This window comes from Rousettus aegyptiacus, unplaced genomic scaffold (genome assembly GCF_014176215.1).
Source record: "Rousettus aegyptiacus isolate mRouAeg1 unplaced genomic scaffold, mRouAeg1.p scaffold_m13_p_5, whole genome shotgun sequence".
NCBI lineage: Eukaryota > Metazoa > Chordata > Mammalia > Chiroptera > Pteropodidae > Rousettus > Rousettus aegyptiacus.
The window spans coordinates 20,235,616-20,468,857 of NW_023416308.1; the positions used below are offsets into that span (position 1 = coordinate 20,235,616).

Here is a 233,242-nt window from a genome sequence, read left to right on the forward strand (position 1 = left end):
GATAGACTCCACGTCTCATTAGGAAGAGCAACAAAACATTCACAAAGGCGTGCGGAGCCCGAGTGCAGGGAAAACGTTATTATATCGGTCTGCCCCAAGGAGTTCACACAACGCGATGCGTAGAGCTCGTGCTTTTCGCCTCCCCCCTCCAGTTCTTGTCCCAGCCCCATGCAACTTTTATTTCGACAGTGCTTTCATAGGAACACATTTGGCGGCAACAGGGAAGTCAGTGGGAATTGAATCTCAGCAGGACGTAGCTGCAACGACAGAGCTCATGAGCAAAGAGAACTGCCCTCCCTGGCTTGGCTCAGGGCCTGGAGCTCGGAGGAAAGGTCGCAGCTCCTGCTGGCAGGAGGTCTGAGTCAAATAGCTGTTAAACCAAACAAACACCCACCGCTGCCGCCACCACCGCCCACACAGCTGTGACCCATTCTTTCCTTGAGAGAGAAAAGACTTTTCTTTGTTCTTTGATATTCTGACCTCTGAAGCATGGAAACTAAAAATAACATCCATGGAGGTGGGGTGCCATATGCGTATCCTATTGTTCTTACCACGCCTAGCAGCCTGTGCCATGGACACTGAGACGAGAGAGAGAACTGGGGACATGAGCAGAAGGACCGTAGGTCTTCAGAAACCAAGGCTTACATTCCCTCTATGAAGCTATCCTTCTGTACCATCCCACCCACCCACCCATCCAGCCATCCACCCTTCCATTCACCCATTCCTCCATCTATTTATCTACCCATCCATTCAGTCAATATTTATCGAGTGCCTTCTATGTGCCTGGCATCATGCCAAGAATTCACTGGTGTATTAGACCTATTAAGAATCTGCCCTCACGAAGCTCACAGTCCAGAGGGAGATTCAGACAATAATGAAGTAAACAAAACAATATTAGAATTGCTTTTGGATAAGCGTATTAAGCCACTGCCCAGGGGATACAATTTGAGCGCCTTTTCTGGGTCAGGCACTGGTATAAGCACATTATTTTCTAATTTAATTCTCATTACTACTTCGTGAGGTTGTTACTATTAATGTTCCTGTTTCACAGAATGGAAAGAGGAGACTGAGTGGGGAGGTGACTTGCCCAGGGTCACAGCTGGCAAGTGACGGAGCTCAGAATTGGAACCCAGGGTGTCCACTGGTCATGGCAGAGCATCAGAAGAAGAAATCACTCCATCCAGGGCCTTCTGCCTCTATCCGTTCTGGGCCTTATAGCCATATCAGGGCAAGGCACAAGGGTTTCCCGTACAGCCACCCTCCTTGTACCTGCTCTTGGTCTGATGACTCAGGTCTCTGGGAATGAGATAAACATTAACCCAGCTTGTCTCTGCCAGCCCCTGGGACAGCCAGGTCTCCTGCTGGGCTCATATCCTGCCTCCAGGGAGTTACTACCAGCCATCAGCTTGGGCCCTCCAGGGCCATCAGTGCATGACTAACAGCCACAGAGTCTCTTAAAAGGTCTTTGAGGATGTAAACATAGATGTCATTAGCAGACAAAGGGAGGAGTGGCCACCCCAAGAGCATCCGACAGCACCTCTGCTTCAATTGTCCATAGCATCTCCGGCTTGCTGTGTGACCCTGAGCAAGCTCTGCCTCTCTCTGGACCTTTTTTCTCCACTGCTGATGGGGTCAATGCCTGTTGAATTCATTCATCCAAATGTCGTTGAGAACCTACCATGTATCAGGCTTCATGACAGGCCCTAGAGAGTGACTGGGCATGGAGTTATAGTTATAAGAGAAAAAGCACAAGGTGCCATGGGAACATAAAACGGGTCAGCTTGACCTAGATTAAAGGCCACAGAGGATTCCCTGGGGAAGTGACATTTCAGCCAAGACTTAAAGGATGAAGAGAAGATATCCAGGTAAAGAAACAGAACAGGGAATTCCAGGCAGAGGAACCAATATCTGCAAAGTTCCAATGTGAGAAAAAGTCACGGACCTGGGAAGCCACCAGAAGGGCTGGATCCTAAGGGGAGGGGAGCACAGTGCAGGAAATCACAGAGATGTCGGGGGGCCTGATCGTTCAGAGCCTTGGTGACAACACTGGGATTGGGGACCTTGAGCACAGATGGAGATAGATGACTGTTGAGTTCTGGGGTGAGGGCCACATAGTCATGAAACGGGCTATGTAGACCCACAAATGGAGCTTAGGTGGAACATTGGGGCTTCAGAAACAATCTTGGCCTACTTCACAACGTTGCCAGGAGTGGATTCTGTAAGACAGCCTGGGTTAGTAGATAGGAAGACAGGGACTAATAGCTTTAACGGGAGCCTGGAAAGTCTTACTATGCGAGGGCAGGGCTCAAGACTCATATAAGCAACTACGTAATTCATTTACCCCTTTACCATTGGTTTGAGCATCCTCTTGGCCCTGGGATCTAATCTGCAGTTAGAGCTGTCAATTGCAGGTAGCAGAGAACCTGACTTGAGAAAAGGGAATCAATTAGCTTCTGTGTTTGAACAGCCCAGGGGCGGGCCTTCAGGTATGGCTTGATCTGGGGGCTCAAATGATGTCAGCAGGATCCAGTTTCATCTCTCTACTTCTCAGCGCTCCTTCCTTGGGGTTAGGTCCATGTGTAGATCCTTCACCAAAGATGGAGTTGGTAGCCCTGCACTTCCTTTTTCATCCCTCCAAGGGCATCAGAAAAGAGGCCCCAGGCTCTTCTCGGGACCTTAAGCCATGCAATGAATTCTGATTGGGCTCATACCTAGACCTATCAGTAGCCATAAAGACAAGATGTGCTAACTGGCTTAGTTTAGGTTGTATGTTCCACCTCAGCATCCAGGGGGTGGAGTCAGATTCCTTGAAAGCCCAGAGAATGAGACTTGGGGGTGGAGGGGGGGACACACCCTAGCAAAACTGGGGCATGTGTAGTAAACGGGATGAGAACCACCACATCCACCCAGGGTGAGATCTTCCTGGGGTCTTCCTGGGGAGTAGGAAAAAGGTTGCTAAGATTTGAGATAAGGGGTGATATTATTGCAAAAAGTCAAGGCTAGGAGTCCGTCGGGAAAATAAGGGAAAGAGTCAGGGAGAGGCTCAGTCACCAGAAAGGGAAGAGATGGAGGAAGCAGGGTCGCTCTGGCATGTATTGTGTTCTGAGCACACAGATATGATCTTTCCAATCTGGGCACCTGCTTTCCTCATCCTCTTTCTTAGGGTGACCACAGGTCCTGGCTTGCCTGCACATCTTGGTATTGTTTGTGGTTCCTGTAATTATTCATGGTGCCCCTTTCTTTCCCAAAGTGCCCTGTTTTGGATGAGAAATTAAGGTCACTGTACATAGTCCTCCAATCTCAAATCCCTGCCCACTTTCTTTCTCACAATAGTCCTGATGGTCCTGAGAACTATTAAAATCTGAATCCAAACTATTAGCAGCTAAAAATTTATTCCTTCCTCACAAGTCTTCATTTTCAACAACTATAACCCCCATACCTTCCCAGGTTTGTTTCTATCCAGGCTTGGGAAGGGGTCTTTCCTGCAAAGACATGTGGAATGATTCCTTTTAAAGAGAGACTCCACATCAAAAAGATTCCAGTCCCAAGGGTTTTCCTGTCTCCGCCCCCTTCACATTCCTGTCCCCATTTGTTCCCACAATAAACCCCCTGTTTTAAGGTAACTTGCGTGGGTCTCTTTTTCCTGCAACAAAAAGAGGTGTACCTAAAATAGGCCGAGGCCTGGGCTGGTGGCCAAATTTGGATGAGAAACTGGGTCAGGCAGGGGAGGGAGCAGCAGGCTGGGATCCTTGAGGACTGGGGCTGCGCAGCGTGCCTGCTAAAGGGGCATTTGTTTATGCCAGGCCCAGCGCTGCTCACTCGACAGCCGTGATCTTATTTAATCTTCTTCTTGACCAAGGAGGTAGGTACTATTATCTACAGTTCACAGAAGAGGAAACTGAGGCTCAGAGGATCAGGATTTGGGGTTCGCATCCCAGCTTTCTGACTCCAAATTCTGTATTTTGGGGCAGAAAGCAAGTTTGGGCATATGACGACAGGCCAAGTAGGCACTGCTATTATGCCCATGTTACAGATGAAGGAGCTGGCTCAGAGTGTAGACATGACTAGCCACTTACAAGCCTCAGAGCTAGAAGGTATCATTGCCAGGATTCAAACCCAGGTCTGTCCCTGGGCTCTTAACCACTAGTCCATGTTTCCTCTCACTCATTAGTCCTCATAAAGTCAAAGTCTCCCAATGCTCCAACCCTTGGTCCTCATGGGCAGGGTTTTAAGTACCCACCTGGTACCTGGCTTGCAGCAGAGGTACGGTAAGTGTAAATACCTCCCTTGCCACTGGATGAAGCCCTCGGTGCCTTGCTATAGGCAGCCCTTTTAGTCTACCCCATCAGACCTTAGTTCAGATTCTTCTCCCCACCTCAGTTACAAGGAGGGACCTGAATGACGAGCTGAGTTGGCCAAAGGGGTTGGCATCAGTCTTCACACAGTCACCCTCATTCTCTGATGCATTTTAATTCCCTTTGAGAAGTACCCAATTTGGGCAGCTCAAGAAAAGACATTTCTTAACAACCACAGTTTATCATGAGTATTTAGGGGCCCCCAGTCTTGGTAAATTGTTGGGGCTTTGTTGGTTCTCTGGAGAGTAGGCAAAACATTTTCCATCCAAATCTTGGAAATGGCAGCTGTAGGTTGGTATATTGATTAGGCATTAGATAGCTATCACTGCATATCAAATTGTCCCAGAACTTGGTAGCTTAAAACAAGAAACATATTGTCTCACAGTTCCTGTGGGGTCAGGATTTCAGGAGTATCTTAGCTGGATGGTTCTAACTCAGGGTCTTGCATGAAGTTGCCCTCAGGATGTCAGCAGACTACAGTCATCCGAAGGCTTGACCGAGGCTGGAGCGCCTGCTCCCAAGAGGGATCCTTCAACGCGGCAGCTGGCTGGCATCCCCCAGGCCCTCGCCACGTGGGTCTCTCCATAAGGCTGCTGAGTGTCCTGACAATATGGCAGCTCCCTTCCCCAGACTGGTGATTTCAGGAAAGCAGGAAGGAGGCAGTCCCAGTGTCCATGCTGTGGAAGTTACACATTGCCGCTTCCATCTTGTTCTGTTTATTAGAAGAAAGTCAAGAAGCCCAGCCCACACTCAAGGGCTCTGCCCTTTGCAAGGAGTATCAAAGAGTGGGTGGGCATATTTTTTACCAGCATAGGCACTATTGTGGAGCGCAACATCAGCCCCGATTCTTTCCTCATCCCTGGATTCCCACTCTCACCCAGTGACCTTGCAGTTCCTCCTGTTAAAGAGATGAATACTGCTTCCCGCCTTTCGATGTTGGGCTTGGATCTGTGACTTGCCTGGGTCAACAGAATGAGGTAGGAGAGACTACATACTGGACCTGAACGTATGCCTCAAGAAGCTTTGCGTGTTTCTGCTTGCCTTCTTGCACTCCCGCCATCTCTGAGGAAGGACCATGTCCAAGGCAGCCCACTGACCCCAGAGAGGATGTTAGACACATGAAGCAGAACAGAGCTGCCCAGCCGAGCCCCACCTGGCTCAGCCAACACGCATTAGACATGTGCGCTAGATAAACGCTAATTCTATGGCACTGAGATTTTTATGGTTGTTTGTTAAACAGCATTACAGCAGTGATATCTTACTGATACAGGTACATGGGCTTGGGAATCAGCCAGTCCTAGGTCCCAATGTCGGTTCTACCACTTCCCAGGCGCAGGCCCTGGGCAAATCACTTCACTTCTCTGAGCCTCGGTGACCTCATCTGTAAAATGGCATGATAGTATCATCTTTCTCCTAGAGTTTTTATGATGATTAAGATCATGTCGGTAAAGTGCTTAGAGCGATGCCTGGCACTCATGATTATTATTAACAGAATACTCTGGACCTGTTGTCCCAACACTATAGTCAGTCGAGGATAAGATATGACTCTCCTGCTCAAGTATCTGCTGTAGCTCCCTAGTTCCAAGTTCCCCCGTGTGATTTCAAGGCTTCTTTCCTCTTCCTTCCCTATTCACTGGCCACTCACCCTCAGTCTCTTATCAAGCAGGCAGGAGGGTGCACGTCTTGGACCCAGAACTTCAGCCCTGTGCATCCTGTGAATTTCCCTCCCACCAGGCCACCTCTCTGTGCTGGCTCAGCTCCTGTATGGCCTTGAGACAGTCTTCAAACTCCCTGGGTCACATTGTGGTTAATGGTACAGGCACTAGAATCAACCATATTGGGCTCTTAATTCTGGTTTCATCACTTACCAGCCGGGTGACTTTGGGAAATGACTATACCTCTCTGTGCTTCTGTTTGCTCATTTGCAAAGTGGGGATCATTATAACACCTTATGGGGTAGTTTAGGCGATTTGATCTTATCAGACGTGTAAAGTCCTATCCCTACAACTGGCATGTTTAAAGTATAAATAATAGTAGTTAGCTAACATTACTACTCATAATAACAGTTTCTTCATCTGTAAATCAGGGGACTGGATTTGTCCTGTAGTCCCTTATGGCAGTGGTCCCCAACTTTGTTGGCACCAGGGACAAGTGCTCCTAGGAAAATCTAATGCCTGATGATCTGAGGTGGAGCTGAGGCGGTGATGCTAGTGCTGAGGAAGCTTTTGGCTCGCTGACCCACCACTTACCTCCTGCTTTGTGGTCCAGTTCCTAAAAGGCCATGGACTGGTACCGTGGGGATCCCTACCTCAGGGCACCAACAGCAGAAAAGGGCTCCTATGGGTGGGCAATAACATGGAGAACCCCCACCACAGGATTTCCACCCCTTCTTCCACTCCAACAGTCTCTTATCTGCTTTGCATTTCGGGGTTCTTTAGGCCAGATTATACAGAGAAGAATTTCATTGCCTAAAAAAAAAAAAAAGGAGACCCCTGGATCAGGAACTTCCGGGGACTTCCTGGCTTTATGTTTTGGGATTTCATTGCAAGGAGCTGACTAATGGCTGAGCAGCAGGCACAGGGGAACACGGTGCTTCGTTCAGAACCCCTGTGACTTCAAGGGCCATGAAGAAGCCGCTCCCCAGCTCCACACACGGCACAATGCCGGCTCCACTCTGCTGCCCCCAGAACACCCACCCCGTAATAGTCTTCTCCTCCAGACCTCACCATGCTCTGTTTCCTTCTGTATATTTTAAACGTGCTCTTGGCTTCCAGCCGCACTCTGCTAGAGGAAAACAACTTGGGGAAAGAAAATTTTTTTTAATGTGAATATACAATGCCAACCAAATCAGCTCCACAAACGGAAAGCTCAAGAGCAGGAATCATCAGAGGGGAGGCTGGTTTGGGGGGCGGGTTCTTTCTTCCTTGTCCTTTTTGATCTTTTATTAAGAGCTTGTTTTGATTCTGCGGTTGCCACGATACGGGTACATTGGGTGGCTGTTTCTGAGAGGCACGTGGATGACTGTTTGTATCAGTTCCACCTCGAACTGTGGCAAGAACTCAGCGGGGTGGCTGAGCTTTGGTTCTAGGCCAGGGGGGTGTCTGCAGGAGGGAGTGGGCTGGCCCTGGAGACCTGCAACAGTGGCCGCAAGGACCTGACCCAGGGACATTGCTTGAAAAAAGTCCATTCACCTCAACATGCTGTATGAGCTGCAGAAAGTTTCTCTGCCTCTCTGAGCCACAGTCTCCTTACCTGTCCTAGAGGATAATAGTTGCCCAAACAACCTCACAAGGGTGAGGAAACGGATGTGAGACAAAAAAAAAAAAAAAAAAAATGCGCCTTGCTGAGTGTTTACTAAATGACGCCCATCAACTCCTGTACCCTTTGCAATGTCCCATTTTACAGATGAGGAAGGCGAGACCCAGAAAATTGCAGTAACTTGTCCAAAGTCATAGCCTGGGAGAGGAGGCTGTTACATAACTCCATTTATACCTTCTCCTTTGCTCAATCTATATGATCATTATGCTTATTTCTAACTCTTGTATTGCATGACTCTATTCTAAGTGCTTCACCCACATTTACATATGAATCCTCACAAATGACCCCATTAAGTAGGTACCACTGTTATCCCTATTTTAATAAATGAGAAAACCTAGTGTTCCTTAGGTAACTTGCTCCGTTTCCCAGTCCACAAGTGATAGAGTGAGACTTGAATCCAGTCAGCCCAGATACAGAGTTCTTGCCGTCAGTACTCAAGGAGAGGTTAGAGAAAGTACAAGACAAACGTGTGGGGTGTCCATTGTAGCACGATTCATAGCAACGCACAATTAGAAGCAACATAAATGCCCATCGATACCAGCCTGGCTTACTAACTTGCATTATGTCTAAACAATGAACCACTCTACACCAATTAAGATGAATGATCTAAATCCACTACATGTTACGACATGAATAATTCTTGGAAACATAACATTGAAAGAAAAGAGCTAGTTACTAAATGAAATGTGGAGTACCGTGTTCAGTCTAGAAACAACACTACATATTATTTATGGACAGTCACCAATATAGTAAAAGTAAAAATAAAGATACAAGTGGTACTTTAAGTCAAGGGAAAGGAAAGGAATGGTTGGGTATGGGGGAGTACACAGTACTTTTTCTGTAACATTTTATTTCTAAACATTTTGTTTCTAAAGCAAGAGATAAACTGTTAAAGGGAAAACCACAGGCCCAAAATGGCGTCACTCATGCTAAAATCTCATGATACCAGACCTAGATTTAATACCTGATCTAATTGCAGTTTCAACCTCTCCCAGAAACATAATCTTAAGCAACCAGTCTGGAATTTTCTAGTCAAACCCAATGCGGTAATCTGTTACGGGTGCCTTCTCCATCCCCACTCTTACCCTAGAAAAAAGAGGCCATCTATATGATAAAAACCCTTCCCCTGAAGGATGTCCGAGCCCCCAAATAATCTTTTCTTTTGTTAATAGCTCCCTTACCCCATCCCTCTTCCTATAAAAAAACTTCCATTTTGAGCCACTCCTCAGAGTGCCCTTCTACTTGCTAAATACAATGTTTCCCGATACATGAATCGTTTAATAGATCTAATAAGAGCTACGAATTTACCTAGTTTAATTTTTTTTTAACAGAATAAATGCTCTTTGAAATGTGAATGAAAAAAGAGCTATGTAATAAACCTGATAAGCTCTGGGGGGTCACATGGCAGTCCTGACAAGCTCGGTAACCAAAAGTAACCACATAGGATGGTCTGATCACAAACTCCTCACTGAGCAGGTAGTCACGTCCCAGGCCTATACTTTCTTAGCAAAGGTCAATCTTTACCTTAAGTGAGCTCTATCCATTGTTCTCACACATCTAGGGTAACATACCTTTGAAATGCCAGAGCAATGTTCTTTTCCTACCCCTCGAAGTCACAAACGTAGGCACCAGAGCACGAGACTACAGCTCCTCTCATTGTTACCTTGTTCCCTGCATACGAACTCTATGTGCTGTAAAGGTTAATTATTAACTACCCTGTACCCACTAACATGCAAGAAGTATGTGTTTCTCCTTTTTGATTTTTATCCAATCCTAGAGATGTCCCCACTTTGCTTTCTCCTGTCTCCTTAACTGACCACCAATGACTAGTATGTACCTTCCTTAAGTTTTTCTCCTTCTATTCTAAATGCATAAAAGGAACTGTAAAACTGCCCTTCTTCGGAGCATTTACGAGCTTACTCCCCAGCATATGTCATCACTGTGGCTCAAATAAACTCATCAAATTCTTTACAGGTTTGGACAGTTTTTATGTCGACAAAAATTACAAGCGACTAGACTACACTGAGCACTGTAAGTGGACACGAGGCTCCCGAGTGCCTCTTACAAGGAGTGGGTGTACTGGAGAAGTCCCACCTCATCCCTTAGTATAACCCCACTCCAGTAGTTAAGCTGCCGGCTTCTGTCACTCAAAGAAAACAGCTTCCATCCTCTTCTCCCTTTCTCCAGTCCCACACAGTAGCCAGACAGTGTTTTCCAGTGCCCATCTGACAAGACTGTGTCGCTCCTTTGCTCAGAACGCTCCCACGCCTTCCCAGTGCTCCCAGAATCAAGTCCCAGCTCCTTTCTGTGGTCAATATTTACCTTCACACCCTGGGCCCTGCTACCTGGCCAGCTTCACCTCCCGCCATTCTACTGCCTCCACGCTGAAGAAGCCACGGTTCACACCTGCAGAGCTACCTACCTTTCCCCTCACCTGATTTGGTTTTTCTCACTTTGCTAATTTCGCACACATGACAACCTTGTTCTGGAAAGCCTTGTCCCCAGCCTTGTCCCTTCCGATGCCAGAAGCCAAACCCCTCATCGCAGTGCTCAAAGCCTTCTGGGAGGAGTCTGAAGGGCCAGCTTGCTTTGCCAACAGGTTGGAGGTGGGCGATTTCCCACTTCCTTTTCATGATTTCCTGCAGTCATTATCGTGTGTTTGCTTGTTAACAACTTACATTTAAAATCCAGGGTATAATTCAGTGCTTTTTATTCAACACCCAATTAATACCACCAAAACAATTAATAAAAACAAAAGACAAAATGACACTTTTCTCTCACTTAGCCCACAGGTGTCCCTCTGGTTAAGCAAAGGGATACCTGTTCCATCTGCACTTCTGGCCCTACCCGGCCCCCCCCCATTCTTCTCCTCCCACTAAGGCTTCAAGACCAAAAGACTGCAGGCAGCAAACGTGCCCAAATTCCTTCCACTTACTCTTCCCAGAACGAAGAAAAGGAGGAGAGAAAGAACTTTGGGCTTCGTGTGTGCGTGTGATGGGTGCACAGAGAAAAAAATCTAAAATCCCTTTCCTACTTAGGACTCTATATCCATTTTTAATAGAATTGTTACATATGTCAAATATATATATCTAATATATATGTTCTAATTATATATATGTGTGTGTGTGTGTGTGTGTGTGTGTATATAGTGTGTGGTGTGTGTGTTTTAGGCACCCAAGTCTCACTGCTTGCCTCCAGACCTCAGTTTCCCCATCTGTGAGATGAGAGACTTGGTTCCGCTCCAGCCCTGACAGTTTATCTAAGTCTGCACCATGAAGGGGGGAGAGGCCAACACTCACCTTGTACAATTTGTTCTAATTCTTCCGCTCCCCATCTGCAACCCTGCCTGAAGTCCCATTATTCGTGACCCCATCCCCTACCCTCTTTAAAAATATGCTTACCCCTAGTATGTGTATCCCGAATGCCCTAGAGCAGCGGTTCTCATCCTGGGGTGATTTCCCACCCGGGAGATACTGCGCTGTGTTTGGAGATGTGGTTGCTTCTTACAACTTGGGGGTACTACTGACACCTAGTGGACAGACGCCAGAGATGCTGCTCAGCAATCTCGCCGTGGACAGGAGACCTCCCCCAGGACACAGCAAGAGAGATGAGAGTAAGGAGCCCTGCCCTAGAGTAAGGGTGTTTAATAGATTTTTTTTTTTTTTTACATAATCTAGACTGAAATGGCTGGAACGTCCTGGTGGCGCCAAAATAGGAGGGAGCACCGAACGTTGAAGAGAAAAGTTACGTTTGTCACACAGCAGCCAGGGGCCTGGCTCTGCACCCATCGCTTTGCAGGCCTGTCTCCTGCTGAATAAGCCTCATGTGCCCTGTCTTCAGACAACACTGAGGCTCGGCTGGTTAAGGCACACTTAAAGCTATGACGAGTCAGGATTTACATCTCATGAAGTTTACAAGTTCAGTTGAGAAGGAGGGCCAAACGAATTGTGCGTCATTACAATGCCATCTGCAAAGAAGGGAAGGGGTTCATGGGAGGGTCTGATGAGGGGACATGCTATATGAAGATGGAGTGAGTCGAGGTGATAATGACGACTATAAAGTGTCCACTCAGTGTCTGAAAGAAAAGGAGGATTCAGATCAATATTTAGACCAATATTTTGGGCAGTGGCTGCTACCTTGGAAACTGGCAGTGTGAGCCACTTGGCTGGTCTTTCCTCATTTCTAGATTAATATAGAGAGGAGATTTATACCCAATCCAAAGTTTTTGTCTTTTTTAATGGAAAAAGGATAACAGCTTCATGCAATAAAGCATTAATCATACACTGGTCCCTGAGAATAAACATCATCTGCCTATTTTAAAAAGAAAGAGGCAGGAAGGCAAATTACCTGAAGAAATACAAAAACTTAAAGCAGTGTTTCTCAAATCTAGGCTTGCATTGGTTCAACGCAGATCACTGACTGCCCCCCTCCCAGGGGGAAGATTCTGACTCAGTAGATCCACAGTGGGTCCTGAGAATGCACATTTGCAGCAAGTTCCCAGGTGATGCTGCTGCTGCTGGCCAAGAACCACTATCCCGGGGCCAGCAGACAAATCTTGGGGATTTATAACACGAAGGACTACTCAAACTGAAAGAGGAGCTACATTTATTTATTGAGCATAATGTCTTCCAAGTTTATCCATGGTGTAGCAAAAGGTAGGATTTCCTTCTCAAGGCCGAGGAATATGTCATTGTATGGATACACAACATTTTCTTTATCCATTCATCTGTCAATGAGCATTCAGGCTATTTGTATGTCTTTCCTATATTGTAAATAATGCCGCAGTGAACGGGGGAGTGGAGGCGGTGGTCTGGACACCTCCACGAGCCCACCTGTTCCAGCTGTGCTTCCTCTCCCCCCACCAGGCTGCAGGGAGTGGGCCTGGGGTGGGTGGGGCTGTCGGCTGGCTGAGTTGTTTCATCTGGGCTTGAACCCTCCCCCTCCACCCCGCTCCCCCGCCCCCGCCCCCGCCCCAGGGACAGGACAGTGAGGAGAGGGAGAGGAAGGAAAGAAGGAAGAGCAAGGGGAGAATGTTTGGGGCGAAGAAGAACACATGGAGCAGGGAAGTCAGAGCACTAAGGAAGCGGAGAGGCAGGGAGAGGAAAGAGGAAGAGAAAGGCGCAGGGGAAGGAGAACAGGGAGGCGGGAGGAAGACGATGGGAGTGAATGGGCAAATCAGCGACTGAATGTGTAGAAAGCGCTTCTGTCCTTGTGTACCCGGCAAACTCTTACACCTCCTGCAAAACCCCACTTTAAAGCCCCAGGAGCCTTCTCTGACTCCACCCCACAAATCTCACAGCCTCCCCTTATCCCTTGTCATATTGCGTTGGTTTATTGGGTCCCCCCACTGTGCGTCTGGCACTGCCTTACAGATTTCACACACTCTGCAACCCTACGAAGAGGCAGGCACTAGGGTTTCCCCCAGGGGAAACTGAGGCACGAAGAGGCTGCTCTGTGATAACGGTGAGTGGGAGCACGAGGCTTTGCTAGTTGCTTCAGTGACAGTGGGTGACAAAGTGATTTCCTCCTGCAAAGAATCGTTTCTGGGTTGGTTGGTTGTTTCCCCTCCCAGCACGCCTCTCCCTGCACTGTCAATAGTTCACTGACCCCGGCGTCTGGACCCAGCTGGTTCTCTAAGCCTCCTCTAACTGGCTGTGAGGTCCGTAGGTGCCCTCCCACCCGGGCCGGAAGCCCTGAGGATGACGCTCTGCTGACACCTGGTGGCTGGAGGTGGGAGTGGCTCCTGGAGGGCGGGAAAGAGGGGCAGGGCATGTCCTGAGGAGATCTGAGAGAAAGGGAAACTGTCCACGCTGAGGGGGAGTGAGCAGAGGTGGGGGGACCCACTGTTTCAGGACCTTGTGCTTAGCCAACTCTCTGAGGTTTCTGTGCCCTAAAGTTCCCACCGTACTTGGAACATAGCATGCTCTTTCTTCGCTGATTTTGCACACTGTTCCGTTTGCCAATATGTTTCACCCCAAGATTCACCTGGAAAATGCCAACTCTTCCTTCAACATCCCCATGTCTTTAGGAAGTCTACTAATATCCCAGGCAGTAACCTCTGCCTTCTCTTGGTGACCCTAACCCCTTCCTCTTACCATCACCCTATTAGTATCCTAGGGCTGACCTTACAAAGTGCCCCGGAGTGGCATAAATAACAGAAATTTATTCTCCTACAGTTCTGTACGCTAGCAGTTCAAGGTCAAGGTGTCCGCAGGGTTGGCTCCTTCTGGGGGCACATGAGGGAGGATGTGTTTCAAGATCCTAGCTTCTGATGGTGTCCTGGCAATCTTTGATGTGTCTTGGCTTATGCCGCATTGCCCCAATCTCTGACTGCATCTTCACATGACATTCTTTCTGTGAGCATGTCTGTCTCCAAATTTCTCCTTTCCATAAGGACACCAGTCATTGAATTATGGGGCCATCCTGCTCCAGTATGACCTGAACTAATCACATCAACAAAGACCCTGTTCCTAAATAAGATTTCATTGTGAGGAACTCGAGGTTAGGACTGCAACATATGAATTTGGAGGAGAGGACACAATTTGACTCATAATAATCACTGTGATTCTATTCTCAAGCTATTACAATCTTCTCAGAGCAGGAGCTCCCTGGGGGTGGGGTTACTTCATATCCCCTACTCTGCCCAGTTCTAAGAACCAAATAGGCACTCAGTTAAGTGTTTGCTGAAGAATAGAAGATTTATTAAGCGATAATTAGTTCCCACCTCCATGGTAATTATTTTAACCATTTGAGCTCATTCAACAGTTTTTCATTTTCCCAAACCTGAGAGGATGATTTTACATGGTAGTATACTGGGGTAAGGATACCTACAATATTTCTGAAGAAGCATAATTTAGAACACTTTGCAATTTATTATAAAGCAGTGATTATTAACCCAATGCAGTAAGAGTACAGAAACACACAAATAGACTAAAGGAACAGAAAAAAAAGAGCTCATAAATAGACCCCAGGCATATGTGTCAACCTAATAAGTGACAGAGGTCACATTGTACCACAGTTGGGAAGACGAACTTCTCAATAAATTATTCGTGGTCCAAAGTGGAAAAAAAGAAATCAGAAAAGAAATTAGATCCCTGCCACATGGTTGTACACAAAAATCAATTCCAGAAGGACCGAGAATGTAAATATGAAAAGCGAAACTTTAAAGCTTTTAGGAAAAAAATATTGGAGACTACATTTGTGACCTGGGGTGAGGAAGAATTTCTTAAAGAAGACACAGAAGGTATAAACCATAAGGAACAGATTGGCATTAGACCACAACAAAATTTCAAACTAGTACATCAAAAGAAACCAAAAACAAAATGAAAAGAAGCCACACACTGGAGTGGATATTTACACTACGGATAACCATCTAACGACTAACATTTGCATAGAGAATGCCTGGGTATTTCGTTTCATCGTCACTGTCCCCTGTTAGGGAGGCATTATTTTTCCCCCTCTTTTTCTAAGTGGAAACGTGAAGGCTCTGAGAAGTCAAGGCCCCATCACTGGTCAAGGTTCCAGAACAGCCATTTGAATCCAGGCCTGATGGACTTGGGACCTGTCTCTGGGGTGGGGTGGAGATGGCAGTTATTGGCTCCTCTGGCAGATCCAAGGAAACTCCCAGGTTCAAGGTGATGAATCAATCATGAGGGAATGGCAGGCAGTGTGTATGTATATTTTATGAGGGCTGGGGCAACTGTCACATACCCCTGAGAGCAATCAGGCTCAGCAGCCACATAAGAGGGAGCCCAGGAGGTCAGCCAAGCAGGCTACTCAGGCAGCATAGGAGTTGTTGAGTCGGGTGAAGAAACAGAGGCTCAGAGAGGACAACATGCCCAAGGCCACACAGCTAAGTAGCTGCAGAGCCGTAAGACTCAGTGAGGACCCGTCTGTCCTACCCCTCGCCCAGACACCACTTTCTAGTTCTCTCTTTATCTCTCTCTCTCTCTTTATCTTTCTCTCTGTCTGTTTCTCTTTCACACACACACACACACACAACACACATACATGCACACACGCATGCACGCACACATGCCCGCACGCATGCAGCACCTCTGCTCCCACTGGCAATAAAAGACACTGCAGCAGACCAATTGCAATTCACACTTTATTCACTCGCCAAGAGGTCTGGGGGACCCTGGGCAGTGGACCAGGTCCCTGGGAAGGAGGAGATGGGGAGGGCACTAGTTAGAGGGGTGGAAGGCACCCCGTTGGTGCCACTGCATGTCACGGATGCGACGCACGGACTGCACCTGGGGATGAGGGGCCCCAAAGTCACTGCTGTCCTTGTAATCTCCCTTCTCCAGCAGGTACTGCAGCCCACGGTAGCCAGGGTACTGGTAGCCAACCCACCTGCAGCGCCAGAGGTGAGAAGAGGGGACATGGGGAAGAGAGAAGGAGAAACAGATAAAAAGAGGAGAGAGAGAGAGAGAGAGAGAGAGAGAGAGAGAGAGAGAGAGAGAGAGAATTCTTCAGCCATTAGGAAAGGTGGAACCTCCCAATCATTTCACAATTCCTGAGCGTTAATCAGGAACAACGCAACCCATCTAGGATCAAGCCTCTCCTTTATTCCTTCTCTTGATGGGGAACTTACTACTTTATGAAACAACTTTTAACTGAAGGCCTGATACTGAATGCAGAGGTAGGGGTGATCTTCAGCTCACTTAAGCTTAGAATAAGACAGGCTTCTTATCCCAGCCCTAAGCCCGGCTGCAAGGCTGAAGGAAAGTGGGCAAGGTCCCAGGAGCATTCTGTATTCCCTTCAGTATCTGAAGTCATCAGCATTTTAAGGGTCACTCACTCTTTTGAGTATCTGAGGAAAGTCACAGTCTCCTCCAGAAGATAGTACACAGCCCCAGCCCACAGAGACCTGCCAGCCAGCCCCTGTGGACACCACAGCTCTGCTTGTTGGTCGCAGGCCCCCACATCCTGGCCCTCTCTGGCTCTGTCAGCCTCTGCAGAGTCCCTGACTCTTACCGGGCTCTTCTCCCTCGGGGATGCCCTTCATTCCCCAGCTGTCCCCTGCAATCCCTACTCTTTCTTGAGATCTCAGGTCAAGAGTACCTTCCTCAGGGAAGGAGTCTAGATTTGTGTAGATTGTTAAATTATTAACAGTTGCCCCCAACTAGACTTTAGTTACACGAGGCGGAAGCCAGGTCTCTTTAATCTATCTTGACATACTGAACACCTAGCATAGTGCCTGGCACGTGGTGGCACTCGACATATTGGATCCATGAATGAAGGAATAAGTGAGGGGACTATGAACCACAGAACTTTTGCACACTATTTTAGGAATCCGACAACCCCCAGAAAGCCAGTTTGTTTTGTCAAACCAGCTCCTTGGGGGAACAGAGTCTTTATTTGCAGCATTTTCCAATCTCTACGGTGTCAATACCCCCATGATGGCTGATTTCAAGCTACCAATAATTCCACCACCAGCTCACAAAAATTCTGAAAATTTAGGTGCCAGCTCTTGCGAGCTGGCGCAAGCCGGCTCCGGCACGCCACTGCCCAAAGCCCATCTGCAGACTCCTATGAAATTCAAATTTTTGATGGTGAGAAATTCCCCAACGCTGATGACCAAGGTTTATGTGCCCAAGAAGTTTAATTTGGTGGGAAATGAAGTCTCTTTTTTCCAGACTCAGGAACTTATGCAGTGAAAGGCCAGTGTGGGCTGGACTTCCCGCCTCTCACAGCTCTGTTAAGAACACTCAACTCATTCCCATGCTTCTGCGACCCTCATCTCTGCCTCGCCGTACACTCTTCACCCACATTTCCTATCCTGCTCTTTGGGGTGGAAGTTATGGCCAAAGTTTCTCTCCTCCAAATATAAAGTATTGCCCAAAAGGCAGGTCTTGATGGAACCTCAGGGGTTGAAAGCCACCACATGTGGGTTCACGATTTCCATGCCCACTTTCTACTGAGAAGACTGAGGTCAGGAGTGTATAGGATCACCAGAGTCGAGGGCAGCACAGGACTTAGAACCCCGAGGGCTGGGCTCCTGGGGCAGGACAAGGCAGGGCGGGGTCTCACTCACGTGCCACTCTGCACACGCACGGATGACACCTTCTCCTGGTAGCCATGGGCGTGGAAGCTGGGCACGTCGTCATCTATGATTTCCATCTTCTTCCCCGTGAAGTTGGGGTTCTCATAGAGGATGATCTTGTGCTCTTGGCTGTCCTGTTGACAGGGAGTGGAGGAAAGTGAGCGTAGGAGAAGGGGCCCAGGGTGAGCCTTTCCACCCATCCTCATGCCCTGGACTTGGGATCGGCAGCTCCACCTACAGTCCTCTGGCCAATACCCCCACCGCATGAGTGCCTGTGACAACTGCCATCGAACAGCAACCATTTGGTGAGATCCTATTGCACTATTTTTATGTAAGGACACTTCAGATTCTAGAATATTTGATTATGAAATGTCATTTTCCCTCCTACAGTCTCAGCTTCCTTTTAAAAATAAATAGTAGCAATGATCTACACACACGCACATGCATGCATGCACACACACACACACACACACACACACGCATGGATGGGTGGGGGCTTACGGTGCCTCCAGTAGACATTTGAGATATTTTGGCTTTCTTTCATCTCCATGTCTCTTCCCATCTTCCTATTCCTGCTACATTTTTCTTAGTTAACTCCTTTAGTTCTTTAAACTATTCATCCTATTTAGAAACTGAGGCTCGGAGAGGTAAAGGGACTTGCCCAAGGTCACACAGCTGGGAGTGCCAGAGTCAATGTAGGAACCCAGGACTGTGGAAAGCTAAGTCTAATGTTCTCTAATCTTCTGCCAAGCTCTGGGAAGAACTAGACTAGGCTGAGAAGGTTCAGGGGTGTGACCGAGTGTTGCTGGGCTCTATGACCGCCCCAAGAATTCACATGCCGATGAGAATCAGGATCAGAGAAGGACCGAAAGGTCACATTGACTTGAATTAGAAACAACAGCTAAACTGCCTTCTCCTGTATACCCAGTCCCATGCACTAAGGCAATGGTAGGCTGGAATTAACAACCAGCTCTCAAAAACAAAAACAAAACTGTCCCAGAATTTCTTTTAATGTTTATGATGGCTATCACTTACTGAGCAATTACTCTGTGGCAGCAGTTACGCAACCATCCACATAGAATAAATCGTGAACAGTATCCCCTGGAGTCTTGTGGATGGAGCCCCCTGGGATTATGCAAGGTGGCAGCTCTCAGGCTAAGCGTGATGGAATCTCAGGATAGTAGATGTGCATATCCCCATTTTACAGAGGAGAAAACTGAGGCTCAGGGAGATGAAGCGACTTTCACAAGGTCACACAGACAGGAAGTCCCCTGCCAATCAGAAGGGGAGCACTACCACAGGTAAAGGTTTCTTCCTGATCCCTAGATTCTTAGCTTCAAGGTGGCAAAGAGAGGAAGAAGAGCAAAGGGCAGGAGGCTCACCACTTTGATGGGCCTCAGGGAGCTGAGGGAGTCTGTCCTCCGACTGCTGGTCCATGAGTCCCAGCGGGGGTACTCACCCTTCTCAAACACAAACTGCTCACCCTTGCAGTTGGCTTGTTCATAGCCCACCCAGCTGCAGTGGAGACAGAGAGAGACAGAGAAAGAGAGAGAGGCTCGTACTCGCCCAGCTCATCAAGTGGTAACAACCCCACCTATATCCCAGCACGGCAAATCCAAGAGCGGGGTCTCCTCAGTTATCCAGAACCCAGTGCTATGCTGACTTCAACCATCTGGAACACAATCAGGAAATAAGAAGGAAATGCAAAAGATGGCCTGGCAATACACACAGATATATAGAGCCCGTGTGCTAAGGCAGTGGTATGCTGGAATTAACAACCAGCTCTCAAAAACAAAAACAAAACTCTGATTGCAGCATTTGCCAGTTTCCATTGTATAAATGCTCCCACCATGGCTGACTTCAAGATATCAGAGTGACATCGCTAAACATGGAGTTGGGAAGGGATGTGTCCAATCAGCCTTCGCCCCTGGAAGAACTGGCTCCAGAACACCTCTGCCTCTAAAGGATCATGTACCTTATTCATACCAACCCTTCTCTTTAGATCTACTTCCTCTTTTGTTCTTGATGGCCGTCTCTTGACTCGTATACTACAAAAACATATTCTAACAGTCTCTTAGACGCACAGAAGAGAAATAGTACCTTAAAGGGAAGAATGGCCTTTCTGGGTGGGCGTGGCTAATAGAGGAAAGGGGAAAATAGGAAAAAAAGAAAGCACAGATTTCAAAATGCTTAGCATTTGGGGTGTCATCCATTGCCAGGGTGAACATTGCAGCCTGGTGCCATCATGGCTGTTCGGAACAGTAATCTAAGTCGTTAGTGTTCCTTGCTGCTTTTAGAAGAGGACGTGCTCTTGATCCGGCAATTCTGCTTGAGACTATGTGTCCTTAAAAAACAGTTGTCAAGAGCTCACTGGTATGCGATTAAGGATGTTCATCATGGTGTTGTTTAAAATGCCAAATAATTGAAACGACTTCAAAATCTAACGGTCAGGGCCCATTTAAGTAAATCACGGCACATCCCATGATGGAATGTTCCAAGGCCACGACAAATAATGAGTAGGACGTGGGTTCTCAAACTCGGCAAAATATCACTAGGTGAGTTTTTGAAATGCAGATTTCTGGGCTCCAGAACCAAGAGTTTGATTTAATGGGACTGGGAAGGGCTCCAAGAATCTGCCTTCTGTGATTCTGATGCAGATTTACCTAAAAACAACGACAGCAACAAAAAACAAACAAACAAAACAAAACAAAAAAACCTGTCCAAGAAACACTGACCCAAAATATTACTTAATGACATGCAGAGAATTTGGGAAATCTTGTAGAATTTTCAGAATGAATTACAAAACAATATGTATAGCATGATCTGATCTTGATTAAATATGTATTAACTATGTTTAATCGAAATCAGATCATTTTATATAAATATACAAAGAAAAATCTAGATTTCTATCAAAATCTTAACAATGGTTACTTCTGAGTTGTAAGTCATGATTTTCTTCCCTAAACCATTGCTTCTTCATTTTAAATAATAAACAATAATAGATTTTTAAAAATCAAAAGTTATATTTTTGAAAAGAAAGCAGAGGAGTGTAAAATCCATTTGAAAAATTCTCCCATCCAAAGACTAAATAAAAAGACAACTGGAAATCAGATGCAGCACTTAAATGACCGCACGGCAGTTGCCCTGGAAGGTGCACCCCAGGCCCAGCAGATGCCCCGAGCTTGTCACAGGAGCACCTTGGCAGGGCCATCCCTCCACTGTGCTCTCCTCACAGCAGACTTGGATTCGAGTAGGGTCACTGAATGCTGCAAAATTCCATGAGAACCTTGAGATGTGATGCAGGTTGCCCAGGACCCCCAGCCGCACCAGACTCACTGACTTATTGGATGGGGGTGACCGGTAGCCACCCCTGATTTCTGAGTCTCTTCTGGAGAAAGAGTGGTCAGGGAACAGCAGAGAGAAGCCTCCACTGGCTGTACTCAGCTACGTGACAGGAGCAATGCAGAGTCACACCCTCCCCATCACCACCCCTTTTCTCTTGGGTCAGGGGCCCCAGATGCATAGATGACTCTGCTAAGACCGAGTATAGTCAGGATTTGGGGAGGAAGGGGTGGATGCAAAGTTGGGACACCTAGTTTTAAACTTCCCAGGAGAGAGGACACTCCTAGAGCCAGAGATGGGCAGCTCTGAAAAGGCCCATGAGAGTCACTATAACCACCTTCCTGCCTCAAGGAAGTGGCTGACCTCAGCGTCATGCTTTTCATATGAACTCTGTCCCTTTACCCTGTCTCCTACAGAGGAGGAAACTGAGGTTCAGAGAGGAAAGGTACACAGTCCAGCAGTGGAGGAGCTGGGATTCGAACCCAGCTCTATCTGACTCTAAGGCACATAGTCTCTTGATAGGCTGCCAGGCCCTAAATCCTGCCCTCCCCCCACCTCTGCTCCAGCAGCACAGTGTAGGAGCACAGTGAGGGCAGATCTTTCCAGTTCCACAGCCCAGGTGCCTCACCCTGGAAGCCCCTGAGCAGGTGAGGGTGCCCCGGTACATACGGTCCAGCTTGCACCAGGACGGAGCCTGCCTTCTCCACACCCGTCTCCTTCAGGTTGGGGCAGGGCCCGTTCAGCTCATGTGAGTGGCCTTGGAAGTTCTCCTGCTCAAAGATGATGATCTGTAACAGGAGGAGAGAGTCAGACCCTGTCACGGTGGGGAGGAAGGAGAGCAGGGCAGTGAGGGATGGGGAGGGCACCCGGGGAGCCTGGATGCATGTGGAAGGATTCTGCCCTGGGGAGTCGCAAACTAAACATACAGTCAGACAGTCCTGGCTCTGCTGGCCACCAGCTGCGAGATGCTCAGCCAGTATTTCACCTCTCTGAGCCTCAGTTTCCCCACCCGTAAAATGGGAAATAAAGACAGAATCTACCTCATGGGGTTGTTGGAAGGATTCGGAGAAGCACAATGTTAGCACACAGTTTTGGCTTTGTGTGAGAGGCATAACGACATTAATTAAGGTCCCCCAGTAGGTAAGTAGCTGAGCTGAAACTGGAGCCCAAGTTCGTTTGACACTGAATCCATAAAAGCAGCACTTTGAAAACTCTAACATGCACAAGAAGCACCTGGGATCTTGGTTAAATGCAGTTTCCAAGCCAGCAGGTCTGGGATGCCGCCCCAGATTCCGCATTTCCAACGAGCTCGCAGGTGAGGCTGGTACCACTGGTCTGTGGACCACAGTACGAGTAGCAAGATGCCAGACCACGTTGCTTGAGCTTCTCCCGCTGGCATTAGAGCTGGCCCGGTACCTCATCTGTACTTCTCACCCCCTCATTTCACCTGCCCCCTTTCCTTAAGCCCCTATAGGCTCTGCAGGTCTCCCTCAGACCTTCCCCCAGGATACTTCTTAAAGGGAGTTCACTCCCCTTGCCTCACCTGGTCCTCTCATCATCCCAGAGAAGGGGGCCGGCACGATCCCCATCAGAAAAACAGAAGTGAAGAGGCCGCTCAAGGCCTCATAGCCAAGTGCTAACTTGGAGACCAGCTGCCACCTTTCACGATTCCAGGAAGCTTTGGGGGCAGAGGGATTTCAGCCATACTTCCCCAGGAGCTGCCTCTGGATGAAGAGGGGGTTCGGGGCAGCAGGCCCCCAGGAGGAACAGCTGTGCAATCCGCATGGTCAGCACTGGCTGCGTAAACATGTCCCTCTCTCCCAGGCCGGGGATTAGCCACATAAAGGCAGGGAAGGGAGGCCCGCCAGGGCTCAGAGACAAATTCCACAGACTCAATTCAGCCCTTATGGTCACTGACTCGACAACAGATGGTCAGGAGACACGGACGCTGATGTCGCCTCTGCTGCATCCAGCTGTGCAGCCCTGGGAAGCACCTTGACTGCTCTGAGCCTCTGCTCTCCCATCTGTAAAATGGGGAATCACACCTGTTTTGCAGAGTTACTAGGAAAAATCAAGAATACAGAAGTTAGGGTCCAGTTCATTACTACCCTGGCCTGGGAGACAACAGCTTGCAAGGGCGAGGAAGGCGAGGAAGATCAGCCACTCCATGCATTTGAAAGGCCTCAGAGAGACCGGGAGCTCAATATTATAATTCTTCTTCTTGTTGTTTATCAACAAATGGATACTAAAATTTTACATGTTATCTAATCCTTTAAACTGCCCAGTCCGATACAGCAGCCGTTAGCTACATAAGTTTATTGAACAGGTGCAATTGGTCCAAATTAAGATGTGCTTCTAAGTATAAAATACACATCAGATTTTAAAGATTTAGTATGAAAAAAAGAGTTTAAAATAGCCCCCTAATAATTTTTTTTTATTGATTATACCTTAGGCTATGTTGGGGTTAATAAAATAGGATATGAAAATTAATCTCATTTGTTTCTTTCCAGTTTTGGAACGTGGCTGCTAGGAAATGTTCAGTTACATGTGTGGCCCCCATTTAATGCCTGTTTGGCTGCTCTAAGCCACATTACACTGACCTTCTTTCTGTCTCTCAGGCTCACCCGGCTCGTTTCGACCCCTGGGCCTTTGCACTTGCTGTGCCCTCTGCCTAGAATGCGCTCCCCTGCCCCTGCTCCAAGATTTTCACATGGCTGCTCCATGACTTGACCCGGGCCTTCGCTCCAATGCCACCTCCTCGGAGAGGTCCTCCCTGATCACCTTAGCTAAAACCACCCTGACTTCCAGGAACCACTCGCTCGCTGTACTGTATATTTCTTCACAACACTTCTCACGCCTTGAAGTCATATATTTCTTGGTTTGTTTCTTATCTGTCTTTCCTCTAAAAAGTACATCCCTCAAGGGACAGAATGGGGTGGGTGGCTGAGGGGCTGCATGAATGAGCTCAGGCTTTTCTGGCTGGGGAGGCCCCAGGGCAGACAAAGGACAGTTCTAGGATGGACTCCCCGTCCTGGGTCCCAGATACAGAAGGAAACAGGAAGGCAAGCTGGTGGACGGTTGGTGGTAGAAGTTTCGGCAGAATAGGTGTGACAAACTTCCAACAATGGAGTAAGGACCCACTGCCCTTAGGAGGGCAGGAAGGTGAGAGAGCAAAGAAGGGTTAGGGTTAGGGTTAGGGTTAGGGTTAGGGTTAGGGTCAGGGTCAGGGTCAGGGTCAGGGTTAGGGTTAGGGTCAGGATTAGGGTTAGGGTTAGGGTTAGGGTTAGGGTTAGGGTCAGGGTTAGGGTTAGGGTTAGAGTTAGGGTCAGGGTCATGGTTAGGGTTAGGGTTAGGGTCAGAGTCAGGGTTAAGGTTAGGGTTAGGGTCAGGGTCATGGTTAGGGTTAGGGTTAGGTTTGGGGTTGGCGTTAGGGCTAGGGTTAGGGTTAGGGTTAGGGCTAGCTGGCATTAGGTGGGCACACCAGAGGCCGGGCTTCTTCGCGACTACCCTGTACTATGAATTCAGTGCTCTTCACTTTGTGAACGAGGGAATTGAGGCTCAGAGAGGCCACGTGGCTGTCCGGGTCACACAGCAGTCATGGAGTCAGGACTCACATCCCATCTCTCATTCACTAACCCCCTTTTAGATGGCACTGAAGGTCTGCCATTGGGGGGCCCCTATGGGCCATAGGGTGTAGGGTGGTGGGTAAGGCAAAGAAACTTAAGTCTCCAAAGTGGGAAGCTTGAACTGGGATCTCTGGCATGCCAGTTGTGAGCTGGGGAGGGACCGTCAGAATCAGCCCCCAGCATGCAAATGGGGGAGAGTGAGGCCCAGAGAGGAGCAGGGGTAGAGTGGGGAAGGCCTAGGAAGGCAAATGCCATCCCCACTTTACAGAAGAGAAACTGAGTCTGAGGGATGAGCTTTGCTTGCTCCTCACAACCTCCCCCCATAGTACCCACCTTGGGGTTGAGGGGCTGTGGCTTGCCCGCTTGGGTCTGGTGGTCTGAGGCCATGGTGGGCTGTCCCGTGCAGGAATGACCTGGAAGACATGGGAAGCAGCGTTGAGCCTCTCTCTGGGCCTCAGCTTTCTCAAGTGGGGGCCATGCCCCTGAAGCCCCAACCCCTGTCTTTTGTCTCGCTGGTTTCAGGTGGTCCTAAGGCTGTGGGGTCAGCAAGCAGCTGGCCACGTATCCATCCTTAGCTTCACTTTTTTGTGTCCAGACCAGCTCCAGAGAGAAAAATGAGGTCTACCAAAAAATAAAATAAATTAGAGCTTAAGTGGGGTCTCAGATGGGTCTCCGTCGTTCAGGTCCTACACAGAATGGATAGAGCAGTATGGGGCAAATAAAACCCATGCACTGACCGTGCTTGGCTGTGCTGTGGCCCAGTCTGCAATCTCATAAAGTCCCCTGTATGTCCTGTCCCTCACCTCCAACTTCCTCCTTGACCACTCCCCACCGGTACCCAGAATGCTCCTCTCTGCCATTGGTCTTCTTCGCCCCCCCCGCCCCAGAAGCCATCTATTATGGAGCTCATGCTAAAGAAAGCAAAGACATGAGTGTGATGGTGGAAGTTCAGGCACTATGACAGGCAGCAGCAGGAATTTCTTAGCTGGTGAGAACATTAGAAGAGTCTGGAAAACTGTCAATCTCTTCTCCCTTCCCGTGGGAAGAACAGGGAACCCAGCCTGTGTTTTCTCAGTGAAGAGGGGAAACCTGACCTGCTTCTCCAGAGATTATGTTCAGGTCCCAGAAGCCCCTTCCACACTGGAGGCCAGGCCAAGATGTCCCCAGGAAACAGGAAATTCAAATAAGCAGCCTAGGAGCTAAAACTGCTCTTCTCTCTTAAGAAACCAGCCCTTTGAGTCCATCATAGTATCAGAGGTCCTGCCAGTACAGTCCCTCCCTGGTCATCTGCATTCTCAGACCAAAGATTAAACGCAATCGATCCAACCCAGGTGCTGGCTCTGCTGCTTACCAGCATTGAGGGTGTCCTCTCCGTGCCTCAATTACTTGTTCTGGAAGATGGGGACAGTAACGGCATCTATCCGTTAATGAGCTATGATGATTCAATCATATAATTCAGAAAACTCTAGCACTTGGCAGAGGTCCCGGAAGACACTCAGTGCTTAGTACAGGGCAGCAATGATGCTTGATTAGGGTCATTTCCACCAAGTGCTCGTGGCTTTGAAACTACCCGTTGCTAGGAGCTCCCAGAGAAGCATGACTGCTTCCTCGTCCCTAGCGCTCCCCAAGACAGGACATATAGTGTGTGCCGGAGTGTTTGTGGATATGGAGAGAGCTGACTCACCGCCCTAGAACCGATGCTGAATTTCCACTGGTTTGATTTCTTCTTCTTGAAAACCCTTTTTCCCAGTCGCTGGCAAAACAAGGATGCTGATGGACTGTTTAATATTAACAAAGACTATTTGCCCACGTACCAACTCCATGCCAAGGACTGTGCTGGACCATTTGCCTATGTTGTGCCCAGGCACCACAACAAAGGAGGTTTTAAGACCCCTCTCCCCATTTAACAGAAAAGAAAACAGAGGCTTGGAGAAATGAAGTCTTTGCCCAAGGTCACCTTGTCAGAAAGTGGTGGCATCTGGATTCGAATCCAGGTCTCCCACACTTTCCATCAGGGACGGGGATGAGAGAAAGGCAAGGCAAGCAAGAGAGGCATTCTTACCAGTGACACCGGCCCCCGGAGTGCCCATGAAGCCAGGTTGCTGGGAGGTGGCATTTATACCTTCCCCAGGAGTGCCGGTGCCAAGATGGGTGACTGCCGCGTCCCCGCGGACAGCGGGACGAGAATGCTGGATTAAGCCCGCACCAAAGCCCGGGTCAGCAAATGCCCACAGACATTGTGTCTCCACACAATAATGTCATTAGCTTTCAGATTCGGCCGCGCCAGGATGGTCAGGCGGCTGGGCAAGGAGATGCCCGCTTTGCATGCATCAGCCATCCGGCTGCCAGGAACGGGGGCAGGCTGGGTTCACTGGTGTGGTCAGTCAAGCCCTGGGGGAAGGCAGACAGGCAAAACTCAGTGGCTCTGGAAAAAAGAATCAAGTAAAGGAGAGTGGTTTTGCAGGGTCCGGCATTCACCTTCTACCCACCCACCCATCCACCCACCCACCCACCCATCCATCCATCCATCCGACAAATGTTTATCAGATATCTACTTGGGGGCCAAGCCCTGTTCTAGTAGGTGCAATCAGGTAAGGGACCTACCCCAGCCTGCATCATCCAGAACAGCTCCCAGGAAGAGATGGAATCCTTGGGGATGGGAAATTAGCCTGGGAAACCAGTTTGGGAAGACAGTTCCAAGCAAAGAAAGGGCCTGGGCTAGGTGGCCAAGGTGGGCAGGGACCTGATGGTACAGGGTAAGGAAAATGAACTTCATCTTGAAGGCCTCTGGGCTATCCTAGCACCCATTGTTATTAAGTGGGATGCTCTCAGGATTCCAGGCCCTCAAAGTCAGGAGAAACCTCTCAGATCCATACTGCTGACCCATGGGCGCTTGGCCTTTACTTGTGTTCTTCTGGAGTGCATAGCTTCCTTGTAGCCAGTGTCTTGACCAAATCCAAGATCAGGCAGGAGAGAGGGGACAGTTCTGGGGCTTGGAAGCCCAGTTCGAGAGAGGAGACTGACTCTTCCCTACCTTCCTTGCCCCCAACACACACATGTGAACACACGCACACACGCGCACACACACACACACACACACACACACGCGCGCGCGCGCACACACACACATGCACATATGCCCCAGCCCCCTGGCCAAGCTGCTTCTCTCTGTAGCACTTCTCACCACCTGACATTATGTTACTTTTTAATTTGTCTTTCCAATTAGAAGATGAGCATCATGAGGGAAGAGCCCTTTCCGCCTGATTTACCACTGTATGTATCTCCAGGGCCCAGTGCCTGTAGGTGCTTTTATTAGTTTCCCAGGGCTGCTGTCACAGAGGACCAAGATTGAGTGGCTAAAGCAGCAGAAATTTGGAATGTAAAATGGTGCAGCCTGTATGGAAAACAGTATAGTGGATCCTCAAAAAAACTAAGCATAGAATTACCACGTGACCCAGCAATTCCACTTCTGGGTGTACAGCAGAAAGAATTAAAGCAGCAGATACTTATACACCCATGTTCATAGCCACACTATTCACAATAGCCAAAGGGCGGAAGCCCCCAAGTGTCCATCAATGGATGAATGAATAAATAAAATGTATATGTCCACACAATGGAATATTATTCAGCCCTAAAAAGGAAGAAAGTTCTGACACATGCTACAACATGGATGAAGCTTGACTATATTATGCTAAGTGTAATAAGTCATATACAAAAGGAAAAACACCATATAATTTCACTTATATGAGACTCCTGGAGTAGTTCATTTTATAGAGACAGAAAGTAGCATAGTGGGTACTAGGGGCTGGAAGGAAGAAGGAACGGGGAGCTACTAGTTCATGGGTGCAGAGGTCCAGTTTTGCAAGATGAAATCTGGAGACGGGTGGTAGTGATGGTTGCAAAACAATGCGAATGTTCTTAATGCCGCTCGACTAGACACGTAAATGGTTAGAGTGGTAAATTTTGTAATGAATATTTTACCACGATAAAAATAACATCAACGTCCTCTTGGAATGTACTGCCTCACAGTTCTAGAGGCTAAAATCCGAAATCATGCTGTCAGCAGAGCCATCCTTTCTCCCTGATAGCTAGGGGAGGAGTTTGCCCACAATCGTTGGCTCGTAGAAACATTGGTTGTCACGTGGCTGTCTCCTCTCTGTGTGCCTTCACATCGTCTTCGCTCTGCATGCACCCATATCACCCCCTTTCATAAAGACGCCCACCTTATTGGATTCAGGTCCACCCAAACGCCCTCATTTTAACTTGATTGCCTCTGTAAAGACCTTATTTCCAAATAAGATCACATTCTGAGGTCCTGGGGGTTGGGATTTCAACATATCTTTTTGAGACAAAATTCAACCCATAACAGGCATCAACTAATATTTTCAGAACATATGAATGGATTCAAGACCTGACTGTGTCTCAATAAATAAAAAAATTGCTAACATTTAGATAGTATGAGATCTCATCATAAGTCAGTCACTGTCCATACTTTTCTCTTTTGATCCTCTCAAGAAACCCAAGAGGTAAATGTTGCATTTATTAATCATTCCATTTTATAGAAGAGGAAGTCGAGGATCAGGCACATTAACAGCTGGTTCAAGGTTGCACAGTCAGAGAGTAGTAGAGCTGGGCTTTGTGAATTGAGCTCCTACTAAGATCACTGGAGGACCCTCTAGCTGCTGTCTCATTAAATTCAATGCTCACAACCATCTTTGAAATAGATATTATTAGTTTCTCCTGTTATAGATAAGGAAGCTGAGGCTTAAAGGGGTCAAATAACTTGTCCGAGGTCACAGAGTCAGGAAGTGGTGGTGACAGGATTTGAACTCGGGGTTCACGAGAGTGCAAAGCTTTCACCTATGCTATTTCCTTCCTCTTACCTCAGTTTTCTCACTTGCAAATTGAAGTTTCCTTCTCCTTCATACTTGGAAGGATTTAAATATCGTAGCATGCATAATTATACCCTTCATAAAACGAGCCAATCATGAGACGTCCTCAGTAGATTTCCCAACCCACAGAAAGTATTCAGTAACTGTACCTCTTCCATTATTTATTATTATTGCATTTGTGTGAACTGCAATATTTTCAAAGCCTTTAATGTTTTTTTTTTCATCCTTTCTCAAAGGTGTGAGGCCAGAGATTATTAGTAACCTGGGTGTTTCTCTATATTCATTCATTCATTCATTCATTCATTCACTTCCCTATCTTGCTCATGTACCACATGTCAGCAGTGAACTCAGTGGGGAGTGATACAGACAAGGTCCTTGTCCTGGTTGGGCTTACAGCTGACAGGTTCTTAAGCTCTCAAAGTGCTTTGCTTGTGGTGTGTCCTGGGCCATTTGCTTGTCTAAACAATGAGATCTCTGAAAGCTGGGCCAAGGTTCAGTCATGTTTGTATCCTCAGTGCCTGCCTAGGGTACAGCACATAGTAGGCGCTAAGAAAAGATTTGTTGACTGTCTGGATTAATGAATGGATAACAGATGAAGAGATGAGTGAAGGTGTCTTAGTTCGGGCTTTACCAGAAGCAGACTCTAAGGTACGCATTCAAGTGCAGGTGGTTTATTTGGGAAGTGATCCCAGGAAGTATTAGTAGGGAGGAGGACAGGGAGAGAAGGCAACCAAAACATGGCGTATCAGTGAGCAAGTTACACACCGTCTTGGGTCTTCTTGATATTAAGTAGGGTCATGTCATTACTTCCAGCCAGTGATTTCTGAACAGATGTGACAGGTATAATTTCCAGGTCAAATAATTTTATTGCAGGTGCTGGACTTCCCAGTGCTTTCTTTTCCATTGCCTTGAGATGGTGCATTGCAAGGTGGCAGAGCCTTTCTCCACCAGCTTGGGTCCATGAGTGACTGTGTGGAGCAGAGTCCCCTTCTGACCAGCATTAGATATGTGGCATGAGTGAGAAATAAGCCTTCATGTTCATAAAGCACCAAGACTCGGAGAGGGGGGAAGGATGTTTATTATCCAGCATAGCCTGACTGATACACACACACACACACACACACATACCGAGAGAGAGTGAGCGAGCGCGGGAGCGAGCCTGGACCCTTCTTTTTGCCTTACCTTCTCTTCTCACTGCTATGAAGAAGATAGGCCTGGGTGTCCCCAAACACAGTTTGATCCTCACATACAAAGGAGCCAGAGCTAGAAGGAGCCTCAGAGATCAAATTGAGAAATTCTCAACTCTTTCAGCCCCAGCACTCCCATTTCATAACAATTATCTTCTGACAGACCCTTTACTTTCCTGAAATAAAATTGATACTCTAACCACCTACATACATGCTTTCCAAATACATTAATATAGAAATGTCCTAATTATAATATCGAAGAATAAAATGTGTATAATTACATGTCTTTCAGTATAAAAAGGTTTGGACACAGGTCTACTAGATGATGTGAAAGACAAGTTAGGTAGCGGTGCTACTTACAATGGACAGGTTTGAGTAGGAAGTTAACAATGAACAGAATGTGCGTTTGACATTTTCACACACCTATGAAGAACCGTCTTGAACATGACACAGCCACACGTGCAGATGGGCCCAGAGGTGATTTGTGGGTGCTGCAAGCACCACAGGTGACATTGCCATGGGTGCCGTGATTTTCAAAATGGGGAGGAAGGCTTGGTAAAGTCCCAGCCTAAGGGGAGCGGGGCTGGGGCACTTATACTGGGATTCCTGAGTCATTGGATGGCAGCTACTCCTAGTAGGTGTTAACTCTCCGGAATACCAACCGTCCCCAGGCACGCGGGCATGCAAATGCTGGCAGCTGGAAGCGGCCGTCACACACCAACATTGCAAGTTCTGAGGGAAATAGGGAAGCACAGATAGCAGTCTACAGCCATCCAGGGGCAGATGAAAAACAGGGTAAGGTTGGGGAGAGGAGGCAGCCAGCAGCAGGCAGTGACGAGAGGCCCCCGAGAGACCCAGGAGTGGGAGATGCACTCACTGACGTTCACCAGCGGTGGACCCCTAGGAGAATGCCCATAAGCCCGCCACCCAGCCCCCAAGAGTCCTCGGGCCCCAGTCCTGTCTCCGTGAGCCCTGCTCACACCCTGGGATCTGCTCTCCCCATGAAGGCTGGTCACAGCTTGGATTCTCCACACTGGGCCACGGAGCCTAGTTTCCCTGTTTCCACTGGTGTCCCCCACTGTTGAGTAACTGGGAAGTCTCTCTGCTCCATACAGATGGGGAGCTCATCCCCAGGGCCATCACTTTTGAAAATGAGGAACAGAAAGATGAAGTCTTAGATAGCACACACTTTATTTAGCCATTGTTCTCAACCCTTTCTGCGAATCTGACTCATGTTAATACAGCAACCAATGGGATAGAGAGTGTTATTATCTCTATGTTACTGATGAGAAAACTGAGGCGCAGAGAGGTAAATCGACTTGCCCAAAGGCATACAGTAAGCGGCAAAGACTGGAAAGGAGCCCAGGTGGTGTGGATCAAGGCTCCCACGCAGGCTGCCTCTGATCCCTTGGCCATACTGTTTTTTTAAACATTGGGCAGGTGAAGTGAGTTTCTGGCCCCGAACCTCACCCTGGTGTCATTGAAGGATACGCTGCTTCACTGTCCCTCTCAGATTCTGCCCCTGCATTAGACAGAATTTAAGCCTTGGCTGGAGCTAAGAACAGCCTTTGGGCGTTAGACAGGCCTGGGATCTAACCCCAGCTCTGCTGCTTCCTGGCTGTGTGGCCTCAGTAGTTGGCTTCTCATCTCTGAGCTTCTGAGGCTGTTAGGAGGATTAAATGGGGTAATGCGTGGGAGCACCCACACAGAGTAAACACTCCCTGACACAGACGGTTATTACGGGTTTGGGGCTTTGGATATCAGTGACCTCCTGGGTCTGCCCTGGACCTGGGGGTCTGGCTGAGCTGCTCCAGACCCTGGGACTGAGCCTTGCCTGAGGGAGTGAGGGGGCACACTGACCCACAACTGAGTTGGCCTTTTTACAAGCCTTCCCCTGACCCCTTACCTGGGAACCAGTCCTGGGCCTTGTTGGTGTCAACAGAGACCAGGCACGGGCAGCTCCCAGCCCAAAGCCTAGAACACAGTAAGTGCTCAATAAACAGTAGCCACGCCCACAGCCAGCAGCAGCAAAGCAGGCTTCCATCTAGCCAAACATAGCAGCAATAGCCGATGGGTGGGGAGAAATGAGCTTTGGAGACAGACATGAATTGGAGTTCTGGTCCCATCATTTAAAATCTGTGGCCCTTGGGGCAATTGCCAGGCATGCCTCAGAGATATTGTGGATTCAGTTCTAGATCAGTACGATGAGCAAGTATAGCAATGAAGCAAGTCCCAATCTTTTTGCTTGTGGAGAGTTGTGCCTTCAATTCGTAAAAAACGCAACATCTGTGAAGCGCAGTGAAGAGAAGCACACTAAAACGAGGTCTGCCCGTACTTCGGTACCCTGGGCCTCAGTTTCCCTCTGCAAATGAGGATCATTATCACCTATCCATAGACTAGAGATGATGCCCCTAATGAATGCATCAGAGTGTGTGGGGCTCAGGAGCAGATGTTCTAGAGCAGGAGTCCCCAGCCCTCAGGCCACGGACCGGTATCAGTCTGTGGCCTGTTAGGAACCAGGCCGCACAGCAGGAGGTGAGCGGCAGGTGAGCAAGCAAATCTTCATGTGTATTTGCAGCTGCTCCCCAGAGCTAGCATCACCGCCTCAGCTCCACCTCAGATCTTTAGGCATTAGATTCTCATAGGAGCACCGGTCCCTGGTGCCAAAAAGGTTGGGGACCTCTGTTCTATCATAAACACACAGGATTCAAACCTAAGCTCTACTGCTTTCTATCTGTAAAAGCCTGCAAATGAGATACTGCCTCTCTGAGCCTCAGTTTCCTCATCTGTTAAATAGGATAAGTAACCATATATTTCTTTCAAGGTCATTCTCAGGATTCAACAAGATGATGTATGAAAAGCCCCAGCACTGGGTCTGGCCTTCAGGAAGCACTAATTTATAAAGCATGGCAAGGCCTCTCTCTGTGAGAGAGAAGAGGGGCCGGGTCCTGATGGGAGGAAGCGGTGAGGGACAGGGGGTTGCATGCGTGGGAGGTCAACCCCTGCCTTTCATCTACCCTATTGCTGGGTGCCCCTTACCCCAACCTCCCCTCCTCCCCAAGCTTGAAGCCTCACTCCGGTTCTCTCATACACACCAAAGCAAAGATAATTCAAGGTGTTTTCTTGACTATGCATATATTTTTTTAAATATGCAGGCTGAAGGAAGCGAAAATTGCTATATTCTTTTCCATGGCTTCCTTAGGCCCCCACTGGCCTCCCACACACCCACTGCTTACGTGTGGGGAGGCTTCAAGGGCTGGGACAGACACTGGGCTGGGCACGACAGGGGAGCAAAGTCAGGGAAAGGAGGCAGGTTTGGCTCGTGGAGGTGGGAGGGGTGGCGCTGGTTCCACTAGGGCCAGAGAAGACTCACATTTAAGCCTGGCATTGGCATGGCATCCCCCTTTGGGCTGGATGAAGCCACTGAGGATCAGAGTTTTGACAGCAGTGGACGGTGTGATGGGGCTCAGTCCCCCGGTCAAGGCTGCAGAGGCCTCAGGGCAGGGCGACGGAGTTACCGATGCATAGAAGAGATGGGGTCGGGGAACGACACCCTCATGGCTCACCCACGTCTCTGCAGTAGCTTCCCAACTGGTCTCCCTGCACCCCCGGGGTCCCCCGTCTGTCTGCTGTGCCACAGCCAGAGCCACCCTATTAAACCCCAAGGCAGAGCATGTCTCACCCCCCTCAAACTCTCCATGGCTCCCACCTCCCTCACAGAAGTCAGAGTTTCCCAGAGTCTGCGGACCTCTAAATGCCTTAACCCCACGGCCTCTCGGACCCCCTCCCCACTCTGGCACTTAATCCTTTCCAGGCCTAACAGCCCCCTTGCTGTGTCTCCACCACCCAGTCACACTCCTGCCTAAAACCTTTGCACCTGTCATTCCTCTGCCTGGAACATTCTCATGGTTCATTCAGATATCAGCTCAAATGTCACCTCCTCAGATCACCATTCTCCGACTACACCTCCGCATCATCTTCCAGCCTCATACCCTGCTTTCTTGTCCTTTGTACCTACCACCTCCCAACATTATGTTCAAAATATACTTGCTTATTTATTTTGTCTCCCCCATAGAAGGTGAGCTTCATGAGGGTAAGACTTTGTTTTGTACACTGCTCTGTTTTCAGGCCTTGAACAGGGCTTGGCATTTGCTGAATAAATTAATAAAAACAGACTGACAGAGAGATGGAAGGGGAAATAAATGGATGGGAGAAAGGATAGATAGATGAATGGATGGATGGATGGATAGATGGATGGATGGATGTGAATGGAATGAAGAATGGATGGATGGAAGGGAAGAAGGATAGATGGGTGATGGACCGAAGGCCAGATGAAGACACAGACAAGCAGACAGACACAAAGCGTGGGCAGAATGCACATGTGGTTCTGCCGGGAAAAACTGAAGCTCACACGCCTTTCCCTTCAGGGTCCCAGAACCCTCAAGCCCCACAGCCGCCTTCAGCCCGCTCCTCCCACAGGCTCCACCCCCCGGCCTGGTCCACTCAGGAAGTGACTGCGGAGGAACATGGCAGGTGGGGGACCGGCCCCAGGCTTTATTGAGCAGATTCCGGGGAAGGGTGGACAGGCAGGGCCTCGCCCAAGCCCTGGAGCCTCTTCTTCTTGCCCTCGCTGCCCCCCAGGGCAGGCCCGGGCCCCTGGGGCTCGGGTACCCTTCAGCTGCTAAGGAAGCAGCCCCGCTTATGCCACTTCTGGTCGCGGATGCGGCGCACCGACTGCAGCTGCGGCTGGTTGGCGTCCCACTCGTTCCAGTGGCGGTACTCGCCTCGCTCGAACACGTACTGGCGTCCGCGGTAGCCAGGAAACTCATAGCCAACCCACCTGCCGGGATACCAAGGCTGGGGTGAGGAAGGTCTGCCTCCAGTCTCCTGCCTCCGGCCAGAAGGATGCTTTTAAAACCAGCATCTGACCGTGCTTAGATGCACCCTCGACTGAGATGCAGTCACTGACAAAGGGAAGATGATCCTGAGACTGCATTAATAGAGATGTTAAGCCTGGAAGGAGCGAGGTGATAAACTCCCTCTCCCATGTACTGTTCAGGCCACACCTAGAGAACCACATACATCCTGGGCCCCCTGGTAAGGACAAGGATGGTGAAAAGGAAAAAAAAAATAATCAGAAAATCAGTTCAAGGGCCTGGGGATGTTCAAAAAAGGAACGAAGACTTCCATGGGAACGGCTGGGAGGAACAGATTTCACTTGATTAAAATATAACTAATTAAAACTTTCTATAAGTCATGGCTAGCAATTGGACATTCGACTCGTGGGGACTCAAACCCGACTCTGGGCCAGGACGGAGCATGAGCAGCCGACTGGAATGAAGGGTCTCCAGACAGCGGGAGCAAGAACCACCAGCTATCCGGGAAACAGTGGACAGATTCTGTCTGGAGCCAGAAGAGTGACTGACCAGAGGACGCGCCAGGGGTGAGAGTGGGGATTGAGTCCCTTACGTCCCATTGACGGCCCGGATGCTCGCCACACGGTCCTGGAAGCCGTGAGCCCAGAGGCTGGGCACGTCGTCGTCCACTATCTCCATCTTGCGGCCGCCGAAAGCCGGGCTCTCAAACAGGTGCAGCTTGTGATCCGGACCGTCCTGGGGGCGAGGTCGCGGCGTGAGCCAGCCACTCCCATGCCCAGAATCGGGTCAGGCAGGCTCCGGGTGGAGAAAGTATCAAGACCCAGCAAGATAACACCCCCCCCCCCAAGCCCCTGCCTGAGGGAGGGGATTTGCGAAGGTGCCCCGCCCCCTAACTGGCTACAGGAGGCCTGGGGCCTTGGGGGATTCCGCAGGAGCTGGCCTCCTTAGGGACCTTAGAGCCAGAGAACCATGAAACCAAGAGGAGGCCTTTCCCGTCTCATTCAACCCCATCAGTTAGCAGATAGGGGAACTGAGGCATGGAGAGGGTGGAAGATCAAAATTATTCATGTAGGAGCATTCCCTCGTTACTAACCCAGGCTGATTTGGTCTTCCCAGCTTTCCCCCTCCCACTGCCCTTGAAGGGGCATCAGTGTTGTGACCAGAAGGGGCTGGAGCAGCCACTGAGTGGGAGCGAAGTGGGTGGGAGAGAAGAGGGACATTTTAATGTGTCATGTGGACCCAGTCCCTTTCAGGTGTTTTAAAAATGCAGGGAAAGGACCTGAGCTGCTTTACAGTTATTTTCTGAAGCTGTTTTCCAGATTGTGTTTCTCTGACTACAGTACTCATCTGAGAAGGGACCATATGGCTCGGAATTTTAATAGGATTACCGAGGGAAATGTCAGTGACATGCTGGCTAATTCAACATGTGAATCCTGAAGTCCCGATCCCCAGCCCAGTGACCATTTCATGACCAAGTTTTTCTGGTCCCAGGCCAGGACCACACTGCCCAAGACCTCAGCCGAGCTTGTAAACTGAGCTGGCCTGACCAGCTCCCAGCATGTCCTGCTTCTAGAAGTTCCCTGAAGCAGGCGGGAGCTGCACTTACGATGTGCAGAGGCCGGAGGGACAGGAGGCTGTCACTGTGGTGGCTGTTGGACCAGGCGTCCCAGCGAGGGTAATCCCCCTTCTCCAGGACGAACTGCTCCCCACGGAAGGCTCTGCGCTCAAATGCCAACCACCTGTATGAGGGAAGAGGCTTGGCTCACCTCTGCTGCAGGTGAGGGAGGACCCAAGTCTAGCGAGGGGAAGGCCTATAACTACTGACCTTTGACCATGTACCCTCCTGCCAAACCTACTACTGATTTCGGGTCCTGTTATTGAAGGAGCTACTGGGATATACTGGGAGCTGAGATTCTGAACCAGACAACCATGCTGGGAAATGGTACTGAGAATCTATTTCACATGCAGCTTCTGTGTACGGAGCTTGGAAAAATCCTTTGCACACAGTAAGAATTCCATAAATGACTTATTATTATTATTTGTTATACTGTTATTATTTATGTGCATCTTTCCATTCATTTTGCAAAAACTCCCTCTGAAGTATGTCCCATTGTTATCCCCACTTGACAGATGAGGAAACAGAGTCCCAGAGAGTGAGCACCTTGCCCGGGATCACCCATGTTAGTGCCAGAGCCTGGACGTTCCATCCCAAGGCGAGAATTCAGAGCTCAGCTGGAACCTGCTTGCTTGTGGGCATGGACTGGACACTTAACCACTTTGGCCTCAGTTTCCTTATCTGTCAAATGGGGATAAGAATGGGCTCTCCTAGGGCAGTTGTGAGAATTCAGTAATAATAGTGCAAGTTAAATTTAAGATGTTAAAATTATTATTGAAATTATAATGATTAAATCCCACTTGTCAGGCTCTGAGCTAAGTGCTAGGCTGTCTTCCTCTGTTCTATTTTCACTGCACTCTGCTGTTTACCAGAGATCGAGAGTTATAAGGTTTCTAAGACAAACACAGGTCAATTCCCTCGCTTTACAGATGGGAAAACTGAAGCCAGAGAGTGGAAGGGAATTGCCTGAAACCCCACAGCAGATCCAGAGCTCGAACCTAGACTTCCCAACTCCCAGAAAATTCAGGCGTGTGAGGAGGGGCTCGGGGTCCAGGTACTCACGGCCCCGACTCCACTTGGATGGAGCCCACCTTCTCCAGCAGGCTGTCTGTCAGGTTGGGACACTCGGCCGAGAGCTCGCACCGCTTGCCCTGGAAGTTCTCCATTTCGTACACGATCACCTGGAAGGGCAGTGTCCTGAGCGTCCCCCAGGGGGGGCTTCCAGCCCCAGCCCCTGTGGTGCGGTCCTCGTTGGGGCAACGAAGGGAGGTACGGTCCATCCACTTCAGCCCCGAGCCAGCACCGCTGCGTGCTTGCACTGCCCCCTGGTGGCCATGGAGGAGAACGCCTCCAAGAACCTCAATTAAATCAGGGGTTACCGCTCTGCTAACCTGGCAAGAGCCAGGCTGGAGCCTAATAGAATGATGACCCGAGAAAGGACTGTGGGGGAATACAGTTGCTTATGGCCAGGAGGGAATGAGGGATCCACTCTAAACTTTTCAGTCGAGGCCAGAAATCTATATTTCCCTTAATATTAAATATCCTCATTTAAAAAAGCCTGCGTAGGACAGACAAAACGCCAGTTTGCAACCTCTGGATTGAACTTCACCTACCTAGGCCCCGAGAGAAAGGGGCTGCAAAGGCAAAGGAAGGTGAGGCCTATCTCACCTGCCTAGAAGCACAAACCGTCTTTGTAGATCTCTGGGGAACATCTGCTCTGGTTATTTTATAGAAGGTTCAGAAAGGGTAAGTCACTTGTCCTTGGCTGCACAGAGATTCAGTGGAGGCACTGGGATTTCTTAAGTCAGCCAGCCCTTTCCTCTCCAAAACAGTGGCTTAGACAGGGCAAGGCCCACAGGTGTCAAAAGGAGGCAGGAAAGCCCAGCAGTGGCCCACTTCCCAGGTAGGCAGCTGCCTCTGGAGACTTGCCAATGGCCCTAGAGGTCACTAGACAATGCTGCGTGCTCCCTAGGAGGATGCATGGCAAGGCTGGCCTGACGTCACCATGGATCAGGCCCAGAGGCAGGCAGGTATCTGCTGTTCATCCCTTCCCTGTCTCTGTCACTCTGTTTAAAGCCACCAGCACATCCTCAGAAATGCCCCTGCCCCTATTTATTGCCTTAGTCACCCCACCCTTGGGCAGTATGGAATTAAAGCCCCCAGGGATAGCTTAGAGAGGGCAGAGCAACAAACTCCAACTCCCTGTTAGCTGGCCATGGCAATGGCACCTGCATTTAGTTCTCATACCAGCTCTGGGAGCTAAAGAGTATAGGCATCATTCCCATTTCAAAGATGGGGCTTTTGAGGCCCAGAGAGGGCTGAGAACTGGACTGAGAACAGCAGGAAAGCCTTGGGCCTCCATGCCCTGTTGAGATGAGCAGTGTGTGTGTGACCAGTTCCATCTTGCAGACAAGGACACAGGAGAGGGAGGATGCAGCAAAGTCATGAAGTGAGTTTATGGCAGGGGGTAAGGTGTCCTCCTGACCACGATTGGCTCCTTTCTGGAGAGAAGCTGACCCTGAAGCCCAAGAGCAGCCCTGGGCCCAGAGCCCCCAGGCCCCCTCCTGGCCCAGTACCTTGTAGTTGCCCCCAAGGCCTCCATGGCTCTTGCCAGCTGCAGCCTGCTCCAGCGCTCCGTGCTGCTCGGCCATCTCCCCAGGAACACCTCTGGCTTCAACCAAAGAAAAGACGGATCACCAGGTCCATTTGAGGATGAGCTACAGAACCTTGCTGCCTATGAACATGGTCATTACTCATGGCCTGCATCATCTTTCAGTCATTCAACAAACATCCACTGAACACCTACTGTGGGCCACAGGGGGACTGGGAGAGTCAGTAAAATCAGACTCCCCATTTTGCAGAGGGGAACCCAGAGGCCTAGCAAAGTGAGGCCACTTCCTTGAGGCCTGGATTGAGCCTGGCTCCAAAGCCCTTGCCCTCCCCCCACACTCAACTGCTCCCCCAAAACAGGGTTCTCGGAGCTCAGTGCAGATACCACCTCCTGAAACTGGTCAGTGGGCAGGCTGGGGTGGGAGATCCTCTACAGGGATCTCTCCCATCTCACACCCCAGGCTGCAGTCTGTTGTTCACTCATTACTCTGTTCACCAAATGGTCCATGAGCATCTATTTGGTGCCTGGCCCTGTGCTAGGTTACCAGAATGAACAGGAGACCACAGACTGGTGGGAGATGGACAGACAGATAAACATCTAGAGAAAGCATGATGCCGACCAGGTCCTGGGACACATGCTTCAGCCCAGTTTCCATATATCATTTGGTGATTCATTCCATATGCAATTATGGAGCGCTTACTGTATACCAGCTACTTAAAGAGATGCAGACACAGACAGCTCCCCTTCATCTGTACGGGACCATGACACACAACACAGGCCTTGCAGCAGTCACGTGGAAGGGTTCTCCTGATTGTCACACACACATAGACATAGGACCGTTCTCCAATTTACCAGCACAAACACGTGCACATACACACAAACTCACAAAAGCTCCCATGGTCAATGTACACAGCCGCATCCCATCCGCTGCCCAAAGACAGCCTTCTCTCTGTCTCTGTCTCTGTCTCTGTCTCTGTCTCTCTCTCTCTCGCTCTCTCTCTGTCTATCTGTCTCTCTCTCTCTCTCTCTCTCTCTCTCTCACACACACACACACACATACACACATGCACAGCCATCTCAGACTTCCATAGTGGTCATAAGGCACCCATGTCTACACCCTGCACCTGGCTGCACGCACCCACAGCTTCTGCATGCCCACTCCTGGCACATACAGCTGCATGACTCACATACTCAGGACACAGGCCCAGCGATGCATAGCCTGCTGGCTGTTCGTCCTGCCTGTGCCCAGCCTCAGGAGGAACTCGGGCCTGGTCTGGCCCAGGAAAGACTCTCGAGAGACTTGGAAGACCCCAAATGTACCCACCCCCCTTCCTCAACTGTGCTGTCTTTGCAGACTCCCTGCCTGAAGCACATGCCCAGGGGCTCGACCTTGGTCTCACTACCCTCTGACACCAGCTGGGTTTGGTGGCTATCTGGGTCCTCCCTCTCAGCTCCAACCCTCAGCTCATGCAGGGCCAGCTGCGTACACCCCCACGAAGACCACTGAAGGTCTGGGCCTGCTAGGGCATCTCTCACCTCCCTGCCCTGCTTATCCCCAAATGAACCTGTTGCTGTCACCTTGTGAAGAACGGAGGGCCCAGCACCGTCTGCAGACAGTCTGCCTTTGCAAGGAGCATCGTATTTATGGCTGCTTTCTGACAGCCCAGCACATCCCGGCCTGCTGAGGCAGCGGCCTGTCCACCCGATTCTGTTCGAATCATTTCACTCCAATAGCGGGCCCAGGGAGGCCCCAGTGCCTCTGTGTCCTCAGCCATGGCCTCTGATGACTTCCTGGGGGCAGGCAGACCTCATCAGCTTTGTGGGGCATGGGGGTGTAAAGTTCTCCAGTGACCTTCCCCATTCCTTTTCTTTGGCTTCTTGGTGTCACTGTCTTCCTATTGGGATGCGTGACATCCTCGGAAAGGCTCCAGTTCTTAAGTGAGGAATCCCAGAATCCCTCGATTTTTCTGTGTGCTGCGTGGCCTAAATTTCAAGTCAGATCACCTTACACGTACCATCCAAATTGGATGTAAATCCAACCATTTCCGTGGGATGCTGTGACAGACCCACTAAAGATTAATTTTCTTCATGGAAAAGGCATATACAAATAACAGCTGTCATTTATTGAAGACCTACTGTATGCCAGCTTCCTGAGCACTATGTTTACTCCACTTTAGGGGAGGCATTATGATCCCTATTTTATAGCTGGTTTGGAAACTGAGTTCAGAGAGGTGAAGTCACTTATCCAGGTCACATAGCAAAGGAAAAGGAAGGGTCGGCTTGCTCCAGGACCCAGCTCTTAGCCTCAATAGCAATAAAGGCAATCATGACAAAAAAAAAGATCCACGTATTTTTTAAGTGTCTAACAAAGTATAACTTTGCCCATGGTGGGTATTTAATGATTTTTGAATGAATAAAATGAGGGACAAAGAAGTGAATTGTTAAGCAACAGGGTTTCTTTTGTTGTTTATTTTTGGTGAAAATCCTCAAGTCAGCATATAACCAACCCTGTTACTTCGCATCCCTGAGATGCTGGTAGGACCCTATGGGTGAAAGCTGGACTTAGGAAATAGGTGGCCCCCTGTGACCTTGGGTGACTTACTGAAGGTCTCAGAGCCACAGCCTCCTCATCTGTAAATGGAGATCCTTTTCTCTACTCAGGCTATTGAGAGATCATGAAAGCAAAGCACTCAGCACAGTCTTAACTTTCTTACTGGTATTCACCAAAGGTCCTGCCTTCTGTGGATAGTTCAAATCAAGGGGTGACTTCCTGGGGGTGATCATGGAAAGCAGAGTCGGTTTTGACTGCCTAACTTGGAAATGCAGTCACCACCTGCTCTGGGTATAAGGCAGAAGACAGAGGTGGAGACAGCCTACAGGCATGACACCTTCCCATCAGAAGCTTTAGGATCCCAAGGACCTACTATGTGCCCAGTACCTTCATGTGCCACATTTCCTTAACCCGGTCCTCAGCCTCAGCACTACCACTGTGTGGGGTCAGATCATTCTGTGGTGGGGACTGTCCTGTGCTCTGTAGGATGCTGAGCAGCATCCGTGGCCTCTGCTCACTAGATGCCAGCAGCAACTCCTTCCCCTCCTTGTAATAACCAAAAATGCCTCCCACCATTGCCAGATGTCATCTGGGGAGCACAGTTCACCTATACAAGAACTATTGCCCTACACTCTTGCCCACTCATGTCACTATCAGAGATATCCCACAGCCAGGAGGTGGCAGAATGAGGATTCAACCCCACGCTGCATGGCATTCCTGCTTCGCATCCATGGGCCCCCCTCTCCCAGGACCCCAACCACCCCCTCCTGCTGCCGAGCCCCCAGCTCAGCACAGACAACAGACCGACTCAGCTAGTGACGGGCATGCATGCATGGGAGAGTCCATTCATTCACACTGACACACCAACTTCTCCAATGCAACTTGCATCAAAGCTTTATTTGCTATTTTCATAGTCTGAATGCAACATCTCTGTACATGCAAAGGTCATCTTGATTTTTGGCAGTTGACTAGATTCCCAACTGCTCTTGATGTGCGTATGAAACCTCTTTACAGTTACAAAATATAAAAGCACTTGTCAACATCCAATACTCTGTGAGGTCCGGGGAACCTCATTATTTTAACATTAAAAATATAGGTTTTTCTAGATGAAGTCTCAGTCACACGATTAGAGGTTCTTTCTGGGATTGGATAAAGTGCCTCTCGTCCGCCTTCTGTTCGGAACTTCTACGGCTTGTGAATTCATAAGGCAATTGCAAGAACGCCAGCAGGCAGGAGGCTTAATTTTCTCCTACGCACAGGACTCAAGTTCCTTCTCTGTCATGACTCAACTATCTGATGAAGGGACACAGAAGAAAGGTTAGGAAAATATATAGTATATTGATATATATATATATATTTCCACTCCTCCATTTTACAAAGCATTTTGAGGATCAAAGCCATCTGGGAAGTACAGGACTTCTAGGATATCGGTTTGATTTAGGAAACGACACAGTACAAAATACCTTCCATTGAACACAATATATTACTTTCGTAAGCCCCCCTATTTACAGGATCTATAAGGCTATGTGGGATGAGATCATTAAAAAGCTCAAATTCTTCTTTAGACAATGGCATAATATTTTGAGCAGGTGTAATGTCACCGGAGATTGTCAGAAAAGCCAGTCCAGTTAGTGGAAGATGTTACGGCACCACATACAAAGGTAACTGAGGAGATTCTGGGAGGGCAAGGGGGGAGAGGCTGAGAAGTTAACCTGCCGGAAACTCCAGGTTGACTTTCCAGAGCCTGGCTCTCTATCCTGCTCCCTGGGTAGGGACCGACCCAGACTAAAGAAAGAAATATCTAGAAGGGTACTGGGGGCAAAAGGATGTACAGACTGGCTTAGACTGAGCATACTCATTCCAGACTACATTTCCAGAACCTGGGCTTGCAGAATTCCAACAGAGAGGCTCCTAGCAGCCTCTGGGCACAGAGCTCGGATGCCCCACTCCCTAAGGGCATGGAACCCGAAGCAGATCGCTGTCCAGATTCCTGGGGGGTCCTGCATGCTTCAAGGGGCTCCCTCCACCTCAGTACTGCTCCTCCGACCCCATGGCGTCGCGATGCCCTGGGACTTTTGCTTTTCCATTTTAACACATGATGGAGAAGGAAAGGCACAACCAGAAGCTACGAAAAGTTTCTCTATTACTGAAGTAGGGCGGTATTTCTCACTGGAGAAAGCTTTTCTCTGGCCAATCCCTCTCCCCTCAGGCTCACCCTGAAATGCTAGTTTACAGGAAAGCAAATCCTCTTGCTTCCTGTACTAAGGGACAGGGCTGTGTGGGAGGGGCCCAGGGGGCTGAGGAGAAGCAGGACTGGTGAGGGAGACACGGGCTTGAGAGCCCTCTCCTTGGGTGGAAGCCATCTTCCATGCAGGCCCGAGTCACACATTTGTGGATTTTTAGCTTTGCAATTATGCCTAGCTCTAGGGGCCATCTAGAGCATGGTGATGGGAAATGTAAAAATATCAATGGACAGGGCAGCTGTCAGCACCAGGGGGGAGCGGCTGATGTCTCCCTTAGGCACTCACATCGAGGGCGGTTCTAAGTTCCTTGCACAGCCTCTAAGGTTTCAGACTCCAGGCTTATGCCTATTTCTAGTCTCCTTAGCAAACCTAGCTGGCCTCACTTCCCGGGAGGCACAGAAAGAAAACACGTTTGTCCAAAAACATATGACTTGTCTTGTCCCTCTGGAAGGCATCCCCATCTGACTGTCTTTTCCCCAAATCCTAGGACAACCTGAGACTGTCAGGTCAGCCTCACTCAAAACCCAACACCCCCCACATCCCAAACACCATGAGGTTTCTCTTGCACCAGAGTTTCTCTGGTGGCGCTTAGTAATTCTCCGCAACACTGATTTTTGAGGCCTCGCCATGGAATTTCTCAGGTCAAAGGCCTGTTTCCTTAGGCAAGAGACCATGAAGAAGGGGATCTACTGGAGGGGAAAAAGATACAGACTTATCAAAAGACCATCTGTCAAAATGCTGATATGCAAAGGGTGTGTGTGTGTGTGGGAAAAGTGTGTGAGAGAGAGAGATGATAGATTAGATAGATGATAGATTATAGATAAAAGATGATAGAGAGAGAGAGAGAGAGAGAGAGAGAGAGAGAGAGAGAGAGAGAAAGAGAGAGATAGATAGATAGATAGATATGGGGGGGTGGGAGATTGTATATCCGTAGGAGTTTGCTTTGTATGCAAGACTGTCACTTGAGAGCCGAAGGCCCAGAGGAGGAAGGTTAGAGGAGGGCAGGTGACTTGACTGCATACAGATGATTAAGGCATATTTAGTTAGTTTAAAAGGAGATAGATTTCCAAAGATGACTCCAGGCTAACTCAAGCAACCAGCATACAACCCCTTGCTTAGCCCCAAAGGGCTCGCCCAGTTTAGAAAGAGGAGAAGTGATGCGCTGGCCTAGCTACCTGCAAAGGCTCTGAGCATCGGCCACTTCTAACCTCGCTGCACTGATCTCAGCGGAATCGAGGTCCCAGGGAGTCGGCACTAACAGGGTGGCCCTGACCCACAGTGACTGTCTGCTCTGCAGTGGCGAGATGAGGCTGCAAAAATAAAAGGAACTGGGGAGATCTGGGGCTTGCTCTAGTCAGCTGAAGGGGGTGGACTCTGTCACCAAGGGGTTAACTGGATTTTTATTTCCATCAAGGTGTGGGGGTTAGACAAAAGATCTCCGGGTCGGTCTCATTTCCTAGCGTTGCTCTTTCCTGTCGGGTATACTTGGGCGAAAACGTGACAAATTCAGAATTGAGAATCGTGCATGGTGAACAGATCAGGTCACTTCCTACTGCCTAAGATGGTGTCAACGGGCCCTTCCCAGAAAGACAAAGAAAGCAGCAGCCAAGAAAGGAAATCAGGGTCAGAACACACTGGGGGTTGTCACTAAATGGGTCCTATTGACTGAAAAGCCACGACGTCGCATTGTTATAAAACATGAGCTGGGCTTTTAAAAAAGAAAAATCAACTAGAGTAGTTCCTGGAGGGATTAAATCCCCAAATGGCCACAGAGAACTGATCGACCACTTACTCAGGGAATGAAGAGAATACAAATTATGATCAAGCAAGGCCAAACCTCTAGACACAGATGCACAAGGTTGGGCGGTTGACAGGGTCCAATGACTACCCCTCAGTCAACAAAGCTCGGCCAGTAGGACCCAGGGATGGATGGGGATGGGATCCTCCTATTCTTGTCCATGGTGCTGACCCAGAATCACGCTCGAGGGTACAGCCCTTTGTCTTAACCTGGAGATACAGGATTGCTCTCCACCCCCCACCCCCAGGAGAGGGAAGAGATGGCAAAGGGAGATAAGAGAGGAAGAACGATAGGGAGTCAAATATAGAGACTCTTGGAGAAGTGGCCCAGGAGGAGAGAGGCATGCTTTGACACCATTTGCAAATAATAGATTTATCAAGGAAGGTTTTCACCTCTTTCGGGGTGGAGTCGGGGGAGAGGGCATGCACGTGCCCACCACTTCCATATCTATCCAGCGCTGTGCGCGGACCCATTAGGACACTCAGCCTCGGCCATCACGGGCCGCTATATAAACCGCCTGAGCATCTTTCTCGCCGATGGGCATCTCCCAGGGAAGGTTGGCAGACATTTTTTGGCAACTGCACTTCTAGGCTGTTTGCTGGGGCCTTGGCCTTCACAGGTAGAGGCAGCTGGCGTTGAGGACGTCCAAAGAGAAGGACCGAGTGAAGAGTGTGTTGGAGATTTCTGGGAATGGACTTAGAGCTAGCGAGAAAGAAAGAGGCCAGGAGAATACTGCTTCGTCAGCTAGCATCCAGCACTTCTGTCCAGGATCCCTGGCCCGGGGGCCTCCCCTCCAGAAAAGGGCTTTTGGCAAGACCCTCCCTTCCTGCATTTGGACCGAAAAAGAGCACTTGGTCAGATGGAATTCAGGGGGAGAGTTGGTAGAACAAAGAGGTGAGAAGAAACAAGAGAACCCCTTATTCATGCATTTGTTCTGAGGCCAATGAGGAAGGGCTTTTCCATGCCAGCAGCTCAGGTGGTGTTCAAAAAGGACTCTGGAGAAAAAGAGTCTCAGGGTGGGTCTGATGTTTGAGTGGGAAAGGCACTGCCATTTCGGCTGCAGTCCATGAACCCTTGAGGCCAAGGGCAAAAGTCGATCCACAGAAATCAGAGCTCAGATGAAAAGGAACCAGGAAACTATACACAAGGGTGACATTAGATTTTTTTTTTTTAAAAAAGCTTGGATAGGGATAAGATAACCTGAGATGATCAGATACTTCAAGCCAAGTAGTCACACCTCTTTCCTCCTGTTCTTTAACATAAAAACATATATACATATCAAATGTCAAGGAAAATTGGCTGAATTATTGCTTTATCACCTTCTAAAGCAAACGAAAATGACACACAATAAGAGAGGCCGACTATACACACAGCCCCACTGGAAGGACCAATACACTTGAAAGAACGAGGGTGGGTATGCTTAAAAATCAGAACTGCTGATCCTTTGAGAGGGAGCTGGAACTCGCCAGAAAAACAATCAAAACCCCCAGCCCAGTGGCACTGCCCTGGACCACAGCTATAGCAGGAAATGAGTGGTTTCTTCTTCCTTGGAAATGTCCTTTTGAAAAAGACCTGCCCTGGGGTAGAGGGAAGAGGCGCTTTCACAGTTTTGATTTCCAGGATTGAGGGAGGCGGTCCGGCCTCACATCCGTGTTCCTGGGGCTGCTGCAGGCGTCTACAGTCGACAGAAACGCATGTTTTTACATAAAAAATAAACCCATCAGCATGGACATTTCTGGGCAGCCTGGCTTCTTCCCCAGCCGGAAGTGCTGTCTGGGGTGATGTGCAAATGCTTGAAGAGGGTGAGCCTTTCTGCCCGATCTGGGGAGAGCCTGCAGAGGTGGGGGCGGGGGCTGGACAGCGTTCTCCACGTGAGCGGAAGGGCCCGAGCAGGTAACCACTGTGCAGGAAGGAATGGCAGCAGCGTGGCCTTGTCTTGGGGTTCTGACAGTTAAGGCTTCTGTTCATGAGACGTGGCAGTGTTCCCTGTGTGGAGAGGAGGGGACAGTGCTGGTGTCAGTAGGGGCAGCAAGTGGCCCAATTTCTCTCTATCATCAAGGCTTAAAACCTTTTCTGGTTTTCCCCAGGACGGCCGCCACCATAAGCCACACCAGGAAAGACGATGTGGGTTTTTGTTTGTTTGTTTGTTTGTTTGTTTTGAGGGGTAGGATGAGAAAGGGGGTGGGAAGCTGGATATAGTGGAATGAACATGAAATTTAGAGTTAGGTCAGGTTCCAACCTCAGTGTCCCGAAATGGACAGTGCCGAACACAAAACAAACAAAATCTATGCCAAAAAATGAGCATAGATTTTAGAATTTAGATTCTTTTTTGGAGTTTTTTTATATACAACTATTTACACATATATATGCATACATACAAATATCTATAAATATGCAACATACATTTTATATGTATATAGTATGCAACACTCCCATAATCAAGCATATAAAATGCCTGCAGTGTAACATATAGATAGTCATATAAAGTGGGGAAAATAGACTTTAAATAGCATTAATCACATCCGAGCAGGTCAGGTTTTGTCACTGAGTGATGAAAACACTTTGTTGTCAGAGCATTCTGGATTTCAGGCTTGTAGACGAGGGGTGGTGGGTCCCTGTGCTACTCACATCTGAGCTGACTTTTACGGAGTGTGTTCTGCCTGCTCCCATCCCTAGGACTTGCAGGAAGCACTTGAGATGTATTCTCAGTGAGCCTGGGCAACTCAGCGACATGTGCTCTGTCACCCCATTTTACAGATGGGGAAACTGAAGTCTAAGATATTAAGTCGTTAGAGACTTACACCAGGGAATATCTAATCACTTGATTTTTTAAATCTTTTTTTTTCCCAATTAATGTTTAATTATACAGGTTGTATATGAATGTAGAGATTAAGAACCTTTCAGATTCAGCTGATCTTTGATGTCCCGCCCTCTCGTTTTATAAAAGGGGACTGAGATGCAGTGAGGGCAGCTGAGAACTCTACTTCTGACTCTGCCCATGACCTTCTCTCCCACTCCGGGTGGCCCAGCTGTATTTTTCTCCTTAAGAGGGAACAGATCATTGCTACCCTCTTTACAGGAACCCAGAACAAACCTGTACCCACATTTTCCCTTCTCACTTAGGATATGACACCCCAAATCGCTAAAACTTTGCCTCCTTGCCCAAGTTCCTGACTCCCCAGATTGTAGGCTCCATCCAGGTCTCCCCACCAGAAACTGTCATACCTGGTCAAGCTTGATTCTCATACAGGCTTTGCCTCTTCTTGGATTTCAGGTCCTTTAGCCATTGGGGTGAAGGCTCTTCTGATCTGAAACCACAAAGCCAGTGAGAGTCAAGTGTAAGCCAGACCAAGGGGTCCTTGCAGGCAGGGCTGTGAGCTACCCAACTTCTCGTCCACTGTGCCAAGGTGGATGCTGAACCAGCACTTGCAGATGGCAAAGATGCCCACACTAAAATGATTGACAAGCCAGAACCAGAAATTAACCAAAGCACCCGGTGATAAGAAGCTAAATAAATCACGGCACATCCATTCTATGAAATAATCCGCAGCTATACAGCGCATGTGAAATTATTTCCATCCATCTGCCCCTTTGCACCCCAATATCCATCTATTCTTCTATCTCTCTACCCATGTGAATGCCTGTGATGGTTAATTTTATGTGTCAAGTTGGCTAGGCTGCGGTACTCAGAAACATGGTCAAACATTATTCCAGATGTTTCTACGAAGGTATTTTTTAAAGATGAGATTAATGTATAAATCGGTAGACTTTGAATCAAGCACACTACCCTCCATATTATACTGGCCTTTATCCAATCATTTGAAGACCTCAATAGAATAAAAACAACAACAATAACAACAACAAAAAAACGACCTCTCTCTCAAAGAGTTAATTCTGCCAACAGACTGCCTTTGGGACTCAACTGAACTCTACAGATTTTTAGACTTGCCAGACTTCACAGTCTTGTGAGTCAATTCCTTAACAGAAAAAAACCCTCCTCTCTCCCTCTCTCTCTCTGTGTACACACACACACGCGCGCGCGCGCGCGCGCGCGCACACACACACACACACACACACATATCCTATTGATTCTATTTCTTTGGAGAACCCTGACTAGTATAGTGCCCATAAGACATAAAAAGATGTCTAACATTTACTGAATAATAACAATGACTGTCTGGGGGAGGTAAGATTTATTTTACTTTTTTTAAAACTGAAGACCACACATATAGAAAAGCACTCAAACTACCTATGCAACAGCTCAACGAATTTTCTCAACATGAGTACATTTGAGTAACTGCCATCCTAACGGGAACATTTTTACATGTTTTACTCTTTTATTCTTTACTTCTTTGTGTACTTTTGTGTTCTCAGAATTGCTTGTAATGAGAACACACCATTTTAACAAAAACAATAAAGCCATCATTCTTTGAACCTTTTTCAAGAAAAAAATTATGCTGATGAAGATTGTTTAATGACCATGGGAAAATGGTCACATGAAACATGTAGTTGGAAAAGAAGCTACATGCAAGTTATAATCTCCCTTATTCTCCTGAGACAAAGGCACTTTCCCAGAGGGTAAATGCCTTAGCTTCCTCATCAGTCTGGAAAGGGCTGGACGAGATCAGAAGTTTTCCAACAACGAAGCCCTGGACATGTAAGATGTGAAGGAAAGAGGGAAGGGAGGCTGGCTGCCTGATTCCTGGCCCTCCTCCCTACCTCTGCGTTTTTAGATCTCAGAGGGATCAGAGTTCTTGTGAACAAAGTTCTATTGCTAGAGAAAAAAGAAATAGTTGACATTCTCCGTGCCTTCAGCTCTGAAACCTAGGCAAGCACCTCCCCAGAAGTGCATCCCAAGTCTGAGAGGGGCCCTCATCCCCAAGACCCCTCACCTCTCTTCCTTCTCCATGCTGGAGGGCAGCACGCGACTGCCCAGCTGGAAAGGGGACTTGGGGGTCTTGGGTTGGGGAGTCCAGCTGGGGGTCTCACTGGGACTGTCTGCCTCTGGCCTCTTGTGCAGCTGAGCCTGGGGAGAGAAGAAAGGTGAGTCTGTAACTGCCTGTGGTCTAAAGAATGGTCCCATTCAACGGCACTGTCATTGCATGGTGACGATGGGGCCTCTGCAGGAGGCAAACACAGGGGCAGGGGGAGATGCTGTCCGACTTTGTAGGCTTATTAACATCAGAGGTCAGGCTTATTTGTCCAGGTAACCAGGCTTGACCACTGGGGTCAACGGACCACCACCAAAAATCCACACAAATTATCTTTGGCTGAAAAGCCTCCATTTGTAATGTGCTCAGCACAGGACATTCCTTTAACTTCCTGAAAACCCTGGGATGGAGATAATAGCCCGGCCTGCAGGGGAGGCTCAGCTCTATTTAGCTCCTTGCTCCTGTACACATTTGAATAAAGTGAAGTTCTTGACTATCAGATTCCCACGGGAAAAGGCAGGGTGGATTGTCACCCATTTTTGGAGGGCATGTTGGGAATGGAATGACCTAGAATGATGTGCACAGAATCCCCTTGCGAGACCAGGTGTATGTGGTGGTGGCAGGTGGCCTCTGTCTCCAACGCAGTGCTGGGACAGCCCCCGGCAATGGTGGTGATCACCATGGTCCTCCCGACAGCTCTATGCACTGAGCAGCCAGCCTTCGGACTCTGCCAGGCATAACTGACAAGTCACGGGTGGCTGAGATAGAGACTGGCTTTCTCGTTGCACAAGGGAGGAGACTGAAGGTCAAAGGTTGAGCAGTTTGCCCCACGTCACACACCGTTTTGAAGAATTGGGGGCCACAGACCGTTTTGAAGAATTGGGATTCCCCCAGGTCTGCCCGACTCCCACTATAGGATTCTTTCCAGAAAGAGCCTGGCAGCCTCTTCCGATTGTTAACAAATTCTGAGTGTTGCCTGCGGCCAAGAGCGACCAGAGCAGATGTGGCTCGAGGGGCCTGCATTAACACTAATGGCTGGGGCCTCACCCTCACAGAGGGCGGTGGGTCCAAGCTGTGTTCAAGGGCTCGAGGGTTTGCCTCTGGAGTTATTCGGGGTGTCCCCATGGGAGCCCCTTCCTGTAAGCAGTTCCTTTCACTGCCTCCAGTGTTAGGCTGCCTTATCACTTGTTCTGAGGCTTAAAAAAAATATTAAGCCAGAAAAACCTCTGGCCTGCTACAGTGGCTGCAAGACGTTCACATTTTGAAAACCTGTAAAATCACTTAGAGGAACAAACATGCACATCTGCTATGTACTGACTTTCTGTTCTTGCAAGAAATGACTTGAAAAGCAAAACTGCCGTCCACTAACACAGTGGCAAACTAAAAGGCCCTGCCGTAGGAGGCTTCACGGCTGCATGCAGGATCGAGCTGAGAAATTCCATAAAAAAACCAGCCTTCCTCAATAAAATGGGGGCAAAGAGCAACCTATTGTAGTGTTGCTTGGGGCACAAAGTGAGTTTGCAAAGGCACAGTGCCTGGCCCAGAACAGAAGGGGAAAGAGAGTCTCCTCCTTCACCTGAATTAAGTACCACTGCTTCTAGGACTGTGAGAGATGCCTGTGTGGCTGGGGAGCGGAGGAAGGAGGCAGCCCAGTTCCGTCCTGGGGATTCCACAATCCAGTAGAGATTGTGACATCATTCAAGAGGGCATTATGCGGTTCCAGTGCTGGCTTCCCATGTCCTTTGGTATTGACATGACCATTTCATGTGCCTACTATCCGTAGCAGACCAGATTTCTCAAGGACAGCAGGCTGGTTGTGTTCACTCCTGTCTCTCTGACATTCAGCACTGGGCCTTGATGCCTAAGGTGGACTATTAGCCCACCTTCCAGATGAGGACACTGAGGCTTAGCTATGAGACCAAACTGAACAACATGTCTGGGAAATGAAGAAACACAGGGTCACTGGTGAAATCCACATACGTCAGCAGTATTGCTCATAGCACTGCGCCAAGGCCAATGTCCGTGTTTTAATAACACACTATGGTCATGCGAGGGATTACCATTGGAGGAAGTTGGGTGAGGGGTACACGGGAACAATCTCTACTATTTTAACAACTTCTTGTGGGTCTTAAACTATTTCAAAAATGAGAAACTAGGATGGGAGTGAGGGAAGGAAGGCGGGACAGAGGGAAGCAAAAAAAAAGGATGCAGGAAGGGAAGGATAGAAGGAGAGTAAGAAACATGGAGCCTGTTCTTTTTGCCGCTGTGGCCGAGAGCAGCTCTGGGCACGAAGTGTGGTACCTTTAGCACCGCTGGGTCCACGCCTGGAAACACAGGCATCCTCTGGGGATGGCTGACAGGTGTCCTCTCAGTCCTGGATGGCTTCTCCTCCTCATCTGACTCTTCCCTCCTGGGGGATTTCTCTTCTGTGGCAAAGAAAAAGGCACTGACATCATTAGAAGCCACCACGGGTTGAGGGCTATGGGCCAGGTCCTTCACATACAGTCCCTCAGGCAGGCCTCACAGTGACCCTGTACAGAAGGGATTACTGGCCAATTTTACAGAGGAGGACAAGCTCGGGGCCTTGCTTTCCTGAGCTCTCTTCTTCACAACTTTGCTTCTTGCCGAGAGATGCTGACAATAAGGCAGGATGGGTTTTCTCCCAAGACTAGGCACACACAGACTCACTTCCTGGGCTCCTTGCTAATTCTAAGTTGGGAAAATAAAATTTCTTCTTCTTTTTTTTTTTTTTTTTTTTTTTGGCAGAGACAGGGAAGGAGAAAGGAGTACTTTCAGCCAGCAATGCACTGGGTCATGCTCTTGAAAGGAAGTGGGGAGGGCTTCCTGTGTCTTGTGGAAGGACTGCCCAGAGTTGGACCAGGAAGCCACCTTCCTTCACCCAAGACCTTCTTTCTGGGACTTAACCCTAGCATCGTGCTCCAGCCTCATAGGTGACACTTCTGGATGATGGACTGCCTGTCCCCACTTTTCCAGGAGTAAAGTGAGGAGCTTCAACCTCCTGGAGACTTGGACACAGACTTGGGCACAGGGAGGAGAGGTGGACGGGGACAGGGATGTCTGAAGCAAAGCCTAACCCTCTGGGGCCCCAGGCCACACACCAGACTGGGGCATGTTCAAAAAGCGTACCCCCAGGCCTTCCCCAGTCCCTGGCCGGCTCCTCAAAGTCGCTGCCAGGTTCCGGCTGGGGGATATTTGTGTGACTTTGTCCCCACTTTGGTCTTTACTTGCTCCAGGCAGCTCTGCGGAATTTGGCTCAGAAAACCAAGAGAATACAGAGAGACGACTTACTCAAGGCATTTAAATATCTCCTCTAATAACAGGCACGAGGTGGGAGAGAAAGAGATAACCCTCCAAGCATTTGTGTAAGGTATCTGGTCAGAAGCTACGCCCATCCCCAAGTTCCAAGCCTGGTCTGACATCTTACTGTTTGCCATAAGCAAATCCCAACTGAACAAAAGCCCCTGTAGTAGCTTTGGGGAACTAAAGATTGCATATGTGTACAGTGGGGAGGTCCTCTGCTTTGGTTTCCATTTCAAGAAAAGAATTTGCTTCTTACGACTCTTCTGTGGCTCTTTATCTACAGATGGAGACTAACTCCTTAGTAAGGAAGCATCACTTTCCGTGAGCTGGCCCCTGCCTACTTTTCCAGCATGGTCCCTGCTGTTTCCGGCCTATGTAACACTGAACCACCTAGAGAGGCCTCCGTCACACATCTCTGTTCCTTTGATCCTGTTGATATTCTGTCTGGAATACCCTTCATTGGCTCATTCCTATTTGCTCTTTAAGACTAAGCTCGGGTTTTGATATGAAATGCAGCCAAAGAAGTGATCAGAGGAAAATGCGTAGCCTTAAATAATTCACTAGACACCAAACAAGATTGGTAATAAATAAACTGATCTTTCAACTTGACAATCTAGAAAAAGACCAACAAACACACCTAAAGAGATACAGTGTGAATTTCAGAAGGACAAAAGCAGAAATAGTGAAACTCTATCAAGTAGGGGCTCTGTTCCATGCAACCTGTGAAGCCCCAATTAATATATCATCCCTCAGGGGGAAAAAAAATCATTTCTAATAGGCTGTGTAGAATGAGAAATCACAGTTTCCTATATAACTGTGTTCTGTTATCCTACAGCTTTAAAGTCAAAAAGTTCTTGCCAGCGTTTAACCTCAACCCTTGCTGATGTTCAGCGTGGTGTCTACGAAGGAGAGGGCTGTACCTGTCGAGTCTTTGAACATCCACGTGCTGTCGGCCTCTTCCTCTAGGGGAGATCTGCTCTCCGACTCGCTGACGCGGCTGCGCCGGAGGGTGTGGGAGATGGGAGCCCGGCGGCGGCTTCTCTTGCTGAGCTGCACCCGGGTCTTGAGGGCACTTGAGTCAAGGACTGAGGTTTGCTTTGGGAGCAGCAGCGGGGGAGAGGCAAAAAAGCAAAGGAACCATTAATGGAAGGCTCCACCCAAGAGGGGTGTGCGCAGCTTCACTGATACACGAGATGCTATTTAGGTGGTACGTGGGCCAGTGTTTCTACATTTTAATAGTAACTTAATACCTGAAGCCTGAATTTCTCCATGAAACATATCACGTAGACTGACTACAAGAAGCAAATGAAGACTGAGTGCCCTCGCGCTGTGCCTGGCACACAGTGGGCATGCAGTGGACATGCCTTCCCCCTCCTGGTGACACTATACAAACATGTAAGCTAGAGCAGTGCTCAGTCCACAGCAGGACCTCAGTAAATGTTTGCTGAATGAATAACTGAATACATCACCTAACTAAATCCTTACAATCCACACCATGTCCATGTTTACACAGCGGGCTGCCCCAGTGGAGACTGAACTTGTGTCCAGAGGTGCCAAATAGATACTCTGACTGTACTTAAGAATGGGAATCCCCTTTGAGGCCCTAGATGAAGGCCCCCTCCCAGTGCAATGCTATTCTTTCTCTGCGGGGAATCTGGGCGGCCATCCCTAAGACTGTGAGTATGAGGCTTTACTGCCAGGAGAGTGGGTCCCTTTAGATTTTGCATCATTTAGATGTTGCATCTTCAGAAGGGCAGGAAGGCAGCCCTATTGTCAGAGAAGGAGAATGATGAGACCTCTGTGTCTCAGGGATTGAGAAGGGAAATCTGCCTGACCCCTGCAGGTGGGGCTCATGGGGCTTGTGGGGCAGGGGAGGAAGAGGACGGGTGCTGGTCTGGAAGGAGCTAGAGCAGGAAGCAGCAGGATCTGGGCTGCTGGCATCTCGGAGGGTGCCTTTGTGTGGGACCAGGAAGAGCTGAGTTCTAAGGGCTGCCCCTGGGGACCCACGGGAGGGCTGCCAATGCCTGAAGGGTCTCCTCTTCCTAGAACCACTACTGGCCATTTATAGAGAGACCTGGATCCCCTGACAACAGGGACATATCCCAGTAGGCAAGACCTTGGTGAGAATGCCTAGCAGAATCTATCTGAGCAAACTCTGCTCTGAACACCTGGAACTGCAAACCTCTGGCAGAAACCCCAGAGGCGAGGTCAGACTTCTTGTTCACCTAACAGGCTCAGATCAGTTTTAATTTGAACACATGTGATTTTAGTTGAGACTGTGGAGCCCTCCGTGCTGGTCACCAGTGGAAAAGGAAGCCAAGGCTCAGAGAAATGAAGACATTTGCCCCAAGACACGTAGCTAATGTCTGGCAGGTCTAAGCCACATGCAGACATCCGTGTCATCTCAGACTGTACTCTCTGCACCCACCACAAGGGTACCTGGCTCACGGATTCTACCCCTGAAGGACACAATTCACCGGGAGATGGTATAGTGTCCCTTTAAGAAGTGGCTGATGCCGACACACGCTCCCTGTTACTGACTTACATCCATGAAGGAGAAGTCATCCCCTCTCTTCGGAGAGCAGGTGTCCAGCCCTTCCGTGCCGTCGTTGGATCCCAGGTCGGTGCTGGAGCGGTCCACGCTCGTACTCCGCTGGTCTCTGGAGCAGTCATGCTGGTCCCCAGCTGAGGTGGCCTCCGTCTGGGAGGACAGCGAGGACAAGCGGCTGCTGGAGGCTTGTTTCCGAGCCGATGTGGCACTGCTGTCTGGGGACGGGGACTCAGGGGGCAGGCTGCAAAGAGGAAGGAGGGAAGACACAGTGATACACGTCGTTTCGGAGAACTGAGTATCGAGTAAAGGGGGAGGGGCAGGAAGCAGGGTGCGGGGGAATGCTCTCTATGCCAGGACACAAGAGACAGAACATCCCGGTAGCAGACCCATTTGGGGCACAGCCAGGTGCTATTCACGGTGCCTCTGGGACACCTGGACAGGGCAGAAGAATGGGAGGGGTCGTTCTTGTGTGCCTCGTTCAAGACTCTCTAACTCCGTGCTCTGCAAGACGGGAGCTGCAGGTCACATTCGGCTATTGGGCCCTAGGAAGGTGGTGAGGGAGAGCTGAGATGTTCCGTGAGTTCCAAAGTGCACACCGGATTGCCAACACTTTGAGTAAAAAAAAAAAAAAAAAAAAGAATGTAAAATGTCTTGTTAATAACTTTTAATTTTGATTACATGTTAAAGTGATAGTATTTTGGATCTACTGGGTTCAATAAAATATACCGTTAAAATTAATTGTGTCTGGGTTTTTTTTCTCTTGACGTGGCTACTAGAATATTAAAATTACATATATGTCTTGCATTTGCAGCTTGGATTGTATTTCTGCTGGACAGCACTAATATAGATCAAATGATTGGCAGCGGCAGGTGGCTGTGGGAGAGCAGCGGGTGGGGGAATCTTGTGCATTATTTCATTCATGCATTCATTCATCCATTCGCTCATCTCATGAAGATTTATTGAGCACTTACTATGTGCCAGGCACTGTGCTAAAAGCTGTCATTTAATCCTCTCCACAATCCTATGAGGATTATCCCATAATCCTATAATCTCCACAACTCTACAAGGTAGGATTAACCTCCTGAAATTAAATGTTAACCTCGCTAAAGACGAGGAAACTGAGGTACAGAGTTGCTAAGCAGCTTGCCGGAAGGGGGAGAACTGACTCCAGATTCCAGGTCCTCGACCCTCTCCTACATCCTCCTACTTCCGGAATTTCTTCTCACGATAATGTATTCAAGAACCTCTTAAATAATGGGAACCGCATTAAGTAGAATATTTGCAAATAAATCGAGTCGTTAAATTAAAAAGGCTCTCCCTGCTGGTAAAAAAGACACCAAAGTCAAGAGCACGGGGGAAGCCTAACCCTGAGAAAGGGTGGGTAGGCACACCAGACACCACCTCCCCATAGGAGTCTCTATCCTGAAAGACCCCTAAGCTATCTGCTTGAGCAAAACTTTCAACTTAGGTGTACTGATGTTTTACTTTGGAAGCACAGCCATGCTTTTTGTCAGCTCCGGGATGATTTTATTACTTGAAATAAGCAGAACTTTTAGGTGTGTTTGTAGGATCAAGCCAAATCCACAAAAAATGTGAGAGAGATACCACGGAGCAGGCAGCAGATGGCAGCACTGCCCAGGGCTAGGAATCACAGCGGCCCCTGGGACAGTCCGGGAGAAGACGCTGCAGTGCCTCTGGGAGACAGGAGGGGGCGCCCACCCACCGGGGAGATCCCGGGTCCCTGTGAAAGCTGGGAGATTGGAGGCTCAGAGAAAGGACGGCCACCCAGGGTCCCACAGCCAGCTAGGGTGAAGCTAGGGTTAAGACCTGCCTGCCTCCTGAATCCAGGCTACACTCGATAACTTTCAGGCTTCTGCCACAGTCATAATATTCCCTCCTGGCCAGAATGACATCTCAGGGTCCCAGAAGCCATTAACAGTGGTGATAGTAAATACAGACATAGCTTATAAAGCAATATGCATATTCCAATGTTTATCAACACTCACACAGATAGATATGTTGAAAAAAGTCTAGAAAGACAAAAAAAATTATTAGTGAAGGTTTATCTGTGTTGAGATTACAATTGATTTTCATTTTCTTTGAATTTTTTTTTTATTGTGGTAAAATACACATAAGATTTATCATTAGTGACACACAGTGTTGTGCAACCATCACCACTACGTGGTTCTTGAACATCTTCATCACCCTAAAAGGAAACTCGATACCTGTTAAGCAGTCACTTCCCAATCCACACCTCCCCCGCTCCACTCCACAACCACTGATCTGCTATTTCTGTGGATTTGCCTATTCTGGATATTTCATATATTATTTTTAAACTTTTTTTGTACTTCCTAAATTTCCTTTTTATAACATGAATTGTTTACTCTTGTAATTACAAAACAGGTTCTAGTAACAGAAATCAGGAGGCTGGTGGACCACATTGACCCTGCCCATCAGATGCCCGGCTCTGTGGCCAGGAGCCCCACATCCCCCACCTACCTCTCCCCACTCTGGCGCTGGTCCGTCCACGTCCCATACTGGCTGTCGGCTTCCTGCACAAGGGTGTCGGTGTCCTTGGCCTCGGGGGGCCGCCTGGAGAAACATTGTTTCAGCTGGTCCTACGAGGACAAGCCAGAAAAGAAGTTACTATCAGGGAAAAATGCTCAGAACCTAGTTGCAGCTGATACAGGTCATATCACATCACCCCCAGCTCCCTACTGCTCTCAGAGGTGGGTCCAAGTGTCTTGGCTGGACATGAATGTGACCAGCCATCTGAGTCTGTCTAAGACAGCACAGGATGTAGGACTGTCAGTGCCAAAGTCGGGCAAACTGGGATGAAGAGGCCACTCTTCCCAGCACACAGGGCCCTGCAGCCAGGCTGAACTGCCCCCTCCCCACCCACACACACACACACCTTCAATGCTCCCAGGACTTATCGGTCTGGCTGAGGCACGCCCTCATGTGCACCCCACCCCGAGGTCCCACTGCTGCCACGCTTCCCCGCATCAGCATCACCCAGCACAGCATCTGCGGAGCATTTAACTTGTGCTGGCACCCACCACGCTGTTTACATGTCACCTCGCTGAAATGCAGTCCCCGAGCAAGACTTTGAGGTGGGATTTGTTATACTCCTCATTTTACAGATGAGAACACTGAGGCTCAGAGAGGTAAAGGGACATGTCCCAAATCAAACAGCCAGTAATCAGTGAAATGGAACTCAAACCCGGGCAGGGGCCTTGGATCCCAAGTCTTAACGAGTAACCCCTGTGCTCCATGCGGCCTGGAGCCCTTAGTTCTGTCACTCCCTGCTCAGAGAGCAGTCTCTGCCCTTGGCCTGGGTGAGGAACCAGGTTCTGACAGGACTGGCCACAGGGAGAGCCCAGTGCCTGGCTGACAGTGGGGAGCCCACGGATTTGCACTGAATGAATGAACTGCTGGCTTCTCAACTGGTTCATCTGGGAGAAGACGGAGCACTCAAGTGAAACCAAACTCCAACCCCTCGGGCAACCGACCAGTGGCATGGTAACCATTCAAATGGCCTTGGCTTCTGAGCTTCGAAGGATGTTTCCAGACACCATCTTCTGCTAACTTGGGGCCAGTGCATGAGGGGTATGAAAGGGGATGGAGGCAAGTGGCTGAGAGCAACCTTGCTCTCTACTCCAGAAACACCAACAGGGAGTATCTCCCTCCTTCTGCTCCGTTTGTGGTCAGGAGGCACACTCCGCTGGAATGGCTCCGGGGTGTCCATCCACTGCTCAGAAACCTCCCAAGGCTCCCGACTGGCCTCCTTCTGAAATCCATCGCCCCTCACTGAGTCCCGAATTTCCCGTCCATCCTCGTCTCCCAGCCCTGCACCAAACGAGGCCTGCATCCCAGTCTCCCTGCCCTGCCCACCGCATCCCACTCAAGCCGCACACACCCTGAGCCTCTGGCATCGCTGTTCCCTCATCCTATCCATCCTTCCCGCCCAGAGTCATTACCACCCGCGGTTATCCCTCTTCCTCCCGAACTCTTCCTGTCTACTCTAGACTCGTTTTTGTGCCAGGAAAAGTTTGATATGTAAGTTACTGACACAATACATATTTCCTGAGCACCTACTATGTGCCAGGCACTGGGGAACAGAGGCGGGGTCACAACGCAGACACAGTCTCCGAGATTCTGTAACCCAGCTGATGCACTCGTCAAGGTCAGGACGCTCCGCCATCTCTGTTCCCCACATGGTGACTGCCTGGCACCCAGTAGGCGCTTAGTGGAGGTGGGCTGACCATCCCTCAGCAGTTTATATTCTTTCCAGGCATGGGGAGCACGCCTCTCCACAGTTTCTGTGAAATCATCCTTAGCAGAGCAAACTTATTTGGTCCAGCAAGAATGAGCAAGTGTGTGGGCAAAGCTTTGCTGTGTGACCCCAGAGCCCTCGCCTCCCTCTCTGGGGCACAGAGAAGTTGTCAGGAATTGGTGAGGAAATGGTGGTCACCCTAAGGGCATGGATGCTAATGAGAGAACCTGTCTGACAGCTCCCAGCACAGGGCCTTGCCTGATAAATGCCCACCTCCTTCCTTCTCTCTTTCTGTCACTTTCTGGGGAGACTAATTAATGCACCCGTGATGTTCAAGGGGATGCTGTGGAGGAGTTGTATGCAAGAACAGGAATTCAGAATAAACGCCTTAGTCACGTCTGGTAAACAGCCACACTCATAGACCCTAATGACAGCCATTGTCCAAACGCCCCTAATTTACTGCCTGTAGAAACCTTTTCTTAGTTCTAGTTACCAAAATAATACGTGTTCATCGCAAAACACTGAGAAACTATAAAAAAGCACAGGAATAACATTATAAAATAACCCATCACCCAGTGACAATAGTCAAGCATAGTCCTCCCCAGAATTTTCTCTGGGTCAGTTGATCTAGGTCATCACTTTAAATGGCTGAAGACTATTCCAGCCCCAGTCAGCTCCAGCATCTCCCTGCCTTCCTCGATTCTGGCCCCGTCCCAAATATTTTCATCCTATTGCACTTTCCAAAACTGGAATCTGAGCCTGCTGGGTCCCTCAGGGCAAAGCCGTAGGGGTGGCTTGTGGGACCTTCATCGTCCCCTCCCCCACCCCATCCCTAGGCCCTCCCACCAGCTGCTCCAGCCTTTGTCCCCCTCATTCCTGATCCCACCCTCCCTTACCCCAGACCTGCCGAGCGGCCCCACCGCCGGCTGTGGTGCAGATTTCAACTTGAATGGATTTTTTTTTTTAACTTTTTATAAGTTTATTTAGACTGAAACTTATTTTAGTTTTAGTTGCAGGGAAGCAAGATCTCCAATGCTCCTCAACTTTGATGGCTCTTCCTCTAGGAAGCCTTCCCGGAATTCTCTCCCAACCAAGGCTGGCTCAGGACACTGCCCCTGCCCTACCCGCACCCCGACTGTCCCCTAGCCCTTAAGTCTCTCTGTCTGTGCTGTCCAATATGGCAGCCACTAGCCACACATGGCTATTTAGATTTAATTCAAATTGATTAAAACTCAAAAACACTAAGAATTCAGTTCCTCAGTGGCACTAGCTACCTTCCAAGGCTTCCTCAGCCACACGTGGCTACCATGTTGAACAGCACAGACACAGAACATGTCCATGGTTGCATAAAGTTCTAGTGGACAGCTCTGCTGTGGAACTCCCCATGACATAACAATTATAACTGACCTGTTTCTTTTTCAGTACCCCCTTTTTCTGGAACCATGACGCCTGCATTTGAACTCGGGCCCTGTGACACAGTAGCATGTGACCCTGGGTAAGTTATTTCACTTCTCTGTGACTCATTGTCCAGAGAAAGCAGATATTAAATATTTGGTTGAATGTCATTTCAGTCACTACTCGTTCCCACGGACCCCCAAATTTGGAGTAATTCAGGGATTGCGGTTATCGAAGAGAATCCGTCTTATAAATGAGGCTTGAGAAAGCAAGCAGTTGTTCAGCACTTTCTCCAGTTAGTATCCTGGTAACCTTGTGTGGACTGCAAACTATTCATGTGTCATCACTCTAGCAGATCCTGGCAGCGCTTCGAGTCAGCAAGGCTTGAGGTTGGCTCCCAGGGCTACGAGGCCTTGAGATCAACCATGGGAAAAAAAAAAAAAGGCGGGGTGGGGGTGGAGGGGATTATAAACAACCTAAAAGTCAGAATTTTTATTAGCCTTAAGGTAGGATGTGTTTCCAATTCACTTCTGCCTTATGGGCTGCTATAAAAACCCTCACTGTCTGCAGGCAAGTAGGTATCTACAAGGTAGTCTGAAAACACGAGGAGCTAAAGAGCTGTTGGGGGAATGCACGTGTCCAAATTAGCCCCCCGCTGGCGTCATGCACTGGCCTCTTCTGACATGCAGCTCTGATGGAAGTCAACCATCCCCAGTCCCCACAGTTCAGCTGTCACTTGTTCAAAGAGGATCATCCAGTCTTATCATTTAGATCTACAAGGACCCTGGAGTCCTTGCTTTGCAGATGAGAAAGTGAGGTACAGAGACAGGAATTGCCGTATGGCTCTTAGTTCCCACAGTGAGTGACAGGTAGTGCTGGGGGGACTGGGACTCAGGTTTCTGGGCTCTTGTCCCAGCACTGCTTCCTGCCTCCCAGCATCCACCTGCCCCCACCTTTCTCAGAAAGCTTCGAGAGGCTCTGATGAGGAAATGCACATTAAAATGCTCTAAAATGCCTCAAGAACTTGGCAGGCTTAAAAACCACTTGCTTGAACTAGCTCATCAAGCCCCACGTTACTGGTGGGGGAAAACTTTGGATCCTTACAGGCAAACATGGACTGCCTCGACTCGGGACCTGTGATGGACAGCCCTGTAACACCCAGGTTGGGAGGCCAGGATAACAGACGCCTTTAAGGGCTGAGTTTCAACAAGTCATAACATGTCCCGACATTTAAAACGTGCAAAACCTCGACTCGGCAATTTTAGTTCCAGAAATTTATCTCAAGAAAATCATTAGCCACGCTTGCCAAGATCTATGAATATGGACACTCCCTGCAGGATTGGTTATCATTGCAAAATACTGGAAATGACCTAACTGTCCAGTAAGGTGGGAACTGGTGAGATACGGTATAGTCTATCCACGCAATGGAATCAACACAGCCCAGGGAAATGATGACCGGAAAGAACACTTACTGTCACAGAAAGACGTCTGCCTTGTACTAGCGAACATTAGAAACAAAAATGGATACAAAATGGTACGTGTGTCGAGATGCCAGTTGTGTAAACACAAACATGTCAATGTGAGTAAAAGCAAATGAAAACTTCTGGACGGTTCCACGGCAAACTGTTACCAGTGCACTGTCTGTGCTAAGATAACAGGCTGTCTTTTGATTATTGATGATGATTTTATTTACTATCCGCACTTATAACTTTATATCTCAATATAATCAGATGATAAAATTAAATAAAATTAATTCAATCATACCTCTGATGCTATCGTATTATTTGCATCGTGCATTAAGAACAAATCAGAAAGGGGTTCTTTATTGGCTAATCTATATCAGAGTCCAGGAAACATTTTCTAAAAAGGGCCAGAGAGTAAATATTTTGGGCTTTGTGGGCAATACGGTCTCTGTCCAACTAACTACTCCCCCCTGCCACTGTTACTAGGAAAGCAGCACAAATGATATGTGAGTGGACGTGACTATGTTCCAATAAAACTTTATTTATAAACAGGTGGCTGGCTGGATTTGGCCAACAGGCAGTCTGCTGACTCCTGATGTATACAGCCTTTAGACTGTTGGCTGTTTCATCCACTGCTGCACCCCAGCACTTAAAACAATGCCTGGCCTATTGTAGTTGTTGAATAAATATTTGTTGGAGGAATATGTTTCTGAGAATAACTTTTTTTGCAGTGAGTAGGTGAGAACTTCTTAACCAGAAAAGAGAATGAGGCTAGCGAGGGGGCAGGGAAAAGGGTAAATATGACACCTGCATATATTTTGGGGTGTCTGACACATCCACCTAAGAACGAACCCTGAGTCAGGACAGTGCTTGGTGGCCCACAGCTGACAGAGCAATTCCTAGCAATTCCAGAGCTGAGTCCCAGCGCCCTTCTGCAACTCTACACCCCCAGCTGCGCAGGGAGCTCTACGGTCACCCTGCCCAGGCTGGTGCGGGTGACACTTGCTTTGTTTCAGTGCCCCAGAGGGCCTGCTGCACCTTCTCGCCCTGTGTCCAGGTCAGACCCGCACAGCGACTGAGCGATAATCAGCAGCAATGGTATCGAAGACCGACACTGAGGGCTGACGATGTGCCAGCCACTCTGTGGTTTAGTGTTCCCGACGATTCTGTGCGGCAGGAACCATCACAGACCGGACTTACAGGGGAGGAGACTGAGGCCCTGAGACATGCCAAGGTCACAGTTAGTGGTGGAACTGGGGTTTGAGTCTGATCTCGCCTGTTGTCCAGGTCTGAGCTCCCCAAAGCCACTGCGTTCTTCTGCCTCCGGCTTGACACCAGAGAGCTTTGTCGTATTCTCAGTGGCCATTTCAGGGATGGCAAAACCAAGGGGCAGGGAGAGGGAGGGATGCCCAGTCAGGCCTAGAATTCAGGTGCCCAGCCACCCTGGCCTGTGCCTGGTCACCGTGCATACCTGGGCACATTCCTTGATGGGGTCTCAGGCCTAGGAAGGGGAGAAGGGAAGGAGGGCGGGCCAAGGATAGGTGAGTGCCCCAGCTTATCTTGCATCCACCCTGCACCCCACCACCCAGCCTCTAATCTGAAAAGCACTATGTGTCCTGTCATTGCCTGCAGGGTTCTGTGGTCCACGCCCCAGTCTCCTCACTGCTGCATCTTATCTGCTCGCTCTGCCTAGGATGCCCCCTGCACCTGCTCAGTGCTGCATCCTTCAGAGCCCATGGCGAGCATCGCCCTCTGCTCCGAGTCCAGGCCGGAGTCCTCTCCCTCAGAGCTCTGACCTTACGTGGTGGTTTTAAATCATTTGTATGATTCATTGGGCGCCTGTCCCTCCTAGTATAAATCACCTCCGAAAGGGGAGAGCTGCGTTCTACCACCACTGGATTCTCGGTGCTTCATTACAGTACCTGGCACTTAGTAAGCGCTCGGTAAATAAGAAGGAAGGGAGGAGGGAGGGAGAAAGGGAATGAAGGAGAGAAGAGGAGATGGGGAGGGGAGGCAGTCAGGCCAGTGGGACATGAACATGGGCAGGGAACGGGGCTGGGCAGAGAGCCCTCAGAACTGTCTCCCAAAGCTTCCAGCAAAAACTCACATAGTGTCCCTTGCCTGTGGACTTGGGTTGCAGCTAGTAGGGGTCAGAGCAGTTGACAGACTTCTGGGCAGCCCTCAGTGCCAGCTCAGGCTATAATACAAGCCAGGCCTTGTCCCTGTCATAGCTCAGTGGTGGAGGTGGGGGGTACTTCCTAGAGAAAGTTGGTAGGACACCAGTCGCTGGCCTCTCTCAAAGGGATCTAAGAACAACAGGACAGGTATGGCCCGGTGTGGTCAGGCATAACCAGGTTTTGGCTGTGTGTGGTAGTTTGGATGGGGTATAGCTCAGGGTCTAGGCTGGTCATCTGGCTAGAGCAGTCACCCATGGGCTCAGGAAGATGGAGCAGGATGGTCTTGAGGTCATCTTGAGGTTGGGGGCAAGCTTGGGGTAGAGAAGGGAGGGTAGAGAGGCCAAAGGAGAGACAGAGAGATAGACAGGCAAATGGAAGCATAGTGAAGAAGCAAGAACAAAGACGGAGCAATTCAGAAACCAAGAGAACATGACCATTAGTGAGAAACACAGAGATAGGCACAGAGAGAGAGAATGCAGGGGTGAGTGTGATGGAGAGGTGGAGCAGGATGTGTACCTGGGCCTCCAAATGAGGGTGCCGTGGCTCTGCCCGCAGGAACACACCTGTTCCTGGGCTCCATCCCCTGACCCACAGCTCGGCCTTTTGCTAACTGTGCCCGGCCCTCACTAAACATTAATGTTCCCATTGGTAAAACAGGGGTGAGGAGGATGCGTGGGGGAGGCGAGAGCTGCACATGTCCAGCATGTGGTAAGTGTCCAATGGATGCCAGGTGCCCTGATGATGAGGAGGAGGATGATGACGAAGATGAGGATGTTTACTGCTGAGCTCTCAAGACACATCATTTTAACAAACACTCTAACAATGTGCTAACAGGCCCGAATGAGACCTCAAAGCCACACCATTCAGCTGAGAACAAAAAGGCTGCCTAACCAGATCTGCAAGTGTCTCCCTCAACCTGGACATTAGTCAGCGGCTCCCCTCCAAAGGGCACCTAGGGCAAGGTCACATCACAAAATGAACTGGACCCCAGCTCTGCCAGGCAGACTGGTCTCCCTCCAGGTCTGAGCCCTTCTGGCGGCTCTGGCAGAGACATGCTGTCTCTATGGGACAAATGCGTCAACCAAAGTGACAGGGACACACGTTTGCAGCTGGTCCTCAGGAGTCGTGTTCGGTTTCGGCTGGGAGTGTCCGACAAGCGGGAGTGTCCGAAAAGGCTCTGGAGAAAGGGTTTGCTCGCTCTCTCAAAGGCCTCAGAGGCTATAAATGGAAGTGACAGCTGGGTTGAGGCCCAGGCTCCCATCAGCCTCAGAGGCAGGGTCCCCTGGAATCCAGTAGTCCAGAGGACATTCTGGGGCCTGTCCTCTGGATGTCAGAGGTGAGTGAGGAGGCAATAAGAATAGTAATAACCATGAACACTTACGGAGCACTGACCGTGTGCATGGCGCCACGTCAACTTCCTTATGTGGACCATCTAGTTTAATTCCCATAGCAGATACTATTAATACCCCGTTTTCATAGATGAGGGAGCTGAGGTTCTGAGAAGTTAAAGAGCAACGATAACAACAGACTTATGTGCCACTTATTGTGCGCCAAGTTGCCACACTTAGTCCTCCCAACAACACTGAGTAGCACCTGTTATCCCATTTTCTAGATGAGAAGACTGAGGCACAGAGAGTTGAACAGACTTGCAAAGGAGTGAAAGAGGCTAATTCAAACCCCGGAGGTTGGGCTCCAAGTCTGTGGACTGTCGCCCACCCGCTCCCACTCTGCCAACTCCTGTTAGCAGTTTCATCCAAGAAATGCTCCTCTGAGAGACTTCGGGGTACAGTCTGTCAGCCACTGGCTAATGCTGGCACCAGGTCTCGTTGGGAGGTGTCTTTAAAACACAGCTCAGGCATCAACTCCTCCAGGAAGGCTCCCCTGACTGCCTCTAGCCACAGGTGGGTTAGGTCTCTCTTTGGGACCGCGCAGACCCTGTGCTCAGCCCATCACAGAATGTATTGTGCTGGACTAGGCTTACTGCTTGTCTGATTGTCTGCTCCAAACTGTGAGCTCCCTGGGTGCAGGCACTGGGGTCTGTTCACCCTCAAACCCCAAGGCCAAGAGATAGCTACCATGGTTAGGAAGTAACTAATAATGGATGGATAGATGAATGAATGAGTGAATGAATGAATGAACAAACCCATTATGATCCCCCTCTCTAATGTCTGAATTATTCTATTTACTCAAATTCTCTTGATCTATCATAGGACCATCTGTTTTGCTACATGCCCTTAAATTTTAATTTTTGTTACTGTTAAAACAATCCCTTTTTCTAAAATACCACTTCAGCATGCTGACAATGAAAGTGGACTGGCCGGCTACTGTGATTATTTTTTAAGGTACAAAATAGGAGAAATTGATCCAGGGAAGGAGGATTATCCCCAAAATAATCAGGAATCTTCATATGCAGAGAGAGGAGGGACATAGAACATTCTAGAAGTACTGAGATATCCTTGTGTGAAAACAGACAAATTTTTAAATCTAAAATCCTATTACTAAAAGGTCGACAGTTCTAAGGTTAAGATGAGCCAAAGGAAAAGAGAATTCGGGGTTTTTAAAAAAATGTATTTAACCTAAATGATAGAACAACCATAGAGTGGAATAGGGTTTGACTGTTAAAAAGAATTGTTAAAGGGAATGAGGCAGATGTGTACGTACTGATGTGGAACGGCCTCCAAGACACACTGTCAAGTGAATACAGCAAGGCAAGAAGCAACAGGTGGCGTGTGTTGAGGCAACGATACATACGCAAATATTTGACAATGCACAAACTATCAGAGAAGGACACAGGAAAACTGTGACCACGCTCGTCTCTGGGAGGGGAACTGAGAGGCTGGGGGAGAAGGGGAGAGGGGCAGACATGTTTTTATTCTACCTCTTTTTGCATTTTGTAACATTTGCGGTAATTTTTCTTTTAAAAAATGTTTAAAACGTACAATTCTATCTTAATATGTAGTCCTTGTATGTTTCCCAGCGTCTCCTCCTCATGGAATCACTCCCACCGCGCCTGACTTGGCTTCTCTCGGAGCGATTCTTAAAACAGTCTAAGCCAAATTTGGCTTCTTTTTTTTTTTGAAACATCACACGTCAAAACATCGCTTATGTTTATTTCGGGCAAGGGCTCAACTTGTCAGGAGACAGAACTGCAGCCTTGACACGTAAGTGTGAAGCTGGGCGTGTCTTTTCCACTGCCTTAGGACCCCGGATCCTCCACTGCCTCCCCCTGGAGGACGCAGCCACCACCTCCGCCGCGCTCTGCGGCCCCGAGCACACTCTGGTGCCACAGCATTGCTCCGTCACCCTCGCTTCTGGGAATTCATCCCGCAGACACACATACACGAGCACAGATGCAGAATGCAAACACGCACACGTGTAAATATGTACACAGATTACATATGCACACAAAACGCAAACACATGCACATACAAATAAACACACACGTCAATACATACACAAAATCTGCAAACATAGGCAAATACATATATACACAAAATGCTTACACGCAATACAAATATACACAGATACGTATATACACAGATACCTTTACACAAAAAATACATTTACAAACACACATACACAAATTTATACACACAAATACATATATAAAACACAGAATACACATAAATGCAAATACCCAAAACACATACACATAATACACACAAATATACACATATACACAAACATAAAAATACCTATAAACAAAAAACACATATACACACATATATATACATATATACATATATATAAAACACATACCCATAAACACAAATAGACAAAACACATATTCACAGTACACACATACGTACATACACAAATACACACACACACAAATACTCATACACACAAAACACATTGAGATGATACACAAAAAGCACATATAGCTACACACACACACACACAATACCTGCACACACAAACTCGCACACCCAAAGATGTTCACACAGCATTGTTTCTGATGACAGTAAACACACCGTTGCCTTTCCGAAGGGCACCTGATGTGTAAACCCTGGTTTATACCTGCAAGGGACTATGGCGCTGCCATTAAGAATGATGAAGGAGAATTTTAAGTGTTGATGTGGAAAGATGTCAAAGCCATTACAAAAGTTCACAAAAAGTAAGGGGCGGAAAACTGCTTTAAACCATCCCCTTGGTCATACCGGGCCTGCTGATTAACAGGGAGCCAATCCCAGGTGCCCAGGGCATTTCTGGGCCTAAGACGGGGAGGGGCGGGTGACGAAGGGCTTCGTGGAGGGCATGTGACACGGCCTGGGCCTTGAAAAGTGGATCAGATTGGGACAGGTCGGGGAGAAAGGAGAAGGCAGTACAGGTGAGGGGACAGCCTGGGAAAAGGTGAGGTGGGGGAAAGTGGAGGACTACCTTTATTGAGACTGCTGCGTTGTGGGCTGGACAGCCCCTGTCCCATCCCCCCCACCCCCCCCATGGAGCAGCCCTACAGGGGCAGGAGAGGAGAGCTCAGAGCACCAAGTGTGAATGGGCCACCTCTCCCTTTGGAGTGGGGGCCCAACAAGGGTAGAGGCTCAGCCTGGAAGCTCACTACCCTCAAGGGACATGGCGGCTCCCTTGTTGAGGAGGAGAAAAACCAGTCGGGCTGACATTCCATCACCTGGGACAGAGCCAAGGGCTCCGTTTCCTTCTGGTGCTCAGCCCAGCCTCTGGCTTTGTTCAAAGGTCCTACCCAGGGCCCAGGGTGCCGCCTGTTCTAACTCACGACCAAGCCTTTGGTAAGCTAGAGGCTCTGGAAAACGCCCACGTGGATGGTATCTTTTTGGCTAGCTCTTCACAGCGCCCAGATCGGGGCAGAACTGCCTTCTGTGGTGTCTCCGCCTGTTCACCACATGGCTCAGTGGGTCACAAATTGGTGAGAGCATTCTTGAAGCCTCAGTCGTGGGCTCCGGGACACAGGGGCCAGGCCCCAATACAAGTTGAAGCCAGCTTATCATCTGGCTATTAATGACCTGTGCATGGGCAGAGCCCAGAGATCTGTTCAGGCAGACACCACACCTCAGTCAAGCCCACAAACAAAACAGTGGACCCATTTGGAAAGAGCTGAGGCCCATGCAGATTTTCGAGAAGCCTTGGGCATCCTTGGGGCCAGAAACTCACTTGGGAGGACTTGAAAGTCAGACTCAGAGATTGTGAAAGACTCTCAAGGGCCACTGAAATGTGCAGCAGGGTGTCCAGCTGCCGAGGGACCCTTTTCTAATGCGGGGGCAACATCTAGGTGGTGGGGCTCCAGGCACTGGGGACTCGAGGCACCTGGCACTCAGGCATTTTGGTTCATCTTGGGAGTGTGCAGGCATGGCCAAGTACCTAGCGATGCAAAAGTCCTCCCACCAATCTGTAAAGTGGGTTCTAGCGCCGCAGTACCACCAGCTCCAGTCCCAAACCCAGGAGCCAGGTGTGTTTCAAGTTCGAAACTTTTCAGATTTTAGAAAGGCAACAGGGGGCATATGCATATTGAAAGACATCCCCAGGGGGTCCGGAGCAGGGTTTCCCAACCCCAGAATGATGGCAGGTGGTGGGGGCTGTCCTGTGCACTGTAGGATGCTTAGCAGCTTTCCTAGTCCATACCCACCAATGCCAGTAGCAACACCCTCCCCACAGTCATGCCAATCGAAATGTCTCTAGATATTGCCAAGTGTGCCATGACAAACAAAGTCACCCTTGGTTGAGAACTACTGGTCTAGGTCCTGCATTCTCCACAAGAGTGGTTCTGTCCCTAAGGGAGTGAGAACTGGTTCTTCTGGGGAGGGAGGGAAAAAATATCTTATTTTTTAATGTATAAAGCACAGATATGCATACAGTGCATATACAGATACACAATATAGCCATGATATTAAAAGTTCATGGAAAGGCACTGAAGAAAAAAAAGTTTAAGAAGGCACTTTAGGGGACAATAATGAAAGAAAAAAAACCCCAAAAAGTGAAAAAACACTGATGTAGGGCAACGCCCCATAGGCAAATGTGTTAATATTCCTGCAGCAACATGTATGAATAGTCACACCATCTGGGCTAAATAAATGCTATTAATAACCTCACATCAGCACATTGGTACAGGGCAGTTTTTGCTTCAAGCTTTGTGGATTTCAGAATGGTGGATAATGGGCTGCAAACCTGGTGTTCAATTTTATACAGAAGGAAGCGGAGGGTCAGAATAATCATACAATTTGCCTATGGGTGTGCATGTGCACGTGTGTGTGTGTGTATGTATGTGTGTGTGTACTCGCACTGTGGTCTAGCTGACACCAGAGGGATTTAATACCTGCACACATAGCTTCCAAGGCAATGTAAATAAGTCCAATGATAGACTTGAATTTGCTTAGCAATAAGCACCATGGCCTTAAAATTGCACAGGCTCTTTGCCTCTCTGGCCCAGTTACCCTATTTCTAAAAGTTATTCCAACCATGCAGGTGTGTGAAGATGAATGTCCAATGATCTTTACTGCCACATTACTTTTAAGGCACAGAGACTAGAAACAAACTAAGTGTCCAAAATCAGTTGGGGCCTGACTATATAAAGTGGGCATAAGCTGAAAAATGGAATATGATGTAGCCATTGAAAATAAGGCTGCAGGACTATTTTGCTGACATGAAAAGCTAGTCATTATAGAGAAAATGAAAGAAAACTAGGTACAACAGTTCAAGTAGTACAATTCTATTTTACTGATCTATCTACTTGTACATATGCAAAAATATTTATATATTGCATATATATTTTGCATGTATAGAGCATTATATTGTGTGTAATATATATAGCATTTATATGCAAAAATATGCATGTATTTATATATGTGTATAATTATCATATAGTCACATGTATATATAATTATTATATATTCATGTGTGTTAACAGATATTTTGCATATATATGCAAAAAATCTTAAAAGGATACAGACATGTTAAAAGATCTATTTCTAGGGGTGGGACATTGAGTAATTTTTTTCTTTTCTCCCTTCTCATCTATGATCTTTTATTTCTCTATGGTGGGCACGTTTCGTGTAGTTCTTTTAAAAGAAGAAGATCCAGAACCCACCCGGGCAGGCAAGCACTGTAGCTGTCTGGCCCAGGGTGGGGGAGCAGAATGTTGTTCAGCCCCGTTTCGTGTTCTCCCTGCCACAGTGAGAGCAGGTGCTGAGCCTCTCACAGGCGCAGACTGGCTCCCATCTGGGTGTTCAGCTGCCTTAGAGCTATGTTCTATTTCCCAGGCTTTGGTGTTCTATGACACAAAGAGGCTAGGAGGCTGACATCCGGGTGAGGAGCAGGCAGATGAGGCCTCGGAGCAGGGGGCAGGGGGATCAGCCCAGCATAGAGTAGGCAGTGTCTCCCTAAGAATGTCTACCTTCAGTCCTGCTGGGCCTACCCTGGACCCCTGCCCACCTCCTCGGCTCAGCACTGAGAAGGGCTCAGGGCTTAGTCAGCCTTCAGGTCCCTGGCCATGCCTCTTACAAGCTTCGTGACTCAGGTGAGTCACTTCCTCGATTTCCCCCTCTATAAAACGGGGTCATCGCTGGGGCTGTCACACTGAGTCAGGAAATTGTCCGGGGCTTCTGGTGACAGGCAGAGAGCAGCCAGCTTCTTGGACCAACTAGTATTAGTCCCTGTAGGGTCCCCTCTTCTACAAGGCTGATGGATCACAGAGGTATAACCCAGGGCACAGCAAAGGGATAAAGAAGCAGATGCACAGACAGAAAATGTAAGAAGCTATAACTGGCAGTGTGAAGGAGGCAGTCATGATGAGCCCCAACTTCCAGTTTCGGCAACAGGGAGAAAGCTGTCACCACCAACTTGGCTGGAGAACTTGGGAAGGGTCCCCAGGGTCTGATCTTGGGGAGGGTGAGGATGAAGGGTGTTGGGGAGGAGCCAGGGACAGGGCAGGAAAGGGAGTTCTATGTCGGGGGAGAGGCGACAGGGTTCAAGGTAGCAATGGTGACCAGCACTCCCAGGAAATCGACGTGTACCTTGTCTCCTCCCTATGCCTCTCTGCACCTCTAGAGAAGTCCTAGAGGAGTGAGGAAGTGGAGGGTTGGAGCCTCACCTCCAGGGGCTGGTATGTTAGTTGCAGACCACGTGGGTCACAGGGATTCAAGAAGAGAGATGCTAGGTTGGTAGGCACCTGGGGGCCAGATAGACCCAGGTTCCAATCCTGGCTCCCTGAAACTTAGACGCTATGTGGCCTTGGGTAAGTCACTCTACCTTTCTGAGCTTCAGTGATAGCAGAGAACCACTCCAACGTCCAGCCCTGATGCCATCATTGCATGAGCTAATTATTTACGTAAAGTGCTGAGTGCTATGCTGGCATATGGTAGGCACTTGGGGGAATGACTGAGATCATTACAATGTTTGGAAGTCAGAATCAGCTCTCTGTGGCTCTGAACCCAGCCGGAGACACACAGCCAAAGAGGCAGCATGATACAAGAAGCTTTTAGAAATTAGATGTTTTCCAAATTCTTGTTATAGATTACTGCAGCGCCACCACCCTCGTCAACGCTCCCTTATAGGAACTGGCAGCATTTATAGGAATAGTAAGAATTCTTGCAGCCATGACTACCCTTGGTTTCCACAAAATAAGACCTTAGCTATAAACACTGTTCTCTGGAGGGTAAACCAGAGCAATTATGGCAGCGAGATACCACCAAGAAACAGGACAGGACGGAGAATCCTGGGTGGGGCAGAAACCTCAGCTGAGCCCACCCACCACTGCAACACTCTGTAAGGCTCCAAGGGGCAAGAACCCTACGCAAACTGGGAGGTCCTGGGCTGAGGTCTCTCCTGGGGTCTGTGCCAGCTGGAGAAAGTCCGAGCTGCTTGGCTGTGCACTTGCAGCCCCCAGGATACCTTTCGGCTGGCGAAACCTCCTGCACATACCCTGCTTCAGTGAGAACGCACTGCGTGTGGTTCTGAGACACGCATCGCCGTTGCCCGCTGCTGTGACCTCCTTCTCCCTGGAATGCCAGCCCTGCGCCTCCTGCTGGGGAACTCCTATCCTACCTCCAACACCCAGCTCTCCAGAGCATGGGGGAGCAGTTCTTATAGCTCCTCTAGAGTTCTAACTATCCCCAGGCTAAGACTGAGTGCCTCTGAGGGCTGGGACCATATTAAGTTCACTTCCCTCTCGCCAGGGCCAAACCGGGGCCCAGAACAATGTAGGTGTCCAGTGAATGTTTCAGGAAGGAGGAAGGAAAGAAAGGGTAAAGGGAGGGGTACAAGGGAAAGAAGAGAGAAAGAAAGGGAAGGAGGAAGAAAAGAAGAGAGAAGGACGGAGGGAAGACCAGGTTGTGGATAACATAAAGAAGGTCCCCAGGTACTGAATCACTTAGGTACCAAGTTCCAGTGTTCTCATCCATAGAAACGGGGACAAGAGAACCTACCTCTCCAGGTGGTTACAGATTGATTACACACGGTAAGTGCAAACGTCCTAGCACGAAGGAAGCCCTCCCTCCCTTTATTCATTCATTTGAGCACCTACTATGTGCAGACACTGTGAACCAGGCAGGTAGGTCCTTGCCCTGTAACTGCTGATGTTCTAGTGGGGAAACAGGCAAAACACAGAGCGGAGTCGATTACAAACTGTCTGCAAGGTGATCTGTGCCATGGAGAAAAATAAGGCAAAGCAGGGGCTGAGAAGTGGGGGGTGGAGGGGGGGCGCTGCAATTTTAAGCAGGGTCAGCGTCAGAGTCAGCCTCAGCATCAGGGTCAGGGGAAGTGTTTCTTTTCTGATACTTGCACAAAGATCTGAAGGAGGTCAGGGTGATTGATAGTCAAGCAGCTATCCCGGGGGAGGGTGTCCCAGAAGGAGGAACAGGCCAGAGGACTGGAGGCAAGCTGTTGCTATGCGTGCCACCATTACCACAGACAGCATTTTTGGCTTTTGGAGTGCTTGCTGGTTTAGGAATCCAGGCTGAATCAAACCCCACCCTCTCCTCTCATTTTCCCAAATCACATTCTAAGTCTAGCATTCCCTCTGCTCACTTTTAAACCTCAAGCTTCCCAAATAAAAACACAAATTAAGCACGCAAAGTGTCGGATGCTTACTTTATCCCTGCAGACACCTAGACCGGCTCCAGGTGACAGGTATGGGATGGGAGGCCAGGGCTGAAGTCGGCCAGGCTCCTCCAGCCAGTTCCTCGATTCCCAAATGGTCCCAAGTGCACTTTGCTCTCTTTTATTTTATTTTTAAACACTGATTGGGCACCGACTGCCTACACACAGGCCCTTTGCTGCGTGCATTCAGAAACCTCATCTCTAAGCGTAAAAACCAAATTTGGGGGCTTCTAACAGTCTGCTCCCATTGGGGGAGGGAACACATTAGCCATGGTCAAAATCCCACTATCCAGGTGGAGAAACAGATTCAAAGGGAAGTGACTTGCTCAGGGGACAGACATATACCCATGTAGCCCAGACTCAACTCTGCTTCCTAAGTTACCTTCTGAGCCTCCATTTACACTAAAAAGCGCTTGTTCAAAGATCGTAAGGTTGGTCCTGAGAACTCCTATGGTCCCTAGATTTTCATTAGAAATAAGATTTCAGTGATCTGTTGGTAAGGCCTGGGGGCACAGCTGGGAAAGATACAGTGGTTCCTAAGTGTGGGCAAGGGCTTTTCTTGAGCAGCACATCTTGAAAAGGCTCCATGATGCAGCAGTCCAGTCCCCTGGAGGATCTGAGGCTGGACAGATCTGGGTTTGAGCCCTGGCTCTGCCTCGCACCAGCTGTGCAACCTTGGGTAGCTTGCTTTACCTCTCTGAGCCCATGCCTGGCTGTGGCGACTAGAGCTTTTCTTATTATTTTTTATACTATTATTAGATTCTACCAAACACTGTTGAGAAGGTCCTACCGGCACAGGACCTTCCGGCCAGTGAGAAGTGGACTTTCAGCAGAGGTCCCCTTCTGAGCATCACCGGGTTTTTAACACACAATTTGTAAAGAGAATGGTACGTGCACACACACTATGCTTGTAAAAGACAGCTCCACTCTCCAGCCTGAGTTTTCCACTGAGTGCTTTGGAGCTGGCTGGAACCTCCTTTAGGGATGGGGAATCTGAGGCCTGGAAAGGGGGAGGGGGCTGGGCAGGTTGACACAGCTGGTGGTACCAATGTTCAACGGGGATGCTGGAGGCTGCTTCTGCCGCCTCCCCAAGAGGAAGCACAGGTCCGGAGTCGCCAGGACCAAACTCGGTCGGGCTGGGGCCACACTGTGGCCTCGGAAAGTCGTGGGCACTCTCGGTGCCAAGGGGCAGGTCGTTGGAGGACTCATTTTTAAAGCCCGTTCTGCAGCCTGTGCTGCCGATGGGAATGAAAGAAGTGGATAACACGGCTGGGTCCAGGCTGTGGCGGCCCTGCACCCACCCAGGCTTTCCACCGTTGTGATGCTGCTTGTCAGTGGGTTTTAACTCATCCTACCTCCACGGGGAAAAAGAGCCAAGGCATTATTTTATTCCTTCTCCAGCTTCCCATTTAGAGCAAATTGATAGGTGAGGGATGGTTTCCAGCCACAATTAGGGAACTTGCACTGGGTCCCAGGCCCCGAGTGGGTCCTATGGTTGTCAGGTGGCTTTGGGACCATCAGGGATCCACTCACTGTCTATAAAGAGAAGGGATTCCCAGCCATACCTAGACCAAGGTGCATATGGCCGAGGGGGATTAAAGGAGGTTAGCCAAGCACTGTGAGAGCATAGGGCCATTTTCCCCTAAATTTGGAGGTCACAGACCTCCCACAGGGGACACACCCCTTGCTTCGTCTCCATTTTTGCACTGAAACATTATAGATCATAACATTAGCTGCATGGGGACCAGAGTGAGGTCAGGGTTAACAGTGCACAAGGGTGGCACAGGGCTTCCCAGGGAAAGAAGGAAATTCAGAGCAGGAACCCCAGGTGTAGAAGGCCTGGATTTCGAGCCCCGCTCTGTCCCTGCCTGGTGATGGGGCCTTGGGCAAGTCTCTTGATCTTACTGGGCCTCAATTTCCTCATCTGTACAATGGGGATAATGATTGTACTCGGTTCCCTCGGCTGTGGTGAAGACCATACAAACATGTTTTAGGTTTGGCAGGTTTGATTCTCCTCACACGGGAGGCCACAGAGCTCTGAAAAGTGTCCCAGCTCAAAGTCCAGACTCTGTTTTGTCAAACACTAGAACTGCTTTATGAGTTCATCTATTAACCCAGGGGGGTGGGGAAAGGGATGTCATTTATTGAACTGGACCCAGTGGAGAGCCGGCCACGAGTCAATATAACACTTACCAAGGAGAACTAAAGCCCTGTCAAAGAAGCATCAGGGCACCCAGATGTAACTTAGGGTCTAAGTTACATGTAGTAAATGCAGATTCATTTGTCAGGTGGGAGACAAAGCAGGGAAGGCTACCTGGAGGAGGCATGTGAACTGGGCCTCAGAGAATGAGGACACTACCACAAAGTAAAGATGAGGGAGTGGGGGCAAGGACATTCCAAGGAGAAGGGTCGTTCAGCAAAATGGTAAAGGTGGAACAATCTGGAGCATTTAAAAAGCTAATTAATAATGGAGGAAGAGGAGGAGGAGGAGGAGGAGAAAGAACAGAACAGAACAGAACAGAAAAGAAAAGAAAAGAAAAGAAAAGAGAAGAAAAGAACAGAACAAAAAAGACAAAGAGAGCACAAGTTATATTTCTTACATGCCAGGCAGGCACTTGCACAATGAATTCCCTCAGGAATAGTAGCTACGATGGAGGTACTCTTATTATCAGTCTCATCTCACAGATGAGGAAATCGAGACTCAGAAAAGTAAATTTACTTGGCCAAGGTCACACAGTATGTAAGTGGCAGAACCAGGGTAAACTTGATGCAGTCTAATCCCAAACTCAAGTTTATAGTTCGCCTGGCTGTCCTGTGTCTTCAGAGCTTTGGGCGGGAGCACACATATTGCCCTCAGCTGAGGTGCACAGAAAATGAGGATGACAACCGTCAGAGGCGCGAGATGGTGGCTAAGCTTTGGGCCATCCCTGGGACTCAGGAATCGCATCTGTCAGGTGAGAACTTGGAACTAGTGTTTCATGTTTCACAGCCTTTGATAATTTACAGAAAGGAAGGAAGGGAGGGAGAAAAGGAAGGACGGATTGATGGAGTGAACTACACTGGGATAAAAGCATTTTAATCGGCTAAATCGAGACATCTCCCCCCACCCCCACCAAAGCAACTTTTCATTTTATATAACTTCATTTCAAAATGGATTTTTAAATATTTGAATACCTTTGAATCACGACATACATCATTTCCAAATAAAGGCAGTCCTTTCTGAATGTGGTTTTCCCCCTTTTCTATATCACTGGTTGCAGACACACATTGGCCCACGGGAAACTCGAGGGAGGGGCTCATGTCGATCACTATTGTTTCCTCCAAACCTTGCTCAGTGCCTGATCAGAGGAAGGGCTTGAAAACTATCTCTTAATAAATAGATTTAGGAGAGCGCAGGAGACCAGTGAAATGGCCATCGTAGACCTCACCAGCCTATGCACTGGTGTTTGGAAACCAACAGCCCAGATGAGGTCAACAAGGATCCCACCCACTGGGGGTTCCAAGTTTGGGAATAGGGGCTGCCAGCCAGCTCTGCCTCTGAAGGGTGGGTCTCCGTTGAATTTCCGGGCAAGGCATGAGAGCACTGTGGTTTAAAGGGAGCCCAGATGGACTGAGAGCAACAGTATCCCCCTCACCTCAGCCCAAAACACCATTTCATAGCCAGACCCACAGGCCAAGGTGGCAGCTGGAGCCTGTTCAGTGGGACAGAGCTGAAAATCCATAGGGATCACATGCTCCCTGAGGTGAAATAACCAGTTTTGCAACTCTTTCCTGGCCTCTAAAATCTTGCTTATGGCATGAGAAGCTTTTGGGAAGGGATTAGATTCTGCAACTTATAAACAGGGTTATGCACACTGCTGATTTTTTCTTTCTCATGTAACTGGATATCAGAGCCATCTCAGTGGGTAAAACATTCTGACAAATTAGAATATCTACCCCTATGGGTTTCCCGTTGCTAGGCAACTAGAGGCTGCTGCTACAGTACACAGCCCACCCCCTGTACCACCACTCCCACCCCGAGACTTGAGTATAGAATTATGGGGTACTGCAGATGTTAAAGGTCTGCCCACCAAAATAGAGAATTTAAAAAAACATTAACTCTTCATCTTGAACAAATAACCATTTCTGCGGTGCTTCGTAGATTGTGAGGTGCTTCCATATGATTCACCCCATTGCTTTTTCCTCTCATCCACCCCTCAGAGGTAAGGACTATGGTTTTCCCCATGTAAAGCCAGGGAGACTGAGGCTTGGAGAGGGAAGTGGGGCTTGCCCGTGGCCACAGAGCTGGCACACAGTGGGGCCAGGGTTTGAATTCATGTTTACTGAACTCCAGAGTTTGGGAGATGCCAGAGAGACCCCTGAACCCGTGGCCTAAATCAAAACCCCCTGAACTCAGCTTCAGGAGGTTGGAAAATGAAAATCCACTTTAATGTACCATCTCTTTAAATAAAATAAATATGGAGAGATGCACAGCCGCCTGATCAACTGTACTGAGCATGGTGGAGTAGGGAGTTAGAAAAGGGATATGCCACCCCAAAAGCCCTGGAAGTCTTTTTTTTTTTTCTGACTATAGAAGTTACACATTTCGCTATAAAATATAAACACAGATCTAGATACAAAGATATCTGTTAATAATAAAACATTATAAGAAAATAAAAACCATCCACAATCCTACCATTAAAGGGAATCATTGTTAAAATGTGGGTAAATTTACTCTGTCAAGTTTTCTGACGAGTATTTTACAAAGCTGGGATAAGACTTGAGGGGCGAATTGCCAGTGCAATGATTTTTTTGGTGTCTGATTCTCCCATGTCAGCTGAGGAGGTACTATATATGCCAAACCCCATGTCTCATCTATCTTATAGTCCCATGAGGGCTGGAGGCTCAGAGAGGTGAGGGTCATGTAGGAAGTCACACAGCAATTCCCCTCTCTTTCTTCCTCCCTTATGTGTTTGACTAATGTCTTGGCCAGGAGCTGGAGTGACAGACTGTTAACGGGAAGAGTAACGACTATTTATGGAAGACAGACTTTGGAGCATGCACCATTTCTCATGCTGATGCCCTGATCATGAGCCTCCCATAGCTGCCATCACACGCAGAATAAATCCCAAAGCCCTCATTGTATCCTAACAAACCCTCACTCGCCGTCCCATGTTCCCTACCCTTACAGAATGGAGGCCCCCCCCTTCACTCACTGCATATGGTAGACAGATTTAAGCCCCCCCCCCACCATGATTTCCACCACGTGGGACCCCCTCGAGTGTGGGCAGAACTTGTGACCTGCTTCTGATCAACAGAGTACAGCGAATGAGATGAGGTGTTACTGCTGTGATTACATTACATCATATAAGATTTTCTCTTGCTAGCTGACGCACTCTAGAGATTTTCCCTGCTCGACTGGTAAAGTGAGGGGCCATCCTGAGAAGGCCCACATGGCAAGGAACTGTGGGTGGCCTCTAGCTGACAGCCAGGGGCTTCAGGTCCTTCAACCACAAAGACCTGAATTCTGCCAATGACCAGAGTGGACCTGGAAGTGGATCGTTCTCCCAGCCATGCCACCAGATGAGATTGCAGCCCTGCCCCCACCCTGACTGTAATCTTGTCACACCCTACGTAGAGGGCCCAGCTCTGCATGGATTCCTAATCTATAAAAACTGTGAGATGATAAACCTGTATTGCTTCAAGCCACTAGGTTTGTGGTCATTTGTTACGCGTCAGTACTAACAAATACATCTGCTCCTGGTTCTGGAATGCTCTTCCCCCGGACAGCTGCGTGGTTCTGTCCTTTGTTCAGGTCTCCGCTTGTATATTTGAGCTCCTCCTGTGAGAGGGCTCCCTGACCACCTGTGTGAAGTACATGTGTATCCTCATGTCTCTCTATCCCCTCATTTTGCTCTCTTTTTTTTTCTCAGCATTTACAACCACCTAGTATTAGATACCTTTTGTTACTCTTGTTTATCGTCTCCCTTCCCCATGCCAACTAGAAAGTAAATTGCATGAGGATAGAGACCACGTCTGGCTTGCTCTGATGTATCTCCAAGGACACAGTAGGCCCATAATGCATTTGCTGAGCAGAGGAGTGGTCTCATTAAGTCCATATGACACCTCTGACAACTGAAAAGTGTTAATGTCGTTTTTAAGAAGAAGAGGAAAGTAAGGCTCAGAGATGCAATGTGATTTATACTCAGTCGCACAGCAAGGAAGTGGCAGAGTCAGGATCCAAGGCCGAGTCTGTCAGACTACCATCTATACATCAGAAGCCTCCCCTCCTATCTCCTAGGGACTCCCCCATAACCAGTGAGGCCTGCTTCTGATCTTTTTCATGGGAGCAAGGCTGGAGGCTCCAGCATCCCACGGCCTTCCCAGGTGAGCCTTATCAAGGGGGCCTCGGCTCCCCCTTCTTACTATATAATTGCCTCTCTGCGCACCCCGGGCAATAAGCATTTCTTTTATCAACATCTTTGGAGCAGCATACCCAGAATTTCCAACCGAGAAGAGATGAGCACAAAAATGCTCAGGAGACCCCTTAAGACTATTCCTAGACTCCATATTAATTGTTTATCCGCTTCTTCTCAGTCAGGGGCTGGTGTATGTGGGGAGATAATGACTAGCTGGGCCTTCTCCCTGCTTAAGTATTAAAGCTGGGTCTTCCTTTCCCTCGAAGGAAGAAAAAAACAGGCAGGGGGTGGAATTCCCAAGTCCCCCAAGACAGAACATCTCCCTGAATTCTCCGGTACCCTCCTGGGGCAGCCTGTAACCACAGACTGCTCTGATTCTGCCATAAAAGTGCCTGGTTCACAGCAGGCGCTTGACAAATGCTGCCCACCTGGAGTAAACCGGGCCCCAAGGTCTGTTCAGCAACACTTCAGTGGGTTGGGGAGACACAGGCCTGCATGTCTTTAGAGAAGTCTGAATTCCGTGGAGGGACTCTAATGTACTGAAGGTTTTTTCCACCACTACAGGTTGGCAGTCCACCTTGAAGATGAACCAATGATGAATAAATGAATGGAAATGTTGGAACCAGAAATTGTGCTATACTTGAGAATAGGTATATGTTGGAGTCGGGATCCTTGATAAATCCAAGAACCAAGGACAGAGGTAACATGCAAGGGTGGCTCATGCTATAGAGAAGGAAAAACTTGACCTGTGCAAACTCATTTCTACGAATGAATCCATAAAATACATGCTGAGACTGTGGCAGGCAGACTATATCATGAGGCTGACATATTTACTGCCTCTCCCTGCAGGATTATACACCCCTCTTAAATGCAGGTATGGCCATGTGACTAGCCGTAGCCAAAGGAAATGTGAGCGGAAGTGACATCATTTATTTCCAGGCAGAAACTTTAATAAAACATGGCTGCCCATGTTCCCTTTCCGTCAGCCATGTGATTGGCTATGTCCCTGGCAAGCTGCTCCATCAACCAGGACCCCAGAGCAACAGTGACATGAAACACAGACATAGCCAATGTCGGTGGATATGCAGAGCACTCAGAAAAGAAGCCTATTATTTTTCTGATTTAGCCACTGAAGTTTTAGGGGTTGTTTGTTACTGCAGCATAACCTGGCCTGTGCTGACAGATACAAAGGCAATTTTTGAGACAAGTAAAAAAAAAATAATAATAAACCATCATGTATCGAACATCTACTGTAGGACAGCCATTCACTTGATCTATTTAAGAGCAGGTACTTTGGGGGCTGACAAGCCCAGCTCTGCTGTTTTTTGGCTGTGCAACCTTAGGCATCAGCGGCTTGATCTCTCCAGGTCTCAAGCTCCCCCATTGTAAATTGTTCGCTTGCTGGAAACTTTCCCAGCTATGTGTAGGTCCTGACAGGATGAACTTTCCTGGGAAGAACTTTTATTTTGCTTTGAACAAAAATCCCTTGAAGACACAATGGCTAATAACCGTGGTTGAGCAGAAAAAGTGACTTAGAGAAGTTGATAAACTACACCCATCTTGCTTTCCTCAGCACATGTCCAAGTCATCTATTAATCAGTAATAAGCTTTGAAAATTAGGCAGATATACAATGGTGCTCCAAAAGAAAAAGAAGAGATTAATTTCAAGAGTTCTTCTTTATTACCTGTTTCTGTTAACCTTGGTTACTGGTTTTTGGCAAATTCTCCCAGACTGAGGGCAATCAGAGTGATTGAGGACCATTTTGCAATTCCACGACATGGTCCTAAAGCCTCTGACTTTTACAGACGAACCGCATGGTAATGTAGGACAGAGACCTCTGGTTGCTGCTGCTCCTATGGCTGCTGACATTCATGTCCTCCCATCCCCGGATTTTTAAAAATCTAGTAATTTCACATGGGAAACACAAAGTGTTACTCTTTAGAAAACAGCAAAATGAAGAAAGTCAGTCACACTACCCCCTTGCTTGCCCGTGACAGACATCAATAATCAATTACAGAACTGAGCCCAGATAACCCTGGGCAGCCACTGCCAGTCATTTAGCGTTGGCAGGTGGCTGGAGATCTATATGGTGCACTGCTTTAGGCTCACCAGCTGGTTATCCTTTATCGGAATCATGGGATTACAGAGCTGAGAGATACTGGAGAGGTCATTCCAACTCCAGCCCACATTTAGATACCCAGTCTCTGCTTGGTTTCCTCCAGGACAGGGGACTCACCATTTCACATTCCCTAATGTCCGCTGTGGTTTTATAACCCCGAATGTTTACAGCTTCCAAAAATGGACCCCAGTGATGAGACTTGTCTATTCCGCTGCTAGGGAAAACCTCGTTTGTCATTAAGTAAAAGCTCCATTATTGGTCTACGTTTGGCTTTGGGAGACACATAGAAAAGAGGTGCTTCAGTCCCCTACCAGGGACACTATTTTAGAGGTCTGTGGTTCTGCCCTGAGCTTTGTCTTCTCTAGGACACACATTCGGGCCTCTTTTGCTATGATCAGAATACACGTGAAATGCTGGCGTGTGAAAGAGGCTCTGAAACCTGGGAGGAAAATCCCTGTGGTACGAATGGGATAATGGAGGTGAACGCAGGGGCAAGATTTTTCTCTGGCCCCACAGCAGGGTCCTGCCAGAACCTCGACTAAATTCCTTGCTTCCTGAGTCCTCGTCTTGGGCTGCCTCCATGATGCCGGGCTCATTGGATTTACATCATCCCTTCTCCTCTGTGGGGACAGAACCAGAAATGCCACAATCTGGTTCAGTATGGAAACAATATGGTTTCAGAATCACCCAGACCTGGGTTCCAGTTTTGATGTTTACTGGCTATGTGACTGAGGTAAGCCCCTTGATGTCTCTGAGGCCTGATTTCTTTATCTAAAAAGTAGGGATCGGAATGCTAATGGTGTGTGTGTGGGAGAGAGACAGAGACAGAGACAGAGACAGAGACACAGAGACAGAGACAGGGAGACAGAGAGACAGAGAGAAGGGAGAATGTAAAGAGAATGAAATGGGAGATATATGTAATTGGCTCATACCATCTGGTACATAAAGTCCAGAGTGGCTGCATATGGAATTTCAGCTCCCTCCCCACTCTCTTCATTAAATAGGGTCAGGGTAGTTTCCAACTCAGAGCTTCAGTTAGCTGCAGAGTTTAAAGCTGGGGCGGCATTATGGTTATGGTCATAGGCTCAAGTCTAAAGCCCTAAGTCAATGCAGAGTATGTAGCCTCCCAGCCACGTGACCTCGAACAAGTAATTTTTACCTCCCAGAGCCTCAGTAACCAAAAACTGTAAAGGGGGATAATAACACGTACCTCACAAGATATTTGTCAGCATTAAACGCATCAAAGCACTTGGAACGGCCTGGCACATAGTAAGCACTCAATAAATGTCAGCTACCATTACTGCTATACAGCAGGGACCTGAAGATGTGTGGGGTCCAAGAAGACAACTGAGAAGAAGATGCTCATCGGCCATTTCCAGAGCTGACACCCACCAGACGGCCACGTGAGGGGCAGGATCACCTTCTTTTGGTGGCTGCCATTTTAATGACATCTAAAAGGTCTTATTTCCCTACTTAAGAGGTGCTAATTAGTCACATACGTCTGGCTTCGATTCTTGAGACTTCAGGAGTGGGAAGGAAATTGCAAAAGTGTGAATGCAGAGGGGAAAACAAGCAGCTACTGCTACTAGAAGCAGCGCATAGAATCCATGCAATGACAGGCATTCGAATGACAACCCAACGTGCCCAGGATCCCCCGAATCTTTGTATAAAGAAAATGGCAGGGGGGCAGGGGTGGGGGGCGGGGACCATCACAAATAAATACCTAATGGTAATGTTATGTTAACCCTTTGGCAAATCAGTGAATCTCTCCAGGACTCGCTGTCACCCCTATAAAATGGAATGTATGTAATGATGATTATGTTAATTGCTAACATTTATAGAGTGTTTGCTATGGAACATCCTGCTAAGTGCTCTACCTGCATTAGCTTATTTAATCTTTACATTAAGTCTGTGATTATAGATATAAATGCATATATATACATATATATGTATATGTGTACGTGTGTGTGTGTGTGTGTGCATGTATGTATGTGTATTCTCATCTAACCTAAGAAAAAATTGAGATACAGAGACCTAGCTAGGAGTTTCCCCCAGGATAAAGAGCTGGCAAGTGGCAGGTCTGGGGTTCAAAGTTGGTCTGTCTGACTGAGCCTTGTAACCACTACCAGGTCCTGCCTGGCAAAGCTGCCAAGCACTTGCCCTTGCTCAGCTGCCTCCGCTCTCTGAGTTCTGCACACCAAGGTTATCTCAGCTCTACTGCTCCCTACAGGCCCCCAATCCGGTTTAATGCGGGATGACGGAACTGACGGCAAACGTCTACTCAGGTGTGCCTATGTCAGGGACACTTATTTCTATGTCCAGGGTCTCTGAGGGACAATTTTGTTTCAACGAATTGATAAAGAATGCTAAAAACAAAATGCTAGCACTTTTAAAAACAATATAGTCTTATGCAGTTGCCGGGCTATTAAGGGGGTGGGGAAATCAGATTTCAGGTTCTCTCTCTCTCTCTCTCGCGCGCGCGCGCTCTCTCTCTCTCTCTCTCTCTCTCTCTCTCTCTCGCGTGCACACACACACACACACACACAAACACACACACTCTCTACGAGGAGGGTAGAGTAGGAGTTGGTGGAGAGATGAGCCCTACCCTCCCCACAGTTCCTGAACTGCATGCCAGGCAAGCCTGTGGTAAACATAGAATCCAGCTGCCAAGCCCTCTGGCGCATTCATTAATTAAACTCTATGGATTTGCTCTGTTCCCGGAAACCTCTACTCATTTCAATAATAACTGGAGGCCAACCAGGATCAGGCTGTAAAAACAGCATGCGAGCTACTCAGCCAAGGTGGACAACAGCAAAAAGCTCAGGGACAGGGTGAGGTTCTGGGTTCTGAGCCTGCCCCAAAGGGTCAGTACGACCTTGGCCAAGACACTTCTATCTCTGGGCCTTAGCCCCCTTCTCCAAACAGAGAGGGGTGGCAGTGCCTAGACCAGATAGAGAGTTCCTCTTCTGTAATCTTGGGGCCCTGTTGGGCCTGTCCCATCAATGCTGGGATGGGATGATTTACACATCTAAACACGTACCCTCCTCTCTGCCCAATAAAAATAGAGGAGGGTATAGAACAATGTCGACTTTGCAAAGGCAGTTTGGAGAACAGCCTTTTAATGCAAGCCAATATATATAATTCTAGAGGGAAAAAAATGACTGGGCCCATTTCCCAAAGTGTGTTATGCAAGACACCAATCTACACGAAACGCTTTGTGAATTCTGTAGTCAATGCACGCGGCTGAATTCCTCCATTTGGAGGCACATTTCTCCCCCTCCAGATTTAGCTTTTCCAAAAGTGGACGTCTTACAACTGGCATGTGCAGTCCCTGCAGTGAGATGTCCCCATTCACAGCCCCACTCAGGTCAGTGAGCAAATCTATAGCACTTCGTTTGACTGAGATCTCTGACACACAGGACACTAAGGACCCTCTCTGCGGGTTCCTGATGTATATTTGCATAATAAAAGGCTCTGAAGAGTCCTGCATTTAAAAACATTGTTTAGCCAAATGATCCTTCCACGTGTTGTCTCTGGTATCCTTTATCTACGGAACATCTATCCACATGTCAAAATGTAGCCAAAAGGAATTCTGGGAAACTCCCACACCAGAAAAGTGAGGGGGGTGAACCAGGTGGAATTGGCTGGCTGGACAAATATCTAAAGCCCCTGCCCCATCTGGTGCCCAGAGAACACATCTGTGAAATGTCTACCCTTTGACTCATCAGCACGTTCACATCCCTCAGGTCACTCCCAGCAGACTCTTGAAACATCTTAGAAGTCAGGAAACTGAGGCTCTGAGGGATGTAGAAATTGCTCACGGTTGCCCAGCAGCTAGGTGGAAGATCCGGGGTTTGGTCTCAAGTCTGTCTTGCTCGGAAGCCGTGGTCTTTCTATTATGCCACCTGACCCCCCGCGGCACCTTTGAATCACCTGGGGAGCTGAGAACTCCAGCTTCCCGGACAGCAGCCTAGACCAGTTATGTCAGACTCTTGAGAGGGGTGTGGCCCAGGCAACTGCATTTTTTTTTGAGAACTTTTGTTCTCTAACAATGGTTTGCACATTGAAAGGCTGAGAGCTTTGCCAGAGTTCGGGTTTTGGAAACAACTCAAATCCTGTTTACAGATTATACATGTCTGGTTAAATCGCGCTGATTTAAAATAAGTGGGGATCTAGAAGGGAGCGAGTCTGTTTGTTTGTTTTTTTTTAAGCTTGACTTAATTCTGGGAATAATGCAAAGAAAAAGAAACCACTTGTAACCATCTCTCATGCAATAATAATAATAACAGCCATCACCGCCGCCAGAATCCTAACAGTAGCCACCAGCATTCCTGAGGGCAGGCTTTGTGCTCAGCAGTTTTACACGCATCACCTCGGTCATCCTTAGAACAACCCTCGGGAGGTAACGCCCTCACTGCCCTGTTCAGAGAGGACCTGAGGCACAGAGGCACAGAGTAACCTGCTGATGGCCACCCAGCAGGGAGGTGGCAGAGGCAGGATTTGAACCTGAAACCGGTCTGCCCCACAACTTGAGGTGCCTCGAGTGACAAAAGAGATGGCGTCACCCTGTTCTCAGAGGGCAGCAAGAAGACCTTGTCTCCATGAACCTCAGGGCCCTCCCTGAGCCCGCCCTACTTGCAAACAAAACAGGACACAGGCAACTAACAGGCCGGCAGGCAGCCAGGGCTGAAGGCGGCCCCCGGTGCTGAATTGCTTTCCTGGGATGACATCAGCCTCAGCCGGTGCAAACAGCCCCTTCACCTGACCAGTCACATAGCACAGGGGCCTGGAGGGTGACTTCATCACCACTTCCCCAGAGGAAATGAGCAGCCCCAAGTGGCCTGCCAGGGTCTGGAGAGGGAAAGGCTGAACAAAGACCCAAATGACAGCAGATCCCCTCAGAAGCAGCAGGGACCAGCTTGGGCCCATGAATAGGTACCACCTGTGAGCTGACAAAGGACCAGGAGCATGCTGGGCACCCTGGGCAGCCAAGATCCTGAAATGGGCATCACATGGGCTGGGCTGCAGCCAGGCCCCCTGGACTCACTCTCCAGGGCTGGACCGTGAGAAAGGACTCAGCTCAGAGTTTGAAGTCCATATTCGAAATAGCCCCTGCCACTGTCGCCGTGTGTCACTGGCAAGGCACACACACAGTTCGGACACCTGCTCGTCTCTGATGGAGGGCAGTGGGTGACACCACCATGCCCACTTCCCACTTCCCTTGTCCTTTGTTAGCTTTAAGCAACATCACAGAGGTCCAATACATACCAAAGATCAATAAGCAACCTTGGTTTGGGGTGTGGTGGGTAACGTATGAGCGCTGGGGTCTTAGAATCAACTTCTCTCCTCCTGCTCCTCCCCAACCCCCACCCCACCATGAAAATCACTAGCAGGAAAAAGCATCTCCACCTCCCATATTCTGCAGGTCCGGGGCTCTAAGCTTCTCTGTTACCTGGGGAAGGACAGGTTTGGAGGGCAGTGGGGAAGAGGGGCTTCCCCCCTGGAAGAAGGTGCCAGGGAGGGCACAAGGCAGGGCCTGAGCCCTGACTGGAGGCCCAGACATGTGGGGAATCCAGGCGTAGAGAACCCATCCAGATGTTTGCAATTTCTCTCCCCAATCCTTCCCAGTCTCCTCCACTCCAACAGAACACTGTTCTCTTCCTCCTCTTCCTCTGCCTCTTCCTCCTCCTCCTCCTCCTTTTTTTAAAAACAATTCAACCTTATAGAATCTTCAACATGTTTAAGTTTTCATAGTATGATCTCTCTCTCTCTCTCTCTCTTTCTCTCTTTTGCCAACCTATTTCATACCTTTATGTAATAGCTAATCAAGTCATGTAATGACGTCTACAAGCACACAACTGGCATAAAGAGGTTTGGGATCAGATATAATGGATCTCATTCATTCATTCATACATCCACTCATTCAAGAAAAGTTTATTAGGCACCAGGTGAGGAGGACTGATGGGAAGGGACATGAAGGAATTTTCTGGGGGTGATGTGAATGTTCTAGAGCTTGATAAAAGTGTGGGTTGCATGGGTCTACATTTGTCAAAACTCATCAAGCTGTATGCTTAAGAAAATGCGTTTTGCTATACATAAGTCTACCTCCAAAATATTTATTTATACTATTTTATGTGTTCATTTAGCAGCAAATATTATAATATAGCAGTACATTTTATAACATTAATATCCACACTAAGCAATTTCGAGAGCCAACTCCATGCCAGGCACTGTCCTACGTCCTTCACATATGTCCACCAATGTATTCTTCCCGACGACCCTATCAAGTACTATTATTACCCCCCTTTTAGAGATAAGGACACTGAGCCACAGAGACATGAAGTAACTTGCCTATGTCACACAGCTAGCAAGTTGCAAAGCTGGGATTTGAACAGACACCATTTGGCTCCAGAGTCTGTGCTTTTAGCCACTAACCAGCTTTTTCTGATTCTCTGCAAACCAGAGAAAGGCTCCTGTCCTCACGGCGCTTACGTTCCTGGGGTGGGGGGAGATGTAGTAAAGCACCTTGCAACTCGGCTCACGGGAGCAGCAGCGCACAGAAGCAGCAGGGAGAAGTCCGCGGCTTTGCCGTGCAAGGGCCCTGGCCGCTCAGTGTGTGCCTGCCCTCCTCTCGGCCCCTCAAGGGGATGATGAGGGCAGGTGAAGGCCCCCAGTCCTGGGCCTGGCACGCAGCAGGCCCGGGGCACAGGCTGGCTGAATAAGCGAGCACGAGCAGAGGATGGGATCCCAGTCAGCAAATGAGAAGCTTCAGCAACTCCTTTGGCAACACCGCGTTCAGAAAGGGGTCCAGATTAGCTCTCCGGAAGCCGCCCTGACTCCAAACTCACATGGCCACATCAATAAAGACCTAGGAGCCCAGGGTAGCAGTGAGATGGCTTATGGGTGGGGTTAGAGATGCATCACGGGGCACCCAGAAAATACCCGAGTGGCCTGCAGAATGAAAACAAAGCTGGATTTTCTCTTGTTGGTCAAGACGAGGAGTGACTGTCAAGCTTTTGAGATTTCTGTGAGTCTTCTGCAGTCCTCAGAGAGGACATCCAGGACCCCAGGGGGAAAGTTTGCTGTTGAACAGGGAACTCTGGACTTATGATCTAGAACCAACCCAAACCAAGCTCCTAGGAAGAAAGCACAGCTCCACTGAGTCCTCATCATCTACCCGACAAATGTGGCTGGTGGGCACATCTATTCATTCATTCATTTCATTCATTCATTCATCCATCAGATATTTACTGGGTGTCATAGGTGCGTCAGGCATAGTGCTGCGCTCTGAGGACATGTAAGCACAAATGCTTCTCAGTATTGCGTTGTGGTCTAGCAAGAATTGCTAGAAAGAATTTGGAAGAAGGTGCGGAGACACCTCTGTGAGAGGAGCAGGAGTGTTAATAACTCATACAACCATTCGTTTGCTTGTTCGTTCGTTCATTCATTCATTCATTCATTCATTTATTCAAGCACAAGATGTTTATTAGAGCAAATATGCAACATGCCCTCTGCAATGACATACTGTCCATGAGGGCTGGGACTATCTCTCTTTTGTTCCCTGATGGACCTCCAGGGCCTCCAACTGTGTACCTGGCACATAGTAGGTGTCAATCAATGCTCGCTGACTGCGGGAACTGCTTTCAGGAATTGTTTCTCAAAGGATGGTGCCTACATGACAGTTTCCACCTAGAGCTCATGTAGGACCCTTGCTACACAGGCAGATTCTGGGGCCCACCACAGACCCAACAGACCCCCGCCTGGGACTCCACTTATTGACCCAGTATCCAAGCCACCCACCAAAGTTTGAATTCAAGCCTCATAGATCGGCTCCCTTCTGCACCTAAGGATGCAACAGCTCAAAGAGGTCAAGACCCTTTGCCACAGCCCCAGACACAGGAAGTGACAGGGTCGGGATTTGAATCCAGGACCCACGACTCTACCCTTCCTGCTATTCCCTCCACCCCCCACTTCAGGAGGCAGATGACATTGAAGCAACACAAGACTCGTCCCCACAATTCAGCTCAGAAATCTGGAAGGATTACATTTTCCACCGATGGCACCGAGTTGTTGAAAATCCAGGGGGCTCCACGTTATATGAAAAGATTAGGAAACTCATTAAGCAGAGCTCTGGCAGCCTCTTTTCTCTTTTTCCCTGGCTCCCCCTAAAGGGCATGAGAAAAGGAAAAAAAAAAAAATCCAAGGTAGACCACAAAAAACCTCCAACTGTTCCGCCCTCAGTCAAGTATCAGAATGCCTCTTATTTAACTCTGCACTGTTGCTTCCTTCCTAATTAGCTGTGGCTGCTAATGACCTCAGTCTGCTTTCATCAGCAAGCAGCACCGTGGGGCGGGGGGTGTTCAGAGTGGCGTGTCATGCAGGGAGGAAAGGGGAGCCAAGTGGAAGCAAGGAGGCTGGGAGGCGGGCGGCGATGGGAGGCCACTGTCTCTGTCAGTGTTCGCCAGGCCCATTGCTCTTTCTTCTTCCTTCTCCTGGTGACTGAAATACCTGCAGGCAGGGGGTCGTTCTGGTGACAAAACAGCAGAGGCGCAACCTCCTGACAACTCCAACGGAGCCCGTGCCACTGTTGCAACACTCCAGGCAGAGGGAACAGCTTGTGCAAAGGCAGGGAGGAGGGACTGTTATCCCACAGCTGTGAGCAGCCCCAGGAAGTTGGAAAGGGAGGTTGGCCAGGTAGAGGGAAGCAATTACGGCTGCTAGCTACTAGCTACCGAGCGCTCATCACATGCCAGGTGACGCTCTAAGTGTTTCACTCAGTACCACATGGAATCCTCACCACCATAAGTATTATGATTCCCTTTTCACAGATGGGGAAACTGAGGCTTAATGTCTTGCTGAAAGTTGCACAACTGGTAGACAAGAGGAACAGGGATTTGGGAAGGCCCTAAAAAGTCACACCACAGCCCCTCCTTGTACAGATAGGGAAACAGAGTTACACAGCCAGTGCTATAGAGGAGAGGTTGGCTCAAGGCTGCACAGCTGAATGTGTATTTAATCCCTTTTCCCAAAGGCAGGAGCTGTATCTCATTGTTTTCAATGCCTCACATAGCTGACTGCAGAGTTTTGCAAACAGTAGGAGCTCAATAAATGTCTCCTGTTCAACTCTAAAGGATATCCAAGTTGAAAATCACTAGTCCTCTGAATGTCCCAACTTTGAATTTAGAAACCCAAGCTCCAGTCCTGGGTCTGTCGCTGACTTGCTGTGTGACTTTGTGTAGGTCTCTTTCTTGCTCTGGGCCTTGGTTTCCCAAGGCATGGCCCTGGAATGATCTAGACGTGATGACAGTCAAGGTCAGAAGCAGCTTCCAGAAGAGTAACTCCATGCCAACATCCCGCCCCTCACGACCTGTCTACACTTGCTCCCAGGGCTCATATAAAAGCTTTCACTAGTAAGGAAGCTCTGTTTACCCATCTTCCATTGGGGCAGCTACTTTGGTACACCCTCCAATCCCAGCCCCAGACATTCCAGAATCTTCGGGCACTTCCTGCAGAGAAGTGCGCAGTGAGTGGAAGAGGCAGCCGCCTCCACACAGTCACCACATCCATCCCTCTCCTCCCCAGGGCAGCAGGCAGTTAGCAAGAAGAACAGACTCCTACCTACTAATTGAGGAATTACAGATGTTAAATTATAGGTGTGTCCGAGGAAGAGCCATTTCTAGAAATCAAGCTGGTGAATGACAGGAATGTGGGCTGCCGGATAATTTCTGGCTTTAGCAGAAAGCAAATATTTGGATGCAGAGCTCAAGGACACAGGACTAGGAATTCAACAGGAAGTGATAAGTATCTTCAAATTAGAGATAATATACCCCTCCCCCTCCGATAGGATAGGTCACAACTAAAACGTCAACGAAGCACTGACTATGTGCTGAGCGTCCTTCCAGAGCACCTGATAAGCATCTCATGTCACTCTAATAACTCTAGTGACATTATTTGCACCATTCTGTAGCTGCAAAAAAAAAAAAACCTTTATCAGAGCGGAAAGACTTGCCCAAAATCACATCAGTCACATCAGGAGTCACAGAATATTTTACCTAAATGTTAGGGGATCCCAAAGACCTATAATGATGTTTTAGCTTCACTCAGAGTCTGTCAGCTAAGGTCACATGGTTACCCAGGGCCTGGCAGGGACCTCAAATCACATCTCTTGGCTCCCAGGTCAGACTCTTACCATCCACATCAGTGGTTCTCAACTAAGAGCAATTTTGTCCCCAAAGGACACTTGGCAAAGTCTGGAAACACTGGATAGAGACTGGAGATGCTGCTCAATATCCTACAATGCACGGGATGGCCCGGCCCCCTCAAAAAAGAATAACAGGCCCCAAGTGACAATGTTACCACAGTCTACACCATGGTGTCTCTCAGGAAAGGCATGCCGGGTCCCTCAGTCCATTGCCTTCACTGAAAGGGACAAGAAATGAGGAATCAGCAAATCTGCGCTAGAATCCAAGTTGTAAAAGTGGTGACTTTGAGCAAGTTACATCTCCCTGAGCCTCATTTTACCATTTGTAAAACAGAGATAACACAAATAATACTTCATGGCGTTTCTACAAGGACATGATTGGATATTGTGCTATGCTCAGTGATTGACACATGGTAAGTGCTCAAGACGTGTTACTCTTTGAGCCTTAATTTCCCTGTCTGTGAAATGGGACCATAGCCTCCGCCTTGGTGCAACCTTCAAGCCTGTTCCCTCTGTTACTGTTACATAGAAGTCATGTTTTCCAAGACGGCCTCGCTTTGAGATGCAAACAGCCTGGAGGGGGTAGCTGAAAAGAGCAACTGGGCCAGACTTTGTATGAGTGAGACCTAAACATTTTGGGAGATGGAGGGTCAGGGAAACGGGTGAAGGGAGTGAAAAGGTACCAACTTCCACTTATAAGGTGAATAAGACCTGGGGATGTAATGTATAGCATGGTGACTACAGCTATTAATACTGTGTTCTATATCTGAAAGTTGCCAAGAGAGTATATGTTAAAAGTTCTCATCACAAGAAAAAAAAAAAAAAACTATAACTATGTGAGGCGATAGATGGTAACAAACTTATTGTGGTGATCATTTCCCAAGTTATATATAAGTCAAATCATTATAATATATCTTTAAACTAATACAATGTTATATGTTGTGTTAGTAATGTTACAAATATATAACATATATATGTAATGTTTTATATATATATATATATATACACACACATGTATATATGTGTGTGTGTATATGTGTGTGAGTATATATACACACATATATGTCAATTTTAATATCAATAAAATCGGGGGAAAAACCCAACACTCCAAAAAAAAAAATCCAGATTGAAAAGAAAAAACATTTTGTGTTAAGCTGCTGTGGGATAACATACCCTAATTTAATATATCAAGGTTATAAGGTAAATAATAGCAGCTTAAATTTATTCTGTACCTTCCAGGTTCCAGGCACTATGTTAAGTACTTCACAGAAAAACTGAGGCTCACAGAAGAAAAGTCACTTGTCCGAGGTCCCATAGCTAGTTAGTGACAAAGCTGGGGTTCGACACTCAAATCTGTCTGAAGGGAGAGCTAAGCTCTTAACTGGATTGACCTAATTCTACCCGTATCCCTTTTGTTGTCTCATTCAAGAAAGGACAGCCAAGGATACCAAATCTTTGTTTAAAAAAACAATAGGAAAAACTGTTCACAAACTTGGCAATTTTTAACTCTTGGTTGTAATTTATGTCTGAGGATCCGCCTTTCAATGGAGCAAAACGACTCAAAAGGGCTCCTCTGACCTAGAAACTGATGCTGGGCAAAAGCCAATCTTGCATGCCATGCTTTCAAATCCACGCACAGAGTTCACTTCTCCTTATGGCCCAGCCCTTAATGATGAATGTTTGATGAGTGAAATGGGGTGATCAGCACTTAGGATCCAAGAAATGAGTTCCAACCCATGCTGGGAGATTTGTGCCAACTCCTAAAAGGGTGAGTTGCTCAAAAGTCCCCTGGGACCTTGAAATCAGGCTGGCCTAGTGGCCTCCTTTATGAGCAAGAACCCCCGAGATGAGAAAAGGATCCACTAGGAAAACCAAGGGCCACCACAGTATAGACTTTGGGCAGGTCACCTGAGGTCTTCCTACTTCAGTTTACTCATCTGTGAGATGAGGAACTAAGAAATACCCCTGGCCATCCTCAGACTGTTAGTTGTAGTAGGTATAAATGAGAAGACACTTTCATCAGTTATTTAGTGCTGCATAACAAATACACCCAAAACTCAGTGGCCCAAAACAGCACACATTTATTCTCTCTCTCAGTTTCTAGAAATCAGGGATCCAGCAGGGGCTTAGCCAAATGGTTCAAGCTCACTCGCATGGTTGTTGGGAGGTTTCATTTCCCAGCTGGCATCTGACTGGAGTTCAGTTCCTTGCCACGTGGACCTCTCTTACTGGGCTGCTCGAGTATGCTTAAGACATGGCAGCTGGCTTCTCCCGGAGTGAATACTCCAAGAAAGGGGAAGAGTGACCAGGAGGGAGATCGCCATGTCTTTTGTAACCTGATTATCACTTCTGCTGTATTCTGTTGGTCACACAGACCAGACTGGTACAGGAGGGGACTTTACGATGGTGTGGATATCAAAACACGAGAATTACTGGGGGCCAGCCTGGATGCTGACTACTAGTGTCTCATTGTGACTTACCAAACAGCCATTAAACACTAACCCAATAACAATGATGGTGGCGATAGAAGCCATTTATTGAGATCCTACTACATGCCAAACACTGTGCCAAATGTTCCATGCGTATAAACCCACCCCAGCAGCGGAGTGACGTAACACCACCGGCCCCATGTTATAGAATAATCGGAGGCATAAAGAGATCAAGCAGCCTACCTAAAGTCACGCAGCAAGGGAGAGGCGAAACTGGGATTCGAAGCCACAGCTCTTGGACTCCACGACTCACTCACACCAGCACTGGTGTGCTAGAGCTGGCCGGTCTCGGCTCCCCAGATAAGAAATTTTCAGGAGCCATTTGTGAGCCAGCTGTTACACAGCCATACTAAAATTTAAATTACATAAACTTACAATGAAATAAGTCATATTAAAGGCAAAGGTAAACTTATGCACAATGCCTAACTTCCTAATTACTATATTTTACTATTATCTGTGGCCTTGAGGTCATCTGGGTATATTGAATCTGTATGGTGCAAATACTATAAAAAATGACATCCCATACATTTTTTCCTACCACCATGTGCAATACTGGCTAGTTGGTAGTTTGCAACTGGCTCTGTTGGGAGTATTTTCACCACGGGAATAGGCAAATGTTACAAATAATGGCTTTTCCTCCCAAAGATCCGGGTGCTAAACATTTACTAGCAGACCACTGTGAGTGGCCCAATATGTCATTTCCTCTAATAAGGAATTATCTTGCTGACTTCTTGCTAAAGACCCCATTCTTCATGAAATCCAAAAATATAACATTCCTTGTGATATGTATCAATCCAGATTTCCTTCCTGAAGTTCCTGACTTCCTGATGAGGAAGCAAGAGACGTTTGTCCGAACCAAACATCTGAGATTTGAAAACACTGAAAGAGGGAGAGAAAGTGAGAGTAACAGAGGGGCCTTCGGGTCCCAAAGAGCGAGCCCGCTTAAGCCTCAGGGACCTCTCAGAAATCCAGACAAAGCGGTGCACACCAAGGTCGGCTCCCACACGCATTCCCCAAGCCGACGATGGGAACAACCCAAACATCCAGCCAGCAGGGTTAATAAATTATGAAGCACACACACAGCAGCAGCATGTTGTATGGGCAACCAAAGACCTACGAAACTTACATTATTTTTAAAAGGATGGAAAAGAAGGTTGGTGATTATGTTCAAAAGAGGGAGGAAAAAAGATGTGAAAGAAATATTTTTGAATGCCAAGAGTGGTTTTCATTGCTGTTAGAATAATTGCTAGATTTTTGTTTTTATTCAGGTTTTCTATACTATCCAAATATGAAATGAGCATGCCCCGCTTTCCTAGTCGTGGGGACGGGAGAGGAGATCAACATCATTTCACACAAGCGGAGCCCTATGGAGCAGCCAAGCCCTCTGTCCCGCCCTGCATGTCACTCCAGGTCTCTCCCAGAGGCACTGACTCTGGGCCCAGCCTTTTGCCCAGGCTGGATCCATGAAGGGGCCATTGTTCTCTAGGTGACATCATTCTACTGTCTGGAGGGTAAAAAGGTGACCTGAACTTGGGTGCGGCCAGATCAAAAGAAAGTGGCCCATCCTGCCTGCCACCCACACTGTAGCACAGGGTACAGTCACTTCACACTGGCCTTGGGGGTTGCATTTAAATCCAACACACCAGTTCCATACTCTAAGAGGCAGCCTGAGGCCAGGGCACCTAGCAGGGCTCCAGACAGGTGGTGACAGGCAGCATTTGGCACAGATAGCAAGAAGTGGAAGAGGGGGTCATGGCAGCTGAACCTGGCTCCCCTAAAGCACAGGTCCCCAGGAGAAATGTGACAACCTGGGCTTGGCACACAGTAGATATTCAATGAGTGGTAGCTACAGTTGTTAATTATACTCTTGATATCATTCCCTTGCTCAAAACCTTACAGTACTAAAAGCTAACGTCCTCACCAGAGCCCCTCAGCCCTACACAGCCCAGTCCCTGCCCACCTCTCCAAACTCATCTCTGCTTTCCCAAATACTCACTTTGCTACAGCCACCCTGAGCTCCTTGCTGTTTCTCAAACATACCTACCTCAGGGCCTTTGCACCTGCTTCCCCCCCCCATTGTCAGGATAGTCTCCCTCCAAACCTTAAGGTTCATTCCTCACTTCACCCAGGTCTCTCCCAAGAAGACTTCCTTGATGACTCTCCCTAAAGTGCACTCCCGCCAGTCTCCATGCCCTGTGACATTTGCCTGCAGAGCCCTAACGACTACCCGAGAATATCCTGTTCATTCATTAATTCACTTATTTGTTTACTGCATCTCCCTGTTCCCTGTGAGGGCAGAGACCTTGTCCATCTCGTCCTCCACCTAGCACAGAAGAGGTACTTGATTTAAAAAAAAAAAAAAGTCTCAATAAATGAATAAATGGTTTTCATTAACACTGCGTCTCAGATTTTTCCACCTGGACCTTTACAAGAACCCCAGACCACCGTGGGCTAGAATCTTGGCGTCATCTCTTAGAAGGTATGTAGCAGGGCCAAGTCACTGAGCCTCTCCAGGCCTCAGTTTACCCATCCATGATATGAAAATGGTGCCATGAGGTGGACACAAGAAAAAAGGCGAGTGGATTTCAGGAAGGCAGATAGGACCTGAGCTCTTAGACACGCCGAGCTCTGTTCCGGGCACTGGTGATGCGGAAGTGAACAAGGCTGACCGAATCCTTGGACCTCAGAGGCTTTACATTCTAGTGGAGGAGGGAGAAAAAAATGCGTGAAATGAAGCAAGTATAGACTAAGGTAAGTGCCCAGAGAGATTAATGGGGGTGGGTGGAGAGAAACGTGGCAGGAATTCGCCTCAGCCTCAGTCGTCAGGAGGATTCTGTGCAGAGATAACAGAGAGACAGAAGAGCATTCCAGGCAGAGGGAGCTGTGGGCGCAAAGGCCCCTGGCCCAGAAGGAGCATGCATTGACTGACAAAGAGCAGGAGGTCAGAGTGGCCGCACAGTGAACCTGGAGGACGGCAGTAAGAGCTCAGGTCAGGAGAGAGGCAAGGCCAGAGCCCACGGGGCCTTGCATGCCAAAGTAAAAAGCCAGACCCTGGGGTGAGGCAGGGAAATGACTTGACCCCTTGGGTTGCTTGGTGGAGAATAGACTGGAGGGGCGGGGGCCAGAGTGAAAGCAGAGAGGAGGGTGTAGTGGGTTGAATAGTTGCCTCCAAAAAGAAAGGTCCATATCCTAACCCCTGGCACCTGTGAATGTGACTTTACTTGAAAAAAAAAAAAAAAAAAAGGTCTTTGCAGATGTAATTAAATTAAGGACTTCAGGATGAGATCATGCTGGATTATCTGGTGGGCCCGAAATCCAATGACAAGAGTCTTTATACGAGACAGAGGAGAAGCCACATGAAGACAGAGCAGAGACGGGAGGGATGCGGCCACGAGCCAAGGGATGCGTGAAGCCATCGGAAGCTAGAAGAGCACAAAGGATCCTCCCTGAGAGCCCTAGAAAGGTGGTGTGGCCTGACCACACCTTGATTTTGCACTTCTGGCCTCCAAGACCTTCAGAGGCAAATTTCTGTTGTTTCCAGCCTCCAAGTTTGCGGTGAGTTATTACGGCAACCTTAAGAAATCAATGTGGGGGAAATATTGACTGAAAATGGGGCTTCTGAACATGAAGAGTCACAAACATCCCTTTCCTTTCAAATTCCCTCCCACTTGCTAAAAGAAAAAGGGGGGTTGTAATATGGCTGAGGAAGCGGGGAGACACTGAGTCCTGCTGAATATTTTAGGCATCTATCTCACTTCATACCTGACACAGAACCAGATCCTCCCACCCAGCCTTCCACTGGAGGACCGAACACCCAGCATGGGTGCCGATGGTTAAACAGTGACTTCCTCGTGCAGGGTAGCCCGTGGGCCCAGCGAGGCTGGCACACACTGAGCCCCAGCCTCACTGAGCCCAGGCCTGTGACTTCACATTTCTCTCTGTGCTTCAGATTTCTCGGCCATGAAATATGGGGCTATACCCCATCTCCCTCGAGGGCAGCTGAGCAGTTTCAATGAGACCGGTTTCTAGCAAGTGGGGGGGTGGGGTACTCAGTGTGTAGGAACCCGGTCCTCTTCTCTCGACTCAGGTCACGGGGAGAATCCTGCAGCTTCACTGTAGTGCCCCCAACAAAATTATATACAGCAGTGGTTCTCGATGGGGAGGAGGCAGGAAGTGATTTTTGCCAATGTTTGGAGGCATTTTTTGGTTGTCGTGACCTGAGAGTGCTACTGGCGTCTAGTAGGGAGAGGTCAGGGGTGAGTCACAACACATGGGATCCCCTACCTCAAAGAATTATCTGACCCAAGACTTCAATAGTGTTGAGGTTAAGAAACTCTGATATATGGCAATAGTTTGATGTTACAGATAGGCCCTTGATATGTAATATTTACATTTTATATTTGTATTTATATTACATATGTATGTGCTTCTGTGTTTTATTATTTGTCCTCCAAGAAGGCACCTCTAGAAGGCAAGGGAGGTGTCTGCTTTGTTCACAGCCATTTTTCCAGTGCCTACGCCCTGGTAGATGCTAAAAAAATATTTGTGGGGTGAAAAGATGAGAGAATGAGTGAAGATATACAATATATACCTCATGCTTAGTGCAGGGCCTGACACACAGTAAAAGCCCACGAAAGGTCAGCAGGTTCTCACACTGTCTCCTAAGGCACGGGCTGGTCTGGCCATCCAGGCATGTGGGACTCACCTCCACAGATCCCACATCCCATCTCCCCAACACCCAAAATGACACGACATGCATCCTCGTTAGATACTTCCTGTCTGCCAGGGGCCTGGACTGTGCTGGTTCTTACTCCACCTCATTGGACCGCCCACCAGGCCAGTCCCAGGCAAATCCCCATTTTACAGATGAGGATACTGAGGCCGAAATGGGTGATTTAACTTGCCCAAGGCCACTCGGCCAGCACACAGTGAGACTGAAAAATCGAACCCAATTATGTCTGAATCCAAAGCCCTCTTTGTAGAACATCCCTTGGCCTTGGGGACCCCCCATTTCCAGCTTTTATTCCGGCCTTGGCCTCCATGGCATTGCCATTGTTCCTGGGTTCTGGAACTTTCTGTCTGGCCTTTACGCAGAGTCCACTTAGTCTGCCGAGCTTCATTCTCAGGCTCGCCCTGGCCCAGAGCACAAATGTGCCTCTTCCTGCCTTTGTGGCTCAGAGACAATGTGTTTGTTTTCCTTCGTTCCTCCTTTTCTTCCTCAGAGGCAGAGGCAGGCCATTAGCAAATTATTTCAAGGCTTGCTTTAGAAAACATTTTAGGGCAGGCCTTTGAGGGTTACTTTGAGCCTGTCATAGATTCTTCTATGTTGTTCTGAGTAAATAGGGAGCCTCAGGGAAGATTTGGAACTGCTGGGTTTATTTAGATAAATCAAGTACAAATCCAAGTCATAAAGACTGAAATCCTGCCTGCCACCCAACCACAGCTCAGATACAGCTGCTGTCCCTGAACTCTTAAGTAATTGTCTACAGATTTAAAAATTTCCTTCCCTAAAACAAATATTTAAGTGAAGTCCCCTGGTAAAAGGGGCGTGTGTGGATTTTCCTGTTCACTGGGAATCTTTGAAAAAGATGGTTTGAGAGGAAAGGTTTTGGTTGTTGCAATTGCTGACTTTTAAGGTACTGCATGCTAAGCGCAGCCACGTGCATCACATGGTTATAGGCATATCACTGCCCATAAACGATGACAATGGGAAATGCAAATGTAAAATGATGACAGTCCCCATTTCAAAGATGAGGAAACTGAGGCACAGAGAGGGGAGGGGTTTGCCCAAGGTTGCACAGCCAGGAGGTGGCAGAGCCAGGATTTGAGCTGGGATTTGAACCCGGACTCTGTATAACAGAGCGTGTGTTCCCATCCCAACTCTACCTTCATCCTGCCAAGTCAGACCATCACGGCAACCAATAGCGAAGGCATTTACAAGTGGGAGCCTACCACGTGCCAGGCACGGTGACCGGTGCTCACTGCAATCTCATGACAACCCCGAGTTTTCCTCATTTGACAGAGGGGGAAACTGAGGCTTGAGAAGAAGTTGAGTTCCCTCAGCATGGACATAGCAGAGTTGGATTCAAGATCTCAACCGCATGCCAGCTGGTGCCCACCTCTCGGTAGATGCCAAATGCTAAATGGGCAGGAAGCCAAAGCCCAGATTTGTTTAGCACGGATTCACTCTGTTGGAGGCACTGCAAGAACACTGAACAGAGAAGGTAGCAGCCTAACTTCAATCGTGGCAGGACTGACATATTACACCGGGCAATGAGGCCCAGGGGATGTGAGCCCAGGCCCACGGTCACACAGGGTGGGAGAGCTGAATGCTCCCAAACCCCACACCCTGAACTGCATTGCCAGAGAGGGACCAAGAGGGAAAGAGAGAGAAAAAGAGACACATACATAGAGAAGAAAGAGAGACAAAAACAGAAAGAATGCATGAGAGGCCTCTTCCCCCTGGGCCAGTCATGCCTTCCAGAGGTTGGGCTGGGGGTCTAGCTCATAAATTGAGGCCCCACTGATTTGCCCAGGGCCTCAAAGCAGCACAGACCCACAAGAGATGTCATATTCATGAGACACCTGTTTGCACCTGATTGCCCCTGTGGCAGTTTGACCCCAGGAGAGTTACAGCACCTCTCTGGACCAGCCGAGGGGAAGCCAGGTCCCTGCACTTCAAGGGCAGGTACGAGCATTTGCAACCTCGATTGTGCGGAGGGCTGGCTCGGAGCCTGGTGGACACCGGGGCTCCATCTCTAAATGCTGGGTCCCCTAATGACCATCGGGACTTGTCGCAAGGCTGAACCCAGGGAATGAGCTGGCTTCGGCCTCCTGCGAACCAGGCCAACACAGTCAAGTGGCAGAAGTCTCCAATGTGAAAATGCCAGGCCCTCTCTTCAAGTTCACTCCTGGTCACTCAGGTGAGCTGCCCTGAAGTTACTGGGAAGATCTGGAGAAATCCTTCTGCCAGAGCTCGGCTGGAGAGAACCCTGAGTTGGGAGTCGGAGCCTAGGGTTCTGGCCCCGGCTTTGCCACTCGCTTGCTGTGCTACCCTGGTCAGATGCCCTTCCCTCTCTGGACCCGGCCCTACCTCTCCGAATCATCAGTAAGCTCCTTAAAATCGACTCTGCGCCATCTCCCAGTGGGACCCAGGCCGAGTTTTTAATCATTAGATGTCATTCTAGCCTGTCCTCCATGCCCCATCGAGCTTGACTGAGAGAAAGATGGTGGAATCCCAGGACCCAGCCTGAGACCCCCGAACCTGGCCCACCCACACCAAGCCCCAGGCTCACTGGCCAGTGGGCAAACCCCCCCTCCCCCCACCTTGGGTCTCTTTGGGTAATCAGAAGCAACCTCACAATTTTGCTTGACAACAAGATAACGAAAGCCACAATTCAACATACACATGACATGGACACTTGATCATCCTTGGAGGGCGAGAGGAGACAAGCAGGTGCCAATTAATCCTTCCTAAAAATAGGGCAGGATGAACATTTGTGTCAGGGGCTGAAGTGTCGGCACTTCCAGATAAATCAACTGGCAAAACTAGCCCGACTCACATGCCGGCCCTGTCCGCACAGACTTTGGATCCAGTATAAATTTCCTGACCACTTCAGGGCACAGAGTAACTCCACTGTCAGGGGAATCACTGCCTCATGCCTCTTTCCCAGGCACAGGGGACAGGAAACGGTGGGGCTTGATGGGCAAATACTCTGGAAGCAGCGACTTCCCTGATTTGGTCTATGGGACTCCCCCCCAACCCAACCCCACCCCCCAGGGAAGTACAGGAGGGGAGGAGTTTTTACTGCTGTTCTAATATTTTTAAAAAACATAATAAACTTACAAAATCGGGTGGCTCTGAATCTGGCTGCCTTTTCCTTAGGGAAGAAAACCTCTGCTGGCTGCGTGCGGAGAAGCGGCGGAGGGATTCCCGACTCCGGGAGGCGAGGTGTCGGAAGGACGAGGTGCGCTTGAACGGGGCCCGGCTGGCGGGCTCCCCGCTGGCCCGCTCGTGGCCCACCGTGGTAGTCACTAAGTTGAGGGCATCCTGGAAGGACCTCCTCACAGTGCCCATCCACTGAGTCATGTGGGTTTGGGCCACGGTGAGTTTGTCCCCCAGGTAATCCATGGGGCCCGGAGGACAAGGGGGAGGAGGTAAGAGAGGGAGAAAAGCAATCAGATGCCTGGGTCCTCGTCCCTCTTCCTACTTGGGGCTCGTGGAAGTTCTGGGCTTGCTTGGAGAGAAAAGCCAGCAGCCCTCTTCAGCCAAACCAAGAGTGAATCAACATTGCTGAGGCTGCAGCCCGCTGCATGCTCGGGTCTCGCTCAGAATTAGGAGAGAGTTCAGGGTCTGGCTGAAAGTCCACCCACCAGCGCTGGAAAGTCAACACGCTGGGAGGTCCAAAATCCAGTTACCGGCGATCACCCCACTGAATCGGCTGTGACCAGGAGCTTGGAGAAACCAGCGGCACTTGCTCCAGGGTGTGACAGTCCCTCGAGGTGGGGGGAGGAAGAGGCGGTGGCCCTGGGCACCCTCGTCCTCACTTTCCCTCAGGTAGGCGGCCCCTTGCAGGCATACGCTAGAAAGACCCAGTGGGCAGACTGCTGCCTGCTGCTGACCCCTGCCCAGCGGCCCACAGCTGGGCCCTGCTCACCTGACCCATGCAGGTTTTCTGTCCTCTGGCCAGAGATTCCAAACCTGTCGCCGGCAGGCAGCTAGCTCATTTCCGGACACAGCCACCAGGGCCCCCGGGTCCCCTGGTCGAGCAGCCCTGGATGACATCAGTCCCTGTCTTAGCGAGGGGCTTCGCTGCCCAGGAATGCAGGAGGCGCCTCAGAGAGGCAGCCGCCCAGGGAGCTGACGTCCGCCCCCATTTTTTCCCCCAAGTCTCAACTCGCTCACCGTCCCGCAGGGCTGACGGTGACTTCACATGCCCGGCAGCCTATCCTCCCTGTGCTCTCGCCACGGGCGCTGGGGGAGATGCAGCTGCACGTGTGTACACGTGGGCGCATGTATGCTTGTATGTCGGCGATCTGGCAGCCCAGGAAGGTTGGAACAGTTGGAAAACTGCCTCCAGGGTGACAGGCCAGCGTCTCGGGACTTCTGGCCGGCTGTCAGTCTGTCTCCCTCTGGTGGTCTGTTTCTCTATCAGGCTCTCTCCTCCCTCTCCCTGTGTCTCAGTTTCTACTTGTTTGTCTCTAAGCGTGTCTGTCTTCCTCTCTCTCTCTCTCTTCTCTCCCTCCCTCTCTCCCCCTCCTTCCCTCTCTCCCACCCTCCCTTCCTCTCTCCCTCCTTCTCTCATGTCTTTCCAGCCTTTTCTCCCTGCCTCCATGAGAGGTAATGCCGAGCCAGGTGAAACAGCCCCCGGAGGTCCTCCAAGGAAGGAACTGGGCTGGGCTGTATTTCAGTACAGGCAGGGTTGCCATGGCAACCCTGGGGCACAGCATCTGCCCCATCCTGGGCGGGCAGGCTCTCAGCATAGGGAGCAATAGGAATGATTCATGGTTTACACTGGGTCACATGAGCTCCTGGGTTTTAACCCTTCTGGAGCTGGAGCAGTCGGAATGGGGAGTGGGTAGGGGTCGGGTGACAAGTCAGCAGCAGCATCTGACACCAGAGGGGGGTACTCGTCGGAGGCTGTCAGAAGGGTCAGCAGCAGCTGGGTCCTGGAGAGGAGGAACACTTGTTGCTTTCTCCTTCATACTGTCATGCTACAGATGAGGAAATGCAGACTCAGAGACATAGATTCACTTGCCCAAGGTCACACAGCAATGATACCACCAGGGCATGGACCAAGGCTGTTCCCTCCCTACTGTTTTCCGGGTCTGACAGGGCTCCTGGCCCAGGGGTGGAGCTCAGTAAATATTTTTCTTGTTCAAACGCCAAGTCGAAGACTGAAACTTTGATAGACCTGACTGCATCCCAAGTGCTTTCCCCCACCTGCGTCACCTCCGTTTCGAACAAATATTTGCTCCCCAGACACTGATCAAAGGGCCTCATTTGAGTGAGTTTTTTACAAAGGCATCACTGATGATGCAGATGGCATGGATCTTTTTCTTCTCTAAACTCCTAGTCTGTATGGCTGCTCATTCATTCATTCATCCTTTCACTGAGTCACTTAAACACTCAGACAGTGCCTACTCTGGTGAGGCGCTGGACACAGAGACTAACAATGGTCCCTGCCATGGAGGCTCGCAGTCCAACAAGACACTATGGTGGTGGCTAATGTTTACTGGGGTATAACCGAGTCACCAGTGCCATTCCAAGCGCTGCTAGAGATTAACTCATGAATCCTCACATGAACCCATCTGACAGAGGAAGCGACTGAGGCTCAGAGAGGTGAAGTCATCTGCCAAGGCCATCCAATGTGTAGGCAGTTTGGCCCCTGTTACTCACACCCCAGTACGGTTCCCTCCCATGATGAATGCAGGGTTAGTCTGTGTGCCCAAAAGAAGAAGGCAGAGGTGACAGTGTGTGACTCTGAAAGCTATGTCATGAAAGGCGTCACGGCTTCTACCTTGTTCTCTGAGATCACACTGGGGATGCCAGCTGCCACGTTGTGAGGATACTCAAAAATCCCTATAGAAAAACTCACATAGAGAAAACTAGAGGCCATCAGCTTACAGACAGCATTAAGTTGCCAGCCTCATGAGTGAGCCACTTTGGAAGAAGACCCTGCATCCCAGGTCAAAGTCTCAGATGATTGCTGCCCTGGCCAGCATCTTGACTGCAACCTCATGAGAGACCAAGGGCTGGAGCAAAATGCGGGGAGGAAAGGGACGGCAAGAAGGGGCTCTCGTGGCAGCCTGCAGGACCAGTAGGTTAGGAAGCATTATCCCATCCTGCAGATGAGGAAACGTGCATGGGCCCCATGTCCCATCCCACTTGCACACATGTGTCTGGCCCCAAAGAAACATAGCTTTAAAAAAGACCATCTGGACACAGAGGTGGGAAATCTACCGGGAACCTTCAGGAGGAAGAAAGTTAAACCAAAGCAGTAACTAAAATATCTTGAAAATGATAATACCCACTGTTGGCCAGGCTGTGGTGAAAGAGACACATATATCCACGGCAGATGGAAATGGAAATCAGTATATATTTCCTGAATGGAATTTAATACCCCAGACAACAGTTGTAAAAATAACAGCCTACCAGTTATTGGCATGTAGGCTGAAGTATACGGTTGAAGAATACTGATTCTGTAACTTACTTTGAAAGGTAGCGAAAAGAAAAAAAAAATGTACTAAGGAATGGATGGATGACTAGATTTTTATAAAGCAAATACAACAAAATGTTAGCAATTATAGAATCTAGCTGGTGGGTTCCTTGTACAATTTTTCTGTATTTTGAAATTTTTCATAATAAAAGGTTGGAGTAGGAGGATGTGCCTGCCTTTTGATCCTACAGTTCTTGATCCAATTCCACATCCTCCAATCCACCTTTGGAAATGAGAATGAATGATCTATATAAACATTTTGTTACAGGAATGTTTCTCATACTCATATGTATGTGTATGTGTTATACACACATATGTATGTATATGTATATATGTATATATATATGTTTGTAAAAAATTAGTTAGAATCTAATTGTCCAAAAACAAGGACTTGCTTAGCACATTGCTTAGCCACAGTAACATCAGAGGCAAAAGGAAAAAAAAACAGTAATACTGATCCTGTTTACTATATATTGACAGTTCGTTCATCATGAATTTTTGCATTTTCAGTTTTTAAAATATTAAATTATAATTTAGCTATCTGATTACCAACTTTTTTTGGTGCTTCCTTATCTTTTGCGCCCTAGGTGAGTGAGTGCCTTAGTCACCTCACCCTAGTGCCAGTCCTGGATTTGCTAAATCAATATAGAATCATGTTTCAGGGTTTGGAGACCTGCCTCTAGCTCTTATTAGCTGTGTGACCCTGAATAGGTTACTTAGCATCTCTGATTTTGAAAGATGAAATCATCAAACTCATCATTGTCGTTGATGCTATCTATCGGTAACACTGTCTGCCAGGCATTGCTTTACATCGACTTCACACCATCTGCTCCTCCCAACAATGGAATGAAGTTTGCACTGTGATTATCACTTGAGTTTTATAGATGGGAAAAACTGAGCCAAAGGGAAGTTCAGTGGCTAGCCCAAGGACACGAGTGGCCAAGTTTGCTACGCTCAGCCTCATGCCTCTGACAAGGTAGAGGATGTCCTGGTCCTTGTCAAATCAGTCTCGATGGAAGACAAGTGTCCAGAAAGCAGAGGAGACCACGTGGCAGGCAGGATCACACGGTTCCACCTCATTCCACAAGCGGGAGAGGGGTGTGCAGAAGGGAGCTGAAAAGCCAGATTGCTTGCTTGCTCCCTCATGGCTCTCTTTAGGTACAATGTGGTCTGACAGTGTGACTATAAAAAGCGTTGCTCCCTGAAAACTGGGGCAGCGCAAGCACTTTCCCCCTCAGAGGACTTTTTCTGCAAACTCTTCTGTTCTCTCCAGGAAACTCTTGGGATGTTGCTGCATATCAAAAAGGAAGGAAAGCCATCTCCTTACATAATGAATCCAAAAAATGCTGGAGGAGCTGCTGAGATCCAGGAAATAAATGGGAATTTTATTTACAATGTGAGGCGGGGCCCAGAGAACACCATTTCCAGATAAATGTGTGCAGTTACAAAAAAATGAAAGTTGGTCATTCATTCATTCATTCATTCGACAAACATTCCCGGTGCGTTACTTTGTGTGAGCTCTATGCTGGGCTCTTTCGATCCTTACATATTAAGAAGGGAGGGTATCAATGGACCACCTCAAACTTGCGGCTTCCATTTTTCTTCCCTAAATCTGATGCAAACATGCATGCACTAGAGAATTCCTGGTCCATAGAAGGGGGCGGGGGAATGAACGATTGCAATAAAACTGCCAAGGGCTATGACAGACAAGAGATTAACATGCTATGGGAACATAAAAGGGGGACATGAAACCCAGCCAAGAAAGTGGCAAGTTAGGAGAGACGAGCAAAGAGAATACGATCATTTATCGAGGACCTGCAATTGGAATAGGAGTATCCGGGTGGGGTTCTGAAGGATGCCGAGGAGCACCACACGGAGGCTGAATGAGAACAGCATGTGCAGAGGCCAGGGGGCATGACCGTATTTGGTCTTGCCTCTGGGCTTTTGCACATGCTGCATCCCTGCCTAAGGCTGCCTTTCCTTATTGTCCCATCTCTACTGGACCTCCATATACCCCAAAACTGCCTTCGGAAACTTCAGCCCTTTCTAAATCTCCTCGTAAAGTCTCACTTACATGACCTTCTTCGCATCCTGTTTCCCAGATGATTCGACATTCCAGGAGTGTGCATCCTGGGCCTAAAAATATACTAATACTATGTTGATAAGGAAGTGGAAATAACCATTAATTGAGGATTTACTGTGTGCCAGGAACTGGTTACCTACATATCTCACCTCATTTAACCCTTTCAATAACCCTGTAGGATGAGTCCTATTATTAATTGTCCCCTATACAGAGGAGGGTGGTGAGGTTTAAAGAACTGAAAGGACTTGCTCAAGGTCACTGAGCTGGCAAGTGGGGCTCTAGGACTTGAACCCAGGCCTGTCTCATTCCAAAGCCCTCCCTCTTCCAAGGCAGAAGCCAGACTCTACCCACACCTCTAAGACCCCTAAGACTGGCCAGTTCTCCCCCATGCCCACGCATGAGGGCAGTAACTTTTTTACACACCTCTCTGTGTTGTCCCCAGACCTCCTAGGGTCAGGAAACACCTACAGAAGGACTTGTCTGGTTATAAGTCAACCAGTTTCTTTACTTGCCAGCTGGCCTGGAGACTAATTCCTGGGACCGTGTATGAGAAAGGCTGACTCCTGGACCTCACTTAAACCTGCTTTTTCTCCCCCCTCAGATGGAGTAATGCTTTCGGAGGGCTGGCTCCCGGCTCAGGGTCTCCCTCCAAGGCCAGCATCCTTTATTCCCTGAGTCACAGTTTTCTTATTGTAAAAGGGAGGTCAGAAAGCCCATTCACTTCAAAAGGTTGTAGTAGAGAAACAACTGAGCTCATTCTTGCCCAGCACATAGTAAACAATAAATGGCAGCTACAAGAGATGATAATTATTCTGTTCTAATTCTCATAATCTCATCGTTCAAATCATAGACGCCTAGATGGTCAGAAATGGAACGGCCAGCAGAAAGAACTAAGCCAAACTTCTCACCTCACCAGAGGAACGCCCAGGTGGGTGGTGATCACAGACCCCACAGGAAACCTGTGGCAGGTGCCCTCTGACTTCTCACCACAGGTGCCCATGATCTGAACTTCGCAGGGTCTCCACCACACTGCCTCTCACTTGGCCCTTTGCACGCGCCGTCCCCTCTGGCTAGAACACCTAGCCGCCCCCCTTCCGCACTCCCTGGGTTGGCATGTATTGTCCCTCATCGCTCAGCTTAGGTACGCCCTCGTCCAAGAAGCCTGCCTTGACTCCTCTTCATGCCCATGGAGGGGCACGTCTGGCCTCCCACCCCGCCATGTTATCCCCACTACATCATTAACACACTGGGCTGGAACACGATTTACCCGTCAGGCTCCCCGCTGGACTCTGAGCCCATGGGTGGCAGGAATATGTCCCATTCACCTTTGATCTTAGTATGCAGTACTCGGCAGGCACCCGCCATGCCTAAATGTGAAATGAAGGAACCACTGAGGCTTGAACCCCAATCACACAACTGCCAACATTCTTTTTCCTAGGCCTGTTTCCAAGGCAACAGGGAGAAGAATTCTGATATGGATAAAAAATACCAAAAAAAAAAAAATTAAAAAAAAATTAAAAAAAGAAAAAAAAAACAGAAATGACTTGATCTAACAAGTCAATCCTAGATTATTTATAAACCAAGCCCAAGACTATTTCCTTATGTTTATTTATCACATTTCTTATTCAAATAGTCATTTCAATGACCTAAGATGCGCTTAATTAACTTTGGGAGGGGAGAAAAAAAATCATCTGGAAAGGAAATCTTTCTAGAAATAGCCAAGAACTCGTCTCTCCTCATCAGGCCCCACCTGAGTTCAAGTGAAAAGTAACATTTTCCATGCTGGGGAGAGCCCACTGTGCAGCCCTACCTGGGGAGGCAAAACCAGTCTGTAATTACAATTCCTCTTGGAAGAGCTGGGCATCCAATAAAGCTGGGCCACCCGGGCCGCCTCTAAAATGGAAATGCAGTGGGCCGAGGGTACCGCCTCAGTCACCCACTGCTCTGGGGTCACTGGCTCCTGGGATACTGCCACCCTCACCCTGGCATCCAGGGAAGGAGAGGGGGTGCCCACTGGGGTGTCTGCCTGGTTGCTTTGCCTGGCGTTGGTCAACTCATTTCTTTCCACCATAGCAGCTGCATTTCCACATTTTTGGATCAGTTCACAAAACGGCAGGATGTTCTTGGGGACCAGCAATTAGAACTGGGACGGGGACACATGATGTCCCCAAAGAAACTTATTCCTGAGCGGCGAGCTTCCTATACTTGGCTGAACTGCTGCGTAAGCAGCACCCCAAGATTTTAAGGATCTTCCAATAAAAGATTGGAAGAACGAGTAGAAGTCCTTTCTTTCCTTGCTCCCTTTCCCCTTCCCTTCCTTCTGACTTCAATAAGCATTTGACTGAGCACCTACTAAGTAAGTACCAGGCCCTGGGCCAGGTGCTAGGGAGACCATGGATAAAAGAGCCAATCTCTGGTCCTGGAGCAGTTTTGTTTGGGCTACACAGTACGTGTAATGACAAACTGTAGTAGTTCTCATTTGCCAAGAGCCTACTGTGTGCCCTACGACCTCCTGGACCTGTATGACCTAGGAAAGTCATAATCACCACTGCATAGACCAGGAAGTAGAGACTCCGAATGATGAAGTCACCAGCCTGTGTCACACAGCTGCTTTGTGCAGAGCCATGGCTCACATCCAGGTGTGGCTGAGCCCAACGCCTGTGCTCTTACCCCGCAGGCTACTACTCTGCCCCTGTGAGCACCTCTGTTCATGTCAAACTGAGGCTGGAATGTGGGGTACAGAAGACATGGTCACAGGAGCAAAGGCCTTACCCCATGTCTCCCTTTCTTCCTGCCCACTTCACTTTCTCAGATTTGGGTGAGCCATTAACTCCAAGTAAAGCCTGATTGTGATGACGCCTGAGGGGCTCCCACCCTCAGTTCTGACAAGGGCTCAGCCACATGGGCAGCTCCACAGACAGGCAGGTCCGGGCAGCCTCAGAGGGCCCCTTGCATCGCAGCGGCCCTGGCAGAACAGAGGGGGAGTGGGCAGGCCCGGGGTCCACAGACTTAGGTTAGAGGCCTGCCGGGCTCTGCCTCCAAATACTGGTGGACCCCAGGCAGTCCTCCCCTCCTCTCTGGGTGTTGATTCCCCAGGAGACTGCACCAGAATCTCGCGGGAAAGTCCAGCACAAAAACCCCAGATCCCCTCTCAAAAGGCCAGCTGACCCAGCGGGGAGAGAGTGCAACAGACCTGGGTTCAAAAATTTGTGGCCAGGGACACTCACGTGACCTCCTTTTTCCTTCCTGAGTAGCCTCATCTCACAAATGGAAACCATGACAACTGCCTTCCAGGTAAAGTGCAAGGGGCGTGCACGCGGCAGGCTTCCAGCAAAAGCAGGTGGCGTCAGACTCCATCGGTGATGCCCAGGGCTGAGGGGCTCACATTTGGAAAACAAGCTTATGAAGAAAAATGGCTTCCCCAAGACCAAATCAACATCTACTCAAACACTGCTAGGACGTCGCTAACATTTCTCAAGCGCTGATGGTGTGCCAGGCACGATGCCATCTCATGTCATCCCCAAAGACACAGTTAAGGGCGGAGATCTCAAGACCGACTGCTCGCTGATGTGACTCTGGACAAGTGGCTGAGTCCCTCCTTCTTGGTCTTTAGCGTGGGATGAAAATGCTCCCCACCTTCGCAGGCGGTGCTGAAGGTTACATGATATGTGTTCTGACCACTGCATAAGAGCAGAACCACTATTCCCACTGTACAGGTGAGGAAACCGAGGCAGAGAGTAAAGCCTGAAGGCTACCCAGCACCTTAGTGGCAAAGTGTGGCCTGGAGGCCTGTGCTCTGAACACCCCTGTGAGCAGCTGTGGCTCAGTGGGTGAGGGGACAGTGGGCACTTGGGAGCCAGTGCCTCTGGCCTCCCATGCCCCCGCCACCATCACTTCCATCACTCAGCTCACCAGCCCTCAGCTGTCCTCTCATCTCAAAGCTGCTGTACCGGTCCCCACGCCAATGCCTCCACACAGGAGCGGCTTTCTCCGGACCCGGTTGGAGGTCTATTCTCTCGTGTCTTGCTTCTCTGCATGCGGAGGGCCCTCCTCTGTGCCACCCACACTGTGCTGGAGCCACACTGTGCTGGGTGCGGAGGGCGGGGAGGAGGACAGCCAAACGGCCTTAACACAAAGATGCGTCATCTCACAGGTCCCCACAACAACTCAGCCGGTAGGCGCAAGGAACACTCTAGCAGCCTTGGAGTCCTGGACAATGAGCTGGCGTAGACTCCAAGCCTTTCAGAGACCCCACTGCCAGCACGATCAAGGCAAGATCCCTGGCTCCCTCCACTCATCTACTTCCCGATGCAAAGGTTACTTGCTTTCCTAGCAACCCCAAAACTGACTGCAGCCCTAATGCTATGATACTTGTTTCTGAGTCTTAGCTCTGCAGAGAATCTGTCTCCCTGACCACCCAACACAAAGGAGCTCCCAGACCCTCTATCCCAGTGTCTTTTATTTACATGTTGTTAACACCACCATCAGGTACCTTCTTGATCATTTACTTATTACTCTCTCTCTCTCTAAGGAAGGCTCATGAGAGCAGAAACTTGGGATTTCTTATTCTCTGCTATGACTCCTGTGCCTGGCACACTGCTCCTTTTCTCTTTCCCTGGTCAGTTCCCACCGCCCATCTTTTAAAACTTCACGATGAGATCCCCACCACCAGGAAGCCTTCCCTGCTACTCTCCCCACTCAGTCCACTGCCTCCTCTGGGCTCTCCAACCCCTGGGCTTCCCCATCACAGCACTCTCTTCAGGGCACTACAAGGGCCAATTTCTACTAGCTGTGGACAGACGCTCAGGACTGTGTCGATTTCATTCTGAATCTCCAGGGCCCAGCTGAGGTCTGACACATAGTAGGAGGCTCAGCAATACAGCAGAGGGGGAAGGGGGACAACGTTTACTGAGCACTGACTATGCGCCACACATTAGGCATTTTACAAATGTCCTCATTCAATCTTCATCATCCCTTAAGGGAGAGACATCACTCTCCTCAAATGTCAGTTGAATTAAAACCCAGGATGCACAGGGTGACTTTGTACCCAGCTCAAACTCACTCAAGACAATTGGGCACCAGGAAACTAACAAAAAAACTGGACTAGATAAATACTGCCATGAACAGCATTCTTCCTTTCTGGCCAAGCCCTGAAAACACTGGCTACTCACTTCCTACCCTCCTCTGCAGCAACAGCAATGGCCTGTGACCAATCCTGGCCAATAGGCTCTGAGGGGAAGGCTGCTGGGTGGATTATAGGGAGAAGCCTTCCTCCCAAACCCCCTCTTCCTTGGCTGGATGTTGTTAAGTTTCCCTGAAATGGCTGGGACCATGGCAGCCATTTGGGGGCCATGAGGAAACAAGATGTTAAAGAGAGCGCAGGAAGCTGGGAAAAGCCTGGGTTGATCCACTAATACAGGACTCAGCAAATTTTCTGTAAAGAGCCAGATAGTAAATATTTTAGGCTTGGTGAATCACATGTGGTCCCTGGCACATATTTTTTGTTGGTTTTTTTTTTTTTTTTTGAGGAGGGAGAGGATTTCTTTTATAACCTTTTAAAAATGTAACACTCATTCTTAACTCATAGGCCACAGTTTGATGAACATGTCCTAACTGTCAGACCCATCTTTATGGGGTCTGTCGTTACCTTCAGCATCATCACTGATAAAATGTTGGTGAGAATGTGGAACAACTAGACCTCTCAGGGGATGAGAGGCACAGGGGTACAACCACTCTGGAAAACTGTCTGGCAGTTTCTTCGAAAGTTTAACATACACCAACCATATGACCCAGCCACTCACTTGTAGGAGAAATTAAAGCATGTGTCCATTCAGAGACCTGTACATAAATGCTCACAGCAGTTTTATTCATAAGAGCCCCGAAGTGAAATCAACCCAAATGTCTATCAACAGGTGAATGGAAAAATGCATTGTGATATCTCCAAACAATGGAATAGTTCTCAGCAATTAAAAGGAAGCTATTCATATACACCGCAAAAAAAAATCAATGCATCTCCAACAAAATTCTGCAGAGTTAAAGAAACCAGACAAAGAAGCGCACATAGTATATGATTCCATTTATGTAAAAGTCTAGAAAATCCTAACTAAACTACAGTGAGAGAGAACAGATCAGGGGTGGCTTGACGGCAGCGATGGAGAAAAGGATGGGCTGTGGAAGGGCACAAAAATCTGCTGGGGATGATGCTGTGTTCATTATTTTACCTGTGGCAATGGTTCCACATTGGGAATACACATATGTCAAAACTCACTGAATTGTGTACTTTAAATGTCTACAATTTATTGCGTGTCAATTTTATCTCAATAAAGCTATTTAAAAAATACAGCGGTGGCTCTTATAATAAGCAGAACTCTGAGGGTAAGGGGCACGGGGTGGGTAAGTCTCGGCCAAATGGGACTAGCAGAAAAGCAGGCGGTGTGGGAAGGTGGGAGTCTGAGAAACCAGAAGCCCCACCAGGCCTTGTATGTTTTGGGTGGAAGCTAAGGTCAGCTCTGTCAGCTCCACAATGTAGCTGGGGGCAAGTGAAATGGAGCCCCTGAAATGTTCTTAACATGGTAAACAGGGCCCCCAGGGGCAGCACTTGGAGATGTCTCAAGGACAAGTGGCCTCAGCTGACACTCTAGCCTCAAGGATTCATGTTGGCTGAGCTGAACACCCTCAAGTTCTTTTTGGACTTCCCAGACACTGGATTTGGGGTATGAGGTGCCAGGCTCACCGAGCACCCTACAGGTGGTCTCTTTGCATCTGCTGAGACCCAGGGCACACATCAGAATTCCCCGGAAGCACGAGACGTTTTACACTCATCCCTGAAAGAACAGGAAGAACTCCCAGCTTAGTTCCACCATCTGCAGCAGGCAGAGAACAAGTCTGGCTCTGGAGCTTTGAATTATCCTTCTCCATCTGATCCCAGGGACGATCTGATCGCCAGCAGTTCCAGCAGAAACCTGGCCTTTCTCCATCAGGTGCTGGACCCTCAAAGGAGATTTCTGTCCCAGCCAGAGAATGACAGGCCTGGAGACAAGGGACAGGAGGCCAAGGGCTAACACGAGAGTGTAAGTCCAGCTAAATCATAAAGGACCAGGAAAGAGACAAACCGCAAAAATGTTTTTATAGATTGGGTGTACAGGGACGAGTCTTGGGAGATTTATAAGCCACTAGTATTACTATGGCTTCTTACTTAAATGTCCCTTAATGTTCTTTGAGGAACACATGCAACCATTATTATTATTTTTTTTTTTTCCACTCCTGGATGCTGCATGCGATTCAGTACAGAGACTGGACCACATAGAGCCCCATCCTTTATAAGAACCACACTTATCTTTTCTCACAGAATCTCTAAACCACACTGTGAGATGGACAGTATTACAGAGGTGGAAACTGAGGCACAGAGGCATTCAGTGTGGTGCCCAAGATCACCCTCCTAGGGAATGGCAGAGCTAGACCCAGAACCTGGGTCTGTCTGCTTTGCAGGCTGATGTCCTTCGGTGCACACGTTCTGGAGCGAGCCTTGATCAAAGTCTCACACGGCCCCACACAACACTTGGCACGCTCACGGCTGTCCGTCTCGTTCACCACGGTACCCCCAGTCCCTAGGACCCACCCTAAACAGCTGCTGAACAAGCAAGTGGGTGTAGCCGAAGGCCCGGCACAGAGCTGGTGCTCTGTCAGGGTCTAAACGAGAGGGCGAGGGAGGGAAAAGGAAGAGCCGGATTCCCAGTAGGTCCAGACCCACCCAGGACACGGACTTTAAAACATAGAATCAGAATGCAGGATATGTCACTGGTCTAGGCATCTCCCTAAGTATCCACTTTCACAGTCATCTTTCTCAAGACACGTGACATATTTTCTAATGATACTGCCCTGAGCTTGAACCCTGCCTCCCTGTCCTTCCGCAAAGGGGGAAAGTCAAGGGGGTCATGATACTAAGATGAACCGCCACTGGGTCGTCCTGCTAATTGCTCCTTTGAGGTGCATCCTGGCCATTCTTATCTTTCCCGTCCCACCTCTGCACTAAAGGCAGGAAGGCTGGGCTGGGCTGGGCTGGGCTGGCCAACTCCACCTCTAACTTCACATGTGGCCTGCAGTGGGTCCAGGCTTCTGTCCCCCCAACCCAGGGGACACCACTGACAATCTGTAAAAGCCCTCAGGTCAGTAAACTACTCATTCACCCCACGAAACCACCCGAAGGGTCTGCATGTGCCAGCAGCGGCCCCTCTGGAAAGCTTACAGCTCTGAACAGAATCAGCCGGGCCTGTGTTTCGACAGAGGACATTTTGGGTCCCGTTAAGCCAACTCCACCCCTGTCTCACCAAGGCAACATAAAGCATCCTATTTGTTTCGACAGAGCCACCCCTTTCTCAGGAAGGTCTGCGTCGACTGTTTGCTTTCCTCAAAAATAGAATTGAGATTATGTAACAAGGAAGCTGCCACCATGTTCGGATGTAAAAGCTGACAATGCGGTCCTCGGGGTGACCCTATGTGAAATCCCCTGGGGGGGGCGAGGCCAGGGTCGACTTGGTGCCCACAAACCAGTGTCTCTGTAGGAAACAGAAAGGAGTGGGGACAGGGAGAGTCTGTATGTGAAGTGGGGGTGACAGCGTCAGCAAGGATCCCTGTGCCTCCCCATTCTTATCCAAACAAGTCATTTTCAGAGTATAATAATAATGACGATAACTGCCCTCCCTTCCCCCACCAAGTGTTCTCATTTCAAATGGACTTAACGAGATCCCTTAGAGGAAGGGCTGCTTGAAGCAATTGCAAACGGCACGCAGTAATGAGATACCAGCAGCGAGTGTCACTTAATGGAAACCAAGTGACCAGAAACAGGTCAGGCGAGGGGGTGGCTGTCACTTAGGCACCGTCTGTGGGCCGAGCACGGGGTCAGGCGCGTGATGGGCGCCGCCATCTTTCATGCCGCCGATGTTCCATCGACAGCCCCACGAGGTCCCATCTCTCCTGAAAGATGAGAAATCTGGTCCCCATATGTGTTTCCTCCACTTTTTCCTCTGTTCCAACAAAAAGCGCCACCACACACCCCGCCGCCGTCCTGGCCAGAAGCCTAGAGCCTCCCTTGGTCCTTCTCCCCTCCCCCTGCCTCAAAACTATAGCCTGAACCAGAACATTTCTTCCTCCATTTAAAAAAAAAAAAAACGTGAGTCTAATTCTGAGAGTAGGAACCAAATTATCATCATAATAAATACTACCATAAACAAAAAAAAAAAGTTATGTTTGTAATGGAAGGGACCCACGCTTTAATTTCCACTAGTTCACTTACTTCCCATCTCAGCTCCAGATCTAAGCCCCCATTGTCTCCAGCCTCCCCACTTTACCTCCTTCCTCTCTCTTGTTCATCTTTCCACCCCACAGCAGCCTAGATGAGCTTTATAAACCTCCATCCCATGATGGTAGCCTCCACCGAAAGTGCTCCCTCGGCTCTCCACTACAACCAGAGTAAACTCCAAATGCTGTGCAATGGCCCTGAAGGCTCCCATCTGCTTCCCCTCCTTGGTTACTACTAGGCTGGCCATGTTGGCCTTAACCCTTCCAAACTGGTTCCTACCTCAGGGCCTTTGCACGTGCCGTTCCCACTGTCTGAAACACTCTTCCCCCAGATCCCCATGTAATGGGTACCTTTCAGCTCTCTGCTCAAATGCCATATCCTCTTAGAGTCCTTTCCAGCAATACTGCCTCCTAGTCTATGCCACATCATTCCATTTTATTTTCTCCATGTATTTCTCAGTATTTATCATTTGAATATATTATCTGTCTCTCCCACTGGAACACACACTCTGCTAGGGCAGGGACCATGCTTCTCATTCTACATTGATGCTTGGAGACTAGACCAGCATCTGGCACCGAGAAGGGGCTCCATAAATACAAAGGAATAAATGAACAAATAAATTAAAGAGTGGAATGAATACACAGATGCACAATTCAAACTCTATGAGGCTCAGTTTCCTCATCTATAAAATAGAGGGGGCAATCCCAACACCCACAGAATAGTGATGAAGATGAGCCCTGATGGACATGGGCCCAAGAGATGCTCAACGAATACTTGCTGGTTAAAGCACTTCAGCCAGCAGAGACAGCAGAAGGAATCTCTTCTCAACTGCTCACTGAATAAAACACACTTAGAAGCCAAAATTCTATAATTGAGATATGGTGGTTCAAGGTACAGTGGAAACCATATATAAGAACACGATTCACTATATTACCCGGTAGCCATGGCAACTGAAATCTTCAACTACACTTCTGTTTCGCTTTAACTTCTGATGCAGAAATTTCTAAAGGAATGTTCAGATTCCTTTCCCTGGTGACATTCTACAGAATAGACATCTTCATTTGCAAAATGTCAGATTCCTATGAGATAAACTGGTTTATAAAGAAAGAAAGATGAGTTTCATTTTTTAAAATGTGAGTCTAATTCTGGAACAAAATCACCATAATAACAAGTACTATTATAAGCAAACAAAAGTTTTGTTTGTAATGGAAAGGACCAGTACTTAAACCTTCTCTAGTTCACTTAGTCATTCAACAAACATTCATTCAAAACCTACTGTGTGCCAGGCTCTGTGCTGGACTCTGAGGATATAACAGTGGATGAAACAGATAATGATCCTTGACTTTGTGGAGCTTGTGACCTAATGGAATAGGCATCCAATGGAAGAGCATGCCCAGCAAGGAATCTCTGGCAATGATTAGCAGGAAGCAACATGGTAGAAGAGAAAGGACTCACCCCTGGGATCATATAGATCCATCATTCATTGGCTGTGTAACCCTGAGCAAGTTACTGCACCTCTCTGAACTTATGGTAAATGGCAATAACAACACTGCTTGATGAAGGTTCTGCATAAACCCAATGAGATAACAGAAAAGGTGCCTTGCATGGCATCTGGTATACAGCAAGCACTCAGTAACTAGTAATTCCTTTTGCTTTACAGAGGAGGAGGGAGCCAGCCCCTGGCTGTCTTACCCAAAGGGGCCTCGGCAAAGTTCTCTGGGTATGAGATTTTCCCAAAGGAAGCCTGTGTTCTAAAGGACCCAGGGGGTCCTTCTTCAATTAAAAAAATTAATCACTTATTTTTAATGTTTGGACATCTGAGATTTCTACTTTTAAAACAAATGTGGGGAAAAGGCTGGGGGAAGAGGAAACAGGGTTTGGCTAAGCTGTTAGCTCACTAGCTTCACAGCTACCTGGGAACCCAATTGGGGCTGCAGTCCTGAGACTGCTTCAGAGGTTAAAAGCCAAGCTGCACTGGCCAAAACTTGGGAGCAGGGGCATGCTAAGAGAGTCCACCACTATGGGCCTCTCACCAAACTAGCCACATATGTGGTGAGGCCAAGGCCTTAGAGACAAAGGAGAAAAACTATGCTCTCTCGAATGAGACAGTGTCAGAGCTGAGCGAGGCCAGAGCTCACTAAGCCTGCACAGTAACCCTGAGGCCTGAGAGCGGGAAGAGGCCACTGGGCCTGACCCCTTTATAAGGAGCCACCTCCTGGCTTCCCATAGCTGGTGTAAAACCTGGCAGATGATGTGGCATTTGAGCACCAGGCTAGAGCCCAGGTATGAGGGGCCAGACAGCTTTCATGTTTGAGAACGGGCCACCCTGTTCTTTCTAGCTCCTGTATCTATATATGCTGTCCTTCATGCCTGAATACTCCTCCATCTGCATCTCCCACTCCTGCCAGCCCCAGGCCATCTGGAAAACCCTATTCAACCTTCAAATGACCCAGCAAGTCCACAGCATAGCTACGTGCTTCTCCTGCAGTCGCAACACACAAGACGTTTGCACAAGGATGTTCACTGCAGTGTTGTTTATGGTGCACGAAACTAGAAATAACCTACATATCCATCTGTAGGGGACTGGTTCAGCAAATTACAGTGCAAAGGAAAATATAAAGCCATCAGACAGAATGAGATATACCTATTGTGCTGATAAGGAAAGATCTCATCATTATGAGAAAAAGAAAAATCCAGACATAGAACACTACATATGGCAAAGTCAGATCTGTGTTAAAAAAATAATGTGTGTGTGTATATGGAAGAACACAGATATGAGCACAGATATAGTCTCATGTGTGCAGAGACTTTGTCTGAAAGGAGACACATGAAATTGTCACCAGATTCTCGGGAGGGGACAGCAGGTTGGAGGTGGCAGGGAAACAAACGTTTCTTTAGAATACTGTTTTATACTGTTGGAAACATTTACCATGACTATGTATTACTTCTTCAATTAAAAAAATAAATCACTTAGTTTTAATGTTTGGATAATGCCTTTGTTAAATTTCCTCCTCCTAAAGGCAGAACTAATCTCCCCTCCAGGGTTTGGAGACATTCTGGGTGTCATAACCATTTATGTGTGTCACCTCCCCCCCTTGGAGGTCAGGAATGCCACATCTCTGCATCTACTCTGAGAGCCTGGCACCTCGTGTGGCACTCAGTAAGTGCTAGAGGAACAAATGACATCATTAACACCCATATATCCACTTCTATTTTTAAGAGCTTTCCATTTTTACCAAGTTACTATTTATTAAGCACCGACTGCTCCATGCTAGCCAATTTATACCCAGCATCTCACTAGACTGAGTCAACAACCTTCCCTCCTGGCTGACTGTGGTAGATGCTGTTGGTGTCCTGCCCAGGTCCCCTGTACTGGCTGGGGTATCCATCCTCCAGGTTTTGGGGGTGCTGATTGCTACAGCTCATAGCCTCCTCATCTCCAATAACAGACCTTGGCAACTGCGGGAAAGCTGCCCGGCTGCTCCAAGGTGGGACTTATTTTGTGGTTTACCCTCCAAACTCCTCCAAGGATCAGGCTGATTAAAATTCTCCATCACGATATCACGCACACATGAATCCTCATCTCAGGCTCTGCTTCTATGGGGCTGAGCCTGAAACACTGCCTCTCTAATCAACTGGGGCATACAATTCTGTAAAGGCAGTGGCTGCAAATCTACCAATATCATATGTTGGGGAGTGGGCAGCCCCAGCAGAGGAGCCTGCAAAAGCAACAGATGTATAGACAAGATTGGGAAATGGGGTCCTGAAAGAAATGTTTATTACACCATTTTACAGATGAGAGGAACTGAGGCTCAACTTAAAGTCACAGAGGGAGATTCGAACCCTGCTCTCTCAGACCCCAAGGCCTTGAGTCTTTTTCTCTGTGCCTGCTGCTCAGCTGTTAGGGGGTTAACGGGCCTGGCCAGCATCAAAACGAGGTGATTTTAAGAGCTGGTTCTGAGCAGAACATTCTCCCAAGCTTCCTTTGCCTGGTGCAAGCTGCTCAGCTGGTTTTAAAATAGAACTGCTAATATAGTCAGGAAGAGGGGTCCCTGGGGGGTACTGTTCCACAGCCAGACAGTGCTGGGGCTCGGCCTGGCGCCTTGGTCCCACTCAAGGCCAACCCAGCATGAAAAAAATATGGAAAGCAGCTCTGGTCAGGCCTTCGTGGGTTTCCTGTCCACCTGTGCAGATGGGAACAACAGGAAAAGTCTGCAGTGGGGCCCGGCTGGTGAGGCAGCGGGGAATCAAGATGGGCGAGGTCCATCCAGCTGGGCTTCCCTCCTCAATTCAGTCTCAGAGGTGGACTCGCCTACAAAAGGCCAAGGCAGTGCAGGAAGCCTGAGCTAAGCACCTGCTGTATGCCTGGACCTGAGGAAAGAAATGAACAAGATACAGGCACTACCCTCCAAAAGTTTAATTCATTCACTCATTCATCTTTTTTTTTTTTTTTTACTTCAACACACCGTGTGCCACACCCTGTTCTAGGAAATGGGGACACAAATAAACAAGACATGTCCCTATCCTCAAAAAATGTCACCTTCCATTCATGTATATTCATTCAGTTTAGCATTTAATGAGCACCTACTGTGTGCAAGACTTTATGCCAAGAACTGGAGAGACGGGGATGAATAAGACAGGGTCCCTGATGGTAAGAAGTTTCGTTTACTTGGTCATTCTTTTCATTCACACTTTCATTCACTCCTATAAATAATTCTTGAGCATTTGCCATGTGCCTGGCCCTCTGCTACGCACTGTGAATACAGATGTAAAGTAAGACACATCTGGTGAAATTGACTTCGGTGACTCCATTCATTCAGCTTAACTTTCATTGATGGAATGAACAGGTGTCCAGCACTGTGCTATGTGACAAGAATACAAATACATAGCACAATGTCACTCATCCATTCATTTGGTACAGTGAACGTTTATCGAGTGCCTATTGTGTGCCAAGTATACAGAAGTGCATAAGAGAGAGTCTCTGCCCTTCATAGCCAGCCTTCCTTCATCGTTTATGGGTTCAGTTCACCAGACATACATTAGGCACCTGTTGTACATCAGTCCCTGGGGAAGCAGATGAATGAACCCAGACCTGGCCCTCGAGGAACAGGAAAACCAGCACACCCAGGGGTGCGGAATGGCTCGGTTCCTCAGTCAGGACCATGAGGCTCCACCCAAAGGCTCTTCAAGAGCTCAGAGGGAGGCAGGAGGTTGGGAACTTGCAGTGCACCCTTCCCAGAGACTGCACAGTGGAGAAGGGGTTCTGGGGGTTAGGGGGACACTCAGCACATGGAGGGGGAAGCTGCTGATGACAAACGCTGAAGGGAAGAACTGGTGAGTGAGGAGGAGATGAATCAGATATCTGAGTGAGAAGTTTTAAGAACTCAAGGAATATTCTAAGTTTGGAGGAGGAAGGGGAAAAAAATCAGCCCACAACTTCCGACTGCGGCATGTCCAACACCAAACTGCCAGCAGCCTCACTGATTTCACTCAGTTCCTCTACCTTCCCAGGCCAAACGCTCGTTGGCAAAATGACAGGCTTTACATTCATCGTCTCCTGCGGCTGAGGGGAAGATTACACAGGTTCATCCAAGTGAATCCCTTGGCACAGTACCTGGCACATAGTAGTTGCTCGATAAATGCTACCCAGCATCATCTTCTTTAACTTCTAACCGTGGTGGTTTTCAAACATGGCTTCTTTGGCCCTCTTCCCATTAAGAGGCGGGGCCCGTGTCCCCTCTCCTTGAATCTGGGAGGCTATGACTATCTCAGTCAACAGGGAACAGCGGAAGTGATGCAGTGTGACTTCCGAGGCTGTGCAGCCTCTGCCTTCTCGGCCACGACACTCAACGCTGGGCACTCCGAACCGCCATGTTGTGGGGAAGCCCATGCTATCGCAGTGGCCACACTTAGGTGCCTGGTCAGCAGTCCCAGAGGTGCCCGGCCTCCGAGTCATCACAGGCACCACACAGGTAGGCGAAGAAGCCTCTGCATGATCCCAGCCCCCAGCCATTCAGAGCTCCCGGCGGATACCCCACATATCACAAAACAGCTGTCCCCGTGGGCCCTGCCCAGTAATAAAGTGGATGGTTTACACCTGTATGTTTCAGAGTGGTTCGTTGTGACAACCGACGCCCGCCTCCCCAAGTCCCCGGCCTATATGCTCTGCACGATATGAGAGGATCTGCTAAACCAGAAAGCATGAAACAACTTTATAAACTGTGAAGTCTGTGCACACAGGAGCCCCAGGCATCATCGCTCAGGACACAGCAGGGCTCTGCTGTCTTCCTGACCCCATCTAACTGTGCAGCCCTATAACCAAGGCCACCTCCTCCCCGCCCCCGGCTCCTGTTAGCCTGGGAGACTCTGCAGGCTGCTGGGGCTGACCTGAACTCACGTGGCAGGTCGCCTCTTTGTTCCCAAGACGGGACTTAGGTCATCCCTCCCCGAGGAATGAACGGGAGGACAATGGCTGCTTTCACTGGGCCAAGGCAGCTCTCGGCAAACACAGGCGATCAGGGGCAGGGCAGGCAGCAGGCAGCCCGCTGGCACGCCCCCCTGGGAAGGTGGCCAATGGGCCGGGCAGGGCCCAGGCAAGCTGGGGCTGTACTGGGGTCTGGCAAGGGCCTTCTTTCCCCAATCTGGGTCTTTTCCAAGCACACATAAAAGAAAACACAGAGTACAGAGAGGCAATGAGGAAACATTTTGTAAATTTAATAGAATGTGAAAGGTTAAAAAAAAGGTATCCCCAGGATCGAAGGCAAATGAAAGCATAAATGAATGTGGTGTGGGCTCCAAGGCAAGAACAGCACGGGAGCAAACCCCAGCTCCACAGCTGACTAGCCGGGAGATCTTCGGCAAGTGCCTTAACCTTCCTCTGAGCCTCAGTTTTGTCATCTGTAAAATGGGAACGGTAATAGCATCTCCCTCCCAGGACTGCCGCGAGGATAAAATGAAGCAGTGTAAAGGGCTTTGCCTAGAGCTTGGTTGCTGTGGGCTGAGTTGTGTTTCCCCAAAATTTATATGTTGTACCCTAATCCCAGTACCTCAGAATGAGATTGTATTTGGAGAGGGGCCCTCTAAAGAAGTGATTAAGGTAAAACGAGGCCATTAGGGTGGGCCCTGATCCAATCCGACTGGTGTCCTTACACACAGAGACAGCGGGTTTATGGGCATGGAGGCCACGTGAGGGCACAGTGAGAAGGCAGCCCTCCCTCCACAAGCCCAGGAGAGGGGCCCCAGGAGAACCCAAACCTGCAGACACTTCGATCTTGGCTTTCACGCTCCCGGAACTGTGAGAAAATTAATTTCTGTTGTTTAAGCCATTCCATCTGTGGTATTTTGCTATGGCAGCCCTTACAAATACATATACTCACACATAGGAAGAGGCAGATGAAGATCTGCAATTACTGTAGTCGTAGATTTATAACTCTGAAGTAATTCTATATTAACATGACTGTGCTTATATTTTATTAGTATGAGCACATTTAACATAAAATGTTAATATAACATGAAACGGAACACAGATGCAAACAAATTGTCCCTTCCTACCTCAAAATTTCTACATTAAACATCAGGTTTTCTTAAAAACAAAGCAAAGAATCTTCCTAAACTAATAACTCGGACCAAATTCCTTGACAATTTTCTCATCCGTGTGCTACCTCACCCCTGAGGAAATACTTACACTGTGTCCTTAAGGCTCCACACAAGGACACTCTTAACTCTCTACCTCTTCCAGCTCCGAATACGCTGGTCCTGCCACCTGAATGTCCTTTCCCTCTTGTCCTCCTCAGGCCTTAAGAAGCAGCCCAGGCCCCAGCCCAGAGCAGGCGAGCCAACTTTCAGACAAGCCGGTGACTGCATTTCAAAGATGAAGATGCTGGGCCCAGAGAGGGGCGGTGACTGGCGCAAGGTCACACAGCCGGGACTGGACCCCGGTGTCCCGGCTCCCTATTCTGTGATGCTCTGTGCAGCCCAGGTGGCCTCCCCACTCATCAGTTCTGCCTCGAACATGAAAACCATATGTACATTCAGCCTGAAACTCCCAAATCCAAGTCGCTTTTCAGCTCTGGAAAATCCTTTTGGCCACCGGTGACCACAGTGGGTGGCAGAACGGGCACTGGCTTGCACCGAGCCTTTCAGTCCTCCATTGCCAGGGGTCCGAAGCCAGATTTGCTACCCCCCCCCAAAAAAGGTGCAGCTTCTCTCTAAGCACAGACTAGGATTCAGCAAAAATTAGCAAAACTCCCACCATCTCGATACTCCACACCATATCCTTCCCAATGTCGGATTTTCCAGATGAAACGGCTTGAGGACAGGCGCTGGCCTAGTTGTCCCACCAAGACTAATCTTGGTGGCAACGCAGCTTTTGTGGCTTGTCAGTCTCCATCGGCCTTAGATCTCAGGGGGCTGGCGGATCTGAGGGACAGAGAGAGACCACGGGCTCCGGCGTATAAAAGCCCTGCCCCAGAAACCCGGTTCTAACACCTCCCTGCTGTGAGACTCTGGGCCAGTCAGGTTTCCCTCAGTGTCCCTAACTGTAAAATGGGGATAATGAGAGCATCTGCCTCACTGGAGAGGGATACACACGCTCAAGTGTGTCAGGGGTGTAAGCCAGAGCCTGCTTTAAAGGTAGGTTCTGAGCAAGGCAATTTGTTGGAACAGGAGTGCCCTCTAGTGTCTCAATCGGGAAATCACTCTGCCTGTGAGGCAGCCCGCCAACGCCTCGCACCAGGTCCCTGCCAGTTTCCACAATGAGATGCTGACATAAACCCCACTTGAAAAGAAAGGGAGATGTCTCCTCCCCGGATGAGAAAACCGAGGCTCAGAGACATGAAGCCACTTGCTCATGGTCACACAGCAGAGAGGGCTGGATTTGTATCCAGGTCTGTCTGACCCCAAAGCTCCATTCATTCCTGGACCCTTAGAACTGGATGATTGTGTACAGTAAAGAGCCTTAAGGAGAATCGAGTACAATACTTCATTGTACTAATAGAGAAACTGAGGCATAGAGAAGGCAAGCAGCTGCCCCAGGGTCACATAGCAACTATACCCTGAACTCCTGGCTCCCAGAAGTGTTTTGCCCACATACCCATTTCCTTCCCTCTAGAACTTCCTTCTATCCTTCCTTTATCATTCCTTTAGGCAGTCGCAAAATTGGCATGTCCCTTTTTCACTGCTCTAAGCCCTGGAATGTCTGAAACTCAGCAATGGCTCCTTTGGGACAACGAGGGCTACCAGCCTGAAAGACCTCCGTCTGAGAGCAGGGTTCATTTCAGCTTGTCAGCATGACGTTCACAGTGAGGAGGGCGGCCAAGGCCCACCGAGGACCAGGGCGTGGACTTTCAGGCTTGGGGAGCCGTCGGCATCTCCAAATTCTCTTTTCATTTTATGTCAAGGATTCCACAGACTAATGGGGGCAGTGGTCCTCCTGCAAGGGCCCAGAACAGGTTGACGATGGGTCAGAAATTGTCACAGTGAGGGACATGCCAAGGGGAGCTGGCTTTAGTCCAGCTGGACTCTCATAAACCCTACCGTGGAAGTTAGTGGAGCCTGCGGGTGCTTAAAAGGCTCTGAGTGCCTCTTCCTGGGGGCTCAGAAATGCTGGGAAATATCTAAGGGGTAAAGAATCCCACGAGAGATGAAAGACACAAGCTTGCTGTTTTGATCTTTATGAGAGATCCTTTGAAATTCCCACCCAAGCATTTCACCCACCTTCCATTGTACAAATGGGGAAAGCAAGGCTGGGAAAGGAAGGAAAATGTGTGACGATACGGGGTGTCTGATAGACATTTCAAACTCGACAACTCCAGAGCCAAATCCTGATAGCCCCGAGTCCTGCTCCCCCTAACAGGAGCCAACGGCAGCTCCATCCTCCCCACCGTCAGGCCCAGAACCCTCGGTGTCTTCCTGGCTCTTTCCTTTCTCTCCCACCCCATATCCAGTCTGTCACCAAATCTGTGGCTCAACCTTCAAAACAGATCCGGAACCTTCCCACCTCTCGCCACCTCCTCCGCTGCCCCTGGTCCGAGCCGCTGCCATCTTCCACTTGGACGTCAGCCGGGGCTCCTCGCTGGTCTCCCTGATTCTGCCTTTGTCCTGCTTTAGCTTGTTCCCTGCATGGCGGCCAGAAGATCTGTTTAAAACTCAAGTCATATTGTTCACTCCTGCTCAAAGTAATACCCCTCCACGCTCTGTCGAATTCAGAGCACAAGGCAAAGTCCTTCAAATGGCTCGAGGGGAATGGACCCAATTCCCCTCCTTCCCCTCACTCACTCTGCTGTAGCGACTCCAGCCTCCTTCTAGTTCCAGAAAGGTCCCTGTGCATCCTGGAACCTCAGGCCCTTTGCACTGGCTGCCGTCTCTTCCCCCAAGTTCCCCTGGCCTATTCCCTCCACACTTCCAAAGTCTCAGTTCAAATGTCACCTTCTCGGGGAGGCCCCCGGCCCCTGAGCCTTCTCACCTCCTCTCACAGCACGCCCTGCCTCCCACACCACACAGCATTCTTATGCATCAGGCCCATTGTCGATCACCTGAGCCCCTACTGAAATGTTCGTCCCCGATGCAAGAATCTTTGCCCATCTTGTTCATCGGTGTGTCCCACGTGCTTAGAACAGGGCCCAGCACATGTGTTTAACTGAACGGAATTGAGGGGCTATCACACGTCCACACTGGCATGACCCGCTAACGTTTATTCAGGGCCTACTATGTGCCAGCTTTGTTTGTACTGCTTCATTGAGTCCTCGGGATGTCCCACGAGGGAGATGCTATCTTTATTCCTTTCTGAGGCATTCGGAGATTTGTCCAAGGCCCCATGTTCCATGAGTAGGTGGCTTGGTGGAGAACAGAAGCCAGCAGAGCCTGACTCTCAAGACCCTGTTCTTCACTCTGTAGTCGGATTCAAAAAGGCACCCACAGCTTGAGTCAGATGCAAGTGTCTTATGACACAGCTGTCCTGTGGCCCAAACCTCAGGCCTAACTAAACGGCACAAAAATAGCCATTTCTTCCATTAAGCCACAGACACTACAAAGCCAAACCAGACCCTCAGCACAAACTAAAGGCACCAGGATCTGAGATTCAGGAGCTAGTAATAAAAATAGCGATAATGGCAATCGCAGCCCACTAAAGCTCACAGGCATTTAACCCCTACACCTTCGCCACACCAAGTCCATCCATCAGCCTGCATCTGCTGAATACCTACTATGTGCCCGGCACTGTGATAGGGGCTGGGGACTTGGCAGTGAACCAGACAACCCTCCCGCCTAGGGGAAGCTGTGTGCCGTAACCAAGGACATTAGCTTTGGCGCCAGACGTTCCAAGTTCAAAACCCAGCTCTGCCCCTTACCAGCTGTTTAATATCAGGCGGGTATGTAAGCTCTTGGAGTTTCAGTTTTCTCGCCTATAAAATAATAACATCCACCTCTTGGAGTTGTTGTGAGGATTAATCACAATGCCACATGTAGAAATGCTTGGAGAAAAAAGAGAACCAAACATGCCGTTACCTCGTGACTAGTATTATTATTCCTGGACGTGACAGGCTGAATGAGGGCTAAAGCTAAATAAACAAGCGGCAAGAAAGTCTGAGGGAGAGAATAGCCAATCTAACCATATTTAGACATTTGGACATTTTTCCATTAAAAAAAAATAAGAATAAATCTGGTCATGGGATCGAACATAAAGAGATGAAGCTTACCAGGCACACTAGAAAACAAAGTGGTTTTCCCCATCATTCCATGAAAACCGAGCCATTGACCCACAGACCCTGGCAAGGAGGCGTCTGAAAGAAAGTAGGCAAGGGATCCACAACCAATAAATACCACGGGGACCATCCCTGGTCTCAGCCTCCACTGCACTTAGCCTCTGCCTTGAAGGAGGCGTCAGAAATGACACTCTGGCAACCTCCTGGGCTGCGGATGACATGGGAGTAGAGGGAGGGGGCTGGCCGCTGTTAGCCTCCCAGGCTCCCTGGAACCTAGGAACGCCTGGGGTGGGGGCGAAGGCATCTCTGTCATTATATCAGAGCTCTCCCCACCCCAAAAAGACTATCTAGATATTGAGCGACCACCCTAAGTCCAGCCCTGTGTCAAGGACACCAGTGCCCACTATCTATGCTAACCCTCGGCACAGTCCTACAGACTGGAAACTGAGGCTCAGAGAGGTGATGTGCCTTGCTTTTGACGGAGCCGGGATTCTAAGCCAGAGCCCACCTTGGCTCAGGGCGACATCTTTCTATACCCCTCCACCTTGCAAAGCTTGACGCGAACCAAAAGCCTTCCTGTAGGGTGGCAAGTCACCTCCACCCTGTGGGCCGCAGTTTCCTCATTTAAGGAACTGAAAGATCGGATTTAATGAAGTAGTTAAAATGACACAGAGAGAGAGACCTGTGATCGAATACGGCCATCGTTATTATTATTACTGCAACTAGAGTTGTAGTTGGCAACCACAAGCAACCAGCTCGATGCCAGTGTCCAGACGAGGCCACTGGCCTTCGAACTGTCTGGCTAGGTTATCTCAGCAACAAAGGAGATTAAGTAACTCACATCAGCCATGGCACTGGTGGCCATCAGCTACAATTACTAATGATTTGAAAAAGAAACTTAATCTTCCTCCCCCACTTCCTGGCTAATGCCCGGCCTGTGACAGGCCTGACAGTGTGGGCGGGCAGTTTCTCCCCCTCAGAACAGAATTGTAGCTACACGGTGGATTTGGGTCACCAACAGGAAGTCACTGACATCTCACCAAAAAATAACAATTTTGTAGAAACCTGCTGCAGCCTACATTTGGTCTAAGAAGGGGACTTGGGAAGTGACATGAAAAGTGACTAAAAATTTCAGGCTGAGGAGGATCATCACTAAGTTATGCATATAGTGAATGCTTGGGAACAAGCCCGAGGGTCCAACCACAGGAGAATGGCTACTAAATCAAGGCTGATGACGAGTGGGACTATTAAGCGACCATTAAACATGTTTACAAAGTGTTTTTAAGTAACGTGGGCAAATACCTGTGTTATCAGCGGGCACACACAAAGAGATGTATGTATCCAGCAGCAATTCGTTCACTCTCAAGCAGGTAGTGAGGCCCTGATACAGATGGAACTTAGAGAGGCAAAATACACCTGGGCTCCCGGATAGGTCCTAGGACAGTGGAAAATCTGGAAAAATCTGAATCGAGCAGTATTTCTCAACCTCGCTGCTATTGACATTTTGGGCTAGATCATTCTTTTGTTTGGCATGGGGGTGGCTGTGTGCACTGTAGGATTTCAAGCGGCATCTTCAGCCTCCACCTACCAGACACCAGTAGCATCCTCACCACCCTAGTAGTGACAATCAAAGAATGTCACCAGATGTTGCCCAATGTCCCTTGAGGGTTGCCCCCAAGTGAGAACCAGTGGAATAAAGTCTACGGTTTACTGAACAGTGTTGTACCAATGTTAATACACTGGTTACGATCAGTTGCCGACATGAGGGGAAGCTGGGTGGCGGGTGTAGAGGAACTCCCTCTACTGCCTTTGTAACTTTTCTGTAAATCTAAAGTATTTAGAAATAAAGTTTTATTTAAACAATTAGGGCAATGAGACAAAGAATGGGGTGGGGCACTGCTTTAGACAAAGGCGGCAGGGAAGAGATAACATCGAGCAGAAACCTGAGAGCATTGAGGAGGGACCAGGGCTGAAGGAATGACAGGTGAATGCATGTTCCTCACCATCTGAAGCTGCATCTGGGATGGGAAGGGCCACCAGACCCCCAACCCCCACATGGACCTATGCAATAGTCTGTGGTTAGTTGGTCACTCTCAATCTGATGGTGGCTTCCTGGGAAAGAGGACAAGTTAACATTTGTTGGGGAGTAGCTTCCGAGTTTCACAGGAATGGTCTCAACCCACAAAGGAGGAAGGCAGCGTGTTCCCACTTTGCAGATGAAGAAGCTGAGGCCCAGAGAGGTGAAGTGGCTTGCCCAAGGCCACCCAATGTCATTACGATCCGAAGCCTGTGGATTTTCCACATTCCCAAGCTTCCTCGGGAGCTCAACGAGCAAGAGTTTCCAGGTTAACATTCCAGACCTGGGGCGAACCCTACCACGCATGTGTTGGGCTATCTCCAGTGACGTGGAAACTGCAGGTCAGTTGCAAAATCGGCAGCAAGCCCACATGCTCCTCCGTACTCCAGGACCTGGCCACCCACAGGAGGCAGGTGACCGAGTGGAGATCTTTTGGAGCGTCACACCTGGGAAAGACCTTCTAAACCACCTTGCCCCACCTCTTCATGGTTCAGATGGGGAAACTGAGGCCCAAAGAAGCAAAGACGTGCCCTTGGGGTCACGTAGAGAGTTGAGGCAAAGCCAGGTGAGGAGCTGCATCTCTGACCACTCCTAAAGCTGACCCTGTGAGGCTGAGAGCACCCTCCACCCTCCCACCTCCCACCAGCCAGGCTGAGTCTACGTTGGCACCTAGGACCCACCACAAGTATGCCGACTGGTCTTGCTCTTTCTCCTCCCACCCTAGCCTTGTGCATATGTCTGCCTGGCACACCCTGCCCCTCCCCCCACCACAGCAACACTTGCCGGCTCCCACACATCTTCCTGTGCTCACCTTTCTCAGGAGGTTCTCCTGGACACCCCCGCCCCTGATGAGACCATATCCCCACAGCTCTGTGCAAGATCCCATCCTAATACGCGCATGGTCTTTGATCCAATTCCTTGTGCAGGGTCCATGTCAACACCAAAGAATAAGTTCCACAAGGTCAGGGATCATGTCTGTCTTGCTCACCCTTGCATTCTGAGTGTCTGACATCAGCTCTGAACTGCTGCTGTTAAGTGTGTGTTGAATGAATGTATGATGGTAGCTGTCTGTTGACGTGCCCAGCGCCCACACCGAGCTCTAAGCTCCCGGAGATGGCAGACTGAATTTCATTCATCTCTGCATCTCTCATTCTGACACCAATTTCAATGTGTGTGTGTGTGTGTGTGTGTGTGTTTTCCAACACTACCAAGTAATTTTCTGACATTAGCAGGGTATCCTATAAGTTAACTCAATTCTGACACCATCTACCTGGAAACGGTGTAAGATTCCATAGGTTATGGGCTCAGTCCTGTGAGACTGCCCACTACACCACCCCCCCCACCCCCGCCACACACACACACTTCAAACACCAGGGGCAAGTCCAGGCTATCACCTGCGCTTCTGACCAATTAGCTATAAACCAGAGGTTCCCATGACCTCCTCCTTGGGTTCGATGAATCCGCTAGAACAGCTCACAGAACTCAGACAAACATTTTACTTACTAGATCACTGATTTATAATAAAAGGATGTGACTCAGGAACAGCCAGATGGAAGGGACACATAGGACAAGGTATGCAGGAAGGGGTCAGGAGCTTCTATTCCCTCTGAGTACACCTGTCCCCAAATCTCCAGATGTCCACCGACCCGGGAGCTCCCCGAGCACCATCCTTTTGGATTTTCGAGGAGCTTTATTACATAGGCATAATTGATTGAATCACTGGCTATTGGTGACTGGTGCAACCTCTAACCCTTCTCCCCTCCCTGGAGGTAAGGGGGTGTAGAACTGAAAGTTGCTACCTTCTAACCAAGTGACTGGTTTCCCTGGCAACCAGCTCTCATCCTTGGGTGCTTTAACTCAGGTGTGGTCGAAAGGGGTTTGTCATGAATATCAAGACTTCTTTATTGCTCTTATTACTTAGGAAATTTCAAGAACTTCAGTGGCTCCCAGGTTTCCAGGCACAAAGACCTCTGTGCCTGAGAGGCAACCAAGACCAATATATATTTCCTATTATAAATCACAATAACAGCCTCCCTAGCACTAAGCCCAGAGCCTGCCACACAGCTGGGCACATCAAGGTCATCAGGACAATAGACAGCAGATTCCAGGCCACAGATTATTATGGGTGATATAAGTTCTTCTTTATACTCTTCAGGATTTTCCAAGTTTTCTATCATGTCCACACATTGTTTTTGTAATAAACATCAAAACTAAGATAAGTCCATCCATGTCACCTTACAGGTACAATGTGGCAATGTTGCAATGTCAATAATCAAAGGATAAGGATCAGAAGGGGCGTCTGTTTTCAGCGGCTCTCCAGGGGGTTTGGGAGGGAGGGCCCACGCCAGGGAAGAGGTGGCTAAAGGACAATGTCCTTTAAACTTGTATTTTTAGGCGCTCCGGAAAATTCCCTGGGTGAGAAGGCATCTGAAGTATTTGCAAACACTCAGCAGGGGGGAAAATAATATTTCCTAAATCTTTCCCTTTGGAGTGTTCTCAACCCAGTGGCAAATGTTCTAGAAAATTCTGAGACCCACCCGTGACGATCTCCTGCTTCACCCCTCTGTTCAAAGAGCCCTGATAAATGTCACACAATCCACCATTGCCAACCGTGCGCCGCCCCCCACCTCACCCCACTGTTTCAGAGATGAGGAACTAGAAGCCCAGAGAGGGGAAGCAACTTGCCAAACGATACACAGCAGGTCAGTCTCATGCCAAACAAGATTTGAAAAGCACTTTATACCCCCAAAAAGCACTTCCGCAGGGGTTCCCTGAGTTTGGCATCTCGCCAAAAAAAAGTTTCAGGTTTTTTTTTTTTTTTTTCTTCTGTGTTATATAAAGGGAAGAACACAAGGCAAGGGCTCCTTTCAACTTTTTACTTTTGCTTGGTAAGTTCATTTAAAGAGAAACAAAATCTATTCTTTCCATCTCAAAAAAGACGGCATTTTCACAGGCACAAAAAGGCAAGAGGGATATAATTCCAGAATGAAGAATCGCCCTTTAAGTCAAAGAAATGTCGCTTTCTGCACAACTCACTGACACTGCCCTTGTTTTCCTGTACTTCTGAGGCCACTTGTGGCTGGTCCTGAACCGCCGATCTCCACTAGAGTCAGGACTCCGTGCTCCTCTACTAGTCCCCATCCCTTTCCCCAACATCCCCTCCTCCTTGAAACAACCACCATTTCTTAAAGAAATCAGAGATGCCGCCAGCCAGGCAGAGCCAAAAAGCAAACTTGGCATGAGGCGGGCGGGGAAGAAAAAGAAGACACCAGTCTGGCTGGCCACACTCACCCAGAGGTACCGTAAGAACTTCAGCAAGCCGGGGCAGTAATAATACTCCATCTCTGGTGCCCAGGGTTATGCCGCAAGCGTTGTGCGAGCCTCCAGTTTTCCTCTGGAGGGGGCGGCTCTTCCCACTGGGCTTGTCACACTGGAGTCAAGTTCAAGGCAGCATGAATCATTCAGAGGCGGCCGGCTGGCAGCCAGGGGACCAGCTGGATGCTGCGTTAATGGTCAGGCTGCTTCTGGGGCGGGGAAGCCACAGATCAGGTCTCGTGAGCCCCGCCTGGAGCATCTCTGGTGGCTTGTCCAACAGGGCGGGTCCAGGGGCAGCTCCTCCCCAAGCTGGTAGAGTTGTCTGGACCCTCAGCCCTCCCGGTGGGGCGGGGGGTGCTCTGGGTATGGGAGTGGTTTCGGCTGTGCAGCAGGAAGAGCGAAGGGGGGTGTGTGTGTGCGCACCTCTCTGTGTATGACAGTGTGATTGTGTGTCAGTATTTTTTATGCTCGTGTGTGTGAATGTGTGTGCTAGTGTGTAAGTCTGTGCAAGTGTGGCATGAGTGAACATGTGTGTACAAGTGTTTGTGGTTCCTCCCACCCTCCCGCAAACCGCACACGGAGGAGGAGGCCCCCGACCCCTTACATGGAGAGGAAATGAATCAACTGGGGATCTCGTTGGTTCACACAATTCCTCCTGGCTTTAGTCAAGTTCCTTCTAACTCAGCCAGGCTTCTGGGCAGCCTTAGTTGTCCCCATTTTACAGAGGGAGGAAACCGAGACTCAGAGAGGGTTAGGGACTTGGTCAAGGACGCATGGCGAGTTGGAAACTGAGCCAAGGCTGGACTCCAGGCCTCCCAAACACCAGTCCTGGGTTCTGTCCACTCCTGTGGGGGTGGGGGGTGCTGAGGAAGGGGGAGACCAGCTGCCAGGGTCACCATCTGCCAGCTGCACGATATGGGGGTGGGAGGTGCACCCATTCTCAGAGACTAAGAGCGCGAGTTATAGCCCGCCTGAGGCCGACCCAAGGCGACCTTTCTTGGATGTTTCCTTCAAAAGAGCATGATCTTGGCAAGCTGCTTCAGCCCTCTGAGCCTCGGTTACCCCTTCATTACAATGAGATAGAGTACCCCTGAGGTTCAAGGTTGTGTGGATCAGAGAGGAGGCAGCGTTAACTGATGAGGAAGCTGCAGCTCAGAGCGGCAGAGTGGTGAGTGGCTACTGAGCGGCTACTCAGCAGCAGGGCAGCCCTGGAGCCCCTTGTCGAGGCCACCTCCTCATCGGCCCAGGTCGGAACCAGAGGTCGGGACACTGAGGCAGGGCCAGGCCCTCACTTCTAAGGTGGGTGAAGAGAGAGAGCTACAGGCACTTGGCGGCGGTGCCAGCTCTCGCCCCGCAGGCCCCTGGCCCATCGGGGCCGCACGCTTCAGCCCTGAACCCAGCACCGACGGGGCAACTGATGAGAAACCGGCAGGAACACCACGGGGGAGAGCTGAGCTCAGCAGCTAAAGAAACCACAGGGGAACTTCAAAGCTCTTCAAACACAGGCCTGTGGCTTCCTCGATTCTCAGCACCCACATCCGCAGACGAGGGGCCCAGCCGCTCACTGCCTGACCGACGGTCAGTTGAGGGCACAGCTGAAGGTCCAGCTGAAGGTCTAGCCAGGGCCCCTGCTTGCTGACTGGCTGACAGTACAATCGGAAGACCAGGCCCTACTTGCTAACTGACTGACTGGCTGATGGTGCAATCAGAGGGTAGCCCCGGGGTATGGTACAGCCGGAGGGCCGGGTCTTGAAAGCACAACCGAAGGACTGAGCCCCGCTCGCAGCTGAAAGGCTGATCCTTGCTGGCTGGCTGTGTAGCTGGGGTGCATGTGGGGGGTATATGCTGACTAAATGACAGTCAAGTCCAGGAGGGGGGCCCTGAGAAGCTCACAGAACAGCGGCAGAGGCGGCCCTTGCCGGCTGACACACTCAATATCTGTCTTACGGCCACCGTGAGCAAGGAGGCTGCTGAGGACCAACGACTCAGCTCCCCGGTGCTCTGCTAAGGGGCAGGACAGAGAAATGAGCTGACAGGGGCAGAGCGGATGCCAGAGACAGAGGGACAGGAGGGGATGAGAGCGTGGTCACTGAGAGTGAAGCTCGTCTGAGGAAAAAAAGCCAAGACGGAGAGAGACACAGGCAGGAAAAGGGATGAACCCAAAGAAAGTCAGAGGAAGTGAGGAAACAGATGGCCCGAGAAGCAGTCGGGGACAAGGAGAACAGAGCACAGTTGGGGAGGGAGCTGGAGAGCAGGGAAGAGGGCTGGGGGTGGGGACGGAGAGGCAACCTGGCCCGATGGAGACAGGAGCCCATCCAAGATGAGGCGGGCGGGGGTGGGCAGGCTCCAGCGATGGAGACCCCTCCAAACCCCCACTCTCCCGTCCTGAAGGGGGTCAAAGTCCCTGGGGGGGCATGCCCCCAAGGGCAGCACAACCCCACCCCACTGCACCCCTCGCCCCAGACTGGAAGTAACCCCTCGTCTGGGTTATCTCTCTGGCTGGCTGGCCAGCCCTATCTTGCCCTATGGGACCCCTCTCTGCCTGGCCAGGGGAACCACCTGCATGCACAAATGTGACAAAGGCACGTCCCCCCACCACACACACACACACACGCTGGAAGCCTTCCCTGGCTCCCTAGCTCCCCCCTTCAAGCCTGGTGCCCCCCGGACCTTTGCACATGCTGGTCCTTGAATGGTGGCCTCCAGAAAGGTGTATCTACCTAGAAGCTGTAAGCCGTGACCTTATTTGGAAAAAGGTTTTTGCAGATGTAACTAAGGATCTTGAAACGAGACCATCCTGGATTATTCAGGTAGGCCCTAAATCCGGTAAGCGTCCTTATAAGAGACAGAAGAGGAAACCCAAACACAAAGACTGCCCCGTGAGGGCTGGGGCAGGGGCCAGAGAAACGCGGCTGCGAGCCAAAGGACGCCTGGAGCCGCCAGACGCTGGAAGAGGCAGGATGGAGCCTCCTAGAATCTTCGGAAGGGCCACGGCCCCGCTGACACCTGGATTTCAGACTTCTGGCCTCCAGAACTGTGAGGGCATGAATATGTGTTGTTTTAAATGTGTGACAATCCATTACGGCAGCCGTGAAAAATAATGCGCGCCCCCTTCCTCTTCACCTGGTTCGCTCCTAGTCACGTGGAGATCTCCAGCTTAAGGTCAGACCCTCCCACCTCCTGCAGCAGCCTCCGGCCAGGCTAAGGGGCCCCCCAGCCACGGGGTCCCTGAGCACCCTTTCTAGGGGGACATTCTGCCTCTTTGTAATTCCTCATTCAAGCTCCTTTCCCAAGGGAGGAATAGTGTAAATATATATACAATATATATATTTATAATATAAATAATATATAACTAAATATACTACGAGTATATATGTACACATAGGCAATAGTGTAAATATATATACTCAGAGTGTTTAGTGTTGAGCAGAAACTCCTGCCTATAAAAAAAGATGGCAAGTTGTTAAAATGGACATCGGCATTCAGGACTGAAAACAGATTGAAAACTAGCAGCCCCCCAAGGCGTGTTTCTGTTTGGGTGCTGTTTGGGGGGCTTTGGAGGGTTACCTTGAGGTGGAGAAGGAAAGTAGGCACACTTTTCTTTTTTTTTTTTTGTCAGGTGCCAACATGAGCATCGGAACTATGTGTAGCAATGCTGATTTCTGGCTTCTCTAGAGAGGCGGATGGCCTGGCACAGGGGCCTGCATCCCCGTGTGGGGACAGGGACAGAAAACCGCACGGTGCCGTCTGGGGACTGGATCCGCCGCATTCTTCCCGCTCCCCACGGCCCTGGCCCAGACCATGTGCTGGCCCTCACGGGCATTTGAATGTACGACCTTCTAGGAATCCAGGCAGCCCACTCGTTTGTCACACACTACCTGTATACCACGGTGTCCAGGCCCCGTGTCAGGAGCTGGACAGAGATGGCGCCCACATGGCCCCCACCCAAGAATGCTGGAGGAGCCTGCTCGACCCCACATGCCTATCGTCCATCAGGGTGCACCCTGCTTCTTGGCTCAGCCCTCAGTGCCCTTTGCCATATGGCCCCCATGTACTGTCACAGCCATATCCATTCCTCAGCCGTACACGGACCCTCAGCCTCCCCGCCTTGGGTCAGGCAGAGCCCTCTGCCAGGAATGCCCTTTCCATCTGTGCAAATTCAACCACCTTTCAGGCCCGATGCAAAAAGCACATCCCCAGGAAGCCCTCTGAACAAGCATGAGTCACTGAGTCCCTCTTCGGGTATATTAGGTGTTTGGTGTGATGAGAGCTTGTCTTCCCGACAGGGCTGTGAGCTCCCTCCCTGTGGGCAGAGCCTGGGTCACCTCAGAGGTCCCACGGCCTGGCACGCGGACCAGCACCCAGTAGGTGCTCTGTAACTATTTCCTGAAGGACAGAGAGTTTCCAGCAACATTTGAATCGGTACATCAATAACACACCAAGGGCAGACCTACTGTGTGCATGGCGCAGCTAGTGTCGACCACCAAAAGGGGCCCACAGAAGCCTTTTGCATGCCCCTGTCTTCCAGCAGTTGACAACCCCCTGAAGATTCAGAGCACAGACAGAGCAGAAGGCTGTCCAAGGGGGAAACTGAGATCTCGGGAGAGGGTAGCATGTCTCGCAGAGGCAGCCTCCGGCACTAGTGGAGAGTATGGACACCAAAGGCAGACTGCCTGGCTCTGACTCCTCATCCCAGCACTAGCTAGCTGTGTGATATTGGGCCGGTTGTTTAACCTCTCTGTGCCCCGGTTCTCTCTAGGAAGTTAGGAGTGACGATGACAGTGACTGCCCCACAGGGACACCGGGAAGGGAAATGAGGTCACATGTGTTAAACGCTCAGAGCCCAGAGCTTGGTAAGCACTCAGAACATCCTGGCCATGAGTACCTCGTGTCATTTATCAGTTCGCCACCCTGGATGGCAGGGCTACTAGGAGGGGCCTGAGCTGGGGTCAGCCCATCAGAACCAGGGCTTATCTACTCCAAACAAGGCACCTCTGGGCTCATCCCACAAGGTCAGGGACAACCCGCCAGGTGTTCCCAGCTGCAGCATGTTTGAAATCACTTAAAACACAGAGCTGGGGAAGGGGGGAAGCTGAACATTCTTCATTCCCTCTTGCCCAGCCTGACCCAGCAGCTGCCCCTCGGGCCCCAGTCACTTTTCTTGACTATGCAGAGGGTAGATGGGACCAGGAAGTCACCCAAGGACAAGAAGGAACCAGCTCGACACAGAGGACCGACCGAAGCACTGAGGCATGCTACACATGGCTACATTGAGAACATTGTGCTCAGGGAAAGAGCCAGCCACAAAGACCGCAGGTTATGTGATTCCATCGACAGGAAATGCCCAGGAATGGCAAAATGACAGAGGGCAGACCAGGGGTGGCCAGGGGCTGGGGGCAGGAGGAGTGGAGAAAGATTGCTAACGGGCACAGGGTTTCTTTCTGGGGCGATGAAAGGGTTCTGGAATGAGACAGGGGTGATGGTGGTGCAATTCTGTAAATTTACAAAAGAAATGTTAAATTTTATATTTAAAATGAGTGAATTTTATAGTATGTAAATTATAAATTGTAAGTTTTTGGAGAAAGAGGAGAAGGAAGAAGAAAGAGGGAGAGGAGGGGAAGAAGGAGGAGGCATCGGTGAAGACAGCCGGGGTGGGGGGGACGTGGCCAAGGCTGTGCAGGCTGAAGAACGTCCCCAAGTCAGCCCGGCAGCTCTGATGTCAGGCTTGAAAAATGGAAAGTGACAAGAGACCTAATGCGTAATGGCGCTGAGTGACACGTGTGCCAAAATCGGTGGCATGCATTAAAATAAAATCAAAATGGTCATGGAAATCGTGTTTTTTTTTTTTTCAGGTTTAGGATGAATGCAGAAGGCGTTAAAAACTAATAAAATGAAATGTTGAAAATCGATCCCCTCCATCCTGCCCCCTGGTGGTCATTTCGGAACACTGCACAAGGAACCTTGCGCCTTCTTTAATCTGGAAGGAGGAATGGAAGGGGGGCGGGGAGAAGCGGGGAAGGGGCGGGGAGGGTGTGTGGAACTGCAGCTAGAACACCCCCTGGAGGACATCGGGTCATTTCAGAACGTGGAGGCATCCGTGCAGCTGTCACCTGCTCACCGTAGGAGCCTAGGCCAAGTCACTGCACTTCCCTAGGCCTCAGTTTCCCATAAGTTGTGGCAAGGATTTACAGAGATAGCGTGTGTGAAACAAGACTGCCAATACCCCATGAGTTAATTGAAGGCAGATGGGTATGGCTACATTTTTTTTTTTAATTATTTTTTGGTCCAACATTTAAAAATGGTGAGATTTCACATTAAGATCATCAGTTTTGTTTGAAATATGAACAGTCTAGCAACTCTGGGCAGGGACAGGCTGAAATGCCACAGCACCACGACCACCCCCTGCCCCTTCTCCCTCCCTTTTGTCACGAAGTCCTCACCCCTGCCGGGCTTGGCTTCTGCATGGAGCTCCTGGTACAGGATCTTGAGGGAAAAGTGCTACAAACCTGGATTCAGAAGCCCTGAGGTGACCTGGTGCTCCCGTCTGAGGCCGGGCATTTAGGAATCACCAAGTCAGGTTTCTGAGGCACATGCAGTGGAACTTGATCCATGGAACTCTGGCCCCCCTGACTAAATTCTCCATTTTCCTCTAAACCCTCCTTTCTGCTCAGTGATGAGGGGCCACCCTGAGAACATGGGGCGGGGGGTTCCCTTCCCAAGAACTATGTGTCAAGGATGACAAATCACTGTTGCAACACAAGCTATCAAGCCTCCTGGCCTTGTTCAGGCTGAGCCTTCTGCCCGAGTGGCCCTTCCTGCCTCTCTCTATCTGGCCAACTTCTACTCGCCTGTCAAGACCCAGCTCCAGTTGTAACGGAAGCCCTCTGGCTCCCCCACAACCAAGTCACTTGCTCCTTTATCAAGTTAGTTAGTCGTACACATGTCTGTCTGCCCTGCTGAGCTGTTAACTCACCCACCCACTCACTTACTCACTCACTCACTCATCAACAAACATTCATTGAACATCAACTCTGTATTTACACACATGAGGGAGTCAAGAAACTTGCAACCCTGCAATTCTCATTCAGGGCAGAGAGACAAAATCAGAAAATAAATTAATAATAAGGACAGATAGAGGTTAGAATTGTGAAGAAATTAAAGCAGTACAATGGGACTATAAGAACGATAGGAGTGTTTGAGAGAGACAAAAAAATGGATGAAAAACAAAACGTCTACCAACTGACAAATGGATAACCAAAATGTGGTACGTTCACAAGGGACTATTATTCAGCCATGAAAAGGAAGAAAGTACTGACATATGCTACAGCATGGAGGAACTCTGAAAACACTATAGGAAATGAAAGAAGCCAGACACAAAAGGACAAATATTGTACAATTCCATTTATTTGAGGTACCTAGAATAGACATATTTAGAGAGACGGAAAATAGAATAGAGGTCGCCAAAGGCTGGAAGGAGGATTAGGTGTGGCAGATAATGGGAATGGCTTTCTTTAGGGGATGAGGAAAATCTTCTAAAGGGAATTGTGGTGACGGTTACACAACTCTATGAATATACTACAAACCACTGAGTAGAACCCTTTAAATGAATGAATTGTACGGTATGTGAATTACATCTCAATAAAGCTATTATAGTAAAAAAGTGAGTCCAGTTCAAGAATAACATTAACTAAATATAAGCCTAGGTGGTTCATAAACATGCAAAGTTCTCAAGGTGATACAAGAATGATTAGAGTTTGGGAAATTTCAAATTCATGTGCTAGATCCTCCAAGCACAGGCTCCACATGGGTTCAAATCCCAGGTCCACTACTTCCTAGCTGAGTGATGTCGGCAAGTGGCTCCACCTCCCTGGGCCTCGGCTTTGTCATCTGGAGAACAGGAGCAAGAATAGTCCCCACCTCATAGGGTCACCACAACAATGAACCAAGTGCAGTGCCTGGCACATCTGAGGGGATCGATAAATGACAGCATTAGTGAGAAGGGGCTTGGAACCGATTGCTAAGAGGCGCTGGGTTTCTTTTGGGATTAATGAAAATCTTCTAAAATTGATTATTTGATGGGTTTACAATTTTGTGAGTATGCTAAAAACCACTGAATTGTACACTTAAAAAATGATTGAGTACAAAACTGAACATACTCTAACCATACGATCCAGCAGTCACCTTGAAAACACTAAGATCCCCAAAGGAGCTAATTACTTAGGCCCACGCAAGAAACTGCACACAGGTGTTTCTAGCAGTGTTATTCATAACTGCCAAAAACTGGAAGAAACCAAGATGTCCTTCAGTAGGTGGACAGATAAAAAAAAAAAAAACACAAAAACCATGGTACATCCAGACAATGGAATGGAATATTATTCAGAGCTAAAAAGAAATGAGCTATCAAGCCATGAAAAAACATGGAGGAAATTTAACTGCATATTGCTAAGTGGAAGAAGCTTAACTAAGTGAAAGAAGCCAATCTAAAAAAGTTACACCATTAGATGGTTCCAACTATAGGACATTCTAGAAAAGACTATGTGACAGGAAAAAGGTCAGCGGTTGGCAGGGCTTGGAGAGGAAGGATGAATAGACAGAGAACAGGCTTTTCAGGGCGATGAGCCTATTCTGTACGATACTATAACGATGGATAAATGTTATTATACATTTGTCTAAACCCATAGAATGTACAACACCAGGAGTGAACCCAAATGTAAACTATGGACTTAGGGTGACGATGTGTCAGTGTGGGTCCACCAATTATATCAAATGTACCACTCTGGTGGGGTATGATGATGATAGGGGAGCCTGTTTGTGTGTGTGTGGCGGTGGGGGGGGGGGGAAGGGGACATACGGGAACTCTCTATACCTTCCTCTCAATTTTGCTGTGATTCTAAAGCTGCTCTAAAAAATAAAATATTAAAAGATGTGGGTGGCTGCTACTTCATTCATTCAGTCCATTCCATGCTCAGTACATGTCAGGTACTGTGCTCGGTGTTCCGGCCTCTCAGAGCCTCTACTCTGATGGGGGAGGCGGACACCGGGCGATGGAAGAACACCGTACATGACAATGGGAGTGCTGGGAGAAAACGGTGGGGGCCAGGCTCCTTCTGTAGACATGGCGCCTGTGAAGGCCCCACTGAAGGGTATCATTTGAGCTCAGAGATGCTCTGAGAAGAGAGCAGTAGAGAAGGAACGTGGAGGAGAGCAAAGGGCGTGTGCCAAGGCCCCGGGGTGGAAACACGCCCAGTGTGTGAAGGGACCATTCGGAAGGCCAGTGTGACTTTGGCGGAGTGAGCAAAGGGCATGCGCTAGGACCGGAGGTCCCATGGGTAGTCAGGGCCCAGGCTACACACAGTCTTATAGGCCATTGTGTAGATGCTGGATTGGATCCTGAGTGCAAATGGAATTTTATCCCAGGAAGGGATGTGAATCTGACTTCTCTCTACTGCATAGTAGGTATCAACGAATGTTTCTGGAATGGATTATAAAGTCTACCTAGGACCTCGACTACTAACTCCTGCTTGGCAGTTTACAGCTTCCCAGTGTCTTTCTCATCTACTCATGACAGCCTGTGAGAGGCATGGGGTGGGCTTCTCTCACCCACTTCACAGGTGAGGAAAGTGAAGCTCAGGTAGGTGCCCAAAGCCACAAACTGGCAGCTGAAAGATTAATCTGGATATAGTGGGGCTCGTTCCTGGCTCCTGAGCGTGTGTGTGCGCGCGCGCATGCGCGCGTGCGCGCACACACACACACACACACACACACACACACATATGCACAAAAATGCACTGTGAACACCTTGGCAGGTGGAAACAATTGTAGACTGCAGCAACTTTGCCAAGTGTGGTGGCCTTCTGTGTGTCTCAATCACTTGTGACAAGTGAAGCAAGTAATTGTGACTATTAGCAGATGAAAGTTTATCTGTTTGTTAATGATTTACTTTGCACAAAAAAAAAAAAACGAGAGTCAAATCAAGATTATCCCATTCCTAGCATCATTCACACACAATGGCATTTCAACACACTTTCTCAAGGAGGAGAAACAAAAGGACCAGGTCATTGTCATGTCTCTGGGCTTCTATTTCCTCGCCTGTAAAATGGCGGCAAGGCATTGTGGGATCGAATGGGTTAACCCAAGGACAAGGTTACTAAGCTCCAGGATCTCTCATGTGCTAGGGTACACCAGTACCTGCAATCCCGCGAAGCTCCACGAGGGGGCGCGTGCACAGCACGTTGCCTGCTCATCCCCAGAAGCCGGGGCTTTGTAAAACTAGCAGGTGTCCCCATCATTCATCAGCTTCCTGGGGCCTGTTGGCACCCAGCTTGGGGACCGCTGTGGCCTGGGTCCTTGGGAAGCCAGAGAGGCCCAGGAGCTCCAGTGGCACAAATGAAACAGATTCCAGCCCAGCAGGATGTCATCCTTTTTCTCACGTGGGGACCTTACCCTCAAGACACCTCTACCCCTCACCAGCTGCAACAGATGAGTCCACCCGCTCGGTTTCAATCCAGGTGTTAGTGTTTCTTCACTGTGTGTCCTTGGGCCAGTTACCTCCTCTCTCAGCCTCAGGTTCAAAGTCTCTAAAATGGATATCTTCCTAGTACCTCAGGATATAGGGAGGTCACTTAGGGGGAAAGTGCCAGGAAATGGCACTGGAAAGCCTCATAAAGGCCGAGGCCTCAGTCTCCTCATCTACAACATGGGACAATGACTATCCATCTCCTGGGGTTTGTGAGGATTAAACAGAATAATGGAATAATATTTGTATGGTGCTTAGCACAGTGTCTGCCATGCAGAAGCTCAATATATGTAGTCATAGTAATAACAACACGCACTTATAAAGTGACACCTACGATTCATAGTGTCTTACGTACATTAATTCATTGGATTTCTAACAAGTAAGCTCTATCAGTATTTCTGTTTTACAGATGGAGAAACAGAGGCTTGGCGATATTACTTACCCGAGGTCACATAGCTGGTAAGTAGCAGAGTTGGAATGCAAACCCAGGCCATCTGGCTTAAGATATGTGTTCTTTTCCACATGCATATTACATTTCGATTTTTAAAAAAATTATTTCCCAGGCAACAAGAGAGAAAGCAGATAAATTGGTTTTTGCTGAAATTAAAACTCTTTGCCCATCAAAGAACCCTATCAAGAGAGTGAAAAGACAACCAACAGAATGGGAGGAAATATTTTCAAATCATGTATCTGAAAAGGAATATAGATGTCACACTCCTACAACTCTACAACAGAAAAATAAACAACCTGATTCAAAAATGGGCAAAGAAGATATACGACTAGCCAGTAAGCACATGCAAAGAAGCTCAACATCATAGTCATTAGGGAAATGAAAATCAAAACCACAATGAGATACGATTCACGCTCATTAGGATGGCCATTATGTGAAAAAAAATAATGAAAAACAAAAAACAGAACATAAGTATTGGCCAGGGTGTGGAGAAATTGGAACACTTGTGCATTGCTGGTGAGAATATAAAATAGTGAAGCCACTGTGAAAAACAGTTTAGTGGTTCCTCGAAAAGTTAAAGATAGAAATATTATATATTTTTGAACAATTCCACTCCCTTGTATATACTCAAAATAACTGATAACAGAGACTCAAACAGATACTCGTACACCAATGTTCCTAGCAGCATTATTCACAAAAATCAAAAGGTGGGATCGACCCAAGTGTCCATCAACAGATGAATGAATCAACAAAATATGGCGTCCACATAAAATGGAATATCATTCAGCCTTAAAAAGGAATGAAGTACTGACACTTGCTACAACATGAATGAGCCTTGAAGACATGTTACATGAAGTAAGCCAGACGCCAAAGGACAAATATTGTATGATTTCGTTTATATGAAGTATCTAGACTAGGCACATTCATAGAGACAGAAAGTAGGAAAGAGGTTACCAGGGGCTTGTGGTCCGGGGGAATGGGGAGCCAGTGCTTAATGGTGCAGAGCTTTTGTTCCAGATGATGAAAAAGTTATGCAACTAGAGAGTGAACTGAATAGTACACTTAAAAATGGTTAAAATTATATATTTGATGTTATGTATATTTAACTACAATAATTTTCTTTAAATGATCTTGCCCAAATTGCTGCAACAGCCTTTTTTAAAAACTGATCTAATAAGTTTATTTAAAATAACAACAATGATGTGTTTGGTGATTATAGCTTATGAGTAAATGAATGATAGCAATGTTACAAGGGAAGTGAGGAAGAAAATGAAAATACTCTGTTAAATGCACTTATATTACCCATTAAGCAATATGGTATTATTTCAAAGTGAATTTGCATTAGTTTTAAATACATACTGCCAATTCCAGGGCAAATATGGACTATTTACGTGGTTTAACTCACATCATTCATTCAATTCTGCAACAGCCTTTTAACTGGTCTGCTTCCAGCCTACCCTCTCCAGTCCCTCTGCAATGTCCACTAGAGGGCGCTCCAAGCTGCACCTCTGATGGTGCCCTGGTCATAACTTTCCCTGGCTCCTGGCAGGCCAACTCCAAGACCCTTATTCTGACCCTCAGGGTCCTTCTCATCCTGGGCCTTGTCGGCCTTTTCGTGCCTCATCCCCGCCTCTCCCCAGGCCCCAGGTAACCTGCCTCACAGTCCTGGGAAACTCCACGTTCTCCCATGCTTCTTTATGTATGCACATGCCATTCCCCTCACCTGATTCCCTCCCTCTTGACAAATTCCTTCTTCCATTGAGTCTGGTTTTGAAATCGTTCTGGATTCCTCCAGAGGCTATGATACCTCCCTCCTCTGAGCTCACCAAAGTAGCCTGCACTTACCCCAAAGCAGCCTTTTTACAGTGACCGGCAAGGCCCTCTGTGATCGGACCCCTGCCAGCTCCCTCACTCCTCATTCTCTGCTCCCTAGCCTCAGTGACATCGTCATCATTATTACCATTATTCATAGACTACTAGACACAATAAGCCCCAGGACCTTTGCACTTGCTGTTTCCGCTGCCCGATGCTCTCCCTCTAATTCTTTTACGTGCCTGGGTCCTCCTCCTTCAGGTCTCAGCTCAAATGACACCTCCTCAGAGAAGCCCTCCCAGACTCCTAATATGAAATAGCCTCCAACCACTCTCTTCCTTAGTCATTCGATTCCCAACACCCTATTTTTTTTTCTTTATCGCACTTGGTACCATCTGAAAGCCTCCTGCTTTTGAGTCTGGCTATCCTTTTAATGTCTGTCTCCCCACACTAGAGCATGAGATCCAGAAGGGCAGGAACCAGACATACTGCTGAATCTGAAGGGCCAAGAACAGCACATGACACACAGTAGGTGCTCAATAAATATCTGCTGAATAAATGAAAGGGTGAATAAATGAAGGAAAGACTACTTTTATCACCCCAGACTACAAAATTACTTTTTTATAGTCTACGAATGTGAGAAATTTGAGGACAGAAAGTAACATATTCATCTTTATATCCTTAGAGCTTTGTATGTATTAATCACTGGGTAGAGGATAGATAAATGGATAGATGGATGCATGGATGGATGGATGGATGGATGGATGGATGGATAGATGGATGGATGGGTGGATGTATGGGTGGAGAGACAGCTGGGTAAATGGATGAATATGAAATCCTCCCAATACAAAATCTTCAGCACAACTGGTCATTTGCATTTGAAAACCTAGGAAACAAAAATTTTTTGGTTTGGCAGGTTTTCATCCACAAAAGGAGCTTAAATCAGCTGAAATAGAAGTTACTTGGTCTTCTCCAGCCCTTCCAACCCAGCAGTGAAAGACAAGAAGCAATTAACAAATGGAATTAGCCACGTGTTAGAGGATTCCTGGACCTTCTAAGAGCCCTGCACACTGTCCCGTGTCTCATCATTCAGCTCCACATATACACTCCTAAAGCCGGCACATCATCCTGACTTGCGCAGGAAGAGAGGGTCACTGGCCTCTGAGCCAGCTTTTACCGGGCCTGCCGCTTGTACCTCAGCCTTGCCTCCCTTCTCCGAGCCCTGCTCCCTAGAAGACGAGGGGCCTTGGCGGGCAAGGATTGTATCTTCCCATCCCAGAAGCCCAGCGCCCAGCACACATCTCATGTGACAGCATATAGACACTAGAAAGATTTTCTCTTGTCCCATATCCTGGTTTGGAGGCCCAAGGCTCCCTTGTCAAGGACCTGACAATCTCCATTTTCTTTCAGGTTGCAATAAACAAATGCCGCTTATGGAATGACCAATGGCCATTTCCAATTTGGCCAACATCCACAACAGAGAATAGAGGACTTAAACACTGACTTCCTCAGACTCTCTTGCTACTAGGAGTGGCCATGTAACTCAAGTCTGTCCAATGAAACGTTAAGTGCAAGTCTCCTGGGGGCTGCACCGCGCAAAGATTCTGCTTTCTTGATTAAATGAGAAGACTCAGCTACCACAGCCCTCTGTCTTCCCGCTTCTTTCTTGCCTGGAAGTAGAACTAGTGCCTGACAGAGGCAGCCACTTTGGGACCATGATGCATAAAACACGAGGGCAGGTCCAAGAGACTTTCGGCGATGCTGAGCTAAGCCGGCAGTCTCCCACCTCTGAACATCTGACTTGCACGAGGCAAATTAGCCCTTTCGATTAAGCCAGTGAGCCACATTCCTGGTACACGTTCAATTCAACATGACAGGAACACAGGCCCAACCTCAAGTGTGAGAATGCCAAACAACACATTATGGGAAGAAGTCTCCGCATCCTAGACAAAGAAAAAAACCACGAAATCTTTATCTACAACTTGTCTTTTAAGCACAATCTTTGATGAGTTCTTTCTAGCAGTTCATATGTGGTCTTTCATCTTGATCTTTTCCTCCTTATTTGAACACCTGGTCAACCAACCAGAATTCAAAGAAAATCTCTAACCAGGTCCATTAGGGGAGACCTCAAGAGGTCCCTCTTATCTCAGGCTGACTGCATTCACAAGAATTACTAGTCTTGGCATTAGAATTCAACTATTTCCCCCTAATTCTCCAAGCATTATAAGAAAGTCATCAGCTCCAAATGCTTTCAAACCTCCAATCATTTTCCTGGCAGATCCTTGTACAAAGATGGCGGCATGCTGCCAGGAGGTGGCGTCACTCCTCAAAAACAAGGACCCCAGATTGATCGCCAAGAGATGTGGTGGTGGTGGGAGGTGGGGAGTCTAAACCCAGAGTTAAAATACACACCAGGGGTATCCAGGAGGGATGCATCAGAGTTTAGAGGAGCTCCAGGCCATCGGCTGGACTCTGGAATATATTCATTATACAGAGTACAGTTTCACACCCCTCAACCTTTGCCCAAGCTGTTTCCTCCACCTGTGCAAACAACTTCTCCCCAAGACCATACCCATCTGGCAAACGTGCGTTCATCCTTCAAGACTTACCACGTGTCCTTCCTCTGTGAGAGCGCCCCCAAATGGAGGCCTGCCCCCCTCTCCTCTGGGGAGGCTTCGGACCGTGAACGAATGAAATGAAGCGATGCAGATAAAGCACAGGCCGCGACACCTGGCACGTAGTAAGTGCTCAGTGAACAGTAGCCATTAGCACCCACTGAAATTATGTATCTGCCTTCTTATTTTCTATGTCTTGTTAATAGCTGCAGTCCAGTGGCTGGCACAGCACCTAGGCTATGCAGATACGTATCTGTCCAAAGACAGACTAAACCCCCTCGAACACTCCAGCCCAGTCAAAGTGGGCTGGTCACCGCCCCCAGACACGCATCTCGCATCGCTCCGCCCCCGCCCCTTTTCACGTGCTATTCTTCCCTCTCGAATGTCCCCCTCTTCTCTTCTCTCGCCCAACGAGATCATCTTGGGTCATCCTCGGGGCGCCTGGACTGCGGACGGCGTGGGGGCTGAATGACAAAATCTCCAGGGTCACCCTGCTCAGGGCCTGGTGCACGGTAGGCCCACGGGGAATGAGCTCATCGCTAAATGAGCCAGCGAATGCCGACTGCCGGGTTTGGGGATTTGGGAGAACGTTCTGGAGGTTACCGGAGGCCCACCCACCTGCCCTATTGTAAAGAACCTCCACAGCTGGTAACGCTGTGCCTTCGTAGTCATACGGGAGGAGCTTCAGGGGTGAGCTGTCACCCCAGTTCATGGTCCACAACTGAATCACCGTGTTTTATGATCCGCGCATGAGTGCAGACCAAAGGCTCACTTTATGGGGAAAACATGGTGCATCCACCTGTAGATGGGGGCAGGGGCAAGGCCCAGCATGGGGCTCAGATCTGCCATATGAACCCAAGGACCTGAGGGCACCCCTGAAAGGAACAGGGGAGGGGGAGAACAGTGAGCACTGGCCAGGGAATCAGAAAGGCGCAATTCCAGTCCCAACTCTGCCTCCAGCTACTGCAGGACCCTGGACAACCTCCTCACCAGGCCTCAGTTTCCTCAGCCACATAAAGCTCCTGAGACTAGGGACGACTTCCTGTCCCATTAGTAGCTCTTCAAAAGAATGTAGAAGAAGACGCTGACAGCAAATAATAATCAACAATATAATAATGGCGGGTGACATTTATCAGGCAGGCACGAAGTACTTTATAAGCATCGCCTCGTTTCAGCTCCACCCTCCCACCTAGGAAGCAGAGTAGTGGGAAGTTCAACAGATAGGAGTATGGACTCCAGACTCAGACCTTGGGAGAGGAAGGTAATGGCCCTGAGCCTCACTTTTCCCCTCTGTAAAACAGGAATGAAACCAGTATCTCCACCACACAGAAAGCACTGTATCAGGCATTACTATTACTATGAGCCTCCGTTTTACAGAGGATCAAAAGAGAAGCCTTGATTGATAGGTAACTCGCTGGTTCACCTCTGTGAAGTGACCAGGACAAACCAAGGGACCTCTCTTGGGGTCTGACCAGCCTGGGATTCAGCCAGTGACGGGCGGGGCTATGCAAATCTGTCCTGCCAAGTCTCAGGTGCCCTTCAGAGGGTGGCCAACCCTGGGCTGGACAAATATCACTTTCTCAGCCATACAGCCCAAGGTGTCTTGTTTCCTCATGGGCTAATGTATTCCAATCGCTGTAGGCTCAAGGGAAGAAAGGGGGCGGCAAGGGTTGGAGACAGGCCAAAAGCACAGCTCCCAGGCAGAAAGGGCCCACGTCCAAAGCTGGAAGCAAAACAGGCTCCATTTCCGTTCCGGCTCCCTACCTGCTAACTCTGTGGCCTTGGGCAAACAACTCGACCTTTCTGAGCCTCAGTTTCTTCATCTGCCAAATGAGACTCATACTCCCTAACATGGGGGTGAACTGGGTACTGACAAGGCCTGAGACCCAGGCTCGAAAAACGGAGATAAACTTGAACGTAAATTGAAAATCAACAGCACCATGTCATTACTCAAAACAGTCGCGTGAACCCCCTCGAACACTTCGCGAAGAACAAAACGCAGAGGAGCAGGGGCGGCCGGCAGGACCACGGGCTCAGGACCTCAGGCCCTACCTGCAGGGTCACCACCAGGCTAAGTCGGGGCCTCTCTCTGGGCCTCAGTTTCCCCATTTACAATGACAGAGTCAGACCAGGTGCGAAAAAAGGGAGAGGAGAGGGAGAGGGGGAGTGAGGAGGAAGGGAAGGTGGAAGAGGAGAGGATAAAGAAAAAGGAAGAGGACAGAGAGAGAGAGAAGAAAGAGTGCCTGCTGCAGCCAAGGCATTAACTGAGGATTTTCTCTTGGCCAAGGAACGGGAACCCACTTCTTTCTTTCAGCCTCCAAAGCCCAGTGCAAAGTCAGGCTTCAGAGTCATCACAAACCGAGTGAGACACCACCACCCCCTGGTGGCCACTCCCCAGAATTGCAGACGTGAGTCCTGAAAGCAGAGAAATGAGATCTTCCTCCCCAGCCCCATCCTGTTCAGGCCTCACTCCTCCAACCTCTGGAGGGGAGGAAATCAAAAGGAAGTAATGGGGGAGGGGCCTCGGGGGGCTAGAAGGAGAGAGCCCAGGCAAGCCACTGGAGGACTCCAGGGACAAAGACTTCTCAATGACAGAGAGTGGAAGAGGAGGAGCCAGGCGACCAGGGAGGATGCCAGCAAGCAGAGACTATAAAAAGACCGGTTTTAAACGCTTTTCTCTCCATAACCTTTGTCTTCACACACACACACAAAAGTTGAAGTATAATCAGATAAGCTGAGTCGGTGCCACCAGAGAGCAAATAGAGAAAAAGGGAAGAAAGAAATTGGTGGAAGGGAACATTTACAGGAAAGACCAAGCAGGCTTCAAAGGTGTGTGTTTGTGGCTGAGATCTGAACACTTGGGGAAATTTTCAAGGCTGCTCGGCAGCCGTCTGGCCCCAGGCCCACGGTCAGACTCTTTAACTCTATCGCTGCCATTCTTCCATCAGGTCTCAGCACAAATCCTGCCAGAGGCATCTTCTTCACCCCATTTTACAGGGAAGGAAACTAAGGTTCGGGGAAGCAAAGTTCCTTTTCTGTGGCCGTAAAGTTAAAGGACCGAACCTAGGATTTAATTGCTAGAGGGTCCCATGTCTCCGAGACATGAGAGCAAGCACAAATACACTCAAAAAAGGACCTGTGTCCAGGACTAGTGTCACCTCATTAAAGAAACAGCTATCTTAGATTCCTCCATATGGGGCCCGGGGCCCGGAAGGGACTTCACGAGCAAGTGTAGAACTCTGCAGATATCCAAGTATCATGGAACTAAATTTAAAAGAAAAGAAAAGAAAAGAAAAAGACAATCACAGAAAATCGGAAGTGGCAAAGCCCTGGGACTCACTTGGGGACACTGACGCGCCAGGGGTCGGGGTTCCTCCAGGGTCCAGCTGCATCGTTTACCCCCCTCCTTTGACGAGGAAGGAAATAGGCTGAGAGAGAGGAAGTGCTGACCCAAGACGACAGAACTGACCCGAGTAACAGCCAAACGGAGACTCAAAAACAAGAACGAGAATAAGGGTACGCATAACACTTATTGGAGTGTTTGCTGTGTACCTGGGACCATGTTAAACACTGCCCGCATTACTCTGTCCGAGACAAGCCACATGCCAGCCCTGTGAAGCAGATGCTATTATTATCCTCATTTTACAGATGAGGAAACAAGACAAAGGCCTGTCTACATGCAAAGCTAGATCTGACCCCAGGCGATACGGCTCCGGAACCAGCTTAACACGCCGCCCATGGTGAACACGACTGTCAGCTATTGTGCGAATTATACCATACTAGACCCTGCACACACTCTCTCCGTCCTCCAAATGGCGTGCGGGAATTGGGAATCATGATCTCGTTGTCCAGACAAAGAAACTAAAGCACAGATGAATTAAGTGAATTGCTCAAAGAGCCTGAGAGAGGACAGGGCTGGGACTCAAACCCAGGACCTTTGGATCTCAGTCCCCGTTCTCCTGACTGCCCCATGCCAGGCAGCTGGGGTTACCCCTCTGCAGTGGGCCGAAACCCGCGAGGAAGGAAGCCCTCCTCAGCAGAGCCACCAAAACCCTCTGCATCGAGAACCGCGGCAGAGCCAGTCAGGCAACACCAGATTCCCACACAGGCGCCTGCCCGCCCTTGGCCTGCTCACGCAGCTAGGTCAGCCGTGACTCTCCCTACAGCCACATTCCCAGGGCTGTCCAACGACCAACACCGCCTGCGAGTTCCATGCCAGCCACGCCAGTCACTCACCACGAAGGCCCCGGGCCTCTTGTCCTTGCAGAAGCTGTGGCTTCTCCGGGGCCCCAAGGCCGCAGGGGACACCTGCCGGAGTGGCCGCTCGTTGTCCCGGAGGGCATCCTCCCTTCCTAGGTCCCGCGGTGGCACCTGAGACACAGAACACAAGAAAAGGACTTCACTGGGCTTTGCCATTTCCAAGAAGAATATGTCACACCATGAGAGTTCATTCTACACCTAAAAGGACAAAGAAGAAAATTAAAGCACTAAAAACCACCCTTCCTCACAGCCGTCTGCCTCAATGATGAGAGGTAATCGGCAAGACTGGGTTCAGCCTGGCCTTGACCGCTTAACTGTGTGACCTTGAGTGAGTGCCTTAACCTCTCTGAGCCTTGGCCATGTGGGTAAAGACCAATAATAATAGTACTCAGCTTCCAGGTTCATCGGAGAACCAAATAAGGAACAGCATACAAAGTATATGACACAGTACTGCCACCAGGGGGCGGACGGGCACGAGTCCTGGGCACCTGGCTTGCCTCGCACTAACTAGTCTTCCCAAAGCCCGGTATGTGGGAGCCCTCCACAAATGTTAGCCAGCCTCATTACTGCCACTGGTAACTTTTGGTGACTTCATTTTAGACATCTCTCCATACACCCAAATGCACGTGCATACATGCACAGATACACAGTGAAATGATATGTGAATAGTGTATACTATCTACACTACAATCTGAATCTTGTCCTTTTCTATCTGTTCCATTTTTTTTTTTAGGGGATATAGGCACAATCCAGTAAATATGCGACTCCAGAATTGGGATTTTACATTTCACACTCCTCTCACACAGACAAGGAAAAGAAGGCCCAGAGAGGGAAAGCACAACTACTCGAGAACACACAGCATCAGCAAAGAACAAGGCTGGATTCCTGATCTTTGCCTCGTAGCCTCTTTTTTGATGCCTTATGAGACTCTCTGGTTCACCTTCTACCTCCCTGGCTGGTTCTACTCAGCCTCTCCACATTGTACAGGGTTGAGAGGGCTGTCTACAGGCAGGCACGTCCCAGGCCAGCCACAGAGCCTCCTCTTGCTATATCACTTCCTTGGAGATCTCTCGAAATGCTCCAGGACATTAAGTAAATCCCCTTTATGCACTCCTGATTCTGCTCCATGTCAGGACTCCAGATTGTCGATCCCACTGCCCAATCAACATCTACACTCACTGCTCATGCTCATCTTAGATTTAACATGCTCAAAACAGGCCTCGCGATTCCTTCCCTGCAAAACTGCTCAAGACCCTGGGGCTGCCCTCCATTTTCCTCCCTCTCTCTACCCCATCAACGAAGCTAAGGCTCTTCCTTTAAAACTTGCTGTAAACCTCACGTCGTATACCAAAATCAACTCAAAATAGATCAAAGACCGAAATGTCAGAGCTAAAACTAGAAAACCCTTAGAAGAAAAATAGGCATAAATCTTCCCAACCTTGGATGAGACCAGTTTCTTGGATATGACACCAAAAACACAAGCAACAAAAGAAAAATCGATTGGACTTCATAAAAATGAAAAACGTTTACACCTCAAAGAGCACCATTAAGAAAGTGAAGACAAGCCATGGAATGGGAGAAAATTTCTACAAATCACAAAATTACATCTGATAAGAGACTTGTGTCCAGAATATATAAAGAATAATTACAACTTAGTAATCAAAAGACAAATAACCCAATTTAAAAATGGACAAAGGATCTGAACAGGCATTACTCCAAAGCGTGCATATAAATAGCCAAATAGCCAGATGCTCAACAGGAAATACAAATCAAAACTACTATGAGATTTCACTTCATACCCACTGGGATGGCTACCATCAAAAACAGAGATGTTACCAAGTGTTGGTGAGGCTGTGGAGAAATTAGAACCCTCATACATTGCTGATGGGAATGTAAAATGGTACAGTTACTTTGGAAAACAGTCTGGCAGTTCCTAAAGGTATTTACTATGCCATTTCATATAAGCACCTGGAGCATCTGTGGATTCTGGTATTTGCAGGGAGTCCTGGAACCAATCCTCCATGGATATGAAGGGATGACTGTATATTTCAGTAAAGCTGTTAGCACCCTCCCCTCAAAATGCTGCAAGCCCCTCCACAGCCACCACCCTGGTACAAGCCTTGTCACCTCTCATCTGAGGACCACAGCAGCCTCACCAGCTCGGTCCCAACCCTGCTCACCTCTCCATCTCAGCTCCAGCGAGCACCCCCTGTGCCCACTGGGGTCTCTGCAGAACCTGCAGGACCCGCTCATCCCCATGCTGGGGCATCTTTACTTGGTGCTCCTGCCTCCCCCTGCAGATCTTGGCCTGTCCGGGTCCCTTCCAGCACTCAGATGGCACTCGTCATCCCTTAAAATGACCCTCTTAGAGTAACCTCCCCAGCGCCCACTTTTTTCTATCTCCCCAGTGATCCTACTCACTCACCTGCTTGAGGTCTGCTTGCCTCCTAGATCACTGCCAACCACTAGGACATTCAGTCACTATGAGCCACTTGTGGCTTTTGGGTGCTTGAATGTGGCTAGTGCAATTGAATATTCAATCTCACTTTATTTTAACTCATTTAAATGTAAATCATCGCATGTGGGTAGTGGCTGACTGATTAAGTGGGCCAGTCCTTCCCAGCAGCCCCTAGAACAGGGCCTAGCCTGGGCTTAGTACATTTATAAGGAGTAGTAAGTGAGGGGAGCGGTGAAGGCTAACTAGGAAATGCACCCCCTGACTTCCTTGAGTCTCCCGCATCGGCCCGTGGGCGGGGCTTAACCGCACATTATTTTGTGATATGACCCCAACAGGGCCGAGAAGCAGGCGGCATTCCTATTATACAGATGAGGGAACTGACACTCAGAGACGTCTGGCAAGGTGCCCAGGGCCACGCAGCTAGTAAGTCACAAAGCCAGGGCCTGATCTCAGGTCTGCCCAATTCGCAGTCCAGAGCTAGTCCCAGAAAGAAATCAAATCATAAAAGTACAAAGCGTTCGTCTCCCTAATAAAGAACTGTGAGAATTCAATGAGGAAAAGACCGAGGTTCCAAAAGAAAAGCAGGTAGAACATTAACAAGTGGGTTACGAGGAGACTCACGTGGCCTTGCCCGTGTGGCGAGATGAGGGATGCTCATCAGGAACATGAGCTCCAGAGTCTGATGACACACCTGGCTGTCAAGGCGGAGGGAAACGGGGCCTATCATTGCTGCTGAGGATGTAAACTGGCAGAGCCCAAGGCAGGGCAAACCGGCAGGGTTCTGCAAAACGACAACCGCGTGCGATCCTAGACAGGCGATCGTCACCCCAAACCCATGGATCTACAGTAATTCCTCACCTAACATGGCCATGGGTTCATGGGAACTGCAACTTTAGGCAAAACGACATATAACGAAACCAATACTCCCACTGTCTCATTGATGTAAATGAGAGTTAAGTTCCTATGGCATACATCTGGTCATGAAACATCACCTAACACTTCTACATAAAGACCCAAAACACATCTAACATTAAAGACTGAAATAAATGTGAGCTAGATGTACATTTAAGAAAGATGAACAAAAACAGGTAAGATAATGATTTTCCAACCTGCTTATTCTAATTCGGGGTCTCCTGGTAGCTCAGGGCACAAGGTCGGAAGCCAGCGTGGACAGGATGCCCTTCCATCACAGGGCACGCACGCACGTGCGCGCACACACACGCACACACACTCAGATGGGACAATGCAGATACACCAATTCACCCAATGTGCACATCTTTGGGAGGTAGGAAGAATTGAGTCCCCGGAGAAAACCCACACAGGCATGGGGAGAACTTGCAAACTCCACGCAGATCGTGGCCCCAACTGAGAAGCTATTTTTTTCTCTCATCGACGTTATAACCAAACGATGTTGAACAAAATGATGTTATTCAGTGACCCGCTGTACCTGCCCAGGTGCAAAATGATGTGCGTGCGTACAAGGTTTGTAAATAGCAAAAGCTGGGAACTAGTGTCCATCCACCTCTGCAGTGCAGCAATCAGAGAGAACAAGGCTTTTCTTGGGGGCTCAAAACTCTCCAAGATGCATTTACGAAAAAAATGCAGATGGGAGATCTTTGGGTTCAGCAGAGACCCTTGACCCAAGAATCCTGGAGGGAGCTTTTAAAGCTAAGAAAGTTGGGCCCCAACCCAGAGATCTCAAAAACAAAATGATCTGGGTCAAGGCCCTTGCATTCCTATCTCTTAGGATTCCTGGGGTTACTTCCATAGACAATCAAAGTTTCAAGAACTTGTACAGAGCTCTCTCTTTTATGAAAAAGGGAGGCAAAAACAAGAATATGCATTCATATTTGCTTGTATTTTTAGAAAGAAACTCAAAAAGAATGTAAGTAGGGAGGAACGAGGGGATGGAGAATGAGAGGTGGGGAAATTTTTACTCTATATCTTTAAGTATTTTTAGAGCCATGTGAAAATGTTCTCTCTTCTGAAACTAAAATAAGTAATTTAATTAAATGAAATACGATAACTGGGCCTAGGACAAAGTTTCAATGTTTGTTAAGTAAAAAAGAAAGAACGAAGAGAGAGGAACGGAGCAGGGGATCACTTTAATTACAATTCGGGGTACCTGAGCAGAACTGGCTGTGAATCAAGAAATCCTCACCCAAGGAAGCAAAGAGGCATCAAGATGTTCACTGACGCCCTGCTTCGAACCCCAAAACTTGAACCAACCTAAATAGCCATCAATAGGAGTCTGGATTAAAAAAAGAAGCCAAGCCTGGGTCACATAATAAAATACTCTGCAGCCGTTCAAAATAACAAGGGGATTATATACACTGTTTCATTTTTTGTTGTTGTTTTGTTTTTTGCTTTTGTTTTTGTTTGTTTGTTACTGTTAAGTTAAAAAAGCAAGTTGTAAGACTTTCTGTAAAATATTGCCATGTCTCATAAAACAGGACAGACTTACCTGGATCTCTTATCTGTCTAGACTAGGGTTCCTTAGCCTTGGAACTACTTGCACTTGGGGCGGGATGATTTCTGGCTGTCCTGTGCATTGCAGGGTATAGAGTAAGCATCCCTGGCCTCTATCCACTCGATGCCAGGAGCACACTCTTCCCCCAGATTATGACAACAATGTCTCAAGCTTTGCCAAAGGGGACCCTGAGGGCAAACTGCCTAAGGCAGTGGTCCTCAACCTTTTTGGCACCAGGGATGGTGCTCCTGAGAATCTAAGGCCTGATGACCTGAGGTGGAGCTGAGGTGGCGATGCCAGCACTGGGGAGTGGCTGCAAACACAGATGAATCTTCACTCGCTGCCACTCGCCTCCTGCTGTGTGGCCTGGCTCCTAACAGGCCACCACGGACCAGTACTGGTCCAGGCCTGGGGGTTGGGGACCCCTGGCCTAAGGGGCCCAGAGAGGTGTGCCCCAGTTTATGCGCCAGACTCATCATTTGGGGAAGATTTTCTTTCTAAACCATATGTTTCTATAATATTTTAAATTTACACAAACATTCACTACTTTTTACTATAAGGAAAATATAACAACATATATACATAAATAGATAAGATCGAAAAGCAACCTGTAGTGTAGAATAGCGAAAGTTATCAAACACTGTAACACCTGGTGGATACAAAAAGGAAGGGATTCAAGAGGGTCACTTTCTTATGCACTCTTGTAAGGTTTGAATTTCAACAACCAACATTTTCTACTCCTGTATTGCTTTTGTGTATTTATTTATTTATTCATTTATTTTAAGACGAAGAAGCAGAGATCTTCGAGAGAAGAGAAGGAAACAGGTAGCTGGTCCAAGTCTCCCAACCCTTAGTAAAGAAACAGATCCCCTGACAACAGCAGTGCGGGGGCCTGTGCGCCCCAGGCAGGCGTCCAAGGCCCAGCTGGGGCCCCCTCCACAGCACCCTGACTCCCCCCTGCCGCAAGGCCCCTGAGCCAGACACTGGCAAACAGCTCAAGTGTCACATTTCCAGGGCCTCTTCCCTCTCCCATCATTCTCACGGCAACAGTCTGGAGGTGGGGAGAGTTAAAAGCACGTGGGCAAAAACCACCAGTTGACCCTAGGCTCACACCTACTGGCTGTCCAGCCCGTGCTGGGTGCTGTATCTCCATTCAGCCTAGGAAGGGTGCCGTGAAGCAAGGATCCCTGTTAACTCTGATGGGGAAACGGAGACTCAGGGAGGCCAAGTGACTGCTTTACACACCCCTGGTAAAGTGGCCAGGCGGAGACTTAAACCAAGTCTGAACGTGGCGATGGGAAGAGATAAAGGTTCAAAGCCAGACTCCAAGCTGACCCACCCTTAACCTTTGGGCGAACCTTCACCTTATGATCTCTGTGGGTATGCCTCGATTGTTTCATTGCCATAACATCCCTTTCCGGGTTGAACCCCTACTCTCTTTTTACAGATGAAGAAACTGAGGCTCAGGCCCTCGGTGAAAGGGTTTGCCTTTAATCACGCCCTCTGTAAGTGGCAGGTAAGGATTTGGGCCCTGGTTTGCTGATGCCACATTATATGGGTGGGCAGGTTGCGGGGCACTAAGTCAGTTTCTAAACTGCCACCCCGGAGCATGTCATTTGTTGTGCCATCTCCAAACCTTTGCATGTGCTACGCTCCTGCCAAGAACACCCCACCTCCCTAACCAACCCACCCAAGTTCATCACATCCACTCCTCAAGGGATGGGCATGAGCCAGCACCTCCTCTAGGATGCCTTCCTGGGCCTCATGTCCAGAGTCTCGTTCTGCACCATATCATTTCCTGACCATGGGTCACTGCATCCCTTCTCCCCACAGAGATCAAAAGCTTCCTGAGGGTGGGCTTCGTGCCTCAGATTTCTTTCCCACCTTCTCATTTGGTTTCTCATTTGCCACCAGGTGGCCTACTTGAAAGCTTGAGTGTCAGGCCAGACTGGGGTTCAAATACTGGGTTTGCCAGTTGGTGCTGTGTGACCTGGGACAATCTCTCTGAGCCTCGGTTTTTTCCATCTCTACAAGATGATCATAACCACAGCATATGTTATGGGCACCCTGCCCGACACGCAAGTACAAGCCGATGGCAATGGTGCCCTGCTTTGCGATATTTTTCTCTCCACCCTCAAGCATGGCACCAGCCAGAATTTCGAGTCTGAATGTTAATAGCCCCAGAAACAGCCTCGGGCAAGGACAGATGTGAATGGGAAAATAAATACCTGGAGTATTTATTCCTGGCCCCTTGGACAGGAGAACTCAGAGGTGTCCTCTGCTCCTTCCCGGAAGTCTCCAGGGACAACGAGATTCAGTTGCCCAGAGTGGCACCTGCTTTCTCTCCTCTCCCGTTAGTTCCCCTGGGGATCACCTCCCAAAATGACTCCGTGGAAGGGTCTGCTCATTTGGGAACCCAAACCACAAAAGAGGGACTGTCACGAGGCTCACATTCAGATGGCGCACCCGCCCATTTGACAAATATTTCTTGAATGTTCACAAAATGTCAAGCAGGATGTTGAATGCTGAGATACGGTAATGAACTTGATACAACAAACTGGACTACAGGTATCAATAGATGATTCCTATTATTATCATCATTCTAGGCCAGGGGTTTCAAACTGGTGGCCCACAGGCTAAAAGGAGCCAGCAGACACACTGTTTTTTTTCAGACTGAACAGCATTTTTTAATAAGCTGTCCTCATTTCACCATGGGGGGATTACACATGAAAATCTAGATTTTTTTTTTTCAGAGTCTCTTGAAAAATCAGATCTGCCACCATTCCTACTTGTCAAGAACCAACAGGAACTGAGCAGCAGTTGCCCCTTCCGATAAGGCATGAGCTCGCCATCTGCCGCAATCCCCACCACTCCCTAGAGTCTCACACCCAGCCCGAATCTACTCATTTACATACCCACCTGGCCCACACAAGTTCTGAGTTTGATACTCCTGCCCTATGTGTTTCACCAACGTTTGGCAAACAGCCTTCATGCTCACCTTTTGACTCTCTCGGGTCCCTGAGTCCCGCCGACAGGGCGCCATTTTGGTCTCCTTGGCCTCCAAACTCTCCCCGGGGAGGCTGAGTCTCCCTTTGGGCTGTTCTCGTCTCCTCTCTCTGGCTTCCTGCATGATGAACAGGCCCTCTCGGACTTTGGCAGAAGGGCCCTTCTCCGAATAGGTCCTCTTGACATCCAGTGGTGACCTTCCACGGTCTGGTAGGTGGTCACCCCACTGGGCCACATGGCCTTCCTCTTCCCTCCCAATGGATTTCCTTGGGGTCCCTTTCTTCTGGTCAGCTGGGGACGATTTGGGTGACACATTGGCTCCACTGGCCGGATCCTCATAGGAAGCGGACCTTGACTTGGCTGGATAATTCTGACACTTTGCACGGTGATGTTTACTAGCAACAGCGTTTGTTTCATCCTCGTCAATTCCTGAGATCTTCTTCCTGGGACCCCCAGAGCCAGAAGAGGGCCCCCCTGGGTATTTTTCGGAAGGCGCTGAATATGGCAGAGCCCACAGGGGAGAGCTGAGTTTGGTGTTCGTGGCTGCCTCCGGAGTCTCTGCTGGCTGCTTGCCTGAGCTGGGTCTAAAACTGTGGTTTGTTTCAGCAAAACTGGCTCGTTTCTGGATACCCTCAGCTTCAGGCCCTTCCTTCAGGCTCCTCCTTCTGCGTTCCATCCCGCCTTGCTGGCCTGGCTTGTCCTGAGACAAGCTGCTGGTCTCGGCAGGTGGACCCTCCATCTGCTCCAGAACCTCCTGCTTCTTGTACTCAGCCATCAGGGCGTCAATGTCAAGAACGCTGGATCTGTAGCCGTCTTTGATTTTACCTGGGACCATTTCACTGACCACCTCAGGCGTCCTTCTGACAACGAGATCACTGGCTTTTGGGCGACTTTTGAAGGCCGGGGTCGTTTGGGGAGCACTACTGGGGGACGTCTTGTTCCCGCTGTCCTTCCAGTCATTCTGAAAACCAGTGGCATCTTCTGGTCGCCGATGAATCTGTACAGCGTCGGCATTGATGGTTCTTTCAGTAGAAAGATCCAGAGTCCTGTCCCCAGGAGACAATGGAACGTCCGTTGGCTTCAGAGTTTTTGGAAAGCTTGTGTGGTCATGCTCTCTGCCCTGAGGCCAGTGCTTAGTGCATGTGGTCTCTGGTGGCTCTTCAGGGTTAACGGAAACCAAGGTAGACGTTAAAAGATGAGGAGATGAAGGTGGAGCTATTTTTCTGGAACGTTCTGTCAAGCTTTGGGACCCCAACTTAACAACACTCTTTGCTTTTTGAGTGTCAGGAATCTGATATGTCACTGCGAAAAATGTCGCCCTGGGTTCCACGGGTGACCCTTGCTTCACTGCTGGGAGGGCTGGGTCCTGGGAAACACCTGGGCTCCCCTCCTGGTCCTCCACCCTACTGTGGGATGATGGAGGTTTCATTAAGGCACCGGTGGTGGGGCTCAGGTAATCTGTGCACCTCTGTTCCACCTTTGAAGAGTGTTCTGGAGACAGGAACCTGAACTCATCAAACTTCACGTCATGGGGTAAAGTCCGCCGCCTCCACTTCTCAAATCTCTGGTCCGTGGGGCTCACCCTCCGCATCCTGGCTTCAGGCTCCGGTGCCTGGACAGGCCTTCGTGCAACCTCACCAGCTGTCACGACCAGAGACCCTTTCTGCACAAGTCCATCAGCACGTGGTCGCACCTGGAAGTCAGAGGGCTCATCCTTAGCCCTAGAAGGAGGGTCTAGAGGGCAACCCCCAGGGGGATCTCTTTCTCCTGCTGAAGTGCAGCCTCCTGGCTTGTTTCTGGTGCCTTCAGGGCCCTGGTGCTGGGCCTCCCTCGCAGCAGCCTGGACGGTCCTCACACAGGTGCCCTCAGGGCCGCAGGGCCTGGCTGACCACTCGCTGGTGACCTCAGGACTCACTTCTGAGTCTTTCTTGTCACTGACCACCACCGTGGCTTTATGCCAGTTCCCAACAGTCCCACCTGTCCACTTGGGTGACAAGCAGTTGCCCCCAAATATGTCCTTTGGCTCTTGGAAGTCAGGATTGGACCCACTGACTTCCTGCGTCCCTCGAGCTTCCCAAATCAAACTGGCCCTTTGGACGGACCCCACCTGACCGTCCGGCCTGCACTCCGGGTCAGCCGAGGTGACCTCGAGGGATAGCTGACTCCCTTTCAGCGAAAGTCGGGACCTGCCACTTCGGAGCGTCACAGCTTTTTCCTCGGGCGCCGTGGGGACGGCCTCGCTGTGCACACGCTCCCCCACAGCATGCATGATGTCATAGTTGGGCTTAACCCTCTGAGACCCTGGGGGGTTTTCTGAGCACTTAAGGAAGGGGTTATTACTGCGTTTTTCAACTAGAGGGTGTTTTTCCAGGAGAGGCGTGTGATACTGTTTGGGGTCACCATTTAAGAGGGCAGTTGGTCCCGATTTCTCTGTGCCAAGGTTTTCAGACCCCCTAGAGGTTTCTTTCTTGAGGATCGTCTTTTCTGGCGGGTCCTTCCCCAGCCGCCAGCCTCTCTCGGGCCTGGGTCTGGGCTCTGAGACATGGGTCATATCACCGGGGGAGGTGGCTGAGCGACAGCGTCCTGACTGGTCAGCCACAGTGTGCCTCTCCACGTGATGCTCAAACATTGTGGCCCTCACGGTCTGGAAGCCTCCATCGTCTTCTGGGGTGCTATCAGAAGAGCTCAGGGCTCCCACCGAGCATTTGCCAGGGCAGCTGTCGGGGACTTGGTTAGAACTGTCTTTCCACTCTGTCTGCCTGGACTTCTCCCGGAATGTCCCAGGCTTCCAGCAGCTTCTTGGAGCAGATGCTTCATCGGAACCACACCCTTCCTTTTGCTGAAAAAATAAAAAATAAAATAAAATAAGAAGAAACAATCCAACATGAGTTAAAGGATTCAAAATGTAAAGTAGGAGGTGAGGTAATTGAAATGGCTGCTTTTAAAAATCACAACTGATACACCATAAAAATTTAAAGACAGAACATATCCAGTATGGGGAGAAAGAGTCTCGGATGTTGCTGGAGAGAACATAAATGGTTACGACTTTTGGACACTTCAGACTATCTGTCATGATCGCAAAATACTCATTTCCTTTAATCAGACCAATTTCCTTTCAGGATTCCGTCTTTGTCTACGAGCACAAGTCTATAGGAATAAGAAAATTCATATAGCACCGCCTGTGAAAGCAAACAATCACAGACAACCTAAGCGAAAGGCACTGGCTAAATAAATTTTGACATATCCAAACAATGGAATACCGCACAGGCACTCGGATCCACAGAAGGGGGTGGGACCTAATGTCATCTGTTGGTGTGTTGGCGGGAGAAAAGCAGACTGCAGAATCGCATATTATAATACAATACCATTTTTAAAATGGTGTATGTATCGATAAACAGTAAAGAAAAAATATAAATCAAGCTGGGAGTAAGGGAATGAAGGTAGGAGGAAAGAATTAGGATGAGAACACATTTTAATCTTTCACACTTTGGTTCTGTTCAATTTTTATAATATGCATATATTATTTAGTAATTTTTTAATCTTTTTTTTTTCTGTTTTCTGAAATAGAAATAAGGCGATTTCAACAAGTTAAAGAATTAACCAGAGGACTCACCAATTCTATTCCTGGGTACATATCAAAATAATTGAAAACTGGTTTTCAGACAAAAATTTGCAAACAAATGTCCACTGCAGCACTATTTACAATAGCCAAAAGGTAGAAACAAACCAAACTTCCATCGGTGGATAAAATGGATAGACAAAATGTGGTTTATGCATGCAGTGGAATATTATTCAGCCATAAAAAAGAATGAACTTCTGACACATGCTTAAGCATGGACGAACCTTGGAAACATTATGCAAAGTAAAAGAAGCCAGTCATAACAAGCTGTATGTGGTACGATCCCACTTATATAGGATATCTGGAACAGGCAAGTGTATAGAGACAGAAAATAGATCCATGGCTGCCTGGGGCCAGAGTTCGGGATGGGGACTGACTGGATAAGAGCTTTCCATCGAGGTGATGAAAAATTCTGTATGTAACTAGACAATGATGATGGTTACATAACATTAAGAATATACTTAATGCCACTTTTAAATAAATATAATGAAGGTAAGGCTAATCGCTCTCTAGAGGATGGAATGCCGTCAAAGACTTTTGTTTATATTTTATTAAATCCATTCTTATTGTGAAGGAATCTAAACAATATAGACAAAGTGCAAGTCCTTTAGTTTCCTCATTCAAATATTCAAATACCAGTCCCATTCCCTGATAGCAACGGATATCAGCGGGGTGTGTATCCTGGAAGAACTTTCCAGAACTTTCTCTTTGTATCAGTGTGTGCATGTGTGCATGCATATACATATGTGTGTGTTTTAGTTTTTGTTTTTTAAATTTAAAAATATATTTATTGGGTTTTTTTTTTTTTTGAAATTTTATAAGAGTTTATTTGAACCAAACTGACAACATGCCTGGAAGCAAGATCTCAAATGCTTCCTATTGTCCTTAAAAAATAGTTAAACTGGTATATATTTTGTTATATGAATTTTACCACAATAAAAAAAAAATCATCAAAGTCTGTTTATTGAGTTGAAATCTCATTACATTTAAAAGCAGGGTTTCTTTATTAACTTTTCATTTTTTGAAAGTTTTTAAACATATAGAAAGTTACAAATAAAATAATAAATTTACCTCAACCCAGCCCCTAAATTCAATGACAATCAACATTTCACCCAACTTGCTTCACACGACCCTTTCGATTCTTGCTATTGTTGCCACTATAGTATTTAATGCGAATATGAGGGGCTTAACTTAAAATTGACCCCTTTCAAACCATTTTTAAAGAAATAATTTAGAAGATTCAAGCATTAAAAAAAAAACAAAAACAAAAAAAAAAAAAAACCAGGGCAAATCACCAACTCCAAGAGCGGTGGGTACTGACATTTAGAGCTGGCTCACCTTTTTTGAAGATTTATGATGGGAAGGTACAAATGGGCTTGGAACCAAGCTCTGGTGTTTAAAACTCAGCTGAAGTTTCTTAAAAAAATGAAACCTATGCTTATCATACAATCCAGCCATTCCACTCCTAGGTATTAACCCCAGAGAAAAGAAAATAGATATCCCTACAAAGCCTTGCACGAATGTTCATAGCAGCTTTACTCGCAATGGCCCCCAAACTGGAAACACCCCAAATGTCCATCATAGGGTGAATGGATAAAGAAACTATGATCTATTGATACAGTGTAGTACTACTCAGCAATGAAAAGGAAACTACCGATACACACTACAGTGTGATAGATCTCAAAATAATTACTCCGAATGAAAGAAGGCCCTCCCCCACAAAAAAAAAAAAAGCACTGTTTCCATTTATTGAAAAATCTAGGCAATGCAGACTAATCTATAGTAACAGAAAATATTAGATCAGTGGTTGCTCAAGGGAGGAGAACACAGGGTGGGGGGCGGGGCGGGAGGATTACAAAGAGGAAGCTTGCATGCGCTGGAGAGGTTTGTTATCTTGATTGTGGTGACAGTTTCACAGGTATGCACATATGTGTGTCAAAGTCATCAACTTGTTCCACTTTAAATATATGCAGTTCACTGTATGTCAATTATACCTCAATAAAGTTCTTTTTAAACAATTAAACACTCTGTGGAAAGCCTTAACCACAAATCAGTTATACCTAGGGGTTGTTTTGTGAGCTTTTTCTTATGAAATGAACTAAATAAAAATGCTTTTGGAGCAATGTAATTGCTGGTCATTTCCTTCCTTCTGCTGCTAGGTGACGAGTCAGAGTGGGGAAGGAAGCAAGGACCATAATCAGGGAAACTTAGGTGGTTTCTATTAGCATTTTTAACCTTTATTAATTTTTTTAATAAAGCAGGCATTCTTACATAGGAAAGCCACGTCCCTCCTCCTCTTTGCATGAAACAAATAAATGCTTGGCAGTTACATTTGTCAACAGCATTTAACACCAAGGAACAGCAAATCACAATCCATCATGCCAGAAGGGACTTTCAAAGTCCCAGGATTAAAGGAAAAACTGTTTTATTGTTCATGAGAGGCTTCTGATTCTTCCCTGGGTCTCGTTAATCATAAAAGCTCTTTTCCGGTAAGTATAGCCACCCACTGGAAAAGAAGATATGCCAAATACGGCTGCTCCTTACCTTTTTACTCGGTTCCTTAGCAAGCTCATCACTCAGCTCCGAATACTTCTCATACTTGACCTCATTGCTTGAAGCCGAACTCGAAAACCTGGAACAGAGAGATCCAAGTTACTTGTATGGGGCCGGTAGCTGTGACTCCTTCCAGCTCACACCCCATAACTGCGCAGGGACCCAGGGGTGAAATCAGCACTGAGTTCATAAAAGCGACACTGCCTGATTTGCTTGGAGAAAAGACATTTCCTTTCCGGTCACCAAACTGAGAAAGGCTGGGTGGGAAAAGCCTACCTTAAACACAGCATCATCAGGCTAGCAGGAGCTCGGCTTGGGTGAAGAGACCTGGGTGCTAGTGACAGCTCTACCACCTCCCCACCGCGTGAGCTTGGGTCAGGCTTGTGACCTCACCTGAGCCTGTCTCTTCATCTATAAAACAGGGATAATTAACACCTCCCCACTGCCTTTTGTAGGGCAGATAAGAGGCTACCCAAGGTCCTAATAGCTTCACGAGGGCGTTTAGGAAGCACTGAGGATGCCCCTGGAACAATAATTAATGGCTGTTGTTAGCAACCACAGGCACAACAGCAGCCCCACAGCAGACTGGTCAAGGGACTCAGGGGCAGTGGGCAGTCATGGCATGTGTGGGGGCATGGTCCTGTCTCTGCTTCTCCAGGTGACTTTGGCCAAGTCACTGTCCCTCTCTGGGCTTGTTTACCAACTTGCAAAGGAGAAGGGGAGAAAGGGAAGTTCTGGGGCTAGAATTTTTTCCATCTCCGAGAAGTTCCTTGGAGTGCATGCTTAAAGATTAGCTCAGGGCTGCAGGCTGCAGAGAAAAGGGAGGGTAGAGAAATCAAACCACTTAACCTTGACCCATACTCGTCAATCTAGGGTCAGCCTCCTGGGACGTGTGAGGCTGTGCATGAGTTATTTCTAAACTGAGAGCCTCAGCTTCCCCATCTGTCAGATGGGAATAATCCAAGGCGCTGTGAGGATGCAGGGAGAGGAAGTGTGCGGTTCTTGGCATGAGTGCCCCTTGCCCTGTTATCTGAACTCAGGGGTTCTCAGGCCTGCACATGAGAATCATGTGGGAAGCTTTTAAAAACTGTCAAGATAGGAGCCCCTCCCCAGACCAACTGAATCAGAATCTCTGGGGATGGGACACAGGCATTGGTGTTTTTTCTAGGTGATTCTAAATGCTGAGAGTTACTGGTCTAATCCTGGCCCAGCTGGCTGTCCTAGTTCCCAGGGCGGGGAGGGCAGTCTGCCCAGAGGTCCTGCCCCCTGGAAGGAAGCCCCATCCCCAACGAAGTATGTCAGTGGCATGCATGTCATTACTGAGCTGGTAGACACACCCAGTGGCATCTCCCTGTTGTAGCCCAGAAGTCACTTGTGGCAAAAACAAAGGAGCAACAGATGTCAGAGGCCAGGCAAACTTAGAAAATCATTATTAATGAACAGGATTAATAATATCATTTAGAGCCACAGTGAATTGCAGACTTCCCATGGGCACAGTGATCCTCAGCATTATGTCTCTGTCTTTACCTTAATGCACGAAGGGAAGTCTCAGTATCACAAGATGAAGAAATTGAGGCCCGAGAGGGGAGGTGACTTGCCCAGGTTATCTTGACACATCTGATTTTATTTTGCAGGCTATTCATGGAAGTTTCAGCCATATATTAAGTGTCTTCAGACTTTAGGCAAGGAGAGCTTAGCTATGGAGACAGGCTGCCCTGGAAGCATATCAGGATCCAGGCTCACAGCCCTTCACCTTTCCTATCCGAATCTGTGAAATGGGCACGATATCTCCCCCTGCAAAGTGTGCAGGTGAGAAGCAACAAGGAAACCGAGCCCCTAGCCCCACTGCTGGCAGACGCCTCACCTGAGAAATGGAAGAGAATGCCACTTCCTCTCAGGGCTGTGGGCAAACCCGGAGAGGGGTGTGAGGTACCCAGTACGGAGTCTGGCGCCCCGCGGTTCCCCTTCTGAAGGGGCCTCTGCTGGGTAGTTTGAGGCAGCTCGGGGACTGAGCAAAGCCCCTGGAACATTCTCACTTACAGTTTGGTCAAATCCGCTGACAGTGGCCGAGCCTGGAACGCCCTCCTCCTGACTCCCGGCTTGGCCTCAGTGTTCTCCACAGCCCAGCCTTTGATCCGCTCCTGGACGCTCACACCCGCTTTTTCTGGCTCTGGCACAGCTGAAGGGGACTCAGACGTGACCGGTGGGGGTTCACACCCCACTGCCAAGGCCAAGGCGCTCTCCTCCCCAAATAGACTGAGGCGCTTCTTGACGCTGCCCCTGGATGTCCACTCTGCCCGCGTCCGGATCTCCCCATCGGACACTCTGCTCTTGACTTCTGCGGTTTCTTGGCCTTTTCCCAGCCTGGGTGAAGGGGACGTGGGTGCCTTCTCTGGCTCCCCGCCCAGCTTGGCTTTTTCTTCTCCAATGTTCTGGTCCCCTGCGGGGATGACCTTGGCTGGGCTACCAGCAGATCTGAGGCCGGCCTGCTCCACCTGCTTAGAAAGCACCTTCTCCTTCCATTCTTGGATCTTCCTGGCCACCTCCAGGAAGTCTGAATCTGCGCTGAGAAGGGGAGCCTCTGCTTTGACCAAACACTCCCCACCCACTTTGGGCTCCGAGTTGGACTTCTCAGGCCCCCGATGCTGGGCGGCGGGACCTGTGGCGGTCTCATCAGCCACCTTCTTCAGCAAAGCCTCTCTGCTCTCAAAGCGGGCCGTGAGGTCCATGGACAGAGGCCTGGGCCTCCTCACCCATGTCTTCTCAGGAGGGGTGGGGGGTGCTTTCCCCATCGCCACTGCTCCGCCTTGACCCGGCTTCTGGGGCTGAATGGACTCAATGAAGATGGCTGACAAGGGCCTCCTCCTCGGGCGAGGCCTGGGCTCCAGAGCAGGGTTCCCCGTGTCCTCCACGCTGCTGGCTTTTGAGAGAGGCTCATTTGGGCCTGTCTCCTTTTGGGTGGCAGCTGCCTTTGCATCCTGTGACAGGGAGGCCGGTCGAGGAAGGGTCTCCCCAGGCTTTCGGGCACACAGAGTGGGCTTAGTGGCCACCTCAGGCCGGGAGACCGACGGGGGCTCCTGCGCCAAACCCATGGTGGCCTCCTGCACCCCGTCACTGACTCCCTTCCCCAGAGCAGGGCCAGCTTTGGGGGTTTCGAAGACAACCATGGCGCTAGGGCTGGGCCGCAGAAACGTGGCCTTGGTGAACAGAGACGAGCTCCTTCTCAGGCCCTCCCCACTCCCTGCCTCCTGCCCCACCGGGCTGGGCATCCTCTCCCCCAGACCCTTTGCCACCGTGTCCTGGGATGGCCCACAGGAAGGAGATGGGCCGGTCGGGCTGGGCTGCAGGGACACGACAGGGGATTTCATGTCTGCGGCCTTCTCCTTGAAGAAGGGCTTAGGGGCGAGTCTCGGCAGAGGGAGCAGGTGGGCCGGGCTCCTGAGGGGGCTTTTTCCTTCCAAAAGCCGCACTGAAGGGGCCCCAGAGGCGTCCCCGGCCTGGCAGAAGTAGGTCTGCTTCAAGGTCTCCTCCTTGGTGACCTCGCCGAGGCCAGGCACGCCTGTCAGAGAAGCGATGGAGCTGACCTCAACCCGCGTCACCATGGTTATGGCCGTGAATCCATGGGGATTAAAAACATCCGAAATGGAGGAGTAACTGCTCAAAACAAAACAAAACAAAACAAAACAAAAAAAGGTAAACTTAAAATTCAGTCAGTGTCTGGGTCGAAGCAGACCGGAGCCCCGAGTCCTGGGTGACCGCTCCCCACTGCCTTCACCGGGCAAGCCTGGGCCGGTCTCTACCTCTCTGGGCAAGGAAAGCGGACTCAATAGCGGTTTCTCGTGTTTGCTCCAAATCCAAGGGTGGGGAGAGGGCACCAATATTCTCTAGGATGTTCCCGGACTCAGCTAATCTCAAGGTCAATTTTTAGGGTAAAAAGTGATGATCTCTGCTGTATAGATAAGGAAATTGGCTCAGAGAGGCCAAGTGACTGGCCTGAAATTACACAGACAGTAAGAGGCAAAGTCGGGTCTCAAACCCAGTGGGACTCCCCACTCATGGGGCACGCTCCCGGCATCCTCGAGTTCCCTCACTCCTGTCACCCTAAGTATTTTCCCATTTCGGAGCCTGCCCTTATCAGGCATCCCAGCTGATCTGTGTCGTGACCCTGTGCTGAGCCCACGGACAGAGAGGGTAAGGGAGCAGCCCCAGCACACACAGCTACCCAAAGCCGGGGTCCTCGAGGTCCAGGAACCCAAGTCTCGGCCCTCAATCCCACCCACCAGACTGTCCCTTATCTTTCCCCTCCCCCACCCTTCCGGGTGCCTTAAAAAAAAAAAAAAGCCATCTCAGTTTTCACTCCACCTGCAGTTGTCATTTGCCTTCTTTTCTGCTGCTGCCTATTTGATGTCGGTTGCCTTCATCGTCTCAATAACAGGAACAGCTAATGGTGAGGGCCCCACGGTAAGCCAAGTACGTTTGATAAATCACATCCTCCTTACAACCCTATGAGGCGGGTATGATTACTATCAGACCCTATTTTGCAGTTCAGGAGTAAGCCCCTTGTTCAGTCAGCTATGACCTGCTCGCTCAAGGCAGGAGCCCTCCTTTCTTAATAATCCTCCAAAACCCCCAATGGTATCTCCGTTATCGAGGTGACAGGAAATGACCCAGAGAGGTCACCTGACTTGCGAAACTGGACCTCAGGTTCTCAATCCATTCTACTCTGCCTTTTTAAAAATTCCGTCTTATTCCCTTCTGGTCTTAAAAAGTGCCAGACAAGTCACTGTTCCTGATTCTTCCCCCACCCTGCCCCACCTTCATGCCAGCGTTCCCTTTCCCCACAAAGCTGCCCCCAGCCTGCCCCCACCTAGATGGACTAAAAGAAGGAGGTATTTCAGTTTGGCGCTAGCTTCCTGCTTCCCTTCCCGGGCCCAGCACTGCTTCCTCCCGGCTCTGACTGACTCACTCAGCAGCCTGCAGGAAAGAAAGGCAGACAGATTTTGATATTTTTCTCTTCCTTACACGCTCAATGGTGCTAACAGATTCCTTCCCCCAACACCGGAGAACGCTGTCTAGACACATTAGAGGCAGAAGAGAGGGACAGACATGGAGAATCGGGGAAGCTGAGAATTGGAAGAGTCTACCTGCAGTGACTCTGAGCAGAGTTCTAAGGCACCATGGAGTCCCTGCCCACAATCAAGGCTGTTCACCTTTAGAGCCCGCCAGTGACCATGAAACTCTGCTCTGGGACACATGCGTAGCCCAGACACAAGATAGAGGACAATAACGGGACTCAAAGGACAGTAGAAAGTTCCCTGGCAGGACCCACGGTGCCCTGCACCCCTTGACACTCCAGCCCCACGTGCCCAAGCTGACAGGCCCTGGCGGGGGATGTGTGACTGCTAGAAAGAAATCCAGCGGTGTCACATCTCATCACGACACAGGGCTGTCCCCACACTCCCATGGCAGAAGCTGGCAGGGGAAGGGAGACTCGCCCCTGCAGGCTGAACTTCAGCAGGTCTGGAGAGACACAGGACAGCAGCCTCGGTTCTAGAGTTCTAGCAATATGTGCATAGACATCGCAAAGCCCTGGAGCTCTGATAGCATCCGCCGGCATCTCCTCCAGCTTGTCAAACTCACGCTCTCTCTTTGGCTTTTCAATATTGCAGCCTTATAGATACGTGTGCATAAAGAGTGCTGAGTCCACAGTAGGTGATCAATAAAAATCTCCCCCGTTCTTATGACACATGCCTATTGAGCACCTACTATGAGCACAGAGATGAGTAACAGCTATCCCCTGCATTCAGAGAACTCACAAACTTGTGTGAGAAACGCACACACAGGAAATTACAACACTAGGCAATAAACACCATGGTTTATAAAGAGGTCCATGGGAAAGTGGAAATAGGAAGGTTAACTGCCTAGAATTGGGAGTAGTGGTCCTGGAAGACTCCCGCAGCTTAGAGGAGGTGACTTTGAACACTCAGGGTGCTGGCAGATTTGGGAGCTGTTTCTCCCAGTTCTCCTGCTCAGCAGTTCTGGGACATGGCATTGCTTGGAGGTCCTTAAACGCCCCCTCAGGGCCTTTGTACATGGCATGCCCGCTCTCTGGGATACCCCTCTCACTCACACACAGTTATAGGCCCACCCCTAATATCACAGCTCAGACATCTCTGCCCTACTCCAACCTAGCACAATCTCCCTCCTACACATCCACGGAGCCCTGTTGATAACCCCCGCATACTCAGCAGGACTCATCATAATTACATCGTAATGTGTAGTGAGTGATCCTTCAGTCTTTCCCATCCACTGGTAAGCCCCTAGGAGGTGCTCTGAATCCCTAGTGGTCAGCACAGCAGCTTGGCATGTAATAGCACCAACTACGTAATTATTGAGCGAATAAGTAAATGAATGAAGAAATATTCTCCTGGCCCCACTCCCCACTCTTCCAAGATTCTGAATAAGTGTAGGTGCCATGAGTTTCACGACACTAAACAATCTAGGTCATAAGATGAGTTTCTCTGGCTCAGGTAGGTTTTGGAGTGGCCATAAGTTAACTGCCACAGGATGACAGAACCAAAGAGCCATGAAGAGCTCTCTGGAAGCTCGACTTGCCCACCCCACCAAGAGGCTCTACCAGTTTCACTGGACACAGGGAGGAGATCCACTGTCTAATACAGGACACTGTCAGACACCTGCTGTGACCATATTAACCCCACACTGTCACCAGCTCCTCTGCAAAATGTGGAATGAACGCTTCTCTGTATGGCTTTTTCTCTGAAGGAAGTCACCAAGAACAAATGTTGCTGAATTAGGATCAATGATATACAAATGCACCTGCTTTGGGATCCCTGAACCCACCTCAGAAGCCTTGTGGCAGAGAAAGAAAAAGGGAAAGGCAAGAGAAAAAAAGGCTCTTCGTCTGCACCCCTCTGAACCATAAAAGTGTCTCGGTTACCTGTAATCTTAACATCTTGGGCTTCCCCTCAAGTTTCCATTTAAAATACCTGGTATGTAAATATGGTTGCATGAATGAATTCATGACTTAACTAATAAATCAGTGAACAAAGGGAAAAAATGTTTTTAAACCACTGTAGTGAATATTTTGAAGTCTTACCCAAACCTAGAGAAACCCATGATTCTCAGGTTTCCACTTCACCTGTTATAAAATACAAAGAAACCTATTGAAATATGTGCTTTAAAACCTTACTTTAAATGCATCGCATATGTTATGCTTAGTTTAAGAGATGGTCGTCTCTTCCAAAACGTTTTGGAAGCCCACTCACACAGTGGCCAGATGCTAGGCTCTCCTGGGGTGGCCTCATTCGCTCCTTTTAAATGTATCAGAACCATGGCCAAAGCCAGATAAACGAGAGCTCCCTGAAGAAAGAAGGGACACCGAGCGTGGGCCACCTCTGGTTTTATCTGTATTACTCAGTGAGGTTGGGGTGGAGGACAGACACGGAACGAGGCGGACCTGGAACATCAGGAAGCTGAAGTACACCAGGAGACAGACCTCAGCCAGCGGGGGTGTAACAGGTAGTCTCACCTCTTGCTAAATATGCCAGCTCTGCGGGCTTGTTCCCCCAGAATCGATTTGCAAAGTTTGAAATTCCCATTTCCTGCAATCTAATGCAGAGAAAACCGTTTTCTCCTGGGAAATGAATCACCAAGACCAACAGTTGCTGAAATTAGACAGGCGTCATTCAGGAGCAGTCATTCTCTTGTCCATCCTTCTGACCTCCCTCTCACAAACCAGGCTCTGGGCTCGATGCTGGGGCTGCAGCCATGGAGCTCCCAGTCTCCCGGGGAATCTGAGAGGCACACAGGGAGAAGGCCAGAGAAGGACTCCCATTCAAATCCAGTGTGGAAGCTTCTCTCTCAGATACAGGGGTGTTGATTCATTCTAACAGTTGTTGCCAATCTTTCATAATTACACCCTTAAATCCGATCTGTGAGCTCACAAGTCATTCACTCAGCCATCTCTGGGTGCCATTTCCTAGGAATGCTACCATCTGGTGAGGGGCACAAGCTGGTCCTGACACCTTCCGGCGTCTTCCGGAATGTCATCTGGGCTCCCAAGTCTGCAAATCTGTGTGGTGCACTGTGCAAAGAGCCAAGTACATGCTCGTGTCCTCCCAGAAGAGCCAGGGAGCAGGAAATGCGTGCGGTCCCGTCACCCACAGGCCCCAGGCGGAAAGGGCCCAATGTCTAATGTCACCGGGATGCAGGCATCTTCCCCTCTCCACCCCCACGGCTGCAACCCTAGCTCATTGATTCATTCATTCTTTCATTCATCCCAATACACAATTACTGAGTACCCACTGTGTACCAGACTCTTGGCCAGGCACTGGGGACAAAACATCTAGAAAGCTCTGTTCCCATGGAGCGGACACTCAAAGAAGAGGGGAACAGACAATAAGCAACATAGATAAGCAAGATATACAGAATGTTAGATAAGTGATAATAAAGGCAGTGGCCAGGGAAACCGTCACGGAGAAGGGACATTTAAAATCCACCTCCTGGCTGACGTTCCTGTCTCTGCTGGAGCCTCCTCCAGTCTATTCTCTTAACAGCAGCCCAATTAATTCTCTGATATACAAGGGCCACCAGAGCCTGCTCAAAGCCCATGCCTGTCTCCCCGCTTTCCTTCAGATAAAGATCAAACTCCTTCCCTGAGGCCCAGCAGGATCCAGGTCCTCTTCGACTCATCAGCTTTGGTCTAAAGGCTAACACCTCCCCAACATCTGTGTCTGTCTCTCACAGGCACCCACGTACTTAGTTAAGCACAATGAAAGAGACATGTTGTGCTTTTCCTTGCCTTCATGCCTGCACATTGCCATATCCTACTACTTGGTGGATCTCTATTCATCCCTCAGTTCTCAGCTCCAAGTTGCCACCTCCTCCAGGAAGCTAACCCTGATGCTCTAGGGCGGGTTCAGGTACCTCCTCCATGCTCTGGTATCTAACTCCTCATGCTTCTTCTTAGCCCAGCACTGACTCACATGTGGTTACTGCCTCTGTTTCCTCCACTAGACTAAGAGCTCCTGGCCAAGAGGATCCCGGGTCCAGTTCATAGCTATATCCCTAGGGTCTGCCCACCATACTGGATATAAAGTCAGTGTATAAAAAATACTCAAAGAGAGAGCATCCCTGAGAGAAGAAAATAATAATACCCAATACAGGCATGGATGTGGAAAAATTGACATGCTCATCTGTTCCCAGGAACAATGTAAGTTATAAAAACGATTTGGCAATATTCACTTTCAACTGTTTTTTCAGACTCCATCAAGAGTCAGGCTCCATACTAGGTGACTCCGCGCCTTCTTCCTTCTCTGTTACTACTCTCAGCCATCCTGTGCTTTTCAAATTATTACCACCACTCTACGGATGAGGAAAACACAGTTCAGAAAATGAGCCAGATCACATGCTAGTGAAAAGCAGAGCTAGGGTTGAATATTTTTGACTACAATTCAGTGGTTTTCTCCCAATATACCTTATCCCAAAAACATTCACTTATTTTTGACTCAATAATCCCTTTTTAAAAAAATTACCCTCTGGAAGGAATCTTTAAAAAGCCATATACACAAAGATGTCCACTGCAGTGTTATCCACACCAAACGCAGCAATAATACACCCTGGATTTAGGGTTATACTCTTACTTGTAAAAAAAATCAAGATTTCTAAGCCATTTGAAAAGTCACAGAAGTTGCAAAGTTGGCAGACATACCAAATCTCCAGTTCCCAGTCTGCCCAGGATACCATGAGTGACACAAAAAGCCTGTCAAGCCACACACACATCCTGAGTCTGATCAGAAAAGATGGTTGCCATGGCCGTCACAGGAAAAACCCAGAAATAATCCGCACCCTCCACAAGAGGTGAAAGTATCCCAGTGGCATGTAAGGGGTTATTCTGCAGCAATTAAAGTGAGCGTTGGGAGGTCTGCCTGCTAAAGTGGAAAATGTTGATGGGGGAGGGTGGCAGACCGGATATCTTTTTGTATTCAAGCCTGTGACAATAGCAAAGATTGTTTAAGCAATGGTCAAGGTCTGGAAGAGAAAAGGGACAAATGAAAAAAAAAAAAAGTGTTTGGGACCTGGGATGAAATAGTTGGTACATTTAAAAATGTCTTTTTATTATAAAATTCCTTTTTATTTCCATTAATGTTGTTAGTGTAAATAGAGTCCTTTTTCTGACTTAATACCAGAGATTTCCCTCGGCATTGTGTTCTCTCCAACAATTCAAAACACAGAGGTGCTAAGAGGCTCCCTTGCCCACTTTGAGAACTTAAAAAAGCTAAGAATAAAAATAACAATAATTTATTAAGCATTATGCCAAGTGCTTCACAAGGATGATCTCATTTTGACCCCTTAACAGTCCAGAGAAACAGGTCCTGTTATGACTCCACATTACTGACGAGGAAACTGAAGTTGGAGGAATGAAGTGACCTGACTTGTGGGCAGCTGGAAGTCAAATTTCTTCCAAGGGTCACCTGGGCTTAACTACAACACCTCTTTTTTATAATGTTCAAATGTAAAGGACACTTTGCAACCATCAGGATGGCTATTGTCAAAAAACAGAACACAACTACTGTAGGTGAGCATGTGAAGAAATTAAAACCTTTGTGCACCACGAGTGGGAATATAAAATGGTGTGGCCACTGTGGAAAACAGTATGGTGGATCCTCAAAAAATTAAACATAGATTTACCACATGAGCCAGCAATCCCACTCCTAGATAGAGACTCAAAGAAGTGCAAGCAGGGACTTGAACAGATCCCTGTACGCCCATGTTCCAAGCAACATTATTTACAATAACCAAATGGTAGAAAAAAACCAAATATCTATTGATGGATAGACAAACAAAATATGGTCTATCCATGCAATGAAATATCATTCAGCCTGAAAAAAGAAAGGAAATGCTGACACATGCTACGACATGGATGAACTCTGAGGCCATTATACTAAGTGAAATAAGCCAGTCACAGAGCGACAATACTTATATGGGGCACTTAGAGCAGCCAGATTCGTAGAGACAGAAAGCAAAATGGTGGCTGCCAGGGCCCGGAAGAATGGGGAGGTAGTATTTCACGGGCACAAAATTTTAGAATGAGATGATGAAAAATTTCCGGAGACGGATGGTGGTGATGGTTGAGTAACAATGTGAATAAATTAATGCCGCTGAACTGTGTACATTTAAAAATAGTTAAGATGAAAATTTTTATGCTGTGTATATTTTACCACGGTAACGAAAAAAAAAAAAAGGAAAAAACTAAATCAAATGTAAAGGAAACGTAACACTTAAGTCCCAATTACCATCTGACGCAGCACATGGACACCCGTGTCCTTTAGGCAAATCTCCATGAAAAATCTTCTGCTCCACACTAGGCTATGTCTCCCATCCCCCATGAGGAATACAGTGGGAATCAAAGGAGATCCCATTCCTGATCACAATGAGTGACACAGTCTAGTGGGGGTGGAGGAAATTAAACACCATGAAATCGGGGAATGGTGCCCTGATGGGGGGAGAAAGCAGGGCTATAAAAGCTCAAAGGAGGGGGTAGTCAGGGATGCCTTCCTGGAAGAGGTGGCATCTCAATTGAGACTGGTAGAAGTCAGCCAAGTGGAAGAGGAGGTCAGCGCCAAGAGCAGAAACAGTATGTGTAAAGGCCCAGAGGTACAGGAGAAACACACTCACAGAGAGTAAGCCTGTTCTTTTACCATCCTTGGGGCAACGTGAGGTCGTCCTGACGAAAAGTTCAAGAGGCACAACTTTCTACAAATCGTGCTTTTTTTGTTAACTTGAATCAGAATTGCACTGGAGATCACAAAACACTAGGCTGAGAGTCCGACCTGCATGGTCTTAGTCAGAGTGACCACGTAGTCTGGTTTCCCTGTGACAGAACCCTCCCACTCTCAAAAGTGCCCAGCTTCGGATGATAAATTATTCTGTCGTCTTATTTCTTTTTTAAATTGTGGTGGAAACCATAACATTTCAACCATTTCGAAGTGTACAAAGCAATGGCATTTAGTGAATTCAGAATATTGTGCAGCCATCACCACTATCTAGTCCCAAATGATTTTCATCGCCCCAAGGAAACGCCATACCCAGGAGGCAGTGGCTGCCCCAGCCCCAGGTGGCCACTCATCTGCTTTTTGTCCCCATAGGTTTCCCATGTCTGGGTATCTCAAAAATAGAATCACACAAGATGTCCCTCACTCTAGTTTTGGTCTCTGTTCCTCCACTAACTTGCACTGAGACCTTGGACAAGTCCCTCCCCACTCTAGGCCTCAGTTTCTCCACTCGTGAAACAGGGTTGAACAGGGGAGTCACTAAATTCCTGTACTTTTAAAGATTCTGTGATTCCAATTTCGCTCAACACCAGGCTCGTCGGGTCTGTATTATCTACTTGTCTCTGCTTTTGGCTCATCCTCCATGAAACCCAACTTTCTAGACCCTGAGATGTGTGTTCTAAGTCTCCTGGTTCCCTATGATTCCTTCTAAACAACTGTAGTTCACTAAAGGATTATGGAGAGACTATATAAAATTCCTACTTCCCTGTGGACACAATACGGACAGCTAAGTTTCCTACTGAGTGCACGATTTCTATAGGATTTGCCTTAATTAGCATAGTTTTGACTTCTGTCTAAATGTCAAGTTAAAATGAATTTGAATTTGACACATCTGACATCCCAGCCTCTAGAACCAGAGAATAGTTTGAGGGATCTTCCCCCAAACTTCCCTGGATGACCAGATGTGAGGAGGACATCTCACGAAACGGCATGGTGACCCATTAAAAGGGTTTGGGGAATTCTGGGTTCAACAATGGCAAAATAATGTCCTTAGGGTAAGACTTTTCAGTCTTTAATGTGCTAATTTGCATTTTAGATACTCCACGGCATCACCCAAACTGCTTCATCCCAACACCCCTTGTCCAGGTGCAAATGCTGATCTAGAGAAAGAATGTTACAACTTATCTTTACACCTCTATTTAAACATCCGCCTTTTCAATTTTCATTGGCCTGTTCCTTCCTGCTATTTGTGCTATTTCTGAACTGGCTAAAGCACTCAGAGAAACCATTAATCAAGCTGCTTTTCTGTTTGTTTGTCTTGATCTAGATCAGAGATGGGCAAACTGTAGTCTGCCCGCCACATCCGGCCTACTGCCTATTTTTGTAAATAAAGTTTTATTGGAACATAGTCATGCCCATTTATTTACATATATGACCTATTGCTTCTTACAAGGTATTAAGACACAGTTGAGTAGTTGCCATAGAGGCTGTTTAGCCCAGAAATCCTAAAATATTTACTATCCAGACTATTACAGAAAGAGTTTGCGGTCACCTGCTCTGGATTGTGTAAAACTCAGTCCCCTGAGAAAGTGGACTCTACCAAGTATGTGATATTCCCTGCTTTAAAACCTCCAAAGCTCTTACACTATTCTGGCTGCAACCCACGCTGCCACTAGATCTCTTCAGGTGTTCCGCATGATGACTAAAGAAAAATTCAAAAACGGATGAGCAAAAATGTTTTTAATAAACTGAAATCCTACCACTCAGAGCCAACAGCCACTATTAACATTCTAACGTATATCATATCAACCAACGCATTTCCAATGTAAATGGGAACTTTCTATCAAAACGAAAATGGAATCAGACCACGCATGCTATTTAGGAACTTGGCGTGTTTTTTTTTTCCTTTTTGTTATTTAATTTCAAAATACGTCATGAACACCTTTCACATCCATAGCTGCACAACCTATATAGCCATTTTTAATACTTTTGCAGTATTTTGTTACATGGATATCTCATCATTGGATAATCCATCCCCCACTACTGGAATGTTAGGTTGTCTCCAACCATTGACTATTAAAACCTGCAATGAACATCCACATACAATTACTTTCCCAGGATAAATTCTGTCTAGAAGTGGGCTGCCTGGGTCAAAGAATATACACTTTTTTTTTTTAGAGCTTTTAATATATGCAGAATGGACCTTCACACCTAAAGGAAATAGAGCCCCTTAATTGATGACTTAATTTAAAGCTTCAGAGTCAGGGTTTTCAACCTCTCCCCCAGGGCAGACCCAATAAAGATGTCTAATGAGCCATAAACGAGGACCCCTAGCTGGCCATGCCCTCACTGGGAGCTTTACTAGCTCTCATTTATGGCAGAATCATCACAAACTTGACTGTAAGGGTTGCAAAGGCCAATTAGCATGGCTGGCAAATAGAGACAAGTCTGGGCCGAGTCTGGGCTGAGCCCAGAGGCCATGTCCGGTCCGATGTTGGACAAAGGGGCAGGAAGGAAGACCTGGCCCCAGAACTGATGTTCACAGTAGAGCAAACTCAACCTCAAAGCTCAATTCAACTCAGCACACAGCACAATGCCGGACTTAGAAATAAACAGGAGCACAACACACTCTCTCTTTAAGGAGGCCGAGAAGTGCATATTGCATTTTAGAAAAAAAAAAAAAAAATCCTTCCAAGTACAAAGAGATTTCTGAAGGAATTTGCTTATTTTGGCCCAAGAGCTGCCTTACTCGCAAAGCAAAAACCTTGAGTAAGTCTGATCATGTTGCTTCCAGCATCCATTGCCTGGGCAAGGTAAAGGCCCTCCAAAAAACTCACTAACCTGGTCTATACTACAAGGCTCTGCCTACAATCCCAGATTCCCAAATGAGTCCCATGACTTGAATGTCTTTTTCACTTATTCTGTCTCCATGGAGAGCCTCTTTACTCATAGCACAATATCCATTTACCCAAATCCCACTCATTGTTTTAGAGCACTTTAAGGGACACCTCTTCCAGGAAGCCTATGCTGATTTCTTAACCCAAAGTGACTTCCACCCTTTCTTGGCAATTTACCAGATCATAATGCCTTGTACCCAAAATTAGCCTCAGGTTCTCCCCCTTGTAAGACTTACAGCCCTCCTCCCCAGCCTACCCAGGGAACAGACCCCTCTGATCTGGGTTCCCCTTCCGAGAACCTACTTGATGCCTGGCACAGGGAAGGCAGAATGGGAAAGGACTGGATTCCCCGGAGAGGGGAGGCAGCCTATGCGGGACACGAGATAATTTTATGTAACACTTAGAACGCTCTGACATCCAGGCACAGCATTAAGCTTCTGTGGATGACATTCTGTAAAAGCTGTTTCCTTTCTGATTCTCATGGGAGCCTTCTTATCAAGACACTGAGACTGGCTCTGCTTGGGGCCACTATGACTTTAACACCTACATCTCTGTTATCTGCTACTCTCCCACTTTAATAACAAGGAAACAACCCTAAGTGCAGACCATCAGCTGCAGCAGTAAATTTTAAAATATATTTTTGTTATCATTACATTTAATTCTCCTGTTATTTTTTATTTCAGACACGTGACACTGGCTTACTATTTATAATAGAGATTTTCATGAAAGTTATTTAAAATTTTTATTTAACTTTTGAAGTTGTACAGAGTTTAAAAATAAAATAATGGTACATAGGTTATGTGGATTTGGCCATAAGCTTGGAAATCACCAGGAGAGTTGAAAGAACATGGTATTGAAGTAAAAAACTACAGATGTAGGCTCTCCGGCAGCTTCCTTTCTTAAGGCTAAGCCTCCTTTGCAGCTAGGATGAGCCGTGTGATCTAGCTCTGACCAAAGAGACATAAGGAAAAACAGACATAAGGAAGACTTCTAGGGAGGCTTTTGTTTTACTGATGAAACAGGCAGATGCAGCTTGTGGTGCTCCTTTCTTTTTTGCTGCCTGGAACAAAGATGTGATGTCTGGAGCCAAGGCAACCATCTTGGGACCACGAGATGACAAGAGATACTTCAAGGATAGTGGCATGGAAAAGACCTCGATGACATAACTGAGCCATTACACTAACTGTAAACTGTTCTCCTCTGGATTGTTGTTGTTGTTGTGATGTAAAAATTAATATTACACTGGTTAAGCCACTGTTAGACAAGATTTCCATTACACAAAGGCAAAAGCATTCCTCTTGGACACAGGCAAGGAGTTTGGGGCAGATAGGTTAAGTGCACAAATGTCTTCTAAGTAAACTAAGTGCCTTTGAAAGCTTGGTTTCTTCATGGGTAAATTAAGTTCAGCGATACCCACCTCAAAGGATTCTGAGGATTAAAGAAGATGGCGTATGTAAAATATCTATCAGTGGACTTGGCACATAGTAGGTTTCTGCAAGTGCAGTTAAATAAATAAGCAAAGAAATAAACAGAACATGCAGCCTAATGGAGGGGTTTGTGGGTTGGTAAGATGTTTTTTGGGGGATAGGGGGAACCTAAAGGAATAGCTCTCTGATGAAGAAATTTGGGAGAGACGGTAGATTCAGGGGAGTCTATCCTTACCTACTCTCAAACTGCACCCCAATTTCATAGCTGGAGAAAGGGGAAGGAACAGTAACTGGCTAAGTGGATACTGTTCGAAAGGCTGGCCTAAGATCCAATACCACCTGCCACCTATGTAAGCCTTGATGAAAATTGGGGGCAATTGCCAATGAATGTAAACACCAAATAGCAACCCCTATACCAGGGTGCAAGCAAACCCTAGAGGATGGTCAAAACTGAACTGTGTCTCAGAGATGTCAACAATCTCAGGTCTATCTCTGGTCACTGCACAGCACCCACCCTACCCCACACCAGTCATTCCCACTGGCAGCCCGTCCGTGACAACAACCCGGCAGTGACAGCTGACATGTCCTCTCCTAGTTTTCCCAGGAGGATAACTGTGCCTCCCACACCCTTCAGGCAACCAATTCCTCCTGGATCAGCTTCCTAGCGCCCCCGTAAACCTGTCAGGGCCTGGCACTGCCAGCCTCGGGGCATGACAGCCAGGCCCTGCTTCTGGCACAGAACTCAGGCCCAGCTACCAAAAGGAGACTCCGATGAGCCGTTCCAAGTTGCCAGTTTAGTCAACTGCTTTGTCCTCTGATCTATTAAGTGCTGGGCCCTGGGAAAGCCTGGTATTAGTAACAACCATCATCAGATCACTGAATGCTGACTTTGTGCCACACGGCACATTAAATGGATTTCCCTGTGAGGTGGGTTGTAGGATTAGACCCATTTGATGAAGATAAGGCCTGGAGAGGTTTAGCAATTTGCTCAAGAGGTAGCATCAGGACTTGAACTCAAGCAGCCTCACTCTCCATCCCACCTTGTTTCTCTCGGCATCAACAGTCAGTTGGCTGTGTTATCAGTTATTACGCATATGCTGGGCACTGTGCCAAGGGCTCTACATGTGATTAATTTAATTCAATGCTTTTAATTTAATTTATTGAAGGGATTAATTTATTTTAAAGAAATTAAAATTTAATTTCTTTTAATCCCTTCAATAAATGACCTCCTGGGGTTGGTACTATTATTATCCCCATTTTACAGGTAGGTAAACAGAGGGTGCAAAAGGCAGAGATTTGCTGAGGTCAGTTGCTTAGTAAGCTAGCAGACCTGGGATTCCACTCAGGCTGTCTCCTGACTACATGGGCTTTGCCATTTTGTCATTCACCCCCACAACCTTGCAAAGGGCCGGTCCAGCTCAGAGCAGGTTTTCAGGCAAGTTTTGGGGCAGAATGTACTTGTTCTTGAAGCACCGTCTACTGGGGGAAGCAGACACGGCCACAGATGGTGACCACACAGTGAGGTGAGACCAAAGCCCCTGGGAGGAATAATGCCCTCCAAAGATGTCCAGGTCCTAACCCCAAAACCCGTGGCAGTGACCTTACTGGCAAAAGGCCTTTACATATGTGATTGAGTGAAAGCCCTTGGGAGAAGATTATCCTATATTATGCATGTGGGCCCAAGGTCATCACGAGGGTCCTTACATGAGGGAGGCAAGAGGGTCAGAGTCAGAGAGAGAGACCGTGACAAAGGCAATGGAGACCAGAGTGATGCGGGGCCACAGCCAAGGGATGCAGCAGCCTCCAGAAGCTAGAAAAGGCAAAGAAATGGATTCTCCTTGAGAGCCTCTGGAAGGAATGTACCCTGACAACCATAGTAGACGTCTGACCTCCAGAACTATAAGGGAATAAACCTGTATTACTGAACCACTAAATTGTGGTAATGTGTCACAGCAGCAATAGGAAATTCATACAGAGTTCACCTTGGCTGAGGAGAAAGGAAGGGGAGGGCTTCCTGAAGGAGGCAGCACGGAGCTGAATGGCTGCCTGAATAACCCCAAAGCTCAGCCCTCGAGGGCCACCAAAAGCCTTAATCTCCCGTCCTCCAATTCCATTCTTTAGGACCTTTCATAGCATCAAGTCATGAAAGATAGGTCCCGGTACCACATTTTCCATGTTGCTACCAAACATGTCAGTAAATTAAAGTTAAATAAAAATTCAAATTCGGTGTCTCAGTTGAACTAGCCCTGTGTTAAGGGATCAATAGGCTTGCGAGGTTAGGTACCTTACCAGACAGCCGAGAAAGTTCTACTGGATAGTGCTGTACAGTCTGAATATACAAACGTAAACTGAGGCTCAGAGAGACAGTGTCACATGGGTGGGATGGGGCAAGTGCCCTCAATTCCCAGATCTTCGAACTTCGTTCTCAGCTTTTTTAACATGGGAAGCCATAGACCACCAGGCTGGCTGCCCCGACCCCAGGCCCAACCAGGCCCAAAGCATCACTGAGAACTGTTTATTTTGATCTTGTTGCCTTAAATTCAGGTGGGGAAAGGACAGGCTTCAGTTAATGAAAGGTTCTGCTTGATGGAGGCTCCAGGAAATAAAGCCACTCATTCAGAGCACAGAGAATTTGTGGTTTAGACTCTGAGGAGTGCCACGTGTCCGAGTGATCGACCCTCGCCCCCTTTGCCCTCAAGTCTACCCATCGTTATTTACTGGAATACAGAGCACTGACAAAATCTCTATCTACAGGGCCAGAATTCTATGATGAATTCATTAGGACAACAAGGACCTAGAGGGGGTACTTTGCGAAGTGAAATGTCAGACAGAGAATGACAAATATCATTTGATTTCATTGGTATGTGGAATTTAAAAAAACAAAATAAAACAGAAACAGACCCATAGATACAGAGAACAAAATGATAGTTGCCCAACTGGGACAGGGGGCTGGGTGAAAAAGGCAAAGGGATGAAGAAGTACAAATCAGCAGATACAAAACAGTCATGGGCGATGTAAAGTACAGCACAGGGAATATAGTCAGTAATATTGTAATAACTATGTATGGTGCCGGATGGGAACTAGAATTATCGGGGTGATCAGTTCATTATAGAAATGTCTGATCACTATGTCGTACGGCTGAAATTAATATAATATTGTATGTCAACTGTAATTGAGAAATAAAAAAAATATTTTAAAAAAATTTCTAAGGTAGCCTTTGCCAGTTACAAGGAATTCTCTCAGGATTTTCTGAGTGAGACATAATGAGTTATAATGAATATTATCAAATGTTTTAGGTAAAGGCAGCTACAAAGAGTTTTGATGGGCGGGGCGCGGATACAGTTAAAAATAAGTTTGAAATTAATCCCCTTAGGGGCAGGGAAAGGGGAGGACGGGGGACAGAGACAGGAGGGTGATTTCTCATTGTCTATACTTTGCTAACTTTCCATTCTGAATCTTGCAAATGTATTTTATTAGCCACCCAAATCAATAGGAGCTAAAATTTAAAACATTTTGGTATAATATAAACCAATAAGATCTCATTTCTTGTTTTATACAGATGTGCCTGGATGGATATATAAATATGAATATATAGATACTTAGAGAAAGTTGTAGACGAGTATACAGGAAATGTTCACAGAAGTTAACTCAGGTGTGGGATGATGAGACTACAGGTAATTTTAATCTTTTCGTTTAGTTATGATTTGTAAATTTTATACAATAATAATAACAAAAGTAGATTCTATTTATTGAACGTATAGCTTGTTTCGTGCGCAACATTACATAGGCAAAAGGTCATTTCTTCCAGCAACCTCTGGGGCAGGAAGTATTTTACCCCCGTTACACAGATGAGGAAACAGGCTCAGAGACACCAAGATCATGAAACCCACCCTCTTGATTCCTTTGCTGTGCTGCCTTCTGATAAAATGAATGTGATTGAAATAAATAAAAGTTTAAAAACACTAAGTGAAAGCACGGGGTGAAAGAGACTGAAGTGCCGAATATAATATGAAAGTCATAGCATCCAAGCTTTTCTCAAGGAGGGTGCAGCAGCCACCGTTGGTGCCTTGCCCTATACCCTCAGCACTCCCCCCGAGATGCAGAAGGCTGCCTACTGAGGATGCCTGCGATTCTCTGGCTGAGGGCTTGGTTTCTGGCAGGGAGTGGAGTGGGGCACACTGGGCCAGCATGCAGCACAGGCCAGAAGAGCCAGCGGGCAGAGGGCGGCTTTCTTCCAAAGGCTGCCAGGAACTGGTGTGTCGATATTCCGGCTCCTGCTGCCTCTGGGGGAAAACTCTGAAGTTGGCATTGTGCATTGTCTTGATAACACTCCGTATTAGCTCCTTGCCATCCCGTCTCGCCTCCACATTCGCCCAACAGTGCTTCCCGGGGCCACCTCCCCAAAGCGCTAGTGCTCACATCCTTGCCTCAGGGCCCGCAGCTAGGGGAGCTGACTGGAAGCACCTGAGGGTGTTCAGCATCTCTACCTCTGCCCTGTCGTCTGTCACCAGCGTTAATCCGGAGCAGCCTCCCATTTCCCTCAGGTCACAGTGAGAGCCAAATTGTCAAGCACTCTCCTTAGGTGTTGGGGGGAAAAAAAAAAAAACTCCAAAGTGATTTTCATCTTGATCATTAACAAAAGCACCTCCATGACAAATGCTGAGTCCAGAAATGAGATGAGCCCACCTGGATTTTTGGACGGGACACCGAGAAAGAGGAGATCGCAGGTGTATGTGTGTCAGAGAGGAGCATGTGTTTCCTAACCCGGAGGTGGGACACAAGCCAGTGAGAATTACGAGAACTTGGGTGGCTTCATTCATGATGCAATTTATATATAACATATATACATATTACTATATAGTTGTATGCATTTATATGTATTATATATTTTATGTGTATTGTGTGATTTACATAACATATAACACTTATTATAGACATTCATAATATATACCTTTTTATATGATATAAATACAGTATACACTTATTTCTATTAAATAAAGACTGTTTTTGCCCAAGGGTTCTATAAATGTAGGCTCTCTCAACCACAGGAACTCTGTTAGCTGCCAACACAACCACACAGCAAGCATCGTCTGAAAACTATCAGCCATTTGTGCCTGCCTAGCTTGGGAGAAAGGCCACATAAGCCCGGCAAGATAGTTCAGTCCAGGGACTCATAGGTTAGCACTTTTTAAAATAGCAAGTGCCCCAAATGATTCTACGAGATCATATTCTACATCCAGTCCTGTTCAATCTGCCTCTCACATCTCTCTCCATCAACTCCCTGGGGCCCAACCCCCACCCAAGTATAGACCGCCACCCTCTCTTGTCTGGAGGGCCCCGCCAGCCTCCTTCCTGGCCTCCCCCACACTGCAGCGGGCATGACCTTTCCAAAAGGCTTATCTAAACATTTCATTCTCTACACAAAAACCTTTCAGTGAGGTAAAACAATAAAGCTTCTATAGGAAAACATGGCATAAACTGATCTTAAATAAAATGAAGAAAAATTGCTCATCAGGAGACACCATTAAGAGACTGAAAAGGCAAGACATGGACTGAGATAAAAATGTTATATATGTTTAAATTATATAATATATATCTCATCTATATTATATTTGTGAATATAATTTATAACATTATATAAAATATTATCACATATACACATATATGTACACATGTATATGTACACACACAACACACACACATATTTTACAAAGGACTCTATCCAGAATATACAAAGAAATCTAAACCGATAAGAAAAAGACAATACATTTTGTTTTAGGTCTTTTTTTAAAGACAAAAGACTTCAATAGACATTATACACATAGAGAAAAAAATCTCCAAATGATCACATAAGAACATGAAAAGATGCTCAACTCCACTGGTCATCAGGAAAACACAAGTTAAAATCACAATGAGATACTTCTCTGCATCTACTACAATGGCCAAAATTATAGCAACTGATATTAGCAGGTGCTGACAAGGATGTAGAAGTGGGACTGGTTTAAAACTGGCACAAACACTTTGGAAAACTGTTTGGTAAACCCTTCCAACGCTGATCTACACCTAACCCATGACCCATCAATTCCACAGCTGAGGAATTACCCAACAGAAATGAGTAGTTGGGTCCACAAAAGGTGTGTATACAACTATTCTTCGCAGCTTCATTCAAAACAGCCAAAACCTGAGAACCACCTAACCATCCATTAACAGTAGTTTGGATAAATAAGGCATAGTCATATGACGGAATATAAGATAGCAATGAAAATAACCGAACTGCTGTGACATGTAGGAAAAACATGGCTAAATAACACAGACATTACAGTGAGCAGAACCAAGAGGATCTATAAATGTATGCACTGTAAAGCTGTGCTTATATGACATTTGGGAAATAGTCGACACTACTCTGTGGTGACAGAAGGTAGAATAGGTCAATTTGGGGATTATTGACTGGGAGAGGTCCAAGGAAGCTTTCCAGGGGTCTATGAATGTTCTATATCCTGATGTGGGTGTGGTTACACCCTGTGTACTTATGCAAACATGGATCTAGTTTACACTTAAGGTTCGTGTACTTAACTATATGTAAGTTATGTCTAAGAAAATAGAAACCTACAATTTTCAGTGGCCTCCAGGTGCTTATGAAATAAGGCCACATACCTCACCTGAGCTAGGAAAGAGACCTACAGGGAATTGCCAATCACCTTCTCTCTTTTCTGAATGATGTCGGTGGCCACATGTGCTACTTCAGGAACAGCACCTGACTAGATGCCTCTACCTTCGGGAAGGCTTCACAGACCCCCACTGCAAGCAGGATCCAGTTCACACGACTCTGCTTCTTTGTGACACTGACCCCACTGTTTTAAGCCTGTTTACTTGTCTGCCTTGCCCCTGTGTGGGCTGAGACCCTCTCTGTCCTGTTTCCCATTTTATCATTAGAGCCTAGCAAGGCGCCTGGCATATAGTGGGTACACAGTAAACATTTGTCGAAACAAATGTGTAGATGAGAAAACGAGTCATGTGATGTAGGATATGAATAGGATAGAACCAGTAGTGATTCTGTGCAAACCCCCTCAGTGTAGAGAAGGTGAAATTGGGGCCCAAAGAGGGTAAGAGACTTGTATAAGGTCACACAGCCAATTCAGGACAAACGTAGCATAGCACCTCCAGAAGTCGCTGTTGTACCCTCTGCCCACGGATACCCATTCCTGGTGCTACACCCTTCCCCCAGCTGCTATGAGGTTTGTCTGCTAACAGTTCACAGGTACAAACTTTTCCAGGAGAGCTGTTCTCCAACAGGCTGGCAAAAGACCCCCACCCTTCCCTGTAGAACAACCTCCCCCCCTCCCGCCCGCCCACAAACTAGGGCACCCATAACTGATATGAGACACAAAAGGCTGCTTACCCTTGACTCAAGGCAGAATTTACTCTGTGGCTCTAGAGCTGCCCACCAACCCACCACTTGCCCCATGGGGTCAAGCTGAAGCTAGACTCAGCTGAGACCACGTATCCCCCCACCTCTATCCCCTCTTGCTTCCATCACCCCCCACTGAGAGCGCACCCTAATCAATTACTTCAGGTCTGCTTCTTGGGAACCCTACCTAAGACAGAACCCAAGGCTCTCAACTACTCACCTGGACACCAGGCGAATGCACTGCCTCCAGAATGTAAGTCTAAAATGAATGATAATCATGGTGATGAGCTCAGGACATGCCAGGACCCCAGCCCGAAGGGCGGGCATTGTCCATAAGGTACATGTGCATGCTGGGGAAGGGTCCACGCTTTGCTCCAAAATCCTTTCACTTTTATCTCCAAAAGATATGCAGAAGGACCCCACTGAAACATCCTCGCTTTTCAGTCACCAGCACTGAGGCTCTAAAACGTCCATCTGAGTCCAGAGAGGGCCCTCCACGGAGACACCTGCCCCATCATTAGTTCTCAGAATAGCCACCAAGACAGACAGGGGTCAGTTCCTTGCGAGCCCCTCCCCTGAAGGCAACTTACCCAGCCAGGTTATGGAAAACACTATATAATCTCCTAAATTCGGATAAGCACCACATGTTTTCCGTTCTCCCAGACCCTAATTTTGTCCGGCATAATCACCAGTTATTAAGAGTGCAGTGGATACAGTGTTTAGGGGGTAGCATGCAGGACTGGTGGCCGGGAGCCCCTGGTCCCCTTGCCCTGTCTGTTTTCCACTGTACAACCGTGTAGAGCATGGACTTCCAGAGTCTACCAGCTGGGCGTCCAGCCCCATCTAGACCTCTACCAGCTGTGTGACCTTAGGCACATCACTCCACCTCTCTCTCTGAGCCTCAGCTTCTTCATTTATAAGTTGGTGTAGTCACATACTTTTGTGAGGAACAAAGACTACGTAAGCGAAGTGCTTAGTACAATGCCTGTGTTTGCCACGTGCATCAATTACTGTTCTCATCGACAGTAGTATTATCAGCCATTTAGGGGACTGGGATGAGGTGGGGGCCTGTGGAGTTAGACTGGTCAGCTTCTGCACGTGAGCAGGTAAAAGGAATGAAACAGGAGGAGAGACAGGCTACATTGGAATCCCAAACACCACAAGGAACCAAAGAGGCCTGGAAAGTGTACAGAGCAGGCACTAAGTATACAGGAGCTGTGCTTTATTATAAGATTCCTCCTCAGGCAGTAAACCCAAGAAAACAACCTCTCTGGGTTCGAAGATCCTTTCATGCCCAAGGCAGCAGTTTTGTGCAAACAGCCCCAGATCTCAGGCAAAGGCAGGAACAGGTGACCTCTCCCAATTATAGCCTCTGAGCTCTGTTTCACCTGAGCCACAGTCTCCCTCTGCCCGTTGGAGGCAGCAGGTCCTCCCCAGAGCTTGCCACTTCTTAGCCACAAGAGGAAGAGCCTGCCCCTTAGCAAACACTGCCAGAGCCCCACCCAAACCCTCTTGGCACAGGTGGACAACTTTCTACTGCTGGTAAGACAATTTAGAGGTGTGTTCTACAGTCTCCCCAAGGTTTGCAGCACACTTACAACCTAAGTACCCCCAGAGGGAACCTGCACACCCTAATGGTATACCATCATCCAAATAAGCCACTTGCCCTGGCACCCTTGATTCAGGCTGTGCTTTGGGGGGAGCCCAACCTAAGACACCCTTCTTCCTAGAATCACCCACTTGCTCAGAACACTCATTCTCCCCTAGGGTGTTGTGACACAATGGTGAGACATACGTCATTGTGCAATGGTTCTGCAACACACTGAACACCAGGTCTATGTGAGGTCCCAATGTATGTTTGCACTGGCTGCATTTTTTAAAGTTTCTCTTTTACCAATTTATTCAAAAGATGTATTGACCCACTGTGTGTCAGCCCTGTGTTTGGCGATGGGGAGAGACTGATAATTTCAAAAGTCAGGGTCCCTATTTACATAGAGTTTAGAGTCAGGGAGTTAAAAAGACAGAATGGATAAGGTAACATACCAAGACAAAGATGGCGGTCTGTGCCAAGGCAGGTGAAGGGAACTGGTCTGTGATGTGAATCACACACAGCTGGGCACCATGGACTGAGTGATCAAAAAAAGAGGCTCGCTGAAGGAGGTAAATTGCAGCTGCATAACCTAAAGGACCAAAGGGAGCCAGCCAAAGGAAGACCATGAGGTCTGGAGTTAGGAAAAAGGCTTAAGGCACCGAAGGACCAGAAATTTCTGCTAGGCTGCCTGCACCGGAGTGCAGGAAAGTGGTGCAGGCTGAGTCTGCAGAGGGGGCAAGGGGGCAATCTTGCTCTGAGGCCACCTACAAGGGTGCACCTGGGGCTCTCCCAGAACCACCTTCCTCTCCCTGCCTCCCTTGCATTCTGATCTGCTTACCTGAGTGGGAGAGGGTGGAGTTACTGCCTGCCTGCCTGCCAGGAGCCTCGATGAGTCCCCCCAGTCCCAGAGGAGGGCATCTCACATATCAGCACCCTCCGTCCTGGTCCAGGTGAGAACTGCTGGCTTCAAGGTAGAGGGAGAGACAGAGAAAGCTGCTGCTTTGAGATCACACCTGGCAAGTTGGAAGAGAGCTTTGGGTAGCAGTTCACAGTGCTGAGACTCAAATTCAAATTCTGCCTTGGTGAGTTTAGGCAAATTCCTTAATCATCTTTAGCCTCCATTTTCTCACCTGTTAAATGGGTTAATATGCCTATTTACCTCCAAAAGCAGCCAAGAGATTTGCTAAACACATACATTACATGTAAAAGCACTTAGCACTGTTTATTGATTGGATTTTTACTGGTCTCCTACTATGCGCCAAGCACTGTACTGGGAGCCAGGATTCAGCTGTGACAGGGCCATCGCTGAGTGGAGCAGGGGAGGCCTACGATGCTCACATGAGTCAGTAATCACAAAGACAAGGTTTTATGAGCACCTAGTAGGTACGTCCTTTTGATCTGAGACCCTGTCCCCCACCAAAAATCCAGGGTCTATAGCCACAACATGCTGTTAAGAATCCTGTAGATTCGAAAACTCTTGTCTCCTGGCAGAGACCGAAGCATGGGCGTCCTTAAAGAATCCAGCTCTTTAGAGGCCAAGTCTCAGCTCCAGCAGGGTCCAAGCCCCCACCACTACCCCCGCTGACATGTGAGATGCCTTCCCACACAGACAACATCCCTGAACCCCAGAGACAGTCCCTAGGGAGATCAGCTGCAGGTATGATCATTTATGCCCCAGGCGGTATCCACACACAGGTATGAATCATGCCCTACCTACTCTTTAGAAGATGGGGAGGGGTCCACCAGAACTATATCTGAAAATGCCAATGGGCAGTGCTATGCCAAGGAGGGGACAGGCATAGATGGGAGTGGACGAGAGTGGACAGGGAAAACCCAGGTCCTGACTTCCCATACAAGCAGAAACAACAACCTCTAACGCAAAGCTTTCCACTGATGTCACCAGCTCTAAAATAAACTCTGGATTGAGATTAGCTCTTTGATTCTTCATATTTACCCTGTCACAACAGATATTGTTATTTTTCCCACTTGAAAAAGGAAGAAACTAAGGCTTACGGAGATTAACTGCCTTGTCCAAATACACTTGTCAAATTTCAGAAGTCAAAAGGCTGAACCACTCTGCTAGACTGGCAGGAATGAAGAGAAGGGACAATCCTAAATACAGGGAGATGTGGGTCCCCAAAGCAGGCCTGGGTGATAGGTGCTGCTTGGGCCAGTCCTGCTGCAAGGCGGTATGTGAGACAGAGGGAGGGGAGACCTGTAGCCATAGTTTGTGACTTAGGCTGTGGGTCCTGAGCCTGTTTCCTCAGTTGGGCAAAAAGGGCTTATTTACCATAGCACCTGGCACACCCACCAACCCTGAGACCTTCCCACAGAGGAGGTGGGAAGACCGGGCATCCCAGCTACGGCTGGAGTCTGAGGCCCGCACTCCTAAAGCTGCACACCGCAAGGCCGGGGACCATCAGGCCCCATGACTCCACCCCTCAAGGAAATACAAGGCTAGGGAGCCAGCCAGCACCTGCTGTGCCATGCCTGTTGACACCCAGAGGTGGCCTGTTCACACTGGGGCTGGGTTAGAGGTGGCAATCCTGCAGCCCAAACCCAAAACCATGACCCACGCTGCTGCTGGTGTGCGTACACAGCTGCCACGCAGGCGTGTGTGCGAGTGTGCATGAATTTGGGACCACGGGAAAGGTTTCCAGGTGGCTGGGTGGGTACAGGATGTATGTGTATGTCTGGGGGCTGCCAGTGGTGTGTGGGGGATGCCTGGGGATAAGCAGTGACTGCTATAAACGTTTGCTGGGCATGCCTGGGAAGCTGGGGAGTGGCTCACGGGGTGGCTGTGGAGCTGGGCGTCCTGGTGGTTGTGAAGGGTGGACAGAGGGAGGTGGCCATGTAACTGTGAGGGACAGGGAGCAGGTAGGAGGATGTGGGGCAGTGTGGGGGCTTGTCAGCAGGCGTGAGTCAGAGGGGTTGTTTGTGTGCACAGAGAGGCCCGTGCACGTGTGTGTGTGTGTGTGTGTGTGTGTGTACAAGCAGCACTGTAGTTAAGAGCTCAGACCTGAAACCATTCTGCCTGGGTTTACATCCTGCCTCAGCCACTTACAGTTTGTGTGTATTCTCTCTGAGCTTCAGTTTCCTCAGCTGTTAAATGGAGATAATAATAGCACCTCTCAAGGGGCTGGTTGTGAGGGTTAAATGAGTAAATGCATGAAAAGCACTAGCACAGTGCCTGGTATATACTAACTGCTCAATAAAGCACAGCTCTTAATAGTATCATGGTGGCAATATCATCTGTGTATCTCTACGGTAATCACTGTCATTATGTGGGCCCGTGTGTGTGTGGGATGTTAATGGAGGAACTGGTTGCAGTGTCGCGTGTCTATGGGGCTCATTTTTATCTTTTCCTTGCACTTTGAGGACTAAAATAAAAATGTATTTCCCATTCCATCATAAAATATATTCATTCCCCACTCAGCCAATCAGAACACAGAGGAAGCCAAGGCCCCACATCCACAACTCAAGACTGAACATCTATGAGGCATGAAACTTAGCAGTCCCCTGACCCCTCTGGATACCTCATGCTGGACCTTGGGTTACAGTAACAAATGGCAAGCAGGTAACACCCTTGTCCTCAAGGCGCCCACAGCCTGGAGTAATGGGAGGTGAGGCAGAACTCAAAGAGAAGCCGAAGAATTGTTTCAAAACAAACTGTGATGACTGTACAGGGGACACATCAAGAAGGGACATGCAGGGGGAACAGCCTATGCAAAGGCCCTGAGGCAGGAGACCCTCAGGGGGACCTGAAAGGGCACAGCACCCCAGGGGCAAAGGACGCCAGGGCCACAAAGCTGGAGAAATGGGCCCAGAAATATGAAACGATCTAAATGTCCAATGACGGGATCAGTTCAACAGACGGCGGTATTCTACTCCTTGGCAATTTCATACACTTGCCCCAAATGACGTTTAAAAAACACCAGTAATGAGAGAAACCGTTAATGGTATGATGTTAAGTGAGAAAAGGAAACAGAAAAGCTGCATACGTCTTGGGTTTTGCCCCACACACAAAAAAGAAAAATGCAATCAGCATAATCCATCTCCATGAAAAACAAATGCCTCCCCCCATACACAAAATTCTCCCTGCCAACGTCTCACAGAGCTTGCCCAATGGTGCTGGGCTTCTGGATGGTAATTCTTCTTCCTGCTGTTTGGCATTTATAATGTTCTACCAAGATTTGTTTTTAATGTTTAATAAAGAATGAGAAAAGCTCCCTGTCCAGATCCCCACACCCCAATGAGTTTTCTGGAGCTGTGTTTTTAAGAAGACAGGCTTTTTTGTTGTTGTCCAAATCTCAAATAAACAAAAGCCCGTTTGGTAGAGGCCCCGATGCGGGACATTCACCCCACACACCCTACCAGCACCAACACTGCAGCTAAGACAACAGAGCTGTTTTCCCAGGGGCCCGTGGGGAGGGGGGGTTCTGGAGCTCTTGCTAAGCCTCAGGAACTCGTCCCAAATAGTTTCCTCCCCACCCAGGGACCCTCCCTTTCCTGTGGCTCAAGGTCAGCCCTCCTCCCACACTCTTGCCTTGGGCCAGAGCATGCCCCCAGAGTACTGACCAGCCCTGAATTCCTGGGGCCTAGAAGCCCAGAATCTTCCATCTTAAAGACAATGTAGTCCAAGCTTCTTGGTTACATTAGCAAGGAGACTGACCCTGGAGAGGGCACATGAGTTGCCCAGGGATGTCCAGGTCACTGGGGCAAGGTCCATACTTGAACCTGGACCTCCTCATCAGGACCATTCACTCAACAAATATGCATAAATTAAGGACCTACTATGTGCTGTGCAATGCTCTAAGCATTGGGGATACAGTCACAAAGCAAACCTACAGGGTCTCTGCTCTGAAAGGTAGAGCTTTCAGTAAACATAAGGACAAACTTGTTTCTGAGCAAACCAGGACTATGAAGGCAATAAAGCAGGGTTACGTGATAAAAGTCAGGACTGAGGGGATGAGGAGGACGCTCGGAGGAGGTGACATCTGAGCTGAGACCTAAATGAAGAAAAGGAGCCTGCCATGAGAACAGCTGGGGAGAGAGTATTACCAAACGAAGGCCTGGGAGGCGGGTCCAGGGTGGGAAACAGAAAGGAGAAGGGTGAGGTCTTTTGGAGAGGCAGCGGGGGAGCTGTGTCAGACAGAGCCTCTGCTGAAGACTGTGCATCGGCTCCACCATGGGACAGAAGGTCACTGGGTGCTTTAGCAGGGCTGTGACTGGTATGGCAGCTCACTCCAGGCGCCCAATGGAGATTAAACTGTGGAGAGCAAGCAAGAAAGGAGGCCGAGAGCCAGTGAGGAGGCCCCTACCAGGGAAGGCCTGGGCCAATCAGGTCACAGTGGGGATGGAAAGGGGGACAACATGGCTTTAGATATAGATGACAGGCCTGACTGAAGGACTAAGGAGGAGGGTGAGAGGAAGAGTGAGAACCGTCTTTTCCCCAGTGAAGCCAGGGGGAATCAGGAACAAGAAGATTCCAAAAATGATCGATTCAAAACACCCACCATGCAAAGGCGGTGAACATGCTGGGCCTAATTCAACACCAATGCAAAGTGCAGGCAGTCAGAGAGACTTGGGTTCCAATCCCAGCTCCACCACTTACTAGCATGACCTTGAACGAGGCAGTCCTCCTCCCCAGACTCAGTTTCCTTGCATAAGAAGTGGGGATAATGGTGCCAAGCGCCGGTGGACATGGAAGGCCCTAGTGAGGTACTGGTGCCGGGTGGCCCCCTTCCCCTCTCCTTCTTCCCTGTCTTCTGGTCCGATACCTAATGCCAATTCTCAGATGAGTTAAATCATCCTGAAGCCCATTTTTGGAGAATTAATATAAATAGTGACTTTCTCCCCAGAGGATCATATGAAGCAGAAATGGGACCTCTTCCCATTGAGGGGAGTTGGAACAGAGACACCCTAAAATTAATAAGCACACACCCAGTTCCAGGCTGCCAAGACAGTAACCTCTACAAGTCCTGTGACCTGCAGGTAGAGCTTGGCAGGACAGGGAGAGCCTGGGACACCTGCCTCTAGCTGAGACATGTCCCTCCATCCCTGGGAAGGCAAACATGACTCAGGGTTCAAGGGCTGCAAGGCTTAGATCCAGCCTTGGCTTCAGAAAGTCACATCCCGTCCCCATGCCTCAATTCCCCCACTTGTAAAGCAGAAAAAAAACAAGCCTAACCTTGCAAGAGGCTGTAAGATGAGCTGTCAGGGATTGCCTGCACGAGCTGGGGGCTCTGCTGAGGTTGTCACATGACATTGAATCATGGCTCCAAAAAAGATCCAGTCCCTAATTCCCGGAAGTGAGATCCCTGTTACTTTACGTGGAAAAGAGGTCTTCGCAGATGTGCTTAAGTTAAAGATATTGAGAAGGGGGGATCATCCTCGATGATCCAGGTGAGCCCTAAATGTAATCACATGTCCTCTTAAGAGGGAGACGTGGCTACAGAATAAAAAAGGCGATGTGACAACCTCAGCAGAGATACTTGAAGATGCTAAGTTGTTGGCTCTAAAGATGGAGGAAGGGGCCTCAAATGCAGCACCCTCTAGAAGCTAGAAAAGGCAAGGAAATGGATTCTCCCCTAGAGTCTCTGGAGGTACCCAACACCTTGTTTTCTGCTCAATGAAACTGATTTTGGACTTCCAATCTCCAGATTTATAAGAGAATAAACTTGTGCTATTTTAAGCCACCAGGTTTATGACAATGTGCTACAACAGCCACAGGAAACTAATACAGGGGCCCTTCACCATTCCAAGTAGAAGGACTAGATCAGTATTTATAGCCAGATGCAGTGCTAGACTGAATTAGAATTTCTACAGGTGTAGCCCAGACATGGGTATTTTTTAAGAATTCCCAGAATGATGCCAGGGATCATCCTGGGGTGAGAAGCACAGGTCTGGGAGCTACAAGCCGTGAATGCACGGCCGCTTCTACACAGCCTCCCAGCTCTCATCCCCTGAATCGTACCTGTCACTTGCCCACCCCTCCCCTCAGGACTGCGAGCATTTGAGGGGCTTGGATCCAACTTGATTGCCCTTAACTCAGAGTCACCGCGTATTGGTCCAGCACCCACTATGCTCCAAGCTCTGAGGATACAGATATGAACGAGGCACGGTCCCTACCCAGACCCAGGAGGAATTACGCCATCAAGCCCTGAAGCACAAGGATGGGGGTCTGCCTGGGGGCTGCAGGACACTGGAGGAAAGAGGGCCAGGAGCTGCTGGGGGGACACGGGGAAGGCTTCCTGCAGGGGAGAGACGTCTGAGCTAGGTGAAGATGGCATGGAATCCCAGTGCCCCGGACACTGCCAGTGCCCCGTCTGCTACAGCGTACACTCTGACAGTCTCTGAAATCCCCCAGCGCCCCCGCCCAGCAAGGAGGTAATTCAGGTGCATGTTCTACACGGTCCCCAGAGGTCCCCAGCGCGACTGGGCCCCGGCTGCCCACAGAGGTAGCCCGTTTGTGAACACTCACTAGTAGCTTCCTTCCCTCTCCTGTCCCACTGGCCCACTCCCTGAGCAGTCTTTCCTGCGACCACCTCCTACATAAACTACTTACACTCAAAACACTGCCTCTGAGTCTGCTCGGGAGCCCCCACCCAAGCAGGTGACATGGTCCATGGAGAAGGCACAAAGGGAGGAAAGGCCTATGACACGAAAGGAATCGACACGAACATCCGCACTATTTGTCACCACCACCGCCACCCCCACCGCGTGTCAGGCGCTTTCTTAAACACTCCTGTGTATTATATTGTTCTCTCATTATTGGAGGAAGGTGCTATGATCTTCCTCTTCTATAGATAGGGAAATCGAGGCTGAGAAAGGGGAAGTCTTCATACGAATCTAAACTAGCTCGTGCTCTCATCTCTGTGACCTCACTACCCACCCCGCTCCTCCTCGCTCATTATGCTTCGGCCACGCAAACTTTTCTGCTCCTTGTAGTTGCTACCACCCTTCTCCTACCACCAGCAACTTCCTGCCTCAGGACTTTGGCTGTTCCCACTGCCTGGACAGAGGAGCTACTGCCTCTTCCACCTTCGGTTCTATGCTGAAATGTCATTTCTTCTAAGGGACTTTCTCTGAACACCAAACAGGAGCGCCCCTGTCTCACCACGCTGCTTGATTTTCTGCGAGACCCTTTTCATAGACTGAAATTATCTTCTTTACTGGTTTGCTTACTTTATTATCTGCCTGGAACAAAGGTCGGCAAACTTTGGGCCATGGGCCTGTCTTTATATGGCCTGTGAGCTAAGGATGGCTTTTGCATTTTTAAATCATTGGGGGGGGAAAATTGAAAGAACAACATTTCATGATACCAGAAAGTTGCATGAAAATCAAATTTCAGGGTTTAAAAATAAAATGTGATGGTAGCACGGCCGTGTCCACTTGGTTGCATAGTATCTCCAGCTGTTTATACAGTAAGAAAAAGGAGGTCAGCAGTTGCGATAGGAGTTGTATGTCCAGGAAAGTCAAAAATATTTACTATCTGGTCCTTTATAGCTGACGCCCTTGCCCTAGGGCCTGCAAAGGGCCAGGCCTGAGGCAAGTGTTCAAACAACAAAGGGCGATAATTAACACAAGGACCCAGCCCTAGAAAGGGACCGAGCATCACGTAGGCTTGCAGTGGGTGCATGCATGCTTGCATGAATGAATGAATGAATGCATAGCTACACTTCAAAGGGAAACTACAGGAATCATCCTTTAGAATCCCTCTAGAGTCCTCCACAGAGTCAGGGTCCAACATCTCCCAGGCAGGTGGGTGTCTCTCCAACAGCACCATCCTGGCCTTGACATTCATTCTGTGAGCTCAGAACTCTGAAGAGAGGACATGATTCATTCTACAAGCCCTTTCACCAGAAGAGGAAGGAAACCAGCCCTGAGATCGGGAACCAAATTTAACTCCTCTCCTCCATGCACCCCCTGCCAAACACACGCACACACACACACACACACACACACACACACACACACGCAGCTCCACCTCAATGGGTAGGGTGTCCAGCTCAGCACTCAGGGTGGGGGAGGCTGTCAGCCGTTATTGGCTCGCTTCCTCCAGAAGGAGCACCCACAACTCTCTCAAAGCACAGAAAAATCCTCAACGGAAAGGCAGTATTCCAGAACAATCCTTCCCTCTCCCTCTCATTCTTCCCCTTCCTCTCTCCCCCTCCCTTTCTCAACACCAAGACAAAGAGGGAACTAAGGGAACAAGAGACTGAGCAGGAAATAGGGACCTTGCACTACACTGGGAATTTCAGATCCAGCAAATAAGCTGGTCTCTTAGGAGGATATTACCGTCCTCAGTACCTGGGACACAGTATCTAATGTAAGTTCCAGTGGGAAGAATTTAAAAAATTGTTATGTTCACACTTTGGAACGTTTCACCTAAATCGATAGGTATTTTTATTTCCCAAGAAGCAGCAAGTTCTTTTCTATGTGGATATACATCAGCTTAAAGGGTCTGGAACTTGTCATTTCCTCTGGGTCTCCGCCCAAGATTTTATCACCATCCTCCAAAATGTTCCTGCACAGACTGGACGGTGCTTACTGTTCTTCGCCTGCTCTTCCTCCTCTGGACCTCTGTTCTGGATGAGCAGGATCACAGCAGCCCACAGATAAAAGACAATTAATGCCACGCCCGCTAAGTTGCTGAAGCTACCTTATGCCCAGCCCATAGCTAAACCTTTCCAGGGCTGGGCAAATAACACAGCACGGGCAGGTGTAAAATCAATGCTCCCTGTTCAGCTGTCTTTAAAGATGAACCTTTAAAGTTTCAAGGACCTTCACTTCCAGGTACATTGAGTGTTTTCACATGACAAGGCACTGGCCCTGAGGGCTCTTCATCCGAGCTGTATGATCCTGGGAAAACTGCTTACCTCCTCTGGGCCTCCATTTCCTTAGGGGCTATTAGTACTGCCCTACCAAACTGCCAGGGCTCTGAAGATTAAAACACCCGAGAGAAGTAAATGTGCTTAGGGTTGAACCTTACAGCATGTGCACAACTAGTCACTGCCATGCTCCTGTCCAATCTGTAGTTAGAATCTTTTTACAAAAGAGACTCCAATCACAGCATGTCCCTGCTTAAATCCCCCAGAGGCACTCAGAAGTAAATCCATCCCCTTTCCATGGCTCTGTGCCCCTAGCCCCTAGTCTCCCTGCCCTCAGCCTCCACCGGCCTCCACTGGCTTCAGCTACACTCCCACAGGGAAGCCTTTGCACATGCTGTTTCCTTTGCCTGGAACGCCCTTCCCCCTACTTTCCCACCCCCTCAACAAACACGCATCCTTTAGGTATCAGTTTAAACGGCCCTTCCTCAGTATAGTGGGTGGAACGGTGTTCCTCCAAAAGTCACATCCATTTGGAATCTCAGAATGTGACCTCATTTGGTCTTTGTAGATGTCTCAGTAAGGTCATACTGGATGAGGGTGGTCCCTAAGAGAAGAAGACGGACACTCAGAAAAGCCTGAGTCAACCCCTCAGTTAAAGTATGTCCCCCATACTTTCTTCAAAGCATCTTGCTCCTCTTCCCTTCACTGCAATTTCTTCCTCCTCTCTGGCCCATAAACTCCAAGAGAAGGGGCCTCGCCTACCAGGCTCCCTGCAGCAATCAGCTCAGAGCCTGGCCCACAGCAGGCCTCAAATATTATTTGCTAAATGAATTCACTTGACAGACGCACCGAGGGAAGCTCAGAGAGGTCAAGGGACTCACTCAAGGTCACACACCAGGAAGAGGCAGGGTCCAGCCCCTGAACTACTGGCCTCCTCATGGGTGACCCAGGGAGCCAGGATGCTGATGCCCACCCTGCAAGCACTCGGGCCCTGCAGGGGAGCCTCCTTCTCCCTCCTGACTCCCAGCTGTCACACTCATGCCCTCTAGGCTCTGAACCTGACCAAGAGCTTGACCTTGGCAGGGACCCATCTCAGCTCAGTGAAGCCGTAGGTAACCTCTGAGGTTCTGGGACTGCCACGGGGCAAGGGATGCCCTGGGCTTGGGTTACCCTGACACCCACAGAGCAGTAGTTCCAGCCGAGGTCATGCAAGAAAGTGCACCCCGCCCTTGGGACCCACTCTTCCCCTCATCCCAACCCCACCCCCACCCCTGGCTCCTCCCTCACACACTCTCATTGCCTAATTGCATTTTTGAAGCATTTATGAAGGCACACAGTCCAAGGGCTGGGCATTAAATAGCACTGGCTCATGGAAGACAAGGAGAAAGCGTCCACTGGGTGCCAGCCTGTCCTTAACACTTCCATAACACTTGCTAATCATCCCTTTTTAACAAAGTGAGAGCAAGGCCTCAGGCTCAAAGCCGGAAGAGATGGCACCATTCATTTAGTTGGAACCTGATGATACCGTTTCACTTTCCTGGTTTGTATTTTTAAAGTAAATTTCTGTTTATGGCCAGAGATGCTGTGTTTTTGTTTGTTTGTTTGTTTTATTTTAATGTACAGTAATGATACACAGATTTGTATTAAAATATTAGGTAATATTGGAGGTATACAGACATGGCAAAAATCAGAAAGTTGATGTGTGAATGGCAGTGCTTGGGGAACTCTGTATTCGTTCATTCATTCGTCTACTCACCCACTCATTCATTCACTCACTCACTTTAGCAGAGGCAGACATACACCATACCCCTCGGGTAGTTCTGTGATAAATTCCTCAGCTTTAGCCTGAATTGAATAATATATTACATGGACAGAATCACCTGAGGAGATTTCTTTTTTAATACAGATGCTCAGGCCCTACCCCAGACCCACCCACTGAATCTGAGCCTCCTGATGGTGCGCCCAGCACCTGCATTATTTGAAAGCTCCAAGGGGGTCCCGTCTGAGTAGCCAGTGCCCAGGTACCGAGTTGCTGTTTCTTCCCCAGTGAGCAGGCAGCTGGGTCTGTGGTGTCTAGAGAGCATCCTGGAAGAATCACATCAGGCTTCAGTGTTGCTCCCAAAAAAGACATGTGCCAGGGCGTGCCCTAGGTCAGTGAGAAGTGGTTCTTCAGTATCTCCTCAGCATCTAACCCAGGCCAGCCCTCTGTGGCATCCTAGGGTACATCCCAAGAAAGTTCATGGCTGGGTGGGAGAGGCCAAGATGGTTCCAGAAAACATATCATGATGCAACACATGTTCTAACAGGAATCGAGGCCCAACAAATACAGATCCCAAGAATCTCTCACAAAAATTAGGCGCCAGCCATACCTATTAGGATGGCTGTTATGAAAAAACAAATAATAACAAGTGTTGGTGGGTATGTAGAGAAACTGGAGGCCTTGTGCATTGCTAATGGGAATGGAAAAGGGGGTGGCCGATGTGGAAAACAGTATGGCAGTTCCCCAAATAATTAAAAACAGGATTATCATATCATCCAGCAATTCTAGTTTTGGGTATATACCCAAAAGAACTGAAAGGAGGGTATCGAAGAGATATTTATACCATGTTCATAGCAGCATTACAATAGCTAAAAACGTGAGAGCAACCCAAGTGTCATTGAAAGGCAAATAAATAAAATGTGCAATATGCATACAGTGGAATATTATTGAGCCTTACAAAGCAAGAAAATTCTGACACATGCTACAACATGGATGAACTCTGAGGACATGCTAAGTGAAATAAGCCAGTCACAAAAAGACAAATACTATATGAGCCCACTTATATGAGGTCTGTAAAGCAGTCAGATTCATAGAGACAGAAAGCAGAATGGGAGTTGTCAAGGGCTAGGGGAGGCAGAACGGGGAGCTAGTGTGTAACGGGTGCAGAGTTTTAGCTTTGCAAGATGAACAATTTCTGGAGATGGATGGCGGTGATGGTAGCCCAATAATGTGAATGTACTCGATGCCACTTTTACACTTAAACATAGTTAAGATGGTAAAGTATGTTGTGCATATTTCACAATTTAAAAATAAATAATTTTTAGTTTAAAGCCAGTACGAGGGCATGGGCTTAGACCCAACTGCCTGGGTTCAAATCCCAGTTCTACCATGTGGTAGCTAGGTGGCCTTGGGCAAGCTATTTTGTTTCTCTGTACCTCGGTTTCCTCATCTGCAAAATGGGTATAAAATTAATAATATCCCCCTCATGGGGCCACTGGGAGGATGCAGTGAGTTAAAAGGATGTAGTAAGTGCTTAGCAGAGCGCCCGGTTTACATGCGTTTGAGATGGCAACACTGACATTATTGTAGTGGTTATTATCACAACCCTCTTTCATAGCCTGCTGGGGTGCTGAGGTTTTATAAAGAATATGTGGGCCCGCCGGGATGGGTTTTGGCCTTTTGATTTGTTTAATACCAGGTGCCACTTATGAGTAAGGAATAAAGGCTTCCCTGCAGTGAGGACAGAGGCCAATTCAGCGATAAATTAGATGTCCCTGCCCAGGGCCAGAGACAGGGCCAGGATCCTCTGCCCTGGTTGATGCAGGCCAAGACCCTGCCCTCTCTGGGCTTCAGCAACCCCCGCTTCTCCCCCACCTCCGAGGGGTGAGAAGCCAGTCCAAGCCTCAACCATCAGCACATCAAGACCCTCAGGCCCCACCAGAATTCCAAAGGTGGGGTGATGGAAAGCAGATGGCCCCAGGTGGCCACAGGATCAAAGGGTCTCAGGCACATTCAGGCCTTTCTGCTCCTGACCCCAGGCTCTGTAAGGCGGAACCTGGGAACTGCTCCTCAGGAGGAAGTTGGGGGTGGAACTCACTTACCATCTGTCCACTAGCCTTACCCAGGCCACCAGTCCCATTTATTAAGTGCCCGGAGGGGCAGAACACAGAGTTCCTGGCCTTGGGCCAAACATTTTATCCAAGATCCCTGGACAGGAAGGCCCCAAAAGGGTCACATTGTTCATCCCCCTGTCTCCATTGCCCTGCCAGTTTCCCAGTTTTGAAAGAAAACCATCCCCAATGTTGTGAGGTTACCCAATAAACATACCTGGAAGCATCTGGTGCTGACACTATGCGAATATTATTATTACATTAATAGTGATCATAATAAGAGCTGCCACAGACATGCCCAGCACCAAGCTAATAAGAACTTCAGTATTCCAGTTAGTCCTCACAGCAGCCAGCTGTGTGGTGGTTCCACTCTCACTTCCATTGCACAGACAGGGAAACTGAGGCTGGGGACTGAACTTGCCCAGCATCGCACAAGCAGCAAGTAGCAAAGCCAACAATTCGAACCCCAGCTTACCTCTCAGCTATATCCTCCCCCCATAACATGGCCATTTATGGAGCACGTACTCCATGCCCAATCCTAAACAGTCCATTATGACAGCCATTTTGCAGATAAGGAAGCTAAAGTACGGAGGTGACATGACCTGTCCAGAGGCAAGATCGGAACTCAGGTCTGTCTCTCTGTGAGGCCCTGGTCACCCTCACTGGGCTGTGACTCAAGAGAGTCCAGTTGTCCTGTTTCTGCCTTCCCCACTTCTCAATGGCAGGATCCGCGTAAGGATTTGTCCACCCGGGGCAGGGAAGGCCAAGGTGGCATTTCTCCTACAAAGCCCAGCAGATTCAGGCAGGGCCAGAGGTAGGTGGCCCATGGGCTGAGCAGGGAGTGGGCCCTGACATTTGGGACCAGGCAGGGAAAGAGCCCAAACCCGTTCCTCCACCTGCTGGGGCACAGGGTGCTGGAGCATCTTCATGTCACGACCTGCCCTTTGGTCTCTCTGTGTCACCCCTGGGAGTGCCCAAGCCTGGCAGTGGCCAGAGGGTGTGCAAGCCGCACCTAGACAGCTAGGGAGCTCCAGCGCCCCTGAGCCAGCTCACATTTGCTGGGGGGCGGGGCTCAGCAAGGACAGGTACCTCCAACAACAGGGCATAAAGAGGTGTCATGTGGGAAGGAGCTGGAATTGGAAAGCGGAAATCCTGACATCTTGCGTCCGCTCGGCGCCCACTGGCTGCGTGACCTTGAATGCAACTCTCATCCTCTTCAAGCCTTTTGTCCTCTTCCTTGGAAAGGAAAGATTCCAAAGGAAAGGCACAAAAATCCAGACAGTCTTGTTAGGGCTGCGATCCAATGCCCGCCCCCTAGGGATTCTGTAGTCCTGCTCCACAGACCGGGAGCTGCAGAATGTGAAGCAATCTTCCCCCGGGGGCATGCACCTGGCACAGTGTCTGCAACTGCAGCAGGGCCAAAAGCATCGAGTCGCTGTCTTAGGTCGGCGAGAGAGAGGACGAGGCTGTTGAGGACCCTAGAGACCAGGGATTAGTGAACTCGCTCAAAGCCCCAGCCAGCTCTCTCACCAATGCTGGCCACTCGCCACAGGGCGGGCCACGCAGAGAGCCCACTGTGACGCCAGGGGAGTGTGGATGGTGCGGTGAAAAGCATCCTCGCTGCTGACAGATGATCCGGACAGAGCTCCCAACCTCTGCTGGTGAGTGTAGCGCCATCGCCAAGCCAAGAGTCAAGGGTGGCCAGATGAAATGCGTGAGGACTCCGGATCCCAGATCTGCCCGTCCTGGCTGCGTTTCCTGATTCGCCTCCCTTTCTGAGGCTCGGTTTTCTCATCTGGAAAGAGGGATCGATGCTTCCTACCCAGTAGAATCATCCCGAGGTTATACCAGATGGATTTATAATATGCCACCACTGCTGATCTACACAGACAGCACTTTCATATGTCTGGACCCGAGAGGGGGATGGATACGGCAGCGCCCAGCAGGAGGCCAATAAAGGCTGGTCACGACGCAATGCTGTGGTAAAATGAATGCTCTGAAGAGGCAGCGGGAGCCAAACCGAGAAATCTCCCGCTCTGTCCCAGCAGAGAAATGTGTTTCTCATTCTCGGGACAAAATGTAAAATGCATACCCCCAAACAGAACAACCATGCAACAACAGCTCACCTGTGGGTGATCCATTAGTTTATAAAGTAAGGTTCCCAATATATCAGAGCACGGAGAGTGCATGAACCATGGTGATACGCAGATAAATATGCTGTATTTTAGGTGATGCATTTCCTGTGTATCAGATCAAATATAAAACTCGTCCATCGAACACCTTGCAAGATGTTAAGTTTTTTAAAATGAGTCAAAATGTAGTCTTTCCATATAATGGAATATTATTCAGCCATAAACAGGAACGAAGTCCTGATACATATTCGACATGGGTGAACCTTGAAAACGTTATGCTAAGTGAAAGTAGTTAGTCACAAAAGACCACATATTGTATGATTCCATTTACATGAAGTGCCCAGAATAGCCAAATCCATAGAGACAGAGAGTAAATTAGTGGTTTCCTAGGGCTGGTGTAATTGCAGGGAAATGGGGAATGACTGCTGACGGTACAGAATTTCTTTTTGTGATCATAAAAATTATTCTACAACTGTTCACAGTATAGATTGCAGAACTCTGAGAATATGCTAAAAAACGATGAATTATATACACAATTTAAAAAAGATTTTTTTAGTGATATGTAACAGACATATAACGTTATATTAGTTTCATGTGTTCAATGTAATGATTTAATATTTGTATATGTGCAAAATGATCACTACAATAAGTCTAGTTAACATTCATCACCTTAAAGTTACAGAAAAAATTTTCTTGCAGTAAGAACTTTTAAGGTTTACTGTCTTAGCTACTTTCAAATGTATTGGAGTATTATCAACCATCGTCACATGCTGTATACATTACATCCCCAAGACCTAATGATTTTATAACCGGAAATTTCTATCTTTTGACCCCCTTCACCCATTTATTCCACCACCTACTCCCCACTTCTTGCAACCACCAACCCATTCTCTGAATTTATGAGCTTGGTTTTTTGTTGGTTTTTCGGTTTTTTGTTTTTAAGATTCTACATATAAGTGAGATCATATGGTATTTGTCTTTCCCTGACTTATTCCATTTATCATAATGGCCTCAAGATCCATCCATGTTGTCACAAATGGCATATTTCATTTTTTATGGCTGAATAACATTCCATTCATCTATCAATGGACAGTTAGGTTGTTTCCATATTTTGGCTATTTTAAACAATGCTGCGATGAACACGGGGATGGACATACTTTCTCAAATTAGTGTTTTCATTTTCTTTGAGTAAATACTCAGAAGTGGAATTCCTGGATCAAATGGTAGTTCTATTTTTAACTGTAGTTTGAATTGTACACTTTAAATGCATAACATGTATGGTATGTAAATTATATCTCAATAAAGCTGTTGTTGTTTTTTTTAAAAAGTGAATCAAGTTCAATAAAAAGGTTAACTAAATTAACAGTCCTGGTGGTACATAAATATGAAAAATTTTCAAGATGATACAAGAACGACTGGAGTCTGGGAAACACCAGATTGATGTGTTGGATCCTCAAAGCACAGGCTCTAAGCGGATTAAGATCCCATATCCTAAGTCACCATGAGTTACTGACTTCACCTCTCTGGACCTCAGTTTCCTCATCTGGAAAATGGGAGCAAGAAGAGTTCCTGCCTCAAGAAGTCACACAATGAGTTAGCATAGTATCTGGCACATCCTAAAAGGTAGATGAATGGTAACATTTCTACTTGTCAACATTATCACTTTGCACACAAACTGAAGCTCATGGAGGGGATGGGACCTGCCCAAGGTCACAGACTTGAGAAAAGCAGGGCTTGAAATCTGAACCTCGGTCTTCAATTGCACAGAATTCCCACCTCCTGCAGGTGGAGAGGCCTCACCCAGACCTGCCCTACCCAGACCCAAGTCCAGCTGATAAGTCCTTTGCTGAAAGTGAGTACGTGAAAACTAGCCAGGGATTTGCTGAGGACCTGCCAGGTGACAAACGCCCACAATACGGCCCAGCAAAGGAGGTGCAGGTGGGCAGCGGGTGGGCAGCGGGTGGGCTGGAGGGCCAGGCAGGAGTCTGGCACAGCACACTCAACACATGCTTGCTCCCATGACTATGTGTCTCCACTATTATCCATTCTCATCATTTTCACCCAGATTTTCTTCAGGCCTCACTGGCCATTGATTGGACAATTATTTATTGAGCATGCCTACAATATGCCAGGCACTCTACTGGGGACACAACAGTGAACAGGACAAAGTTCCTGCCCTCCTGGAGCTCATAGTCTCATAAAAGAGAAATATTAGAGAAATAAATGATTACATGATTATGATTTGGGGTATGTACTAAGGGCCAGGAGTGCGACAGGGGAGGGTCCTCATCCCCTGCCACCACGCTCTCCGCCTTTACGACTGCAGGGTCCTCACTACTTTCCTGCCCAACCTCAACTCCAAACTCTGCTCAGCAGCTGGAAGGCTTTTTTAAAAAACCCAAACCAGATCCTGTCGCCAAGAGCTGCTGCAGTGACCAGAAACTCCACGTCACCTATGACACCCAAAACAGTCCTGAACCTTCCTCTTGTTCCCTCAACCCCTTCCATCCTTCCAGCCCTCCCAGCTTGCTCCTGCCTCAGGGCCTTTGAACTTGGCACCTCTCTCTCTCTAGAATGATCTTGGATTTCAAATAGGAGAACCCAGTGACTGGCTGGGGTGCGGCCTGTTCCAGCCACCTACCCTACTCCCCGCCCCATTCTAGACACACTCTGAAAGTTGAGATTCCCCAGGATCATTCCTCCTTTGGAAAAACTATTAAAGAAACCCTTCAAGAAACAGTAGCCTGTGAAAAGTCCAGCCTGGTCAAGGAGGTCCCCAGGCCACAGTCTAAGCCAGTGGCACATGAGAAGCCCAATCACCCTCCTAAATCTCTGCCTACAAGCCAAACCCCTTCCTCCATGATCCATGCCCCCAAAATACAGTTTCTGGATACAACACCCAACATCAGCCAGATTAGTTGCCCCCAAATTTGGGAGAGACATCTGGAATGTACTGAGCTGTGGATACAACATTCAATCTAGAGGACCCTAGGGGTAACCCCAAGATTTGGTGGGCATCCTTCAGAGCAACTGAAATGGATGAATAGGGCCTGGCGGACCCCAAATCAGGGGTAACCTGGCATCGCACTGAGACATCACGGACGAGCAGTGGTTTTCAAGGTCAACTCCAAAAGAAGACTCACAGGGGCAAACGCTCCACATAACAGGCGTGGGACTGGCGAGAGAGCTGCCTCTCGCACAAACGGCCCTGTGCATCACCAGCGAAAATAACACAAGCAAACTATTGCGGCTGCCTTTCCTTGATCTCCTACTGTGTGCTGGGTGTTTCACTGCACACTCAAGTGTGAGGTCATCATTAAACATACTAGCAATGCGGAATCAGAAAGCAAGACAGGATCATTAGGAATAGCAATCACAATTTATCACAAGGGTTTAGTGAGAGGATGCACAGCAAGTACTTGGCATAAGGTCTGCTCGGTGAGTGTTACTGTTATGTGACGGAGGAGGAGGAGGCACTAACTGTCTGGTGGGGCCAGAGCCTTTTTGCATTGTGGCACAACCTTGTAAGGTGAAACCTGCTATTAGCTCCATTTTATAGACAAGAAAACTGAGGGTGGATGATGTTATGTAACTTATCCATGGTCACAGAGCTAGGAAAGGGCAGCATCACTTCCTCCCATGGCTGTCACCAACCTCAAACTCACTTTGAAAACCAAGCTCCATTAACCTTTTCCTCTCCCTGGCCCTCTAGGTCCCTGCTGGTGTCCAGGCAACTTTCTAGTTTACAGACCTTCTTAGAGCTGGCTGGCTGACCCCATCCCTCTTCTCAGGTGTGACTGAGCCCATCCTCCTGAAGCCACTGCTATAGCCAGGGGAGAAAGAAAAAGGGTTCCCAGTGAGCTCATCTTAAAGGAGCCACCTCCAGCTCACTGGGACAGTCCAGCGGCTTTAACTTGGACAATGCCCAGCCTCAGCGGGAACAGGAAGCATCCCTGAGCGATAAAGATCAGAACTGGCTTATGAGCACTCAAGGTGCTTGGTGGCGGCCCAACTACCTGACCAACCCCAACCTGAGCAGCCCCTACCTCTGCTGGGAGGAGGCAGTCTGGGAGTCCTCCAGACCTAACGTCCAAATCCACTGGTTGTAGATTACATCATTCCTAGAAAGGAGCTCATCGCTCAAAACAAGAAGTAATACACATACATTAAAAATCCTAGTAAGAATTAAGCATCTGCTGTGTGCTAGGCACCTCTCAGCACTTCACGGATGTTAAGTCATTTAACCCTCACAGCAACCTCATTTCACAGAGGAGAAGTTGAGGCTCAGAGGAAAGGAAGTGACTTGTCCACGGTCACACATATCTAGAGGGTTACAGAGCCAAGATCTGAATCTAAGCAACCAGAGACTAAAGCCCACACTCTAATCCCCTAGATGCAGTACTGACATCTCTCAATCATATGCATGATGTGATTGACAAGTCTAAATGTCATACCCTGAAATATTAGCACTGGTTATCTTTAGAAGGTGAGAACATAAGTTTTATCTCCTCTTTTTTGTTTACCTGTATTTCTAATTGTTCAACAATAAAAATGTATTATAATGTAAATGTACTGCAATAAGGGTAAAAAGAGAATAAAAATAATTAATGCAGGAAATTCAATAAGCCATCCATTAATTCACTTAACAAATAGTTATCTCATACCACCATGCACCAGGTGAGGAGGTGACCGTGGAGCAAGGCAGAAGGGCCTGCCAAGTGTAAACAATTAGGTATGAGACCCTTGCAGTACTCCAGAGAGATGCATGCACACAGCGGAGGCCTTCCCCAACATCACCACCCACCCCAACAGAACAACAGGGATGTCTACACGCCATTCACCCCAACATTCATCCATGTGACTTCACCGAGGGCTCCTGGCTAGGCGGAGAGGCAGGCATCGGCACCCCCACGCCACAGGTGTGGACACCAAGGGAAGGAAAAACCGCTCCCATGGCTGGTGAGAAAACAGAGATGGTGAGAAAACACGACTGCCTCGGAGGGCTTCGCAGCTCCAAGCCCAGGACGAGTCGTCAGTGGTGGAAAGCTACCGCGGTCCATGGAAGAGCCACCTTCCCCAGGCGTGACTCAGAACTCAGAACAGGAACTGGGTAACACCCAGAGAGCCCCTGAGGACACACAGCTGACCCCAACTAAAGCCAGGGCAGATGGCTCACACTTGCTCTGCTGGGTCAGCCAGCATGCTGGGCATTCCAGAAATTCCACCAAAAGCTTTTTGCTGCCTCCAAACCCCAGCGTCCTTTTAATGAACTAAAAGAAGGCAAGGCAAGGGGCTGTGATTGGGTATCTGGACAGAGCCCACACTTGGAAGCATTATCTCATCCTTTCTGTAGTTAAATCCTACAGTAATCAGGCACATCGCACCTCCCCAAGAAAAAGGGGGTCTAATGTTTGTGAAAGGTTCTGTCTCATGCAAGTTCTGAGTGAGTCAGGGAAACGGTTTGCTCCCAGGCTGACAGAAGGCGGGACCAGGAGAAGAGGGGCCCCACCCCGGAGTCCCCTACCATCACCGTCCTGACACGCTGCTCTTACCCCTCATCTCTCGCCTGAGGGCAGGAGCTGTGGCACAGGCAGCTTTGAGACTTGGGGTTTGGCTTAGGCCCTATACACACTAGGTGCTTAATAAATAACAAAAATGAAGATGATCAATTAACTGGAGACAACAGGACACACTGCACTGGGAGTTCCAAGAAGAGAGAGAATTTCAGGGCAAGTTGGCGAGAAGGGAACCGACTGCATCGAGTTATTAATAGGGAGGTTTAGGGTTGCAGGAGGCAGACCTGAATTCAAATCCAGCCTCTGCCATTTCTTAACTCAAGCTGAGTGACATGAGGACTTTCTGTTCCTTTCTCAGTTTGCTTGTCTGTCAAGGGGCTTAGTAATACCAACTGTCTGAGTAATTCTGAGGACTGATGAGAAGATGTATATGCAATACCTCAAAGGGCTTGGCGCACAGTAGGCCCTTGGCAAATGGTGGTTTTCTAGACCCTGTCATTGAAAGGGCTGATTCTGATTCTTCCCAGAAGGTGTAGCAAGAATAAGAGGCTCTGGGATCTACTCATCTTCTTCCGCTCCCTGTGAAAAGGGCCAGAGAGGTGAAGGGGCTTACCCAAGGACGCACAGCAGAGAAGCAGGTACTAGCACTCAGGAGTTGTGACTTCTGGCCCAGAACTTATTCTGATATACTCTGCGTTCTCTCCTGTGGCCTGGGACCCCTTCATGTGCCAATCACAGTCCCTGACATGTAGGTAATCGATCCTAGAAACAAAAACATGACGTCTCCAGTGCTAGGGCCTAAAATGAAAGGGAGAGATAAACTTGGCCAGCAACCCAGGCCTGGGCGTTTCCCAGTCAAGTCACTCCCTAGCCCAGCCCAGGGCACTGGGCAGGGCTCAACAGGCAGAGTGCCCACCAGGGAGCAGGCTTCATGTCCCGGCATGTGAGGCAGAGTGAGTTCACAGAGTGACCTCAGTGTACTCAACGGACCCGCTGGCCTCCCCTTCTGCCAGAAGGCTCCATACACCCCACATTTCCTTCCCCTGGCAGGGCCTCACCACACCACCAGTAAACAGGACGGTCCCCAGAAAGGGCTTTCGTCACTGAGGAAACAAAACAAAAAGAAATATCAACACAAAGTTGGCTGGGAGCTGCAGTCCTCATCTGGGGCCTCTGAAAATACAGCTGTGACTCTGACAGGTAGAACTCATGCAAATGAGTTCCAGGGCTCCCTGCCCGCCACAACCCGGTAAGCTGAGCAAGGCGGTTCAGTTCTCCAAGAAAGTTTCCTCATCTGGCGAGTGCAAACAATACTACTACCTTTCTTTATAAAATAAAGAAAGGATTTGATAAAGGATTTGACAAAATAATGCACAAACCCACATGTGAGAGGAACTAGAATATAAAAAGCAGTCTATCAATGCTAATTATTTTTTTTTATCACTGCCCCTATTTCTGCTAGTACTACAAACAAGAAAGATTTATATTGTGATTTATAGAGCAATTCCTTGGCATAACTTACACATATATATATATTTTTTTTAATCCTAAGCTGATCTTTATACAAGAAAGGGCTCCCGTTTTTAAACTGCCTGCTATATACAGGGGGTTTTACATGCAGTTATCTCACCTAATCCCACAACGACCCCACAGGGAAAATCAGCATTTTCCTTCCACAGATGAGGACTGAGGCTCAGAAAGGCAAAGTCACTGGCCCAAAGTCACACAGCAATGACATGGCGGCAAGGGGATGGTATACTAAGATTGTCCAGCTCTGCCCCGTTTTACCACCAGAGCACAGAGGCTACAGTCAGGCTGCAAGGATCCACATTCCCCCCCGCCCCTCTTCCCTGTAGTGGCTGTGGGCATGTGACTCCCTCCCTGGGCCTTGGTTTTCTCATCTGTAAAATGGGGACATGAGAACCAAGTAAAACGACGATGGGCTCAATACCTAGAACAGAATGAATACTTCCTACTTATTATTTTTATTTTATAATGAAGAATACTTCGTGTTCTCAGCAGACGGAGGAAGGGCAGCCTCGGTCATCTCCCTCAACCTTCTGAAGGCACAGGGGACCAGGGCAGGAGTCGCCGGCCCCACACAGGTCAAAGGCTGTCCTCTCTCACTCCAAGGATACCTTGGCCCATCTGAGACTCACTTCACAGATGAGAACATGCTCAGAGAGGTGAGGCGACATGCCCAAGCTCACACAGGAATCCCATGCCTGTGCCACCCTAGACTCTTGACCTTCCCAGCCAGCTTCCTTTCAAAACCCACCCCCTGACTTCCTATAGAATCCCATTTTGCTCATAACAAGTACAGGACTTGCCATGTGACTGATGTAAATTAAATTTTCTCAAATGAATGAAAGAAGGAATGAGTGAGTGACCTTTAACCCTGCACCTTGCCCAGGTGGTTTCCAGCAGAGTTTTTAAGCATGGGTTCCCTGGACCCCGCTGTGGCAATGTGAACATTCCTTAAATGTAGAGCTTCCGGGACTTTTCCTTGGCTGGACTGGGGCTGCTTCATGTTCAAGAGTGCTGAGTGGTGAGATGAGGCCCTTTGTCCCTCCCTATCTAGAAAGGCTTGCCCTGGGGAGAGGAGCAGGTAAACAGTGACCCATTAACAGAGGCCCTCCAGCTATGGCAGAAGGGGAAAAGCACCTGCTCTGAAAGCACCTTCCTCATCGTTCCTTTCCCCAAGGCCTTGGTGGCTCCCAGGACCAGAAGCAACTTCCGTGGACCTTTACAGACTAATAATAATAACCAGTACTAATGACACTAATAGCTAATACATGTCCATTCATTAGCGGGAACTACGTATTAACTCATTTAATGTGCAGAAACGATTATTACTCCCTTTTTATAGATGAGGAAACTAAGGCGCAGAGAGGTTAACTGCTTGGCCCAAGGTCACACAGCTGGAAAGTGGTAGAGCTCAAATTCGAACCCAGGGAGTCTGGATCCAGATTCCCTGTAATATTCCCAAGGGATCTTGGGTATATCTAATTCTGCAACCAATTCTGTAGAGCCAATATCAAATTTTTCAGAATTCCTCATTCTACCTTAATCAGGACCCCCTGAGCTCCACAGTCACAGGCATCATTTATTTATCATCTACTTTGTGCCAAGTGTTTCAAGTGTTCCAAGTCCTTTTGGCTAATGGTCACGAACACTCTGTGTCTATTTTACAAATGGACAAACTAAGGCTGAGAGAAGTTATGAGACTGGCCAAAGGTCACGTGACCCACAGGGGAAGAGCTGGGATCTGAACCAAGATCCATTTCCTCTGTAGCCTCCCCTTGGCCTCACCATGTTCTCCCACTTTATTGGTTACAGGTAGGTACCACAGTTTAAGGAATTATAAACCATGTCAGAACAAAAATCTTCATCAAGACAATTGTCCCTCACCATCACACCTCACATCACAGGCACAAAGCACCTCCTTCCTTATCCAATACCGTTCAAGCTTAACAGTAACTCTGCCAGAAAGGATGTATTATTTCCACTTTCCAGATGAGGAAACTGAGGCTCAGAGAGGCAAACCGCCTGTTCCAGGTTATAAACCTCAACCAGATATCCTTACCCACAGACCTGCCCTGAAGTCTCCCACACGATCATGAGCCACGACTCTCACTGCCACTGCTGGGCAGACCCTCCTTCTCTGCAAGGACCTGTCCTGCCCCATCAAAAACTTGACTGTGTCGGGTTGTACTACTGCTCAGAAAATACATACGTGCTCCCTCTCTGCCTCATTGCTGTCGGGCTTGGCTATGTGACTTGCTTTGGCTGAAAGAATGAGGGCAGAAGTGACACTTCCTAGTTCCAAGCGGAGGTGTTCAAAGGCACTGCGGGCTCCTACCTGCTGTCCACCACAGAAGAGCATGCCCTGGCCAACTGCTGCCTGCCAGCCCGGGTATCAAGATGAAGATACACAGGGAAGACATGAACCCAACCCAAAGCCTGGAGTCTAGCCCACAGCCAAGCCCGGCCAAGATCAGCTGAGCCATCTGCAGACCCACGAGCATGAAACCAACGTTTGCTGTTAAAGGCCACTGTGATTCAGGAGATGTTTGTTACACAGTGTCATCATAGAAGAACCTAATACAAGGACCACATATTTCCAGAAGAAAGCAGGTGGACTTGTATGTACATGGGTATGTATCTTCTAAGACATAGTCTCTGGCAGGTTGGATTAAAAACCTAGGGCCACAAAATGTGCTGCCTGCAAGAACTATCACCTTCCCTACTGTCACGCCAAAGGCTGTATCCCATGGCCATTGATAAGACAGAGCCGTCCACTGTTCCCTCTCTCTGAAATGTACAAACAGGCTCTCTGTCACACAGCATACTCCCACACTTGGTGGGAGTATGAAAGATACAACAGCTCTGGAGGGAAACTGGGCAGGCTAGATCAACATTCTAAGCAGCCTTTATCCCAACCTGGGATAAAGTTCCGCATCCTGAAATCTATCCTCCAATTGACCGCAATGAGTGTGCAAAGACGCATGAACCTGGATGTTTATTGTGGTGTAGAATGTCATAGCAAAAGAAAAAATAACTCAGTGTCTGTCACAGGGGATCTGTTCAATAACTAATTACACCTTCATGCTTTGGAGTATTGTTTAGCTTTTTTAATAAGTGGGGTAAGTCAACACATTCTGAAGTGGGAAAGTGTCCAAATCTATTTTTAACTTACACGCAAAATACTCTGTTTTATGACCGTTGTTAAAAGACTGTGTACATATATTGATTCATTTGTTTATTCCACGCCTATTGACTGAGGAAATAGCAGTGGTGAAGACAGAGACGCGGTTTCTGCTTTCATGGAGTGTAAAGTCTAGAGGGGAAGGAGGCAACAATAGCAACCCCACTAGGACCACCTCAGGCGACAAGAACAATATTAACAACATCGATCCACACGTCCTGAAGACTGTGCCAGGCCCTTCTCACTTACTCCTCAAAGTAACCCTCAGAGGTAGGATGCCTTTTATGCCCATTTACTAACAAGGAGACTGGAGCTCAGAGAGGGGAAGCCTCCTGCAGAAAGTCGCACAGCTGATAAGTGGTAGAACCAAGATTCGATGTCTTCCATCTGGCTCCAAGGTGGACACGAACATAATTTAGATGCTTTGGGGACATATTACATATTATTTTCACAATGATAGATTAGATAGATCGGTGTGCGTGTGTGTGTGTGTGTGTGTGTGTGTGTGTGTGTGTGTGTGTATCACTTCTGACTCAGTCATGCACACGTCCAAAGATCACGCTTTGGGGATGTAGTTCATATTATTAATGGCAACAAGGCCATAGAACACTTTAAAGGTCGCTTAACTGAGCAATTAACAAAGGTAGCCACGATAACTACTTCCCAGAAGTCAATGCATAATCATTTGCATACTTGTCTCACTTTGCCTTCCCCGTTCCACCCATCCAATTGACCTGATCCCTGAGGAGTGAATTCCAGAGTCCAGGGGCCCTTTTGAATTGCCCAGGTAAGAGCTCAGTAAAACATTCATCACCCTGAAGGAGAGAGCATATGTACACATGTACCCCTTAATTCAAAGTTTGTTGGCTTCCTTTTAAATGAGAGTTTGAGTAGTGGGAGTGTGCAGGAGGATGGCTCCAAGCCTCAGTTCTATAAGTTACAAATTCAAGTATCCCAAAAGCAGGCATCGCCTGGGTTTGTTGTGCAGAATAAAACATTAAAAAAAAAAAAAAAGATAAATAAATATAAAAAGAGCTTAGCCCAGAGCCTGGCACATAGAAGAGGTTCAGTGAAAAGTGGCTGTTCTGACATGTTACCCACTTTACCCACATTCTCCCCAATCCTCCTATTTTCCAGATGAAGAAACTGAGGTTCCCAGAGGGAAATGGCTTATCGAGGGTCACACTCATATAATCTGAATGGGTGAGTGTAAGAAGGAATGTGACCTCCTAGACATAAATCCTCCTGCCCTCTTCTCTATCTCAAACCTGCCAAGGCCTTCGTGTTCATGTATTTAGGGAGGAGCAGGGAGGCGTAAAGAGAATGTTTGTTGCAGAGGGTCTAACTTTTATTCATTCAACACACCCTGCGTTCTTAGTATACCAATTAGCACGCGACTCTCCAAATGAGAAATGCCTCTGCCTGGGATGCTGCTTCTGCCTGGAATGTCTCCTCTCCATGCCACCTGATTTAAGACTTGGCTCAAGTGGTCCCCTCCCCACAACTACCACCATGCATGCACACACACACACACACACACACACACACATGCACCAGGTTGGGAGAGGCACCACCTTCCTGAAACACCTCCTGACGACAGACTATAAAGATAATAATCATACCCACCACTAATGAGCACAGACACTGTGCCTGGCGCTTTCCATGCACTGCCTCACTGAAATCACATAACAAACCTTTGAGGGAGAGGACTATCCTATCATGAGCCCCATTTTACAGATGAGGAAGCCAAGTCTAAAAATGAGCACCATGACCAAGGCCACAGCCAGAAAGGGATAGGGTCTGGGTTTGCCCTCAAGCCTCCCAGGCCGGCTCTCTCTTTTCCATCCCTGTCTCCTCCTGGAAGCCTCCCTGGGTTTACCCCTGCTACTCCCCAACTCAACCTCACTACCTTTTGTGGCTTCTCTACTCAACCTCACTGACTCCGAACATTTGCAAGCTGCAAGTTAGAAGTGAGTTCAAATTCCTGCTCTGCCACTGCTGACTGATAAAGACCTCACTGCACCACTGAGTCCTATATCTGTGGAATGGGAATGACTACTACTCACACAGGAAGGTGGTGAAGGTTCAAGTGTGAAGTCCCTGAGGACCTGGATGTTTATGACATTCCCAGGGAAGGCAGACAATGGGTGCCCAGGAAGATCTACTGAATCTAATGAAATATTGACACATATTCAGGCCACCTCCCCTGGGGGTTTCCTTCTCCAGACTGAAGGTTATGCCTCTAAGGGGTGTTCAACTAAGTGGGTCTCTAAACATAACACTGACTAACGTCTCTATCCAAGCCCAATTCACCATCATCACCTCTCACCTGGATTTCTCTAGCAGTCTCTCCTCCCTGGCCTCTCGGCCTCCTTGAGTACTCGCTCCCATCCCGTCTCCCCACAAGAGCAGGGCAAGCTTCCCAAAAGACACATGTGACCCCATCCCCCTCCCACAGAGAAACTTCCACAACACCCACCCCAAAGCCCTGGCACAAAGTCCAAAACCCTGAGAAGGGTTGACCTGGCCGCCATCAGCATCTCCTGCCAACACCCCATGTTCCCACCTACGTCCAGGCTGTTCTGTTCCCTCTTTGCGGCCCATAGCACTAACCTCTTCCCACTGCAAGCTCTCCAAGAAACTAAACACACCCTGAGCCCCATGCCTCCCCATGCCTCCCCATGCCTCCCCATGCCAGAAAGCATCAGCCCCTTCTCCCATTATCATACCTCTCCCCTCCTAGACAACTGCCTTTTTTTCACAAAGAGTCTACCCTTCCCCTATGTGTGTGCCTGCTAGCCTCCTCTTTAATATTGTCTTGATATACTTGTTGAATGAATGAATAATGAATTTGCATTTAAAATATTCCTGTGGCGCTCTCTTTCTGAGCTGGTCGAGATGTATTCCGGTGATGCTGAGAGGGGAGAAATGCTCAGGGCCTGCTCCATTCTCCTGCCGAAGTCAGCCCTGAATAAAAGCCAATCTCCAGAATCTCAAAGGAGAGTGAGGCCCCTCCAGTGTCAGAATCTGGAGTGAAGGCTGCATCCTCGACATCAAGAATCAGCACAGCTGCCTCACTGGACTTCATGAAGGGCAGGCTGATTGCTCCATAGCTAGAATGTAATGCCAGGACAGGTCCTATATCGCCCTGGGCTACACTAATTTCTGTTGTGTCTGCCACATCGAAGGTGTTCAATATACACATTTAAGGGGTGACTGAATGAGCCTGCTCATGTGCCCATCTGAAACATGTGCCAGACATCGTACTGAAACCAGGTACTTTTCTCTGGTAATTGTACCCTTGTCAAGCATGCAAATCTTTTTAAAAAGAGCCCCCCTAAAACCACCAACACCAGGGCTAGTGCCTGCACAGCTTCCTCAGGAACTGCCTCAGAGTTGAGACGCCAGTGTCTGGAAATGAATGCATGTCAGTCCAGGGGCCTTGGTAGACTGGCAAAAGGAAAACTGGGCCAAGGGAGAAGCCTTGTCCAAACGCCCTGGTTACTGATTAGCCAAACCCTAGAGTTTCTCTCTGCAAGGAGGATCAGAGGGGCAATTAACCCCTTTGGAAGAAAGACCAAGTTAAACATCTCTCTAATCCTGCAGTTTAAAAAGACAGCAAGCTTTTTAAAGCCTTCCCTCAGATACTGGGGGAGAGCAGGGATGTGATGTGGGACAGGAGAGGCCACAAAGGCAGGCCCACTATTATTTACAGAGCCCCTAACTATTTCATGCCTCTTATACCCATTAATCCTGTCAGCCAAAGAAGAAGGAGGGCTGTGATCCCTACCCTCACCCCATTTCACTCAGAGGGGAGAACTGAGCTCAGAGACGTTAAGTGCTTTGCCCAAGGTGACAGAGAAGCTGCAGGAAAAAACCACTCTTTCTTTGTGCAACAGGTAGAGAGCCCTTTCCCTACTAAAAGGTAATGGCTGCTCCCGGCTAGAGAAAGTTCAATCCTGCTGCAGGAAGCCCTGGCCACCTGGGAGGCGCACAGGGCTCACACGCTCCGCTACCGGACTCAAAGCAGGGTTTCAGGGCGCGGTGCCTCGGCTTTGAGGCGAGTGTGTCCTAGGAGGGTGTGGAAATGTCAGGTTCGGGTGGGGGTCAATGGGCTGCTTCCCTTGCCAAGTGCCCCGCCTGTAGCCCCTAGCAGCACCGCCAGCGGGGTGGGGACCAACTGCGCCCTCCTGGGAGAAAGGGAGACTGAGCCCAAATCCCATCAGGGCTCCTCTGCCCTGCAAAGGCATGCAGAGGGGAGCGCAGGCCGGGAGGGGAGGGCGCGCGTCGTGAGCTCCAGCGCCTGGGGGCCCGGCAAGGTGCTCTTTCCACCGCACCCGCTACCCGCAGGATCCCTTCGCTACGGGCTCCGCCTTGCTTGGCACCCCCGCTCCCTAGGGTCAACCTCTGGGCCTCCAACTCGCACGGACGTCCAGATTCTAGCACCTCCAGGCTGAGTACCCCGGATCTCCAGCGATCGCCCAGCTCCTCGCCACCAGATCTCTTGGAATCCACTCGCAAAGCTCGGACCAGAGTAGGGGGAGAAGGATCAACTAGCCCTTAGCCTCCAATTACCGTCCACCGTCACCCCCACCCAGGCAGAGGACGGAATGGGACCCCAGGCCGCCGGCGCACGATCCCCTCCTGAGATCCACTCCCAAGTCTTAAGCCGGGTGGCGCGGGATCCATTGGCTGCCCTGTGCGGGATCTTCCCGGGGATCCACTCCCAAGTCTCGGGAGACAGATCTCCTGGCTCCCAAATCAGGATTCCCCTTCCCCGCAGACCCGGAGCTCAGGGAGATCCTTTAGGTTCACGCGTCTTCCCCGACCAACTTTGCCAACTTTTCTCCCGGGGCCTCAGCCCAACAGAAACTTGGCGGCCATCGTCGGCCGCCGCTTCCCCAACCCCTTCGCGGCCCGGGGACAGGGGACAAATGGCCAGCCCTCACCCCCCGCGGCCGCCACGCAACCTACCCAGGAGCCGCCACCGCAGCCGGCCCGCGCCGCGCCGCCACCTGCCCGCAGCCCGCGGCACCTGCCTTTGCCGCCCGCGGCCTCGCGCAGCCTACCCTGCTGGGGGCGGGGCCTCGGGTGGGAAGCGCCCTGTCGCTATGGAAACTGCGGCCAGAGGCGCCTGCGCGGAGGGCCCCGGGGCGGAGCGCTGAGGGTCCGACCTGCGCTGGCCTGCGGGCGGTGGGTCCAGGGGAGGGTCCGGTAGGTCAGAGGTCGCGAGTCAGCCGAACATACTACTCACGCGACACTCCTACAGCCCCAGGGCCCCGATCTCGCGGCGCCCCACTCGGAAAGTTGTTCAGGGTCTCGGTGCGCGTTTCCCGGGTGACTCCTAAACCCTGGCCGGGATCCTTTGCAAAGGACACCTTTCCACCACCGGGTTTGCGCCCCCGGGAACCTGAGCATCCCGGGACCTTAGGAGGCGCTCGGGAAAGGCTTGCTCATTGAATGGCTTGGGCTGCGGACTCCAGCCCAAGAGCGAGAGGGGCCTGCGCAAGGCGCTCGCCCCCCCTCGCGGCGAGCAGGGAGACTGCACCAAGAAGTGTAGGGCCGAGGAGCCGGGCAGGATCCTGTTCACCCGGCTGGGGCCACCACTGTGTATGCCACGCCTTGCTGCCATTGCGTTGACGTGTGGGCTGAGGGGTGAGGCGTTTACACAGACTTTTGGACAAGTTGAAAGAATCGTAGGAATTGTTCCTGAACGGGAAAATGCCTGTTTTTGCTATCTTTTACTCTTTCATTCCATAGATGTTTATTAAACACCTACAGTATGCTGGGTGCCTGAGACACAGTGGTAAAGCAGCTGGCAAGATCCAGACTCTCGTGGAGGTTGCAGATATTGTAAACAATTGCACAAGTAAAATTGAATTGCGTTTGTTACACGTGCTCCTAAGGAAACGTAGAGAGCATGAATAACTGGAGGACCTAAAATCATGTGTATCTACTGTTAAGTCGTTAGATCTCAATAAAGTTAGAGAGGTGGGGAAAAGACTTGCCTAAAGTGACAGAACTCAGACAATGGCGAGCTTGAGGTCCCATGAGGATTTACGTTTTAGGATACTCTTTATCATCTGCATGTCTTGAGTAGTCATTAATAGGACCCAAATCAGTGGCTTTCAAATAGGACTTCACTCCCAAGGGGAAGTCTATGTGAAAGGAGACAGAAAATGGTGGGACTGAAAGTTAGAATCCCTTAAAATCCACCTTTAAGCCGGGCTATTACATGACTTGAGTACATTGTCAAGCAAAGGCAAGTCATTGTTTATTTTCTGCTGTCCTCTCTAGAGCTCCTGGGTTCCCAGTGCCTAGAACAGGGCTTGGCACATAGTAAACACTCAGTAAATATTGAGCTAAAAAAAATTTCATGTTAAATGCATGAAGGACCAACAGCTTATAGAGTGTCACCTGCTACTTCTCCCTAACCTATGGGAACTTCCTGTCTCTCCTGGGCAAATCTCAATTAACCAGAATGTGTGGGCTGAGGGTTCTGTTTAACTCAATGTTTCACGTTTCTCAATTCTGCATTCAACTTAGTCCTTCACTTTGGCAACACCTCTCTATCTCAGAATTTAAAGATGGGAAGGGAGAAGATAGCCCCCATCCTTCCATTCCCTGCAAAAACCCTAAACCCAGATATGTCCCCAGCCCTCCATTCCCACAACTCTATGCTCAAAAGATGCCCAGCTTAGGCCCAGTGTCAACTCTTCTACTCCCAGCAAGCTTTGAGGGGTGCCAAACTACAACTCCCAGAGTCCTCCTGGACCCAGAAGAGGTGGGACTTCCCAGTTCAGCCCCACCTTATCTGATTCCTCTTGCATTCCTGTTCAGTCCCTCCCAGGTGAGAGGCTGCCAGCCAGCACATACTCAGAGATTATACCCTGAGCAAAGAGGTGTCAAGTTGTATACTGTTTCCAGAGCCAATACCCCACCCCGACTCCCAGCCCTGGCTTTTCCTAAGGATAGAGGACAGTGCACCCAGGGACTTTCCCAGAACAACCTCTCTGCCATCTCCTGCCCCCTCCTTCAGGAAGTGAGCCCTGATTTGGCTGCCTGTTCTCAGACTCTCTGGCAGCTCTGTCCAATAGAACTTTCTACAATGATGGAGCTGTTTTATACTCGCACTGTAACAGTAGCCACAGATGACTATGGAGCATTTGAAATGCAGCCAGTGTGACTGAGAAACTGAATTTTAAATTTCATTTAATTTTAATTAATTTGAATCTAAATAGCCATATGTGGCTACAGCTGCCATATTGAACAGTATAGCTTAAGAACCCACACACTCCTTGGCAAAAACCATATTTGTGCATTTTGGTCAGTGCATCTTTATTCATTTTTGTTCTCTATAATTTATCTGCTTCTTGATGATGACAGCCAATGTGATCTTTGAAATGTTTTCAATACCAAGTCTTTGCCCATGCCGTGCCCTCTGTCTGGAACACTTCACCGGCCATCATCTGTAACAACTACATATTCTTCAGATCTTAGCTTTAACGTCAACTCCTCTGAGAAGCCATCCCTGACTACTATGCTGCAGGCTCTGAATCTTCTACTTGCCTGCAAAGCACTGATAACACTGTAGTATAATTTTCCAATTACTGCTCTGCCTTACCTTCTAGACTGTGAGCAAGTTGGGAGCAGAGACTAGCAGAGAACCTGAAAACAGAGTTGACACTCAATAAATATTCGTGTAATTCAACGTTGAATAAATGTTTTCATATGATACAATCCAGTGCCTGGCTCACAATAATGATACCAATGAAAGCTATCATTTATTGTGCTATCTCATTAAATGCCACAGAGATGCTCTATTATTATCTTCCTTTAACATATGAGGGATCTGAAACTCAGAGAGGTTAAGTAAAATTTTCAAAGTCACACAGCTAGTATCTCAGTCTCGGTTTCCTAGAAAACAGAGCCTGAGGCAAAACTTCCATGGTAATGCTTTGTTTGCAATGTAATCAGGCCCAACGAAAGTGAGAGAAAGGGGCAACGAGGCAGAGAAAGAGGGAGAGCAAATACAAGACATGCCTTTCTGGGTTGGCCACAGCATCTCACAAAAACACAGCTTGGAGTTCCATCATTCAGGGCATCTCCACAGAAGCCATGAGAAGTATTACAGGGTGAAAGGCAAGAACTCCATCTGCTGACACATCCCATCTCCTGTCCACTATTAGTCACATTTGGGTCCAACTGTTCCTCACTTCTGAGATGGTATTACCTTCGGCTCTAGGCAGCCAAGAAAGAAGGCAGTTCCACATACCGGGCCTCACCTGAGTCTGGGAGAGGAAGCATCAGAGCCCCCTTCCCACCCTGTGCCTGCCAAGGGTTAGGTCAAGTTGGCTTGGATGACAGCTGAGGATGTTGAGAGACTGGGCCACATGTCACACTGCAGGCTGAGCTAGCCAAGCGTCTGCAGCAACTGACCCAGGCTGCCTGAAGGGGAAAACGAGTGAAGGCTGGATCACGTCCAGTGCTTGCTGGATAGCTGGGAAGGACAAAACTAAGCTCACCTGAGAAGTTGTCCCAATCAGAATTGATAAAGCAAATAAACATCAGATTAACTCAAAAGCCCCTCAAAAAATACTGATTGAAAGAAAAAACAAAACAAACAAAAAAACAAAAATGAATTATTAAATGGGGAAAAAACTCTGACAATCATTTATTCCAGATGCCCTCATTTCACAGCTGGAGAAACTGAGGCCCAGAGAGACAGAGATGCTTTCACCAAAGTCACATTGAGTGTGTACGTGTCAGAGTTGGGGCTTGAGTCTTCAATTCAGTCATCACTGGTACCTCCTGAATCCAACAGCACCAACTGCTATGTGCTCATTTCTCATGCCAGCATATATAACATCATAGTGACACCTCTTTTTCGGACCTGCCCAGCATCCATTCACCCATCCTCTGAAACAGCACTTCAGTTTTCTTCCTAGAAACCACCCCATCCCCTACCCTCACTCCATGTATTTCTGGTGGGATGAGCCTCATGACGTCTCTACCCTATCCCCAATCTCCAAAACTCAGCTCTTAATCCTAGGGCGCAAGGCCTAGGTCTGGCCAATCAGAACATTCCACTTTCCCCTGGCCACAATGATTGGCTCATGGGTGGGCACATGACCCAAATTTGTCCAATAAGAGTTCACCAGACATTTGCTGCAACTATTTGTAAAGATTTTTTCTCTTCCTTCTAGGGTTGCTAAGCCTCAGAAGGTCAACCTGGGCCATGAGAAGCCAACACTGTGAGAGAGAGAATGTGCCTGAGAATGCAGCCAACCCAGCAGAAAACAGCTGAGAGACAGAGGCCCCGAAGACATGGCTTGTTCACTTATATCCTGCTGTGCCTAAAGCTGTAACACAGAATTGTCAGTTATGTAAGCCAATACATTTTTCATTTCTACTTGAGCCAGTTGGAGTTGCATTTCCATCATGTACAGCAAAAGACAAGACAAGCACCTACTCTGTGCCAAGTTTTATGTTAGATGCTGGAAATAAAGATTCATTTCAGATCCAGTACCCATAACTTTCTGGAAGTTCACAGGCTGCCGGGAAGATCCTCAGGTTCCAGAGAAATATGTAAATCTGTTCCCAGGACTAGAATTACCAAAACAGAAAGGTAGAGAACACCATGGCAAGAATTTCGACACCTGGTGTTTCATTGTAGATCGGTTAATTCCTATTTATGCCTTCTCCTACCTAGGAAACAATACACTCTCACCCCACCTTGATCTGGGGCTGGCTTTTCCCTCTTTGCCCAACCCACCCAGAAGCCTGGAGTGAAAGGCTGTTGACTTAACACATACACACTCACACACACGCGGACCTCAATCCAGTTTGTCACACACCTAGACTTTCTTTGCCAACTTGAATGTTTCCTTTTAAGGGAAGGAGACATCTTACAAGGTCACAGATTTAAGTTTAACACCGGAGCCTGAGCAGAAGAGGCCACGTTAGAAGGTCTTGACCTGAAGTATGGTGAGTCTGGAAGGAAGAGGTCAGGAGGGGGGAGAGCTGAAAGTAGTGACCGGGACCATAATGGGCTTCAGGGGTCCATGAGCCCCTGAAATTACATATGCTACTGTGTGTGTGTGTGTGTGTGTGTGTGTGTGTGTGTGTGTACGTGAGCCTGCATGGGGAAATGCATCCACAGTTTTAAATCATATTGTCAAAAGAGTCCATCACCCCCAAACAGTCCCACTCGTGTAGGACTTGCCACCCTTTTGTAGATGGGTGTTTTAGTCTGTTCAGGCTGCTATTAACAAAGTACTGTAGATGGAGTGGCTTATAAACAACAGAAATTTATTTCTCACAGCTCTGGAGGTTGGGAAGTCAAGATGTAGGCAGATTTGGTGTTTGGTGAGAGCCCACTTCCTGGTTCACAGATGGCCATTTTCTTGCTGTGTCTTCTTACTATAGAAAGGGCAAGGGAGCTCTCTGGGGTCTCTTTTATAAGGGCCCTGACACCATCCATGAGGGCTTCACCCTCATGATCTAATCACCTCCCAAAGGCCCCGCCTCCTAATACCATCACCTTGGGTGTTAGGAGTTCAACAATTTGGGAGAAGTGAAACTTTCATTCCATTGCGATAGAGAAACTGAAGCTCAGAGCCATTACATTACATAATTTGATGCAGCTCACACAGTCAACTTACAACAGAGCCTGGAATAGAACCAGAAATCCAGCTTACCTGCCTGTGCCACTGGGAGGATGAGACAAGGGATGCAAGTCATAGTCCTCCACAGACCTGACTTGCC

The 233,242-nt window shown here is 48.5% G+C and overlaps 3 protein-coding genes and 1 long non-coding RNA gene across 7 annotated transcripts; 1 reads left to right on the forward strand and 3 right to left on the reverse strand.

The window, feature by feature from the left end:
- Positions 1 to 15,769: 15,769 nt before the first annotated feature.
- CRYBB2 (crystallin beta B2) lies at positions 15,770 to 26,761 on the reverse strand. The gene is made up of 6 exons (XM_016124211.2): positions 26,752 to 26,761; positions 25,023 to 25,102; positions 21,733 to 21,851; positions 19,104 to 19,236; positions 17,713 to 17,855; positions 15,770 to 16,028 (listed from the first exon to the last, which is right to left on the reverse strand). Exons 2-6 carry the CDS (start codon positions 25,074 to 25,076, stop codon positions 15,860 to 15,862), a joined length of 618 nt encoding a protein of 205 aa, XP_015979697.1. The 5' UTR covers positions 25,077 to 25,102; positions 26,752 to 26,761; the 3' UTR covers positions 15,770 to 15,859.
- An 8,534-nt stretch (positions 26,762 to 35,295) lies between these two features.
- On the reverse strand, positions 35,296 to 43,111 carry CRYBB3 (crystallin beta B3). Of its 2 annotated transcripts, XM_016124222.2 has the most exons (6): positions 41,437 to 43,111; positions 39,837 to 39,931; positions 38,323 to 38,441; positions 37,252 to 37,384; positions 36,238 to 36,380; positions 35,296 to 35,608 (listed from the first exon to the last, which is right to left on the reverse strand). In XM_016124222.2, exons 2-6 carry the CDS (start codon positions 39,909 to 39,911, stop codon positions 35,443 to 35,445), a joined length of 636 nt encoding a protein of 211 aa, XP_015979708.1. In that variant the 5' UTR covers positions 39,912 to 39,931; positions 41,437 to 43,111; the 3' UTR covers positions 35,296 to 35,442. The 2 variants fall into 2 exon arrangements, with proteins under 2 accessions (XP_015979708.1, XP_036077587.1); XM_036221694.1 differs by lacking the exon at positions 41,437 to 43,111 and having other exon boundaries at positions 35,306 to 35,608; positions 39,837 to 40,232.
- Positions 43,112 to 43,290: 179 nt separating this feature from the next.
- On the reverse strand, positions 43,291 to 227,489 carry KIAA1671 (KIAA1671 ortholog). 3 transcript variants are annotated; one of them, XM_016124212.2, is made up of 12 exons: positions 227,450 to 227,489; positions 173,342 to 174,955; positions 171,293 to 171,380; positions 165,122 to 167,968; positions 157,172 to 157,306; positions 59,766 to 59,884; positions 57,261 to 57,507; positions 55,636 to 55,810; positions 53,696 to 53,820; positions 51,356 to 51,489; positions 49,689 to 49,771; positions 43,291 to 48,449 (listed from the first exon to the last, which is right to left on the reverse strand). In XM_016124212.2, exons 2-11 carry the CDS (start codon positions 174,901 to 174,903, stop codon positions 49,693 to 49,695), a joined length of 5,511 nt encoding a protein of 1,836 aa, XP_015979698.2. In that variant the 5' UTR covers positions 174,904 to 174,955; positions 227,450 to 227,489; the 3' UTR covers positions 43,291 to 48,449; positions 49,689 to 49,692. The 3 variants fall into 3 exon arrangements, with proteins under 3 accessions (XP_015979698.2, XP_036077433.1, XP_036077432.1); XM_036221540.1 differs by lacking the exons at positions 157,172 to 157,306; positions 165,122 to 167,968; positions 171,293 to 171,380; positions 173,342 to 174,955; positions 227,450 to 227,489 and adding an exon at positions 137,518 to 139,902; XM_036221539.1 differs by lacking the exons at positions 157,172 to 157,306; positions 165,122 to 167,968; positions 171,293 to 171,380; positions 173,342 to 174,955; positions 227,450 to 227,489 and adding an exon at positions 105,697 to 106,013.
- LOC107499744 lies at positions 106,298 to 110,522 on the forward strand. The gene is made up of 2 exons (XR_001594345.2): positions 106,298 to 106,407; positions 110,343 to 110,522. It is a non-coding gene; the product is annotated as an uncharacterized LOC107499744 (long non-coding RNA).
- Positions 227,490 to 233,242: the final 5,753 nt, after the last annotated feature.

What these genes read in the sequence shown, in the direction of transcription:
- CRYBB2 (XM_016124211.2), bottom strand. Translation starts at nt 25,076, where the DNA reads ATGGCCTCAGACCACCAGACCCAAGCGGGCAAGCCACAGCCCCTCAAC. An exon ending in CCCTGAGGCCCATCAAAGTG is followed by an intron (nt 17,856 to 19,103) that starts GTGAGCCTCCTG and finishes CCCTGTCAACAG; the next exon opens with GACAGCCAAGAGCACAAGAT. An exon ending in GTGCGTGTGCAGAGTGGCAC is followed by an intron (nt 16,029 to 17,712) that starts GTGAGTGAGACC and finishes CTGGCGCTGCAG; the next exon opens with GTGGGTTGGCTACCAGTACC.
- CRYBB3 (XM_016124222.2), bottom strand. Translation starts at nt 39,911, where the DNA reads ATGGCCGAGCAGCACGGAGCGCTGGAGCAGGCTGCAGCTGGCAAGAGC. An exon ending in CCCTCCGGCCTCTGCACATC is followed by an intron (nt 36,381 to 37,251) that starts GTAAGTGCAGCT and finishes CCTCGCCCCCAG; the next exon opens with GACGGTCCGGATCACAAGCT. An exon ending in ATCCGGGCCGTCAATGGGAC is followed by an intron (nt 35,609 to 36,237) that starts GTAAGGGACTCA and finishes GTATCCCGGCAG; the next exon opens with GTGGGTTGGCTATGAGTTTC.
- KIAA1671 (XM_016124212.2), bottom strand. Translation starts at nt 174,903, where the DNA reads ATGGTGACGCGGGTTGAGGTCAGCTCCATCGCTTCTCTGACAGGCGTG. An exon ending in ATGACTTCTCCTTCATGGAT is followed by an intron (nt 55,811 to 57,260) that starts GTAAGTCAGTAA and finishes CTGCTCCCAAAG; the next exon opens with CAAACCTCAGTCCTTGACTC. An exon ending in GATGTTCAAAGACTCGACAG is followed by an intron (nt 53,821 to 55,635) that starts GTACAGCCCTCT and finishes TCTTTGCCACAG; the next exon opens with AAGAGAAATCCCCCAGGAGG.